Here is a 288,358-nt window from a genome sequence, read left to right as displayed (position 1 = left end):
TGATACAGACTAAAACTTTATGACTGGCCACATTTTAATATCAAAGTTGATCAACAGTACAACAGTTAATGTTCTACAAAATTACTTCGAAGTATAGAGCTGAATATGCTTTCTAAGACGGTGTGACATGACAACCACAAGGCCAAACTCTACTCCCAGTGTCATGGGTTAACCATATAAAAGAGAGAAACTAGACCTTTACATGTCTAAATTCAACATAGTGCAGTAGGTTTCATGCCACGCTGTATGCCATAGATCTCTGTTTGTAGTGCAGGATTGATATATTCTCTGTGTCTTTTTTATTGTACTGAAAAAGTGCTCTTAATGAGGTTAAGCAGGTTTTTCTCCTTAGTCATTGCATTGAAATAAAGCTAAAGGTTTTCCGGATATTTAACTCATTTCTCTATGGTATTTATAGCATCTGTGATGGTGAACATTAAATTGTGCATACAGTGGCTGACTTTAAAAAGGTTAATTTTTTTTATTACTTAACTTAGCGAAAAAATTGGAAATGATCAAGGAAATAGATTTACTCAATGTATCAATTATTCTATATATATTCATTTTCTGTCACTGGAGCAGCACTTTTTGATATCATATCCTGCCTAAAGAAGCCACAGTGATTTATATAATCTGCAAATGGTGTACTATCATCCAAGATGTATATAGCGCCTTATAAAAAAGTGTGCGCACGTGCACGCGTACACACACACACACACATTGAAGTTAATGCAAGGACTCTCATTTACTCTAAAAATGTAAGGCTAAAGAAATCCACAAACATTAAGTGAATTCAGTTTCACTACACATCCTGAAATCATAAAATCCATGTGGAACATGGCAGGAGAGAGATGAATGGGGTTACTGAAATAAGATTTGGGGGTATGTTCATTATTATACTGAATGAATTCTGAGTAAAACAAAGGACTACAGTGTGAATGGTGTGTGCATAGAGGAGTCAATGAATCCCCAAAGGATAGACATAGATGAGAAGTGGAATATATTATTCCTAACTCCATGTAGTACTGGGCAGGAATGTGGAGTTCTTCATAATTTCATAGTTTTGTAGTTAGTAGGGTTGGAAGGGAGCTGAGCAGATTATCAAGTCCGACCCCCTGCCATGGCAAGAAAAAGTACTGGGGTCAAACAACCCCAGCAAGGTGTTCATCTAGGCTTGTCTTAAAGACCCCCAGGGTAGGAGCCAGCACCACTTCTCTTGGAAGTTGGTTCAAGATCCTAGCCGCCCTGACAGTGAAGTAGCGCCTCCTCATATCTAGCCTAAATCTACCCTCTGCCAGCTTGTGACTGTTATTCCTGGTCACTCCTGGCGGTGCTCGGGGGAACAGGGACTCCCCCAATGCCTGCTGGTCCCCTCTGACTAGTTTGTAACAGGCCACTAGATCCCCCCTCAGCCTTCTCTTGTGGAGGCTGAACAGGTTCAGGTCCCGTAGCCTCTCCTCGTAGGGCCTGCCCTGCTGCCCCCTGATCATGCGAGTGGCCCTCCTCTGGACCCTCTCCATGTTGTCCACATCCCTCCTGAAGTGTGGCGCCCAGAACTGGATGCAGTACTCCAACTAAGGCCTGACCAGTGCCGCAGAGAGGGGGAGTATTACCTCCTTGGATCTGCTTGAGATGGATCTGTGGATGCATGACAAGGTGTGGTTGGCCTTCCTGACTGCCTCCCCACACTGCCGCCCCATGTTCATCTTGGCATCAGTGATGACTCCAAGATCCCTTTTTACCTCTGTACTGACGAGAAGGGAGTTCCCCAGCCTGTAGGTATGCTGCTGGTTCTTCCTCCCGAGGTGCATCACCTTGCACTTGTCTGTGTTGAATCCCATCCTATTCTCATCCACCCACCCCTGTAACCTGTCTAGGTCCAATTGCAGCCTATTCCTCCCATCTAGCATGCCCACATTCCCCCACATCTTAGTGTCATCAGCAAATTTGAACAGGGTGCTTTTTACCCCCTTGTCCAAGTCACTGATGAAGATGTTGAACAGTGCGGGCCCAAGGACCAAGCCCCGCGGAACCCCACTGCCCACATCCCTCCAGGTTGAAAATAACCCAACCACCACCACTCTCTGGGTACTGCCCTCCAGCCAGTTAGTGACCCAATTGACTGTGCGGGTGTCGACACCACAGCCCCCCCAGTTTCTTAATGAGAATGGGGTGAGAGACAGTGTCGAAGGCCTTCTGAAAGTCCAGAAAGACTATGTCCACTGCTACCCCTGCATCTAAGGATTTGGTGACCTGGTCGTAGAAGGCCACCAGGTTGGTTTGACAGGACCTGCCACTAATGAACCTGTGTTGGTTGCCCCTAAGCATGAAATCCCCTGCTGACCCCTCATGGACATGTGCCAGAATAATTCTCTTAAAAAGCTTCTTGCTTCACACAATAACTTCAGAAGAACAGAACTTGATTCAGTACAAAATCTTGCTACTCATGGATGAAAAAGATACAAAACTAAGAGTGAACCAATAGCACCACCAATATTTTGCCAGTGTCAACAGGCATTTTGCATCTGACTTCATAGGCCAGAAATTCACTCAGGGTTTTAAATGGGCTCCAGTGGCCCTATCCAGATCATTTTCAAAAGGACCAAAACCAGGCTTTGGAAGAATTTAGACACCTAAGTTCAAAAAAGCAATACAAATCAATCTTGTTTCAGCGGCTGCTGAGGTATCTAAAATCATTAAGCACTTCTATTTTGCCCCGAAAAAGGTTCCATAAGGACCCACATTTAGGCTTCTAAGCATGTTCAGAAGCAATCTACATCAAGTATCTAAGCTCTGTATCAACCTGTATTGAACATGGATGGTACCTAAAATCTATCTGAGTTCTTGATCTGTGAGGTATCCACAGAACATGCCTAAGGCCTGATTGACATTGAGACCACAGAGTTCAGTGCAAAGCACAGCATTCACAGGAATAGGCAGTAGTTAGGAGCTCACCTTTTGCCATTTATTATCTGGGTGCTCAGCTTCATTCACTGATGAAGGGGTGGCCTGGGTTCTAGGCCCTTTTCACCCTGACAGGGTTCCAACTGCCATGTCACAGGAGAGTGAGCTAATAGACCATGGACAGAGGCTAGATTTGGTGAGACTTCCTCTATTTCTTCTATTGAAACTAGGCTACAGGGAAGCCAAAAAAAAAAAAACACAGGGCCTGAAGGAGAACAACAAATAGTTGTATGACTCTGTAGTCCAGAGTTGAGGGAACTCCCCTGCAGTAGGCCTGTGCGAGTCGGCAGTGATCCGATCTGGCTTCGGATCCAGGCGCTTCGGAGGGCCGCAATCTGATCCGGAGCTCTGGACCGGGTTTCCACCTCGATCCAGCCGAAGCGGCTCCAAAGCTTTGGAGCCGCCTCGAAGATACGGCCATAGGGTATAACGGGGAATCAATTAAAGATCTATAACTTTGTTGTTTTTTGTATGCTTTGGATGAAGCTTGCAGGGATAGTAGCCTCTGCTGAGAGCATGAATCCAGCCAAGTTTCAAGAAGATTGCTGCAGCGGTTTGGGGGGAACTGTACCCCATGTCACAGCTGTGTGTTACAACACAGGGGACTGAAAACTGCAGGGGTGGCAGTTCTTACTGAGGCCACAAAGCCTGCAAGCTGTGCGTGTGTGTCCTAGTGTAGGCCTGAGTGCTGGGCCCTGCCAGACCACGAAGGCTGCCAGCTGTGTGTATCTTGCTGGGGGATTCTGTCATCTGGGGCCCTGCACCCCAAGCTGCTGACAGGCAAAACTCATGATGTGGGTGGGTGACACTATGTGTGTGTTAAGGTGTGCCCTTCCTGGCGCTGGGGCCTCTGCACAACATGGCAGTGTGCCCCACTGAGGTCTCCTCCTCCTCTACAGATTCATGTCCGGTCCTCCACTTTACGTGACTACAGGTACAATAACTTAGCTGGCTCAACACCAGTAGCATGAGCAGCAGTATCAAAGGTACCCACACGGAACAGTCACAGAGCCTGTCGTTTTATAAAGGAATTGACAGCAAGAAGTGAAGATGTTGTGTTGTGTTGGGCATATGATGTTATTCATGGTGTGTATTGGCTTATCTTGTGTTTTTATGTCTATGTGTGTATTATAAAAAAAGGAGTACTTAAAAAAAATGTATCCTTGGAAGCTTTAGGGTTGAAAACCCCTTTGTCAGACTGAGGAAGTACCTGCAGTTGGTCCTGGATGGAAGGAATAGTAAAGAAGCCAGAGGCTGGCCTGGCTCGCAATGCAGGAAAGAAAGCCAGTCAGTGAAAATGGAAATGGAGGCGTCAGGGGTGAAGGGAACTACACTTCATCAGCTTCCTAGGTAGTAGGTAACTCAAGGACTCAATATAGACAGTAGAGTTCTGGCACACTGCGACTGGATGGACATCTGACACCACAAGAACCTCTACACTTTTACCTGTGCTGCTACATCCCTCTTTCCACCCTACCTCACCCTCACCCCCTGATGCCTCCATTTCCATTTTCATTGACTGGCTTTCTTGCCTGCATTGTGGGCCAGGCCAGCCTCTGGCTTCTTTACTATTCCTTCCATCCAGGACCAACTGCAGGTACTTCCTCAGCCTGACAAAGGGGTTTTCAACACTAAAGCTGGCATCCCAGGCAGCTAAGCTGAGCTCACTGGGAGCCTCACAACTGCACTGCAACCAGCAAGCGTCAGGCTTGTCAAAGACGTGACAGGTCTGGGTGTTCCCTAGCCAGGACTTTGTGTGTGCGTGTGTTGGCTGGAAGTTATGGCACCTCTCCCCCGCCTTCCACCAGGGGATCATTGGTCCTGGCATTTATGGGGCTGCTGCGCCACCAGCAGTCTCACCAGGCCTCTCTACCCTGGCGGAGTGCAGTTGTAGTGGTCATGCCCAGGACCTGGGGCCTCTTCCTTCACTATAATCCCAATCTCATACCTCCAAGTTTGCCCTGGCAGGAGAATTAGCTCAGCAGGGACATGTTCTTCCCCTGATGGCTGGTGATGCAGTTAGTGCCCCCTCCAGCTGAGACTGGGGCATTACTTGGCTTTTCAAAACTTCCAAAAAGGAAATTGGTGCAGACAGAGTGAGGATGGTGGCCCTCAGTCCAGCTGCAGGTGGAGCTTGGGGAACCCCAGCAGCGGGAGGTTCACCTTTAGAAACACCAGCTGCTCCACCAGTGTAGGATCCAAGCAGGTGCAGTGGGGTGTCACAACACCCCAGCAGTGCTGAACCCCCTCTCGCTTGGAACACTGGTTGGTGGACAGGTGTTACCAGGTAACCACGGCCAGATCCTGCTACATCTGGCTGCGGTTTGCCCAGTAGGCCAAGGGGTCACATTCCAGTGGCTCCACATCCTCAGTGAGATAGGTAGCCATCGAAGCCTCGGCGCTACCTCCCTGAAGCTGGGATCTGGTGTGTTTGGACCCCAGCATTGAAGCCATGCCCATGGCCCACATTGGCAGTGGCTGGCATGGAGGAGACTGGCTGGTGCTGGTGCCGGTGCTGGTAGGGCTGGCATGGGAAAGTGGATCCCCCTCTTCTACATCCCCTCGCCTCTGCACTTAGACCTCTCTAACTTCGTTCACCAGCACCTGCATCCAGTGATCAAGGGTTTTGGGGCTGCCAGTGCACACGCTCCCCTTCAGCCTCGGGTCACACATGCCCACCATCATGTGGATTGTACTGGACCGCAAGGGATCCAGCTGTCTCCTGACGCCCTACTTCAGCCACCTCACCAGTGCCTGCACATCTGGTGACAGTGACCTGCCCCAGCCAGGAACTTTGATCCCCTGAAACTTCTCCATTTGGTTTTCCAGTTGCCTCACTAGGGGGATCACCTGGCTGAAGGGGGCATTGCCAGTGCTAAGGGTCTCAGTGGCCTTGAGGAAGGGCTTCAGGACCACCAACATCTGGGAGATGGTACCCCACTCAGCTCTGTCCAGGGGGGCACTGATCCCTATCTCCCCAGGCAAGGCCATCTCATGGATGGCCTTCTATTGCCAAACTATTAAATGGATACTTTACATCAGTCTTTCATCAATCCCATGGGATGCCCATGCCCACTACAGGACAGGGAGGTCCGGGTGAGGGAGATCCCCTGCCCTCCATTAATGCTGACCTCATGAAGGAACACCTTGAGAAGCTGGATAACTTCAGGTCAGCCGGCCATGACAATCTACACCCCAGGGTACTCAAGGACCTGGCTAGCATCATAGCCCAGCCTCTGGCACAGATCTTTGAAAACTCCTGGCGCTCTGGTGTAGTGCCCGAAGACTGGAAGAAGGCCAATGTGGCGCCTATATTCAAGAGAGGGAGGAAAGTGGATCCGGCTAACTATAGGCCCATCAGCCTCACTTCTATCCTAGGGAAGATCTTAGAAAAATTTATTAAAGAGGCCATCCTTAATGGACTGGCCAATGCCAACATCCTAAGGAATAGCCAGCATGTGTTTGTTGCAGGTAGATCTTGTTTGACCAATCTCATTTCCTTCTATGACCAGGTGACCTATCACCTGGACAAGGGAGAAGAGATTGATGTCATATATCTTGACTTGAAAAAAGCCTTCGATCTGGTATCCCATGATCACCTCTTGGCAAAACTGGCCAATTGTGGCCTTGAGTCAACCACGATCCACTGGCTGGGAAATTGGCTCCGTGGTCAGACCCAGAGGGTGGTAATTGATGGAAGTCACTCATCATGGTGTTCTGTGACCAGTGGGGTCCCCCAAGGCTCTGTCCTTGGACCCATATTGTTCAACATCTTCATTAATGATGTGGACATTGGAGTCAGAAGCGGACTGGCCAAGTTCGCTGATGACACCAAACTTTAGGGCAAAGCATCCACACCAGAAGACAAGCGTGTGATCCAGGCTGACCTGGAAAGGCTCAGCAAATGGGCAGACGAGAACCTGATGGTATTTAACACCAAAAAATGCAAGGTTCTCCATCTTGGGAAGAAAAACCTGCAGCATCCTTATAGGTTTGGCAGTGCTATGCTGGCTAGCACTACAGATGAAAGAGAGTTGGGGGTCATGACTGACCACAAGATGAACACGAGCCTACAATGCAATGCTGTGACTAGTAAAGCGACCAAAACGCTGGCTTGCATCCATAGATGGTTCTCAAGCAAATCCCAGGATATCATTCTCCCCTTGTACTCGGCCTTGGTGAGGCCGCAGCTGGAGTACTGCGTCCAGTTTTGGGCTCCACAATTCAAAAAGGATGTGCAGAAGCTTGAGAGAGTCCAGAGAAGAGCCACATGCATGATCAGAGGTCAGGAAAACAGACAGGCTGAGAGCCATGGGGCACAGGCTCTGGGGTGCCCCAAAGCACAGGCTCTGGGGTAATCTGATGGCCACCTATAAGTTTATCAGGGTGACCACCAGTATCTGGGGAACGTTTATTCACCAGAGCACCCCAAGGGTTGACGAGGTCGAATGGTCACAAACTGCAAGACTGTTTCAGGCTGGACATAAGGAAGACTTTCTTTACTGTCTGAGTCCCCAAGGTCTCGAACACCCTGCCATCGGACGTGGTTCAAGCACCTACACCGAACACCTTCAATAACAAATTGGATGCTTATGTTGCTGGGATCCTGTGATCCCAGCTGACTTCCTGCCCTTTGGGCGGGGGGCTGGACTCAATGATCTTCTGAGGTCCCTTCCAGCCCTAATGTTTATGAAATATATGCTTCACCAGCCTCTTCCTGTTTCTCCTGCAGCATCTTGCCCCCCTTGATGCTGTGGTGGAAGTAGCCCACCTCCTTCCTGCATTTTGAAATCAGCTGCCTTGTAGCAGTACTGGTGGCAGCACTGTCACCAGCAGCCCTGTCCACCTCCAGGGCATCCCTCCCTATTAGGTGAAGCTTCTGTGCCACACAGCGGATGCCAAACAAGTTGGCATCACAAGACTTCACCATATTGGCCCCGTTGTCGATGACCATGGGCCCACGGGTGAGGTCATCCTGCCCAATGAGCCAACCCTGCACCATGTGGTTCATGGCCCCCATGATCTCTCTTGCCATGTGGGACTCATCCAGCACCTCAGCTTGCAGTAGAGCCCATCGGCTTGACTGAGCATACCAGTGCCCCATGAGGGAGAGGTAGGCGTGATCGCCAACCCAACTGCTCCAGTTGTCAGAGGTGAAGTGCACGGCTACCTGCGGCCCTGCCTTGAGCAGCTCCTCCCTCAAGTATTCCCTGCATGCCTGATACAGGGAGGGCACCACCACCCTGCTAAAGGTGTTGCATGCGGGCACTTTGTAAAATGGGGCCAGAAGTGCTACGAACCACCTGAACCCTGGTCACTCAATGAGGGAGAAGGGCTGGCTATCCAGAGCAAGAATCTCCCCAGTGCTCTGGGTGATCTCGCGCGCCTTGGGAATGCGCCCCCCTTTCTGTCCACCTTTCCCCCACTGGTTCAGGGTGGCCTGCCTCTGCTTTGGGAGTAAGGGGGCTTTGGAGTGAGTGGGGGACTTCCCTTTCGGCACACTCGCACTGGTACCAGGCTTAGCAGCAGGAAGAAGGGCAAGGGGGTGGTGCCTCCTCAGATGCAGCAGCATGGCCATGGTGGAGAAGTGCCTCACGTCCTTGCCACAGCTCATGTGTCTTTGGCAGTGCTGGCAGATGGCAAAACTGGGATCATCTGCCACCTCAAAATGATCCCGTACTACACTACTCCCCCGCTTCTGGGTTGAGGGTGAGGATCCTGCCTTTTCCCCCTTCTCGGCAGGCTGAGGCTCAACAGGAGGAGGAGCTGCCTCAGCTGAGCCACCTGCCTCCACAACCTCAGCCTCCTCTGGGGTGCTGCTTTCCAGAGGAGACCTGGGTCTAGGGGAAACGTGAGGGGTATGGAGCGCTAACTCTGATTCCCCCTCAGTCCCCAGAATTGCCTGAGCCAATGCTCTCAGCATCCCTGGTTCCAGCTCCAGCTCCTCCTCTGGCAGGGGGAGACTCACACTGAGAGCTGAAATTGGGGTGGAAGAGGCAGTGATTCCACTGCTGGTGCCCACTTGTGGAGATGGTGCAGGTACAGGGATGTTAGGTGCAGACACTGCTCTCACTGCCTAACTTCCACTAGCAGCACCAATGTCATGGCTGCTCAGGAATAGAGTGCGCCTGTGTTTGGGTCGGGGGGAGAGGGAGGGCTTGCAGCTCTAGCTCTCCCCTTACACCCCCCTCCCTCCCCTGCCAGAAGACCTGGTGCCTGCCTTTCCAGCACGCTTCATATTGATCTTTCCTGTGCTGCAAAAGGTCTCTGTGTGCATGTGAATCCTTTTGTATACCTGTCTGTCTTGTTCTGTGAATATCTGTGTCTTCTTCTGCTTTGAATAAAATTATTTGTGTGTCTTTGTGGGTCTCAATATATTATCTGTCTTCTGCTCTGAATATTATCTTTGTGTTTTCCTGTCTCAATATATTATCTGTGTCTTGTTTTCTGTAAATATCTGTCTTTTTCCGCTGTGATTTTTTTTCTATATTCTGGGTCTCTGTGTATGTGTGTGCATGCATGCATGCATGCAAGCAATCTGTGCCTCCCTGCACAGTGATAGATAACACTGGCTGGGAAAACACAACTTTCTTTTTGCAGTTTCCAAAAAAAGTTTCCAAAAAAATAATTCAAATAAATAAATTGAATTTTAATACTACTAATAATTGAATAGAATAGCTAAGCTAAACTAAGCTAAGCGAAGCTAAATCCTAACCACTCCTTTATAACAAGAAAAAGCAGCAGGCAGGTCTCAGTTGCAGCATTCCTCTCTCACACAGCTGCAAAAGGCACAGAAGGGCTGGAAAAAGGCTTTTATGCTTTTTTTTAGCCCTACCCCATTGGACGCTGCCATTGGAAAGGTAGCTAGGGAGAAATCCTTCTCACTGGCTGCCTACAGACATCAGTCTTTCCCCCGCTCCCCCTCTCTTCCCCGGTCCCACGCTCCCTCCCTCCCTCTTCTAATTGCCTTAAAATGGCCGAAGCGGGTCTGAAGCATCTGAAGTGGTTCTGAAGCACTTTGAATGCCCCCAACCAACTTTGGATACCATTGCTAGGACCCTGCTTCGATTTGGAAGTGCTGCTTCGGATGCCAAAGCATCCGATGTGGCTCTGGATCCAAAGCGGGATCCGAAGACTGGCAGAGCCCTACTCTGAAGTGCAGTGGATCAGGAGTGCATGGGTTCTGGCCACTGCTGCCAGTTGGCTGCCAATGACTGTCTGACATAAAATGCATAACCTGTTCTGACAGCAATAGCTATTACCACTCCCAATGATTAAGACGCAGGGGTTGCTGTGGATGTAGTCTTTCTGGACTTCCGGAAGGCTTTCGACACTGTCTCTCACCCTGTCCTCATCAAAAAGCTGGGAGACTGTGGTGTCGATGCCCACACAGTCAAATGGGTCGCTAACTGGTTGGAGGGCCGCACCCAGAGGGTGGTAGTGGATGGGTTCTTCTCGACCTGGAAGGACGTGGGCAGTGGGGTTCCGCAGGGCTCGGTCCTCGGGCCCGCACTGTTCAACATCTTCATCAGTGACTTGGATGACAGGGTAGAAAGCACCCTGTTCAAGTTTGCTGATGACACTAAGATGTGGGGGGATGTGGGTGCACTAGAAGGGTGCAATAGGCTACAAGCTGACCTTGACAGGTTGCAACGGTGGGCGGATGAGAATAGGATGGGGTTTAACACTGATAAGTGCAAGGTGTTGCACATGGGGAGGAAGAACCGGCACCACACTTACAGGTTGGGGAACTCCCCTCTTGCCAGCACGGAGACGGAAAAGGATCTTGGAGTCGTCATTGACTCCACGATGAACATGGGCCGGCAGTGTGGGGAGGCAGTCAAGAAGGCCAATCGTACCCTGTCATGCATCCACAGATGCATCTCGAGCAGGTCCAGGGAGGTGATCCTCCCCCTCTATGCGGCACTGGTCAGGCCGCAGCTGGAGTACTGCGTCCAGTTCTGGGCGCCACACTTCAAGAGGGACGTGGACGATATGGAAAGAGTTCAGAGGAGGGCCACTCGTATGATCAGGGGTCAGCAGGGCAGGCCTTATGAGGAGAGGCTACGGGACCTGAACCTGTTTAGCCTCCACAAGAGAAGGTTAAGGGGGGACCTTGTGGCCTGCTACAAACTGGTCAGGGGGGATCATCAGGTATTGGGGGAGTCCCTGTTCCCCCGTGCGCTGCCAGGAGTGACCAGGAATAACGGTCACAAACTGGCGGAGGGTAAGTTTAGATTAGATATTAGGAGGCGCTACTTCACAGTCAGGGCGGCTAGGGCCTGGAACCAGCTTCCAGGGGAAGTGGTGCAGGCTCCTAGCCTGGGGATTTTTAAAAGGAAGTTAGATGAGCACGTTGCCGGGGTCATCTGACCCCGGTGCTCTTTCCTGCCAAGGCAGGGGGTCGGACTAGATGATCTACCTAGGTCCCTTCCGACTCTAGCTATGAAACTATGGGTGCTACACTTTGCATTAAACTCAATGCATTTGGTATGAATTATTTCTCCTTTGAGCGCTCAGAGATGGAGGCACTTTATGTGCTGCCCTGAATCAGATGAATCTGCTCAGCACCTACATGCTCTGGATCCACTCTGGGAAACACCTAAGCCCCTCCACTGACAATGTAAGGATTGTAGGTACTCACCACTGCTGATTTTTGGATCACCTCCTTGAGGGAAGTCACCTGAATTTGAAATGCTGCAACATGAGAGAGGAGACATACCGTACCCAATTTCTCAATGGCATCCAGTTGAGAAATCCTAGTCTCGTCAAAGTCCTTGTAGAGCTGACTTATTTCCATAATGTTTTGGTGTAAGTGAGAAGAGGGTAAAGGCCTTAGGAGAGTTAACTGTGACACTTAATAGTATCCAATTAAAACTTGCTTTTAAATGTTTTCTCCCTGCATGAATATAATTAAAAGGAAATCTTTTTATCCAAAGGCTCACTAAAAAGTAACAGTTAGAGATAACAGGTCTCTTAAAGCAACACTGCTACATCCAGATCAAATCCCTGCAGAAATCTAGGAAAGCTTTTTAAAGACAGTACCTGATGAAGGGAGTTGGAGATCGTCGTACAGTCTCCTATTGCATATTGTAGCAAATTGCAATGTAAATAAACAGTTGTTTTCAATGGATACACCTTTCATCTATCAGCCAAAAATATTGTAGAACTCAGATTATTCAGTCATTTTAATTCATAGGAGTTGCCTAGTGATTGACAAGGCATCAGCTGCTTGTTGTGGCTTTTACTTCAAAGGGCACAGTTTCCCCACTCAAATGGAGCATTATAGTGGTCCCACCCAGCTAACAGGAGAAGCCATGCTCTTTGAAATAAAAGCCAAGCAAAGAAATACAGCTCTCCACTGTAACTCCAACTGCTTTGCAGGAAGTGTTCTCAGTTACAATGGTCCCCAAGACCAAACAGAAGTTCACTGTTGGTTCCAGGAGGGGAGGGGAACCTAGTTGGTGGCTGTGAGCCTGCAGCCCATTTCCCTTAGCAACTGTCCCTCCTCCCTCCCAGTTTGTCCCTGTTTTCAGAATGGGGCAGTGGAAAGGGGCAAATACACTCCTGCTCCTGCTTCCCTGCATGTGTAGATGCCTGCCCAGGACCATTTACTCATGAGTAATTTACTCGCAAGTAAGCTGGTCCCACATCAAATGCACATGTAGACAAACCCAGTATTTCCAAATGAGAAATTGTACTACTATACTATAACATGCAGTTATATAATAACTAAACAAAGTGTTTTAGATGCCTGTTTTAGTTTAAAACCTATTTATTGTTTTGCAAATAAACATGAAAACAACACAAAATCAAGAAGCAGTTCATACATGTTATATTTGAAATTGGACTCTACAAAATAGTCAGAAACTCTTTGTTCATTTTAATGAACATAATTTTTTCATGATATTCCAGAAACTGTAGTTTGTAAATTCAGAAACTGCAAGTCATCCAAAAATGTGTACATCCATGAAAAAAGATATATTCAAGCAGTACTATGTAGCCAAGAAGAATCATTCCAGTTTTGTACAATTTTCTTAATAATATAGCTAATGCTCTTAGCAATTTGATGTAGTAACCAATTTGAATATTAATACAAACACAAGACCTTTAGTTGCCACCACTTATTCTATTAGTTAATTTACGATATTTTATCAGGCCTTTAAATAGGTTATACTATGTAGCAAGCCATAAGAAAGGAAAATATATCAGTTAATATGAATCTTTGAGTATTAAAGCCCATTTTCTTCTTCACTGTGAGAGATGGAGGTAAAGGAAATGTAATACAAATACAAAAAAAGTGAAAATACAAAGATTGTCAGGGAAAGCAGAATGAAGGGTGAATATTGATATCCTATTATGGTCATTCACAACAGCAACAATACATTATTGAATTAGCATGATGCTTTTTGACAGGGCTCCTATGCTTCTGTTCTCTGCAAATACCCATGAAAAAGTGTTATCAAACTTACCAAAATTCTTTTTAAATGAAGGCTTCTTTACCAGCTCAAGATTTAAAACCAGATTACAGGTATTAATAGTTTGAAAAAATATTTGCAACTTCAAGATTTGTTCTTAAATATGAGGTAGACTTTTTCTGAAAACCAAAAATCACTTGCTACAAATACACAGTCTTTAAAGTAAGGGCTCCATAAGAACACTCATTCCATAAGAAATTTGAGTCTGCCTTACGTGAACTTACTCCATTAAGAAGAATATTTTGGAGCACTATAAGGAACTGCAGGAACCATGAAATTACAGGAACAAAGGGTTAGACAAAAATAAATATAAAATGACAAAGATATTGAAAAGAATTAGCAACCAGTTCTGAGCCAGGTTTAGAAAGATTAAGCATTACTTTATGCCTTTATCTACAAAAGAGAACGGGTGAATTTCATTCCATCCCATCTAAATATACAGCTGTCAAGTTATAGAAAGTCAGTAGTATAGTGTGGTTAAGAGAAGGAATCCCAAGACTGTGGATCATAGAGCTCTTCAGCATTTAGCAAACCGAGTGTGCTAGCTGGGGCAGCATAGTACAACACTAGGTGATGAATCTAACTCAATACTGAGAGGAAAACAAGGCTTGTTTCAAGAAACTTTTGTTAAGTACTTTGAAAAAAATAATACAATTCTCTAAAAGCAGCATCAGACTATTAGTTACTTGACTTTTTAAGTTCTTGGAAATTTCCCGAGACACAGTTATTAAAATAATTTAGTCACCATAAAGGGGACAAAATCTTGAAACTGGCTAAAATCTAGTAGGTAGAAATCAGAGATGTAGCTTATGACTCTTCCCTGGTATTAAGAAATATTAAACAGCGATGGATGGATTTTCCCAGGGGACATTGTGTGGAATAGTACTAGTAGTAATGCAATGAAAATTTGGAAAAGAAAGTGGGCAGGAATTTGTGAAGCTTACCTAATGATGCAAATATTAAGTCATAGTGAACAATGTAGGAGTAAAAGCAGTTCAGGATGTATGAGAGGGAGATCAAATTCCAATAAACTACATATAGGATCCTTGTAGATGTTTTACTCCAATTTAAGAAGGGCTTGAAAATGTAAACTATTTTGAAATTTATGGTACTCAGATATTAGCTTTTTTCTTTCCCCATGCTTGTAGTTTCTAGCTGAAACCAAGTTGGAGCTTTGGACCTGCTGCTGTACTGCAAGGAAGGCTCTTTGGTGGCATTTTTGCCATGTACTAAAATGCGCTGAAAGAGTGGATTAGCCAAAGAAGGGCTGAGTGGATGCCACTCTCAAACAGCAGAGGGCAGAAAAAAGGTTGTGTAAAGATGATGTTGTGCTCTGGACAATGATAGCAGCCTATAAAACATTCTCAAAGACTTGCCATCAGAAATAGTTGAAGTCTATTTGGAGGATACAGCTGAGGAGGTAAGAGCTAATGATTTTGCAGGGACAGTAACACAAATCTGGATGGTTCAGGTCAGCAAATATATTTGTAGTATCTTTCCTAAGTTGATCTTTCAAGGCTTTGAGGTTCACACATCTAAATGTTGCCCTTTAGCAACCTTGACAGCACATCTGTAATGTGGGTAAATGCGTGGGCAAAGATTTTTTTAAACTAAAATGAGAAGACGTTTCATCAGAACAACAACAAAAGATTAGGTAGAAAATAGTTCTCTATATCTTATCCAATGACGTTTTATAGAAAATGGATGAGCCAACATGGGAGCAAGAACTGAAACCCAGGACTCCCCACTCCTACTTGAGTTTCTATGCCTGGCTGCAGAACCGTGGTTGCTGGCTTTGTCAACAGCTCAGCAATAGAACAGCCCACGAGTGCCTGCTCACACTTGTCAAACCCAGATATACACCAGTGAGGTTGCTCTGGGGCATTCTCCAGAAGTTCTCAAGACCCCTGTCTCTGGCTTGCTTGAAAGCAGCTGGTAGGGACAACCCTGGAGCAGCTATATTGACTTATTTCCACATTTGATGTGTTCTAGCAAGAGACAGATGAGCAGGTCATGCTCAGTAGTGTTGCCTCTACGGCTAGGCCACTGTGCCACTATAAAGTAGATATACCCGTCTTTCTGTCCCTCAGCATTTTGCATTCTTTGCTGTAGAGTAGAATATCTTTAGTAGGCAAGGTGGAGAGTTCTTGCACCCTGGCCTTGGCCTTGTCACTGACCTTTGACTGGGGCAGTCTAGGAGATAGGAAATATTGCCTGGAATCCCCTTAGGCTGTAGAGTACAGCAAATCTAGGTCTCCCATGTTCTGGGAGAGTGCTCTCACCAGTTGTTTTCATAGATTTCATAGACATTAGGGCTGGAAGGGACCTCGGAAGATCACTGAGTCTAGCCACCCACCCAAAGGGCAGGAAGTCAGCTGGGGTCATAGGATCTCATCAAGATAAGCATCCAATTTTCGCTTGAAGGCATTCAGAGTAGGTGCTTGAACCACCTCCAATGGCAGGCTGTTCCAGACCTTGGGGGCTCGGACAGTAAAGAAATTCTTCCTTATGTCCAGCCTGAAATGGTCTTGCAGTAGTTTATAACTGTTCGACAAGCGTAGTCATAAACTCCTGCAAGACCATTTCAGGCTGGACATAAGGAAGAATGTCTTTACTGTCTGAGCCCCCAAGGTTTGGAACAGCCTGCCATCGGAGGTGGTTCAAGCACCTACTCTGAATGCCTTCAAGTGAAAATTGGATGCTTTTCTTGCTGAAACCTGTGACCCCTGCTGACTTCCAGCCCCTGGGGAAGGGGTCTGGGCTCGATGATTTTCCAAGGTCCCTTCCAGCCCTATCATCTATGAAATCTATGAAATTAAAAGTAACCAAATATTTAAATTGTTGCTGCAATAGGGTCAATTTGGGTAGGTATACGGGGACAGCCTAGATCTGTTTGTTTTTTTTAATATGCTTCATGCAATATTTCATGTGCGCGTGCATATTTAAGTAGATATGCCTATCTATCTACTTTTACTTAACTGTCCTTTTACTTATATGGGCAATTAAGTTAAAGTAGATACGCTGTTCCTGTATACCCACCCACTATCCACAGTCATGATCCAGGCTAGCTGATGACAGCTAATACTATATTTACTCAAATACAAGACACCCCTGTATATGAGACAACCTCCCAATAATCAGATTCTATAGATTCTTAGATTTGTTATACTCTTCCAGATGTAGAACCTAATTATTGGAGTGTTGCCTTGAATTCATCCCTCTCCCACTGCTACAGCAAGGAAAATAATAGGTGGGGGGGTAGAAGGGTGACCCTCCCTTAGGCAGACTCAGGAGCACTCTTCTTATCAAAACCAGCCCATTTATTACATATCCAGAGTGCTCCTCTCTGAAAGAAACAAAACAAGTGTTCACATTCAAATAAATACGGTGGTCTTTCCACCGTAACCAAATGAGTACAGGTACACAGCAAACGTAAACCAAACCTCCGAGTCTTTTTCCAATCCCCAGGGGCGAAGCAACCCTGATGTGGTGCTTATCCTTCAGCCACCATCCAAAGCAAGCAGATGACTAGAGCTGCATGCACTTGGGAACACCTATAAATAGTGGGTGAAGCAGATGCCGGAGACCACTCATGGGATTATGCAGGATGCTCACAAGCTGGACTTGTCCCAACTGCCTCCCCCCGCTTTCCTCATCCCCCGCATTGCGTTTGTCCTCAGGGGCTCCGCAGTTCCCATGAGCCCCTCAGGAAGGCAGACGCTGAGATAGAGAAGCTGCTGAAGAAGTGGCTGCATCTGCCACTGTGAGCCAGCAATGAGATCCCGCATGTTCCCTGCCAGCAGGGAGGTGCCAGTGTGCCCCACCTGGGTGACCTCTGAGACATCACAGTAGTCACCCATGCCTTCCGCCTCTTGACCTCTCTGATGAGACAGTGAGCAGCATCACTGCCAGTGCCCTAAAGGAGACTGCCTGCAAGAAGACTGAAGGAGGTGACAAAGATATTGAAAAGAATACAGCATACAGGAATGAGAGCTCAGGCAAGATGGCAGAGACTTTGCCTTGCTGTGGAGCCAAGCCTGCAATGCCACATGCCACCTCAGGAACAGCACTGGCTGCACCTGGACTTGGACTAAGGACTGCCAGAAGCTGGGAGTTTCACTGCTTCTGTCCCCCAGTGCCAACTGTATCACTGAGACCCCCCACATGAGGACCCTCCTCGAAAGGTATCTGAAGGATGCCATCCATCTGAGCAAAGTACACCAACAACCTCCAAGCAAAACCTAGCCAAGGCAAGATCTTTGTGCTCATCTCAAATTGGGATGCAACCAGCAGTAGCTTCATGCAGTTTACGGACTGGTGCTTCATCTTGTATTTTAGTAAATACAGTAATACTTATGTCTGGTTAAACTGAAATAAGGTTAACAAGCTTTTGTGCTTCAAGACATTGGCCTTAGAGTGTCAGAAAGGAAATTCTCATCTTTTTCCTGAATATAGTGTAACTGGTGAAGAACATTATTGGAGATTTTCTCTGCTTTGCAGTAAAACCTACTGGTCTGTTCTGGCAATCTCTGTGTATAACACCAGAGAGAGCTGAGAAAAATAGATTAATAGTGTTACTTCACATACAGATTTTTTGCATGTCTCTTACAGTTACATTTTTGTGCTGGCTGTGTGTGTTATCTTCCTGTAGTCTGAGGCTCTCTGAAAGTTTTGCTGATTGCAACGGCACCTTTGGTGAGGTCAGCAGGAATTCAGCTGTCTGAACCCTGGCCAAGTTATTGACTAAACAGATTAGTGGTGTGTTTCTGATTGCTTCGCCCAATGAAAGTTTCTCATTATTTTTCCTCACTCCCAGAAATATGTTGACATGCAGGGTTACATGCTGCAAGCACCTTGCAGTGTTGACAAGATAGTGTTAAGGACTGAATTGCTATCTACTGAAACAGATGGTTAATAAGGAGCAGTATTACTTTATTGGGTTACCAGCCAGCTCATAAGTGTTGTACAATATTCTGTCAGTTTCCAAATACATCTGTATTTCATATCACCACTCGCTACAGAGAGGAAAATCCAAGTTTAACTCTATATGTATCAACAAATGTTCTAATTTAACCTCATGTGGATTGAGAAAAGAGTGCCCAGGTGTGGAATTAACAGTTTTAAGCAAACAGCAATAAGAACAACAGTTCTCAAGACACAGCAGATGTTTTCAAGAATGCTGGTGATAAGGGTATAAGTTTTCTGTAGCTCAACTGTGATCTTATTGGTTGGGTTTTTTTTGCAATCGTGAGGATAGTAGCTTATCCGTTTGCTCTTGCACTTTGAGTAATACATATGCATATCCACTTGCTGTAACCACTTTATACCAAGCTGAGTCTTCTAACAGGCCATATCTATACAAGATGTGTACTGTGCAGTAGCTAGTTACTACTGCACAATAGTGTTGCCGGGCAAGAACTACGACACAATGCTGCAGCGCAGTAGTAATGAGCTATTGCACAGTAAGCATCACTAGGCAACCGTGCTGAGATGCTACTGTGCAGTAACACCAGTTACTGCACAGTCATTTTGTACTTCCATAACCATGTACTAAATGACTGCACAGTAACAGCTGCACATGAGAGTCCCATGGAGATGTGCCCACTGTGTTCTCAAGCCAGATGCATAACAAGCAGTTTCTGCACCCTGGGTGGTTGCAGCAGCTGCCACTCTTTCTCCCCTTATAAATCAGCACCTGAGGCTAGTGCCCTGCTTGCTCACCTCTAGTTATGCTACTGCCTCAAACTACTATTCTGAAGGGCCCCCTCAACCCTGTGTCCCAGGCTATTTCAACAGAAACACTTCTGCCTCAGTCCACTTTTGCAAGCTGGCCTATAGCTTTAAGTGCTTAGCTCTTGCACGTTACCTCCTCGCTGCTTCCCAGGGCACAGAGATGACATGGAGCAGTAAACCCAGAGTATGTTTTTACTGCAGAGTTAACTCAAGTTCTTACTAGGATATGGCTACACTGTCTTCCTCTTCTGTCTTTTCCATTCACACACAAGTCCTTTTGACCTCATTTTGGTACTTTAAAACTAGACTTGCTGGCCTGGTTGGAGCTCAAATGCTCTTTCTGTTGAGCTAGTAACCCTGCCTACTTTGCGGGGCAGAAGCAAACTAACTCACTTGAGAGCTGAGAGTCCCCTCAGTGCATGAAACAAGTAACTTCAGCAGTAGGGTAGTACAGTAAAAGCTCCGTTATCCAGCATGTTACAAGCCGCCATGTTCTATTAACCTGCATGCCGGCTTGTAATGTAAAGTGAAACTGGAAGAGCCCACCGTGGCACTTCCGGTTTCTCCGAGCCCCCACAGCCTGGGGGAAAGCAGCCTGCGCTGCTGAGCCCCCATGGCCCAGGGCACAGTAGGTTGTACGGGGCCTGCCTCCCTGTCCCACAGGGCCCGCGGGAGGGTCAGCAAAGCCCCGGATGCGGTGGGAGAAGCAGTGACCCAAACAGGCAAGGATGCCTGTTCAGGCTGCTCACTTAACCAGCATATTTTGTTATCTGGCATCCCCTGAGAATGGGAGATGCTGGATCACAGAGCTTTTACTGTACTTGTCTTTACAAGTTATTTAGTTGTGTGCGCCCAAACAGGGGTGGACATGTAGACACTGAGACATTTACTGAGCAGTTAATTAGTCAATTGCACAGAAAATGTCTCATGTAGGCTCCTTTGTAAGCCCTCTGGCCAACCCAGCCCAAGCACTTGCAACAGTTTAATTCAGAGGAGAACCCAGTACTGGTATGAACAGTTTCATGGAGAAGTCATACACAAGTTACAGACACTTCCTCTGTTTCTTTATGCCACAAGTGAGCCAAGTGGCTTGCCAATTCTTTCTCAGTGCTTTGTAGGAGAAGCTGTCTGGGTACACACTGTGGGAAAGCAACAGGGGACTCTCAACTCTCAAGTGAGTTAGTTATCCTGCTGCTTCTGCCTTGCAAAGTATTTACAAGTATTATCCTACTATGGAGTATTTTCATGCACAGCAGCGCACTTGTAGACTGGCTGCCTGGCTGGGGCACAAGGGTGCTTCAGTGCAGGGATTGCTGAAGCAACCGATCATCAAGTCTGACCCCCTGCCATGGCAGGAAAGAGTACTGGGGTCAAATGACCCTGGCAAGGTGTTCATCTAACCTCCTCTTAAAAACCCCCAGGGTAGGAACCTGCACCACTTCTCTCGGAAGTTGGTTCCAGATCCTAGTCGCGGCTCCTGATATCCAGCCTAAATCTCCCCTCTGCCAGCTTGTGGCCATTATTTCTAGTCACTCCTGGCAGTGCTCAGGGAAACAGGGACTCCCCGATGCCTGCTGGTCCCCTCTGACTAGTTTGTAACAGGCCACTAGATCCCCCTCAGCCTTCTCTTGTGGAGGCTGGACAGGTTCAGGTCCCGTAGCCTCTCCTCACAGGGCCTGCCCTGCTTCCCCCTGATCATACGAGTGGCCTCCTCTGGACCCTCTCCATGCTGTCGATGTCGGACTTGATGATCTGCTCAGATCCCTTCCAACCCTAGAAACTATGAAACCTCATGCCCCAACCAGCCCCTCCACAGCACATTGAGCCTGGTTGGAGCAGCCCTGGCATCCCCTGCCAGGCAGGACTGCTCTAACCAGGCTCCATGTGCTCTGCATGAATAAACGCGAGCTAATCATTCTGGAGTTACTTGCTCCTAGGGACATATTCAAGGGGCGCACATGGAAGCTATGAAACAATTAGCTCTGGAGTTACTAACTGAATGTGTAGGCAAGCCCTCTCTGGCTGTATCCACATGTGTGTGGATGTTTGGTTACCTGGGGACAACTAGCAGCAGCATACCCTGACCTGCAGCTAGTTGTCCCCAGGGAATGCCTGCACCATGCACGCTTTTGTGCATGGCAAGTTTCCCTGGGTGGGGTAAAGGAAGCTGGAGCCTGTGCTGGCCCCAGCAGCCTGTCCTAGGGTCCTGGGGGCCTCCTGAGGCTGCAGCAGTGGTAATCTTGCCACAGAGAGCCTGGCCAGCAGCCGGAGCATGGCACTGGCCAGCCAGGCTCTGGCTTGGGGCAGTGCGTACTGCCCTCACATGTGCCACTGTACTTTTTTTTCTGCAGGATTTTTGGACCCCTGGATTTACAGGGCTCAAAAAACCCCATGCTGCTCCCATACAGCACAGAGAACAAGTGAACATGCTGTATGTGGTGCTGCAGGCATGTCTGCGGTGCCACACACTGGATGGCCACTGTCATCTAGATGCTGCCCCTGTCATAAATTGGCTGAGCACCTAAACACCTTAGCTCCTCTTCACAGGGGATGTGTTATTTTTAAAGATATAAATGGGCTTCTGATAACTCCCTTTGAAAATGTAAGCTTTCTTGTCTGGGAGCTGGGCTCTAACTCTGAACAGCTTGGGCACATCCACACATGCAGGCACATGCGCTTGCAGCAGCTCAAATAACAGTAGTACAAATTTGTGCCAGAAAGTTGGGCCTCAGCACACATGCCTAAACATGCACTTTGGTGTGGGGCAAATTGTGCCACTTGGAGCAAACTGACCAGCTCCTCTCAGATCTTCAGCCAGGAGAAGCTGGAGGTTGAGGCCAGCACCTATGTTGGCCCCAGCAGCACAAAAAGCTGCCCTATTGAGCACCTCAGGGCTACTTGCCCTCAGGAGCTTCTGAGACCCAGCCAGTTGGTATCTGGAGATAACTAGCCCTTGTGCCAGATAGACTGCTGCAGCAGCCCTAACCTAGAGTGGCCCCTGCACCCTCTACCCACTGCAACAGTCTGGCAATGGGGGCTGCTGCCTGGCTGTGACCTGCTGCACACCTGCAACAGCATCTACCTCCTTGGACATGTGGTTCCATGGCTGTGCACCTGCCAGACCTGAATGGGGACTCCACAGCCACCTGGACCATAATAAGGGCACTGCAGCAGAGCCACCTGCACCTCTGGGCCAGCTGCCAGTGGCTGCACAGTTGGCCTTCATGCAGCACTGAAAGGGCATGGACAGGGGCAGGGTACCAGCATGTCAGTGCTCCCACTCTGCCATTTGGGCAGCTATCGCCCAGAAGATGTACTCTTGAACTGTCAGAGTGTGTCCTCATATCCCCAAATGGCCAGGAGGTCAGTCACCTCATCCACCCTCCAGCTGGGTCCCCGGTGCCAGCCCCGGGCAGGCTCCTCTGCCCAGGTCCCCCCACTTGCCTCACCAGCAGAGATTCTGGTGTTCTCTGTTTAAAAATTGCAACTTCTCTAATTAAAAAAATCCCCAATTCTCTCATTAAAAACCCCCAAATCCACATTGTCCATGATTAAAATGAAAGGCCACTCTATGTATAGGTATCAGTTGACCACAGTATTTTCATGATATATTTAAAATTCTCACACAGTTTGGAAGCCTACCACTGCCTCAATCATTATAAGACAATAAATTCTAAATACCTATATATTTTGGCATTTGCTTTTTTTTTGTTTTGTTATCATAGGAAATCAGAGCTCCCCCTGCCCACTTCATTCACCAGGATGCAGGTCCAGCTGCAGCTGTCCCCACAGCTGCTTTGTGGCGCTGAGAAGCACTGATATGCTGGTACCCTGCCCCTGTCCATGCCCTTTCCCCTTACTCCCAACCCACAGCCACACAGCCCTGACAGTGCCCCTCACTCCTGACTTGCAGCCCCTCCTTGCCTCCCACTTGCTCACTCCTGACAGCAGCCCTCTCAATGCACCGGGACATGGGTCCAGCTGCACCTGTCCCACCCGCTGCTTTGTGGCTCTGAGAAGCATCAGCCCTTGCTGTTCTGCTCTCTGCGCCTGTGCCCAGGCTGAAGAAATCCCTATGCCCTTTCCTAGGAAGCCCATGACTGGGGCTCAGAGACTGAGCTGAACAAGCTGCTTCCTTTTCAGGCCCTCCTGCACAGGCTGCTCTGGGGGGGCAGGGGCCTCCAAGCCCGGCTCTGGTGGCCACTTCCACCCAGAGCAAACCCCTCCTCCACTTATCTTTCTCTCACACACATCCCTGCTGGCACCCCTGGCCTATCACATGCACACATAGACCCTGCTACTACTTCAATCCCCCCTGCCCATCACCCATCTTTACTGCCACCTCAACCCCTCCTCCCCAGCCCATCACATAGTTTCATAGTTCCTAGGGTCGGGAGGGACCTGAGTAGATCATCTAGTCCAACCCCGTGCCAAGAGGCTCCCAGGACCAGGACCCACCCCCCAGGCCAGAGCCACATGTCCTGGCACTGGTGCAGTTGTGGATCAAGAATGCAGTGTGACAGCTGCCTGTGTGGCCATGGCTCCTGCCAGCAGGTCCTATCCTATATGATGGCTGGGCATGCAGGGTGTGGGATTTGTAGCAGGAGTGTGGGTGAGTGTGGGATTTCTTGTAAGGGTTGTGAAGGTGTGTGGGAGGCTATGGGTATGTGAGTATGTGGGGTTTGTGGGGGTTGTGTGGGTGTGGGGTTTGTGGGTAGGTGTGGAGTCTTGGGGGGTGTGGGAGTTTGTGTGTGGGGGGTGAGGTTTGTAGGGGTGTGCAGGACTGTGGCATTTCTTGGGGGTGGGGCCCCCCCCCACCATGTCCACTTTGGCGCATAGCTCCTGCTGCCAGCAGCAGCAGGTGGTAGGCCTTCAGGGTGCTCATGGCTTGCAGCAAACAAAGCCCTCCAGAGGCACATGGCTCCGGCTGAGTCCCAGGAGCCACACGTGGTGGCACAAGGCCAGCCCAGCCTGGACTGCTGGCATGTGCCTTCAGACCAGACCATGCTGGTTCCATGCCAGCACGTGGGACTAAGGGCACTGCAGGCAGAAACTGTGCACCATCAGGCAGGGCCCAGCCAGCTCCGTGCTAGCACATGGAGCTACCAGCAACCCAGCAGGGAGCCGCACATGGCAGCATGAAGCCCACCCTGCTCAGTGGCATGTACTCACTGTGGCTCTTAGTCCAAGCACCATTGGGCCAGACTGGTTCCATTCTTCCATGTGCAGCTCCCTGCTGGAGTGCTGAAAGCCCCATGTGGAGGCACAGAGCCAGCTTGGCCCAGCCCAATGGTGAGCAGCTCCCACCTGCAGCGTGAGGAGCCCCTGTGCTAGCATGGAGCCAACCTGGTCTGACCTGAAGGCTCATATCAATGGGCTGGGCTGCCTCCATGCTACCACATGCAGCCCTGGGGACTCAGCCGCAGCTGTGCGCCTACTGCTGCTGCTTCTGCAGGGGGATGCAGTAGCCATACAGTCACTCTGGCCAGCTGCCAGAACATCTCCTTGGAGGACCCAACCTCCAGTTGCTTCCAGGAATGCTCTGAAAGCGTGCCCCACACCACTTTTTTTACCGTGCTTTTTTTTTTTAATCCCAGTTTTCCCCGGTATCAAAATTAGAGTCAGCACTGCAAATATACAGCATGGGGAACATTTTCTCTTGTGCAGTGTGCCTTCTGTGACATCTCAAACTGCTTTGAGATGCTATAACATACACATGCACACTTGTGTGAACACAGCTGATGTCCAATGCAATTTAACAAAAAGAAAATCATCAAAGCTAAAATAAAAGCAAACTACTATTGACTGTCAGGAATACTCAGTGTCTCCAAGCTTCAGATCTAAGTCTATTGCTGATATGGATTGCAAGTCTGCTTTTAGGTTTGTGTATGGACAGATTTCTGTATCAGTCACTTCATGGAATGGGATAGGATATGTGTTGTGCAGTCCATGTTGGCAAGCGCAGACTACAAGCTACTTTTGGTACAGTGAGATAACAAGATCCTACGTGAATCATTTCATGTTTGTCTTAAAAAATATGTGAGAAGATGCAGCCCCAGGTTGCAGCTGTATATCTAAGTTCATCTCAATTGTGTAATAAATAATTAATTATGTAGCATTGCAACCTCCAACATAAGCTTAAACAACTCATGTATGGCCAAATGCCTAAGGACTTAGCCAGACCTTAGGCACCAAGACCCAGATACAAAAAGGAACTTATGTAGACCACGCAATTTTTGGTGGAGGTTATTTGCCTTTTCTCTAATGTGAAATTCAGAGAAATCCTGACCAATGTCTCTCTTACACGTGAAATCCTAGGCATTTCAGTACAGACTGTTTTATTCTAGTGCCTAGAAGAAAGTCAGCCTTGGCATTTGAAAACATAACTACCAAACATGATGAGTTTCAGAAAGAGATGCATGACAGTGTCTGACTTCTGCCTAAGACACTGAAGATTTACAAACTAGCTCTCCCCACACCTAAGTTCCCTGAACAGCGTGATCTATTATTCAGAGTACATCTAAAGGAAGGAAGAGAAGGGCCTACCTAACTTTTATATGCTATCCCAATGGTTAGCTCACTTGTCCAGGAAGTGGAAGACTGTGTTCTAGGCTTCCCTCCAGCAAAGGGAGTTAAAAACCCACATCTGCAACTCGCCAGGAAAGTGCCCTAACTTGGGGTAGGCAGCGTTTTCTGGGACAGGATAGGCAGGAACTGGTTGTCAACACTGCTTATCCCTGCAGCAGCACATGTCCACGGGATGGATCCTGCCCTTACCAGTGGGTAAGGCTGGGCCAGACTGGAATTAGAGCACTCTCCACCCCTTCTGTGAAGTTCAGGGAAGACAGGAGTACAGAGTTGTGAGGCCAGCAGGAGAATAACCAAGAGGAATCCTGGTTCTGTAGCCTGCATAGAAGGGCATTCATTCCCTAGGAGGGAGGAAGGAGCCCTGGGCTCAGCCACCTGTGATTGTACGAACAAATAACTATTGGATAAAAAGCCTAAAAGCATTGGAAGCAAAGGACAGGACTCAGGGCACAGGTCCCACTCCTCTGGGCAGAGCCCTCATTACTGGCTGTCTTGCTCTCCTTCCTGATAAAAGAAGGCTGATAGGAATGTGACTGTGAGCAGAATACCAAGAGCCTGCAGTCAACTTACTTATTTCTAATAACTGCCTGCTGGTTCAGGCACATTCCTGGGAAGTGTCAGATATGGGTTTAAATTCCCTTGGGCTATAGGGAGGCCTTAAAACCCAGGTCTTCCACTTCTAGGAACCATGCCCTGAATATGCCAAATGGGAATCATTCATTTCTGTTTTGGGCTAAATGCTGAGAATGTCTATGGGTGCCTCAGCTTCACCGACAGGCAGAAAGTTTTGCAGAATCAGGACATCAGTGGTCTTTCCCCGCTCTGCTACTTACCAAGTACATTTAGTGGGAATGCTGCATCTCTATAAACTCAGGGTAGAGACCACCCCTACTGGCATATCTAAGGCGGGTTATTCCATGCTACTGGTTTGAGATATCTGCTGCTTTAGGCAGCTTCCTAGCATTCTTCTATAATAAAAACCATCCTAGGTAAAGTAATGAATGCCAAATATATCCTGGGATAAATCCCCTAAATCTTAATGTTAATGGAGTCCTGGTATGTTTGTATTCGGGTGGCTGTGTGCAGCAGTGAAGTAAAATGGTGGTGGAAGAATGGAAGTTAGATATACAAATGCCATATTTTGTTTAAAATGAGAGGATTTGATTGAGCTGTTATGGCTGTCTGTTTCTATTTTGTGAGACTAGATAAACATCGGTTTTTGTTTTACTACTGTATTTTTTCACATCAAATTCATTTTTGTACAGCATATTTTTGTGTCAAATGTCCTGCAGTGTTCTTTGAGTGCCTTTTTTCCTCTCCTCTGCATTTTAGCCAGGAGGAAAAAACAGTCATTCGCATCAGTTGTTCCATCTTTCTTTTAAAGTGCTTTAATGTGACTAAATGAGATAAAATGCCAATGGTATTTAGAAGCTCTTGCAAGCTTCGCATTTAGTGAGAATTTTATGATCTGGTATCAGTAAAGATCTGGTTAAGCTCTGGCCTGGTGTTTTGTTTCTGGACAGAATAATGTTTATAAAGGTTATTATCCATGGTGTCAGTTTCATTTCTCCAAAGCAGAGCCTTCTTCCTGCTTTCTGTGGATGCTGCTGTACATGAACGATGGAAAGGCAATTCCATCCTCTGTAATCTCATCAAAATGAAGGTCATTCTGTGTCATTTCTGGTTTAGTGATTTACTGCTGCTATGAGAAAAGGAAAATGCCACTATTTATAGATGTAGTTAAAGAAAAGGGATTAATTAAAGGTCATTTTTTAAAAAGAAACTGGTTCCACTGCTTAGAAAATTACAAACCAGGACCTGTAGCCACTTGGAAGGTTTATTTTCATCTCAAATACAAATGTCTCTGTAGAGTATTCAGGAATAGACTAGAATAGGTGAAGCCTGTGGGAAATCTAATTTAAGTCAGCATCAACCCAGTTGTTTTAGTCTGTATGGCCTATTTATGTGCTGTAGAGCTTACTCGTGGCTTTTTAATTAATGCATACAATAAAAGTACATGCCTATGGTCAGGTTAAAAAAGTCAAGTACTGTTTATTGAAAAGCAGATTCTTGGAGAAATTTAACATCTAACTTTTTTTTATAACTCTCCTTCCCTCTTGCTAGTAACATCACAAGGATGTTGCTTTTTTTTTTTTGCTTGTTCAGGAATAACCTTATTTATATCAATAATTTATCTGTAACAGCAGGTTTCTATTTCAGATAAAATTCAGTCCTGTGAAGAGGTCTAGCACAATTGTCATTCAGCACCTAAGCTCCATTTAAGACCTCAAAAGTTGAGATAACCTCACACAGACGTTACCTAGGCCTCTCAGATGGCATCAAGTGAAAGCCAGGGTTGTCACATGGTGAGAGTTATGGATATCTGAAACTCTGGGGTCATCATTTTGACTTGGATAATATAGTGACATTGTTTCCCCGCATAAACTTGGGTTAGCCTTATCTTACAGATAAGAGATAATATATATTTGAAGAGAACACACTGGTCCTATTTCAGTCTGATAACTGAAACTGTTTTTAACTGATGTAAGTCCTTACCTTTTCTTTGGAACAACTGAGACTTTTGAGGCTGTTGTAAAAGGGTTACATTTTTATTTACATTTCAGTGCTTTTAAAAGTGAATTTTTTCTAAATTTGAACTACAGCTAAGCTACACAAATCAATTAGAGGAACAGGGTAATTCAGAGGAAATACTGGAAGTCTTCCTATGAATTTCCCCTATAAATTCCAGCAGGAAGTAAGTTTTTTTTCCCTTGCTTTATTTCATCAGTTCTGAGGTCCTGTGGCAGTATCAGTAAAATAGCTGCTTCCCCCAAGAAGCCACTCTTCATTATGCAGATAATGCTGTGAATCAGGGATACATTTTAAAATAAAAATTTCATTTGAAACAATGTTTTAACACACACTTTTGGGTGTAGTAAATATGAATCTCTGAATCCTGTTTTTCATCAACACTGCAGCTTTCCTTTATTCTATTTCTAGGCAAAGCAAGAGAAAAATAGGGTTTTATATCATCTCAGTGAAAGCTGCTGGCAACTGCTGAAAAAGAAATGAATCCAACAAACTCATTAACAAAATAGCAACAATATCTATGGGCATAAGTCTAAAGTGAGAGAGTGCTGATGAACCCATTTGCTTTTAAGATAGATTTCCTTATGACACAGGTTTAAGAACTGAAACCTGCCCTGTTTGATAGTGAAATAAGCCTACTGGACTCTTGTTCTTGCTGTGTCTTAGCTTAAACATGCAGGCTCCTGTTCTCCAAAGCTGATTTTCACTATTTTAGTGCTGCAAAAACTGGGCAGGAAAGACTGTTCTGGGCAGGAAAGACTGCTGGGGTCAATTAACCCCAGCAAAGTGTGCTCCCAGTCTCCTTCTGAAGATCTCGAAGGTAGGTGCCTGCACCAGCCCTGCTGGAAGTCAGTCAGGTCTTGATCACTAAGCACTTCGGTTGGTTTCCATTCTTCCTCCTTGCTTCCGACCGAGGAAGAAAACTGAAGGCAGCTTGTCTGGTTGTGACTACGTAATTAGGTGCAGTCCAAAATCCTGCATCCTCGCTTTCTTTCTGGTGGTATCTAAAAATCTCAAAATATTACAGACTATAAATTCACAGCACCACCTTACACTCTGAAGTGAGCAACGCTGAGTCTGTTTGACAGATGGATAAAAATAAGTCAGTGAAAAGTCAAGCATAGAAATTTGAATTCCTGGCTTCCTGATGTATCCAGCCACACACACATTTAAAAAACACCGCAAAAATAGACAAGTGCTTGTGGTTAAGACACTCAGCTGGGATTTAGGACACCCAGGGTGCATCCAGAAAAGTGTGCATGTGCGTTTCCTTGGGGAAAATAGTAGCAGCACATAGTTGCGCTGCTGCTACTTGTCCCCAGGGAACGCCTATGCACAGGTGCTCTGGTTTGTGGCTGGTTGCCCTGGGCAGGGAAGGGGAGTCGGGCCAGAAACTGGGCTGGCCCCAGCAGCCTTACTGGGGGTCCTGGGGGCCTCTCAGCACCCCGGCGGCAGTGATCCAGTCTGCAGAGCCTGGCCAGCAGCCGGAGCTTGGCTCTGGTCAGCCAGGCTCTGGTTTTGAGCAGCTTTCCACCATGAAACTCCAGTGCTGGATGTCAGGCTGTTACCATCAGGCTACTGGCATCTCTGGGATGAAAACTGCTAATGGCCATAGCTTCATCCCAGTGTAGAAAGATAATGAATGTTCTGGAAATCTTGGTTTTGTGAAATGGGGGGAGGAGCTGTTTGCTGCCCTGTCTGCTAATATCCTCATCGTATGGCACTTGCCCCAGGAAACTTTGCACCTGGCACCATTTAATTGTAGATGAGCAGCTTTTTAATGTGTGCCTGGCTACATTCCTCACACGATATATGAGGAAAATATTACTATTCACAGAGCCCCTGCTTAGCAGCACAAAAGTAATTGCTAGCATTGCCCCAGGCATTCGATATATCCTGGGACACCTTAATCAATCCAGTGAAATATAAGGGGGGTGCGGGGGGCTGTGACTGCTAGCTTGTCATTTATCTATGGGCAGTTTTTGTACATAACATTGCAGTTCAAAATATACATCAGTTTTCACTGACAATGCTTTCTTCTAAAGAAACTAGAAATGCCGGCTCATTTTGGACTGAGAACTGGGCAGAAGAAAGTGATCTCATTGGCATGTTGCTTAGGCACAGCATGTAGCTACAGAGAAACAACTGCACAGGTTACAACTAGTTCCCTCCTTGCTTTTAACTCAGCTCTATAAATCCATGGGAAAAGTTAATTAAATCTAATCCTTGTGCTAAACAGTGTACTAACTTTTGCATTAACCTCCAAGCCCTTTACCTTGTGACAACACACTCAGCTTTGTTTAGTAACACTAGTAACACAGTGCTGACCCTAGGGAACAGTCCCTTTTAAGAGACATGGCATGAGCTAATTGGAGCAGAGGGCTTATGTAAAGTAATGCTGATCAGTTAGATCTCCTGACACTGAGAGAAGCAAGCCTCTGTCAGGCTCCTTGACTCTCAGTAGTTTCTAAAGAATACAAGTACCTAGAGTAAAATAAATTAAGAAAATAGCCTGAGTGGAAGAACGGAGCTGTTAAAAGCCTTGCCAGAGCTGGAACTCTGGAAATATGATGATACCAAAAGGTTGACACAACACATTACTTTGCAAGCAACTGGTGTCAGCAAAAGGATTGCGGTCAGATCATAGCTTTATTTTGGACTGTAGCTTGTTCTGAAGTACTTGATGTTTTTAATAGTTTTTAATTGCTTTAGGCAGGGGACGCTAACTATGAAACTGCACTACAGAAGCTGAAGAGTACAGTACACAAAGAAGAGCCATGAGTGAGATGTTTTAATTAAAATAATAAAGCAGGAACACGAGAGAGCTTATCTCATGAACCTTAGATCCATCATGGTCTTGCAAATGGGGAGCTACTTGAACTCCTGATGGAGAGATGTCTAACATATCCAGGCCATAACTGGGACAGGGAACAACATACTCAGATGGAAGCTACTGGAATTAACCAGAATTAACGCTTGACAAAATAAATAGGATTTCCCAAAGAAAGGAACTGATTTGGTTCAGAATAAGACTCATGGACAGTGGACTGTACTCTGACACTGTGGACATGAGAGAGAACCCAAAATACTAACTACAGGAAAAGGGTTATTAACTCGGAAGACATGCAGGTACACTGATCCGTATTTGGAGCTATTAAATTACAAAATGGCACCACTCAAGTATATTGTGGATTTTAATCTGCTGACACCATGTTCAACAGGAAACCAAGAACAACAGTGTTAAAAACAGATGTCAGTGTCAGCAAGGCCTTGTAAATAGATAGATTTCATAGATGTCCTAGACATTAGGGCTAGAAGGGACCTCACAAGATCACTGGGTCCAGCCCTTTGCCCCAGGGGCAGGAAGTCAGTTAGGGTCAAAGGATCCCAGCAAGATAAGCATCCAGGTGTATAAAGGCACAGGCAAGGCATAACAAAATCTTGATATAACTGAGGCCCTTGGAACTGATCTATGCTACAGACAAATCTATACTACAGAGAAATTGTGAACCATTTTTCCAAATCGCGGAAGGGAGGGAAATAAGAGGCAACAAGCTGGCTGTTCTGCCTGAGGTCTGAGGCAGGCTGAGAGGGCTGAGCCCCAACACATGCTATATCAAAAACTGACTGCATTTCCTGACCTGCTAAGCTGTATCTGAAGTGCCCACACTAACTGAAAAAATGCTGTTACCTGCACTCACTAAGCATTGCAGTTAGTTTAGTTAAATGTTTTAATTTAGTTAAGTGTTTGGCTGAGAAAGGAAGGTCTGGGGATCTGTGCATTCAGAGAGCTCTGATATTAGACATCTGGAATCAGCTGTTTGTGTTGTTTTCTCCCCATGTCTCAAACTTCATCTGAGCACTGTGTTAAAGGTTTAAGCAAGGCTGGTGGTGCTAAGGGACTTGTCTGGGGCCCTTTACACTCCAGTGAATTTCACCCAGGATGCTTCAGTTTTTGTCACAGAAGCAATGCTACTCAGTTAGCACTCAGATGCTGCGTGGGCCAGACCTGTCAGACCCCTCAGCTCTGAGTGATTGCTGAAATGAGGAGAGAGAATTTTGTATGGTTCCAAACAGAAAAATCCCCAGGCTGCTCTCCAAAATATCCCACTCTACTTTCCATGGCAGAGATGCTCTTCTGCATCCAAACTTTTGGGGACCACACTTACCCATGTTACTAAATACTAATTCCATCTGATTCGCAATTGCCAATTGGAGCCATGCTAAAACTGCAGCAGAAGGGATGCCTTTTGCAGTCAGTATCCACAATTTGAAAGATGATGCAGTAATGCACTTCAGGGGTAGCTGGACAAACTCCCCAAATCAGGGGAGGAAACAAAATATAAAGTAATAGCAGGTTGCATATTTCTGAAAGCAGAGTCCCACATGGCCATTGGTCCATGTGCTATTTATTCCAAGTGACTTCTGTTTTGTTTTTTGTTTTGTTTTGTTTTTTAGTAGACTCTCATGCAGGAGCAAGATACCTGAGTTGGCTTCAAATGGGAAGCAGTCGAGCTGAGCACAGAACTTTGTGCAGGCCGCTTGTCCTGTTTCCCAAATTACAGTTGTTAGATGGCTTCTGGGTCTGTGTTAGCTTATCAGGAGCTAGTTTGGTTACCTTTGCACTGTGTTGTGCCTGTAGGCATATCCTTCCACTGCAAAATGCAGTCCCCAGGTAAAGCAAAATAATGCAACAGGATACAATTTTGTTTTCAAGATAAAGGGCTGTCTAAAGTGAAAACCAAAGCCTAGGCCCAAATCCTGCCCACCCAGTTTGAACTGTGGTTATTTCATAGCACCCATCTTCACTATTTTGTGCGGGGGGGGGAGAGGTCCTTGTGAAACACTTTTATCCACTAAGGGTCCATACAAGGGCTTCCCCACCTCTTACGGTGGGGGTGGCCAACCTGTGGCACAAGTACCACATCATGGGTATCTTCTGTGCATGTAGCATGCAGCAGATAAGGGAGGGGACAGGCAACACATCAGCAGATAGGACAGGAAGCAGAAAGTAGAGCAGGATATCAGAAGGAGCACATGGCAAGAGCAGAAACCAGAGGAGATTGGACAGAGAAAGTGGAACAGCGTGGCACTCAGGGAGGATGCATGGTTAATTTGTGGCATGCCTGCCTAAAAGCTTGGCCCCCACTTTGTTAGAGCCCCACACTAAGGGTTTAAGCAAGCTGCATGGTGTTGCAGATCTTGCTTATGTCCAGTGTGCTGCAGTAAACTTTACCCAGGAGCTCATTTCTTGGCACTGTCACACAGTTAGTGGGACAAAGCAGAAGTTCCTTTTTGGGGTATGCCATGCACTCTGGTGTTCTGCTCAAAGGTTATTTTAAAAGACAAGGGAAGGAGTTATCCATGTTTGTCTGAAATCAAACAGAAGGCAGGACAGGGTGGCTTAAAGACTAGTTCAAAAAGGCATAAGCTTTCATAGGTGACAGCTTACTTCATCAGATACTATCATTCATAGCTATTCATAGCATCTGAAGAAGTAGGCTCTCACCTCTGAAAGTTTATGCCTTTCTGAATAAGCTAGTCTGGTCTGCCATGCCTTATGCTTAAAACCATAATGGACTAGGAGGGTGAGGTGTGTTTAGGGTTGGGGCTTCTTGTTGTTGTTTTTGGTTTGATTTCGCTTTAGGGATTTTTTTTTTAGTGAAAATGTTTCTCAAATTTAGCCACCTCAGTTTCATTGGCAATCTGGATACAAGAGACTCTTGTAACACAGAGGATGGTTTTATGTAACAGCAATGGTTTTGTGTTGGAGTCTGGGCTGAATAAAAATGCCTAAAGGAAACAGAGAGCACACATTTTTGGAAAGCAAACAGGATTTTAGTTGCAGTGCTAACTTTGTCCCTGGACAAATGCTAACAGTCCGAGGAATGTACCATATGAACTCTCAGTACTTGAAAGTCTGTGTCTCCACCTCTTTGAGGCTCTTCAGCTGGAGATAGTCATAATCTGGTTACCTATACTGAATAGTGCAAGAAGAAAAGTTGTCTGCAGTGCTAGTGACTGGTCTGGCATGGGTGAGCTAGGCAATATCTTCTCACCAAGGCTAGGGACAGACATTCAGAAAGCCTGAGCCTGAACTGATTCAGTCTTTGCAGGTTAGTCTAACGTGGCTACGCTAAATCACTTTGTGACTGTACAGACATCCCAGACATGGAGGCACATGCCTGCAGTGGTTTGGGCTAGAAGCAGGGGGGAGGAGGGGAAGACTAGAGCAGCCCTCCCCTCTTTTCCACAGTGCTGAGCTGAGGCGGGGTGTGGCCAGGCCCCAGCAGGACACTTTGATTAGGAAGGGGTTCCCCCTACTTCTGACCAGCCCAGCAGGGAACTGGTAAAAGTGTTTATCACCCCTAACTCAGTATTTATTACCTCATTAAAAAAACGACAGAGGGACATTATCAGCTACCTGTTGATTCTGCCTTTGTCCCATCTGCCACAGCACAGACCGTAGCCAGCATGTGGTCTGCTAGCTAATGCTGAGGGGTGGCTGTAAGGCAGAGGGGATGGGGAGGGGAGGGGAGGTGAGGGGGGCAGGGATGCCTTCAGTCTGTGATGAACTGCAGCCAGGGAGCAGAGGGGAGAAGCCTGCCCTGCTGTGAAGCAGAGAGCCCTGCTCTGCCCAGCCCAGAGAGCATGCCAAGATGCTGGGGGTGTCTGGTTTAACTTAAATCAGCAAGGGGTCTGGGACAGACATTGCATAAACCAGTTTGACCCAGATCAGTTAAGTCTGATGCTACATTCAACCAGGTTTATTGGTTTCAGCCATTTTCAAACTGGCTTATGTGCAGTGAATATCTGTTCTGTTAAAGTTTCCAATTACTTAAACCAGTTTATGTGTAATGTGTGTCCCTAGGTCTTGTCATGGCTGCTCCAGCAGCAGTCCTGGCTTTTCAGAAGCATAGCAAGGGTGGAGCATGGTGCTTCTGTCCTTCTTGGCACTGTCACACAGTTAGTGGGACAAAGCGGAAGTTCCTTTTTTGGGGTATGCCATGCACTCTGGTGTTCTGCTCAAACACTGCACTCCTCTGCTTTCTGAGGTGGGGGACATGTTTTCACCTGCTCTCTGACACACCTAAAATAGCAATAGTGATCTTTTAATCACAGGTGAATCATTAAAAGTCAGAGTATTTGACATCTGCCCTGGACAGAGTCCTTTTAAATGTATTTGTCATAAAAGTTATTTCAAAGAGCAATGTGTCTAAGACTTAGTCGTGTTATAGTAGAATGTGTAACTCCTGTTCAGCCCTCTAGATGTCAGCATCATACAGTACATCCCGTCAGTTCTTGTAAGATGTAATGGACCAAGAACATCCAAGGCTTAACTCCACTGGGCTTCATTATAGTAGGTGTGCCCTGTGACATGAAAAGGGATGATTCTTAAAAATCAGTTAAGATAGAAATTAGTCATTTTCTTTAAAGCATGCTCTCTGGGTTTCTTATAGGTGATCCATCACATTTAATGTGTATCTTGTATATGAACTGATAGGCTCCAATCCAGAGTGAACATGAAAATGGTCATGTTTTTTTTGAGAGAGCAGATTTCTCAGGGGTAGCCTTGCCAGACAATTCTGTAGTTACTTATCCATACATTGCCAACCCCAAGGGGTATCATTTTCTCTCCCTGTCACCTACGGCAACTCACACATGGGAAGAGTGTGTCAGCTAAAGAGGCTTCTTCCATAGTTTACTGTCTGCCAAATAGGAAGTCTCAGAGGGGCTGTGCAGTCTGCTAGATTTCTGGATGGTAGCTTCAAAATACATTATTTCATAGCCACGAGAGAAGAGAAGCTCTATAAGCCAATGTTTTCTCTCCCTTCCCTCTCCCTGATCAGAATTAGAGTTGTAGAATCATAGAAAACTAGGATTAGAAGGGACCTCAGGAAGTCATCTAGACCAGTTCCCTGCTCAGGACAATATCCTCCCTAGCTAAATCATCCTAGTTGTCTGGCTAACCTGTTCTTGAAAACTTTGGGAACACCCCTCACACACACCTACAGGACATAATTCCTGAAACACACTTTGACTGCCACTGGTAAAGTAGGGGAATAAAGGCATTGTCAATGTCCTGGAGACAGAATTTTCTGATACGGGGATTCAGAGGAGGCAGTCCACCTAGGAGTCCCAGTGGCCTGCTACTATTGTGATAGATCACCTCTGGGATGCTTGTCAAGTTTTCCTACCTCCAACCTATTCTGCTGCATGCCATTTGGGAGAAAAAAACCCAGCTTTAGCCCACAAGTGAAGGGGAAGCCCATGGATACTATAGTGATGGAAGAACTAAATACGTTTCTAAGTGGAACACCTGCTCGCATTAGGGAAATAAGTCTGAGAATTGAAAGCTAGGACATTTTATTTTCTATCCTCTCCCTGTGTTGTGAATGCACAGGACTTTGCCAATATAGGAAATGGTAAAAAAAATCTATTAAAACTTTTTTATGATGAAATTATATTTTTGTTTCTATCAGCATGGCTGAAATTAGGTATTTTCCTTAAATTTTCTAGCTTTTATCAGAAAACCCAAAATAGGTACAGGGTTTTTTTCCAATAACAAGGATTGTTGGGTTTTTTTCCTGCAAGGTGAGAAGAGAGTATCTTCTAGCATCTCTAATTAGAATAACTCTAATTAGCATAACATTAAGACTGTGGTAACTTGAGCCCGATCCTCAGTTATGCAAGGCCCCATTTAACTATTTTGGCAAGACAAAGAGCCTTACAGTAGGTGTAACTCTAACTTACCTCTGTTCTGAGGAACTTGTCCATTACTGGAGTGGTACAAAAGGGTCTACTGTACATGAATAATTGTTCTTAGTATTGACCAGGAGAAGAGAGCCGAAGGATCAGGCATTGTGTTGCAGGGTTTATAGGGGTGGAAGAAGCTGATTTAATTTTACATGTGTGTAGTTTGAAGCATCAGTTCTTGGGGACACCATGTATATTTTGGATGGCACAATGAGCTGCATATAGGTCAGGGGAGTGCATCAGTGACAGTGGCTTCTTAGGGCTTTATGTGTATCATAAATATACAACCAGCTGTATTACTGGGAAATCTATTAAAGTACTAGTTACAACTGTCTTAATATTGCCATATTTCTAAACAGCTCAGGGATATCTGGATTATTTTTCTCTGTGTGCTCACAATTGTCCTTTCCTGCCAGAGCTATACAGGGCACAGTCTCTGGAGCAGAAACATTTTTTTCAGCTCTTTACTGATAGTGGCAGAAGGCAGGACAGGGTGGTACCTTAGAGACCAACTAGTTCAGAGTGTCATAAAGCTTTCAGAGGCAAGAGCTGACTTCCTCAGATGCTATGAATGGACTTGCAGAAAGCAGGGATTCTAAATAGAAAGGAATTTGAATATAAAGGTGAGGAGGAGGAGGCACAACTGAGAATCTGAGAATGGTGAAGGTGAATTCAATAGGTCAATACAGATAAATAAGACAATTAAACCCCTGAGGTACACACAGGTTATAAAAACTAGTCTAGGTAATGGGATAAGAATCCAGAGTCTCTGCTGAGACCATATGTAACACAATACAGTTTGTAGATGATTTCTTGTTCAGCACTTTTGTGTTTGAGGGTTTTTTTAAGTTTTGCTGTTTAAGAACAGCTACTCTGAGGTCAGCAATGGACTACCCAGGGAAGTTAAAGTTTTCTGCCACGGGATGTTATGTCTTTCTGGAGTCAAAGCAGTATCTAGCCATTCTTTCATGTAGCGTGTCCAGTGTAAACAGCAGAGGGGCTGCGTAAGGAGATGATGGCGCATATATGGGTAGAGGAGGAGGTATTTATAACATTGCACGTTCATTCATCTCCAGATTTGCATGTGTGACAGAGGCAAAGAGAGAGAATGAGGTGAAGTGTCATAAGTTTATTTCCCTGCTCATATTTACAATATACCCATGGATTTAAATACAGGCTTCAGATGAAATTTCCTTCTTAGTTGCACTATTTTTACAAGGCAACTACTGATTTCAGTTACACTCATGTAAGTGAGATTAGAATCAGGTACCTACCTTTACCAACCCATGTTTATATGTTGTCCCAGGGGGGCGGAAAAAAGGATGTGGGAGACCCCTCCCATGGCAAGATCCAGGACAGAGACAGCCCATCCCTGCAAGAAAAGCCCTGAAGACACGGAGAACTTACCTGTTTCAGGCCAGGAAGAGACGGGCAAGCTGTGCTGGGATGGAGCACCCGCGTGGTTTCTGAGCCACTTTTATTTCTGTCTAAAAGTGACACGGGCAGATGACATCATCTCAGGATGCTGCCCAACTGAAATAAAAGCCAGTGGCAAAAAGACAGCAGGGAAAGCACAGCGGGGAGTGGTGGAAAGAGTGCTTCCCACATTGGACACAGACTGTGCCAGCTGCCACCGAAGGACCCAGGGATGGACCCATCAGAGGGGTCCACAACTGAGTGAAGGAGCAAGGACAGTGTCGAGGGACTGCAAGAGCCACAGACACCATACCAGTGAGTGGGGCCAGGCCAAGGCCCTACCCCCCCACCAGCACACCACCATCTTTTCCATTAATTTCTTCCTTTTCTTTTACTTTCGTGAATTGCCCAGAGGGACCCTGAGACAAGGGTCAGGGCCACAGGCAACACTCCAGAGCTAGGAGCAGCCGGGGTAGCATGGTAGGCAGCTGGGGAACAAAGGGAGACCCAGTGGATTAGCAGGGACAGCCCAATGTCCCCGAAGAGACATAGAGCTGGAAAAAGTTATCAGGAGCCTAACAGACAAGGAGAGAGCAGGAGTCAACACTGGAGCGCGAGCCAACTGACCACCAGCGTCCTAGAGGCTGGCACATGGCTGGGGTGTAGGGGAGATGGAGCCCCATGAATACCCACCAGGGGATGCAACCGACCCATGAGGGGCTACAGGAGGGGACCCCACCACTGAAAGAAAGATTGAAATTGTAGCAGGTGAGCTTCAGGGAGAATGTGACCCCTCATTGAGACCACAGGAACAAGCACAGCAGCCAACCCTGGGCACCCGTTCCAAGGTGGCATGAGAGCACCTCCTTAAGACCAGGCAGGCACAAATGTATATTAAATAAAGATCAACAAAGGCAAGCCTTAAATACAAGTCTAGCTACTGATGTTGTTTCTCTTGAGATCTGTAGGAGTTCAAGGACCACAGGATTTCCATTTTCTGATGTCTCTGAATTAATCCAAGGTTAAAATGAGCCCATGTTTAATTTATGCATTTAACAAATGCATTTTGGTTGATCCACCCATGCAATATCTTTGGGAAATATGCTGAACTGTCAATGGTAAGATCATTGAAGACTAAAACTAAAAAATGGCAACACTTTCGACCAAGATGTTGAAAGTAAATATTAAGATAATCTCTATTAATCCTTCATTATAGCTCTAAACAAGAGATGCCATTAGTGTAACTAATGAAAAAACTGATTATTCAGGAATAGTTACTCTTGAAATATACTGATATAATTCACAGTGCTGGGTGTTCACCAGAGATCTGATTCTCCATGTTACTAAACACTCCAGCCCCCATTCATCATGGCATTAAAGTGCATGTTTAATTTCCAAGTGACTATTTATATGTGTCATTTCTATGCCCTCCAACTCCTTCAGTGACACTCTGATCACCTTCCTCTGCCCAATCTCTGCTGTCTGGCCTCTGCATCCTGCCAGATCTGATGCCATTCTGACTGTCCCCCCTCTGATCTGCTGCATGTCACACACAGGGGCTGCCCATGTAACTTGCAGCACATATACATGGATTGGCCATCCTCTGCTTTTGTGATTTGCTTACCCAGGGCTGGAACGCACAGCACTGAGTTCATATACCAGCCTAAGAAAATAATCAGGCTGCCAAAATAGGAAATGGAAGAACTGATAAAACAACACTCTGCAATATTTTCAGACATGTAACCAAAACATTTCTGGAAAAAGAAAATCTGTGTTGTTAAAGAAGGTTGTAACTGGATAATAGACCAACTACTACTGAAATCCTCTTGTGCTGCCCTTCTAGTTAAATGAACAGAGGCAGAGGAAAGTTACTAGGAGGCTCAGGGGAATTTAGAAAGGAGACTAAAAGCTTGGCTTGTGTAGCTGAGCAAAACACAGGCTGAGAGGAGATACGATTTTTATTTATTTATTTATTTATTTAGAAATACATTTGGGGTGAAAATGGCAAATGGAGGAAAAGAGCTAAGCCAAAGGACAATATTGGCAGAAAAATAAATGGGTATGAATTGGCCATGAATAAATTTAAGATGGAAATTAAAAGGCTGTTTCTAACCATCTGAGCAGTAAGCTGCTAGTAAGCTTTCCAGCTAGAGTAGTGGGCACAAAAAACCCCTTTACTTACAATACGGAACCTCATCCCGTTATGAAAGGACTTGAAGCTGTCAACAGTGATAGCAGGGTCTGGACCCAGTGACACACAAAATCCCTTCCACTGCTATATTTCTAAGTGCCAAAGTAAACATTTTGTGAATTTTGCTTTGCTGACTCTCATGGGAAGGGATCTCAATCAATATTCTACATTTTCCTTCGGAGTATTCACATTTAAAATAGTGGAAATGATCATTTAGGCTTGAATATTAGTGGCACTACACAGCTCTTTATCTGAGTAGTATATTTCACACAGATATAATCCAACATGGATATATTAGTTCTCATCAGTGAATATGGGTGTAAGAAATGAGGTGCCAGGGGTTGCCCAGGGTCCCACCCTGGTTCCTTTTCTGGCACATCTTGTAAAAATTGATGAGGGGAGGCTGCCCGCAAGGGCTGGGGAACCAAAGCTGCATACTCTTTCTCTCTGTACTAGTTCTTTATGTCCTACTCTCCTTTGGGGATAAAGTTGTGGCCTCTTTCCACCTCTACAGCTATGCTTATGCTTCACAGATTTCACAGATTTCATAGCCATTTGGGCTGGAAGGGACCCCGGAGGATGACTGAGTCCAGCCCCCCACCCCAGGGGCAGGAAGTCAGCAGGGATCATAGGATCCCAGCAAGATAAGCATCCAAATATGTTTTGAAGGCGTTCAAAGTGGGTGCTTGAACCACCTCCAGCGGCAGTCTGTTCCAAACCTTGGCGGCTCAAACAGTGAAGAAGTTCTTTCTTATGTCCAGCCTGAACCGGTCACAGTGGAGTTTGTGCCTGTTAGATTTTGTCATCCCTTGGGGGGCTCTGGTGACCAGTCATTCCCCCAGATCCTGATGAGCACCCCTGATAAGCTTATAGGTGGACACCAGATCACCCCTGAGCCTGTACTTATCCAGGCTGAATAGCCCCATTGCTCTCAGCCTCTCATCATAAGGTCAGTTTTCCTGACCTCTGATCATGTGCATGGCTCTCCTCTGCACCCTCTTAAGCTTCTCCACATCCTTTTTGAATTGTGGAGCCCAAAACTGGACACAGTACTCCAGCTGTGGCCTCACCAAGGAGAAGTACAGCAAGAGAATGACGTCCCGGGATCTGCTTGAGAGCATCTATGGACGCAAGCCAGCATTTTGCTCGCTTTACTAGCCACAGCATCACAATGAAGGCTCATGTTCATCTTGTGGTCAACCATGACCCCCAAGTCCCTTTCATCTGTAGTGCTGCCCAGCGTAGCACTACCGAGCCTAATGCATGGTGCAGGTTTTTCCTCCCAAGGTGCAAACCTTGCATTTTTTGGTGTTGAACACTATCAGGTTCTTGTCCGCCCATTTCATGAGTCTGTCCAGATCTGCCTGGATCACCCTCCTGTCCTCAGGTGTGGATGCTTTACCCGGAGTTTGGTGTCGTCGGTGAACTTGGCCAGTCCACTTCTGACACCAATGTCCACATCATTGATGTAGATGTTAAACAGTATAGGCCCTAGGACAGAGCCTTGTGGGACCCCACTGGTCACAGCACACCAAGACTATTGGCTCCTGTCAACCACCACCCTCTGGGTCCTACCGCAGAGCCAGTTCCCCAGCCAGCAGATCGTGGTGACATCAAGGCTGCAGTTAGCCAGTTTAACCAAGAGATGATCATGGGATACCAGATCGAAGGCTTTTTTAAAGTTGAGGTGGATGTCGTCAATCTCTTCCCCTTTCTCCACGTGATAAATCACCTGGTCATAAAAGGAAATGAGCTTGGTCAAGCAAATGACCTACCTGCAACGAACCCATGCTGGGTAACCCTCAGGATATTGCCTTCAGCTAGTCTGTTAAGGATGGCCTCCTTTGATAATCTTTTCCAAGACTTTCCTCAGGATAGAGGTCAGGCTGATGGGCCTGTAGTTTGCCAGATCTACTTTCCTCCCTTCTTTGAAGATAGGCACGACATTGGCCCTCTTCCAATCAGTGGGCACCTCACCCACCAGAGCACCAAGAGCTCTCTAAGATCCATGCCAGGGGCTGAGCTATGATGCTTGCCAGCTCCCTGAGTACCCTTAGGTGTAACCCATCAGGGCTGGCTGACTTGAAGGTATCCAGCCTGTCGAGGTGTTCCTTCATAAGGTCAGCTTCGATGGAGGGCAAGGACTCTCCCTCACCTGGGCCTCCCTGACCCATAGTGGGCAGGGCCATCTCAGGGTGCTGATGGAAATCTGATGCAAAGTACCCATTTAGCAAGTTTGCTTTTTCCTGGGCACCAGCTGTCAGTTGCCCCATCTGGTTTAGCAGGGGGTCCGAAGTTATTTTCCTTGATATTTGTAGCTAGCTCAAGTTCCATCGCAGCCTTGGCTTTCCTGGTTTGCTCTCTGCAAGTCTGGACTAAAGCAGAGTATTCTTCCTTGGTGGTGGTTCCAGTACTCCATCCTTTGTAGGTCTTCCTTTTAAGATGCAGGAGGTCCACCAGTTTCCTGGAGAGCTAAGGGGGATGCTGTGCCCTTTTGCTGCTTTTTCTCCAAGACGGGATGGACTTTACTTGCGCATCCAGGATTGCTCCCTTGAGGAGCATCCATGTGTCCTGAACTCCCCTCTCCATTGGGTTGTGGCCTTTTAGGGCCTCTCTGACAAGCCTCCTTAGCTTGTCAAAATCAGCATCCCTGAAGTTGAGGACTTCTGTACAACTGACTGACTTGCCAGCTTTACGGCAGATGTAGAAGGTGATCAGTTCATGATCATTGTCACCCAGCTTCCCTTCGATTGTTAGGTTGCCAATTAGGTCATCTCCGGTTGACAGTATGAGGTCGAGCAGCGCTTTACCTCTTGTCGGCCTGTAGACGTCCTGCGTCAGATAGAGGTCATCCACACATGAGAGAAAGCTTTGTGACCGCTCAGATTTGGCTGAGCACTCCTCCTATGAGATATCTGGGTAGTTAAAGTCTCCCATGACAACCATACACTGGGATTGTGCGGCCTCAGCCAATTCCCTGGTGAACTCCTGGTCGAAGTCTTGACTCTGGGTAGGGGGTCTGTAGTACAACCCCCTTGCGCTGTGTTCCCCACGGATTTTAACACAGAAGATCTCAAGTCATCCACCATGGGTGCCAATGTCAGCTTGCAAGGACACATAGCTTTGCTTGACATACAGAGCTATGCCCCTGCCTCTTTTGTCCACTCGATCCCTCCTTTACAGGGTATAGCCGTCTATACCCGTGGTCCAGTCATGGGTGGAGTCCCACCAGGTTTCTGTTATCCCAATGACGTCATAGTTATTTGCATTTAGGAGGAGAACAAGTTCCTCCTGTTTATTCCCCAAGCTCCTGGCATTTGTGTATAGACACACAAGTGTCTCCTTGGGGGCTCTTGCCTTGCCTACATTTGGTTCCAGGCCTGGTGCTGGGGTGGGATCCCTTATGTGCCTTGGCCTGCTAGCTTTGCAAGGCCACTTGGTGGACCAGCAGTGGCAGTAGTCCCCCCATCCCCCGGCAGGCTTAGTTTAAAGCCTGGTGGAGCAGGTCAGCCAGTCTAGCTGCGAAGAGCCTCTTCCCCAATGGAGAGAGGTGGAGACCATCCCTTCCCAACAGCTCGTTGCCTCTCTCTCCAAAGAGCGGACTGTGGTCATGGAAGCCAAAGCCTTCCCGATGACACCACCGCCGCAGTCTTTGGTTAACTACCTGGATCCTCCTCTCCCTCGTCAGCCCACAGCCCAAGACGGGGAGGATCGAAGAAAACACCACCTGTGCCCCCAGACCCTTTAGCCCCGCACCCAAATCCCTGAAGCACCTCATGACCCAGCTAGGAGCACTCATTGGTGCCCACATGGATGAGGAGCATGGGATAGCGGTCTGTGGGCTGGAGGAGTTTAGGGATCTTCTCTGCAATGTCATGGATGTGGGCCCCTGGGAAGCAGCAAACTTCCCAGCCTAAGGGGTCGGGGAAGCAGACTGCCCCCTCAGTCCCCCTCAGGATGGAGTCTCCCATGACAAACACTTTGTGTTTGGTCTTTGGGAGAGTTGGATGATAGCTACAGTGTCCTCTGTGTTGCCTGTGGGAGCTGGCAACTCAGCAGGCTCTGCTGGGGCTGCAAGAGGCTCATACCTGTTGCAAAGCTCCAGCGGGGCAGGGGCCTTGGTGAGGCGGGCCCTGGAGCCCTTGACCACTTTGGTCCAACCCCGTGGCTGGACAGAAGGGGAGATGTTTCTCTGTACACTGTTCTGTCCCATGCCAAGGCCTCAGCCCTCTTGGTTTTAGCCTTCCTTTCTTCTGGCTGCCCACCTCCAGCCCCAGTCCACTGATTTGGGGTCAGCAATCTTGGCTTCAGCCCTGTTGGTTCTCTGTCTCTCTGGGCCCCTGGGCCCTGTGTCTCTAGCTCTGGAGCCCTGGCCCTTGTACCTCTCACTCTGGACTAGCCCTTAGCCATCAGAGGTCAACAGTGACTTTGGGAGAGTGTGAGGAGTATGGAGACAAGGCTAGAGAGCTGCTTGATCCCACAATTGGATCTTCAGACTGCCATTTTTTAATCTCTGGGGAGCCCTGAGGAAATTGGTGGGGATTTACATGGGAGGCATGACCTGTATGAAGTTCACTGCAGGATTAAGGCCTAAATTAATTTAGGGAAGAAGTCAAGGTGGCAGATACAGGCTGAGAGCTCAAAAGCCTTGTAATTACAGTGACAGGAGTATTGGTTACATAATGAAAATCTAAACAACTAAGTAAAGATCATTCCTCATTCAACCACACTTACATCATTGCGCAGCTATAAGGCACCATCTGTGTACTGAAAATAATTCTGAAGATCTCTTCAGCTGTTAACAACTGCCTTTAAATTGCTCTGCAAAACTCTTCACCAGCAAATCAGCTTCTGCCAGTCTATTTTTACTCTTAGGTTGCACACATGTGTGTTTAACTTTTGTCAGTTCAAAAGCATTTATTCTGCTGAAGTTGTATATAAATGGAAAACGAATTTAACTCAGCTGGATGATTTATGGCAGTTAGTGCCATCACAATGAATAGGAAATATGCACTTTAGCAAAAATCTTTGCAAACTCATGTTTAGTGGAGATTAGCCTTTGTCAACAGCAGTAAGAGGACAATGTGTGTGAGCTGGCAAAGAGAATTTGAGGTAAATAAGAGAAACAGACTCCTCTACAGGTAACACTTTTTAATTAGACAATTTGCAGTTGAATTATATAACTACAGTAATATGACTGAGCTCATTAGTATGCTGTGGGATTTTAAATATAAATCATAGAATCATAGAAGTAGGGTCGGAAGGGACCGTGTAGCTCTTCAAGTCCAACCCCCTGCCTGGGTGGGAGAAAAAACTGGACTCAAATGACTCCAGCCAGGTAGTCATCAAGCCTCTTCTTAAAGACCCCCAGGGTAGGAGCCAGCACCACTTCCCTTGGAAGTTGGTTCCAGCTCCTAGCCGCCCTGACTGTGAAGCAGTTCTTGCGGATGTCTAATCTAAACCTACTCTCCAATAATTTGTGTCCATTATTCCTTATTATGCCAGGGGGCATATGTCCCCCCAATATGTCTCCCCCAAACCCTTCTGGTCCCCCTTTGTGAGTTTATAGACAGTCACCAGGTCCCCCCTCAGTCTTCTCTTGTGAAGGCTGAACAGGTTTAGGTCCCGCAGTCTTTCAATGTAGGGTCTGCCTTGTAGTACCCGGATCATGCGGGTGGCCCTCCTCTGGACCCTCTCAATGTTGTCCACATCCCTCCTGAAGTGGGGTGCACAGAACTGGACACAGTACTCCAGCTGTGGCCTGACCAGCGTTGCATAGAGGGGGAGGATCACCTCCCTGGCTCTACTTGAGATGCATCTGCGGATGCACGACAAGCTGCAGTTAGCCCTGCCAACCGTGACCTCGCATTGTCAGCCCACGTTCATCTTGGAGTCAAAAATGACTCCAAGATCCCTTTCTGCCTCCATGCTCTCAAGAAGGCAGTTTCCCATTCTATAAGTGTGCTGCTGGTTTCTACTGCCTAAGTGCAGCACCCTGCACTTGTCAGTATTGAAATGCATCCTGTTTATGTTAGCCCACTCCTGTAACCTATCCAGATCTCACTGCAATCTTTCCCTCCCCACTAGCGTGCTCACCTCACCCCAAATTTTGGTATCATCAGTGAATTTAAACAGGTTGCTTTTCACCCTGTCTTCCAAATTGCTGATAAAGAGATTGAACAGTGCGGGCCCAAGGACCAAGCCCTGGGGGACTCTGCTGCCCACTTCTCCCCAGGTCGAACATGACCCGTCCACCACCACCCTCTGAGTACGACCCTTCAGCCAATCTGCAATCCATCTGACTGTGTGGGCATCAATGCCACAGTCCCCTAGTTTTTTAATGAGGATGGGGTGGGAGACGGTGTCAAAGGCCTTGCTGAAGCCTAGAAAGACTACGTCCACGGCAACACTTGCATCCATTGCCTTTGTGACCTGATCATAAAAGGCAATCCGGTTGGTCTGACATGACCTGCCCCAAATGAAATCAGAACTATTAGTTATTAGCCTTTTCTGATGAGCCGTCAATGTCCCCTTACACAGACCGAATGCACATTGTGCTGCTTCTTTTTAAACACACCCCCACACACCCTTACTAAAGGTAAAGTAAGCTGTAAGTAAGCTGCAAATAAAGACATGGTCTTTTACAGCAATGACTGGGGTATTTGGAAAGAGCTGTAATTCTTTCACCGTTTATACCAGGCTGTTCACTTCACAAAATGGATTTAAACCCTGAATGAGAAGGGATGGCATTTATGTGCTGGTGGGACTGTGTTTGTACCTACCTCATTTCTGAGGTTTTTACATTGTTACCTTGTGAGGAAAGTTGGCACTGACATCAGCAGCAAAAGATGAGAAAAAAAACTGGCTGCCTTTGCAGTTTTCTTAGCTGTAGATACTTTGGCTATCCAACACGCTAATCACCAAGCTTCCAGAAAAGGATGATATAAATATTCCATTAACGAAGGAGAAAGCAGGGAGTGTCTGATGGATTAATAGACTGAAAAGAAGCCATAACATCTTCCGCAAATGGTGTTTGTTGTAGTTTCACTCGGTATCAGCTTGACACTGTTTGCCACCAATTGATCAGAACATCCTATAAAATGCCACAAAAGTCACTTGAACAATTTAAAAGAAACATTAATGTGTTATCCCTTTGTACAGCATGGTTCAAGATTTAAAAAATGATAACATTCCTTTTAGAGCAATATCTAGAGACCTCTATAATTTAATAGCACTGAATTCACAGAGGACTTTCCCATAATTCATTATGGATTTGAATCATATCCATTGTTCTCAAATTATGAAAGTAACTAGCTTACAATAAATTTAATAGCCACAACAGCAAATCGGAGCCACAGGCTTGTTTATGTAGCACAATATAAAGCATCTGTATGTGACTATTGCAGATGGAAATGAAAATCTGACTATTAAGGGATTGTCCAAAGCCCATGAAATCAGCAATGGGAGTCTTTCCATTGACTTGTGTCAGAAAATGAAGTAAGAATTATAGTCCAAGAGAAACCTTCATCACTTAGAAAGTTTTGCATAGTGATGGGAAAGCTGGTGAAAATGCATACACACTTACAAAAGAGCTCTGAGCCCGACACTTTTATTTAAAAGCCTTGTTTGAAGATTTTCAAATCCATATTACATCTTAGGATAGAAATTTCTTTTGTATGTGGCCGATCCTTGAATAGTGCGACAGACCAAATGTATCACCGTGTGGAGAACATGAAGCAAAACAGCCAGTCTTGTCCATGAAAGAAAGTTTTCTAAAGGTGTATAGCATGAAGATAGTGCCTTTGTGCACATGCCATGGAAATTACATGCAAAGTATTATGGGTATGAACGTGCATTCCACTAGTTTTACTTGGAAGCAATGAGGCTATACACAGAAAATAAGGAACATCTGGTCACTCTTTCACTTGTATAAGCTTAGATTAATTGCCATCTCTTCAGCAAAATTGTGGCTGCTTCTGCTCATTGGTACAGATAGTAAATCTGAATCTCCAAATTCCTTCCAGTCTTTCTATTTTAAATAGACTTGGTCCAATCCAAACCTTGCTATAAGCTGACAGCTCCACCTACTTCAGAGGAACTATTTTGATTTATATCAGTTGAGGATCTGACCTGCTTTTCTGTATGGGTCGAGCTTTCTTTGTAAGCCTGACTACCCACTGCGTGTTAATGTCCTCTTGTATTTATTTTCTCATAGCAGGTGACAAACCAGAATACAGGGGAATCGCAGCAATGTTTAGGCCAGAAGTAACGGACCAGTTTCAGTGGGCAAATATAAAGGGGTGTAAATTCTATGTTACAAAGTGATCTAGGGCACCCTTGATGGATGTAACTTATATTGACTGTAAGGGATGAAAGAAGGTGCAAGTTACATCCATTTAAGTTCATTTAACCAAATATACAGAACTCCAAAGTACCCCAGTAAATATTCATTCCAGTGTGCTGACTGGAGTGGTCCTGATTATATTCATTCCAAATAAGCACAATAAACTTGAGCTTTATAAATTAAGTACATAAAAATCCCCACTATGGGGGTCCCTTTCTTCAGCTGGTACAAAATATCATAGGTTCCCTGATTTCAATTTACCACCCAAGAGTTTGCCCCTAGCTTCCTTGATGCTCATACCAATGAATGTAGTATCAAAACATATGCTGTAAGCCAATGAGTTGCTCCTGTGTTTTTTTTTTTAATTTTGGGACTTAGGCCTGCTGGTGAAGGCATGCAGGGTATCACAGTTCCCTCTAAGCCAAGAGGAACTAAGGATGCTCAGTCCCTTGCAGAAGAGAATGCATACTTTTTGCTTAAGGGCTGATGTAGTAATAGAAGTACTGTGGCACTCCCATTCATCCAGGGCTGACTGAACTAGACTGTTGCTAGAGCAGTGGTTCTCAACTTTGCTGGACTCAAGACACCATTGCGTTCAAGACACCCATCAAAAAATGCCAGTCCTGAACTTTCACTCAGTCATTGACTCCAAAAAAATAATAGAGCTATTGCTCTATTCCAAAGAAGTCAGACACAAGAGGTCTGTGTTCTGGACGCTGTAGATTCCTATCTGAAATCTCTCGTTCTGTCTTATGAGTCATATGTAGGTGTTTGCACACCTAATTGTGCAGTAACTCACAGCACCCTTGAAAATATCTCACAGAACCCCGGGGTGCCCCAACACCCTGGTTGAGAATCACTGTGCTGAAGGGAACTTTGGGCTGGATGAGGATTAAGAATATTATTTCTCTATTTTCTTTGGCACACATTACTACAGAGTCCAAGTGACTTCTTTCATTTAAAACATTATTTATTAGGTAAACAGAGTTGTAACATATAATTTGAAACTCCACATGATTTTATACAAACTGTCTAGAATGTGCTCACATTTTACTCTGCCCTCCCCAACCCACCAATTACAAAACATTTATGCTGTCACAAAGAACATCAGTTCTGGATGTATGATGTCACAGGAATATTATGGGAACTGTGCAAACCAGAGGCTTTACATGTCAGACAGGACAAAGCATTAGAAAATAAACAGTACAGCTCAGTCTTCCATTGGCAGGGGACATGGTGCCTGTCATCTAATAGGCTAATCTGTTTTCTACTTTCTGCATTTCTTATTCGTTACATAAGAGAATACTCTGTGCCATATCCTCCCTACATTCCTCAGGCAGGTAATTCTAATGAAATTAGTGGGACTAGTCAAGCAAATATGGGCCTGGACACATGGCATGTGCGCTGATACATGACCAGTCGTCACAGGGTAGAGAATGTTTCCAGGATGGATATTACAGTGGCTCACCACTAAGTGGCAGGCAGTATGGAATAGCCTATTTGCCTTGAGCAAATGCTTACCCCAGGATAAGCTGCAAACACACAACACTAACATTAGTGGCACTTACACCAGTATATTTTTATTCCTGGTTTTCTCCTGGACCAATTCTAAGCCAGCTCTGAGTGAGTTATGTTAATGCAGGGCTTTATTTTGAATGTTCCCCCCACTTCTTTACACTGGTGTAAACAGGTTGTGTCCAAGGCCTAAAACTAACAAGATTCAGCATTTCCTGGAGAAAAAGAGGAGAAACTTACAACAAAACCCCCAAAAATATAACATCTTACAAAAACCCGTCTTTACTCTTTTAAGCCAAAACTTCTCTCAGCCAAATGGAAACAAAAATTGAAGCAGTTTGGATGCCAATTGCAACGTTTTAAACCAGGGATGCTCAACCTCCTTCTCACGGGGCAAACGTGGGCCACACAGCCATGCCATCTGGCCCTCTAAGCTCCTCACCAGTCAGGAAATTTGGCAGCAGGGAAGCAGGAGAATTAATACAGCTGCCCTTCCCCACTGCCAAAGTCTCACAGCCCACATCCTGTGCCGCAGTTGGAGTGTGCCACACCCCCTCCCCACCACAGGCTGTGTTGGGGCCAGGTCAAATCCCCTTCCCCAGCCCAGCTGTTCTGGGGACAAGCTGCCCCCCCACCCTCCCTGCACAGCCAGATGGGCAGGTGCCAGATCAGAACCACTAGCAAGATCCAGCCCATGGACAGACCAGGCACCAGCCAAAAGGTTGGGCACCACTGCCTTAAAACTCTTGTCAAAGACTTAAGATTCCTAAATAAGTGAGCTGAGTCTAAAAACCACTGAGTGTCTGGCAGCTCCTTTTAACAGGAGCTCCGGGGGGGGGCATACAGTGACTGGATCAGTTAGTGTTGCCTAACAGTGGACCTGGGACCACTGCCTAACAGTTGGACCTTTAGGCTCCTATTTTTATATTTTTTATGTGAATCAACCAGAAGATTATTTTAAAACATTTCTCTTTTTTTTTTATTAAAAATGAAGTGTACATTCCAGATTCACAAAGGGGCTTAGGCACAGTGATGCTCAGTGTTGCCACACCTATCAAGTGCTCCGCTTCTGGAATGGAAGCATGGTCCCTGTATGATGAACGGGGTGAGTACAGGATTCACCACAGCCAGGAACGCTGAGCATGGAGACCCCATCCAGAGCAGGGAACTGCAGTCCCACCTCTTTCTTGGACTTTGGCACCTGACTGCAGCCCTGAGTTAGGTGCCTATGGGAGACTAGGATTTGCAGCTTGAAACTGGATCCTGGACTGAGAGGCCCAAGTCATCCATTTGGGTATGGACAATTGGCTTGCTCTTTTCTTTTAAATAATGCCAGGAGTAGAAGCAATTTTGTACATAATAACTAAGCATAACAGCATCTGCCCAGAAAGTCAGAAAATGGAGTTCTAGGCCCGCCTCAGCCTGAGGTGGTTCAAACTTGCATCTCCTGTCTGCCAGGAGAGTACCCTAATAGCAAATCAAGAGGATAAGTTGGTGTGAAGAGCATCCTACAACTCTCCACTTCAAACAGTGCCAAAGTGCAATAAAAATGCAGAGTCTTGGGCAATAGGAAGGAACACATGCTCTGCATGTACTCTAAGCTGTACGTGAGACCAGAACCACCCCTTCCTCCTCCAGCTGTGTTTTTGAAAGAAACTGGCTGTACCCCCTCTGCTTTGCACCAAACTCCATGTATTAGATGCAATTTGAACAGGCCCCTCACGGGACTTTGGTCCAAACCTACCACATTTGTGTCTCCCAATGGGCTGGCATTGGAGACAGATGCTGATATGCCCAAGCCAACCAAAATGGGGGCAAGTTCTGTAGCAGAATTTTTGTCACCCAGGTAAGTTCACAGGTGCAAAAATAAAGTTCAGAGATATAGACTCAGGTGCTAAAACAGCTGGAGAGGAAGTGGGAAGAGGTTGGTCTGGTCCCTTGGACTAAGAGGCCAGATTCAAATTTAGGCACCTTAGATGCTTAAACAAATACTGAAATCAATGGAAGTTTAAGCATCTAAGGTGCTGGCCCAAGGCATTAGAATGCTGTCTCACTTGCACAGTAGGCAGCTATGCCATGTTTTGGGGTACGGTCCTCCAAAACTCAGAAAAAAATATCAAAAAAGCATTTCAGCCCTACAACTTGTGTCTTATTGTTCTTAGGCCCCACACTCATTTTTTAATTTTTTTTACTGACTTCAACAAACTTACAAGTTCTTGAGTTCTTAGCCTAAATGCAAATAAGATGCGCCTATAGTAACAGCCCTACTTCAGGCAAGGCACTCTCCAATATTTTGTGGCACCAATTTCACTCATTAAAGTACAATAAACATACCTACTAAATGCACTGGTACAGTGAACGTTCAAGCACATCCCCTCAAGTCAAATGCTTCCTCTGACAATTCTGCGACAGTGAACCAATACAAGTGGATGGCACTGATTTCCTACAAGGTAACCAAGGCAAAAAGGAAACATTGCTGGTTGTGTGTAAGGACCAAATTCTGGCCTTGGGGAACCGACAGGGTGTCTCAGTGAAGCATGCAGGAAATGTAAGCACACATTTAGAAACAGATGTAGGATTTTAAGTCAGATTCCAAGTCCTTACCAAACCACATTCCCATTTCTTTAATGGCATTAACTCTGCCATTTTCTGGTGTTTAATTCATAGTAGGCCTGATACTGATCTTCGGCCAATTTGAACTGGGACAACTATTGGGACAGGCTCAGAATCAGGACCATTTCATTTTTGATGTAATTTTTTGTACTGCTAATTTTTTTTAGCAGTAATACTTGTCATTTCTTTCATCTACTGTCTCTAGCTTCAATGAGGCTTTTAAATTTGTTGAGATTCATAATTATAACACTGGTTAAAAGGAACTCTAGGTCACTTTGGACACGTCTACACATTCATTAATGCATGGTAGTTACTGTGCATTTAGTTTAGTACTTGCTTAATGAAGTACTAACTAAATGCACAGTAACTAGCTAATGCGCAGTAGTACCAATGCATGGTTTTTTTGTGACGCATACTGAACAGTAACCTAATAACACTGCACAGAGCGTATTAGCATGGTTTCTGACCAGCACACTACTGTGCAATGTTATTAAGCTACTGTGCAGTAAGTGTCTTGTGTAGATGCGCCCTTTGTGTAACGAACCAGAAAGCTACTTATTTTAGTAATTACAAAAATAAGTCGGTAACAGAAAGAACTCATATTCAAGAAGTTATGGTTTAATCAGGTCAACTAGGCTAATATTCAAAAACAGGATTTTTATTGCATTTATAATGCTACTCCATGCCAGTGAGAAGAACAGCTTTGCAGCTAAACTTATCTTCTAGATCAGAGGTCAGCAAAAGTTGTGTCTAGGCACATGTAGTGGTAAAAGAAGTCTTTTTTTGAGTAACAATGTTAATGCAACTGAATTTCAATTAGAATTTAGATCTCAAGGTTGTAAGTATTTAAATGCATGAGTAATTGGTTAACTCATTCTGGTCCCACAGAAATCAATAGTTTTTCTATTAACATTAACAGAGTTGGAACCTCACCAATAGGACTACTCATGCATATACTTATTCATGTGTAAGTGTTTTCAGAAGTTGGACTTTTGGGAGTTCTAGATGTACAACATATCAAGTATGTGATAAATCCAGGATGGCTGCTCTGTAATTTTTTCTGTAATTATGTACATTATATTTACTTGAGTAAATTTTCTTGCATTCATAAGGGGTATACAGAGCCTGTTCCCTTTAACAAAAGGGAACAACCAATGCTCACATAATTTGCTGAATTTCAGTGTTTTACATGGAGGCTAAAACTGAATAAAACATGGGACTTTTGTCATGTTGACACAGTCTTTATGATAGGCCATTATATTTTACAACTGTTAACTCCTGCTCTGGATTCCTGTTCTGGAGGTGCCAAAGGCAAGGTTTTCAGTAAGAAATAGGTATAACCACAGGACCAAATTCTGCATGTTCTTCCTCTGTAGCTCCTTTATTTTAACGGGAGCTGCTTGAGAGGAATTGTTCTCTGTAGCTTTTAGTTTTTCTTGGCCTTTGTTTATGGAGTAAAGGGAAACACAGCACAGCAGTGACTGGACAGGGGACAAGTTGAGACAAGGCCAGTTAAAAGAAGGGAAAACATACTCTTTGCAAAGCAGCAACAGTTGGCAGCTGTGGATGTCAGTCATGCAGTATTATCAGTATGCCTTGTTAATCATTTGTGCTCCTGTCTTCTAGCATCAGAGGGTACTGTACTTGTTATAGCAGCATATGGAAATCATTAGAGTGGGTTGCTTCCTGATTGCTTGTTTGCTTACAAGAAAGATGGTCTTCTGGCACATGTGCATTTCACAGGAGTGCTGACCTTCAATAAACTGCATAGTCCTGTGACTGCACCTCAGCAGCCATGTGCTATTTAGTCCTTTATTGGAATAACAGGGTCAAATCCTTACATGATAGCTGTGAAATAAAGCTACCATGCTTGAGCAGAAGCTATTGAACTTACCAAAGTTCAATAGCTGTTGTTTTACAGGATGGAAGAGATTCAAGATGTCTAATACAATTAGACTTGATTATAGACAAGTCATTGGCTAAACTGTCTACTTTCAGTTTTTCTTTTGTTTTGTTTTGAATAGTCACTGTTTAGCCACAGGGCCAATATCTACTCCCTTTACCCTTATCTTTTATCCTGACTACCACGGCCCATTCCAGCAAAGCACTTCAGCAGAGGCTTAACATTAACATGTGAGTAATCCCAGTGCCTTTGGGGATCCCACTCCAAGTCATTAGGCCTTCTGCTCTCTGTCAGCTAAATCCTTGCTTACATGCTTGGCTGCCAGTATGCTCAGCACCCTACAGTACTGAGTCCTACCAATACCAGTACCACCACCAATGTCAAATGGGGCTAACTGTGGAGTAAAACGCTTTTCAAAGCAATGATGGGAAGAAGAATCTGTCCCAGTTTTGGCAAGCTAATTTCAAGGCCCCATCAAGAGCTGTAGAATCTGAGGTGGGAAATCAGATCTAAATGAGAGATCCTATTATGTGATTGTCTGGGATAATGCCTTGTCAACTTACGCACACACATTTTTGACAACCTCACATTTTAACGTGCACTTGCCAACAAACCAGTTGTTTTCAGGCATATCACTAGAACAACTTACTTGCATTTGGGAAAAAAGAAATATGATGTCAAAACACTGTCAGTTTAGCTTCTCTCCATTACTAATTGATTTTAAGCCCCCATTTGCAATGCAAATCATCGTATGAGACATGTAGGGTGTTTGTTTTCATGAAAGAAGCTAGTATTTCATGTCTGTTACAATAAATGTGTTCTAGCATAAACAGCACCGAATACACTGAGGGCAGAAATAGTGCAATCTTGGTTTTACATGTCTGAAGATTTCAGTCTATTTTCACCTGCTATATCAAGACTAGCAATGCTTCCAAATAACTATCAAAGCTGTAACTGCTGCAACAAATTTATGTCATGACTAATTTCAAGCTATAGGAAGGAGATATGGCAAATGTGTGAATCCATGACAATACAGATGTCATATTTCCATTCCTCATTACCCACCTATATCTTCAGCATTAACTAGAATACCAGTGCCAGTTAGAATGCAATCTGGAAACAAGAGCAAAAACAGTAGGTATTTCCAAAAAGGAGGAAGAATATCCTGCCCTTTATCCCATTTTGTATACACTCCTCATTAACTCCACTTCCTTGGAAAGCATTTCCTCAATGGCAAGCAAAATAGTGATGATGCGCATTGGCTTTTATCACAGTGATCCATTAGGGAAGCAGTCATGTGCTGAACAACAAGGTTATTCATGCAGGACACGTGTGTCTTGAAGCTTCCAAAAGATTGTTCTAGGGTTCTGACTTCTGTATAGGAGAAAAAAATGTTGATTATTCATTCTGTTTAGATGCACCTTATTATTCGTTAGGTACTGGACTTAAGCATGTATTTGCTCACACAATTAACTGGCATGAACAAATATTATGCCTTCCAAATGTAGGTTTAGAGATTGTTGCAAATGAAAAAACAAATGCACATGATGCAGTGAGGATGGTATCTCTAAATTCCCAAAGTAGCTAAGTACTACTATCAGTGGAAGATCTCATTTCTGTCTTAGCTCCTAATGTTGTTACCTATTTTCCAAGTAACACCTGAGATCACAGTATAAACTGCACATTAGGGAGTAAGAGAAAATTGCGGTGTTCTCTCACTGCAAGATGGTAATACCACCACCACAGTATTTCTAGTCAGTGCTGAGAGGTACATTACCCTGAATAAGTCTCAATGGGCACATCTACACAAGATGCTTAATGTGCAGTAGACTAATTCTACTGCACATTAGTATATCATGGCAAAAACTGTGCTAATGCACTAACATGCAGTAGAATTAGTCTACTCATTAAGCGTCACAAAAAGACTGTGCACATATGCCTTTGGTACTGCGCATTAGCACCAGCTACTGTGCATTTATGTGGTACTAAACTTAATGTGTAGTAGCAAAGACACATTAACGCACGTGTAGATGCACCCAATGTGTTGCTGGTGATCAGTAGCATTCCTTAAGACTCTTACTTGCTGCTCTTATGGAGCACACTCCTCTCCAAGCCAGCTACAGGTTATTTTGTAGCAATACAACAGCAAAGCACCTGCTGTTTCTGACTCTGGGGCCAAGCAGATTTCTCTTTTTCCTCAGACTCTTGCTTGAAGCAAGGAGTATTCAAGAGCTGGTTGCCAGAAGACATTTTTTCTGCAATTCTCAACCCTCTGCACAGACCTCAGAAGCAACAAGTAAGTTCCTTTAAAGGGGGAATCCTTATTTATGCAAATATATCCAGGATGCAGCTCTGATACAGCAAGAGGGCAGCTAAATTAAGAGGCACTGAGGAAAAAAAAACACTCCCCCAGCTATTTGAGCCATTGCACAGATAAATTTGATGCAGAGAAAAAGGATTCTGACAGGGTTCCATCAGGAACTAACATGTCAGAATATATATTGTCTTTACTACCCCGAAGCTAACTGCATCTAGCCTGTCTCTTGCATACTATATACATCCTTCAAGTTTTAACTGCCCCAGAAGGAATTGCTACAATCAAGTGGTTTCACCAGCATCCTAAAGTGATTGTTTTTTTAAATGCCTGCTGACCAAAAATTGACTGATGTTTGGCTGTTTTCCCAGGCCACTGTAATTTCCAGAGGAAGAGAATGATTTCTGTATCATCAGCTTTACATACTCCAAGGATAAAGACCAAATTCTGCTCATGGTTACCAGTGTAACTGCATAAATAACTCCTGTGATGTCACTTGCTTTGAATTTATATGGCTGTAACTGAGAACACAATTTGTTCCCCAATTTTTAATTTTAAAAGAGGATAAATAATTATAGATTCTAACAGAAGTCAGAAAATAATTTGCAGGTAATAATACATTAAGTATGATCTAAAAAGCTTTTCTGTTCTGATTGCTCCAGTTTTGATTAACTTGTTAATGCCAGGTTGACAAGAAAAGGTACAAAAATAAAAGGTCAGCATGAGTGTGCTGAAATTACTACTTTTCTCAAAGCTAAGTATCGCAAGAGGAATTTCATAAAGGTCTGTAATTTAATGGTCACCTTTGATGCTGTGCTAGGTTTCAGCCCAAGAAATGAGAAGACAGTGTTGCTTTCCTTCGATTCAAAAAACCCATCATAATCCTGGAAAGAAAAAAAAATATCAATCAACATTTGTAATGCTGTTTTTCAGCTCAGTATTTTAATATCTGAAACTAGTACAGGTCTAGTTGATATGCAGTTCCATCAGGGAAAGAGTACTTGTGCTCTTCTCTAAAAAACCCAACAATTCTAAATATAATGAGAGTTCTCTGTTCTCCATTTTCTTCAGTGATTAAGTAAAAACGTTCAGTGGCTGAACTTATTCTTTTAAAAAAAATGATTTATTTGCATAGAAAAAAATTACATAAAGTGTTCTTCGAGTCAAATTGAAAATCCTGCTAGGTGCCTGCATACCTTTAAAATTTGCATCTTCAAACAACTAACTACTACCTTTACACAAGCTAGTGTGTTTAAAAGTACCTGCACTACTCTGCAATCACTGCTGTGACTACAGTTTAGACTGACCCTTTATCTAATGCCCCATGGAATATCTTGTTGACAGTCTGTAGTTCCACATCCTACAATGACCACAGATGCCAAAGGAGCTACATTTTCCATACAGAAAGTATAGTGATAGAAGTTATTATTTAGACATGATCCCTAATAGGAGGCTGAGGGAGTTGGCCGTCTGGCCCTTTCTGCTTCTCCAGTTTATCAGCTGAAGTCTTTCAATAATCTTTTTGTTAAAGATCAGCAGTCTCATTAAAAGTGTACCCTGTCAAATCACCAAGCAGGAACCAGCCAGTTTTGTAGCTGTATATTTAAAAATAAATAAATAGATTACATGATTTTACACATTGCCAACAAACAAGTTTCTATTATAAAACAGAATACCATGTTTTAGTACTGCTCAGGATCAGGTTCTGAAGCTTAGTTTTAATGGAGTTTGTTAAGTATGTACAAGTTTTATATTAAAAGGAAAGCCATTCAAAAGGTTTTTAGGTTAAACTTTTAAAGATCCAAAAAAGGAAGAGAAATTTGAAAAGTACATAAGGAGTCACTGGACTTAAAGGAGCCTGAAAAATGATGATGCAAATACAGATTAATGAAAATCAAGTCACGGATATGAGAAGTCAATATACAAGGTTTTGACTGACCAGGGGTAAGATACCCAGCTATTAGATACCCAAACTGGTACTTAAGCAATAATACAAAAGGTGGGTGGGTCACCCTCTTTACTGTTTTTTCTTAAGATTCAGATGATGTGTGGACATATCAATGCTTTTTTCAGGGAATCAAATAGGATGGAGTAGGATTACACTAAAGTCTAGATCCTATTCAATCTGTGAGGTATCTAACTCTTTAAACCTACTAGTTACATCTTTAACAATATTAGTGTCTTCCATCATTTAGATAGAAGAATATTATTTGTGAATTTTCCCATCTCTCCCTTCTCCCAAAGAAAACAAAAACAGAATAGTTCTAGAAAGGCCCAGAAAATAAATTTGGACATCTAGGAGATGTTCACCCTGATCCAACAAGGCATTTAATCATATACTTGTCTCTAAGCACTGGGGAAGCAAGCAGACAAAACAGATGTCTAGAGATAAGCATATTATTGAGAACTTGGCTCGACTGCAGCCATCATGCCCAGAAGCACGTTTGACATATCTTCAAAAGTGAACTTAATGTCAATTTTCCAAATGATGCTTCTTTCAAACTCAGTCTCTGAAGCAAAAATTCCTGGAGGCACTATTGCTGCATGCAAAATATAAGATCTGGTTCTTTTGAAAGAGCATAGGGATGTTAAGCTATATACCTAACAAAACTAGATTCCGTCTGCATGACCTGCTTATGTTTGCTTTTCTACTACATCAATATGTGGGGATGTGACAGTTGTGCCTCTTCGGGGCTGTCTATTAGTGGTCCCGCAACACCGATCAACCAACCGCCCAACTTCTCTCCTGCCGCGCCTTGTTGTCCTTTGTTTGATTGGAAGATCTTAATCAAATGGGAGGCTGCCTATTCTCTGTCTTGGTGCCTGAGGCACTATCTGTGGCTCCTTTCCTCCCTTTACACCACAGCCCAAGCCTCGCAGATATATCTGGTGTTGTTCAGGTCTGTCCTACTCTCTGTGCTGTGCAGATGCTCCTGGGCTTGTCCCTCAGCCTGCGCCCTCGCCGGCGCCCTCTAGCTCATCTCACACTGCCCATCCTGGGGCTTCTTGACAGCGTCAGCTCCGGGGCTCCTCGCTGCCCCCTAACTCCGGGGCTTCGCACTGCCCCCTAACTCCGGGGCTGGGGCCAACGTACCCCAAACAATGCTGCACCTTCTCCAGCGCCAGAGACCCCCCACACTACTGCGGAGTCCCTATGAGGCATCCTCCAACCTCTAATAGCCTCATCTGGTCCTCCAGTGAAACAGTAAACAAAAAAAACACAAAGCCCCTGGGCTATAACATAAAAAGCTAGACCTTCTGGCCAAAAATCCAAGAATCCATCCCTAACAGACAGCGAGCGCACCAAAACCCCAGTCAGAATCAGGGAATGTTCCCACCATCAGAGTTCTCCCTTTGTGCTGGCCGAGTTCCTCCTCCCTCAGCTGCCGGAGGGAAACTGGCCTCCTGCCTGGGCTTAAGAAGGGCTAAGCTCCGCCCCTTCCTGTCTCTAAGTTTCCCTGGTTGCCCTAGCAACCAGCACCTGTGCAGTCCTGGTGACTGGCAGCTGAGCTTCCCCCTTCCTGCCACTAGGGGTCTCTCCCAAGCCATTTCTGCTCTCAGTCGCAGGGCACCTGAGAGCTCTGCAACAAGGGACCCACTGAAATTGCGATTTTTGCGATTTTCCCAGAAACCATGATTTTGGGCAGGATCCAAAACACAGGCTCCCTGAAAAAACAAAACAAAAACAAAACAAAATAAAAAAACTTATCCAAAATAAAATGCTGGCTCCCTCTGGGAAAAGACATACACTGTGCTGTCTCATGGAACCCTTTTCCATCTTTTATTTGTTTTTTCTGGAATAAAAATAACAAATTTTAACTGTGGAGCAGAAGCCAACCACTGAAGACCCTTTGTCTCTAGCTAACTAACTAGCTAGCTGCTCCTTAGCTGAGGGACCATCTCCCAATTCACAACTCCCTCAGTCTCCTATTAGGGAGCATGTCTAAATTATAATTTCTATCACTATTACTGCATACACTATCTGTATGGAAAATGTAGCTCCTCTGAAATCTGTGGTCACTGTAGGATGTCCAGCTACAGAATGTCACCAAGATATTCAGTGGAGCATTAGATTAAGAGTCTATATACACTGTAGTCACAGCAGTGACTGCAAGGTGGAGCAGTTAGCTTTACACTAGGTTGTGTAATGGTAGTGGTCTATCCCCTATGTTTTGTACAAATTGAATAATAAAATCCCCCAAAACAAGGTGCACTTGGGGATAGTACAATTTTGCTAGTATAACTGCATCTATGGGCGAGCCTTCTGATTGCCTACTGTATTGGTCAGGGATCATACCTCTCCACACCCCAGAAGACATAATGATGCTGACAAAAGGCTGAAAGTTTGGTTTGGCCTTTAATAAAAACACATTTAGCAGCTACAGGAAAAATAAAAAAGCTTTACGCCATTGTAAACATTTGCTTTCTGCTGGCTTAGGATGCAACTATTCCAGCAACACTTTCCATTTACTCAATAATCATGTATTTATGTTCCTATATTTCTAGTCATCTCTCAATGCCATGCTTTTCTCCATTTGTGATCTTCAAGGGGGGGTTTCTCCTTCATTTACCCATACTGTTTCACTATGTATGTTATCTAGGACAGCTGCTTGCTTTTACCCTCAGGGGGGATTCAGTATTCAAGACAGATGGAAAAATAGTGTAGTCAAGCAGCTGACCCCACAGTTACTGTCACAGTGGTGATGTGGGCTCCCTCAAAACATGGTGCCACAGGAGGACTAGCAAGGGCCACCTGAGCACAGGGACTGCCTACTAACTATTATTCAGGCACTGGGAACCATCCCATTTGAAAATAATAGCAAAGTCAAAAATAGCAAGTCTTCAGTTCCTCTTAATTTTCTTAATGTGAGGGGTACAGTGAATTGTAATTAGCTTTCAAAGTATGTATGTATTAAAACTGAATGGATAGTTCACCCTAACCAATTTACATCTGGTTTTTTTAACAAACCACTTTGACACCAGGAACTGGTCCTAGGTCAACACAAATTCAAACTGAGCAGCCAAACAGATACATCCAAAGAAAGCAGATGCTTCTGACACACCAGAATGCCACATAAGCTGATAGTGCAGTTATGGCAGTCATGTTGTTGCCCCATTGGAGGATGTTTTAAGAGTTATTTTAAACATCTAGAAGAAACAGGTTGAATAGCAGCTTCACAAAGGATATTGAAGGAAATCATTGAGTTCTGAGAGCTAGACTGGAGAATCTACACAAAGGGTGCATCTATACATGTGCTTTACTGCAGAGTTGACTAATTAGCTCCACAGTAAAGCATCACCATCTACACATGCAACCATATGAGAGTGCAGTAAATCAGTTAATTCCACTGTAAGATAGTACTTCTCCTGATCAGTACCATCTTAGAGCTGAATAATTATGTGCATTCAAACACACATGTAGACTGTGACAGGGGCGGGCTGGGGCACAAGGGTGCTGCAGTGAGGGGGCTACCCGCCACCTAGCCCATCTGCCCCAGCCAGCCTCTCTGCCACCCAACGCCACCACCCAGAGCCTGGAGCTGAGTCCCCCAGACCTATTACCAGCCCAAAGCTACTTCACCACAGCTCCAATTGCTGCATGAAGACTGCACACAGGAAGCAGATGACTCTGGTGCAAACTGCACCAGAATGTATTCAGGCACATTAATAGCACATGTAGATGCACCCAAACACCATCAAGTCTGCATCAGAATTGGCTTGGCAGTATTAAAACAAATTAACAATAATAAGCCACAACCAACTACTGCCCCATGATGGTGGGAGAGGTCATTACAAAGATAAGAGGTGAGCTTCCCCTGACACCTGACTAACACACTCCTGCAAATTTTAATTCATCAGCAAGAGGGAACCGAGCCAGACATTTTAAGAACCTTTCTGCTGCAATGGAGTGAAGTAAGACAATGAGTTCAAACCGTAATGGATGTACAGTGCCCTTCTGGAATGCACAAACAGCTTCCACTGCAGCCTGTACCAGTGAATAATTTGACTCAAACTATAATTAAGCTTTCAAGAAGTTCTAGTTTGTCCAGGGCATTTTTTCTGGTTCAGGCAGAAAACTCCTAATGAAGTCGGTCATTACCTCCCTTGCCTGGCTTTGGAGAGGGCAGTTTATTTACAATACTCACCATCCTTGTTACTTAAGCAAAAGATTGCCAACTCCAGCTATGAGGCCACCTTTAATGTTATGTTATTGTGACTGTGCTTATGCTTCTGGGGGAAAATACAGTGTGTCCAGATTCACAGAAACATGCCTCTAACCCCAATTCCAACACAAGCTCAGCAAATGGGCAGACGAGAACCTGATGGTGTTTAACACCAAAAAATGCAAGGTTCTCCACCTTGGGAGGAAAAACCTGCAGCTTCCTTATAGGCTCGGCAGTGCTACGTTGGATAGCACTACAGAAGAAAGAGACTTGGGGGTCATCTTTGACCACAAGATGAACGTGAGCCTGCAATGCGATGCTGCGGCTAATAAAGCAACTAAAACGCTGGCTTGCATCCATAGATGCTTCTCGAGCAAATCCCGGGACGTCATTCTTCCCTTGTACTCGGCCTTGGTGAGGCCGCAGCTGGAGTATTGCATCCAGTTTTGGGCTCCACAATTCAAAAAAGATGTGGAGAAGCTTGAGAGAGTCCAGAGGAGAGCCACGCGCATGATCAGAGGTCAGGAAAACAGATCTTACGATGATAGGCTGAGAGACATGGGACTCTTTAGCCTGGAAAAGCGCAGGCTCAGGGGTGATCTGATGGCCACCTGTAAGTTTATCAGGGGTGACCACCAGGATCTGGGGGAACGTTTGTTCACCAGAGCACCCCAAGGGATGACTAGGTCGAATGGTCACAAACTCCTGCAAGACCGCTTCAGGCTGGATATAAGGAAGAATTTCTTTACTGTCTGAGCCCCCAAGGTCTGGAACAGTCTGCCAGTGGAGGTGGTTCAAGCACCTACACTGAACACCTTCAAGAGTAAATTGGACGCTTATCTTGCTGGGATCCTATGACCCCAGCTGACTTCCTGCCCTTTGGGCGGGGGGCTGGACTCGATGATCTCTCGAGGTCCCTTCCAGCCCTGATGTCTATGAAATCTATTTTGCAACCTTGAGAAATTTAGTGTTTGCACCTTTGTTTTACCTCACCATTGTAAAGTACTTCTAAACCTATGAATCAAAAGCATGTTATAAGTGCTAATTAATATTACTTAAAAATAAAAATCCAGACTTGATTTAATAAGTTTCTACCACTTTCTCTGCAACTGAATTTGGACTTGCTCATCTTGGTTCTGAACTATATGCTCTTGGTTCAAGAATAAGCAAAACCAAATTAGACAGACACCTGAAAAAGATAAAACCAGTAACTAGCTTTTAGCATACAGGGAGTAAAGCACATCTAACCCCCAAGGGAAAAATCAGCAAGAGATATATTTCTCATTGGTTTTGTATAGCTAAGTTTCTGAAGCATATTAAGATGTTAGGATGCTTTTTCACAACAGCGAGTGAAGCATCACTGTTTAATAATAAAGATGGTGAAAAACATTTTAACAGAATAGTTGTTACGGTTGGAAAAATGCTTATTTCACTAGGTCAAAATGTTTTAGGGGAACATCTCGATTTGATCAACTTTCAGTTAAAATGATCAAAGGGCTTCATTTCAGCTTGTATATTAATTTATAATAGTCATAAAAGTTGAAACAAACACTTTTAGATTATTTCAGTATTTTCTAATCAGATTTTTTTTTTAAATGTAAGGAAATTTGTGCTTTGACTTAGGACTGGACAAAATGCAATACTTCCATGGAATGGAAGTATTGCATTTTGACTAGTTCTAATTAACAGTACAAAACTAGTAATTTTCTAAACCCATGATGATTGCAAACACATTTAAAGAGCAGACATCATTTGGCTACCTGAACTTTTATGCATTATTGCAGAATAATGCAAGATATATTATAAATAAATAAATACAGTATAATAGTGACTCTACCATAATGAGGGTACAGGCCAATGCATGTCTGGGCTGCATAAAAATATCAACAGATAGCTCAGAGAAAAGTTATGTAGACAAAGGTTATCACAAGTTGGACCACATTCTATGCACTGTATGTACAAAGGCCTTGATAGCATCCCCTTAAATATATTTTTCTTTCTCTTCCAAATGCTAACTTCCAGATGCCTTATGGTTAGATTTAAGGCTTTAGAGGTTAGAGAACTGTGATATAAGGAAAAAACAAGTTCAGTAATAGAAACACTTCAACAGTCTACCTGCTTTAGGCTTATTTTTCACCATTGAAGTCAATAGGATCTTAAATTAATAGAGGATGCAGCATTCAACCATTTAAACCTAGAGAATGTTCTAAACAGTCCTGGTTAATGAACTAGATGACATAAAACAGTCTCCCTTCACATGTTAAAAAAGCCAAAAGCTATCAAGCTGTAGTAGTCTGCACTGGTGACCAAATGAATCCCTAGGCTGTCCACAGAACAGAAAACTGGAGATGGCAAAAAACCACGTTTGCATCCCCTCTGTTCCTGTGGAGAGAAGCTAAGCCTGATGAAGAGGCCGTCTAAAGGAGATCAGTCATTGGCAGAGCCTTTCCAGATATCCCTCCACGGGCTGTCTGTGGTTTTTGCTGTGGTATAAGGTGAGAGGGTGAGTAATAAGCTGTATCAACTGTCTACAGTCAATTTATTTGTCATGGTAAAAACTGAAACATATCTATTAACAGTCCCAGAGTTCTGAACCCTTAAACCAATAGGTGTTATGCATTTGCTCTATACCTCTTTAATTTAAAAAGGGACAAAGATTAGCAGCAGGTTTGTTCATGCGCATGCAGTCACTGCCAGCGCAGCTGTTTGCAGCCTCCCAGCTGCCGCCAGCCCTGGCTCTGGGTAGCTGCTGCCAGCCAGGAGCCCGGGCTGCTTCCAGCAAGCAGCTGGGATGCTGCAAGCCCTGCTGGGTGTAGCCCTGGCTCCATCGCTGGCAGCAGCTACCCAGAGCTGTGGCTGGCCGTGGCATGCCGAGCAAAATGGCCTTGCATGCCAGGGGTTGCTGACCCCCGATCTAAAACATTCATTAATTTGATTTCAAAAAATATTTTTGCCTTGGTTTACACATTTGTGTAAAGGTTATTGCACAATAGCTTAAAATGAAGTCTTATGCTTGTATATTGGGGGGGTACAGGCTTGTGGGGGGTTGTGGGTGTGTGGGTATGTGGGGTGAGGGAGCATGTGGGTGGGTGTGGATATGTGGGGTGTGGGTGGGTATAGGGTTTGTGGGGGGTGTGTATGAGGGGAGGGTGGCTGGGGTGTGGGATGAAAGGGGGTGTGTAGGTGCATGTGTATGGTGGCGTGTGCATGTTGGACTCACCCTATGAATACACACACACACACACACACACTGCCCCTGCCCGGAAATACACACACACTCTGCCTCTGCCCGCACATGCACATTCTGCTCCTGCCCATGCACATGCACACACCCCCGTACCAGCACAGCCCCATGTTCCCTGCAGAAGAAGCTGGGAGCCACCTGGTGCTGAAGCAAGGCAGATACAGGAAGCAGGGAAATGGCTGGGGGTGGTCAGGGCTGGGCTCCTGTCTCCTGCTGCTGGCTCCCCTTGGGTCCTAGTGCCCCTGGCTCCTGTCCTCTTTGATAGGCAGCCACAAGCAGATAAATATTTTCTAAATGTTTAGGGGTCCCGCGGGCTGGATAGGATGGCCTGGCAGGCTGGATATGGCCCACAGGCCTTATTTTGACCACCCCTTTGACAGACATACCCAAAGAGCCATGGCCAAGCCACTGGTCTCTTGCAATAGCATTGTCCTAGCCTACCAAATTTCACTCCTCTCTATTACATTTCATCATCTTTTCCCTTAAAATTCCATTGGTAGTGTTGCTCTGGTGCTGCCATTGTAAAATATCCAAGGGTCAAAAAAACATGTGCAAAAATAAAGCGGAGCAGCGCATGTGGGGACAGCATGTGCCGCTCAAAACCTGAGCCTGGCCAGCCAGAGCCATGCTCTGGCTACCAGCCAGGCTCCAAGTGGCAAGATCGCTGCTGCTGCAGCCCCAGGAACCCCCCAGGTAAGGCTACTGGGGCCAGCCCAGTGCCAGCATTCCCTAGGGACACAGGCATTTCCCAGGGACAACTAGCAGCAGCACAAGGTGTCCCACTGATTGTTCTCCCCAGGGAAACAAAGGTCCACACTCGTCTGGATGCGGCCTTACAGGCTGTACTTATAAATAGCTTCTCCAATACGCTTCTTTGTAACAAAATGATTTTTTCTGCGTTTTTAAATTCATAGTAAAAAAAGAAGTTTCATCAGCATATGATGAGCATGTGAAATCTGCATCAATTTTCAGTAACTTTTAAATAAAATACCAAGAGGTAATGTTTTTAAATATTTAGCCTTCTCCACATTCTTGTAGTACAGAGAGGATCTTTTTAAAAAGAACACACACATAACTAGGAAAGAGCACTTAAAAGGGAAACATTTCTATTCCAATTGTAAACAGTCTCACTTTCTCAACTGTTTGTATTAAATGTATCTATGTATTCTCAACTGTAATGGAAGTGATAAAAGTGGCCTAGATGCAATGAAAAGTGCTGGTGGGGCCCTTTAATTTACATAAACTGAATAGCAGTCTCTTTCTCTTTGAGTTATTAATACTGTACATCATTGAGAATGTTTCTCGACTAAAAGAGCAGTTCAGTTCTCTCGGACAGATGACACTCATTGATCTGATTAGGATTACAATAGAAAGCTCTTACTCAGCACAAGGCTCTCAAGGGAGTAAGCTAATATATAAAAGAGATTGTCTGCACAACAGAAGACTGTCCAAAAACAGCACTGTCTTCAATATGCCAACCTTTGGATAAGGTCTCTAGTGTAAGATTCTTGAGTGATAACAGGACAGGTTCTATAAGAAATCCGATCTTGTATCACTGCAGGTAGACACATTTCACTAATCACTTCAGTTATTGAAGCCTTTGTTTTTGGAGTTTAATAAGGGGGAATAAATATTAGAAATAAATCTGCTATTTAGGCAATAGATGACAAATTCAGTGATGTCTGCCAGCCCCTTATTTGGCAGCAATAAAAATGTACGTAGTAGTTTTCAAAATAAAGTATCCAGTGCTCCAAGTACCATTAATCCTATCTGTAAAATGGGAATCTGAAGAGCAAAGAGCCTATCCATGATCACTCAAACATTAACAAAAAACCCTGCAATTATTTTGATACCTCAGACAGAGCAGGAGCAGCAGAGGCTGGAGAGGAAGGAGGAGGAATATTGTGCTGACTGACTGGGACGGTGGGCAGGGAGAACAGGGTCTTAACTTCCACAACACAAAATCACCACACTCTGGTTGCTGCTGCAGCAGCAGCAGCAACATTTCGGGCTGCTGTTACTGGAGGATGGGCTACCCCTACACAGGCTGCAACAGCCCCTGCAGAGTATGCTCCATCTCAGATTGATGCCAGGGGCTGGTGCCCTGCTCACCCACCCATAGTTCTTCTACTGGGACACAGCACAGTGATTTCAGTATGGTTCTGTACAGTGTGCCAACTTGAGTACAGTACCCTGAGAGTTTCTCCTGCTTCTGATTCAAGATTGAAAGGAATCTAAAAGCTATCATCATAAGAACAGAATTATTTAGTCAGAATAATTATAGCACTTTATAATTGCTTCTGTTTGCTATTGTTTGCAATTATAATTGTTTTTAAAAGGTAAGGTACAGCCAAAGCGTATGTATTCCTGGCTATACTCCTCCGTGCTGCTTCTGCAGGAGGGCAAAATGATGGCAAGGGAGAATACAAGAATGAGCCAGGTGACTATATATTTTGGCAGAGTCATGAAGTAAAGGACATGCCTTTTCACCTTTAACAACCTGCTTCATCACTGTTTACAAAAGGAAGAGAAAAACACAGACCAATAGGTGTTGAACGAGACCAGGGGTATCAACATACAGCCCACTACCTGGATCTGGCCTGCAAAGTAATTTCCCATGGGGCTCCTGGTGGGCTCACAAATTTAGGGAAGGGTGAGTGGGGGGCGGGGCCTGCCGCAGAATTGGAAGCTATGTTTAGGCTGGCAGGAAGGCGAGTAACAGCTGTGCCAACACAGTACTGCTTGCCCACTGGCACTACTTCCCCACTGCCCTTACCATTAACACTGCCACTTGCCTTACTACCGTCTGTCTGGCTCCGGCCTGTGAGGAGCTCCATGGTCTAGATCGGGCTGGGGAAGAGGGTGAATCTGATACCCCTGAACTAGACAGTGTTTCCTCATTCTCTGTGCAAAAAGCAACACTGATATCGGTAACAGTTGTTCTTCTGGAAAACATCCTTGGGTTTCTCTTGCAGCATTTTCCTGTTTAAATTATCTCCTCCTTTCATAAACCCTAAAAGGCATGTCTCTGTACTACCCAGTACAGTGCACCATAGAGATGCCAGAGTTGGCTCTGACACTGGAAATCTACCCAAACTACTGCAGTTTTCCACGTAGTCTTATTATCCCGTTTCTCTGGGTACCTCAGCTATGCCACTTCCAGGACCTGAGCCAGCCTGCTTAGAGCCAGGTCAGGTATCTCAATGCTGCAAAGCATGGGGCACCATAGACACATGCTTAGAGTTTAAGGACGATTTAACAATCCTGGTCATTAAATGATTCACTTATGCCCAAGTGCATGGAGCAGACATGAGAAAGTTCTGCATGGGGCTGAAATTCTAAAAGCAGCAGTTTGATAGTTCAGTAGAGATCACGAAGACCCACCAACTACCAACACACTGGCAGAAATTCAGCAGCAGGGAACAACAGGGGACAAAAGGTGTTTCCCTCCTGGGCTCCAGGGCCATGCAGAATTGGCAGCTTCAGCCAGAGCCTGTGATGACAACTGGTGAGCTGAGTTCACCGTGCATGCACAGCTCTGGCAATGCTTTTCTATGCAGCTTTTGGCCCATTTCTGATTGAAAGGTTTAGCCTGCTTGTAAAAGAGGATGAATACCACTGTCCGAAATCATTCTGTCACTATCGTCTGTATAAGCACCGCATAAACTTTCAATGCATTTCCCCTGTGATTGGTGGTCATGCTCTTATTTTCATTCTATAGATGAGGAACTGGGTCATAGAAAGGAAGTCTCAGATGAAGCCAGGGCTGACCCCAAGTTTCCCAAGCACCAGGCCAGTATCCCAACCACTGGACCATCCCTATGCTGCAGTTCCTGAGGTAACCAAGCTGCAAAGGTAAGAGATGTTGCCCACCTGTGTGCAGAGGACACCCTTCTACATGATGTACTAAGGGATGGAGCTTGCTTTCCCTGCAAATCCCTCACCTGTGCTAGGTATAAAGATCAGACACCCTGCCTCCTGGGACAGGTAAGCACAGGTCAAAAACTCACTACAGTCCCAAGTCCTCTTTCTGTTTCTCCAATACGTTATCAGTGGCAGTGTGAGGCTGATCATTAGAAACTTCTAAATAAGGAAGGGGAATTCAGTCTGAGCACTTTCTTCATCTATCAAATCTGTTTCAACAAATGTGTGAACTTTTCCAGATTTATTCAAAGGCAGGAGACCTCAGATTTTTTCTAGTTAAATCAGCAAGGAAGATTAGTGTCACAGTGACTGTTTATTGCCCTGAGTGGTTTCTCTACTGGAAAATATTATACAATATCTGTCTCCCTTTTGTTTAAAGGCATACAGCATCTTTGTTGAGTGCTAAATTGCAGAACCAAGTGGTAAGCTAACACAGCATACATCTCTGACTGGCTCCACTGCTCTCTGCCCACTAAGCATTTCACCTGGGCGTGCTCTAATATTCCAAACCTCCTGAGCAGCTTCCAAGAACTGATTCTTTTTTACATCAACCTGCCATACAAATATTTTCTTCACAAATCTCATTTGCACTAAAAGGAAAGTTACTTTTCCCTATATGGGTAAGTAAGGCAGAAGGCAAGGTAAAGATGCAGACTACCTGAATCTGAGAGAGGATAAGTGAGCTCAGTTCTGTATCAGTGCCCATGTCTACATGTGCATAAATTTAACAACAGGTACTAACTTAATGCGCAGTAATCAGTCCTACTGTGAAGTAGAGTTGACGCATGACTTTAAGTGACCCTAATGTGCAGTAGACAAATTCTACTGCACATTAGCATGGCTTTTGCCATGATACACTAAACTGCAGGAGAATTAGTTTACTGTGCTTTTAGCATCTTGTGTAGACATGCCCAGTGACTGGCTTTTTAAATGTAAACATGCCACTGTTTCAGAGTATAAGCTTGCAGTCCTGTAGGATTAGGAAACGGAGCTATGTTGCAGAGATGTGAGATTTCTAGCATTCTAAGAAAATCCAGCACTCAGGTCTAATTAATCCTAGTAGGTACTGATATGTGATGTTTTGGGGAGGAGAGGAAGGATACAGAAAAGTAATTTAAAGTCAGTGTTTAGAGGTTTTATGGATCCCTGTGACAGTGCAATAGCCGGTCCCATAGTAACTAAGAAGTAATCCTGCAATGAGTTTCACATAGGTAGACCCCTCTACCCATCTGGACTTCACTGAAGGATTTGGGTAGAAGACAGAGTAAGAGAAATATCTCTATTTTAAATTATCTTGATATTATTTCCAAAGTAATTTTCTATCAGAGGTGGCATATGCAGAATAACTGACAACATGGTATAACACAAAAGCCTCTGCAGCAGTCTTTTTGGATGTGGTTTTTATCCTTACAGCTCATTATTGTGTGTGCACATATTATATGGAGATGCAGAATGAAGATGTAAGAAACTGTGAAAGTTTTCTCTACCCCCCCCAAACAAGATGATCAGTTCATTCATAACCTCTACTAAATGTTGTGATTTTTTTGCTTGCTGTTCAGATAGCATTTCCTTATTCAGAACTTTATCCCTGACTTTAATTTTCCCTCTTATTCCAGACAAGCTCACTTGAAAACATGTATTCACTTTCAAACCTTCAATGTGACATGTTAAAGATGAAGACTTGTGCTGTGTTTGGGGTAACAGCAAAATCCTGTCACCTTCATTTGGGTCATCGGGATACAGTACCTGCCATCTGGTGATCTCATGAGCCAAAACACTGGTGACAATGGGTTAGCTGACATAGCAAAAGCACATTCTTGCTCAAATGAGAACAATACTCTATTTTATACAGAGGTTAAATGCAGTGTGTTGTAAGCATAAAAGATTATCATCCTTGTCCTAACACATGGTTACTGGCTGAGAGACTCATTTCTATTTTGTTAATGCTATAACAATCCATATACTTTCAGAGTATTTCAGTTACTTTACACTGCCTTCAGAGCAGGGGAGGCCAAGTGTTTTACAGCTCTTTGCTCTCCTTCCTCTAACTGAGAATAATGAATTTCCCTTTGAAGAAAAAACATTTCAAAATCAGCAAATCGGTTCACTGAAGGTCCCATTTAAGGCATGAGATCTCATCAGGCCACAATGCATAATCCCCGAAACAAAGGCTTTTGGTTGGCTGGGTCATTTCCAATCAACTGTAGCTTATTAAGATATCTAAGCATTACACTGAAATTAAAAGACTATCTGGCTAGCTCTGAAGTTTCCTCACTGATTAAAACATGCAGGCATGCACACACCATTCTCATAGAGGAAATTTGTTTTGGAACAGCTCTCCTGTATCCTCCTTTATTCTCTCCCAGTTATCTCTAATATTGCATAATGACAAATAAAAGCAAATAGACTATTAGCTCCCTGGCCCAGGTACCACCTGCCAACATTTCCTCTTGCAAGATATAAACTGGAGTAATGCCACTTAAGTAGTTCCATTTGTACCAGTATAAATGAATGGAGTTAGTTATCATGTCCCACAAGCTTATAGCACCATAACAGTGTCATGGGAATGAGGCAATACACTCCAAACAAAATATTAATATTATAAAAAATATTAAATAGCACTGGCATTGAAGCTTGATCATGTTTATGTGAAATTGTGGTGACCTTCAGTCTGGTTGAGAGTTTTACTTTCTAAGTGCAAACACCTTTGTTATTTCACAATCCCATTGATAGAATTTGCTAGTGAAGAATTTTGAGGCAAGGATCTTAAAGTTTGAAAAATGACTACCCAGATCAGTAAGGTCATCTGCAATTACAGTAACTCAGACAAACTGCAAAGGCTTTCCGTCTTCAGAACAGGAATGGATCACAGCTGGTAGCAGAAGGACGCTGTCCTTTATCCTACAATACTGCACCAATAGGCGTGTGATGCTTCTTTTGTACGTTGCAAGCTATTTGGCTTTAGCTACTATTAGACATGGGAGACAGAACAGATGTCACTTTGGTCTGTTTCAGTTACTGTCATATCCCAAATCTCTAATTCAAACAGTGAATAGTCCTCTCCTTTCAATGTATATTACTCGTGGAAAAGTGACTAAAAATGCCAGCTTCCCACCCAGCAGATCAACTCCCACTGTGTATTGGGAGCCATACGAATATATAGATCTGCCGACTTTACCGAGAAGAAAAAAAGCTTTTATTACTTTGGATTAATTAGCACGGAAGAGCCAAGGCAGCTCAGAGCGACTGGAAGTCTATTCTGGTTTATACATTAATAATTGGTTCCAAGTGCACAGCCATGTTCCGCTGTGTCCAGCTAATGAAACAATGGACTTAAAAAAAGTACTACATCAGCTTTCTGTCCTCACGCAAAAGTGGATATAGAACAGAATCCAAGGAACTAAGGTAAGACGGATGCACAGGTAACTCTGCCTCTGAGAATCTTTATTGCTGGTAAAAATGCATAAACCAGAAACAGCGCAGGACAGCTTTCTGGTGCTAGGTTAGTCCGTGAGTCGGAAAAATACGGAGTTCTTTGTAAACTGAGCAAACTGGAGTTAGCAATCATAGAGATAACAAACAGGGAACCCTACACTGCTGTTTTTACTTAGGCTTTGTCTAGAACATTTGTTGTAATGTTGTTCAGAGGCTGTGTGAATAATAACAAGATAAACATAGGAAAGAGACCTCACAATGGGGGCATGTCTACATGAGATGCTACTGTGCAGTTATTTAATACAAGTAGCGTCACCTAAAAGATGTTTGCTGGCACTATTGTGCAGTAACTCCGATTGCTATGCACTTATTTAGTACTTGCTAATACAAGTACTAAATAAATGTGCAGCAACCAGAGTTACTGCCCAGTAGCACTGGCAAATGTCTTATAAGTGAGGCTGCTGCGCAGTAGCTTAATAATACTGTGCAGTAGCTTATTATCACTGTCCGTCCTGTGATACACTACTGCACAGCATTTTTCAGCTACTGTCTAATCAGCAACTCATGTAGACACACCTAGATGTATACAAATAGTCTTAAAAATGGAGACAAGGCACTTTCAGTAGGCACGTCTACACATGTGATTAAGGCACATGAATAAACTCTGGAACTTATTGCTCTGGAGTTTTTTTGTACACAGCAGTGCATATGCAGATGTTGCCCCTGACTAGCTGGGGCAGTGGGGGCTAGCCAGCAGGCAGCCCCCATGCTGAGGCACCCTGTGCCCCAGGCAGCTGCTTGGCAGCACATGGAGATGGGGGAGCAGTCTCCATGTGCTATGGGGGGTTGCCTGGCACACAGCGTTTCTCAGTGTGGAACTAGCCAACAATCAGCCCCTGTGCTTAGAAACCCTGTGCTCCAGCCAGACCTGCTTACAGCACATGGAGAAGGGGGGGGGGAGGGGGGGGGGGAGAAGATGCCTGCCAGCTAGCCCCACACTAAAAAACCCTGTGCTCCAGCCATCCAGGGCAGCGTCTACATGTACACTGCTATGCACAAAAAAACTCCACAGCAAGGTAGTGCTTGTATTTTAGAAGACTGCCCTGCTGTGGAGTTTATTAGTTTTGTGTGCCCTAAGAGGGGTGCACATGTAGATATCAAGACATTTACTGTGCAGTTGATTAGTCAATTGCACAGTAAAAAAGTCTTATGTAGACATGCCCAAAGATCACCACAATGAGGCTAAATGGACTAAATACTAGAACCCTTCCCCAGGACTGAGCCCACCCAGAGTGGATACAGATATTGCCTCTGTGCCACCATAAAAATATGTCAAGGGTGGTACAAAGGCCAAGCAAACAAATGTTCATGCCCTTTGTCATGCCACAAATGCCCAAAATTTGTATCCATGGCATAGCTGGTATCAATTTATACTGTCTTGTTGAGACAGATGTCTGTTAGGTTTGTGGTAGGGGAGTGCATTCAGCCCAGAGTTGCCCATGCTTTCCAGCTGCCCCCAGCAGACACACCAGGGGCCTGATCCTGCATGCCCTGGGAACTGTAATTCACAGAGCATGCAGGATCAGGCCCCTGAAACCCTGGGAGCACCTGCTTGGGTTCCCCCATTTGGGATTCCCCAGGCATCTGTTACACTGGTGTGGTCTCAGTGCTGGAGGCAGCTTTCTCTGCTTACAGGGTCATTCCTAGAAGTTCCCCAGAGCATCTCTGCAAGTGGGGAACATGTTGCCCATTGTCCAGCAGGATCAATGGGCAGGGTGATGTGCAACATTTCACCCAGTGGAGCAGACAAATCCCAGCAAAACTAACCTGCTTTATTTAGTGATGTCTTTTTACCTGTTGATAAAGAGCTTTGTCTCCACTATGTTGCTGAACACAAATGAAGAATGATAGCAGGATAGCTAATAAGTACTTGTGTCCTACAGGGAAAAAAACACTTTTTTGTCAGTGAAGCCACAGCCCAAGACCCTTTTCAAAGTACTGTCAACCAGTAGAGATGTTCAGGTAGGCATCACAGTCTAGCAACAGTAACGAGATTGACCAAAATAGATATCTGCACAACTGATATACTGAGGAAACTGTATGATAGGCATCATGAGATTTCCCACCAAATTCTATAAACAAGTTGTGATTAACAATGATAAACTAGAGTTAAAAGGTGGCCAAGAAGTTGAAAAATGGATAATAAGCTCAAAACCTTGTGTTCTTTCTCCATATAAAACAAATGTTATAAAATGCTGAAATTTGCACTATATGTAAGAGTGAGAAGCTTTCCTGTGTCATTGAGTCAAGTGTCCCCAAGTCCCAAGGACACAGGAAAGATATGTTTTTGCCCATTGGGATGGGCATCTCTCACATTGTACTACTTGGACACAGTGCATATAGCTGAATTGGGCTTACCGTACCTGTAAGAAGAATATGCCATACAAGGTGTGCCTCAAAGCCACACTGCTCCACACAACCAATTTAACTCCTTTAACTGTCACAAACCAAACCTCTCCCCTAGTTTAAAAGTCCTGATTCACCCCCTAAATACTTCAACCCTCCTCCTAACCACCCCTACCAGATAGCCTTTTTGTCTTAAGCCAATCAATGCACCCTATAAACTAGGCATAAGATGCATCTATACTGCAAAACGTAGCACAGCACAGAGATAGCTGACCTAGATAGAAATGGCTAGCTTGAGAATTGGCAGCACTCTAGCTACAGAAGAACAGATCTCCGTGAAGGCTAAATTACCCTGTTTACTCTAAGGAAATGCTCAGTGGGGTAAATTACTCAGCATGGAGTTCCACGTAACTGTGGTTAAATTACTTCTGGTACCTGAGCTGGCTTGTTTAGTTCTAGTTGGGTCTTTTTCCACAGCACCTCAAGGTAAAGAGCAAACATGCGCATGCACACTAGTCCATCCTTCTGGATATTTTAATGTAAGATAACATAAGATACATCCACTTTTCACATTCCAGCTGCATCCACCCTAAAATGTAAGCCTCCAATTCCATCCAGGAAGATAAGTCGCCCTGCAGTTAAACCTATTCTTCTCCCAAATGACAACTAAATCTATGCACCAGCCCATCTCCCAGAGGATGCATGTTTCAAGGGGTATAATCAAAAAGCAGCAGCTGCGCTTCCATGAACATGGAAGTCCTGATTCTTTTCTTGCTGCATTGGTTTTACAGTGACAATATAAAATGGGAACTAATCCAAATCTGCAAGAGCAGAGCATTATGAGGCCTACAGGATACAATGTGGTACAAAAATGGTAAAAATTGATATTATGCATGTGTATCTTATAGAACTGCCTCCTCAGCTGGCATAAAGCAGTACAAACTGCATTTAAATCACTGGGGTAGCTATTACAGTTCACACCAGCCAGGGATCTAGCTCCACTGACCAACAAACTGTTGTCAGAGAAAGAGATTCACATGTATATAAAAGTTTCCTTTTCAGCAGAGGAAGAGGAGTTCTTAACTGGTTTCCTTCAGAGGAAATGTTTTTAATGTAGTTATATAACATATGCCACTTTGACGATGTAAAGGGATTTTGCAGGGAGTGCAAATGCAATATGCCCAGCCTTTCTATAAACAGAGTGCCAAGTCAGGAGACAGAATATCATTTCTATGGAGTATCTTACCCATGATTTTACTCTTTAGGAAAGAGGGGACTCCCACAATCAACTCTCTCAAGCTGGCTGTAATAGCACATAGCAGTATGTGGTATTACAGTGCTTGGCCACTAGGTGGCAGGGAAGCCAATTTGCACAGAGCAAGCAGATGCTCCAAACGAAAATTACTATGCGAGAAGACAACAGTTATGTTCCCCAGTAGTTCTGCCACATGGTAAGTTATTCATGGAGCAGCTTTACCCAGATTCAAGTGATTTACAACATGGTAGGGCTGTGTATCATGTATTTACTATACTTTTAATACATGGTAAAGCCAATTTGCACTGTAATACACATACCATGTAGACTCAGTAGAGCACGTTCTCAATGAATATTGCCTGTTCCCTTCTCAGACTTCTAGATTAACATTAAAGCTGGGCACAAGTCAAGCAAGTAATCAGTAGGAATCATAGGCTCTAGAAATTTCATGCACAGCTCTACCTTACTAAAATGTTTCATCTGCCTACAAGGTCTTATATTTATGGATGGGAGGCTGATGGCTATAAATAAGTCCTTTTTCAGATATGTGGGGAGCCAGAGGAAAAGCAAGGACAACACTGGACCCCTGCTGAACCAGATGGGACAAAGATGGGACAACTGACACCCAGGAAAAAGCCAACCTATTAGATGGGTACTTTGCGTCAGTCTTTCATCAGTCCCATGGGACGCCCATGCCCACTACGGGAGAGGGACATTCGGGTGAGGGAGATCCCCTGCCTTCCATCAATGCTGACCTTGCGAAGGAACACTTTGAGAGGTCGGATACCTTCAAGTCAGCTGACCCTGATGATCTATACCCCACAGTACTCAGGAACTGGCGAGCATCATAGCCCAGCCTCTGGCACAGATCTTTGAAAACACCTGGCGCTCTGGTGAAGTGCCCGAAGACTGGAAGAAGGCCAATGTCATGCCTATCTTCAATAAAAGGAGGAAAGTAGATCCGGCAAACTACAGACCCATCAGCCTGACCTCTATCCTGGGGAAGATCTTAGAAAAGTTTATTAAAGAGGCTATCCTTCATGGACTGGCCAATGCCAACATCTGGAGGGAAAGCCAGCATGGGTTTGTTGCGAGTAGGTCTTGCTTGACCAATCTCATTTCCTTTTATGACCAAGTGACCTATCACCTGGACAAGAGAGAAGAGATTGATGTCATATATTTTGACTCCAAAAATGCCTTTCATCTGGTATCCCATGATCACCTCTTGGCAAAACTGGCCAATTGTGGCCTTGGGTCCACCACGATCCACTGGCTGGGAAATTGGCTCCATGGTCAGACCCAAAGGGTTGTAATTGATGGCAGTCACTCACCATGGTGCCCAGTGGGGTCCCCCAAGGTTCTGTCCTTGGACCCATATTGTTCAACATCTTCATTAATGATGTGGACGTTGGAGTCAGGAGCGGACTGGCCAAGTTCACTGATGACACCAAATTCTGGGGCAAACCATCCACACCTGAGGACAGGCGGGTGATCCAGGCTGACCTGGACAAGCTCAGCAAATGGGAGGACAAGAACCTGATGGTCTTAAACACCAAAAAATGCAAGGTTCTCCACCTTGGGAAGAAAAACCTGCAGCATCCTTATAGGCTCGGCAGTGCTACGCTGGATAGTGCTACGGAAGAAAGAGACTTGGGGGTCATCATTGACCACAAGATGAACGTGAGCCTGCAGTGTAATGCTGCAGCTAGTAAAGCGGCCAAAACGCTGGCTTGCATCCATAGATGCTTCTCGAGCAAATCCCGGGACGTCATTCTCCCCTTGTACTCGGCCTTGGTGAGGCCACAGCCTGAGTACTGTGCCCAGTTTTGGGCTCCACAATTCAAAAAGGATGTGGAGAAGCTTGAGAGAGTCCGGAGAGCCACGTGCATGATCAGAGGTCAGAGGAAAACAGACAGACCTGAGAGCCATGGGGCTTTTTAGCCTGGAAAAGAGCAGGCTCAGGGGTGATCTGATGGCCACCTATAAGTTTATCAGGGTGACCACCAGAATCTGGGGGAAAGTTTGTTCACCAGAGCGCCCCAAGGGATGACAAGGTCGAACCGCAATAAACTACTAGAAGACCATTTCAGGCTGGACATAAGGAAGAATTTCTTTACTGTCTGAGCCCCACAAGGTCTGAAATAGCCTGCCATCGGAGGTGGTTCAAGCACCTACATCAAACACCTTCAAGAGTAAATTGGATGCTTATCTTGCTGGAATCCTATGACCCCAGCTGACTTCCTGCCCTTTGGGCAGGGGGCTGGACTCGATGATCTTCCCTAATGTCTATGAAATCTATGAAATAAATATTTATAGGGACTTCCACTACACAGACATTTATCAGAGCTCTCTCTCAAGCCAAGGTATCTCAGATAATACTTCCTGATATATAATGGCAAATGTTGATTTTTTTTTTAAAATGACATTAACAATGTATTTAGTCAAAACCATGAAACGACTTACTCCACAGTACTGATCATCACTAAAGATCTGGGGTGGCAACGGATTGCCCTGTGAAGGCAGTCTGTCCTGTGGGATATTCTTATACATCCATTGTCTTTGTTCCTCTGACATTGTGATATCCACCTCTTCAAACTCTATCCTGTTGGCTTCCAGAAATCGCACCACATCTTGCTGCCTCTTCTTTATCTAAGAGAAATCAAAACCAATGCATCAGAGCTTGTCCATCATCACTTAGACAGTGTTACAACCCTGAGGGTACTTGTGTATATTTTTTCCACTCAAAGCTCAGGAAGAATGTCAACTATTTCTAAGCTAAAATTTTATATCTTAAACACAAGTGGTTTCTCTATTTATATGCTCCGGGAAGACCAACCAGACCTGTGTTATGGAATGCTTGGTATCTACACATAATACTGAACCAGTTCACAATAAAATAGTTCAAAACAGTACTTGATTTTTCTGGGTACACTTCTGAATCTTCTCAGAAAAATTTAAACTGATTTAACAGGATTGTATGTCTGTCTGCTTCAGGTTTAAACCAAATTTAAACAGTTATGAGAATTGCGTGGGTCCATGTCCTCAGTAAAGACAAAGGATGGACTCTATGGGGTTATGACATAGCATCAGGCTTGTTCATTTAGCCAGTATCTGCTCTGCTTTATAACCAACTCCATACTTTAGTCCCAGCACTTCCCAAATCTAATAAAGCAGATTCCCTCTGAAAGAGATATAGCATTTCATGCTGGGCTCAAAATATTGTCAGACTGTATCTCCAAGCTGCATTATATTTATAACTAACAGTTTTACAGTATTTTTATGCAGCAACATCATCCTGTTGCAGATTGCTTTAGATTACAAGTGAATGAACACTACTTATAGGTATCATAGGATCCAAATACTATTTAAAAACCAGGATTTGGAGAGCTGGTTTGTTCATCTTTTGGGCACATAGTCTATGGTTATTTTGGTCATTCAGTTCTACACCTTAACTTGTAATGTGTCTAACAGACCTATCTCAAGTGAAAAATCTGTGGGTTGCAGTGAAAATCCATATTTTCACTGAAACTTTCTGATGATAATTATTTCACCACTGATTTTCATCTCCTGCTTGAAACAGGACCATGCATCTCTCAAGATGGAACCTGGTCCTATTGTCTGCAAAACCAAATAGCTCCAAAATATGTGAGTAGGCATGCTCTGCTGACTAACCGGCTTCTAGATGTGTATCACTTGCAATTGAAAAATCAGGTTGTCCAGTAAATTTGTCTCTCCCAGCAGCGTGTTCATTCTTATACATGGGCTGCATTGATTTTTATGCAGTACATATTATAAACTAATCAATCACTTTTTTCATGCCCAGCTTACCTTCTAAAATTGTGTTCAGATAATAAATCTAACATAAGCAAAAGCAGCTGAGTTACAGCATTACACCCATTTTCTACTGGCACTAACATGAACATGACATGTTGTACTAGAAAACAACAAAGAAGACTTGTATCATGAATATAGAAGTGAGAGACAATCCTTGTTTGCAGTCCCTTACAAAATAAGCTGAGGCACATAAACTCAAACTAAAGTGGTGACCCAAACATACTTTATACTGGCTGCCTTATTAAACGTTTGTTGAATATATAGGTGAGTTGTATAATATTATTACAGGGATATTTCTTCAGAATAGAGCACTTCTGAAGCTAACTGCTTCCTGTTCTCTAGTGTTGATGTTGACTATTGACTTCCACTAGTCTTGGAAACCGAGGACACGCTGTCCAACAATTGCAATTTAGATTTAGTCAGAACCCTAACCAGGGTACAGATCATGTAATTTAAAAATTCCCAGATCTCCAGCATTTCTACCATCCCCATTATTTCTTTATTTTCTAAAGTTAATTAAAATACATAAGGATTTAAGGGGAAAGAATTCTCACTCAAGCTTCCTACAAGCCTTGTAATGCTTCTTAAGATATCCACATGAGTTATCAACTGTGGATGTGCCAGCTGGATAAATTATAACATTTCAGTGTACGTTGTTTAAACAGCAAAGTATCTGGTTTTTTCCCTTCAAGATTTGATTCAAGTCTTCAAAAGTGAACTGATTAGAAGTAGCATTAGTTTCATTAAAAATCCTACTAAATTATGTCTTGCTTCTAGGAGTTAATCTGAGAGCATCTGCCACCGCAAAAGCCAGTTGATGACTCACTGGGAAAACCCCAGGATCTTTGGCTTGGACCATTGCTGGATGAATCTGTCAGACTGCAGTATCTTGCCTGCAGTTCTGATTTGCATTTGAGTTACTGCTTTTCTGAGCTGCAGAAATATCTTGCGCTTAGCACAGGTCTCTAACTCTAGGCAATGGCAAGCCACCCACAGTCACTGCATCTGTTCTTCCTCCATCTCCCACCGAGCAAAGACAGCATAACTCCATGAAGGGAGGAAAGAAGGAACACCTTATATATCTTTCTGGAGCTTCTTACTCCTACACTTAATGTTATGATTCTGGGGCAGTCTATTTTTATTTTACTATTTCTGAATGCAAGGGGAGAATGACGTCCCGGGATTTGCTCGAGAAGCATCTATGGATGCAAGCCAGCATTTTGGTCGCTTTACTAGCCACAGCATCGCATTGGAGGCTCATGTTCATCTTGTGGTCAGTGATGACCCCCAAGTCTCTTTCTTCTGTAGTGCTGTCCAATGTAGCACTGCCGAGCCTATAAGGAAGCTGCAGGTTTTTCCTCCCAAGGTGGAGAACCCTGCATTTTTCGGTGTTAAACACCATCAGGTTCTCGTCTGCCCATTTGCTGAGCTTGTCCAGGTCAGCCTGGATCACCCCCCTGTCTTCTGGCGTGGATGCTTTGCCCCAAAGTTTGGTGTTATCGGCGAACTTGGCCAGTCCACTCCTGACTCCAATGTCCACATCATTAATGAAGATGTTGAACAGTATGGGTCCAAGGACAGAGCCTTGAGGACCCCACTGGTCACAGGGCACCACGATGTTCAGATTGTTTTTCTTGTTTTCATTTAACAAAACTTAAACAATTTGAATAAGCAAATGAGAAGACTTGGGCGTGAGAACACATTCAAATAACCTAGGCAAATTCTTCCAGGTTTGTTCTCCTGGTAGAAAAACTTATCCAACAGTATATACAGACGTTTGCTCTCCCAGGAGAAACTCTCAGGCAATGATGTAACCCTGGTTATTCCCAGGCTTCTCCTGGAGAAGCCATTTTTAAACTTTGAGAAAAAGCCTGAACCTCTGGGGTGCAGGCAGAAGTACAGCACCCAGCTATAACTCAGAACATTTTCTGCAAAGCATTCTGAGTTACAGCGTTGCCCCAGACCAGACAGAAGTTCAGTGTTGGTTCCAGGGGGGAGGGGAATCTAGCTGTGGGCTGGGATCCTGCAGCCAGGTTCCCATTGCAACAGCCATGGCTATGTGCTAGTGCTCACTGTTTTCAGAATGGGAGAGGGGAAAAGGCAGCAGAGGGAGCTCATTCTTGGGGCTCCCCAGCTGGTGCTGAAGGGTGGGGTGGGTGAATTGGAGCCCCCTCACCTCAGAAGCGGGCTCCAATACACTCCACCCACTCCACCCTCCAGGGGGGCTGAGGAAAGTCCAGACTGAATGCCCTCCACTCCCTTTCCCTCCTCCCATTCTGAAAACAGCAACAGGCTGGGAGCTCCGCAGACACAACTTACAAAAGACACTACATTTTGAAATGTCTTCATCTGATACCTCATGCAATGGAGGGTCAGATTCTCACCCAATCTGCCATTTTTAAGCTGTATGCAGTCATGCAGTTGTATTTGGTCACAGCTATAAAACTCTTTCTGTGGCCAGATTGGGTGAAAACTTTCACTTCTGTCTGCACCCCGTATAGTTTTCTGAATGTCTGTAGAAGGCCTTTGGATGGCAGATTGCCACTAGAAGGAATTCATAGATAAGAAAGAACCACTGTGACTTCCTGGATAACACAGGCCACAGGCCATCCCTGAAATGATTCCTGTTTGAACTACAGCATAATCACTAGAAAAATATCAAGCCTTCATTTAAAATCTGTCAGTAATGGACAACCCACTACAAACCTAATAACTTGTTTCAGTGATTAACAAACTTCACTTAACTTGTGCTTTATTTCTTATCTGAATTTGTCTCACCTCAGCTTCCAGCTACTGGATCTTATTATCTTGTAACTGCTGAACTGAAGAACCAACTATTATCAGATTTCTGCTTCCCTATGTAGATATTTATAGAATATGATTAAGTCATCCCTAAACTTTCTCTTGGTTTAACTAAATAGACTGGGTTTCAGGAGAAGGGATATCTTATAATTTAGCAGCAACACAATAAAATAAAGAAGTACAAATTATCTACAACCTTGTGAAAATTGTTCATTCTTATACATGTGCTGAATTGATTGTTATGCAGTAAATGTTATCAAGTAATTGACCATTTTTTCATGCCCAGCCTATCTTCTAAAACTCTGGCAAGCTAATAAATATCACCTTACCAAAAGTAGCTGAGTTATTACATTACACCCATTTTCTGCTAGTCCCAAAGTCAACTTGACATGTCATATTACATTACAAAAAACTACAAAGAGGAACCCTATCACAAATAGAGAAGTGAGAGACAAAAACCCTTGGCCACCATCTTTTACAAAGCCACTGTCTCTCACCATACCCAGAATAATTCAGCAATTCAACAAGAATTCCTCCTCTTTGGAGCTTCTTGTGGTTTCCAAGAGGGCTAGCCTACCCTTTGCCTTTTTCCTCTTGTGTGTTTATGGATGTGTCTTTAAAGAGGAAGAGATGGATGTATGGCCTGGCCCTTCTTACTTTCAGAAGAATGGATATCTTATGGATAGAGACCTACCAAATTCGCAATTCACAGATTATGTGAAATCTGACCAATGCTCACAAAATCCATGAAGAAAAAAAAGCTTACAGAAAAGAAAATGCTGGCTCTTCAGAGGAAGCCAGCAGTCCTCAGCAGGCTGCAGCAGGCTAGCACAGGAGAGACTGCCCACTCAAAGTGCTGAGGGCAAGATTTCATAGACATTTGGGCTGGAAGGGACCCCGGATAATCATCGAGTCCAGCCCCACGCCCCAGGAGCAGGAAGTCAGCAGGGATCATAGGATCCAAGCAAGATAAGCATCAAGGCATTCAAAGTAGGCACTTGAACCGCCTCAAGTGGCAGTCTGTTCCAAACCTTGGGGGCTCGGACAGTGAAGAAGTTTTTTCTTATGTCCAGCCTGAACCAGTCACAGTGGAGTTTGTGTCCATTAGATCTTGTCAGCCCTTAGGGGCTCTGATGAACAGTCGTTCCCCCAGATCCTGATGAGCACCCCTGATAAGCTTATAGGTGGACACCAGATCACCCCTGAGCCTGCGCTTTTCCAGGCTGAATAGCCCCATTGCTCTCAGCCTCTCATCATAAGGTCTGTTTTCCTGACCTCTGATCATGCGCATGGCTCTCCTCTGCACCCTCTCAAGCTTCTCCGCATCCTTTCTGAATGGCAGAGCCCAAAACTGGATGCAATACTCCAACTGTGGCCTCACCGAGGCGAAGTACAGCAAGAGAATGACATCCCGGGATCTGCTTGAGAGGATCTATGGATGCAAGCCAGCATTTTGCTCGCTTTACTAGCCAAAGCATCACAATGAAGGCTCATGTTCATCTTGGGGTCAACCATGACTCCCAAGTCCCTTTCATCTGTAGTGCTGACCAGCGTAGCACTAAAGAGTCTATATGAATGGTGCAGGTTTTTCCTCCCAAGGTGCAAACTTTGCATTTTTTGGTGTTGAACACTATCAGGTTCTCGTCCGCCCATTTCATGAGTCTGTCCAGATCCGCCTGGATCACCCTCCTGTCCTCAGGTGTGGATGCTTTACCCCAAAGTTTGATGTCATTGGCGAACTTGGCCAGTCCGCTTCTGACACCAATGTCCACATCATTGATGTAGATGTTAAACAGTATAGGCCCTAGGACAGAGCCTTGTGGAACCCCACTGGTCACAGCACACCAAGACTATTGGCTCCCATCGACCACCACCCTCTGGTTCCTACCGCAGAGCCAGTTCCCCAGCCAGCAGGTTGTGGTGACATCAAGGCTGCAGCCAGCTTAACCAAGAGGTGATCGTGGGATACCAGATTGAAGGCTTTTTTAAAGTCGAGGTATATGATGTCAATCTCTTCCCCTTTGTCCACGTGATAAATCACCTGGTCATAAAAGGAAATGAGCTTGGTCAAGCAAGACCTACCTGCAACAAACCCATGCTGGGTAACCCTCAGGATATTGCCTTCAGCTAGTCTGTTAAGGATGGCCTCCTTTGATAATCTTTTCCAAGACTTTCCTCAGGATAGAGGTCAGGCTGATGGGCCTGTAGTTTGCCAGATCTACTTTCCTCCCTTCCTTGAAGACAGGCATGGCATTGGCCCTCTTCCAATCAGTGGTTACCTCACACACTAGAGCACCAAGAGCTCTCTAAGATCCGTGCCAGGGACTGAGCTATGATGCTCACCAGCTCCCTGAGTACCCTTAGGTGTAACCCATCAGGGCCGGCTGACTTGAAGGTATCCAGCCTATCAAGATGTTCCTTCATGAGGTCAGCTTTGATGGAGGGCAAGGAATCTCCCTCACCCGGACCTCCTTGACCCATAGTGGGCAGGGCCATCTTAGGGGGCTGATGGAAAACTGATGCAAAGTAACCATTTAGCAAGTTTGCATTTCCTGGGCATCAATTGTCAGTTCTCCCATCTGGTTCAGCAGGGGTCCAATGTTGCCCTTGCTTTTCCTCCAGCTCCCCACATATCTGAAAAAGGACTTTTTATTGTCCTTGATGCTCAAAGCTAGTTGGAGTTCAGTTGCAGCCTTGGCTTTCCTGGTTTGCTCCCTGCAGGACCGGACCAGTGCAGAATAATCCTCCTTGGAGGCAACTCCCATCCTCCATCCTTTGTAGGCCGTTCTTTTTAGCCTCAGGAGGTCTGCTAGGTCCCTGGAGAGCCAGGGAAGCTGCTGTGCCAACTTGCCGCCTTCTCCCCGAGATGGAATAGACTTAGCTTGTGCATTGAGAATCGCTCCCTTGAGGAGCAACCACTCTTCTTGAACTCCCCTCTCCCTGGGGTCATGGGCCCTTAGGGCCTCACTGACAAGCCTCCTGAGATTGTCAAAGTCGGCTTTCCTGAAGTCAAGGAAAGTTCATGATCACTGTCACCCAGCTTCCCCTCGATTATTAGGTTGTGAATTAGGTCATCCCCAGTTGCCAGTACGAGGTCGAGCTGTGCTTTACCTCTTGTCAGCCTGTAGATTTCTTGTGTCACATAGAGGTCGGCCATACATGAAAGAAAGCTATGTGACCACTCGGATTTGGCTTCGCGCAACTCCCATGAGATATCTGGGTAGTTAAAGGCTCCCATGGCAACCGTACACCGGGATTCTGCGGCCTCAGCCAATTCCCTGGTGAACTCTTGGTCAAGGTCTTGACTCTGTAGTAGACCCCCACCATAGTATCTCCTGCGCCGTGTTCCCCACAGATTTTAACCCAGAGGGTCTCAAGTCGCCCACTGTGGGTGCCAGTGTCAGCTTGCAGGGACGCGTAGCTTTCCTTGACATAGAGAGCTACACCCCCACCCCTATTGTCCACTCAGTCCCTCCTATCTATACTCATGGTCCAGTCATGGGTGGAGTCCCTCCAGGTCTCTGTTATCCCAATGACATCGTAGCTTTTTGCATTTAGAAGGAGAACAAGTTCCTCCTGTTTATTGATGACTGCTTTCTCCACTCCTCAGCACTGATTGGTTGCAAGGGCTGCCTGTCATGTGGCCCCACCCCGCTCCATCAATTGGTGAAGAGGGGCAGGGCTGCATGATGGAGAGCCCTTGCAACCAATTAGCAGTGAGGGGCAGGGCCACATGATAGGCAGGCCCTGCAGACAATCAGTGGTGAGGGGCAGGGCCACTGGGGCCCCCGAGCCAATCAGAGGCATGGGGAGCCCCCTGTGCTCTACCCACAAAATAGCTGCCTAGGTCTGCATTCTGCCTGCAAAATAGGGGGCAGCCCCCGCAAATTAGGTAGGTCCCTACTTATGGATATCTGAGGTAGAGAGCTGGCCTGCTCTCCTTACTCCCATTCTGTAAGAAGACAAGGGAAGCCTTGCATTCCCATAAAAGCCTCTTTTCAGACAACCTTTTGGGTAACATGTGGCCTGTTTCAGAAAGTCTCCTTTGGTTCTGTTCCAAATTGAATATCTCTATAGTCATTTAATGCCAAGACATCCAAAAGCTGTGTGGGTAAACAGGGAATATATTTCCTCTGAAAGAATTGTCTGGTGCATCCTAAAACATCTTTCAGCCCAGCACGCTAGAATGAGTCAGTACTGAACCAAACAAGACTATCTTGTGGTTAAATCCACTAGTATTAGATGCTGATAATACTTCATCCTTCTGTGCTACTTGATCATCAATATATTTCACAAAATTAATGTATGCAATAAGCATATGTAAGCATTAATACTCCCATTTTACAAGTGGGAATATTCAGGCAGCAATATTCATAGCTGATAGTGGGGTTCAATGGTTTCATGAGATTGGAATGCATAATACCTGGGCTCTGTTCTTTGCTCAGTTGCTGACATGGGTGACCCTGGGGTATGGCTCAGTTTCACCATCTCTAAAATTAGAAGAGATGGTACTGACCTCCTTTGGAAAGCACATGAAGACTGCTGGATGAAAAACACTAAGTAGTGTTATGCAATGCAATTTTTCTTAGTGAGGGAAGCAAGATCCTAAAATGTATTCAATCCTCCACCTTCTTTAACTAGAGAGATTCTTAAAATACTAGCCAACTGCCCATCAGGAATGATGTGGGGGAGGTGGGTGGGAACAGAGCGCGACCACCCACCAACCCCCTGCCACTTCCCAAGAGCAGGGGGGAAGGGAAGGGAAGCTTGCCCCAACATCCCCTCCATCTACCTCAGCCAGCACCCCATGCCGCCACCACCTCCAGGGAGCAGGGCCAGGGAGGGGTGGAGGGGGTGAGGCCAGCAGCACCCTCGCCCCCCTGCTCTGTCCCCTCCATCATGTCCATGCTCCTCTGCCATCACCACCACCTCCTGTCTGGAATACTCATGGAGCACTCTGATTGGTTGTTTCAGTGAACACTGCGATTGGCTGCCAAGACAACCAATCAAAGTGCGAATAAAGTGTGACAGACAGACAGACAGACTAAGGCTTATTATATTACATGCTCTCAACTCGGATGGGAACTCGGATGTTCTCCTGTTTAGCTGATGTTTCAAGAACAAACACATTTTCTTTCTAACATGTGAAACATTCAGCCCATGTCTCTGCAGCTGACAAGGCATTCTTCTCTTTGAGATAGCATGCAACATTACCTCTCTGACCATGAACCAGTTTTGAAAGCTTGAAGTTTTAGAGGCTCTGTGCACGTGTATGCATGTGTGTGCACATGTGTAAGACAACAATTAATTAGAAATCAAAGTAAGAACAGTTTTTGGAAACTTAGGTCTGTAGAAAGCAGTTTTGTAAGAAATGCATCTTCCTCTGACCCTTTCCTGTCAGAAATATTGTGTCTTTTAAAAAGTACTGCAGTTTTTTCTAGTGTATAAAACACTGGCAGAAAGGCAGGAGTCTGAAATTGAAGTGTGTCTTATGCAGCAGTTATATAATGGATAATTTATTATAAGACTTGACTACAAATCAATTAAATTTATGTTAACCAATGTTACCCACAAAGTCATGCCTTTTGGCGGGGGGTGTATCTTATAACCAGGTGCCTCTTACACACCAAAAAAATAAAGCAACTCCCACAGGAAACTGCCATGTCCAGATATCTGTAATAATTAATTATTGCAATAGACTATTAATCTGTTTCTCATGTAGATGATGCTTCAAACACACTCCCAGCTACTTCTTACTGAGGAAAGCACTAACCCACATGAGCAGTAGTGATAAATGTAGACATCTTAACACAAAGCTAGATTCTGATTTACCTATGTATGCACACATACTTCTTTATTTAGATTTATTTCTATGACATGCACCTATCTCAGCATGCTAGCTAGCATTTGCATTCTTCTATTATGCTGTATCATGAAATCACAGAGGAGAAGTCTGCACAAACTCCCTCATACAGCCATGCAGATTCCTCCTACCCTTGTTTTATTTGCAGCCTGCAGCGACAGAGGCACTCTGCTGATTGTCATTTCATCTGCATTGCTTAGGGAAGAAAAATGTGTCTGATTCAGAGCAACTGCAAACCCAGCACTGTTGTGTCTGTACAACATGTATAATTTTACAAAAAAGTCTGTAGCACTGACTCCCTGGCCCCTGCTATAGATACAAAATAATATCACAGTGCTATGCAAATCTTAGGAAAAATGGGAAATGAGAAGCTGAAAAAAGCAGCATTATATAACTATTTACTACATAACAGAATTAGTAGCCATTTGCTATAGCAACTGCTGCATTACATATGACACTGGAGAAATGCAGTCATCTTGCAACAGACATCCAAATAGCCTGAACATTTTGATGTCTGAGAAAAATACAACTGTCGATTTTCCAATATCTTAAGGCCTTTATAAGTTAACTTTTAATTAAAAAAAAAAGAGAAGTTGCTCAACAAGGACTTTGTGGATTTTTATATTGCAGTTAGAAGCCTTTAATACAGAATAACAAACGCAAGGATGTCCCCTGGCAGGGGTTCTCAACCTTTTTCTTCCTGAGGCCTCCTCTAGCATACTATAAAAATTCCACAGCCCACCTGTGCAACAACAAATGTTTTTCTTCATATCCAGTAGATTAAAATCTGTATTAAATTGATAGTTATATAGTTAAAACACACACATATAGTGTATAAAATAAAAAAGGACAATAAAAGGTACAAAAAATGACAACTGACGTAAACTAAATTACAATTATTATAACTGACATAAAATAAATCATCATGATGTTTCACCTGGATGGATATATTATCGTTATAGAAATCTTAGGGTATCCATAAGCAAAGCAGGGATCATGCCTTTGTTAAGGAAGTTTTAGAATACCACACTGAAAGCAAATTTGCTTAACAGGAAGCCACTCTTTGGGGTTAATTTAATTAAAAGGACCTTTTAAATAACAGGACAAAAGTATGGTTCTTCTGAGTTCACAATATGAATAAATTGCTGGATGGCGGTGCATACAAGCGAAGGCTCAGAAATAGTCTTCCCACTTTGGACAAAGAAGAAGATGTTTTCCCCTTCTACTAAGAGAGGCCTCAGCTTTAGAGGTTCCCCCTACATTAAAAAAGTTCCCACTTCAGGCAAGAGACAGGTCTTCCAAGTGAGACCCAAGAGGCACGCAGGCAGTGCCACCCTCCATAGCAGACCCTGCTGCTTCCAGGCCCCAGCACCATGGTGTGCGACACCAGCCCGCTTCCCTGTAGCTAGGCAGGCTGAGGCAACATGACATCCATCCTATCAATGCCTGGTGCCACTAGACCAGCTGCGGTCAGTAGTCCCTGGCTATGGATGTCCACAGCAGAGCTAACTTCCTCCTGGGCTTTCACAGAGGCCGAAGGAGAGTTCAGCATGGGCCAGGAAACCCAGCTGCCCGTGGTAGGGTGGGACAGGAAGCATGGAGAGGTGCGCACAAGCATGGCAGTGGCCACTCCAGACTGCACCTCACCCAGCGCTCCATGCCCCACTGCAGGCCCTGTGCCCAATGGCACTTAAGGCCATGTTCACACAGTGATGCTGCTCCAGGGGACACATGGCATCCCCGCCTGCCCGCCTGCACCTGCAGTGGCTTCCGACTGACCACTCCCAGCAGCTCCGCTTGGCACCACAGATCTGTCGCCACTCCCTTCATGGCAGAGGACCAGCCTGGCTCCCCTCCCCACGTGGCTCCGGCTGCAGTGGGCAGGGCTCAGTAGCTGGGAACCCTGGTGCCCCACTCAGCCAAGTACCAGCAGCACAGAGCCTCACCCACCTGCTCGCAGCATCGCTCACAACATGGAGACTGTGGGGCCAGCAGGGCAGGTCCACCCTCTCCCCTTCCTTAGCACTCGCTTCAGCTGGGGGGGCCAAGACAGCTCCTCCCCAGGCCAAGGTAGGTTGGGCTGCACCTGGTGGACATCCTAAAACCTGCTTGAGGCAGACCTACGATTCAGAACCGCTGTCCCCTGGGATAGGTGGCCTTGATCTGAGGCCCCTTCAGTTCACTTTGACATAAAATAGGCTTTTGGCTCTCTGGAAGCTGCTGAGGCAGCACTCAGTCAGGCAATTATGGACACCTTTGCCTTAGTATAGCGCATACGTGGTTTTGTTCTATTTTGGAGAGAGTACTAACATGTCTCTCTCTCCAGCATCAAAGAACCATTGTTGGCTTTTGGAGCTTAGGTTAAATTGGATAAATTGCTTTTGGTGAGAGGCACTGTGAAAGGTGCAAGCTACTGTTTATTCAGCAAGTCAGTAGGGCAACCGAGGACAGTAAACTAATCCTTGTGCCCAACACCCATGATTTTCTTACGTAAGCTAGCACTGGGAAAACATAGATATTCTGTGATGCTGTCACTGTAGCAATTGATGAATGTATTTGAAATCTACTTCTCCCTGCATTATACGTTAAATTAAACATCTTTGAAAATAGGGGAGCAAAAAGACCCTTATAACAACAGCCCTTCATTTAACAGTTTGCAAGAAGGCATGAAGCTCTGTGCAACAAGTGGCAATTAGAAACAAAAGGGAACTTTAGCCATGGCACAGGTACATATAACTACCCAAACCAACTGCCCAAAACTGCTATGCTATGTTGCTCAGGTTTGGCTAGTTTTAGTAAAGGTTGTTTTAGTAAAGGTTTAGCAATTGTTTTAGCAACTGTGTTAATAAAGGTACATGTGAAAGCAAGAAAAGCAAGCAACTACCAGACTAGAAAGAAAAGGCTAAGAGGAAGCACCAGATGTAGCCAGAGAAGAGCTGATAGTGTAATCCTAAGAATTAGAGATTTTGGGGGTTGAGTGCTGACTGAAACAGGCTTGAAGCTGTGAGTAAAGGAAAGAGCTCCTGTCTGACTGTTGCTACATCCAAGGAAACAGGACTTTGTACAAGCTTTATAAATAAACACAACTGTATCAAAGAAATAACTGTATCTATCATCACTTTCTTCTCCTAACAGGAATAATGTGCTTGATTCTATCTATGTGTATGCTTCTATTATGGTTTGGATTGAACCTTAATGAAATTAGATTCCAAACTTTGGCTAGGCATTCAAGAAAGGGAAACACTAGTACCAAGAGCCTGCGCCCTTTTTCCAAGGACAAAAGATAGTGTTCCTACTGAAGCAAGATGTGACAAATGATGGTAATGATTGTGGAAGTAAAAAATAAACAAATGGATTTAAAACAAGACCTAAAACAGCTAGAGTACTGTGAACAAAACAAACACAATGGGTAAAGCAGTACTAGAAAGGACTGAGAAGTGACCTGAAATTCAAGACAAAGACTTAGGGCAGCATTTACAAAACATTTCAGCAGATTTAGAGTGTTGTAGCTCGGTTTCCTAGTCTGGAAGGGTAAAGATGTAAGAGGTGACCAGCAACTCGATTTTCATGAACCACACGGGGAGGCCAGGCTAGTTTTAAGTTACCTTAGAAGTTGCTAAGAGAACAGAGCAGCAGCAAGAACTAAAGGAACTGAAAAACTGCGTTAAGAACCAAGTTGGCAAACCATTGTCTTCCATCTTCCTATAGAATTGGGCCATTCAGCTTATCTGGATAAAGCTAACAATTAAAACACTGCAGTTGTTTTTTGTGCATTTCTTTTACAGTCTAGCATCTCCTCATAAAATCACTGTCCCATTTGCTGATTACAATGGGAAAGCATGGATTTTAAACATGAAGTATTTCCAGGAGATGGGAAGTACCGGCAAGCAGCCAGGCTAGACACCTTGTAAAGGATTGGGCCAAAAGAAATCTCATGAGGTTCAACAAGGACAAGTGCAAAATCTTGCACTTAGGGTGGAACAATCCCATGGGCCAGTACAGGCTGGAGGCTGACTGGATGGGCAGCAGCCCTGCAGAAAATGACCTGGGAGTTACAGCGGATAATAAGCTGAATATGAGCCAACAGTGTGCCCTTGTTGCAAAGAAGGCTAATGGCATACTGCGCTGCATCAGTAGGAGTGTTGCCAACAGGTCAAGGGAAGTGATAATTCCTCTCTATTCAGCACTGGTGAGGCCACATCTGGAGTACTGTGTTCAGTTTTGGGCCCCCTGCTACAGAAAAGATGTGGACAAATTGGAGAGGGTCCAGTGCAGGGCAAATAAAAGAAATGATGAGGGGGCAGGGGGACATGACTTCTGAGGAAAGACTAAGGGAACAGGGCTTATTTAGTCTAGAGAAGAGGAGACTGAGAGGGGATTTAATAGTAGCCTTTAACTACCTGAAGGGGGGTTTGAAAAAGGATGGTGGTAGACTGTTCTCAGTGGTGGCAGATGACAGAACAAGGAGCAGCAAGAGAAGTTTAGGTTAGGTATTAGGAAGAATTTTCTCACTAGGAGGGTAGTAAAGCACTGGAACAGGTTACCCAGAGAGGTGGCGGGAGCTCCATCCTTGGAGGTTTTTAGGACCCAGCTAGACAAAGCCTTGGGTGGGATGACCTAGTTGGGGATGGTCCTACTTCAGCAACGGGGTTGGGCTAGATGACCTCCTGAGGGCCCTTCCAACCCTAATTTTCTATGATTGCTATGATTTCTGAAAAGGCGTTCTTGGGGTTATGTCACAATTTTAATTTTAATTGTCTGGAGTTGCAAAAACCTTAGCAGGCACACACATGGAGCCACTCAGAAATCTGGAGAGGCTGGAGAGGTTCTTCTGGATACATTTTACTAATGGGGCATGTGAGGGAAGGAAGAAAAAAGTAGGTGAGGAGACACAGAAGAAAGTACCAGTAGCGTAACCTTAAAGAAAAGCTAAGAGAAAAAAATTTGGGGTAAATGCCATCTGAAAAAGGCTACTGAAAGGCCCTCAATTGACTTATTGCTTGATTTTTCCTGTGTTCAGGGAAACAGGACTGCAAATCAACAGGCTGCATCAGAAAAATATTGGTAATTGATTATCATTCATTCTCAGATCAAATTAAAAAGGTGTCATTTCTCCAAATCCCTTTGACACATGATTTGTTTCAACAGACAAACAGTGTGGCTGACTGATTTTCTGTTTCTAATTTACCCAAATTCTAGGTCATTCTAAAGAAAATGAATAAAAACCAAGCATTATTTTCTTGCATTTTTCCCACAGAAAAACCTCTCAAGCTTTTCAGAGGATAATTTGAATATTTTATTTAATGTCCTAAATTTAACCACCCCCCTGCCTTTCTCCTATGTTAAAGTTACTTTAACAAGGATTGTATATGAATGATGAAAGAAACCATTTCAGCGAGCAAAACATTCCCCCTCAAAATGTGTGTGTGAACATAATGTAAAAACAACAACTATCACCCTTATTAATGCAGCTACTACTAAATGACAGAAGATTTTCCTCCTAATTAATGTAGCTGGTTTTCAAATCTACAAGTTGCATAATATTTATCAATATAATTGCTCTTTGACTTTCTGTAAGTTATTTTAATCCTGTAGAATAAGAATGTTCTCCAGCAAAGGCTCAATCCAGCAAGGAAATTTAAGGCTTAGAAAACTAAGCCCTGGATCCTGCAATGAGAACTAGGAATGCTGATCCCTATGTTTTAATGGTTTGTGTTGCAGAGGTTCAGGGCCAGTCTTGCATCCTTCATGTAAGGGTCCAATCTTGCTCTAGCTGAAGACAACAGGGGTTTTGCTATTAAGGTAATGTAAACAGGACTGTGCCCAAAGTCAACAGGATGACTCACATAGGTTAGGGGGACAGGACAACTTTTTTGTAAAAGAGAATCTTTTACAAAAGAGTATTTTTTTTAATTCAAGGTTATTTGATTAACTAAAAAGTTTACCTGCTAGTTACTAAAAGACCAGTATTGAAGACTCCACTCAGACAAAGCTGACAGCGTAGTAATCATTACTTTTACTTGGGTACGGTTTATTCCATGGAGCCTTCGGACCTCTTCCTGAAGCAGAAGAAACAGATTTTGTTCACTGTGCTCAGTGAAATTCTTTATCGTACAGCATTCTCAAGAAGTATTTAAATTTTAGCTTAGGGAGAATCCCTCTTTCATAGTGAAGTATTTAACTTATCCCATTCCCCAAAAAGTCTTCTAGTCTTCATGGATTTGAACAGGTTTAAAATGCACCCTATGTGCAAGTCTCCAGTGTTGGTGGCAGCATTTGTAGCAACCATAGAATAAAGTCCTATCTTGCACAAACAAGCTGTTTGTGGACAGTGGGCCTAATAGTCAGTTGTATATGCTGTACTGGAATCAGGCCCAATATGTTAAAACACAGAATCAAAACTGAAGTCTCAACAGTTATGTTTTTGGTTCATAATTTTAGCAAGGTGTGATCTAATACTTGCAAGAGTATTGGTTACTCAAAGTGTGCTGAACTGAAGTTGGTTATAACAGAATTGATAGCACTATTATTAAAGTGAGGACCTATTTTTTTTTTCTTTACAGCTATCTTTGATTATAAAAAGAAATCCCAAAATTCCTTAATGCTCTCAAAACAGAAACAGAAGCCAGTGCCTTTCAAAATGAATGTGCTTCCAATTGTGAAAATTATTCACAAATTACACTGCAATACTCCAAGCACATACTATGCTTAACAAAATTTGTTGTAAAAGTGCATCAGTGAAACCTTGCAAAAAACCCTCAATCATTAGATCAATAAAGCACAGAGGATTCCTTCAGAACTTTTGCAATAAATAAAACAAACCCCCAAACTTCATGTTTTATATGTACATCTAATAAGATACAGGAATGGATTTCTTGGCAATGAGAAAAATACATCACATTTCTTCCTCCCCATTAAACTTAAGGCAGCAAAATCCAAGCAGTATAGGGCCAAGCAGTATAGGGCAGACCAACTATTATAATAGGCAGGATATACAGACAGACAGCAATCTCTGTGAAATATAAGCAAGGAAGTGTGATTTAGTCTGGGTGGTTCAAAACCAGTGCAAGGCCATCTGTAGTTCCTTCCATCTCCAGAGACCTTGCCTTCTTGTGCAGATCAGAATCTAACCCAGCCTGACTGAAGCACCATTGTTTTGTAAAAGAATAGCTGGTGGAGGAGGTGAATGAAACAAGAAAAAGTGCTCCCGATAACAATGTCCCCTGTATTTGCAGTGCAACAGTTAATACCTGCTTCAAGACTTGAAATCCTTTTAGAGCAAAAGGACTGTATACTGTAAAGATAGCAGTTTGGGAATGAACTCTGCAGCTCAAGGGTTTGGAAGCAGAAAAAGGATGTTGGCTTTACAGTCACATGGACTAAAAATCATAAAGATGGAAGCAGATATAACCTCAGTGTGTCTACATAAGTAAAGGGCTATGCCCATCTCCCTTCTACCCAGCCACTGATTTTCCCTCACCTACTGGTAAATGCCGATATCTTGGAAATAGCCATTTGATTTTTCCTGGTGAGGACATCATGTGGTCCAGAATTTATATATAGACAGAAAATCCCCCCAACCCCTGTATTAAAGAAATTATGATTCCAAAATGGTTCTACAGAAGTTGCAAAACAAAAGCAATAATTTCACTATCCCTCCCCTGACAGTTACTGCACAAATAGCACAGATGGCTTATTCAGCTGGCAACAGACACACACATTCACACTTGGTAATTCTGAGCTCTTCTCTAAATTAAAAAAAAAAAAAAAAGCATTTACTCACATTATGTGAAATATCAACAAAGATACTTATGATGGCTGAGCCCTCAAGGATATCGGCTCTGTAGGTAAAATAAGCTACCGTGAATTATTACAAGGTTCTGTCAAATATATTACCTACCCTTTTTTGTGAACACCCATATCTAAAACTGAGCTTGTTTCTACTATCACTCAATTTAATGACAGAGCTACTATTGCCTTAAATGAGAGCAGAACATAACCCATGATGTTATTTACAAAGAGATATGTTCCAAATTTAGCCCTGTGTGAATACAGGGGATGAAAAGAGAAGTGTAATTACACTTTCCTTTATACTCCCTTGCACATCAGCCTGCTGACTATCCCATCATCTCCATGCATGATACTTATTCACATCAACAGGAGTTGCATCCACACAGCTGAGAAGATGACTGAACAGCAGTTTTGAATTTGGCCCTCAAACTTACAGCCTCACTTGGGAGTGTGATCTTGGAAATCTTTACTCCAGACCCAAACAGGGCTTGCCATAAACAAGTTCAGTCCCTTTGCTACGAAAGAACTGTTTGCACACTGGTTTAGAGTAGCTCTGCAGGTACTTACACCACACATCTTCCATATCAGAGAAAACATCTTAATCCTAATTGTTCAACTGCCTGGCAATTTTCTACCAGAGATTCTGAGGTTATCTAAACCCTTCTAAAGCCAACCCTATCTACAGTCTTGCAAGAGGGTATATCAGATCAGTCAATTAGAGATGCTGCAGTCAGATTGTCTACTTCAGGAGGTGCAAACTAAGATCAAAGGGTTAAGGTGTACTTGAGTTCTAACTGCTTCAGATTACATCAGGCCATCATTCACTAATCTCACTAATCTACAAGGAATGTGATGATAGGTTTCAGCTGTTCATATTATTCTACCATTCACTACATCAAAGGAAACTTTTCAACACCAGCAATAAGAAAATTGAGCACTTCGAACAGGCAGCAAGGCCTTAATCTCTTGATCGATAGCCCAGTTTATAATTTACTTGTGGTGTTACTATTAAAATCTGTTTCTGATCATGAATTATTTACTAGCATAGTCAATAATCAGTATCTCACTGTGCTGCATATCAGAATCTCAGGGAAATAAGGAAAAAATGAATTCCCCACCACTTAAAATGTTTAAATCACAGATTGCATTTTTTTCCTAAAATATGTTGTTCACGTCAAACAGGAATTAATTTGAGGAAGTTCTGCAGCCTGTGTTATACAGGACATCACATTAGATAAATAAAGTGGTCTGTTTCGGCCTATGTTATACATATAAAAAGGAAACTAAGATTTTTCTTTAGTTTCCAACAGAACAAAATTAAAGTAAACAAAAATGAAGTACAACAGGAATAACTTACCAGCATGTGTGAGAAATCCACAATACACTGTAGAATGGCCTTTCTTAACCTGTGGTCTCAAACAATACTGTTTCTCTTCTTTGCTTCCAGCTGCTAAATCTCAGTGGAAGACAGTTCTTTATGCATGGGAGGATTTCAAAAACAACACATACACAGCTCCAACCTCCCACTTCTTTGAGCACTTTACTTAAATGCTGTATCTTTTTCTCTCTCTACCCCTCATCTGTTCTGCCTATGGTATTTAGTCCTTGATCTTGCTCCCAATCAGTCTGTGGCTAAATCCAGTTGATTTTATTAGTGCAGGGTCAGACTGAAAGTTCTTTGAACCAGTCTCATTATTGATTTTGTAGTGTGCCTAGCACAATGAAGTCACAATTTGAATTGATGCTTCTAGACACTGCTGGATTACATGTAACAAGAAACGCTTTCCTAACAATATTTTTCTGTGCAAGCAATTGTTGTATTGGCTGGGGATGCTAATTCAGTTCTTTTTGTGAAGGGAGGGGGTATATGCATTGTGCATTCCTAATCGGAGTGAAATATTTTAGTGTCCTTGTTTGACATCATCATAACTGTCTGTATCAATTGTATATTTTGATGTACATTCACAATGAGCTTAGTTGCATGATTTCCAAGGATATGCCTACAAATTGTGCTGCTTTAATTGTACTTTTATAGTTTCCACCTTTGAAGTTTTTAAGATCTGGCTAGAAAAAGCCTTGGCTGGGAAGATTTAGCTGGGGATGCTCCTGCCTTGAGCAGTGGGTTGGACAAAATGACCTGCTGAGGTCCCTTCTAGCCCTGATTTTCTATGTTTCTATGAACCTCCTTTCTATGGCTCAGTTATCAGCATAAAGGTGCTCATCCTGGAACAGCCTATTTGTGTATTAAATAATTATATTGACATAAATCATCTTGATATCAGTGTATCTATGTGCTTGGGTTTGTACTAACATCACTATTTGGGGGAAGAAATTGCCCTTCAGCTGAACTATTTATATCAGAAAAGCATCTGAGCACAGGGCAGACCTAAAATTATATATTTAACTAGCCAGGGAAGCTGAAAAGGTACAGGGGGAAGCAGACATGAAGCCAGGGATTACAAATCCAGTGAGCCCAACCCAACTAATGTGGCAGCCATTGTGAGGCATTGGTTTCAACAGCTCCTGCTGGATGGTTTCACCCAGAGTGATGTAGTTAGCCTTGCTAATTTGAAGTCAAGTAGAAGGCAGGGTAGATTTGTACCTTATAGATTAACCAAAGTAGGTAGGTACCATGCCAGGAAGTAATCACAAGCCTTAGAGGCCTGAAGCTCACTTCATCAGATGCACTGACCCAGCCAAAAGAACCAGTCTGAAGCACCAGATGTCACACCGTATCTCTGAGTGATGTAGATATAGTAATAGACTCCTTTTAGGATGCTTTTATTTAAAGCTCTGGATAACTAATGCCTACCAACAATAGAGCTGGAAACATACTGTGATGACAAGGCACTTTATCTTTTACCACAAGGATAATCTTAGAAAAGTCAACGTTATATACCCCTGCCTGGGACTGACTGACCACTGTCACCTTGTGCTAAAATTGAAGTGCCTTGTCATCACTGTGTTTTTTACTTGAAGAATTGACAGGTACTATTTACCCCTAGGTAAAAAGCACCACAGTCTGGGTATGGACATTCATAGCAATTTAACCACTCATAAATGTCAATAATTGGAAACTGCTTCACAGCTGCTTCAGGTCAGAGGTGTCCAAATGTATAGAGCCTTGGCCATTCAGGCAGAACAATACCTTTTAGGCACTGAAATGCTGTTGCTTCAACACCAGGGAGGAGGATAAGTGAGCACCCAGCCTAGCATTAGTGAACAAAGGACAAATGGAGGGGAATGATCTGTGGCTGAGGCTGTTTTCACTTTTCTGCTTTCCTTTCTCTCTCCAATGTAAGTTCAGTAAAGTTCAGTACCCTGCACTTTACCTACCTCTCCAGTGTGCTTGCTGGATTTGGGTTGCCTGGGAGCAGGAGGGTGCCTGAACCCATCTTTTTGGGTTTCTAGATGCTAAAGGGGTATAATGAGGGGCTGTTGTAGAGTAGAGAGCTGGTTGATAGAAAGATAGTTTTTACTGAACAAGAAGTGCAATGGAAAATATTGATAAAAAGTGCCAATACAAAATTAAAAAAATAGACTGCAGAGTTCTGGCTCTGTGCAACAGCAAACACTTACAGCAGTTGGGGGAGTGGGGAAAGAGGGAAGGGAACAGGGAGGTGATGAGAAGACATGAAGTGGGGGATGTCTGGAGGGCAAACCAGGCCTGTGCCATAGAGGACACAGACAGAAATGACATTTGTTGCACAATCAGCCCCCTGAAAGTACTCTACAGCCATGCCGTGACACACATGAATGGCTGCAGAGTGCTTTAAAGTGGCTGATTGCGCAACAAATTAACCCTCATCAAATAAGGAATCAGATGAAGTGCTCCACTTTGGAGCGCCTTAAGGAACAATCAGGGCTGTCTGCAGGAAGAGGGGGGAAGGAGAGGAGGGGAGCAAGCTACAGGCTGGGGTTTGCCCGGCCTGAGCTGAAGGGGGGGTGGATTAGAACCCCCCCCCCGCCCTTCCCCATCCGACTCAGGTTGGGCAAACCCCGTCCATGGCTTGCTTCTCCTCCCCCATCCCCCGCCCCCCTTCCTGCAAACAGCCGCAGAGCTGAGGGAGAGGGGCAGCTTCTTGGCTACAGGCAGACTCTATTCCTTCCCCCCCCACCCACCCAACAAGCAAACATCTGTTGGGTCAGTGGGTGGGGTGCTCTAATTCATGGCACTTTACTAAGTGCCAGGGGCCTGCAGTTGTGTCAGCACTCAGATTCCTTAGTTGCTTGTAACTCATGGCACTTTATGTAAAGTGCCTTAGTCACTACACAGTTTGCAATGAACTAGTTCAGAAGAATTCGACTGATTTCTGACCATTCCAGGAAGTTCTAAACTGGTTTAGCAGGCTTGTACATCTGTCTGCTTCAAGTTTAAACTGTATTTAACCAGTCTGTGTTATGTGTATCCATACCCCATATCCCAGGGGAACAAAAATGGAGGCTCCAGAACGATCTCCCACGGCGGGACCCAAGGAAGGGACAACATGCCCAAGAAAAGAGCCCTGAAAAGAAGAAACACTTAACTCCCATAAGGAAGAGCAAGCTGCACCAAGGAGAGCCACCGGCACGGTTCATCAGCCAATTTTTATTGCCAGCTGGCGGCAACGCCAGTAGATGATGTCATAAAAAACCGCCACCCGGCAAATCTAAAAGCCGATGGCAGGGAAATGGTGGCAGAAGCAGCTGGGACGCTGAGGAGTAAAGGTGCTCCCCAGCCAATGTCCCAGGAAAGCCGTCAGTCCCAACAGGGGCAAGACGGAGATTAAAAGGGACTCTCCCCACGCTGGTGGGGCCCACCACATTGATCGGCAGGACAGCCAAGGAAGAGGGGTGACACTGAGGGACCAGAGACGGTCTAAGACAGCGGACCAATGAGTCGGGTGGGCAGAAGCCTACACCCTGACCCTCTTGTTATTTTTTTTCCCCTTTTCTTAACCTATTCTATCTTGGAGGGTGCACAAAGGGCGACCCAAGAAAGACCCTCTATGGGTCCAGGGCCATGAAGAAAGATCGAGGCCAGATTGGGCAAGAGCCTCAGAGGAGGGAAAAGAGCAAAGGCAGAGATAACTGTACACCCTGCGATCATCGGGAGTAGGCGAACCAAGGAGCAGGCCAAAGACCCATCATCCAGCAGCCCGGAAGGTTGGCACTTGGTTGGGGTGTAGGGGAGGTGGAGCCCCATGAACGCCCCTGGTGAGGGACATCAGAAGTAGCGAGAAACCCCAGGAGGGACCCCACTCCGGGAACATAGAAAATCAACCCGTGGCAGGTGACTGTCAGGGCTCCCCTCAGTGTGCAGCATAACCTGACACATAAGTTCCAAGGACACACCCCTCAGGCGGGGCTGGGAGAAAGCTCGAAAGCTGCCCATGATCATCTATACGAAGTCTTAAGGGGGCACCCCATATTAGCTGTATAAACAAGTCTTTTCATAGACAGGAGAGCTGGGCAAGAGCAGCATGCTGTCAGCTGTGATCAGGGTGGGTCAATAGAGTATCTTTGTTCTCTTAGGACTTGCTTATACAAAGAAATCATTGGCAAGACTATATCAGTAATTTTGCCACTCAACCTATACCAGAATCAACTGTCCCATGTGGAAACTCTGTTCTGGACTAAGGTGCTCTTACTCCAAAGTAATATGAGCTGGTTCTTTTTCTGTCCTGTAACTTAAGCAGGAAGCCTATTTAAATTAGTATGTAGTGAAAAGAAAGGTTAGAAAAGCCTACATATGCATGTATATTGTTTGTTTTTTAAAAATCCCTCTACGACATAGAACTACTTTAAGAACATTGTTGATCAACACAGCTGTAGCTGCAGGTTCCCAATGAAAGGAAACACAGGTGCCTCAAACCCAGTTAGATCATCAGGGGAGATGGTGTACTTGGATCCCAGGTTCTCAATAACAGATTTTAGAGACTCTATCTCACAACAGGTAAGACCAAGAGGCCTTTCTTGTTTGGAGAGAAGAGTGGTTCAGAGTGACCTAAAGGGCACATAGTGAACAAATTAGCTATTGAATTAATTCTTCACTCCGTGTGTGCATTTTCAGCCAGCCCGAAGTTCAGCAATGCCTGAATTTTGCCAAACCACTTTAGCGCCTTTCTCTGAACGTCACCCAGCTCATGTGACTCATGGGTCCCACTGAAGTTAATTTAGTGCCTTTTTTTAGCGATGTGAGTCAACATGTATTGACTATTCACGAACTGTTCCACCTGCCCACCTTCTCATGGGGCCTGATGCAATAATATGCAGATCCTAGGGAAGAGAATGCAGAAAAGAAATCTAATGGCTGCAGAGGCACTTAATAGCTCTTTAATGCAATTTACTGGAGGATGTTATTCTAGCAGCATTTCACTCAACACTGAAAGCTAACATGAGTTGCTCTTCCTTAAAATACTTACCTTGTTTTTTTGTTTACCTGAGCTTGGAGAGAGAGAATGCAGGATGCCAATTTATTGCAACATGTGCATATACACAGACACAAAATATTGCTGGCTTAATATTTAGGAAGAGCAATTGAAAAGAGGAATAAAAAATATTTAGTGACTAACCCCTGCCTTCTGAAGACAAATGGTATTTTACATAAAGACAGATAAAATAGGTTAGGAAGTCTCAATTTGACACACAAACAGTCATCCTCACAAATCTATGTATATGATGCTTTTTCACAATGCATGCAAAGTAAAAGGCAAGGCATTTTGTTCTGCAGATTAACTCCCTAAAGATGAGAGCACCTTTGGGTCAAACTAATGAAACAACTGTCATTATTATATTTGTCTGCAAAATACTACAATGCTGCTTTCTCATCAGAGGCCCAATTCTTTACCTTTGACTTGCATTCAGGTTTCTAAAGATAAAATCATCCTGTATATGTAAAATATAAAGGTAACTTATATAGCTGACTAATATCTTCGTAAGTCATCATAAAACCTAATCTCTTCTACATCTCTCTAGATAACACAAATTAGAATCATCTAAAATAATTTAATTAAAACAATCTGACAGTATCTCTTTACAGTCTCTCCCATTCCTTCTCTTGCTTAAAGCAATGTAAAATAGGTCACTTGAATCCTGTGGCACTCCAAGGCTTATTTTTGCATCAGCCTTAATTAAAGCCCACAGCATTTCGGCAACAGATGCTATGAAATTATGTGACAAACTCTGACAAGTCTTAGAACCAAAATATTCAATATATCACCTGAATAAAAATGATTTTTTTTTCAAACAGTAATAGCAGTATGGAATGGGACTTAAGTCTATCTGATAATCTATCCCGTGCTATGCAAAAGCTTTGTTTTTCTTGCCTTTGATGACATCAGACAGCTCTTGCTGGTACATTTGTACCCCAGTAGATATGTTTTCATGTATAACTATATTAATCCATGTGACATTTAAGTGTTAATATTGTCCTAATTTTACAGATGGGTAACACAGATATAGAAAACCTACATGCCTTGTCAAAAGTCACCTGAAAAATCCAGAATGACAACTCTGAGTTGCTGATTCTGAGTCCTATGCCAAGACCTCACTGTCTTCATGAATCAGTGCTTTGTTGTTGGCCAATTTCCTGTGTTTCTAGCACCCAAGTGAGTTCTGAAAATGCTGCAAGTGGGGTAGGAAATGCCTTGACCACTGACCCCAAAGTTCAGTGGAACTTCTGGGTGATCTAGATGGTCATCACAGGTCAAGTTTAAGGGTTTTCAATGTAAATGGTCAGTGAGAGTCGGCCTGGGGGGAGTCCTAAAAAGCAAAGTATTTATGACCTTAGGAACTGCACCTAAAACACATTTTGAAAGGACTTCAGGGAATGTATTCTGAACAATGTTTCCTTTATTACAGCTACTACTGTTGCTGTCTTTATTTGCAGCAATACTGGTTATATACCCAGGCTGTACGTAGTCTCACCTATGTTTTATCAGTTCACAGCCACACCTGGCTGTGTTGAACATGTACTCTCATAGCAAGCAATACTATGGTTTGAGAAGAAACCAAAGCACCTTGCAGGCACAACAGTGAGGAAGAGGAAGGGCCCTGCCGAGGCCCAGATTTTGGCCCGCGCTTCATTCGGAGGACTGGGAGTGTCTGTGAGGAAAGGGAAGTTGGTGGGGCCAAAACAGCCTCTCTTGTTCTTTCTGAATTTGGGGGCAGCTGGGGCGGTTGTGGCCTGAGCACGAAGAAGCCAGCAGCCCCAGAGCCTATTGTTGTGTGGCTTGGGCTGCGCATGATGCTGGGAGGCAAAAAGGGGATGTTTCTGGCTGCCTATGGCCACTTCTTGCAGGGCACACGGCCATCAGTCAAGGATTTAATTTTTATTTATTTATTTATTTTTTGAATGTGGGGTGTGGGTGGGCAAACCTATGTATGTTAGTGTGGTAGGAAAGGATTATGAGAGGGCCAGGTGTTGCTCTTGAGGGCGGATGTTGTGGTGTGGTTTCTGTGGTCTGAACAAGCAGTAAACCACATAGTTTACGCCTATGTGTTACCACTATACCTTACCCACACCTAGTGAGCACTAGTATTTTTTTTTCCACCACGACACATGGAAGCTGCCATGGGCCCCAGAACCAACTGGACTAGTGGCAAGGCTCCGGGGTGCAAAAGTGCAGGCCTCAGTGTGGCATGCCAAACCCCAAATGGGTTCGGCATGCTATGCCGAGACGCAGATTTCCACCCATGCTTCATTTGGAGCACTGGGAGCGTCTGTGAGGAAGGGGAAGTTGGTGGGGCCAAAATGGCCTCTTCTGTTCTTCTTGTATTTGGGGGCAGCCGAGGCGGTTGTGGCCTGAGCACAAAGAAGCCAGCAGCCCTGGAGGCTATTGTGTGTCTTGGGCTGTGCATGATGCTGGGAGGCAAAAGGGGGATGTTTCTGGCTGGTTATGGCCTCTTCTTGTAGGGCACAGGACCATCAGTCAAGGATTCAAATTGTAAATGTGGGGTGTGGGTTGGCAAACCTATATATGTTAGTGTGGTCGGCTGGTAGGAAGGGATTATGAAAGGCCAGGTATTCTCCTTGAAGACTGGTGTTGTGGTGTGGTTTCTGTGGTCTGAACCAGCAGATTGAGAGTTCAGGCCTATGTATTGCCTACCCTGGCAAGTGCTAGTACTTTTTTTTCCACCACGACACATGGAAGCTGCCATGGGCCCCAGAACCAATTGGACTAGTGGCAAGGCTCTGGGGTGCAAAAGTGCAGGCCTCACTATGGCATGATGGACCCCTTTGGGGATTCAGCCCATGCTTTGTTCCACCCAGATTTCGACCCATGCTTCATTTGGAGCACTGGGAGTGTCTGTGAGGAAGTGGAAATTGGTAGGGCCAAAATGGCCACTTTTGTTCTTTTTGAATTTGGGGGTAGTTGTGGCCCAACCACAAAGAAGCCAGCAGCCCCGGAGGCTATTGTGTGTCTCGGGCTGCGCATGATGCTGGGAGGTAAAAGGGGGATGTTTCTGGCTGGTTATGGCCTCTTCTTGTAGGGCACAGGACCATCAGTCAAGGATTCAAATTGTAAATGTGGGGTGTGGGTGGGCAAACCTATGTATGTTAGTGTGGTCATCTGGTAAGAAGGGAGTTGGAAGGGGCCAGCACTTGCTCTTGAGGGCTGGTGTTGTGGTGTGTTTTCTAGACCAGCAGGTTGTGAGCTCACGTCTGGGTGTCACTCTTTCTCCAAGAGCTCTAACCCTGCCTGATATATACCATCTGCCTCTAATCTCTTAAAGCTGTTTATGAAGAATAGCTTTTATTTTACCTTGGCATAGACCAGGCTGAACTGAACTGAATGTCAGTTCAGTCACCAAAGGAGGCTATCTCTAAACAAACTGAACGCTGCACTAACAACAGTCTCAGTACATTTTCCAGCCAAGTGCACTGCATACATTGTGGGCATGATTCTGGAGATTCCAAAAGAGTTATACTAATGGTACATTTGGCCAATTATGCTTGCCAAGCAGCTTTACCTTTGTGCTTGGAAATAAGATGTGATTTTCCTGTCTTTGCCAGCCTCTCTGTGCAAACATATTCAAACAAAACTCTTACTGTAGGTGAAGGAGAAAGAGATCTGTGGAATTCCCCTGTTGATTAATGGGTAACTTATTGTCAGCTAGATAACAAGGAAGCCAAGCCCTGTACTAGAGGCTAGACAAATCTGTATCATAAAAAATCTTTTGTTTTATAACAACAGCTGTTGCGAGGTTGAGAAATGACAAATAAATCCAAAATCAAACCACACACCTTGCAGGAGAACATTCCCAGTATTATAAACAGCTACAACAGGTCAAATTCTGACCAAAGCTACAGTACTGGACATCAGCGAAGTTACTGCAGATTTGCAGAGCTTGTAATCCTGACTTGTCTTGTGTGCAAAGCAAAGTCCTGTTAAGCAACAGGTAATAAATAACCTCAACAAATTCCCCTAAATTTATATTTATGGAGTATCAGAAAGCTAGCACTTGCACAAAGCATGTGTAAGGATGAGATTTTGCAAAACTGTGAAAACAGTTATTTTTATATGTGCAAAAACTAGCCAGTCATGTTCACTATTTTCAATAGCATTCCATCCCTCCACCTAAATCAGTACTACAACACCATCATATGCAATCATCCATATGACAATATATATTTTATTTTTGTATATATTGCACCCCTTTTGACACAAATCAAGTGCCATTAAGGAAGACAGAGTACATTTCAATGGAAGTTATTTTGAAGGCATACCAGGTTTAGGTTTTGGATTGTTGTTTTTTTTTAAGTAAGTAAGTACCAGTATTTAATAATATTTTTGTAACTTCTTGTGATTTCTTTTTTCCTTCTGTTTCTGTTTGTATGGCAGATACATAATCAGTATTAAAACAGTTAATAAGAAAACAAAATAATTTTGCTAACATCCTAACATTAATTTATTTATAAACTGTATGGAAACAAAGGCAGCGTAACCATAGCAGAAGGGCAGACACGATGGAGAAATGATGGAAGTTTCATTGCCTAAGCCATTTCAAACCTACTTCATTGGACTGAATGCTAGTACATATACTGGAGAGAACAGTCCTACACTCAGGGACAGATATCTTATAACTTGACCCAAGCTGTCCAAGCCGTGATAGTGACTATGCGTCAACCGCACCTTTCTTCCAGGTCTGTTGCTGTGACAGTGTGATGCCCTGGAGATGTGTTGCTGTTGTTCTTTCCAGTGCCACTGTCAAACAGCAAGATAATGCTGCCCCTTGGATAGCAGAGGATAAGTTGAAGGTTTCTGAGAACAGGCTGTTTGGTTATGTTCATGGCTTGTTTTCCATACAACAGGAAGAGGAGGGAGAGGCTACATGACCTCACATGAGGAATTGTCTTTCCTTTCCTCTAAGCATCACAACATAACATTCAAATCTTCACCACTATATCGTCTCACTAATGGAGGAACTGTCTTTCTGGTCTGTGTTCATATGCATTTCGCACAGCAGGATCCTGGTCCGTGAACAGGGCTCCTAGGCACTTAAGAGGAAGAGAAGAATAAACAAACCAGAGGAATAGTCAGAGGTGACAGTGCCTGTAACCTCTACACCACCTATTCACGGAATAAATGAAAGTCTTCACCGTTGGATGGCTGCCAGTAGTCTGTATGAAATGTTAATGGACTTAGTCCAGTTGCTAGTGGTCAAGTGTCCAGTCACATAAATCACTATCACTGTTGGCACTGTGGATGGCACCCTCAGCAAGAGTCCACCAGATGAACTGACATGAAAATTAAATCAGGTCAGGTTTGGCAGAGTGATGGTGACAGTGAGGACAAAGAGGCTTACACTGCTCCAAATCAGAGTGAACACATCTTGCAGAGGCAAATTAACACACGCTACAAGACTTCTTTGTCATTAGGGTAATAACTAGCAAAACTACCCCATCCAATACCTCCCTCATCTATTCTAGCCAATTACTGGACCAAGCTACATTCCCCTTCTTCGTCCCCCACAAAAAACTTCAAAACAAATTGCTATTGTTTGAATTATTTGGTAGGGGATACACACTAAACATATCATTATTGCACTGCTATAATATGAACTGACTGCCCGTTAACGGGACCGAAAGTTTCCATTATGAATACTCAGTGAACAAGTAGAGTTCTGAAGGGGTTCTGTATTTACTCACTGGGCTACTGAAATGGATGATTTGTTTGTATTAGTTAATAGTTCTATATTTACAGCTAATGCAAACACTTCATGTCAAACTGTACCAAACCACATACCTGTTACCATGTTACTGAACTGAAAATAAACATTGCAAAGTAAAAGACCAAAGGGAGCAAATACACAATAAACCTCCAGACAAGAACATAGTGCCACATCTTCCTATACAAAGTAAAAGTAAAACTTCCACTACCGGCACTGCTGAAGCATAACAATATAGCAATTATAGTTAAAGCTCTCTGATGTCTCTCATTAAAGAACAAATTTAGATGAACACTTACACTCTGATTGTCTTCATGGCAATATGAGCTGTCACTTTAAATAAAAATATGGAAATGTATAGGTCACATGCATAATTAATTAGCCAGGAAAAAACTATAAAAACCATCAAAGAACATACTGATGCCTTTCAAAATCTAGGTGGAAGAAGGAGATGTGCCCTCTCCATATCCCCTGTTAATGCACAGACAAGCCATTGGCCTGAAGCTTTGTTTGTATGTGTGTCAAAGGACAGTCTATAATTATTAATATCTTGTATGTTGTTTGGTGCAGCGCCCTTTGAAAAAAAAGAACTATTTCTAAGTAAAGCAATGTATCGCAGGACTTCCTGGCTGTGTCCAAATGAGCATAGACATTGTGCCAGTGCCACTTGTCCTCAGGGAATGCCCGTGGCACGTGCTCTGGTAGGTTATCCAGGCTGGGGTAGGGTGGCAAATGTGCTGGCCCTAGCAACTTTACCTGGGATCCTGGGGGCCTTGAGGAGCTGCAGCGGTGGTGCTCCTGTAGCTGAGAGCCTGGCCAGCAGCCAGAGTGTGGCTCTGGTCTGCCAGGCTCCAGTTTTGGGCAAAGTGCACTGCCACCATCTACACCAGCCCGCCTTTTTTTGGCATGGGTTTTTCGATCCCGGGATATCCCTGGGTCAAACCCGCCACCCCACTGCAAAGTAGCAATGCAGGAAATGCCTGCATGTGCAGCGCATGGCTCCACAGAGCTATCTGCAGTGTCACATACCACACATCTGCACTTGTCTAGACGTGGCCCCCTGTGTCTATCCATGGGCCACAGTACGACTCCCTATGCTTATCTACGGGACACAGCTACCAGCAGGAAGTCTAAGCCAGCTAACCCTTCCTGAAATGATTACAAGATCTCTCTTTAAAAAAAGAGGGTTATTTAAAAAATATAAATATATCTCTATCAATTTAGCCATGTTATTCTGCTTCAGCCTTCTTCCAAAGCGTGAGCACATGTCTGCCCTCGATGCCACTCATACCCTGGTGCTGTCCTGATTTCAAAAAGTAGGACAGCGTGAAGCTAATTTGTTCTGGAGGCAAAGGTAGGCACAGCTGCCCTCAGCCCTGCTGGGACCAACGCTGGCTCCGCCTGAGTGTGGGCGAGAGCAAAGCCATGCACTGCACTCGGTGGGTGCCCTGGTTGCTCCAGGCAAGCCCATGCCCCTCTGCTGCGCCCCGCAGCACCCTGCGATGGCAGAATCCAGGTGCAAATTACAGGGAAGCTGGGGGGCGCGGGAAGGGAGCTAACCCCCCCCATAAGAGACAAGAGCCCCTGTAAGATTTAAAAATCATAACTGGGGGGGTGGTCTCTCACTGGACTGCTCCACCGGTTTCATTTTTTTTTTTTGGCAGACCCCCGTAAGGTGGACAGTTTAATTAATGAACTGGTTTCGGGTTTTTTTGCAGACCCCCACAAAGTGGACTTGTTAATCAATGGCTTTTGCAGACCCCCTGTAAGGCGGACAGGTTAATTAAGGAACCGGTTTAATTTTCTTTTTTTTGCAGCCCCCGCGCAAGAGTCCAAGCGTGATTCAAGCCCTGGTTAGAATAAAAGGAGGCACCGGGCTCCGTCTTGCGTATGTCCTTTTAAAGGAAATATTCCCCTTATTTACTTCCCCAGCCCCGCGGGGATGGTCGTCTCGCCTTGCCAGCCCCAGCGCACATCTGGACAGACTCCCCCCGCCCCGGGGGCTGCCCCTGCGCCAGATGTTGGCGAGCCCCAGCCCGCACCTGCGGCGCCGGCCTCCCGCCGCCCTGCCCGGGCACCCCGCCGCACTCACCGCCACGGAGCCGGACGAGGAGGCGGTGAAGACTCGGATGACCATCCTCCGGCCGGGCGGGCGGGCGGGCGCGGAGCAAGCCCCGCCGTCCGGGCGGCTCAGCAGCAGCCCGCGGGCGGCATGGCGAGCCCGGGACGCCCCTTCGCCTCGGCAGCTGCCGCCGCAAGTGCCGCCGCAGCGCCCCAGCCGCCCGCACACAACCCGGAGCCGGCTCCCACTGGCAGGAGATGAAAGCAAGAGGCGGGAAAGGTGGGGCAGGGATCCCTGGGAGTTGTAGTTCTCCGGCCCCCGCCGTGGGGCTGCCCCTCCTCCGGGCCGCAGGCTAGATGCCAGGCCCCAGCCGGGCTCCTGCTTTGCCCCGCGGGCTCTCCCTCTGGGCCACCTCCACGTCCCGGGGACAGGCACAGGCGGGCACCCACAGTCTTCAACAGGAGTGGGGTGTTCAGCTCCCCTCCCTAAACCCCCCCACACAAACAAGGTTGGACGCCCAAACTGATCACAGATAAAAAGGTGCCAGCCCAAGAATCTAGGTGTGCCACCAAATCCTTCGATGCCGTAAAGAACATGGGCGACTGGTGCCACCTTAGTGCCCCCCCCCAGCGACCAGTCAGCGATCGATGTCACCAACCTGGTGGGTCCTCCTGTGGTGACTAGGAAGTTGGCACGGGTTTCCTGGAAGTGGCCGCAGCACTACATCCTTTGCTTCCACTCCCTGGCGGGAGCTTGCAGGGGGGGTACCGGTGCTCCCGCCCGACCCCTTGCCCATCACCTAAGCAGAGAGCGCGGCCAGTCAGGGGATGCACCAGCAGTCTCAGGGGGTGCATGTACGCCCTTGTGCACCCCTTACTCATTGCCACGGGTAAAGAATACAGGGAACAACAGAGTAAATGCACTTTTGCAAGTGTTGCCCATGGTGCCTAATGATTTAAGTCTGTGCTGCTGTTAAACTACATAAGCAGAGAAGACACAAGTTACAGAAGTTATGTTTTGAAACGTCTTCATCTGAACCCTCATGCAATCAGTACCCTCGTTGCATATCAGAGAACGGCACCCTGGAAAGAACCTCAGTGCACCCCAGCTGAGAATCGCTGGTCTAGAATAAAGACGGTTCCTCCATTTCATCGAGCTTGGGAACAGATCTTCAGTCTAAAAAATTAAAGCACAGTCCTACTACAGCCAATAATTCAGACTCTACATTTATGGATTTGCCTCCCCTGACTCACGTGAGTAATCCTATTGAAATCAATAGGAATTGCTTATGTGAGTGAAGTTGGGTACAGGCTTAAGGCTGCAGGATAGGACCAAATTCTGTTACCTTGTTTCTAATACCACATTAGAAATGTTAAAATACCTTTTTTCATTTTTTTCATTTTTTACCAAAATTGCTGGGGAGAAAAAATTAAGTTGGATACTGAGCTTTTCATAAGTGGCATTTGCTTCTGCCTAGAAATCCCAATCTCTGTTTTTAAGGATCATAGGGACTCTTCCCCACTCTGGGCCTGTTTTCTACTGTCTGACTTCACATGTAGCTATTTACATTGTGCTAAGTGGGTGTAAAACATGCATTTGCCCTTCTAAGCCAGTAGCAGTTTTGCACCTGCTTCATCCAGGTGACACCACCAGATGCGAGGCAATAGAGAACCAGGCTTCAAAAACCTCTCCTAACCCCTCTTACATTCTGAAGACAACTCTCTAAACCTCTCATTGCACCTGTATCTAGTCTACATGGCCACATTTTCCTGTCCTCTTCATTCCCCTCATCCAGACAGATGGTTAATCACTCTCAATTTACTTTTCCCCATTACTTTTCCCCACTACATGTTCTGTGCATGATGCTGAAATGCCAAGTCTTGTATCCTGTATTACACTTGTGTGTTACATTCACGTTTCACTGTCATAACTAGGGGCAAAGTGTAGCCCACAGACGTCACTGCAAAATGTACTCAACATTTATAGTCTTTTAACTATGAGTCAATCCCTATTTTTTTCATTTATAATTTACACTGAAAGCCTGAGATGTTTGCCTAGAGACACACACACTAAGTTCAAAACAAAAATAATATAAAATATTCAGGACACTTGGTACTCACTGAGAACCTGACTCATAGCACGTTTAAGTCACTGAACAGTTTTCCATTGATTTCATGGAGCTTGGGAACAGACCCTCAGACTAAAAAAATAGAGCACAGCCCTATAAGAGCCAGTAATTCAGACCCTGATGTTGCAGATTTATGGATTTGCTTCCTTGGCTCCTATTGAAATCAACGGGAATTGCTTATGTGAATGAAGTTGGGTACAGGCTTAAGGCTGCAGGATGAGATCTAATTCCATTTCCTTCTTTCTAATACCACATTAGAAATGTTAAAATGCCATTTTTCTTACCAAATTTGCCTATTAACTAATTTGCCTATTAACTAACTATTAATTAATTAAAAATATATATTTTTAAACGCTTTGATACAAATTCTGTTTTTAATTACTTAGCTTTATTTTTTGGGTTCAGTGCAGCAGTCCTTCTGGCACCCGACTGGCAACCAGCAGAGGGAGCATAAGAGCCAAAACATGACTGTGTTTAGTCACTTTATATGCGATGAGCAGATTTCATTTTGGGGAAATTTTTGTTTGACATCTCATTTAAGTATTTAATTTTTTTTTTTTTTGAATTTCAATCTGATATTCCTAGTTTGTTGATATAAAAAAGTCTATTGGTAAATGTGAGGGAGAGAAGGAGCCGAGAGGCCCCAAGGCTCCCCGCCCCGATGCAATCACGCTAATCCCGCACGCACCAGCCCAAAACACCGGGTGGGAACTCACCTCTTCCAGGTGCATGGAGGAGGGAGGAGCAGAGCTGGCCAAGTCCAACATAAAAGAGATGCCGACGATGGCCAGGGGGGCAGGACTGGAAGAAGGCCACGGAGGAGCCAATGCTGGTGGGAGCACCCTTAAGCGGATGCGAGCCATCCTGAGACGCGGCAGGACCTTCTGGGGTAAGGGTAAGCCCCAGCAGGGTTTGGGAGCCAGGTCAACCGGCACAGCAAGGCCACGGACTGTTTGACACCGCTGGGAGTGGCTGGACCCGGCAGAAGCCAGGTACCATATGAACTGCAATACAGGGGCAATCACTGATGGTGAAACCGCCGCGCCTGTAATCGAGAGGGCTGAGTGGCCTCAGGAAGCCCTACGGAGGGCTGAAGAGCTCAGCGAGAGCTAGAGAAGGGGTGCTAACCCCACAGCATACCGGGTAATATCGGGAGGCCAGCAGAGGGTCAAAGCAGCCTCCTCGCTCTAGTGAATCCCTGGCTGTAACCTTTGAGTTGACCATTACATTTCTTTTATGGACGTTTTGAGGGATATCCTGACACATGGCCTACCTAGATAGGCTATCACTTCCCAGTGGAACGGGAGAGGGTGTAGGGGTGGCGGAGCCCTCATCAACATGGGACCCCGGGAACTCGAGAAGTCTCACTTTTGGACTGACATGTGCTGGACAATCCGAACTGAACCGGATCACCATCAAAGTCGTGGCAGGCAAGGCTGGTGCATGCAAACAACAGGTGAGTGACCCCTTGGCAACCAGGAAGCAGTTCCAATGCAGGGAGGCGGTGGTGACCCTGAAGACACTGTACCCCGCCCGACAGTAAATTACAGCAGACTGAATCCTGTGAATTAAATACACAGTGGGTGATTAAATACAAGACATCTTAATGTGCAGTGGACTGTTCTACTGCACATTAGCACATCATGGCAAAAAATGTGCTAATGAGCAGTAGGATTAGTCTACTGTGCATTAAGCATCACCAAAAAAATTGCCTTTGCTACTGTGCATTAGCACAGCTACTATGCCATTATCTAGTACTTCATATTAGAGGTACTAACCTTAGTTCATGGTAGCAAAGGTGCATTAACGAACTTGTAGACGTGCCCACTATCTTCCATTTGAAGATCTTAGACTGTTTTACAAACATTAATAGTTTTATCCAATCAACATCGCTGTGGTGAAGGAAATGTTATAACCCCTAGTCATTTTATAGCTCGACAGATGGAGTCACAGAGAAAAGAACAGCATAATCCCTTTGTAACTCCTGGTAAATAGAAGCTGCAAACCCTCTCAGAAACAGTCCTTACATGGACACATAGCCCCATGGGATAGAGCCCGGTAGTGTATGGTACAGCCTAGAACTGAATCGAGGAATTCAGCCTCCACTATGGTATGTTTGTAAAGAACATAGTACTGTAATAAACAAATTAATAATGCTAACATGATTATAAATTCTGCCAGCAAAAATATTTTTTTCTCTCTTATACTAAGGGTTTTTTCTATTTTTGCTTTCTCCCAAAAGCACGTATCTTGCATCCAATATTTTTCTCCCAGCTGAACGTCTTCTTTTAAAAAAAATCTTAATTGTGTCATTTAATACACAATTAAGCCACACAAGTCTTAATTGTGTGAATTCTTAATTGTGCTACTGAGTTGCAAAAAATTCACCAAAGCCATGGGAAGGGAAGAATGTTATATTTATGTAGTCTCAGACAGGCTTAGATCTCTAATGTGAGTTCAGACACCCCAATGCTTGGGCCTAGAGAGCAAAGCTCTGTCTTTTAAACAAATTGTATGTATATCTCCCATTTAAAACAAATATACTGACATATGCCTACTGCAGTGAGATAACACTTTAAGGAAATTCTATGTCTTGTGCACAACTTTAGATAAAAGTAACTTTTAATGAGAACTCTCATGCAGCTGCTTAAATGAGGTGAGGGGTATGGTCAGAATTGAAAGCTGACAGGTAATGAACAGGGAAAATGTGACTAAGCATGTTAGTGATAACATACTGGATTTGCAACTAATTCTTTTAACAAGAAATCAAACAGTTCCTGCCAGTCCTTTCCCGTTTTTTCTACATGAAGGTTTTGTAACTCTGAGGATCTGAAAAGCAGAGACGAGATTTAAACCACCAAATATCCTCATGTGTCCCTTTTAAGGCAAACTCCAAACCCATTCCAGCACCCAAAGGCCTTCAGACTCCCTGTCTCAGGTGGAAGAACAGCTCCCTCCCTTTATTTTATCTGTCAGCAGATAACCCAGGTCAGAAGGCCCTGATTGAGAAGCTAAGCTTACAGTCAGAAACATTCTAAGGTCCATAATAGACTGGAGTTGCAGAACTTGCAGAGACCTGTGATCTATCACAGGCAAGATGACTTCTACACAATCAGTCCTACAGCTGTCTTCTTTCTGTTTATAGACAGCCCCAGTCTAAACCAGGACAACTTCACCCAAGTTGGGTGGTTGGCCATGAATTCCAGATTATCCTTTTAATGGTACAGTACACCCTTTTTCTACTCAAGGCCTGTTGAACTCTTCTCACTATATTTCATTCCCCTCTGATCAACTTTCATTCCCCTCTGATCAACAATATGTCATATTTTAATGCAATGAGATCCAACAGTTTTGGCAGGAATGCCACAGATTAATCCCATACCCTCCCCAAGTACCTCTCCAATTCCCTTTCCCTGACTGATCCCTGTTGTTCTGCTTTTGACACCCAGCCTGGTGCTTCTGCTTCATCTGCTTCTCTATTTTCTACTTCCCTCCCTGTGCTTCCTGCCCCATCTGCAGCTGTGTTTCCTGGCCCCTTCCAGATCTGCCACAAGTCAGACACAGGTGCTACCTATGCCACTTGTGGCATCTGTATTGCACATTGGCTGCACCTGCCTTAATCCATCGTGCTTTTGCAATCAATTTCTAATAAATTGATTCCAGCTGTAGTTCTTTATATGCATTTTCTCGGTATAAAATGTTACATGCCATGGACTGAAATCATTGCAAATCCACATTGCTTTTTAATTTCTGTCTTTGGTCTTTAAATTTCTCTGTATAGTTAATACATGCTAAACATCCAAATCTGCAGAGGGTTAAGAATAGTCACCTCCCAATGGTTAAGAAAGCTTATACCAAGACATTACAGATAGAATCATGTAGACTGGCTGCTTAGTGAGCCTGAACTATGCAGTGAACAACAGCTAGCATCATTTTCATGTGAAATTTTATACCTAGCTATTACAGATGCTGTTCCTTTGCAGGATTGGCCATTAGCATCAATTTCTGCATCCACTTCTAGTACTTAGCCTGAATTCCATTTCTACTGTTTAACATTAGAGTCTTAAAAAGCAAATGAAAGAAGCAATTAGCTGAATGTAAGAAACTTGCCGTAAAAGAAAATATTGTTAAAATGATTTATGAGCAGCTGTACACATTTACAGTAAGTATGGAACGCCTGCATTCTGAGACAGGAGATGAAAATGTAAACTATGATGCTTTTTTTCCGAAAGGTTTTGCAGTAAAGCTGATTCATTGTTATACCAGCATTTTGTGGAAGATGAATCAGAACTTTGCTGCTACAAAGGCAATAAAGGACACAAAAACTAATGGGAACAGAGGATGATAGAAGTACAAATGGGTAGCTTCAGACACACAGCTTCCAATTATGGTAGAAGCTTATGTGGACAAAAAGATACCCATCAGCAATCCCGCAATCTGAGTATGATTTCTATCACAGCTCATAGATGGGTCTTGAGATGACTTAAGAGTCCAATCCCTGAGCCACAGATCTATCTGCAGAAGTTGTAGAGGCAGTAGGCTACAGGCTGGGATTCCTCTCCTTTTCTTTCCTCCATGCTCTCCTCTGTATTTTGATGACAAGATGCTTTACCTCGAAATGAGCTACCACTTGGTTGAGGTTGCGACACCATTGGAGTCATTTGGCAGCCAACTCCTCCCAGCGCTTGATGTTGGCATCCATTTTCTTGAGGTACGCTTTCCATGTGTCCTTGTAGCATTTCCTTTGGCCACTGTGAGATCTCAGGCTGTTACTAAGCTGGAAGTAGAGCACTTGTTTTGGGAAGTGAGAGACAGGCATCAGCACACAATGTCCAGTCCAGTGATGTTACTATTATAAGATACTACAGCTGAGAAAAAGAAATAGTAAGGCCAAAAATCTGGAGTAACAGAACCTCTGTATTTAGAAAAGTGTAAGTTGAATAATAGTAAAAAGCAGTGGCATGCTTTACCTTTACTTGGGAAGGAGTGGCTTGCACTAACATACAGCAATAGCATTTGGGCATTTAAGAGTGGCATCAGTGGACTCTGAGCATTCTGACCCATCTTCTTTGGGTGGAAATGTGACTAAAACCATACCAATGAGCTAATGTGCAGTAGAATTAGTCTACTGTACATCAGCATTGCAAAAAAAAAGCGTGAGCTGACACTACTGTGCTATAGCACCAATTACAGCACATTAAGTTAGTACCTGTTATTCCAGCTACTAAACTCAGTGCACCATAATTATGGTGCATTAATGAACATGCACACATGCCCAGGATTGGATAACTTTGTAGCACTGAAAAATATCCAAGAGGAAATGATTATATAAAAGATGACATTCAATTATCTAGTAATGGGACCCAAAGACCCACTCTGAGTCTTTCTGGATAGGGCAGGATATAAATATAAGTAAGAATAATAATATTGTGCCTAGAGGCCTACCTTAGCTAGAGAGAGCATGTACACCACGGGTGGGCAAAATATAGACTATGGGCCATATCTGGTCCACCAGTCAATTTCACTCAGCCCATGGGCACCCCCCAATGAATTGTATCCCACCCAGCCCACTCACTTCACTCCCACCCTCATGCACGGGAGAGCCCCAGACCTGGCCATCACACTCAGCTTCCAGGTGAGACCGCTGGCACCACTGCTGCAGCCACTGGGGGATCTGCTTAGCTTCCCCAGCCTCCAATGGCTCCTCCTCATGAACCTGCTGTAGCACTTGTTCCAGACAGCAGGTAGGGAAGCTACAGCTGGGTGGCAGCATGGAAAGTGGGGCTAGGCCTAGTAGGAGCATGGAACCTGGGTCCCACACAAACCGGTGTGGCGGGAGCATGGAGCTCTGGTGGTCAGTGTGTGGGTCTGTGCGGTACAATGGAGGGTGGAGGAGTGTGGGGACTCCCCCCACATCCCCTCCCCATAGAGCACAGCCCCCAGCAGTGACAGCAACAGCAGACAGCAGGCTATCAGGGAGCTCACGACCCATGCAAGCTTATCTGCCAGTCAGCCCACGGCTCCAACTAGTTCTGAGAGCTGTACATGGTAGCAAGGAACTAAGCCAGGCCGGCTTGCCTCTATTGTGCAGGACTCACATGCAGCTACCAGGACTCAAGTGCCCCTGGGAGGAAGCCCTGCACGATGGAGCCAGCTGTTATCCCCACTCCCTGCTGCCACATGCAGCTCCTGGAACTCCACCAGAAGTTGTGGCCAGCCCTGCTCCCTGCTATCAAGCAGAGTCCCAGGGTCTTCCTGTGGCGGTAGGAAGCAGGGAAGGCAGCAGCTCCATCATCGAGGCTGCCCCTTGGTGTTGCATAAGTCTTGGGAGCTGCATGTGAGCCCCACGCAATAGAGGGGCATGCTTCCTGGTGCCTACTCCTGGTGCCTACCTCCACTCTTTGCCACCATGTGCAGCTCCTGAAACTGGCTAGAGTCATGTGCTTCTGGGTGGCGGCACCTGCACAAGCCATAAGCACCCTGACGACCCCCCACCAGCAGCAGGGGCTGTGTGCCATAGGGGCTGTGTGTGCGGGTCCCCACACCTCTACACCCTCCCTCACAGCCCACAAATCCCACATGCCTACACTCCCCACAACAACCTTCCCACATATTCACATGCCCACATCCCCCAACATACCTTACACCCCCTACACACAGCCATACCCCCTCACAAGCCCCACACATACATCCCACATCCCACCATACATCCCCCCCCCAACCACATCCTATCCCAAAATGGCCACCAGGGGACAGGGCAGCTGTCAAGGGGTGGGGCTACCATTGCAGCTCTTAATAGCTCATCAAAAGTCATTAAGTGGCCCTCCAGCCAAAATAATTGCCCACCCCTGATGTATGCCACCTGTTTGTAAAACTTAAAAGTTTTAAGTTGCACGGATTCACAGAAGTTTAGGGCTGGAAGGGACCTCATGAGATCAGTAGGTCCAGCTCCCCTCCTCTGGGCAGGAAAGACTGCTGGGGTCAAATAACCCCAGCAAGTTATGTGTCCGGTCTCCTTTTAAAGATCTCCAAGGTAGGTGCCTGCACTGCCCGCACTGGAAATCTTTTCCAGAGTCTGGTCACGTGAACCGTGAAGTTTTTCCTTGTATCTAGCCTGAAACCTTTGTCTAGGAGTTTATGAACATTACTCCTGGTTTTCTCCTGGGGCACTTTGGTGAATAGTTGTTAGCCTAGCCCTTGATGCTGCCCCCTGATATATTTGTAAGCTGCCACCAAATCCCTCCAAAGTCTTCTCTTTTTTAGCCTGAACAGTTCCATATCTGTCAGCTTTTCCCCATATGGCTTGCTCTTCAGGCCTCTAATCATACAAGTGGCTCTTTTCTGGACTTCCTCAAGCTTTTCCACATCCTTCTTGAAGTGTGTTGCCCAGAACTGGATGCAGTACTCCAGCTGCGGTCTCATCAGTGCTGAGTAGAGTGGGAGAATAACTTCCTTAGTTTTGCTTGAGATGCATCAGTTGATGCATGCTAGCATATTGTTTGCTCTGCTAACTGTAGCATTACACTGGTGGTTTATATTCATTTTATGGTCAATTATGACCCCTAGGTTCCTTTTGAACATGGTGCTATCTAGCATAGCACCACTGAGCCTGTAAGTTTGTTGCGGATTTTTCCTCCCCACATAGAGCACTTTACACTTCTCAGTGTTGAACAGCATCTGGTTCTGGTTTGCCCATTTAACTAATCTGTCTAGGTCCACCTGAATCATCAGGCTACCCTGATGTGTGGCTACATTTCCCCAAAGCTCAGTGTCATTGGCAAACTTTGACTGTGTGCTTTTCACCCCCACATCCAGATCATTGATGTAGATGTTGATAAGCACTGATCCAAGTACCAAACCCTGGGGGACCCCACTGGCTACCTTCTGCCAAATAGACACAGATCTGTCTATTAGTACTCTCTAGGTCCAACCCCACAGCCAGTTTCCCATCCGTCTGACCATTGAATTGTTGAGCCCATAGTACCCTAGTTTTACCTTGAGAGCCTAATGGGACACCAATTCAAAGGCCTTCCTAAAGTCCAAGTAAATGATGTCAACGTCATCTCCCTTACCCAGGTAATGACTTGCAAATTCTGTTATTTTTTCAAATTGGGTTTTGGTCTGAATCACACAGAAAAACAATTTCCTGGAAGCTCCAGATCCTCGGTGAAATCTGTTTTTATATCTTGAAACAAGTTGTTAAATAATTTAGGTTTCTTTGGGACTGTAAATAGGGTAATGACACTATTTTGATTTCCTGTTCCTTGTTCTTTTATCAACAATGTTGATTACATTGGTTGCAGAAGTAAGGAGTTTACAGCAAATACTTGTTATTGGAGCTGTTCAGAAATTTTTTAGAAAACTTGATGCCACTGGAGAAATGCCAGTTTGTTGCGCCTGTGTAAACCAGCTTGAAATTAAAATAATTATAAGAGCACCACCTAAACCACATATCTGCTGACTCCAGAGCATCCCTTAGCATTAATAGAACCAAAAGAAGCAACAGCCATGGGAATATTCATTGGTGGAGCCTCTACTTTACAAATTAACAATGATTGTGGATATGTGCGCAAAGATTCAAAGGAAATATTAAAAGAACAAGAGAATTGGAAATAGATAGTTGCTGATGGTCATATTACCCCTTGGTTAGTTATGTATAACTAGCTCTTGCTGTCTTTAATCTGAGGCAGAATTTGTCTCTATAGGGTTTTTTTATCTTAAGAGATATAGCACAAGTGAATTAATGAGTTGTTTAGCTGGCATCTAAAAAAACCCACAGAAATACTAGCCAGAGGGAAAAAAATGACTGAAATCCTTGGAAGAAGCTACAAGAGACAGAGTTTTGGAATATAGTGCTGGCTAGAAAGAGGCTTGAACTATGAGCAAAGAAAGTATCCCCTGCTGGCTTGACTCAGGAGTTGTGTACATTCTCTCAATTCATATCAAAGAACCTCATCTTAAAGAGATATAAGAAATAGCAAGTTCTCCTTCTGATGAAGATGATCCACAGGACCCTAAGTTTGCCTAGCCACTCAGCTCCAAAGAAATAGCAATAATAATGCTATTCAAATCGCAGTAGTCAAAGGTTATGGGTCATGTTTATGGACATGAGCACCAAAGAAAATGGGGATACAGTATCTTGTTTCTGTTTCCATTTCAAAATATATATACAACTTTGCATAGCTTCAATACAGTGCATTCGTGTCCATACTCACCACCCTTACTTGCGAAAGTTCATGTATCTTTGAACTGTTAAGTTTCTCAGGGCACCTATACACATGCAGCATGCCTGGTCTGACATGCTGTGATTACATTATCACATGCGTCAGCATCACTGCACTGAAAAATGGAAGCAGAGGCATTTTAACTAAAGCATATTTGTCAAGTCATTTTTCAGCATGGGGACACTGATACACATTATGCTCTGGAGGCCTTAATTAAAGTGGCTTGGAGCAACTCTAATTAAAGTGCCTTCCACCCCACCCCCTCCCCAACTCCTGGAGCACGTCTATAAACGCCCTTCATGCCCCTCTGCCTTATCTTCTGCCTGGCTTCTAGCACACCTAACTATGACTGCCCTCTTTCTTGGGTTCTTTTACTGGAAATTGGAAAAAGACACCAGATTTAGCTTAATATCCATGAAGCTGGACTGTTCCTTCAGGACTGTAATTCCATCTAGCTTCCTTCTCCTTTCTTTATATGCAGATTGTGGTTAAGGAACAACACCTACCAAATGAGTCACCAAAAATCAGTCTGGTTTTCTTTGCAGGGTTCCAATACTTTCTAAGACATCTGCTCTCCCAACCTGCTCTGCAGCTTTCTTTTTTATTCCCTTTTACACTTTCTAGGGCCAATTTCACAATATTCCCTGTTGTCCCAAAGGATCTCAATATCTTGTAGCCTAAGACCACAAGTACCTCAGTACACACACACACGCGCACACACACACGCACACCTAACATCCAGCTATCTCACTCTTTACCTATGGGAATATTAAGGCTGAAAGTCCCCACTGACAAAGATGACATTAACAGGTTCTGACAACCAAGCTAGCTCAGTTATATCAGCAAGTCCTCGCATGAATAGTGTCCCGTTAGAAATTCTGCTTCATTGTAGGGTTCATCACTGGGAACGAAACCTACCATGCACAGTTCAAAAGCTCATGACCCTGCAGCAGGAAAATAACTCTTCTTTCTCTAACACTGAAATTTACCATCTTATGTTCATAAGAGAAATAAAGGCTATGACATTGTTTGATGTGCCAGTGACCTGGCCTGCATAAGCATTCTTATGTCCATAATACTAATGCAGTCTTAGATATATATTTATGTGGATTAGATCTGCAAACTCTATACACAGATGCTATGCTTTTAAATCCTTCAGTAAAGCCATTCTTTGTAAAAGGATTGGATTGTGAGATATTAAAATCAGATCCTGATTCCCTGGCTATTTTTTTTCCTTTCTCATTTCTGTTTTTTATAACAAGTCCTTAAATGTTTTTTTCCCAGGAAACATTTTACTGTCATTAATTCTTGGAAATGGCACCTCATGTTTGTTTGTTTTAATGCAAGTGAGAGCAAAAGAGAGAGAGAGAAGAGAGATCAAAAGTTTGCTTCATGAAATACAATTTCAGTATCTAAGCAAGATGACAGTTCTTCATTAATTTAATTAAACATTTCTGCTTATTGTTAGCCTCCAGTTATTATCTGAATGAAAGCCAGTTGTCTTCAAAGTGAGTATTTAGAGTCTGGTATATTGAATTAGAAATGTTGTGTAACAAAGTTAATCTCAAACGCTGTGGAAATTGTACACCTCTGTCAAGTTCACAGTTTACTGGCAGTGATCTTTTCTGGGAACTTGTCTTTCAACAGTAATGTCAGATCAAATTTTTCTTGTATAATAACCCCTTTCAACCCATTTCAAAACACAAAATATTAGGAATGTTCAAAATATTAATGAAGTCTACACAATTTTATTTAAAGCTGATGATCTGAGAAAGAAAAAGTTAAGTATGACAACAGCAGCAATGTGCTCCTCCCTTCTCCCAGGTTCAGAATGAAAGGTTATATGTGATTTCCCTTTCAGAGGGAATTTAATATTGGTAGGCCCAAACTTTGATATCCATATTGGGTTTCACAGGAGTCCCTCCCTCCTTTTTCCTCAAAAACAAAAGAGCAGTATTTTTGGTGAAGATTTTTTTAAACAATGGTCCCATTTGCTGTCTAGATACCTATCCCCAGCTCAGTGCCACACAATCTGAGTAAAAATCCATTTATGTAAGAGCTGCTATTTAATCAGCACAAGGCCATGAGCACCCATTTTTTTTCTTCATTCTGCCTTTCAAAAACAAGGTGTGTATTACATTCTGAGGTGTGTTGCATCCAAGAAAATACAGGATTTCTATCTAAATCCATGGATTAGAGCAGAGGCTGCTGGCAGGGTTGGAGGTAACATTGTGTTCCTACCCAGGCTGGGGAGTGAATACTGCCCCTGCACATTTCTCATAAATTTAGCTGATTATTCAGGCCTGAAGCAGCTTACAGGATTTTAACTTGTGATGAAGAACTGAACAGATAATAGGAAAACAGATTTAATTGCCAATTCTTCAAAACCTATTTTAAAAGCAGTAGTATATATTTTGAAATGTTTTAAAAGTAGTATTGTAGTATATATTTTGAAACAGAAACACTGGCAAGAATTCTTATTTTAAACATGTCTTTTTAACTGGAATTCATTGAGACGGGTGTTAAAGCTTCTCCTTTGTCACCTGTTAACTTCTGGATGGTTGACCAATGGAATATTTTTTACTTTCTAGGACACAGATATACTTGAATATTTCATTTTCTAAGCAAATGAATAGGAGCTAAAAATAATTTAGAAATATAGGATAGATCAGACAACTCAAGAGCAGATTCTTTTCTAAGGTCCTGACTCCTACACTGAGTACTAGGACTTCAGTGGGCACATCTACATGTGTAAATTAATATGACTGAAGTAAACTATTCCCAGGCACAGCATCTACGTGCACACTTGAGACAGCAGTAAATTGAGCCAGGGAGACGCTGTTTAAGCTAGGGCTGCCCCTGTCCTACTCTGCCCCACAGAAGCAGCCAGGGGGATCTCCAGTCTCTAGTCGCAGCTTCCTTGGTGCCAACCGTGGGCTGGCAGAGGGCATACGGGTCAACCCTGGGCTCCAGCTGGTGACACTACTATGACCCAGGGTCTGAGGGGCAGCCGCAGGTTGGCAGGAGGCACAGGAAGTCAGGCCTGGGAAGGAGGTGGCTGCGTGAGATGGCTAAGAAGCTGGCTGAGCTACGAGGCTCCTGCAGCTCCTGAGCCATGTGGCTAGGCAGCAGGAGCATGGCACCCTGCTAACTGGACTGACTGGGAACAATTTACTCCTGGGTCAGTGTCTACACATGTGTTGCTGAGTAGTAAATAACTTTGCAGTAGTTTTGTATTTACAAGTACTACCCTGCTGCAGATTTTATTAGTTTTCTGTGACTTAGTAGCACTGCACGTGTAAATGCAAGACATTTACTGCAGAGCTAATTAGGCAACTCTTCAGTAGACATCTCATGTAGATGTGCCCAATGTCATAAGCCCCCACCTTTGTAGAGCATTTGCAAAATTGGGCTAAACTGAACCTATTTAATATGATCTTAGACAACTAAGCTGCTTATCAGTGTATGTCAGAACCTTATAAGTGGCTAATGGAATTAAACAGAAAGGGGCTGCTTGCAGTGCATTGTCAGTTACTCAGGCATTTTTAAATTATTCCCCTTCTAGAAGTGACCATATGAACTTATTTATCTGCAAGGCACAAGAAAGTTAAATATGTGATAGGAAGTCAGTGAGAATGTAAATAGGTGGAAATTAGGAAAACAATGGGTAGAGAAGGGAAGCGGGGGGGTGGAAATGAAGGGGAAATAATACCAAAGGTAGACTGTAGTCTTCATTTCTGGTTTGAGGTAGGAATGATTGAATTAGTATTTCATGGTGAAAGAACCTATTATTTCTTCTGAACATAAGTCATTTTCATATGTGCCTGGAATCTTTTAAAATGTTTGTCCATGTGCACAGAGCCTTAGGTCAGCATATTTTGTATACCAAGATAAACAATACTGAAAATTTGACAAGCATTAAATCTTTATCTCTCTCACAGCATTTTAAGTCCCTTAACTATACTGGAGTTACTCCTAATTTCACCCTTTGTGAGATAAGAATCAAGCCCCTCGATTTTTAAACTCTCCTTTTTTTGGAAGAAGAAAGAATATCCATTTTTTTAAGCTTGGGCAATGTGAATGACTGGTAAAAGCCATTGTCTTTGCTGTGTACCTTTAGGTAGTGTTGGAAGTTATGATTCAGTATGAATATTAATATTAAATACCAATATACACAGATCATATCAAGGTACAGTGTAAACCAAACAGAATACATTGTATGCTGCACAAATTATTACAGATGATCAGTAAAATGATAAATGGATTCTCCTAAGCAAGTAAAGTCTCAAATTTAAGTTTTAAGTTAAAACAAATGGTTTATAAAATACAGTATTTGACACCACCATTTTTAAAAGCACAAATGAAAATACTATATTTAATTAACATGTTTCAATAGAGTTTACTTTAAAATGCAGCAAGGGCCCTCCAGAAACTGATTCATTCAGCTTCATGCTAGCCAAGCTGAGAATTATTACTATGTAGAACCTGTATCAAACTTGTAGCGCACATCTACATGAGAAGCACTAATGCACCGTAGCCTAACTTATTGCACAGTACAGGCATGTGTATACGTGCACACCCTTACTCTGCAGTAACTTAGGCTAATCACACCTAAATTCGATACCTACAAATGCAGGTATCGAATTTAGGTGTAATTAGTTAATGCACACTTAATATACGTGTAGATGCAACCTGGCAATAACTTTAGTGCTGGATCTGCCCAGCTACAAGGGGGCTGGCCTGAAACCAGCCCCAGGGCTCCTCTCTGGCTGCCTCTCCTGCTTCAGGGCCCGGCTGCTCTTTCAGCCCCTAGCTGCAGGGTATAAAAGCCTGCAGCTACTTTGTGCCTTGGAGCACACATACCAAGGAGCCTGAGGGAGCCTGTTAATTGTCCAGGAGCCCAGCAGACCCCATATGCACCTTGGACAGGCCACAAAGCTGCTGTGTGGCCACAGGTGAATGCTGCAAAGGGCTGCAGCTTGTTGCACCCCTTACCCAGCCCTGAGATCCACCCCCATGGCAGCTGCCTGGCTGCCCCCAGCAGTGTCTCTTTGCAGGTGCTGTGGTGAAGTGCCTCTGTCATGTGGCTCCTGATCCCTGGCTGTGCCCCACTACTGAGCACTCCTGAGGACTGTCCAGGGGTGGCCATACAAAGACAGCTACATGGGGGCCCAGAGAGACAGCATGGGATGAGAATGTCATTGTCGTCATCCTCCCCGTCAAGCCCCAGCCCCTCCTGTGTGCGTATGCTGGTGCTGACCGCCACACTCCCCAACTGGTTCCAAAAGGAGGTTGGCGACCTTGTGGCGCTCTGGGACTGTGCCAATGTGCAGAGGCAGTTTATGTGGGGCGAGCACCTAAATACTCACTTTTATGAGGCCCTGTCAGGCAGCATGTGTGAGCGAGGGCACTCCCAGTCAGTGTAGCAGTGCTGCATTAAGGTCAAGGCCTTGCAGGCACAGTGGATGGCCATGACCTACTACAATTGTTGGTCCAGTTGTGCCTCTAACGCCATGGCCTTTATGTGGAAGCTGACCCATATTTTGAAACCCTGGGACTCAGGCCACACCCCTGTAAGTGTCAACAGCAGGGGTGACCTAGCTGAGCCCTCACCCTGCCCTGACCCTTCTGGTGACATGTCACTGGAGGAGGGGCCCTCAGGCCTTCAACGCCTTGCCCCATCCTCCTCCCTGGCTGCTGCATCCACTGGCAGCCCAAGCCAGCAGCTACCTCACCCTCAGTGCAGCTCCAGAGCCCACCACAAGGAGCAGCAGGCCATGACACTGCTGACCACCAGCAGTGCCAGCACCTTCCCGAGGGGGGCCCCTGGCTGGGCACCAGCCCACCACACACTGTGGGCCATGGACACCAAGTACAGCTGGATGCCATCACTGACAAGGAGGACCGCGCTGAGCTGCCATCCTCCCCAGCCCCGGACACATAATAAGTCCCACACTGGAGAAGGGCCCTCCCAAACCCTGCCCCCACCCCTGCTCCTGCCCCTGCCCCTGGCCCCAGTCCCAGCTCCTGACCCTGGCCCCGGCCCCTGCTCCTTGCCTCTGGCCCACTCACACTCCCCTGGCCCTGGGTTCTCCCACCTACAGCATACAGAGAGGCAAGATAAAGTTTAGAATGTTATTCAGCAGCTTGTATCCTCATAGGTGGGCACATATGGACCTATCACATGCTGTGGAAGGTGTTGATGCCAGCAGTGAAGTGCTCCTTGGCAGTGGGGGGGTAAGGACATGTAGCACTGCCACAGGTAGCTCTCCAGGCAGCGGCAGAGGTTTTGGGGTAGTCCAGATTTGCCCCCTGCATCATTGTAGCTCAGGGTCCTGAACCAGGAATGCAGGTGTGCCTGAGCCACCAGAAAGATCAGCAGCAGCAGGGCACAGTGGCGTGGGCACCCCTCAGACTGCGCAAACAGTTCATTGTGCACTGTCCAGGGGATGCACAGCAGGGGCATGTTTGGGGCAGAGCAGCAGTGTGGTGGTGGGACTGGCCTTAGGGTGCCTCCCTGGCCCCAGTGGGGAGGGCAAGGGTATATCTGGCCCCCAACCCAGTTGTCTGGGAGCTCTGCATACCCCAAGTCTGTGGGGAGGGCAGCAGTCCTATTCTGGACTCATTCTAAAAACTTTGGATGCTTATCTTGCTGGGATCGTTTGACCCCAGCAGACTTCAAGCCTATGGCAGGGGGCTGGACTCAATGATCTTGCAAGGTTCTTTCCAGCACCTAATGTCTATGAAATCTATTTAATCTATGATTTATATGGAAATTTCGGCTTGCCTGGGATATTTTAGACAAGGGTTGCTCAACCTCTGGCTTACAGGCCAAATGCCACCCATGGAGCCTTGGCATCCAGCCCCAGACAGGAAATTTGGAAATAGTGGAAATGGTGGCAAATAATATGGACACCCTCCCTCACTGCCAAATTCCTAAACCCTAAATCCCAAGCTCCACATGGTAGGTCAGTGCCAGGCAATACACATTTGCCCCCATGGCACCAGTGCATGCTTCCTCCTGACCACACAGTTGGATTGGGGCTGGGCCATGCCCTCTCATCCCATATGGCTGGATTGGGGTCAAGCCAGAAACTCTCACCCCTGCAGGGCCAAATTGGGGCTGGGTCAAGCCCTCATTCCCCTTTCCCCCACCTTGGGGCTGGATGCCATGGCTTCATGTGGCCAGTTCAAGACCACTTTCCTCCCTGCAGGCCCAGATCAAACCTGCTTTCCCCTTGCAGGACGAGGTTGGGGCTGAGCTGCCCCTTGCTCCTCTCCTGGTTGGATAGGTCCTGCTGCACCTGCCCCAGGTGCTGAATTAGGACCACCAGCTGGATCCACCCTGTGGATAGACCAAGCACTGTCCATCCAACCCACAGGACAAAAAGGTTGAGCACTACCAGACTAGATGACTTCCTGACATTCTTTCTAGACCTGTTTTTCTGTGGTTCTGTCATTCTACTAAAATGGCTATATTTTTGTACTTCACTGAAAAGCTTAATCTAAGTTAGCATTTGGAAGAGTGTACATTAACAGTGTACTACTGGTTTTTGCCTTCAGTTAACATCATAAAATAAAGGATGGACATGTGGCACTCAATAAAAAGTTGCTTTAATTAAATAAAAATAAAAAGGAAGCAGCCAAAAACTAAACTAGAATAATGTTAACTGAGTCAAAGGAGAAGCAAAGAGCTTCTTTAAAAAAAAAGAAAAGCTGGTTACATTTTTACTCCTCTCCCAGCAACTCTTTTGTTTGTTGCATGTAGATGGATGAAGGATGGAGCACTATATTAGGTTCTGCTTCACCTGCCTCCCATATACAGTGTATTCAGTGCCTCAGCTCCATCTAGAGCATTTATGGACAACTGCATTTGAATGATTAAAGTAATACCAGTCACTGCCTGTCAGGCTTGAAGGGCACTGACAGAAGAAAAAGCATGCTTGGGCTTTGTTTTTGTCAGCGAGGGGTCTCAAATCTTTAATCACCAGCTCAGATATGTCTGCTCCCCACAACTAATCAACATGGTGGTAGTTAAGAGAGAGAAAGATGGCACATAGGGTTTGGCAGGCAAATATAGAATATGGCTTCTCTACCTGAATACTTCATCCCTATCTGCCCTACTTGTACAGTCCATTGTAAGGATTAAACTGAATGAACTGAGAAATAAGTCTCAGCTGGAAGAAGGCTTAGCTGTGTAGGAATGAGGCTGAGCTAAAAAGTAATAATATACAACTGAGTTATGCTGGGGTGATGGCCTCCCTGTAGCTCAAGTACTCTTGAAGAAGGAGTAAATGAACTATATGGAAAACATAACTTTTCTGTGGGGTGGATATCACAGGATGTTATTGGTACTGGCACCTCTTCGTTCTCAGAACTTAAATTTTCCTCTGCCACTGTGTGTCTGACCTGCCATGTCTTGATGATTCTTATAGGAGGTTGGAGAAAAGCTATGTCTCAAAGTGCCTAATCAGGTGAGTGCGTGCTGTTCTGACCATGCCCAGGGCTCCTCCACCCTTACACCCTGGTCTGTTTCTTGGCTGTTGATCTTAACAATACTGGCCATCAAAGGGAGTGTTACAGTACGTCACTTTCTCTCTCATGTACCCAATCTGTCACAACCCAGACTGAACTGCAATTATTGCCAGTCCATGTACTTGCCACCTGAAAACATATAAACTGGGAAAATAAACATAACTACTCAGGGTTGGCAAGTCAATACTTTCAGTCTCTTCCCCTTTCAGGGTCCTTGGAGCTTAGCAGACATTGTTCATGGGGTCTTCTGGCCTTCTATTCACAAATCAAATGACAGTAAACAAAAAGATCACAGGTGTAACTATGCCAGAGCTTGGTCAGTTCCTGAGGGTCTCAGTCCCAGGGTGCTCCTGCCGTAGAGGCATCACTGGGCTTGGGTCTTTACCCACTCCTATCGTGTTCAAGCCCCTTTTCCTGATGCTCTTGCTGGATAAAAGTCCTTTTGGGTAATGGTGGCCACAGCTTATACCCAGGCATAGCCTCCATCAGAACTCGGGCCACTTCTTTGCTTGTGCCTGGCTTCCAGGAGGGAACTGTAATTCCCTCAACAGTCCTCATTTGCATCTCTTTCTCCCCTGTGGAGCTTTGCTCCTTCCTCACAGCCTGCCTGTGTCTGAATTCTCTCTCCTGTCTCTTGCAAGTCACAGGATTTTCCAGCCTTCTGTGTCCCCAGCAAAGATGATGAGACTTCTTCCTCTCACTGCCATTCTCCAACGGTGCTGTCTCTGGCTGTTTGCCTGTGCCAACATGCTGGCACCAGGTAAGTCCTTCCTGACATTTTACCCTTTCCAGGGGAATACTCTTGTCTTTATGCAGTCTGGGGCCTCTTAGCCCAGGACACCAAAGTCCTTTTAACTTTCTCCTTCCACTCGACCAACTCACCAGTCTTAAAGAGGCTGTACCTGTGGTCAGGGAATCTTGCTGCAGCACTTCTGGCTCAGGCTCATCAGGAAGGATGAGCAAAGCAAGGTTAAGCTCTGACTCCCTGCTACAGTGGAACAGAGAATGTAACCCTACAATGGACATACACAGCCTTGTGGCTATGACTTGTCACTCTTGGCAAATCAACTCCATGTGTGTCACAGATAGCAACATACCCAATGTCTACAAAGCCATTTGAGAAGTCATATAGATAAGTATTAAGTGTGCCTGTGGAAAGCCTATACCCTCTAGCTTAGCAGCATGCATGAGAAAAATACTATTTTTAAATGATCTGAATAAGATTTTACTTTCCTGGAGATTCAATCTTGTGTCTTTATGATGTCCCATTTTCACTTGTTTCTTATTCTCAGTGTTTTCTATAATAAACAGCATCTGAACTTCATAAAATAAACATAAATGAATTAGTACTATTACTACTACCACCACCATCACTACCACTTTACAGCTGACTTTATATAATGTAAGGAAGTAGAATTGGAATCCATTGATCAGCAGTGCATTTTCTCCTGTGGCTGTAGAGACCGATGTTAGACTTGTAGGTCCTTTTATTTTATAAAAAGGATACAATCATTATACTTCCTTTTACAGGAAACTATTAAGCTTTTCACTCTTCAATAACTTATTCCCTGGATAGTTTACAGCAGTAATGCCACACTTTCATGAATGCATCACATGTCTTATTCCCACTAAAAATTGGGGTGCACATTATAAGCAACAATATGTGGTAATAGCAGTTTTTTTCATCTTAAGCTTCTGCCTGCAGAAGTGAAAGTAACACTGCACATGCTTCAGAGGGAACAGCACAATGAGCATGTGCTCCCTAGCTTTTTCTGTGCAGGACATTGACAGACATGCAGTTCCCTGCTCTAACAGAAAGTGCCATGAGTTAGAGCAACCCCCCAACTCAACAGATGCTTGTTGCTAGGGGGAGGGGAAAAGTGGGACTCAAGCTCCACTTTGGAGTCAATTCAGTGGAGAGAGGCTGCCTGCCTGCAGCCTCTCTCCCCTAGCCTCCCCAACACTCCCAATGCTGGCTGCAGAAAGGCAGTGGAGAGAAGGGAAGGGAGGGAGCTCAGGGCTGGGGTTTGCCCATCCTGAGCTAGAGGAGAAGGAGGTTGGGGGGACCATGAGGTGGTGGAGGCTCCAATCCCCACCCCCCTCCTCCAGCACAGGCTGGGCAAACCCCAACCTGGAGCTCCTTCCCCTTCCTTCTCCCGCATCCCATTCTGCAGACAGCATCAGGGGCAGAGCTGAGCTGAATCAATCCAGCTCCAATTCTGCACAGCGACTAACAAAGTTAGTGAAAGTACTCTCCTTTGGAGTGCCTTCATATGAACTCTTATTAGATGAGGATTAATTTGTCACATGATCAGACACTTTTAAAGTGCTCTACAGCCATGCACTTCAGTCAGGACACAGCTGTAGAACACTTTCAGGGGGTTGATCACATGACAAATGTCACTTCTGTCAGCACCCTCAGTTACTTAATGGTATTTAGTATTTAGGGGTTTTGGCTGTAGCCACGTTGGTCTAAGGACATAGGCAGGAAAGCTTCTTTGGGTAGATGTAATATCCTTTATTTGAGGAACTGAGTAGTTGTAAAAAGCAAACTTTCAGGCATAAGCACCCTTATTCAGACATGGAGAGTCTCTGCTATTCTGAGATCTCCAAGGTATGAAAGAAGCTAAAAGCGTGACAGGATGTCAGTGAGAATGTAAATAGGTAGAAATTGTGAAAACAACAGGTAGAGAAGGGAAGGGAGGGGGGATACAAGGGGGAAACGGTGCCAAAGGTAAGTATGGGAGACTCTACATAGTTGAGTTCTCCAAGGTAGAAAATAGGCAATCTGTGAAAAAGTAAATAGATGAAAATTAGGAAGACAAAGGGTAGAAAAGGAGGGAAGGGAGGAAGGGGGTGAGGGTGGAAAGTGGAAAAGACAAAGTCAGGTTGGGGAGTGGGGAAGTGTAAATGGTAAGTTCAGGCAGATACCTCATGAATCAGATGTCATGCAGGTCGTAATGTGTCATAAATCCAATGTCTGTATTGAGTCCAAATAAGGTTCTTTGTGTAAATCTGATATGTTTTATTACACCATCTCAAATAGTTGAAAAAACTCTTCTTAGCAAGCTTTTGGGCACAAACACCCTTCGTCAGACTGAGCAAGTGTCTGCAAATGGCGTGTGCTTTTCCTGGATAGAATGGTAAAGCAACCAGAGGTCAGTACATATGCAAGAAAGTCAGTATATTGAGTCTATGATTTTTTGTATCCAGTAGATATATGAAGTGAAGTTCATAGGCTCATCTAAGAAAGTTATTTTGTAAGTTCCCTTTGAGAATTAGAACTGAAAGATCGGAGAGAGTGATTGTCTTGTGAGAAGTGTGCACTGACAAGTAATTGAATATTTTTGTTTTTGATGGATTTTCAGTGTACGTTCATTCTGTTGCACTGTTGTTGTTTGGTTTCTCCTACATATTTTCCATCCAGCCATATGGTGCACTGGATAAGATATATAACATTTCTGGAGGTCCATGTATAAGATCTAAGAACAGTGATTGTTCTGTTGTGGGGTATGGTTGTTGTGGGAGTGGTGGAGATGTGTTGTCAGGGTTTGCATTTCTTGTCCTGGCATGGTTAGCAAGGTTTGGTGCTTGTTTAAAGGCTAGGATGGGTGGCTCTGTAAAGATCTCTTTAAGAATTGGGTCTTCTTCTAGTATGGGTTGCAATTGTTTGAGGATTTTCCATGTAGGTTTCAGGGAAGGGTGATATGTCATAGCTAATGGTGTGCGATTCGTGGGGATTTTCTTTTTGTACTGCAGCAAATCATCACGTCGTATCCCGGTGGTTCTTTCAAAAGAACGATCTATCTTTCTTGAGGAGTGTCCTTGTTGGGTGAGGGCCCTTTTTAGATTTGTGAGGTGGTGATCACAGGTATTCTCCTCAGTGCAAAGTTAGTGGTATCCGAGTGCTTGGCTGTAAATTACAGCTTTCTTGGTGTATTTAGGGAAATTCCTCATTCTGATATATATGTTGGTCCATGAGTTTCTTGTATATGGTAGTTTGTATTTTACCATTTCAATATTGATCATGATGTCCAAAAAGAAAATGCTGGTGTTAGAGTATTCAAGCAATAGTCTGATAGAGGAGTGATGATTATTGAATTTTTGTTGGTACTTACTTACTTTCAAAGAAAGATCTTTTTTTTCTTTATTCTGCCTTTCAAAATCAAGATGTGTATCTAATCCCAGGGCATGCTGTTTGCTAGAAAATAAAGTGTTCAGGATTTTTAAATTGGCAAAACTTGCCAGCTTTGCAGACATTCAAGAAATGAACTACGTCTCTATTGCATTCTTTAGTGGGCACTAGAAATTACTCTCTTTAGAAGGCAAGTTCCCTGCAGGTATTAATAAAAGCTTTGCATCAAAAATCAGATGTGGAATTTGTGAATGGGCTCTTTTCCTTCGTCCAAACTATTGTTGTGACTTGCACACAGCAGGCCAGAAATCTCAAGAAATGAGCTTCCTGCTGTGATAAACGCATGAAAAAAAATTCATAGAATCAGTAGCCCAAGCCCAAAAAATGTTCAGGAGCTTTAGTTCAAGTATCAGTCAGAAGAAAGACACAAATGAAAATTATACAGCAACCTAGCTGTCCAAAACCTGGGCATCCATTTCAGATTTGACAGTCATCCTTGATAATGGGCAGTTCAGGCAATACTGTTAACCCTACAGTTAAAAGGGACCCTTAATCTCAGAACTACACAGTGATGTTTATATTGAGATATTTACTGATCATGTTCCATTACCATTTTGTGAGGTACAAGTTTATTTGTCTTGTCAGTGAGGGATTCAGTGTATCCCTTACCATCATGCTCTTAGACATAATTCATGCTCCCATCCTCTTGATTCCAAGAAAATATCTATCCATGATTCCTCTAAAGGAAAGTATATTTCAATAATATATGCACACATCTGAATTCATGGATAGGCCTGTGCGAATAGGGATGTATTTGATTCGAATTTGGATTCAGCCAATTCAGAGGACAGTGATTCGATTCAGTGATTCAAATTACTGTCCCCATTTGATTCGGCTGAATCAGAATTGGAGATTCAGTGCTAATTCGGCGCTGATTCGGAGATTTGTACTGGCCGGGGAGAGGCAGGCACAGCTGGACAGCTGTGTTCTCCTGTGGCTCATCCAGCTCTTCCTGCTTCTCCATGGCAGGGGGAGCCCTGAGAGAAGCCCCCAGGGCTGCCCTGCCCAGCCCCAGCCCCCACCCCAGCTACCCCATGGTGCAGGTGCATGGCACTGCAAGCTGTCTGGAAGTTGGGGCCACTGGGGCTGAGCGCTGCTGGGTTCCAGCTGACTACTGGAACCACCCCAGCTCCCAGACAATGCATGGCATCCTGCCAAGCCACGCTGCACCTGCGCCATTGGGCTCTGATCGCCACTGCTGCAACCGGTGAGTGCAGGGCTTTTTTTTTTAAGTGCCAGGATGCTGGGGCCAGGCAGGGATGGGGCTGGGAAGGGCAGCCATGGGGGCTTCTCCTGCAGCTTACCCCATGTGGGGAGAGGCAGGCACAGCTGGAGGAGCCGCAGGAGAACCTGCAGCTACCCGGCTGTGCCTGCCTCCCCCCGGATGATCTGAATCCCCACCTCTCTCTGAATCTTTTCCAAATTGATTTGGAGGCTTTGGATTCAATTTGGACCTTTTAATGTGTCTCCCGATTTGATTAGGATTCAGAGATTTGGCCGCCAAATTTCCTCCAAACCAAATCGGTGACCAACTCATATCAGTGCCCTAATACGTACCATACACAGCCAGATAGGTTCTCTCTCTATCCATAAAGTATCTTTTAGTGCAGATGAAAGATGTCTGCTCTCTGTGCTATGCCCTAAGAACCATTGCAGCATGCACAACATGCTCCGTTGTGTCATGTGAAATGGTACTAGGTATCTCCACATATCCCTTCATAGATTTCATAGACATTAGGGCTGGAAGGGACCTCAGAAGATCATCAAGTCCAGCCCCCTGTCCCAGGGGCAGGAAGTCAGCTGGGGTCAAAGGATCCCAGCAAGATACACATCCAAATGTCTCTAAAAGGAGTCCAGAGCAGGTTCTTGCACCACTTCTGGAGGCAGTTTGTTCCAGGCACTGGGGACTCAGATAGTAAAGAAGTTTTTCCTTGCGTCCAGCCTCAAATGGTCTTGGAGCAGTTTGTCTTTCTTTATCAGCCCTGAGACTGGAAATCATTGAGGAGACTAGAAATCATTGAGGTGTGACTGGAAGTCACTGCTGTTGCTGAACCCATCTTTCTGTTTTGTGAATTTGCACTAAAAGGTAATAAGTAGCCTTTGGATTTGTTGTGGGCACTTTTCCTGATTGCACCAGTCAAAACTGTTTACACTAGTTTTTTTCATTGAAAAATTGCCTATTTTTAGAAATTAAACATTTTGTAAAACTGCACTAACATTTACTTTTATTATACTTTTATTATATTACAGAAAGCCAATTTTCTTACCAATATCTGAATTGATAAACAAAATGTTTTAAAAACCAAGTCTAGTAAAAAGAAGTCAGCAAAAATGAGGGGACAACAGTTTAAGTGAAAATGGACCAATGTTACAATTTCATATTTATAAGGAAAAAAATGTTTCCCCATTTTCAACTCTCTTTCCCTAACAGACACTTAATTGTAGAAACTAGAGCCCCATAACTTCCATTCCTGTTACTCTCAGCTTATACAGGAACACAGAGCAGATAAAGATAAGAGAAAATTATATGATGAATCTTAGGTTTTATGCCAAATTAACCTTACTCACAAAGGATTTGAAGGGGAGTTATTTTACTTGAATCCTGACAGTATTTATTAAAGTGTGACTGAAATCTTCTGAAATTTGTTTTAACAGTATGTGCTATTTTTTTTTTGTCTAAAATAGAGATTTTTATGTATGGATGGAAGCATAGAATCATACAAAATCATAGAAAATCAGGGTTGGAAAGGACCTCAGGAAGTCATCTAGTCCAAACCCCTGCTCAAAGCAGAACCATCCCCAACAAGATCATCCCAGCCAAAGCTTTGTGTAGCCAGATTTTAAGCTTCTGCTGGCTGGTGCAGACCTGGCCAGGCTCCTCCCATCCCCAGCAGCATGTAGGAAGCCAGTTTCAGCTGCATGCTACTTTTCCTGGCCCAAACTGACCCGGCTGGGTCCGTCTCATCCGGAGCAGCATGCAGCTGAAGCCGGCTTTCCATGAGTGGCTGGGGACAGGAGGAGCCCGGCTGGGTCTCCACCAGCCAGCAGAAGCGGTAGTGGAGCCATGTGCCACTCGGGATGGGACGAGCCTGGCCAGAGAAGCAGGAGCTGAGCTGCATTTTCCCCCTACCTGCACCAGTCAGTTCACAGCGGCACACAGCTCCACTGCCACTTCTGTTGGCTGGTGCTGACCTGGCCGGGCTCCTCCTGTCCCCAGCAGCACATGGGAATCCAGATTCAGCTGCGTGCTGCTCCGGATGGGACAGACCTGCCCGGGTCGGCACCAGCTAGCAGAAGCAGTGGCGGAGCCGTGTGCCACTTGGGACTGACCAGCGCAGGTAGGAGGAAAGTGCAGCTGAGCCCCCGCCACTCCGAGTGGCACATGGCTACTCCTCTTCCCACACGCACCGTGTTGGCAATGTCAAGCTGACGCGGTGCATGTGGGAACTTTGTCCCTTCCCCAGCCCTTCAGCAGCCATTAGGAATCTGCTGAGGGGCTGGGAGAGGGACAAGGAGTAGGAACAAAATTAAACAGTGTTTATTTTCATTTCCCGTCGCAGCACCTCAGGCCTCAGAAAACGGCTTGGCGGGCCACGTGGCAGCCTGTGGGCCATATGTTGGACAAACCTGCCCTATATAATTTGCCCAAGACAACTTCAGTAACAAAGTATTTATTTTGTGAATGTTAGGGTTTTCAACAATAGTGTGACGGGCTGGCTGGCAGTGACCTGGCCCAGAGGTTTTGAAAGGGCAAAAGATGATTGGAGGACTTGGGATTCCCTTTCCTCACCAATCTGGTAATGATTTGGCCCAGGGGTTTTGAAGGGGTAAAAGATGATTGGAGGACTTGGGATTCCCTTTCCGCACCAATCAGGCCCCAGAGACTCACCCCCCCCATGTCCCCTGATTGGCCCCTTGGGTAACCTAGAGGGGGATAAAAGGGGCAGCATGGGCTGACTCAGGAGAGACCAGGGAGGGACAACAAGGAAGGAGATTCACAGAGCTGACAAGAGCTGAGCCAGCGGGGTAGGAGCAGTGCCCCAAAGGAGCCTGAAAGGGCAGGACCTGCAGGCAGCTGTGGGACCCTCAGCAGCGCAGTGTACACCCAGCAGGAGAGGCTCCCCACTGGGCTCCAGGATACCCTGGGAGAGGCTGCGGCCTTCGCTCCAGGAAGGATCTGAGCAGCAACCTGAGAGGTTCCCAGCTCTGCTTCCAGCTCCTCCAATAAGACGCCAGGCAGCTTGACATGAGGCAGGGCTCTGGGAAGGTCAAGACCCCTAGCAGACTGGAGCAGTGCCACCAGTGGTGGCTGTGTAGCAGCATTCCTGCCTGCCACATGGGAGATGTGGCTTCAAGTCCCAGCTGAGGTGACTTGGGATGAGTGAGGTAACAAGAAGCAAATCTTCTTGCAGTGGAAAGGGGCCATTGTGTTTTTCTCCTCCTCCAGGTACTAAGGCCTTATATTTCCTTGTCATTTGACATTTTGCATTTTGTGCCTTTTTTTATATTTCACCAGCCCATATTGTTTGTTCTGCTGTTTTTGTTTTATATTTTGTTAACCCTGGATTTTTGTCAGTGATTGTAAGTGTCTAACCTTTGTTGAATCCTGCCCCCTTGGGGCATTGTAGTGTCCACTATCCCCTCTGATTTATGCCTGTTATGTTCCCAGTATTAAAAGGTATATGGTTAAGTCCCCATTGGTGGTCTGGCTCTGCTCTATAGGGGGAGGAGAGTCCCTATACCTCCCACAGCACTTGTGCACCTGCTTTGATTCCTTCAACTGGAGAGGGAGTACCTCTTGCAGTACCGCCCGGGTTACAATAGCTTTGTCACTAGTTAAGTGACTGGGTTTCTTCTGGGATACTGCCTACAGCTTGAATTCTAATCTATACCATAGTTACCACCAACCAACCCAGCCCCACAGCTCTAGAGATTGAATGGAGTCCTAAGTAAAGATCATGGCCTTGTAAAATTTACATGGTCTGTCACAGGGTTCTCTTCATGGACAAAATCTAACTCTGTTCTACTGTGTCCAACCAATACAAGGCATACCACAGACCTCCTACACTCCCAGGGAAGGAGTGCAGGCCTCTGACAAAGGGACCATGTAGAGGAGGAGTCAGAGTCCAGCAGGGCATAGATTTTTCTCTCTTCATAATAGCTGTGAATAAGAATCAACCTCCTTTGCAAATTTATATTTGGTGGGGGGGGGTAATAGAAAGTTTCAGGATCCCCATGCTGAAGCTGTCTTTTCTCCAGCCTTAAACTTGCTGTAATGTCATGAACCTGACAGATGCAGGACAGGAAGGAGACAAGCTGCAGAAGAATTAAAATGTTACTTCATTCCTTACAACTGCATAGTAAGAATTCCCTCCAAAATCACTTCCCTTCTTGGCTGGTAGGCTGAGCATTACCATACCAGATAGGTATATATGGTCATGTAGTGCTCAGACTGCCCTTAGACATTCATAAGCAGGACTCAGGATTTGGCTGTATGTATCTGCATAAATGTTGTCATCATTTTTTTCTGCTGAATTCCAGTGCTGGACTAATCACTGCATTTGCTTTAGCTCAGACTTCACAATGATTGATCCCACCATGTAGTAGATCCTAAAAAGGCAATGACAATTTCACTTATAAAAAGTTAAAGGGAAAAAAAAACCCATAAAACAATCTACATTATTCAATGCCTCCTGAAACACAATGAAGATGCATACTATGAAAAAGACTACTTCAGCTTCTACTACCAAAACAATATAAATTATTGCAAATCTTGCAGATGAGAAGATGCAAAGTAACTTAAATGATGTTTAATTCCAGTAAGCAGGATTTCACTAAGATGAGGTATTTGCAAAGCTTTTACCCATGTATGTCAAGGTACTCAAGTTCAGAACCACCAAGGAACTCAGGTACCTACGCCATGAGTTAGAGCCTGAGGCCAGATACAGACATTACACTTTTACAGGTATAAGTGATCAGAAACCAATCTATACCCAGAACACAACAGAACAAAACAGAAGTTCATCACACAAAACTGGTCTATACTGGTAACAGAACAGAAGTTTGCCACATATAGACTCGTTTAAAAATGGCAGAAGCTGGTTTAAAATTTTGTCCCCCTGCTACAGATCTAAACTATGTTTACAGAAAACCACAAAACTTAGATTGATTCCACTTCAGGCTTTTTGAATGTCTGTACCTAGCCTAAGTCCAAAAGCCCTTGAATCTCTGCCAAATCTTCTAGGTACTTAAAATCCAACAACACGTAAGTTTTCACCAATAAAGTTTCCCAGCCACTTAAAGCTCTGCATCTGCATATGCCCAGAAACATCTCAGTCTGGGAAATGCTGAACAATCAAGTGCTTATCTCACACTTTGGTCACATTGGGCATGTCTACACAAGACACTAAATGCGCAGTAGACTATTCTACTGTGCATTACCAGCACTATGACACAGTAATGCCGGTTACTATGCAGTAAGTTAGTACCTGTTATTACAGGTACTACACTTAATATGCCGTAACTACGGCACATTAATGCACATGTAGACCTGCCCACTGGGATTTACAAATTATGTATTCTCTGCCCAAGGGGTGCAGCAGGCCCCGGGAGTAAAATATTCTGACCATTAGACTACTATAGAAAAGGCCGGAAGGGACCAACATGCCCTCACCGTTTTACAATGAAATAATGACCCCCACTTTAGCTTTGGAAAAAAAAAGTACTTGGGCCTAATTCTAGGAGAGGGGCCCAGGAGAGAACCTCTGATTAGTTTGGCCCAGGACAAGGTCTGCTGCTCAGAATTAGACTCCTAAGCCACTGAGAGTGCATCCAGATGAGCACATGGACGTGCATTTTCCCAGGGACACATAGTAGCAGCACATAGCTTTTTTTCTGATTAATTCCAGTATTGGATTAATCACTGCATTTGCTTTAGCTCAGACTTCACTGTGATTGATACCATCCTGTAAAATCCTAAAAATACATAGTTGTGCTGCTGCTACTTGTCCCTGGGGAATGCCCTGCACATGTGCTCTGGTGTATGGCAAATTGCCCAGGCAGGGTAGGGCAGGCTGGGCCCAGTAGCCTTCCCCGGGGTCCTGGGAGCTTCCTGGGGCTCTGGCAGTGACTATCTGGATACATGGAACCTTGCCAACAGCTGGAATGTGGCACTAGCTGGCCAGGCTCCAGTTTTGGGCAGCACACACTGTCACCACTTGTGCCACCCCACTTTTTTCTGCTGTGGATTTTTTTGATGCTGGGATCTCCTGCTGTCAAAAAAACCTGCCATGCTGCAAATTAGCAGTGCAGCAAATGCCTACATGTGTGGTGCACGTGGCCTGCAGTGTCACAGATAGGTCTGCAGCACCATAAACAATACTTATGTGCTTGTCTAGCTGCACCCTGCAAGGAAAGGGTTCAAGCCTCAGCATTTCCTATTGGATAACTTTGGGACTTGCCACTCAGGTACCTCTTCTGCAACCTGTTCTGAGGAACCTGAAGCTCCCCATGCCCTGTGTAAGAAGTTTAGGCACCTAATTTAGAACTGTGGATTTCACTCTAGAACTAAGCAGATTAAATTAGGCTTTGCAGTGTTCAGTATCACGACACCTAAAACCTTTTGTGGATCTAGCCCTGAATTCCCAGATCTAGAAACAGAATCTTCACTTTTCAATGATGAAATTTTGTAATAGCTGTCTGACACCCTTCTCACAAAAGAGGAAAAGAACATGTTATCCCACATACAAATATTTAGTCCAAATTCATTCTTGATGTTTTCAAAAGGATCACAGTTTAGATGTATTTAATCTGTTCTCTTTACTATATAATGTATACTACATGGTGGGTTCTACATGGAGAGAGTTACATGAATTTGGTAGTCTTGTAACAGAAATCAAAAGCTGATGGGTGAAAAAAGATAGATCCTGGCTGCATCTACACAAGACACTGACCGGGAAGTGGCTTGAGACTACTGCACAGTAGCACTGCATGGCAGCAACTGTGACATGACGCTACTGCGCAGCAGTCTTGGGCTACTGCGCAGTAGCATCACAAAAAAGCCATTCATCGGCGCTACTGCACAGTAACTTGGGTTACTCTGCAGTCATTTAGTACTTATTTATACTGTGTAAATGACTGCACAGTAACAACTGAGCAGTCAACATCTCTTATAAATTCAGCCACTCAAAAGCATATTTTACTCTCATTAGGTGCAGACCAAAGTGACGATTTTGTCCAGTCTGGCCCCTGAAAGTGCCCTACAGCAGACCAAACAGATCTGCATGGCTGCAAAACACTTTAAAAGGACCCAGTCCCACAAAAATCTGAACACTTTTTGCATGAGGGTTCGGAGGAAGACATTCCCAAACATAGTTTCTTCAGTAACTTGTGCTTGCGCTGCCTTCCAGCCTCTGAGCTGTTTTCAGAAGGGGAGTGGGGAAAGGGAGTAGAGGGAGTTTGGTTTGGGGGGTCTCGGCCAGCACTGGAGGGTCAGTAGGGCAGGTATATTGGAACTCCGCTGAGGTCGGGGGACTCCAATCCACCCACCCCACCTCCCAGTGAACCAAATAAGAAACTTTGGATTATGCAAAACAAACAGAAAACAAATTCCCAAACTGTCTGGTTTGGCTTCCAAAGAGATAGTAGCTCATGTGGACGTACAGACTGCTAAGAGCAAGTATTCTTATTTCACTTAAGACAGTTCAGAAGAAGAACATCATAAACAATCAACATGAAAACTTTCTTTCCAAGTGACATGAGTTCTAGGAAAAAAACCTAACCTACAACCTCCAAATATCTCTGTCAAATATTTTTTTCCAAATCAAAAGCTCCCTATCACTTTCATCAGTACCATTCTGGGATATCAGACTTGATTGTTCTCCTAATTTTTGTAGTTGCCCATAAAATATGTCCTGTTACCCTGTAGCTGATAGTTGTCTTTTTTGTCTTAATCTGAATCTTGATTACTCACGCACATAAATGAGAATAAGACTAACTCTTGTGGGAACTGTAATTTTTCTCCTCTATGAAAGTGTTAATTCATCAATTTGCAAACTAAATTAATGTAATTCAGTGGCACAACTTTAACTTTTTTAAATTCACCCAATATTTCAGTGTGTATCAACAAAACAAGTCTAGCTATGAATTTAAAATCAAAACAAGTGAAGTAAAACAAAGGTATTTGGCAAATTAGCAAACACTGTGAAATTCACTAAGGTGACTGACTAAGGTGAAATATATAAATGGATTTTAAATTATATTCACCCCTAATAATTCAACGTTTCACATGCCCGGAAAATTGCAATTCTTGAAAATAATCGGTGCAAAATGTTGCTCTTTTTTATATCTTCAAGTTCAGCTTAGCTCTAGGAAATCCATTCTCTTTTTCTTGTCAAAGATGTAGATGGAATATCAGTAACACTAATAGCAATTCTAACGCCACTGCAATCAGGAAGATCCGCAAGAAACTCCTTTTGAGGGAGATGCTACTATCATAATATCAAAATTGACAGTAATAAGAAAATCTTTAGTAGAATTATAAAAAATAAATAAAAGGTATTCTAAAATAAATAAATAAATAAAAAGTAAGAGGTCAAATCTCAAAGGACAACTCAGGAGTACTCAAGAAAAGGACCAAGATATTTCAGGTCACTTTAGAGGCTGGGCCATTTGTAACAATCTTGTAAATTACCTTGGGTTTCTCATTTCTCAGGATGGTGATCAGGTGAGCTACAGAAAGGGAAAACACCATATTCCAGTGGGAATGCGACTTGGTTGAACTAAAATCTCAAGTCTAAAGAGACCCACAAACGAGTGATTCTTTTGTATCAATCTGATTTTTAAAAGTTTATTTTTATTATTATTTAAGGCACTTTGATGCACAGAGAACAGTTAAGCAACAAATAATGTGAGTCATGTATTGATGATTCTGATTTGTTACAATATTTGTTCTGTGCCAAAGAAAATTTCAGCACATATATTTTAACTAAAGAACTCCAATTGCCATTTAGAAAAATATTTCATGCTCAAATGCAAGACTTATTTTGTGATAGTTGTAGGTCCACCATTATTGCAGGGGAGATAGAGAACTGGTAGTTAACTTGATTCAAAACATAACAGTCCTAAACTGCAAAGTTTGATATCTCTAGATCAGGAGCTCTTATCCAAACTCAGAGTCTGGATACAGCTTCTCTGTAACGCTATGCATGCAGATTACACAAAAATGGGTATTGCTGGAATTATCTGAATATCCAATCATTCATTTGCAGTACAGTTATGAAATATCCCTGAGTTAGTTTGTATGAAGGAAAAGAGTAATAACCCAACAAAATGAGATGGTAATGAAGATAGAAATAATATTGTTTGCATCCTCAAGAATGTTTTTATTATTCTTTGATCTTTTGCAGAAACTTAAGAAACAACCTGAAATCTCAAAAAAGATTAATGTTGTCATTATGTTTCAACCACAATTTGGGAACAAACAGGAAAACAATTTTTGTTTCTTCACCCATGATTTTGCAGTCAGAAAGTTTCCCCCTCTATGTGAAATCTTGGCACCCAAATCAATACATGAAGATTTTCCCCCTTCAAATTGAAGGGTCATTTTTGTTCCAGTGGCTCAAAGAATGTGCTTTATTCATCATATTAGTCATTCTAATATTCCTTCCTAATATGCCACAGCTATTCTGCTTGTGTATTGTAATTCAGCAGCATTTTTTATGCAGAGGAGATTTTCTATCAACACTTAGGTGCGACAACTAAATAAAAAGGTTTCCACTAATTTGAATAAATCTGGGAGCTCTCTCCCTGTTGGTACATCTGGGAGGCTCAAATGATGTGATATCATGACCTGATTTGTTTTTCCAGTGCTTCCATTCTACTTCCTAAAGTTAATTTCAGCAACCAGCTAGAACTTAAACGTGTTCCCTTTCAGTGTATTAGAGAGAGGTAGTTATCCATATTAGCCTGAAGTCAGGCAACAGGCAGGGCAGGGTGTCACTTCAAAGCAATGGTTCCCAAACGGTGGGTCACAACCCCAAAGGGGTCCACAACATCAGCAGATGGGGTCATGATAAGTGTTCCCCCGGGCATGAAAGATTTAAAAAGCTTAATTTCTAACCACAAACTGCTCACACAACTCATATATTTGCCTGTCCTGCTCCCAAAGAGTTGTGAAGTGACACCACTTATTTATGTTGCAATTATCTGCAGATCTTAGGCTTGGGCATTTTCAAAAATTCCTTCAAATAGTCTCTGGCTACAAACAGACATCACATTTATCCAAGAAGAAACCATTTGATTCCAGGACAAAGCGCAGTTCCTCAAATGTCCACAGCTATTGCCCCAGCATAAATCATAAAAAATGGTTCACAGGATAAGAAGTATTAATAGTTTAACCCAGGACATTGCTAAATGAATGGTTGTCCCAGAACTACTTAATTGAATCACTGGCAGAAAAGCAGCAGTGCGTTCAGCCATTCACTAAACCCTGACTGGAAGGGCAATGTGTGTACATGCTAATTCCAGGATACTTCTGTTCCAGGACAAACACAGGCACAACCTGTCCAGGGACAAAAGTAACAGCTGTTTTTAGTCTCTGTGTTGATGAAGTCAAATATCTGTGCTTAGTCCAGCGCAGCTATTGATTTAAATGCATCACATTTGTTTTAACTTGGAAGGCTGATGGAACAGTCTGAATATATCATTCACTTTACACAAGAAACATAATCCCCATTAAGTACTTAATGATTAATTAAATTCTGACCAAGTCACAGAAGGATAACTAATGACAATTAAGTCTATGAATTACCAAAATTAAGAGGTTTTCTTCCAATTGTTTTCCTAATATTTTTCTCCTTGTTATTGCTTTCTTCACATATCCTCACATTTGAAGCATCAGGCTGAGGCAGTCAAATGGACACAGATTTATCCCTTGTATCCTATTTACAATACCCACGATATTATTTCCTGATCTATCCCTCTGGCCTGGCAGGCCGCCAGAATGTGTAGTACTTTTCTCTAGTTGCAAGCAATAAAATAATTCTGTCTTTATTATCCCACATTTCCTTGTATCTTCCTGAAGGACATCAGTGACTCTCCGCCAACGGTGTCAGTGATGAATTATATGCTTTACCTGTTTAACACAAGAGTAATCTACATAATGCAATAGAAGGGTGTAGCTATATATCTGTATCTATATCTGTATCTATGTTTCTACTCACACAAGGTCGTGTCTTTTTTAATTTTTCATAATTATCATAGTAGCATGACAAAAGCATCACCTATGACTGTGGAATCTTTGCTGATACCATAAAGTGGAAAATTCACAGACTTAACTCATTTTTGGAATTGCCTGTTTTCCATATTTTACAAGTAACTTTCAGAAAGCACCTAAGTAACTTGAGAGCTGATTTGTGTGACTTGATCATTTGTGGGAGCTCATTTGTGCTTCAAAGTCTCATAGGGGTCTTGAAAACAAATTCTTACCACTCTTATTCTTTGTCTAGACCCTCATTTAGGGTTACCCAAATATTTTAAATAGACAAATATTTTAAGTTTCCTCTTTCTGTTCTTAGCATATAGATTAATTTACAATGTCACATGTGCAAGGCACTTGTAAAGAATTAGTCTACATTAAGCTTTCAGTTTTTAGAATTGTTTCCATGTCAGTTTTTATAATTATGCATTTTTAAGGTTTTTGTCCATACTGAGGGAGACGAGGGTTTTCATCATAGAAAAAAAAATTTCCTCTCTCTCAAAGAAATAAGAGTGTATCTATAGTTTATTGATCGTTTCTATAGATTATTTTTATTTTCTTTCTTACTTTTTAGTTGGGAATCTTTCATTTCTAACAAACTGAGGCTGTATCTTTCTCAGTCTTCTTTCTATACAGTACAGTAATTTATTATTTATCTAAATATCAAAATATCTTAAGTTGGTTCCTATTTAGGTTACCTGTAGGCTTCAGGTCTCTTCACTTCTTTTTCCATTTAGTGACCAGTTTTGGAAGTATTTCACTACAATAAAATGGTTCTCTTCAGTGAGGTGTCAGTATGAGGTTTCTTATTTCTGTGTCTCCAGAGCAAATCCAGCCAATCTCTCTCCTTACATAGCAATGCTTTCCATAGGAAATGTTAAATGTGGAATCTCTAGATGCATAACATCATAATTCTATTCAAATTCTATATTGTTGTCATCACTATGCTAACTTAACATCTCTCCACAAAAAACTAAAGAGGGTGAAAAGCATCTGCCGTTTCTTTTCTTTTTTTTTCATTCATTTGATTTATATGGCACTCTTCCCAACCAAGGCTCATGGCTGCTCACAAAACGAGAACGATGTAATTTATATAGCAGGAGAATGAACAAGACAACAACTTAAAAAGCAAGTACAATACCAAAATAAAACAGAACCACCCTAGACCTTTCCTTCGTTGTGGGCTAACAGTAGCAATTAACACTGCCACCACTCCCCCACTGCCAAATTTCCCAGTCCCATAGAAAACGAGGACCTCGGGAAATATGGCACTATCTGTGCCTGAGGCACTTCCTGCCATTCCGCCCCCCGAAGCCAGCGCCCGGCCTACAGGGGCAGTGGACGGGCACGGGCGGACCGGCCTCCAGCTTAGGGGCAGGGCTATGCCTGCACCACGGCCACCAGCCCGGTCCGTCTGCGCAGGCGCACCAGCAGCAGCTACCCCACAGCTCGGCCCAGCCTTTGCGGGCGCCGACTCCAAAGAGAACACGTGACCCCGAGACTCGGAATTCGACCCTGACGCTATGGCCGCGCAGCCAATGAGCAACCGGAGCCACACAGCTTTCACCTCCTGCCGACCAATGAAATCGCTCCCCTCGCCCCGCCCCTCCGCGTGTCGCCGAGCCAGTGGCGAGAGGGAACTGGCCTTTCGAAGTTGGATTGACAGGACAACCTGCCAACGGCGGGCGCGCAGCGACCTCCCCTCCTTGCTACCGCCCCGTTACCTGGGAGCCCATTGTAAATAGCGCCGCGGCCCCTTTAAGTGCCGCGTCGCTCGGCAACGGCCCGGGGCAGGCGACGCGGAGGTGCCAGGTACTGAGCGGCGGGGGGGGGCCCGGCCGGGGCAGCGCGAGCAGCGGGTCCCACGGGCGCGAAGCCGGGCTTCGGCTTCCCCTGCCCCGGCCTCCCCGGGGCTGCCGTAGCGCGGCGCGGAGGGCAGAAGGGAGGGGCTGGTGTTCGCCCGCCACAGCGGCGCCTGGGGCCTAAGATTTAGGTTTTCCTGCGATCCTGGGGGAGGAGCAGGCTGGGGGTTGGGTAGATTTGGGTCCATTTTGTCATCTTCTTTTAAGGCAACGGACATTCATCTGCGCCGAGGTGGGACAAGGGGTATTTTAGGTTGCGTCATGTGCTTCCTTATAGCTCGCCCCACCAGACCTTCCTAAATGCTCTCTCAGGCGTGCTTAGACCTTGTTTTTGAAAGGACACGTCCATCTGACAATGAGGTGAATTCATTACTGACCTGTCTGGAAAGTTTTCATGAGGAGGTGAATGTTTAGCTCCCTATTAGCTATTCAGTGTATGAATTATGTAGCACCAGTTTTGAAATCCAAGCCCAGTTTCCAAGCATGTGCACAGGCTGGGGGCCGCCAGCAAAGCAGCAGCAAACGACCTGGGGGTTACAGTCGGTAATAAGATGGGTACAAGCCAACAGTGTACCCCTGTTGCCAGGAAGGCTAATGGCAAACTGGGCCACACTGGTAGGAGCACTGCAGGCAGATGGAGAGAAGTGATCATTCCCCTCTACTCAGCACTGGTGAGGCCACATCTGGAGTGCTCTGTCCAGTTTTGGGCTCCCTGCTACAGAAGGGATATGGGTAAGTTGGAGAGAGTCCAGCAGAGGGCAACACAAATGGTTTGGGGGCTGAGGTACATGACTTCTGAGGAGAGGCTGAGGAAACTGGTCTTATTTAGTCTGGAGAAGTAAAAAAGTGGGGATTTAATAGCAGCCTTCAACTACCTGAGGAGTGGAGGGGTCCAAAAAGGATGGAGCTAGATCAAGGATCAGCAATATTTTTGGGCAGTGCCAAAAACACCCACAACCTTAACTTGCTGGTGTGCCGGGGCAGACGGCAGAGGAGCTGCAAGGGGCCTGATCCTTGCTGTGGCAGCGCTGCCCCACAACACAGCCGGGTGCAAATGCCAAGCAAAATGCCTTTGTGTGCCACATTCCAGCATGCATGCAAGGGGTTGCCTACTCCTGAGTTAGAGGCAGATGACAGAACAAGGAGTAACGGTCTCAAGTTGCAGCAAGGGAGGTTTAGGTTGGATACTAGGAAAAACTTTCTCACTAGGAGAATAGTGAAACATGGGAACAGGTTACCCAGAGGGGTGGTGGAATCTTCATGCTTAGAGGTTTTTAAGACCTGGCTAGACAAAGTATTGGCTGAGATGATCTAGCGGGGTTGGCCCTGCCTTGATCAGGAGGTTAAACTCGAGGACCTCCTGAGGTCCCTTCTAGCCCTAATTGTCTGTAAATCCATGAGAGCAAGGGCCTCATTGCCACCAGATTCTGTGTAAGCTGAGGTTTTCAGCCAGAATCAGAAAGGGATTGTGCCAGTTCTTGGAAGTAAGGGGCACTGCACTATTGAGCATTGCAGTTATGGGCCCAGCCTCTGAATTAGATCTTCCTTAAATACTGAAGGCTGCACATGAGAGAGGAACAGTGGAGAAAAATCCCTGGTCATACCCAGTTCCTTCTCCCTTTCGGCATCCACTCTGCCCCTGTGTGACACAGGAGACTGGGTATGATGCATCTATGGTGTCTGATTAGTAAGTGGCACGTCTTATGTTCTTAGGGGTGCCTTGAGTTTATGGAGGGGCTTATTTCGATACATCTGTTGTTTTTTAAAGTAAAACATGTGCATTAGCCTATTTTAATGTTCATTTAAGCATAAATCAAAAAACCATGCTATTTAGTTAATACACATTAAAATAGGCTAATGTGCCTTGAGCATCACTTAAAAACCGTGCTCTTCAGTTAATGCACATTAAGAGAGGCTAATGCACATTCTCCTAGTACCTCAGAATGGAGGGCACCTACACATGAACGCAGGAGCTTCTCTGATACGCTGGAATTCCAGCCTTTTGGAACAGACTCAATTGAGTCTCTTGAAGCATGCCAATTGCCATGCTCCAGCAGCCTCCAGCATCTCATATATCAGAGTCCCTATGCTTAAAGCTGGCAGTGGGGCCGCTTGTGTCCACACTGCCATTTTAAGCTCTGGGACACTGATACATGAGACATGGCAGTGCTTTAATTAGAGCAGCTCTCAGAGCCACTGTAATTAAAATGCTGCCCCTCCAGCCCCTGGAACACATGTAAAGGTAAAGGTGCCAGGAGGTATTGGCCCATTAGCTAAAGCATGTTAATGTATGTGTAGATGGACCCGGAGGTACTCAATTTAATAGAGGTGCACCAGTACATTGGTTCATATTGTATCTGCACCAATAATGTCAATATTGGTTTTATTAGCAGTCGGCTTTTTTTGACTAAAGTGGCCAATAATTTCACTGATGAACGCTGCATGCAGTGCACAGCCTGGCAGATTGGGAAGCAGAGTCTGGCTGGTAAGTCTGTGGGGGGAAAAGAGGCAGGGGGAGGGTAGGTATGGGGGGAGGGCAGATCAAGGCTCCTGCAGTAAGGGAGGGAGAAAGGGTGGAGCTGGGCAGGGGTAGGCCCTGCCTAGCCAGGGCAGAGCAGGCCACAGAATGGAGCTGCAAGGGGCTCGTGCTAGGGCAGCGACATCTCCTGCCACTGGCGCACCCTGGGGGAAGCACGGTGAAGCATGTATCCCTGAATCTGCAGGGCGAGGGTGGGTTGCCACTGCAGGCTGGCATTGGGGGCGGTGCTGGGCTCTTCTTGGCAGTGGGCTGGGCCAGGGCTGCACATGGGGCAGGTGGCTGCAGCTCTGGTAGGGAAGTTTTAAGGAGGCTATGGCGAATTTTGGGGTGGCTCTAGCCCACTCTGTAGCCCTCCTTCCCAGCACCACTGCCACCTGCGCAGCCCTGGCCCAGCCCACCCAATGCTGCCCCCAACCTCAACCTGCAGCGATAGCCGACCCTTGCTCTGCACAGATCCTGAGGGCACATGCCCCTCCCAACCTCCCCTTGGGTGTGCCAGTGGTGGCCTCCCCACCACACCACCTCCGGACAAGCTGCTTGCAGCTCCATCCCACACCCTACCCCACCCCAGCTGGGCAGTGCCTGCCCCAGCCCCACTCCCTTCCTAACTGTGGGGGCTTTGATCTGCCCCCTTCCCCCCACGCTCCTTCCTTCCCCCTGCCCTTTTCCCCCACAGACTTACCAGTCAACACTGCTCTCCAAGCTGCCAGGCTGCATATCAGTGATCAGCTCGGTATCGACTGATAAGGCTCGTTAATAATCAGCCATCAGTATCAGCCAAAAAAATCTTTTATCGGTGCACCCCTAAAATTGAATGTGCATTACCTAGAGTGCATTAATGAATATGTGGATAGACCCACAAGTTACTGACATGAAAAAAACAAAACAAAAACGATTTACAGAAAGAAGCAGCGTGTTGGTTAGACCCAACTCTTCGGTGTCTTTATGGATTGGGCGCTTCAGTAGGGCTTTTTGACACTTTTATCTAATAGCTGAGTCAATCAGCTATTGGATGAAAGCACCAGAAAAGCCCCACTATAGCACCTGATCTATACAGATGTTATGTGAGCAGGATCCAGCTTAGCACAATCCCTCTTCTGGGCATGCACTGGGCTTGGCACAGGAGCACACTGTGTTTAAAGTGAAGCACTGTTTGTTTATATGTTTGTTTGTTTGTTTGTTTTGGGGGGGTTCACATCTGCAAGCAGCTACAATGACCAGCAGGGGCAATTTATGCTGTAGTCTGCCTTAAAAGGGCATTTTAAAAAATAAGTTCTGTGATTCTTGCACTAAAGAACCAAGATCCAGAAATGAAAATTCTGGAAAATGAAATCTTCACTGAAGCAGAACAACAAAAACAAATTTTATATGCTCCTGTGCATCCCAGCACTTTTAGTCTACCAGCCTAGGTTCTGCTACAATGATTCATTCAGAGAAAGCAAGGGAAAATGTATTCTGCCTCTGTAATGAAGAGTCTTCAACACTTGCTGTGTTATATTTGCTTTGCCATCTGTCATGTCTTCTGCATCACAAGCTCCTAGAGTTTGAATGTTTCCTATTCTCTGTAAGGCTGTCACTGAACAATACAGAAATCATAATATAAATGTAAGTTGTTGAGGTACAGTGTAACATTATAGAAAGATGAATTGTTTTCAGTAGTATTAAAAATTCTAGAATAGGGCAATATGTATTTAATATATATTGTTCCTAAGTTTTCTTAATACTATGGACTCATTTTGGTCAAGGCATTCAAATTTTGTTGATAGTAATAGCCCCATCAGCAAATTCATAATATTGAATTTCTAACAGTTATCACATTTCAAGGGAAAGCTGATAATCTTGAGGATTTTATTCACATAAACTGGATTAAACTTTATAATCAAATCAATTTTTTTGAAACAGTTGAAAAGCCAGTTGACCAAAACAGTTCTTAATCAGACCTTATTGTAACTGAACTAACTCCTTCTATAGCTGTTCATCAGCTCTCAAAATGAGCATGACATTCTTTATGTTGATAACATTTCTGTATAAACTGGCAAGTAACCAAATTGGGCAAAGCCTGACAATCCAATGTTCTTGTTTTTATATGGTAAAAATCAATAATGTTACAAATATATAAGCAATGGAGCATTCAGAAACTGTTTTTGGATAGTCAGTATGGGGCTTTTCATTGTTTTATCTGTTGAAATAGTTTTCAGTCCATTACTTTTTTCAGGCGCCTTCAGAATGTGTGAAAAATTACCGCATATGTATTTTATTATATGAATTGCCAACTTGTTAACAGCATGCTTTGCAGAACATTTTCAGTTTGTTCAATATGTCCAGTTCTGAAACTTATTTACCAAGGTATATGAAATACATTTTGTCTGTGTAAAATATATTGTTGAGATATGAAAAAGACTCTTCAAAAAGTCCTTTTTAGGGAATTGCGGCAGTGCACTTTTGGGTGCTTGCCACCTTAAGGGCTAGAGACAGGCAATCATCAGGTGCTTGATTAGGGCAGCCATTTTAGGTCCCAGTGTTTATATGGGAAGGCAGCAGTTAGTTTGTTATGTGCAGTGTAGAGCCCCAGTGAGGGGGCATTGTAAGGGCCCGCTCAGAGTAGGATGCGATAAAGGGGCATCTGAAGCACTGAGTGTGTGGGGGAAGGGTACGAAGTAGGGCCGCAGAGGGCGGCTTGAAGGACTGCACTGGGGGTGTAATGGGTAGGGCTGCTCAAGTGGCTTGAAGGCTGGTACATGGACCAACCCTGGGCGTGAAATTAGTGGCCTGGTGAGGGGCTTGTGGCAAAGGCAGCCCAGCATTGGCACAAGGTTGCACCATGTAGAGTAGGGGAACTTGCAGAAATGGAAGGTCTGTGTGGTAGTGCTAGGGTGCAAGTAGTGAAGCCGGAAAGCCCAAGAGGGGCAGCTCAAGACGAGATAGGACACACTCTACTGCCCTAGTAATAGGTGGAGTGCAAGACGCCCCCTGTTGGCGGGGGCGGAATGAATGGAGTTCAACTATGGACTGAGTTTGCCCTGGCCTCAGGCAAGGGAGCTATCATAATCTGGGTGCTATCTGCGAGGCATGGGCTGTGATGTAGGGGAGGTTCAGAGCTGCGGATAGTGCCCCCTGGCATCGGGACAAGGAATGGGCAGCCTCCCACTTAACATACAGATAACATTCAAGTGATGGCAGGCAAGTTAGGGCAGACTGCCCTAGGCAGGTGGGTGGGCCAATTTGAGATCAGGTCCTAGGAAGGACCCCTTTCACAGGAATGTTTTTGAGATAGTAGATTTGCTTGTCACTTTTAATTTGGTAAAATGAAAATGGCTATTGGTGCATATATACAACGCTGATGGAGTCTGTCTTTAGCCTGGTGTAAATGTGGAGTCAGCACATGGTGAACAACCCTCTACCAGTGTAAGTCGCTCCACTCTTGATTTGTGAAGTTGCACCTTGGAAAATCAGGAGTAACTATACACCGTTGTGAGTTACACTGGCATATTGACAGAGATGTGGATTTTCTGGAAAATTTTCTGATGCCCTAAATAGAGCATGATCTGATTTGACATGTTTATTTGACTTATATTTAGTTTTAAAAAGTAAAAGTACTTTAAAAGTAAAGTTTTATGCCCCAATAGTCACAAGTATTTGAACTGAAATATTTGATTAGGAAACACATTAAAAATGTGGTTTAAATGTTATATTCAAAGCTTTATGTGGAAAGAAGTAGACTTTTCTCAGATGATGTTGTTCCACCACTTTGTTGTATTAGCTTTCTTTATATGGTTTGAAATCTTTCAGGAAAGTTTCTACATGTTATTAAATGTTTCTTCATTCTTGTTGCATTGTTAGCATACTGCTGCCCACAATACTTAAAAGTACCAACTTTCTTCCTTCCTCCAGTGGCTTGAACTTCATTATAATGATGCCCCACACTAATTTCTTTTTTCTGATTAGGCATTATTATAACTACTTCAAACCAAAAGCAATAAAAAACTAACAGATCTTATGCAAACACTTCCAACTTCCCCAACTCAAGAAAAGAAATGAGATACTATTCTGTGTGTTTGCTGAAATCAAAGTGAAACAAATATTAATCAGTTTTAGTTTTGCTTTTGCTTTCATTTGCAGATGAAATAAGAATTTTAGCTTGACCTGCACAGCCAATTAGGTGAATTCATAACTTGATTTTTGGTTTGGATTATTATGCGAGTGTGTATTTACCCTCCTGTTTACGAATCAGTAAAACATATATGTACTTTCTTGCACGTTTTGTAGGGATAATCACCTGAAAAACATTAATTACACCTTTGCAACTGCCAAGCTTGCCTAATATTGGCATTCATTCATTAATTCATTCCTTGTTAATTAACATTGTTAATAATTAATTTTTAGAAATAGAAAATTTCCCACGAAAAAATTAAGTGACGGAAAATTTTCCACCCCACATCTCTGTGTATCGATTGTTTGTCTGTAGAACTAGCTATTTTCTCAATGCAGCAGGCTGTTCCTGGCTCCTCCATCACCAGTGGCTAGTGTTGCAGTAGCATCCACTACAAACAACTGTTTCTAAGAGGTAGTCGTCTATCTGTTCTCAATACAAGGGTGATTTAGATTTGTGTGCAAGTTAATATCATATGTCCATACTCTGTGCTTGGAAATATGTGATTTTTAGAAATGGTGATAACTGTATCATTTAAATTCAGGCATTTACAATTCTTTCAAAAGAGACTTCATGCACAGTTAAATCCACTGTGTATATGAGTACATCCACTGATGTATTCTCTTCAGAGTAAATTGTTTGATGGCTTCATTTCATGTTTTTTTTACATCCTAAAATTAGGGCACATGTTCTTTCTTTCTTATATCTTTATCTACTATTAGCGTTCTTTTTACTTTCAAAGACAATGATATCTTTTACAGATAGCTTTTAAATAAGATGATGACATTAAAAGAATAAATAATACAAACTTCCCAATAATAATAACTATCATTTCAGAAAAATGCTCTTCATGATTAGGATGCTTGCATTTTCAATAACTGGACCTTCTAATAACTATTAGTTTAGCAATAAGTTCTGAATTCCCTATGTGCAAATACAAAACAGTTGGCAAAGTTGAAACAAGGTTTTTTGTAGGATATTCTTCTCAACATTAAGCTTTTTAAAGATATTTTGTTTTCCCAGGCCAGATCAAGTAGAGGTGTAACAGGACAGCCCTGCACCAGAGGAACCAGCAGCATATAACTTAGGGGTTGCTGCCAGCGGTGTGCCAGTTGGCAGCTTCTGGCTTTGTGGCCACCCTCACAAGTGGGCTGCTCTAGGTGCCACCTCTTAGCTACTCCACTAAGATCAAGTTAGGCATCTAACTAACTTAGGCACTTCTGCGACTTGTCTTTCTACTCATAGGGAAGTAGGGATGGAAGGGACCTCAGGAGGTCATCCAGTCTAGCTTCCTAACTAAACCATCACAACTAAGTGTCTATCTAATGAAGATCCTCACTTACAAAATGGAAAATCCAGTCTCCTTCAAGTTACAGAATAATAATTTTCCACTAACAACTTATTTGAAAATTCTTCCTAAAATCGTACAAGGTATGTGGGGTTTGTTCTAGTGCAGGGATAGGTAATCCCTGGCACAGATGCCAAAGTGTGGCATGCAAAGGCATTTTGCTTGGCACACATGCCTCTGGGCAGACATCAGGGAAGGGCCTGGGGCTGCACTGCTACAACAAGGATCAAGCCCCTTGTGGCTCCCCTGCCATCTGCCCCGATACACCAGCATCTTACAGGTTGAGGTTGCAGGTGTTTTTGGCACTCTGCCCAAAAACATTGCCAACTCCTGTTCTAGTGACTCCTGCTCTACATTTAGGCTGCAAGGCTGAATTCTTTATAGTAGAAAGACCCAACCATGCACACCCATTGTGCTAATAGTAAACTAGTGCTGAGAGCAGGAATTCATAAATCAAAACTGCTCCAGCAGTTGAGATACCCACTCTGTTCAGCTACGGAACTGAGGGTTTATAGGCAGTATTGTTGAAGACTAAGATAATAAAATATAAAGAATAATGTACATGTAATTGGGAATGCATATTTTTAGTAAGTTACTCTAGAAAAGTGTTTATCTAAAATATAAACAACTCTATATGGAGGTCTAGTACTTGTGTGGACTCCACACTGTAGAAATGCAGGGTAGATTTAAGCTAGGTATCAGGAGGCGCTACTTCACAGTCAGGGCGGCTAGGGTTTGGAACCAACTTCCAAGAGAAGTGGTGCTGGCTCCTACCCTGGGGGTCTTTAAGAGGAGGCTGGATGAACACCTTGGTGGGGTCATTTGACCCCAGTAATCTTTCCTGCCACGGCAGGGGGTTGGACTAGATGATCTACTCAGGGCCCTTCCGACCCTAGAAACTATGAACAGTTATCATTTTAAAGAAAGTTCAGCTTTTCTCTTCTGCTTAGCTGCTCAGGAATATATTATGCCATTCAACAGAAACCACTTAGAGTGAATTAAGAGATGGGATCCAAACAGTGCCAGCTTTTGTTCCTCTGCTACAAGCTTTGACTTAGAGAAGAGGAGATGGTGCCATCAGGTGTAAATTCCAGGGGTTTTTGAGGAAGACAAAGGCACAAGGAGGAAATCCTATCTTTTCATTTGGCCCCAGAAGTTCTAGTCAGAGAAATGTTTCATAAATCAATTGACAGGGAAGGTAGAATAAAGCTGAGCAGCCACGTGGTCCATTAAGATTTTGGCATTTTAGGCTTTCTTAGCTTCCACTGGTGTAGAGACGGTGGTAATCTTCTAAGGTTTCAAAGTCTTCCTCAGTTTTCTCTTGCTGCATGCAGATAAAACCTCTTCTGCAGGCCAGCGGGGGAGATAGTTTTGTAGTTGGTAGGGTCAGAAGAGACCTGAGCAGATCATCAAGTCCGATGCCCTGCTATGCCAGGAAAGAGTACTGGGGTCAAGCAACCCCAGCAAGGTGTTCATCCAGCCTCCTTTTAAATACTCCCAGGGTAGGAGCCAGCACCACTTCTCTTGGAAGTTCATTCCAGATCCTAGCTGCCCTGACAATGAAGTAGCGCCTCCTGATATCTAGCCTGACTCTACCCTCTGCCAGCTTGTGACCATTATTTCTTGTCACTCCTGGCAGTGCTCGGGGGAACAGGGGCTTCCCCAATGCCTGCTGGTCCCCCATGACCAGTTTGTAAATGGCCATTAGATCCCCCCCTCAGCCTTCTCTTGTGGAGGCTGAACAGGTTCAGGTCCCTTAACCTCTCCTCGTAGGACCTGCCCTGCTGACCCCTGATCATGCAAGTGGCCCTCCTCTGGACCCTCTCAATGCTGGCCACATCCCTCCTGAAGTGCGGCGCCCAGAACTGGATGCGGTACTCCAACTGCGGCCTGACCAGTGTCACATATAGGGAAGATGTTCCCTCCCAACCTTGGGTCTCTAAATGTGTACTTCCCCACTGGTGTTAACTGGTTTTTTAAAATAAATTAACCTTTATACCAGTGACATAGATTAATTTAAAATGCATCTTATAACAAAATATTAAACTGAGATTTAAAAAGTTTTTGTGGTTAATTATACAAACAAATACAACTTTTATTTCAGTCACATTTAGCTGACGACTAATGGTTTCATTTAAACATATCTTTATTAGGTTTTCTGAGTTATTTCAGATTTTAAGTTTAATATCTCTCTGAATCTTATACCCTGGGCGTATTTTCATAGAATCATGGAGGATTAGGGTTGGAAGGGGCCTCAGGAGGTCATCTAGTCCAACCCCTATTTTCTTTCATTCTAAAACACATAGTGGTGTAAATTGTTGTTTTAGCGGAAATGCTGTTTTGATATGCATTGTCTTAGAACATTGATCAGTGAGGCTAAAAGATATATTCAAAAGGTAGCATGAGCAGAGCGGTATTTACTTCTAATTGATAGGGCTGATATACAGAACTGCTTGACATAAAACCATATAGCAGTCCTGAAATTATCTTACAGTACTCTCTTCTCTTGTGCTTCCTGTAGGAAATCTAGAAACTGAATCACTAAAACATTCTCACTCTTTTGTTTTTTCTGTTCATATTTTAGAAAAATGCATTCTGAATGAAGACCACTGATTGATAAAATGAAGACCCAACAGCTCATGTTTTGAAGATGAGGATAATAATGACTGGGAAAGAAGCCAACAGTTCTACTTATAACGATGAATAAATTTTTATGCATCAAAATGAACAGTTTTTGAGAGAAAATTAACCGTGATTTTAAAAATGGGAGAAAGACCACAAAGTCTAGATTCTGAACATGAAAGAAAATCGGATGCTGACAAAAATAGTGACTCCTATTATTCAGATGAGGATAATGCATCTCATTCATCTGATCGGTCACCAATGTTAAGTTGTTCGTCTATGAGCCATGGGAAAAAAAATAACAAAATACCCACTTCAAACTTGCCTTACCAAGGTAGGCAGATTACATAACATAGGGCTTTGAAACAGTCTTGCTAACATCAACATCAAGTAATTTAAATTTTTAGACAAAGTAGAAAGCCTTCTGCTAGAAGAAACTATAAATAAAGTTCTTATAAATTATTTTACGTTGTTAAATGGTTCATAATTTTACTTTGAGAACTGAAATTAATCTGGTTTCTGTTAAGCACTGGCAAGCCTATTGGGTTTTTTTTCTGACAAGAAATAGAAAAACAAGTCCTATCCTTTAATTATATCAAGTCTTTAGGTCTGCTTATGCTCCCATTTTGTCATTCACTTTCTTAGATCTTAAATCTAGAAATGACTATTTATAACTTCTCTGACACACAACATCCCAAAGATCTCTGCTATGAATATCTGTATTGCAAGACTTTCCAGTATAGTTATCTGCAAATTAGATTTTTTTCAATAGAATTGTAAATATTTGTCTAGAGTGATAATGTAGAATGCACAAAGCATTTTAAAATAGTAGCGTTACTTGATTTCATAGATTTCATAGACATCAGGGCTGGAAGGGACCTTGGGAGATCATCGAGTCCAGCCGCCTGCCCAAAGGGCAGGAAGTCAGCTGGGGTTATAGGATCCCAGCAAGATATACATCCAATTTACTCTTGAAGGTGTTCAATGTAGGTGCTTGAACCACCTCCGATGGCAGACTGTTCAAGACCTTGGGGGCTCGGACAGTAAAGAAATTCTTCCTTATGTCCAGCCTGAAACGGTCTTGCAGGAGTTTATGACCGTTCGACCTCGTCATCCCTTGGGGCGCTCTGGTGAACAAATGTTCCCCCAGATCCTGGTGGTCACCCCTGATAAACTTATAGGTGGCCATCAGATCACCCCTGAGCCTACGCTTTTCCAGGTAAAGAGTCCCATGTCTCTCAGCCTATCATCGTAAGATCTGTTTTCCTGACCTCTGATCATGCGCGTGGCTCTCCTCTGGACTCTCTCAAGCTTCTCCACATCCTTTTTGAATTGTGGAGCCTAAAATTGGACGCAGTACTCCAGCTGCGGCCTCACCAAGGCCAAGTACAAGGGGAGAATGGCGTCCTGGGATTTGCTCGAGAAGCATCTATGGATGCAAGCCAGCGTTTTGGTCACTTTACTAGCCGCAGCATCGTATTGCAGGCTCATGTTCATCTTGTGGTCAATGATGACCCCCAAGTCTCTTTCTTCTGTAGTGCTATCCAACGTAGCACTGCCGAGCCTATAAGGATGCTGCAGGTTTTTCTTCCCAAGGTGGAGAACCTTGCATTTTTCAGTGTTAAACACCATGAGGTTCTCGTCTGCCCATTTGCTGAGCTTGTCCAGGTCAGCCTGAATCACCCGCCTATCTTCTGGCGTGGATGCTTTGCCCCAAAGTTTGGTATCATCGGCGAACTTGGCCAGTCCACTCCTGACTCCAATGTCTACATCATTAATGAAGATGTTGAACAGTATGGGCCCAAGGACAGAGCCTTGAGGGACCCCACTGGTCACAGGGCACCACGATGAGTGACTGCCATTAATTACAACCCTCTGGGTCCGACCACGGAGCCAGTTTCCCAGCCAGCAGATCGTGGTGGAGCCAAGGCCACAACTGGGCAGTTTGGCCAAGAGGTGATCATGGAGCGGCGGGGAGGGGAGGCAACCTATCCAGGCCCATTTGCCCAGCACTGCTGGGTCCACCGAACAAAGCGGGTTAGTGGGGTCTCAATGGAGACCAGGTGGGACCCCCATGAGCAGTGCATGCTTGGCTGGATGGATGAGAGCTGCGGAAAGGCCCAAGATCACAGGGTCGTGACAGCACAGGGTCGTGGCCCAGAGCAGAGCTGCAATCCAATTTCCACACCTCCTTGCTACAGGAGCCAGTTTCACAGGCAGGGACGTCCAGGAAGCAGATTATGGCTCTGCCCTGGGCCCTGGCCCTGTGCTGCTGTCACTGCTCCACGATCCCGGACTCGCCTGCTTGTCCTGCTCCCAGCTACCACCCCCTGCCTATGGCCCCATCCCATCCACCAGCTGAGCATGCCCTGCCCACAGGGCTCCAGGTCCAGTCTGCATGGAGACAGATGCAGCCCACAGGGTATATTTTGCCCAGTCCTATTTTAGACCATCAGAAGTTAGGGAATGATTTGGGAAGAATCACTCAATGAAATTCTGTAGCTTATGTTGCACAGAAGGTATGACTAACAGCTCTAGCCTTAAAGTCTGTGGAATGCCAGTGGCTTATGTCCTCAGGCTCTTTTCTCTGTTGGCCTTTGTAAAGTTGGCGTAGTGCTCAGCGTGTGTGCAGCTGACATCCCTAAACACAACTAGGCCTCCAGGAAACAAACTTGCCATGGTTCCATTGCAGTAAGTTATGGAAGAAAGAGAGTAGTTCTTAGTTTTGGTCATGTAATCCCAAATGAAGCTGTTTACATGATGGCATATCATCATGTCTAGTGTTTTTTAGAACTTATGGCAGTAATTATGTTCCGTTGCCAGATGTATATGGATGGTCCGAAGTACAAAACACATGAGAATTCTCGATCTTCTCCCTGATAGGGATTACTTAAAAAGAATTGAAAAACAAAATCTGAGTTCATACTTTCATCCTAATCCATAGAAACATGGGCGTTGAATCTTGTAGGATACCTGGTTCTTCACTCTTTCATACCTAAATTTAACATTCCAAATGATCCTTGTATGAAAAAGAACAGAGTATTGCGTATGACCCAAGCTAGAAAAAAACTGAGCCTCAGACAGAAATGATATTGGATGACCATAAGTGCAAAATCCTTAAAGGAAGATGTAAGTAAAAAATCTCAATGCAGTTGCTCTGCCATGGGGTGCACTCTGCAGGCAGATATACTAAGTGTCAGTGGGGAATAGAGGTTTGTCTGCATTAAAAGTTTGTCCAAGTCCTGTTTTGCCTGTAGTACATAGGAGGTACTTAAGCCCCCTAGTGCATGCCAATTCCACCTCGTTCAGATCCTCAGAAAACAACTGTTTTGTCAACTTGTGTAACATAGCTTCATCTTCACTTTTGGACAAAAAATATTGAGGAGGCGGACTCTGTGTTAATGGTTTAATTCTAGCAATGTGAAAGTGGATCACTTGGATGTCTTCAGAGTGAAATAGAATTTGGGCCTTTGTGTCCATCTTGAATGAGATTATATTCAAAATGTTTTGAGATCTATGTCTGTTGGCACTCAAGTTATGACATTGTGTGGGAAATAATTTGTGACATGCCTATTAACTTGTTCAGTTTTGTTCCTAATTATATTAGTATCACTTTCTTGTCTTGCAATCAAGTACAACAATTAGCATCTAACATTACTACATAAGGTCTATTGAATTTGTCTCATAGAATTGCAGCAGGCCTAATATAAATCTAGCCCAAGTTCTGGTGATTGTTGCCATTTTAAGGGCACCTGGAAATTGCTGAGAGCATCATAACACAGTTTTTCTATTACAAAAATATTCTGTTATAAAATCAGAAAGACTTAGTGTTGATTATTGTACCTGCATTATTTCTGGTTTTATTATTACAGCTGATTACTTTATAATGATTTCATTTTGAGGCTGCACACAGCATAATTTGCAGTATATCATAAATACAAATATTGTAGCTATAAAAATGAAAAACCTTTTTGTGTGGTTGTTTGGGTTTTTTGTTTGTTTCTTTTTTCCTAAAGAATTTTATAATGCAGTTGTAATAAGTCAGGAGAAAAGGGCTTGCTTTCAAAGGTGATTCTTCTTAAGTAAAATAGCAGCAGGCTTTTCTGAGTTTCTTGCAGTAAAATGCTTTCTTGTTTTTATTTCTTAGCCTCTAAGAAATTGGGCCCCAAATATGCACCAAGCAAAAGAGGGACACGGTGGGGCTTTCGGTCCCAGAGTCTCAATAGGGATTCTCCTGCAAAAGATGTAGATCTTGTTACCAAAAGGGTTCTCTCTGCCAGGCTGCTGAAAATCAATGAGCTTCGAAATGAACTCACTGAACTCCACATCAAACTAGATGAGCTGCAGAAAGAAAACAGGGCACTGAAGCGGCTGCAGTATCGGCAAGAAAAAGCCTTGAATAAGTTTGAAGATACAGAAAATGAAATCTCCCAGCTCCTTGCTCGACATAACAATGAGGTTAGAATATTAAGGGAGCGTTTAAGAAAATCTCAAGAGAGAGAGCGCACTACTGAAAGGAGACTGAAAGATTCAGAGGATGAATTGTACAGGACAAAAAATTCTCTGCAAAAACTCAAAAAGCTTTCTGAAGATAAGCACCTTGTTGAAAGAGATGAATTGGCAAAGAAATTAGCCTTGGCAGAGAACAAACTGGAAGACAATGAGAGGAGAATTAAGGTGAGATGATTTTTCCTTTGATTTAATTACCTTTTCTGATATTCATCAGAATTTTAGTAGAGATGTTTCTCTCCAGCATGAGGTTCATAAATTACATTATAAAGTTACATTATCTCTTTTATGGCTATAAAGTGAATGGAAAATAATTCCTGTTGGAGATGAATAGCACCATGTAAACTGTTTGTATCATAATAGTGTATGGTCATATACAATAAATGCCATACTTCAGTTATATACAATGTCAGTTACTTGTGTGTTATATTATAAATATTGAAAATTTATACTTGTCATTTTTAAACTCGGTAATATACGTTGCCAGAAATCCATGCTGCTAATGTAATTTTCTTTACTTTCTGCTGTTTGAGAAATGTGTATTAAAGAAGAATCTTCAAAAATTTTATGGGATGACTATGCTGAATCTCTATAAAATACATTATTTGTCTTTTTAAAATTGTTTAAGCCAGTTTAATTCAGTTTGCATATGTTCCATACAGCCTAGTGTTCAGGTCAGCATACAGAAAATTAGCTTTTGTTCAAATGAACTCCATGCTCTTAAACCATGAACTCATGCTCTTAAAGCACACCACCTGTAGGTATTTTTTTTAGGAATATTGTGCTTGGTGTTAACATCCTATTCAGCAAAAAAGTTTACACGTGTGAAATAGAATCATTATTTATTTATCCAGCCCTACTTTTCTGTAATCTACACAAGGTCATCTTGTCCAGCCCCCTACCCAAGGCAGGATTGTCCCTGACTAAACTGCTTTTGAGAACTTCCAGGGATGGATATTCCATAATTTCTCTACGTAGCTTGTTCCAGTGCCTGACTGTCCTCAGGCCTGTGGAAAATGTCCCACTGAAGACATGAACAACCAGTTAATTGTGTCTTTAAAGTATAACCCAGCCATGCACTCAGATGATTAATGGCACAAAAAACAGGAAACGGACCACAAAGTTGTGTACATTAATATACATAACTTGGGAGCACTCTGTGGCTTGAGCCCTGGAGGGCTCCCAATCAGCTGATGATCAGGAGACTGGGAACGTTAAAGAACCCTAGTTCTTTCTGCCTTTCCTCAAAGGCCTGCTTCCCAGGTCCCTAATCATTTCTGTTGCTCTTTGCTGAACTGTCTCCAATCTGCCCACCTCTTTCTTGAAGTTTGGAGCCCAAAACTAGACACAGTACTGTAGTCAAATCCTCACTAGTGCTGAAACGGAGTGAAGTAATCACTTCCCTTGATTTACCAGTGACACTCCTGTTTTTACAACCCAATATACTGTTGGCCTTTTGTGCAACAAGGACACACTGTTGGCTTATACTCACTGTAACCCCCAGACCCTTCTCTGTAGTACTGCCACCTAGCCACTTATTTCCCAGGCCATATATGGGCACGCAGTTAATCCATCCCAAGTGCAGAACTTTGTACTTGCTGTTGTTGAATTTTATCAGATTGATTATGGACCATTTTCCTAATTTATCCAGGTCTTTCTGGGTTCTAGCCCTGCCCTTTAGAGTGTCTGCCACTTCATCCAACTTAGTGTCATCTGCAAATTTAAGTGTGCACTCAGTCCCATCATCCAAGTCATTAATGAAAAATAAAGTCCATTCAGTTAAAACTATTTCATTACCTCTGTAACTTTAATTCCCACTAATATCACTCATAAGACCCCTAACAATTTTATATTACACTCCTATTTGGTTGTTAAGATGGAGTTAAAGTTGAACAACTGTATGAGTAACATAAAGTAATTGGAGATGGTATAATTATTTAAAATAGCTTTGAATTGCCTATCCTTATAATTTGTGTAAAGTTAAGCTTAAATGAAATACCAACATGTCAAGATATGGAAATGAACAGTTTGGGCACCCAAGCAGTCTTGGTTCTGTTTTATCCTGTCATGTGATAACCATACATTTTACAGAAATCATAGGGAAGTAGGGCTGGAAGGGACCTCCAGAGTTTTTCTAGTCTAACCTCATCTGAGGCAGGATCATCCTCCTCCAGACAATCCTATACAAATCTGTTGTCTAACCTGTTGGCAAAACTACACAGTCAAGCCTGACCAGGGTGGATAAAAATCGATGATTTTTTTTTTAATTGGATTTTTTAAAAATCATCAATAAAATACTAATTTTTTCTCTCTTTTTAAAAAAATAACAGGTATAAGTAAATCTCATTACAAACATGCTAAACCTACACTTTCAATCCCATAAAAATAAATTTAATGGCTTTGTCACACACACACACACACACACACACACTCTTACCTACCAATCAAACATGGGCATTCATTTCAGTTTTTCATCTCATGAAAATGGCTCTAGTCTGTCCAGCCTAACTACCAGGTCTTGCTTTTTGAAAGTTCTGGGCTTTCTGTTTCTCAGCAGACTAAAGTCACAGGCTAGATAGGATCCCCCCACACTTTTGCCACTGAAAAACTGTCATGGCTTCTGGGCATAAGAGAGATCCTATCCGGGAATATTTTGAAGAAATTCCTTCCCCGGGTAAAAATGGAAAATGTGTCAAGTGCAAGCAGTGCAACAAGGAGAAGCAGGGCCTAGCTGCAAGAATGAAACATCATAATGAAAACCACTTATTGGGAGAAAATGATGTGGATGAAGATATGGCTATGTCTGAAGAACAATGTGGATCAATTGGTTAGTAAATCAAATAATTCACTTTGCAATGCATCATTCTTCGAGACTCTCTCTATGCCTGATACCTAACCAGAAAGTTAAACTCCAGGCAATAAAGAAGCAAATGGATCAAGCACTAACTCCACCTCATTTTCTTGCGAACGTTCTCAACCCCAAATATAAAGGTAGATGCCTAACTTGTGAAGAAGATGATGCTGCCATGGCATAGGCATCTCAAAATCATTCCTCAGTTATTCCAATAATAATAAATTTCAGGGCTGGAGGGGGACTATTTAAATCAGGGGCAGGCAATTATTTCGGGCGGAGGGCCACTTACTGAGTTTTGGCAAGCCATCAAGAGCCACATGACAGGCAGCTGGGGCAGATAAATATTAATTTTCTACATTTTTAGGGGCCCTGCGGGACGCACAGAATGGCCTGTGGGCCGCATTTTGCCCAGCCCTGATTTAAACAGTACATGTTTATTGATGATGTTTTGAACAAATTAATTCCCCTGAATTGGTGGAAATCATTAGCCAGGCACCTTGAAACAGAGTTCCTTCAGTTGCTAAGCCAACTTTTCACAGCAATAGCTTCCTCTGCAGGCACAGAGAGAATATTTTCATCGTTTGGTACTATTCATCTAAGAAGTCGACTGGGAGTTGGAAAAGCAGGAAAACTCGTATTTCTGTTTCAGTCTATGAATAAAAATGGCAGTGGGAGTGGGAAAGATGAGATCTAGTTGTAGAAGTTTTAAGGTCAACGTACGTTTAGTGTTGTGATGACTTGTCTGTTAGAGTTAATAAAATTTGAAAATTAAAAAGAGTTTAAGGACAGATGTTGCAAAATGCTGTATTAAGTTGTAAATTAACATGTTTTAGTGATCAGACTTGTGCCATTGTTTAAGAAATATGTGAAGAAGTATCAGTGGGAAACTTGATTTAAATTGGGGTTTTCTCTTGGTGATTTAAAACATGATTTAAATCAATCCACCCTGAGCCTGACACGACCACAGAACATAACACCCTAACCTGCCACAGGTAAAGCAGGAGGACCACAGCAGCCAACATCCTGCTGCTACAAAAGTTGTTAAAATATTCTCGAGAGATCCAAGGAATAAGGCCACACCCCCTGCTGCAGAGGAAGGCACAGCCTGATCATGGAGTAAAATTCCTTCCTGACCTCAAATACAGAGATTGCTCTGACCCTGAGCAGAGGGGCAGGACCCTCTATCCAGGAACCTCTAGGTTTTTATGTCTCAACTGCAGCATTGACACACTCCAGTCACAAATCCATGGGCCCAGATAGAATGCACCCGAGAGTCTTGAAGGAGCTGGCAGACATCATTTCACCCCCCTTGGCAAAGATATTTGAAAATTCATGGTGCTCAGTCAAGGTCCCGGAAGACTGGAAAAGGGCCAGTGTGGTCCCTATCTTCAAGAAAGGGAGGAGGGATGACGGGGGGAATTATAGACCAATCAGTCTGATGTCCATCCCTTGAAAATCCTACAGAAAATTGTTAAGGGATCCATCAACACCAGACTAACAGAAGACAAGCGTCTGAAGGCCAGCCAACACAACTTTGTGACTGGCAGGTCTTGCCTGACCAACCTCATCTCCTATGACCAGGTGACACGAGGCCTGGAGGCACAGGGGGGTGAAAACTGCCTGCCTGCCTGCTAGACCCTGCTGCAGCCACGAAGCCTGCCAGCTGTCAAGGAGAGAGATGCAGGGGGAGTCTGGGTTCTGGGGCCCTGCACCTCTAGCTGCTGACAGGCAAAACTGGAACACACAGCTCAGTAACTGACACCAAGGCAGAAAGCGGGGCAGTTCAAACAATGCTGCTTTGTATGCAGTATGCAGTTTCTCCATCCCTCCTCCAGAGCACTGGAATTGGAAGGGACCTCAGGAAAGGATGACAGTCACTAGCCAGCTACACAAGCAATAATGAGAGCACATCTTCCCCCCCCCCCCTTACTTTAGTTTCTGTGTCCCTGCAGGCAAGCCCAGCTTGAGCTTCGAAACTCAAAACGTTTCGACTTGCCTCGTTTCATTTCAAGGCTGTTTTGAAGCTCTCTGTTTCATTTCCATTTCACTGTTTTGAGCTCAGAACGAGTCAAAACAGCATTGAAATGAAACTGCCTGCAAAATTTCAGCCCCTGATGTTCACCTCATATACTTACAGGCTGCCACCAAGCCCCCCCCTAAGACTTCCCTTTTTTAGGCTGAACAGTCCCATGTCTTCCAACCTCTCTTTATATGGTCTGTCCTCCAGACTTCTAATCTCAACAGTAACAGGAAGGTACTGCACATGTAATGTGTGATGGATAAAGTCTTTCTGATTAATTCTAGCAATATACAACAACATGCAACACAAGGCCAGAACATGATAGCTTAAATGGCTTGGCATTAGTATAGGTTATGTTTAAATCAAGTAATAATAGCATTATATTGACAGTAATATGGTTTGTTTGTGTGTGTGTGTATATATATGAATAAATTCTGTGTAATAATTTATGTATGTAATCCAGCTATGAACTTTATATTAAGGATAGTAATATGATTGATTGAATGCATGAAGAGTGTATGGAATGTCTAGAGTGTGTCTGTGTAAGCAAGAGGAGGTTTGCTAAGGCACTGAATATGCAAGTTACCAGACAATGAACTGTTAGATGGATGGCTGAAGAACCAGTCTGTGAGCAGATATAGAGGAGATAGGCTAAGCAACAGGATAAAAGAGGAATTCTGCATGTCCTGCACAAGGTTTCAAGGCTAAGAAGAATGACTTTTACGACAGGAGTGACCTCAAGTTGAGATAACGAAAAGGATGATGAAAAACAACAGCTGGATGTGACTGCAGATGAAAAAGTACCTCAACTTCTCAACTGTGGACAAAGACTTGAAATCGCTATAAACTGGAATTCAGCAATGCCAGAGCAGGGAATTCACACTCTGCAACCTTCACTGGAGCACAGATGCATCTGTTCATCCCCACTCCCATCATCCTCAGGGAGCCTGGGCTGGCCACCCAGTGCCAACATTGAGCAAGCAAGCTGGTAACTATAACATCTCTATGGAGTGTGTTTGTCTGTGTGAATGATGAGTGTGTTTGTATGTTTTTGTTTTATGTAATCAATAAACATGGCATCTTGCCTTATCCCCCACTTATAAGGTCTTGCTCATCTTTTGAGCTATAGACAATTTGTGTAACACACAGGCTCATTGCCTTCTCCAAGTCTTCCCTCAGCACTTGAGCAAGGCATGACTGGATACGATTAAAAGCTCTATGTGGCTGTCCTCAAGGTTAATATCAGGATTTAACTTGCTGTAGATAAAAAGTGAAATGGGCTGTGCATTGCAGTAGGAGTAGACTCCAGATTTGATAGAAAAATACTGAGATATTATTTTAAGTTTGATTGCAATGACCTTGTTTTTCAAATTTTACTATGATTTTTCTATTATATGAATGGCAGGATCTGGAGAAAAACTTGGAACTGAGTAATGGCAGTTTCCAACGACAGTTACACACTGAGAAAAAAAAAGTACATGAGGCCCAAGAAGAAAACAGAGTACTCCTAGAAGAGCTTCGGCAATTAAATCAGAAGCTAAAGGTAAAAATCATGTGGAACTGAATTGTAACTACCTCAGGACATTTTTATGTACAGGAATACTTTAAAGTAAACTTGAAATCTTAATAGTACCTTACAAAATGAACGTCCGATATTTGGCACATCTGTTCTTTTTCATTATTATTTACTATTAACATTAAGTAAAAAAAAAAGCAGACTGTCAAGTACACAGTCATTCCTGAATCAGTCATTAGTGGTTTGATTTGTTAAATTACATCTGTACATGTATGCAGTTTACATTTATGGAGTTTAGGTGACTAATCTGTGCAGTTAATTTGCAAATAAATTAATTACATGTAGAAACTGACAGTCTGCTTGCACAGTTGCTTATTTTGCATGAGCATTTACTTTTTTACATTAGATGTGTTTTCCACGCTTAGGCTCTGAAAATGATTGTTTTAAAAATCACAAAGCAACACATTGTTTAATTCTGTTTTAATAAGTTTTGCTGTTAAAAGAAATGGAACATTTTCATTTGGGCCAAAATATTTTATAAAAATAAGGTAAAAAAATGCTCAGCTGAGTTCCATTGGGAGCAGTTGTTTTTAAACAACTAAATACCATGCAAAATATAAAAGTGACACTAGCTTTGTTATTGTTAGCCCAATTGGTAAGAAATACCAAGTGGCTAGCGTCTTGGAAAGTAACTTGGATTTTTGAAGCTTTCATTTTAATTAATTTAAAGTGGCACTATTAATAAAACCTTTTTTTGTTTACAAAAAAAAGTTCTAATTGACCAGTTTTTAAAGCAGTGGAAGCCAACCTTTTTTCCAGGCATGGCACAACCCTCATATAGCTTCACACCCCCATGTAGTGCCACTCCTGTCCTCTTTTCCTGCCCAATCTGCTGCTCTGCTTTCTGCTTCCTACCCTATCTGCCGCTGTCCTCTCTCTGATCTGCCATCTGCCACACACAGAGGCTGCCTGTGACCATTTATGACACATGCCACAGGTTACCATCCCTGCTTTTAAAGTATAGCAAGATACTTTTGAAAATACTTCTATAATCAGCAGAATTCCAAAACGAATTCAAGTTTGTATATTAAGAGACGCTTAATATTAATATTCCAGTATTGAACAATATTCATTTTTATATTGTTTGGTCAATATTCCTGAGAAGAATTTATCACTGCATTATAAATAGGTTGATGGCAAAAGAAGGCATTTTTTGCCCTTACCTTACTTAAGAGGTGTTCTTTGTGACCCATATCCCACAAGGTAGTTAAGTATCAAAGTCAGAGGCACTGCTTACATACTGAAAGTTAGGTATTTAAGTACTTTCTGTAATGGTGCTTGTACTAGCTGTTTCCCTGTCCTGTCATATTTTCTTTCTCAGTAATACAGACAGAGCCAGTTCTGATACTGGTACAAATATGTATTGCAATGGGTCTCAAGTCTCAGGGTATCCCCATGACCTAGTGCAAATATTTTTAACTTTAATGTTATCCATAAAATTGACATGAGCTGCTTGTATATGCATATTTAGGCAAATTAAACTATAAAGGCTGATATGAAACCTTACTTTCAGTTTTATCTTGGCTGTCTACAGAAATACAATATGAAATTTTTGAGTGTTTTGGCAGTTGAATGATTTTTGAAAGGAGGAAATCTGTGCACTATAGAAGGAAGGGTAACTAGTTCTCCATGTAGTTATGGAGTCAAGATTGCATTCTCTTTAAAAAGAATGCTTAGTAATCAGTGACCATATCCAGTGTCCACTGACGAATGAATTTATTCATTTAACCTTTGTATTTGCTTAGCTTTTTCACAGTTTACCTTGTCAGCTATTAAATAAAACATTACTATTCAACTTTGCTGTCTCTACCTCATTAATTTTCAGGAAAAGGAAAGAGAACTGGAAGCAAAAAACATATATGCTAATCGTATGGTGAAGCCATCACCCAAAAAAGACACAGATGTTACACACAGAAAAAAAGGATGTAAGTAGAAAATTTAACATTTATTTTGAAAACACCCTATTGCATTGTTCAAGCTATTCAGGATGTTTAGGCCTTCACACCACTTAAATTATGGTACTAGTTGCAAAATACTGAGTGTACCTATTTGGTTATTTGCTTTTCTAAAGTAGTTTAACAAAGTCACTATATTCCCACCACGAAATGCTCAGGCTTTCAGCTCTTAAACCCAATCCCATACCAAGATCTCATAAAAAAGAACAGTTTTGTTTAGTAATAGTTTCCTATTAAATTAAACAAGTTGTCAAGTTGGCATCTTTTTTGCAGCTAGGAGCACTAGCGATATGCACCTGCATGCTTCCACGTCATTCTGTGGACCTCTGAGGGTTTATCTGATTTCAGTTGTTTATACTCCAGAATTTAATTATTCATTGAAAATGCACATGTAGTCCATATGACCAAAGTAACCTTCCCAATACTATCCAGGCTGGTGGGATCTTCCAGAAACTGCAGACTGAAATACTACTACATATAGGGCCAGACCCTTCTCGCTGGATTAACAAGATTACTCACCAAGGAAAGCAGAATTTTTTGTGGCTATTTTAAGCCGTTTTTCATTCAGACTTTAACAATTTAACTGCTGATAATTTTAATAGAAACAACATACTATTTTATGTTTTCAGTTTAGTTAGATACATTGGTAGTCCCGTAACGACTAGATTTGCAAGTTTAAAAGATTCAAATGGTTGTGTATTCTCTAATATTTAGGTTTCTCATTTTGCTCTTCTAGAAGGAGGATCTGAAAGTGGGGGAATAGAGAAGATCTCTAGGTTGATTGAGGGGCAGATGTTTCTAAGGGTTTGGGGGGGGTTTTAAGATAACTTAGTAGATAAAATTATTTACTACCCGGCTTTATTTTTCTTACTTGAGGATTTGCTTTATTAGAAATTTCTTCATATATTTTCCAGAATCTGGGGCAATCTCCATAAAATTTGGCAGCATATTTTATAACCATATGATTAGCTCTGATTTCATCCATTACACTCATTCATCAATTTCACCAATTACAATTGCTAAGATAGAAAAATATTATTTAAAAAAAATCTCGGACCCACTTTATTTAGGGATATTTTAAATGGAAAAAAAATGGAATTAACTTGCTCTGATTTTGTTTATGCTCAATATAGCCGGCAGCCAAAGCACCAAAAAAGGAGCACGGACTACAAAAGGAGTACAGACTAGTGGCTACTGCTCACCAATAGAATTTCCTCCACCACCGGAGGAATGTGCTTTGGATGATGCAGCGTATCAGAGAGAAGAGGAGATGCTTCTCGGAATAGTGAGTTTTGCAATAATCATAAAGGGCTCGTTCCAAATAATTCAGCTACCAAGCTAAACTTCCTGAGTTCAATTTCCATTTTTAGAAAAGCTATCCTAATCTCTTAGGAAAACTATCAAACTATCAAATTCTCGTTTGATGTGCCCCCAATCAAACTTGATGTTTCACTCTCTCCAGTGGACTATCATTAGCTCGGATTATTTCTTTCCTACCATTATCTTTCTGTGTAGTTTTAAACTGGTATCAGATTGTTCTGGTTTCTTCCTCTATATATATATATATATATATTCACCAGTCTATTGTAAAGCAATATTAGCTGCTTTCTTCAGTATTTGTTGAGCCTTTATTATCATTTCTTTTTAACTGCCTGCTTTCTTCCACAGTCACGGACTTCAATAATTCTTCCCAGCTCCTTGTGTAAACCCTGAGATAAATTTCCTTTATCTTTCTCCTGGGCATATTTTTTTTTGCCTATTATTCTTTTCAAAGTAACTCACTGATTTTAATTCTTTTGAGACATAAGGCTAAAATTGAAGCAAGCTGCAAGTGTAGTAGGCAAACACCCTTATATTAACTTACACTTGTATTATATAAACATTTTGAAAGTGTATGCATGATATAATTTACACGGAGGAATTGAAAAGAGGTATATATTGGATATTAAAGGACAGAGGCTACAGATTCCATAGCTGCAGAATCACAGACTACATGAGACTTTGCTTAAAAGTGAAATATCCAAAAGAGTCTCATATTTCTTTCCCTTGCCACATTTGTTTGTTTTTTTCTAATTATTGGAAAGCAAAATGGAAAACAAAAGTGTTGCTCTTTGTTCTGAGGGTAGCAACATTCACTGTCATTCTTTTCCACAAGGAAGGTCTGTATTGGAAACCCTTGTCTCCACACTCTCACAAATCTTATATCTGTGACTGACCATTACATAAGTCTGCAGAACATAGGGTAGGAAGTGGTGATGGTGGAGATATGACTCCCCAAGGCAGCTTGGATTAATTCCATGGAAGAGGTTTGATTAATAAAACCAAAACATGGAACGAACGGGGTTCTGTATACAGGTACTGCTTCACTTAGCGCTATTTTGCTATAACACTCATTTGAAATTGATACTTGATTTCACTTAGCGCTTAGCAAGTTTCACTATAATGCTCGCAGTCACCATCTTGGGTCATTAAAAACAATTGCAGTTGCCATCTTGGGTCATCGGATGCTTTTGTTTCACTTAATGCTCATTTCATTTAATAGTTGTTCAGGAACCAATTAAGAGCGCTAAGTGGGGATTGCCTGTGAAGCTGGCAATTGCTGGGCACATCTACACGTGACACTATGTTTTGGTAGCAACATGCTACAGCAACCTAGCATTCATGGGCAAAAACCATGATGCCACTGCTGCCTCGCTGTAGCAACACGCTTCCTCAGTATAGTGCTGTGCTACAGCAATGTACCAGAAGTAACTGTGCGCCGCCAGCACAGCACAGTATGGGCTGTTACTGTGCTGTCATTTAGTACTTCCAAAAGGTAGATGCACCCAGTATGTTGTGGTGATATTGTTCATATGCCTGCATTGTTGCTTTAATCATATGTGAAAGTTTTGCTTTTTCAGGGACATATTTTTATTATTTACATGTTTTACTAATCTCTTTTAAACATGGGCTCAAAGACAACTGATAGTGTTCTTTGTTTCTGCATTTTTTAAGCAAAAATATGAAAAATGTTATAGCCAAATTATTTTAACATAATTGTTTCCTTAGTTCCTCCTTGCTGCATTTTCTTTCATTGTTTCTACCCAACAAGCACACCAAATGACTGAGCTCACCAAATGACTGAGACTTTATTCTAGAAAAAATAAGCATGAACTGCAAAATTAGAAACTGGATTTGTGATTCTTCCAAATTTCCCAGGCAAGGGTGGACAGTGACTTGAATTTTGGGTTTTGGAGTAGGCCAAACTGTACTCAGAGACTTTGGCAAATATGGACCCTTGTTTATATACGAGAAGTAGAGAATACGTTAGATAATCATCATGTGTGCAGTTAATATATGCAGTGTGATCCTGCCGGTTTGATGATTTGTTGAGGGAAACGGTATTTGCTAGATTTCTTTTCCGTGTCTTCAAAACAAAAAGCTGGTTGTCTGGGCCGAGCATGACTTCTTTTTACTCAGTTTGTCATTGATGCTCTGTGTACATGTATGTGTGCATGTGTGAGGATGAGTGCCTTCCCTTCTGCAATTCTGCCACATTGACTGATGTTTTCACCCAGTATTATAACTGAAACTACCTTTTTAATACCCTTGCTGTTTAATTCGTCTTCTGTTGTGTATTATTGAATGTTGTGCTTGTGCTGTATGACACTGAAATAGCCTAACCCTAGTTTTACCAGGCCAGTCACTTGAGTTGAGTAGGCCTGGTCCCCTGGGGTTGCTTGCTTGTTTGTTACAGAGGAAATTAAGGGCCTGATCCAATACCTAAAGTCAGTGAAAAAACAGCTATTGACTTTTACATCCTAATCCAATTCCCATTAAATAATTTTAAACTCTAATGAGTTAGTTAGTTATGGTAGTTTGAAGTGAGGCAGAAGGCAGGGTAGAGATGAATCTTATAGATTAACTGAATCAGAGATACATAAGCTTTAATGAGCAAGAGCTCTAGTGAAGTGAGTCTTGCTCACAAAAGCTGTGCTTCTGTGATCCAGTTACTCCATAAGATCCTCTCTTCGGTCTGGAAACTCAAGTGTGTGGCAAAGAGGGGTTCTGTTTTTGTGAAAGATGTCATACAGAATAAAACCAGTGGTCTATTAATTTTCTCTCGGGTACTTAAGACCATATTTCACCTAATAATAGACAGATCCTGAGCTGGTGTGATTTTACTAAAGTTTTTCCACTGAGTCTGCATACATCATGTTTAACTATGAACATAAAGTTATGTCAAAGAAGCAAAACAAGTTGTTAATTTTCTAGCAAATTTCTATCAATTTACTTCAGGAACAGGAAACACAAATAAAAGAGTGGAAAGAACAAGCAGAGCTTCTGAAACATGAACGCAACAGAGAAAGAGAGGAAAAAATGAAACATGAACAAGAATTGCAGGCCTTAGAGGAGAAAGTCCAGAAACTGCATGATGGTAAGAAAACTGTGACTGCTGCCAAACTGGAAAATCAAAACCAAACGAATTGTCAGTCAGATGAGGCTTATAAAGATTCTCTTGAAAAAAACAAAGATTTTAGAAGAGGAGTAGCACTGCAATTGAAAATTATAAATGATACATTGTGAATAGGATCAAAATTGAAAATGTCATGAGATATAATTTCATCTCAGTCCCATGCCCTATTGTGCCCCTAGTAACAGCTAAAAGTATTGAGGACTGGGCATTTTTATCTATGTTTATTGAGTTAGAGATGGCATAACCACTAGCAGCTCAAATTAAATGTTATTTTCTACCCATTATTAGGGTGGGACTCGTACATTACAATAGAACAGCTCCTTTTTCAACAATATTTCCTTTGGGGAGTTGGGGGGAAGCATACATTCAGCCATTTAATTCATATCAGCTGAAATCACAGTTCCTACTGTATATTCATGGATGTTTTTAGTTACCTGTTGTGACAAGTGGCAGCTGGAGAAAAATCTATTTGTATAATTGCATTTCACACTAATTTGTATCAATTTAAGTACTTTCCAGGAACCTATTAAAATTGCTTAAATATTCTGGGATGGTACAATAAGGCAAATATTATGAATAAGTTGCATCCTGTCAGATTTTTAATTTTACATTGCAAATAATATTTTTGTGTGATGAATTGGCAAGAACATTTGGTTTATTTGAGCAAAACCACGGAATTCTGAAAATCAATAGCCAGATTCTGGGGCTGGTTTATATTACCATAGCTCAGGGGTGGGAAAAATATGTCCCACAGGCTGGATCTGGCCTGCAAGGCCATTCTATACAGCCTGTGGGGCCCCTCAAAAATTTAGAAAATTAATATTTATCTGCCCTTGGTTCCCATCAGAAGTGACAGGAGCCAGGGGCAGTATGACCCAGGAAAAGCCCTGGTGGGCTCCTGCAACATCAGAGCCTGCCTAGCCCCACCCCCCGGGGCCTGGAACCATGGGGTTGCCCTGCACCAGAAACTCAGGTAAGGTTGTGGGGAGGGAGCACGTGGAAGGAGCCCAGGGAAAAGCGGCCCCTCCCCCACCCCATGGCCCGGGCTCCCTGCTGCAGCTGTTTGCAGACTGCGCAGGGCTGTCCTGAGCAGGCAGAGGCAGCCCCACATAGGCTGCGAGCTGCTGCAGTGTGGGACGCCGGCCACAGAGCAGGAAAGGGCCGCTTTTCCCCATGCTCAGCACCAGCTTGTAACCTGCCTCCGCTGTCAGCCTGGGCTCTGTGCAGCTCTAGACTCGCCCGTCGGGGCTGTGCCACAGCAACAGCAGTTGTAGGCCCCACCTCCCAGCTTACTGCGCTGGGCAGTGTTTGCCACCACCTCCTCTGTGCTACCCAGCACACGAGCTCCAGGCAGGTAGCAGCAGCAAATGCAGTTGCTGCTGTCATGGCACAGCCCCAGCGGGCAAGCCTGGAACCACGCAGGGCCCAGGCTGGCAGCAGGGGCAGGTTACAAGCTGGTGCTGAGCACGGGGAAAAGCGGCCCCTTGCCCACACTGTGGCCAGTGCCCCGCACTGTGGCTGCTCACATATGGGCTGCAAGTGTTTGCAGCAGGGAGCGCCAGCTATGGGGCAGGGGAGGGGTTGCTTTTCCCCATGCTCAGCAGCAGCTCCTTCCCTGCCAGCAAGCAGGGGGTCAGGGTTGTGCAGTGCCACCTGCCTGTACCACGGGGCTGGGGGGGCACTGGGAGTGAGCAGGCAGAGAGCCAGCAGGAGCACAGGGCCCTCACCAGTGTCTCCCGGGGCAAGCGCCAGCAAGTCCCAGAGCAGGGCAGCAGAAGTACAGGGTCCTCCTGGCCGTCAGGGACTCTATGGAGTCAGGCCAGCTCCCCGTCTTCCTGCTGGTGCAGCCCAGCCCAGCTCCACAGACCCTTGCCAGCCTGCACCCTGCTTTGGGCTCCACCGGTGCTGGCCCTGGGACATTGGTCCCAAGATTGTAACCATGGGGTGGGGCACCTGTCAATGGGCAGGGCTACCCACACAGCCCTTGACAGCTTGCCAAAACTGGATAAGTGGCCCTCCAGCCAAAATAATGGCCCACCCCTGCCATAGCTGCATTGGAGAGAATAGATGATTTACATAAATTGAGAATCTGCCCAGTGGTATGTTGGGGACAGACAGATGGTCCTCTTATCAACCATTTCTTCCGTCTTATGTAGGTAAGACTTTCATCTTAACTTGTTCATTTGCCTTTGTCCTCCATAGTGATGATGCTTATCTATATGGATAACATTGACTGTTGCAGTTTGTTTTATAAGAGTTGTCTGAAGTACAACAGATAACTAGAATTATTAGTGCTATCAGACCCATGTTCTACACCCCATTTCTGAGAGGATTCCTAATGATCTATCATTAGGATTGGGCCGACATAAACAGGATGCGTTTCAATACTGACAAGTGCAGGGTGCTGCACTTAGGCAGTAGAAACCAGCAGCACACTTACAGAATGGGAAACTCCCTTCTAGAGAGCATGGAGGCGGAAAGGGATCTTGGAGTCATAATTGACTCCAAGATGAACATGGGCCAACAATGCGAGGTCTCGGTTGGCAGGGCTAACCGGACCTTGTCGTGCATCCACAGGTGCATCTCAAGTAGAGCCAGGGAGGTGATCCTCCCCCTCTATGTGATGCTGGTCAGGCCACAGCTGGAGTACTGCGTCCAGTTCTGTGCGCCCCATTTCAGGAGGGATGTGGACAACATTGAGAGGGTCCAGAGGAGGGCCACCTGCATGATCCGGGGACAACAGGGCAGACCCTACAATGAAAGACTGCGGGACCTAAACCTGTTCAGCCTTCAGAAGAGAAGGCTGAGGGGGGACCTGGTGACTATCTATAAACTCACTAGGGGGGACCAGAAGGGTTTAGGGGAGACACTGTTTCCCCTAGCGCCCCCTGGCATAACAAGGAACAATGGACCCAAGTTATTAGAGAGTAGATTTAGATTAGACATCCGCAAGAACTACTTCACAGGGCGGCTAGGAGCTGGAACCAACTTCCTAGGGAAGTGGTGCTGGCTCCTACCCTGGGGATCTTTAAGAAGAGGCTTGATGACTACCTGGCTGGACTCATATGAGTCCAGTCTTTTTCTCCTGCCCAGGAGGTGGGGTCAGGCTTGAAGATCTACAAGGTCCCTTCCGACCCTACTTCTATGATTCTATGATCTATTCTTCTACAGGTATAAGTCAAAGGGAAATTGTGTGAAGGAGTTCTTTTTCAAATCTCCATGTAACTTAACTTTTTATTTTGATAGAGAAAACATCTTTTAGAGGGGCAGATATTCAGAAAATGGCCTTTGTTGTGAGGGGGGATTCTGATTGTGTATGTCCAGATGCTTATACCAGTTGTATGTGTAGTTTAGGATTCATTTTCATTGGCTTGCACCTTTTATGTCTGTTCAAAGCATGTCTGAGATATGCATTTGCCTTCAGCAGATGGTGAACAGAAAAGTTTGTCCAAAGGTGCTTTCAATACACAGAGCTGCAAGAGGACTTGCATGCAACATAGAAGTGAAATATTCAATCTCTTTTAACTGTGCTTTGCAGAGAGCAGGTTCATTTCAGAAAAATGTATGTTTCGGAGTTGTCTTGAAGTCAATGATGCTGACATAAAACACTGTGATAATCAGTTATTAACGTAATTGGTGGCATTGTAAGTGTGTTGATTAATCCTGGCTTCTGCAGCCGAGTCTGCTGTCTGAGGAGTTCCTTAGCTAGTCTTCTAAAGTAAAAAACAGTCTTTAAACGTAAAACAAAGCATAACCCTTCTGTCCTGTCTGGACACTAGGAGCCCCTTCTGCTATGGCCCCAGCATAGCAGCCTGGCTGTTCAACCTGCAGCCCATAGGCGGCGGAAGGCCATGGCTAACAGGGCTTAGCCCCCCTAAATGCGGCTCCACTGCTCCAGCACCACCGCCATGCCCCGCCACTGCAGCACCACATCCAGCACCCCTGCCACGCACTGGCCCTGGAACAGCCTTGCAGGAGGGAGGGGTGGCCCCGCAACCTGCCTTGCACTGCACCCCAGCCCCCCCAGTCTACCACCACTGCTGCTGCAGCCAGCTTCCTTTCTCCTTGCAAACTGTTCCCTCACTGTTTGCCTTCTCCCATTTCTCTCCACTGGGGAGCACTCCCTGGTTATCAGAACGCCCCACAGCTTACTGCCCTTAAGTGGACAGACCACCCTGTTACAGATACGTTTTTCACAGTTCAAGTACAAGCAAGGGACAGTCAGCAGAAAATGCAGCTCTTTCCAACCTCTAAAAAAGTGAATAATGCTCAGTTACACATCCAGAAATAGTAGGCTGTGATCAGATGTGGCTTTAAACTGTTTTAAAAGGGGCAGTAGGGACTTGCCCTTCAGGTAGTTACATCAGCTGTTTTAATTTAATTGTTATGTCTATCTGTTCTTGTTCTCCTTAAAAGGCTTTTTATGTTTAACATTTGAAATAACTTTCTAAAATATTTCATGCAGAGTGGGAAAAGGAAGAGCTTGACAGAAGGAAAAAAGAAAGCAACTTTTTATTGGATAAAGAAGAAAAGACAAAGATGGAGACCGAAATACGCAAACCTGAAAGTGAGAGGCAAAACAGTGAAGATCTAAAAGAAGAGCGACGAAAAAAGCAGTTGCTGCTTGATAAGATGAATGAAATAGACAGAGAAACTCAAAATGCCATTAACATGAGATTTGTTTCCCAAGCACAGCTTGCAACAAAATCTGACTTTCTGGAGAAAACTGAGGGAATCTCAGAGACCACTGAGAAGGTGGTCAATGGATTTTCACACTATGACAGCCAGGATACTGGCATAAAAGCAGAAGGGCAGAAGCAGCAAAATGCTAGGACCACAGAGTCAAGTGATGATTTGACATTTGGTAGCTATGTACCTTCCTTTGCAAAAGCATCTGGGAAAGGATCAGGGAAGCCAAACTGGCTTAACCAGAAAAGTGACTACTTAGAAAAAAATATTAAGGAAAATAAAAATTGCAGCACTAAGAAAGAGAAAAAATCCAATTTAATGGAACAGCTATTTGGAACCAGTGCCAGCTCTGTCCTGCCCTCTAACAGAAGTGAATCAAGTCCTTTTGATAGAGATTGGGATTCCAGTAATGTTCTTGCTCAGGATAAAGGCAGTAAAGCCAAAGTTAAAGAAGACAGTGATCTTTTCTTCAGTGAAGGAAGAAGTTTTAACCCAAATAGACTCCATTTGCAGCACACAGCAAGCAGGCCAGCAGTTAAAGCTGTTGATTCTCTAGAAGATGATATAGAAGAACCATATGTTATATAATGTTCCTTGGGTAATTGCTATAAATTTATTTTAATACAATATTTATTAGATACAGATTTGAAGCTTCAGATCTACTGAAACACCTGAAGAAATTATTTCAACAGATGAACATATTCACAAAGAAAATGTATGCTGCACATTTTGCTCAACCAGTTTGACCGAATTGATGCTCTTTGTGTAGTGAGAGGTTTTTAACAGTTTACGTCCAAATACATGTATCAAAGATAAAGGCAGTGGGGGGGAGCATTTATTTTATATATATCACACAACCAAGAGTCTTAAGGGAATTTCCTGGCATATTCCCAGGTAGTACAGCTGAGTAATGGGTATTTGCTTGCTGCTTCATTCAGGAGTTGACAGTGTTTTCACCCTAATTATAGTCCAGTCTTCTTTCTGGATATGCATTGCCATTAACATGATCAGATTTGTGCAGCTGCCAGACGAGATTGGTGGCATTCCAAAAGGCTGTTATTAATTCAGTTCCACAGACATGGGTAGAAGGGAAAATAGAGTCCAAATATGTGATCTCTGCAGCTTTGCTCATTATTCTCTGTTTATGGCCCTACAAGGCTCCCATGCCACTTTTCCAGACTCTTTCTGGCCAGGCAATACAATGCCATTATTCCACAGAGCCAGTACAAAGTCACTTTTTTCAAAGGAAGGTCTGTTATTGCAATAGCCCTAGTTATTGGTCTTGTTCCTTTTATGTACTTTCCCCCCAGTTATAAGAAGAAGAGAATGGGGAAGGAGGGAAAATGCAACCTGTGTTTTGGAGAACCCTGAGCCATGGCCCCACTTTGTTATAAGCTGGTCTTACGCAGTGACTGTAAATATTACTTTGGGAAAATTTATGCCGCAGTAATGCTTCTCTTAGTAGAGGTGGGTTTGAATCCCCAAAACACACACACTAACCTTAGTTAAAATATGTAAAATATTATGTAAACATAGAATATTTTAGTATATTTTAAAGTCATTTTCAGAAATACTGTAAAGTCTGACTTATTCAATTGCAAATATTTTTTCAAAATAGTGAGTGAGAAAAGTTGGCAGTGCAGAATGTAACCTAACCAGGTATTTGTATGAGAAGACAGAAAGTTATTAGCCTCTATTTCTATAAATTGAGTAGCTGATTTTTGGAATTGGAGAAAGCTCTCTCCTATATTGGGATAAATATAATGTAAAAAAAGTAAGAACTTGGATACCTTAAATATATAAGATTCTTTCCATTTCATATTGTTGCTGTTTCTCCCTTCACAAAACTGTTTTACTTTCTGCATATAAGAAAACTTATTCTGGAGCTGTCCATAAGCCAGTGCCGCATTTCTTCCTAATTTAGTCATTCAGCTTGGTTTTTACAACTAGGTGATATTAGTCCTTTGCTGTAAATGCCAGTAAAATGTGCCCATATACAGTATGCTGCTTGCATCTTCCTGGCCAGACCCCGGCTGTTAATCTAGTTTCCATGTTAACAAAAAATCATAACTGGAAGTAACTTTTTGAAAACATTTTTAAAGCATTGCGAACCACTAACAAGGCACCTGGTGGATGCCTATATTTGGCTTTGTGTCTTTTACTTGCTCTCTTTCACGATTCTAGTAACGGACTTTCCAGTCTAACATATAAAGCAGAGGACTGTAACTTGTTCCCAGGGGAGCTGGATTAGTTACTGTAAAATGGTGAGAAAAATAAACACCAATGTTGGCTAATAGCTCAGGGAGCTGTTGTGGGAGAGAGCCTGCTTTCACGCCTCCGCCCAGCTGTTATGCATGATGGTATGGAACTTGGTGCTTTATCTGGAGGCAGCCCATAGCACTTTTTCTCTTGATTTGGAGGGCCTCTCTGGCTATAGCATGTTCTGTCTTAGATATATTTATTCAAGTACTTTATAGTGGCATCTGGGGACGGCACATGCAACGTTAACCCCAAAGGGAACACACTTCTGGGAAGGACAGGCAGTTACCTGGAAAGAAGACACGGGTGAAGAGAGAGACTGAAAAAGGCTCTGTATACTATAGTGCTGGTACTACAGAAGGACCTGTATAGAAAATGCACCATCTCAGCCAGTTTTTCCTCTTGAGTTGGTGTCATCTTGCAGCAGAGTTTCTGGCCATGCAAAGTTTGGTTTCAGATATGTCAGATTAGTCTAGATCCCTGACTGCTAGAGCTGCATTGACCGGCTGGTGAGAGAGGCAGTCAGAGGTGGCTTTAAATCACCTCTATGCTTCTCTGATCCCCAGGGCTGCCAGGGACTAATACAGCTCCAGAGCTGCTCCTAACTATGCTTGTAAGGGCTCCAAAGAGACTGGAACTGTTCTGCCCTGGGAGCACAGGAGCAGAACATGACTTGATTTTGCTCTCTCTAACATATGCCTAATGCATCTTTTCATCAGAGCAAGCTAGGAGGGGGTGTTAAAAAGCCAGCTGTGCTATCTCAGCACCAGACCAGCACTCTTCCAGCCAGGGGAATTGTGTGACCTGCCCACCTAAAATAGCTTCACATCCCTTTCATAGTGCCACAAGAGACTGTAACAGAGGCCAAAATCTGTTCTAATATTCAGCGGTGCATTCAGAGGGGCTAGATTTGTAATCCTCAGGTTGAAACTCCATGCATAATTTGGGAAACAACAACATTTCTTCATGAATCAATCTAACTGTGCACTTTGAAAACTTTCATGATCTAATATAAAAGTCACACCAATTTGCCTGGGACTTCTACTATGAAGTCATTTTGTTTTGTGTAACAATAAGTCATTAGTATTTACTCATTTAATACAAAGCCAGGAGAACTGCACAATTTCAGAAAATGTAATTAAACATGCCATAGAAATAATCATTTTTAAAGTTTGTAAAGTTATTGTGATAATGCAGTTCCTATATTAATTTCAGTTCTATTTATTATGTCATGTCAGTTTTGTAACATCTGATTTATTTTCTGTGTAAAAATTTAATCATTACAATGTTGATTTTTAACAAAATAATTTTTATTAAAAAAAATTGAGTAAATATTTTGTGTATTGGTTGCCTATTCAGAACTTTACCAAACTTTGCCTGGACATATGATTTTCATCTGCACTGGTACTGATTTCCTCTGTGTCAAGATTGATCTAATAATACTGAACGCACACTGAATAATGTGTGTGTTCTTAAAATAAAGGCACACAATGTACAGAATAAAAGCCAGTGCAAAATCATAGATACCAGAAAGTAAACTGAAATGTGCATCCTACTTAGGACCACAGATAGTGAAACCTCTTTGTATAGACCAGGTTCAAAGCTTGTTGAAATTCAGAACATGATTTTAGTGAGCTTTGGATCAGAACTTATCTGAGCACAGTTCTGTATGGGAAGTGATGTATGACAAAAGGATCTGTTTGTGAGTCATCAAATAACTTTTTTTTTGCTTTCCTGTTTAAAAAGCAAAGTACTCACAGAGCTAGATTCAACTTGATTTCCTTCTCACTAACCATTTTGTATCCAAGATTACCTGATGTTCTCAGACTACCTAAAAAGCCTAACCTGCTCTTATTGACTATAATGGTGCAGGGTCTGACCTGTTGCTTCCACATTTTATTACACAGCTGCTCAGAATATTGGGAATTTCTGATTGGTTGCTGGAGGTCTGGTAACTTTTCTTTTGTATCACGGTTTCTTTGTGACCTGCACCTTGGAATAGTTAGAAGAGCTGCTTCTCCTCACTAGCTAGATGAGATTCTCAAGTCAAAGCTGCAGGAAATCATGCCGGTGATTATCTTACCTCTGGGTGAGTACTGAATCAATATGTCTGCATGCTTTGCTGTTGCAAGAGTTACTTCCTGCAAAAGCAGTCCTGCAGACTTATGGTTAGTAGGGCTGTGCAAAACAGCTTGTTTTGTTTCTGTTTCCGATTCAGCCATTTCAGAGGGACAGTGATTTGTTTTGGTGTTTCAGATCACTGTTCCATCTCGATTCAGCAGAATCTGTTCTGGAGTTTCAACTCTGTTTTGGCTCTGATTCAGAGATTTGGATCAGCCAGGGAGAGGCAGGCACAGCCGGGTGGCTGCAGGTTCTCCCATGGCTCCTCTGGCTGTGCCTGCCTCTCCCTGGATGGGGGGAGCCACAAGAGAAACCCCCATGGCTGGCCCACCCGGCCCCAGCTTCCCAGCACTTCTAAAAAGAAAAAAAAGCCCTGCACACCCCAACTGTAGCAGTAGTGATTGAGGCCTCTGGGGGCTCATGGCAGAGCCCCCCTACACAGTGGGGGGCAGCAGGATCCCCCCCCATCACTTGGCACCCATGCAGCAGCTGCCCTATGGCACGGGTGCGGTGCAGCTCAGGAGGGCGCTGCACGCTGTCTGGGAGTTGGGGCTGCTGGAGTTGAGTGCTGCCAGGCTTTGGCTGAGAGGTGGAGCCGCCCCAGCTCCTAGACGGTGTGTGGCGCTCTGCCGAGCTGCACTGCACCCATGCCATGGGGCAGCTACTGCACAGGTGCCAAGTGGGAGGGGCGATCCCTGCTGCCCCTCACTGCCCTACACTGTATTGGGGGGCTCTGCCATGAGCCCCCAGAGGCCCTGATTGCCACTGCTACAGCCGGGGAGTGCAGGGTGTTGGGGTTTTTTTAATTTGGTTTTTTTTTTCCAAGTGCCGGGAGGCTGGGGCCAGGCAAAGGATGAGGCTGGGCAGGGCAGCCATGGGGGCTTCTCCCGCAGCTCTGGCTGTGCCTGCCTGTGTCCCAGTCGGGGGAGCTGTGAGAGAAGCCCCCATGGTTGTCATGCCCAGCCCCAGCCCCCCACCCAGCCCCAGCCTCCTGGCACTTAAAAAGGAGGGCTGCTGGGCTGTGCCAGACTCTTCCCAGGGGGTGCGGGTCCCCAGATCAGCGTGCAGGATGACAGCAGGCAGCCATCCCCTCCCCAAAAGCACTGGGATTGAAAGGGACCTCAGGGACAGATCGCAGTCACTGGCCAGCTACAGATGTCAGTATGCGAGCAGTCCTTCCTCCCCTTTCCTTCCCACTCCCTTTTCCGAGTTTCTGTTTCCCTGCAAGCCCACCTCGAAAACATCTGAAACATTTCTGCAACATTTCGGATGGTTTCATTTAGTTTCGGAGATGTTTCGGAGCCTTCCGTTTTGTTTCGGATTTAGTGTTTCAGGTGCTGAAACATCTTCTAAATGAAACAGCTGCTGAAGTTTCACCCAGCCCTAATGATTAGGTCTGTTATAGTCAGCTGATTGGAATTTCCCTGCCATTTCAATTGTATATCCATGATCCCTAAGGATTTTCATACTGTAGACCACTTTCTAAGATCATAAGCCTACCCATTCTAATACCAAACTTTGTCTGACACAGCCATGGTACTTAGCCCCCAAAATGTGTTTGATCTACTTTAAAGGAAATAAAAATAAACTCCTTTGAAAATACTGGGCAAGTTGACTCCCCCAACCTTCCTCTCATGTACTTTGTATCTCTCTAGTTTATCCTCTTTCCAGCTACAAATTACAATTTTTGAGTGGCTTGCAAGCAAATTTGGCTACAGTTGCAATATACAAAGCAGCTGCTGAGGACTTCAGTTAGTTTGCTTTTCCCAGAAAAGGGTTTTTGGAAAATTAAAAAGCAGTATTGGGCTCTGTTACCAACTAGCCAGCACCATCTCTATTTGCAAACTAACAGATTATAACTCCATTATAAGAGAAGCATTTCTGCAATCTGAAAGCACTTTATGAGCCATTAAAGTAGAACCACTAGTACATAATATTCATCGTTCCTTGACGGGCTCAAGTGCTGCATGTTGATGGCTTGTGCTCTTATGTAGTAGCCTAAGTATCACTTTAAAGGTGGTAGTGAAGTGATTGCTCTGTTTCTCCGTATTACATTTATAAAGGACTTGATCTTTGTGGATTTAAATCAAAATAGAAATATAAGTTCTTTGATTTTTAGAAACCTGATGATTTCTGGCTTCTGGACTCTGGGTGATGTTGGGGTCTGTGCAGTGCAGCATCAGACTACAAACTGTACTTTGAATGTGGGCTTCATTGCCTTCTCTGATGCCCTTGCCTTGCTTATTGAGCTAAGCTCCTTAGAAGGCAACAGGACAAAGAGGTTGCTGCCACCCAGGGCAAACAAGCTTTGGAAACCTGAGCTCCAGAAATGTGATAAGTAAGCAACAGATCACCTGGTGAGAGAACCTGATCACCTGATGAAGCTGATGGTGTGAAACATGACAAAGGAAACTGAAGATTATAAAAAGAAGATCCCTTACTAGCCAGTTTAGAGAGAGAGGGGAGAGCAAAAATAAGAAATTGGCTGTACATGATTTGGAAGAAAAGCTATGGAAATCCTATAGGACCTAAACCCAAGAACATTTAAAGTTGTGAGAAACTGAGGCAGAAACATGAATAGAGGTGCTCAGTATTTTGTCTAGAACTGCATATTTATTTTGCTAAGTAAAGCAAAGGGTGATTGATTTGGGGGTTTTTTTAGTCTTAAAATTCATGTCTCTTTTTTTCAACTATTGTTTGTCCAGGAGGTGAAGAATAAATACAGAGTGCTCACAGGATGCAAATTCTAGGAAAGGGAGAGTTTATATGCGCGTGGATGTCAGAACTGGTCCTGAGCACTATGAGGTCTTTTATCCATGAGAACTAGCATGTGCCAGGGCGGCCAAGCAAAGATCCAATGCTGTAGTTTATTCAGGGAAGGTTAAGAGCAGGTTCATCAGACTTGTTCAGACCTGAGAGCTTGTCCACCCAAAAGGAGCTTTACCCAAACAATGTTATTAGGGGAGAGGATAGCACTTGTTTTACAAGGCTAAACCAAAGCTGCAGAGAGCTGGGCATTTGTGGACTAACTCCATCCAGGCCTTTGGTCCTACCTATAGTGTAGTTTAGGTGGTTGTGTGCTAAAGTATACATTTTTAATGAACGCTTATTTTGTAGTCAAGTTCCAAATGGAGAACTGGCAGTGGCATACCCACAAAGTTTTGGGCACTCAAGTAAAATTCTGCTGCATGCTTTTGTAAGGGGAAGTTTTTTGCCAGAACCATGTGATTTATTTTATTTTATTTTATTTTTTGCTTTGTGACCAGTCCCTGTCCCGAGATAACAGCTGTAATGTAAGAGGAGCCCTAGGTGACTGTGTTCATTTATAAAATTTCCCTTTGTTTGATCAAATTTAACTTGGTCTCTTGTTTTAAATTATGTCTTTGATTAACTGCAAAGTTTTGATGTCTGCACAATGAGAACAATTGCATCAGTGTACACGGTCAGCTGGGACTTTCCCTGGCTAGCAGGAAGCTGGTAGGATACTCTCGTAAAGATACCATTGAGCTGATTAACTGCAAACCCAGTTTGCATAAGAAGTACACTCGTAGACACTTTATGTTGTGCCAGCATAGATCAGACATGCATTTACATTAAGAGCAAGCTCCAGGTTACGTTTTCTGTGATTTATGCCCACTTCTGATGTGCTGCTCACCTGGCATTCTTTGCTAACAAAGCAGCCCCAATTCCAGTGATCTATGTGATGAGCACTGCTTTCAGTTTTCCACTGCTTCTGAGCTGCGCACAGACATAGGGAATCAGTTGGAGCTGCCTGGGCCTTGCCTTCCGACCTCTACCAGAAGCTGGAGTAAAGGTTCTGCCATACAAATGGCAGAAGATAATGGGATAAATCCTATTTTACCTTCAATGCCTACGTGGCACTTATATAGCTTATGTACTTTTGGGTACTTATGCCTTATTTGGATGCCACATAGATACACTTGCCCTGTCTTGGGAAGTAGAAAGGTCTTCGCTCCTTAAGACTTTTCTGAACTTGGCATTTTATCTTATTGAATAAAGGGGAATTATTGAAATGGAATCATTTATGCCCTATTGGTGGCAGGGACAGATACACACATACAATGATGATCGTCTTCTGCCAGGGGAAATCAGTGGTGATGCACAGAAGGTGCATGGGGGTGCATGTGGACCTCCTGAAGGTGCTGGCGCACCCCCTTACAGGCCACACTTCTTGCTTAAGCGATGGGTGGAAGGGAGGCTGGAGTGCCGGGGACCCCCCTGACAGCGCCAGCCAGGGAGTGGGAGCACTAGATGAAGTGCCACGGCCACTTCTGGGAGTGCTGCAGCCACTTCTCAGTTGGTGAGATTGGCTGTGGGGAGAACCCCAACTCCGGTCGGCATGATCGCCTGCGAGGGACTCCACCTCAGTCGCTGACTGGTTGCTGAGGGGGGGCACATGCCCCCCCAGACTCAGGAGGCACCAGTCACTGGATTCTGGGAAATAGAATCCAAACTGTGCATAAGAGCCTAAAACTACAGTTCTATAACTACGTAAGTGTCACTTAACTACATAAAGGTAAAATAGGATTTAGCCCTATGTCTTGCAGGTGCAGTGTGCAGGCCTTGGAAGACCACTTGGATCCCAGGATGGCAGCAAAGCTTCTCTCTATGGAACTTTTTTGTAATACTTACAAAACAGAAAATTACCTAGTGGCCTGGAGACTCTGACCCTCTCCCTCTCTGTGCTATACATTACTATCACTGAGGACGGCCGCATGGTGAACACTAAGTCAGTTTCTTACTGCTTTGGCTACCCCATTTCCTCCTAAGCAACATTCATTGGCTTCTTGCTTGTAAAAACATCATACTCAGACCTTTTGTCCTCGCCTCCAGGCCCCTAAATCATCGCCCTTACCTTTTATCTCTTCTGTTTCCCTCTAATCCCTTTTCCTAAAGCCTCAATTTTTTTCCTCTCTCTCTCCTGGACTGACATTCGTGATACTATCTCAGGTTGGTGCAGTCTCCCATTTCCTAAGCACTTCTATCTTCCCCCTTCACATTCCTCCTAAAATTAACTTCCTCCCTACACCCTTTTTAGGTGTTTTTGTCACCACTGGTTTCTCTGCACCCTCCCCTTCCCATCTGAGATCTTGTACTTCACTTTATTCACATTGTGCTGTCAGCTTTCTGGGGTAGGGGGTCGTGTGCTACTCTCTTTTGCAAAACGTCATATAAATTGGTAGCACTGTTTTTGCTTAATAATCATCTTTACCATTTGATGCCAAAGTGTATAACCTAATTCTTATTCACTAGCAAGCAACTAATTTGCTAGTTTTCAGCATGCAAAAACTGTGTTTGGAATTGTGAAAGGCAGAAGGTGAATCCCTGTGTCTGAGCTTCCTTTTGCGCAATACCAGGTTCCAGGTTCTGAATTCTCAAATGCTTTGAGCGAGAACACGACTGACCCCTAAATTGCTGGAGTAAAGGTAAGTTTGCAGGCCTAAGGTGCAGGATTGCAAGTTCAGGTCCTTGGGGAATGGTTCTCATATGATTGACAGTTGTCATTTTGATTGCTTCTAATTTTGCTATTTTAATAATTGCAAATGCTACCAGACAGTCCTCTTGGGACATATTTTTTTTAACTTAATAAAATTGCCCTAGAAGCTCTCAGCAATATTGAATAGAAAAACTATAACAGGCAGATTTTTATACAGTAGTGTTCATCCTTTGAGATGTTTATCAATCTTCCCATTTTACAGATGAGGTGCAATGACTTTTCAAATACTGCAGGGAAGTCAATGACCAAGAGGGAACTAGATCTCTGGCCTCCTGTCTTCTAATCTATTGTTCCAGGCACCGGACAATGCTGCCTTCCAGTGAATGAATAAATGCACTCAGAACTCTGACACTGCAGTGAAGGAGGCACTGAATCGGTCATAAATCCCATAAGACACTGCAATTTGCAAGATTGCCTCTTGAGCAGAGATTCTTAGGAAAAGTCTAGCATTAAAATGAGAGCATATTTATCAGCACTCAAAGCAAGTTTTATCAGAAAATAAGCACTGTAGCTATGAACAACAGCTCTCATATTTCAAGCCAACTTTTGACAGTTGAGATTTCTTTACAAATGACTACTGAAAGTGTTACTAAGAATATATTAGTGTTCTAATAGTGCTGGGTATTTAACCAGTCAAATAAAGTACTTTCCATCAATTGACCCATCAAATATCGGTCAAAAATTGTTAAAAAACTGCCAGCGCAGCCAAATAATACACAGAAAAAGCACAAATTTTCCATTAAGAAATGTGTCAAAAAACAATTAAAAATCATATTTCTGTCAAGAAAACTGCAAGAAAAAATATTGCTCCCCAAAAAACTGCTGTAACCTTTGACCAGCGAAAAATATATTGACTGGTCTATTGACTGGTCAGTTGACAATATTTGACCATTCAATTGACCGGCTTGCCAACCCCAGTTTCTCACCACTATTTTCTAAAAACCGCACCTCTTTGAATTTTTTCAGTTGATATGCCCCATCTAGTTATGTTGGCATGTGATATAACTTTGCTTTTAGCCACACGATAAGATGTTTCATCTTGATTGTACTTTACCTGCAATACAATAAATTATCCACAAGGCATGGTTTACTTAACAACCTTAAATGAAAAGCAGCTTTTCATTAACATAGTTCACATTCTATGAAGTGTTAACATTTGTCATAGTCTACAAATGACGTCAGAATCCAGACTTGAAGACTCCAGGCTTGGAGACAATGAGGTAGCATCAGAATAGCTAAATAATTGCCTTGATCTGCAGAGGGACAAACATCACAGTTCCTGTTGGGTTTGGAGGGGTAAGAGAGATACAACTGGCAGCAGGGCTACTTGTCAGACTGTTGCTGCCTTGTATGTGTATGCCTTTATGGATGTAGTTCTGTTTTGGAGGTCAACAGCTATTTCTAGAATACAGTCAATCACAGACGCTGGGCCAAAGGAATCAACAGGAATTTGGAAGCTTTAAATAATATAAGTGCAGGCTCTCGTTATGTAAGAACTCCTTTGAGACAAAAAAAGAATGGGACAAAATACAGGTTATGGAAATAAATTATTAGATTAACAGTTACTTGTGCATGTTATTCTTTTTGACTGGTGTGTATTGTAATCTACCTGTTTATACTGCGTGCTGTTCTGTGTTCTTTAACTGTGACATATAGCTTTGTGAAAGATATCATACACTGTAAGATCTACTCATGCAGGTATTGATTATGTGAGGAGTCCATCTAGCTAACAATATTACAGTTTTCTCCCACAAATAAGCATTTGAATTATATTTCATGCTGCAAATGACTCTTTGTTTGGGGAGGGGGATACTCGATTGCCTAACCAATACATATTTTCAAAGCCTATTATAAAGATCAGATTTTCTTCCCAAATTCAGATAAAGTGTTTGAGTAAATTGTCCATGTTGTACCAACAAACTGTTTATTTAGATTGGTTTTCATTGGTGAGATTCTTTCTCGTGATACTACATTTAGACAGAGCTGTCATGAATATTTCTTCCTAATGGAGTCTCTGTTTTCAGTAGTAGTTTATGGGCAATGTAGTACCCGGGCACAAACAATAGCTACCAAGTGTTTTGTATATTACACTAGTTTCCTTTAGAGGGCACCATTGACTTTCCTGAAATCTCTTGAAACATCTGATCTTACTGTAAAGCTTACTATTCCCCTTATACCACTATAAATTGGTTTATTTATTATTTTGTTTTACAATTTATAGTCCCTAGGGTTGTGTGTGTCGTATAGCACACGCTGGTATTCTACACAGCTCCCACCCTGTGACTGATCTCTTGGAGTTTAGTTACAGTGGAGTTCTTTTCCATCATCGTGCTCTAAGGGCCAAACCTGGGAAAAGTTGAAAGCCCAAGTCCCTGAGTTGTGCCCTCAGATGAAAGGAAGGCTCAGTGTCTACCTGTGGAAGTTGTTATGGACCTGGGCTATCATTGGTACAGGGTTCTTCTATCCTAGTTGTTAGACTTTTGGATCTGTACTATGCCTGGACACACTAGGCATCCCAGACCATGTCCCTGGCAGAGGGCATAAGCAGAACACATCTTCTGCATCCTTCAACAGAAGGTGCATTCTCATAGGTTTCTTACTTCTTGCCTCCCACCCAACTCCAGTACATCCCACTTGGTTGACTATGCTACAGAAATACTGCAGGGAAGGGGCAGGGCTACAGGACTCTTCATGGCACAGTACTGCCCAGCTTGGACTTCCTTATTTTCTTCTGAGGAGCTGAGCACTTCTAATACCCAGAGACTTCAAAGAGAGCTGTGGATGCTCAGCAACTGTGAAATCTAGCCATTAAGGCCATGACCTTGTTTTCTAGGTCTGTTTGTCACAGGCCTGAAATCAGGCCACTTGTTAGAAATTTCTTCGTACCCTGGTCACTGTAGTCACTCAAAACTCGTCTCTTAAGTTGCTGACTTAATATGTGTAAAATACGCTGAGATCTCAAATAAGAGAAACTAAAGACACCTCAGATTTAAGGCCACCTCAGCTGAGGATGAGCCACATTACAAGGAAATCAGTTGAACTGTCAGTTAGAAGGGTCTTCAAGAGTCCTCTAATGCAGTGATTTTTCAATGTTTTTTTCATTTGCAGACTCCTAAAAAAATTTTGAACAGAGGTGCAGACCCTTTTAATTGTAAGTGTGGTATTCACATACTTTTTTGATCAGCCATCTTTTGCAGATCCCTTAGACATAGTCTGTAGTCCACAGACCACAGGTTGAAAGCCACTGCTCTAGTCTAGTCCAATCCCATGCACAGATGCAGGATGTGCTATTCCCAAACAAAGTACAGCTAATATCACCAAGCCAAGGCTTTGTCATCTGGGCTGTTTTATACCATTTGGTGACAGACATTGCTCACAGCACTATGTCACCAGAGTGATGGTACCAATCTACAGCAGAGCCCATGCCGGCCATGGATATCTACACCATGCCTGGGGCTTAGGTACTAAGTTGGCTGCCCATGGTGCTGTTTTTGGAGCTTAGATGGACCCCATGCCTACTGCAGAGATGAGACTCAAACCCAACAAGAGAGACCAAAGGGATGGACATGAGTTGAACTGGATTCCAGGATACTTCTGAACTTGGGGCTAGTCCCTATTGGCCCTTCCTTGACAGTATAAGAGTTAGAGGTAGTGAACTGAGAAGAAAGGATAGGAAATTCAGTGAAGAGTTTATAGAAATAGCACAAAAAAGACTGAAGAAGGAGAGAGAGAAGGACCTTGGGAAAGCAGCTGGGGTACTGGAAACCTAGTATGCTTGGTTCATTTCCTATCAAAATAGGCAGTGCAGAACAAGGGCTTAGACAGGTTTCTCAACTCTGTAGAGGAGTGAGAGGCCAGCCTTCAGAAGAACAAGGGTCATCCTTTTCTTGGCTAGGTGCCTTCTCCTGTAAGGCAGACAAGGTTCTTTGGGTAAATGTGATATACTTTATTAAACCAACTAAATAGTTGGAAATGTTCTATGTAAGCTTTTGGGCACAACCACCCTTCTTCAGGCATATGGAGAGTCTGCTAGTGTTTTATGTTCTCCATGGTGGAATAGAAGCCAACATGCAAAATGCAGATCTGCGAAAATGCAAATTGTGGCAGTGAGGATTAGAGGGCATGGGAAACAATAGGTGTGAAACAGGTAGGTACGGAGGGGGGCGGGGGACCTTGACCTGGTGATAGAATGTAGCTGGTAAAATGTAGAGAAGTCTGGAGTTATTGGATGGCAGGCAGGTTATAATATGCCATAAATCCAATCTCTATATTTCATCCATGATTTTTTGTATTCATTAGATTTATGAAGTGAAGTTCATAGGCTTGTCTACAAAAGGTGTTTTACAAATTTTCTTTGAGGATTAGAACTGAGAGATTGGAGAGAAAGTGATTGTCTTGTGAGAACTGTGCACCTGCAGGTAATTCGGTATTTTTGTCTTTGATAGATTTTCAGTGTGCATTCATTCTGGTACACAGTTGTTGGGCTTCTCCTATGTATTTTCCATCAGGGCATTTGGTGCACTGGATGAGATTATATTACATTTCTGGAGGGGCAGCTGTAAGATCCAGGCATGGTGATGGTTCTGTTGTGGGGTGTAATGATAGTGAGGGTGGTGGAAATGTGTTGGCAGTTTTACATTTCTTGTCCCGGCATGGTCTGGATCCATTTGGTGTGTTTGAAGGCTAGGATGGTTCTGGAAAGATCTCTTTAAGAATTGGGTCATCTTCTAATATGGGTTGCAATTGTTTGAGGATTTTCCACGTAGGTGTCAGGGAAGGATGGTATGTCATAACTAATGGTGTATGATTTGTGCAGATTTTCTTTTTGTACCACAGCACCCATGATTGTCACCTCACAAATCTCCAAAGTGCTTTCACACCCTCATTCCCCTTTCCCCCACTTACCTGTCTCACACCTATTGTCTCCCATCACCTCTGATTCTCACTGCCACGATTTTCACAGACTTGCATTTTGAATTTTGCTTCTGTTCCACCATGGAGAACACAAAACACAAGCAGACTCTCCCTATGCTTGAAGAAAGGTGCTTGTGAAAACTGCAATGAACAATTTTTCCACCTATTCAGTTGGTCTAATAAAAGATATTATATTTACCCAAAAAACCTTGTTCACCCATGTCCTTGGACCAACGTGGCTACAACCAACTTCTCCTGTAAAGCACATTCTAAATAAAGGGAGACCTCACCTGTGCCAGCTCCAAAATAACTTCATGCCAGTATGACACAGATTTCAAATGGGTAGTCTGCTCTCCTGGACTAGTAGTTTTTATCACCCACTGCCTTGGGGTGAAACTGCGCAGAAATGTAAATGATTGCCAGTCCTGTGCCTGTTGGCTACACCATGTGTTGTGTCTCTCTGGAAAGGCCAGCATTTTGAATGCTGCTCCTGCTGCCGCTACGCTGTGAGTCACTCTGGTTCAGTGCTTTGAAACTGTTCTCTTTTCATTATAAGTGTAGCAAGCCCTGGGACATCCATAATTTTGTATTTAAAGCTGAATTACCCTTCCCAAAATACAAAATCAGCTCCGTCCCAGCTCTGCATGTATTTAAATACCTTTTCATCACTAAAAGGGAAAACTTAGTTGATTTGGTATCAGACAAGATAGAGAGGGTTGTATTGATTTTTAGACCTAATGTTCTCTGTGCCTGGATTCATTCAACTTGGTTTCTGCTTATTTTAGCATTTTGCTTTGCTAAAAAGTAGGTTTTTATTGCTGTTGTTTGTTAGAGCACTTACAAGCTCACAGTTTGTGCAGGGCCCTGACTGCTTAAACTGTGGCTTGTAAATAAAATCTTCTCATGAATATATTTTATAGCTAGTCTCTTCTCTTTTCACATCACCTCTATCCTCCTTCTTCACCAGTGATGTCCCATTCATCCTCTTTATCCACTCCTGTCGCTGCTGTGTTTTTGCTTGTTTGTTACCCATGGAGTGCCCTGCTAGGCCTGTTCACCAGCCAACAGCCTTCCCTCTGTCACACGTATTAAGAATAGCTAACCATGTCCTTCCATCACTAGCCCTTGTCACAAGATTGTAGCTAATTAGGATGTTGGCAGAAACATACCTAGACATTGCTGTGCCCTGGGGGCAAGTGGCAGTGCACAGGGCAGTGTTGGTGGTTACACTGCTTGTGGCAGCAGTACTGACTGGGTTGGCACTGCAGTGGCTTCTATTTCTGCATCTTTCCTTCCTTGCTCCCCGCCCCCCCAACTCGGTAACAAGGGCTGGTGCCCCAGTCACCCCTCCTCTTAGCTACGCTACTCTACATCAGATCTCTACTGAGTAGAGATATTGAACAACATTTTCTATGCTTTTCTGAGGACTCAGTTCTTTAAAATATATTGTCACATGTGACTGTACATTTTGGAAGTTCATCCATTATTTTTGTATTTCCTATATTAGGTTCTTCTACATTTTTAAATGGTCCTTTCTCTTTCTCTGTCCATCATTTTGGGAATATTCTGGTGGTGCTGATCTGCACCAAGACATGGTTCTGGTAGTGCACCTGACTTCTAACTTTCAAAGTATACACTCATAATGTTTTAGACCTTTTCCCCTCCACATCATTCTCAATATGCTCTTCCTTTTAGTATGTTTCTAGGCCAACATTGCATGCAGTCCTTACCTGTAACATCCTCTATAGTTTAGGCCATATAAGCACAGGACTGGAACGAACCTTTGAGTAACTGATTTCAGTCTCCTGCTAGTTCAGGAGTCCATGTCATATATCCCTTGAATGAATTAGATCCGCGCTAAAAGATCTTTGTTTTGTTCTTGCTTTTTGCCTTACTACTTCTGTTTGGATACCACCTCACAGCTCTGAAGGTAGGAAAGGTAGAAAACCTTTTAATTTCCAGCCTAAATTTATTTGTGTCCAGTGTATTGGCATTTGTTCTTGTGACAGCAGTGCTTTAAACTCTGGGAGGTCTCTCTCCCTTGTTTACCATGCCCATCCCAATAGTCTTCATGAAAGAGGGCTAAGCTACACTGGCTTAGTGTTCACTGAGGCCCCCTCTACACGTGTAAGTAAAGGCACCAGGGGCACGGGTACACATGCATTTACTCTGGTCTAAGTTTACTCTGGTGTAAACTAACCTAGTGTAAGCATTTTCAGGCAGATGTCTACACATGCGAGGATTAGGGAGAAGATTTGCACCAAGTTTCCTGCAACCCTGCAATGGACCCCTGCTGCTGCTGTGGGGAGCTCCAGCTTCAGCTGCCAGCACCCAGCAGCCATCTTTAAAAGCCTTCTTCACTCTCTGGTCTCTGGGCAGCTCCTTCCCTGCCCAGAAGCAGCAGTGCCTAGTGCAGGGGCAGCATGCAGCAGCTCTCTCCTTCCCCACGCCATGGCTGTTCCAGCCCCTGGCAGCAACAACCAGTGCCCCGCACTCCTGCTGGCCATGCTGCTGGCCCCAGCAGGCCCTGCCCACCTAAGGCCCAGAAGAGCCACATGCCTGCCAGTGGGTACCAGGCCACCAGGTACAGAAGGCCCTGACCTCCTCCAGCACTCCACACTGTAGCTCGCCTGCTCTGCCACCCACAGACCCACAAACCCACTTGCAGCACCATGCTCTCTACAGATGAACAAGCCTTTATTTCCTTCGTGTCAAACAGACCTCCCTCCCCAACAAACAGACCTCGCTCCTCCCTCCTTCCCAGCAAACAGACCCCCTCCTCTACCCACCCCACCCATAAACGATAAAAAACCCTCTGCCCTGTTTCAAAACTCAAGCTCAAGTCCCATTTCTCCCTCCATTCCAGGTGAGCATGATATAACCAGCTGGGCAATGGACAATGGGCTGTGCTGGGGTGGATCTTTCTCACTCTCTTCTCCTGAAGCCATTTGACTTTAACTAATTAAATATTCAGTGGAGCAGTGTCTTGAGGCTGACTGGCATGCATCCTAGTGCAGTACTGTGACCAGTGAGATATCATATCTGTTTTTCTCTTTCTGGCTAAATGCATATTTATTTATTTAATTAGAAAATTCCAACAAGAGAAAAAATTAAACTAACTCCAGACCTAGTAGATGAGAGAAAGGCAGAGTAGAGGCATGAACTTGTGTCTCCATTCTCCCACTCAAGTGCTCTCACTACTGGACTATTGAGTATTTCTTTCTTTTTTAATTTGACCAGAAATTCCAAAATTATTTCTTTCGTATTGTGAGAAACCTTTCCCAGCAGTTTAGTTAAAATTGGTGTCTTGCCATAAAAAGCTTGTTTTGATGACTTTGCATTTTTCAAAACAATTTTTTTTAAAAAAAAAGGTCTTTGGAAAATTCCTAACCAGTTCTATTGAAATTGCATTGTTCTTCACCTGATATAGACCCCTGTGATAGGGTGGTAGGTTTCTTCCTTTTCAGCCAGCAAACTAGCTTTATGACACATGAGGTTAATGAGCTGGGTTTGCCCCTCCACACTAACCTATCTGCCTAGATTGTGACCTTACCTTTCAGTGAATTACTGGCCCAGTTTTTCTCTAATTCCAGTCCCTAAGGTTAAGCCGGTTACTAAGAACGGCTGGGAGCATGCCAGATCACTGCTCCCTTCCTCCATTATCTGTGCCCTTCCACAGAACTGTGCTCTGACCATGTTCAGGCAGTGGTTGATACTTAACCTCTCTGAGAAAATAGTGCTTCTAGCTAGGGTAGGAAAACTGAGGTGAGTTTGATGTGGCATATGGGCATGCTGCCAAGGCACTAATGGAGGCTTACTTTGAATAAAGCTGTCAGATGCCTCATGCTCATGAAGGTTACAGCTACGTGTTTCTGAAGCTATATTACTGTAAAAATGTTCTGCAATCTCCTGTCTTTAGAACATATATGGACCCCGTCCCCTGTTTGCAAACACTTGACCTTCTCACTGGAATTGCGTTTCTGCTTTCCAGTCTTGATCTACTTATCAACTACACTCCAAAAGACCACCTTATATATGATGCTGTTTCTCATTATTCTCGGCCACAGGATTTCCTAAATCTTTTCCATTCACCCCACTAACTATATAAGAAACAATACTTCCTACCGTTTTCTTGGCATCATGCTTGGAGGGGATTCACTCTTCACTGTCCCAGTTTATATCATGAATCAAAATCAGGGGGTACTTAACCACTTATTCTAGCCAACATTGTACAGTTAAATTTGTCAAGGAAATTAATAATGATGACCCATTATTCACAAGTGACTATTAGTAGGATCCATTTTCAACTTCTTGTGAGAGATTTTGTATGCCATATTGTGACAGTAAAGAATTTTTTTGACCATTACAATGAAGAAAAAGTATATTTTTCAAAAATTCTGAATGCAAGCAGTACTCTTTCTGGCTTCCTATATGAGAATTGCATGATTATACAGATAAATGCTTAGGGTACAATTTCTAATTACAACAATTCAGTGTACTCACAACAAAAAAGTCCATGATTACAAGAGGGAAATAATCAAGGATTTTTTGGTTGGATCCTTGCATGTATTCAGCACCAAAACAAAAGACAATTCTGCAAAACAGAATGGTTGATCATCTATGTTTTATGGAGCCAAGAAAAGCTGAGGAGTATCTAATACTTTGTAAGCATTAGCTGGCTTGACAGGTGCTATGGGAAGGCCTAGGTTAGGACTTTTTAAACTAATAATCAAAAGCAAATTCCATTGTGATTTAACATGTGTAGAAATTACTAATCACACTTGAACAGATGACAACTTAGCCAAAGTGGTTTTTGTACAAATTGGTAAGAATGGCGCTGACTAACAAGACAATGGTGCTATTTTCACAGTGACTAATTAACACTGTATTTTCTAATTTAAAAAAGCTCAAGTGGTCTCAGGCCACAGGATCTCTTCCGGTATGTTGTCACAATATGCCTGGTCTGTTTTCCTGTCCACTGGTTAAACTTAACACTCAGAAAAGTCTAAGGAAGTTCCTTGCACTCCCTCAGGAAAGTTTCCTCCCACCGTTAATACTACTTTTACTTTGCATCTGGTAGGTGGTTTTCCTGTATTCTAAACCACTTGTGCTAGAGATTTGTCAGGCACAGCTTTTATTTCCTTGAGCTACTGAGAACTCCAGCGGCATAACTAGGGGTGGGCAAGTGGAGCATTGGCCCTCAGCACTGATTTAGAAGCAGTGCACGAATAGTGGTGGCAGCCAATGTGGCTGCTGAAGCTGCCCTGCCCAGCACTGCTAGACCTGCTTGTTACTCCTCTGCCCACAACTAAGTGGGAAGTACAGCTTCCTTGGAGAAGCCACTGCTGTGGGCTTACCATGGAGCTCGGGGTCTCTGTGAAACACCGCTACAGCCCAGGATTTCATGTAACAGTTTCCAGAGTTCTAAATAAATCTTAGTTCATCTTCCCACTACCCCAGAAATTCTGGAGTTTCTACTAAAAAGTACTTTGCGGGGAAGCTGTAATGTCTTATTTCAATCATAAATGTTCTCAGTTTGTTCCCTTTTCTCATGTCTTTCATTTAGGGTACCTATCTAATGTTTGGTAGATAACAACCGTGATGTAATCTGTCCATTTGTTGTTCATGTCTGTCTTGTCTCATTGACAAGGTACGCTGTCTGGATGCGACCTAAGGGTAATGTCTCTCTACTAACATGAGCTGATTTGGTTATCACTGTCTTCCCATGCTTCCTAACTCCACTCCATTTATGGTGTACCCTAAGAACAACTGCTGAAGCTATGCTCTTTGTGAACTCTGCATGCATTGACAAGGATGCAGTTAGCACCCAGCTACAGTAGTAAAAGTGTCTGATCTGCCAAAAATTGTCAAAGGGTCTGGTACTTTATTAGCAGTGGTCACCACCAACCTGACCCATTCTTTTTTAGGAGATTACACATACCTGACAGTATAACATTACAAGCAAGTTCCCAGGTGTAGACAGTTTCTTTATACAAGGAAGGAATGGACTGGCAGACTTTGTAATTGTTAGTAAATCCGGATAGTAATCCTGGCTTTTTGCCATAATTGCTTTCTCCTGCCTCCACCTCTTTTCACATAGGATATTATTTATTTAGTTTAAGTGAAATTTAACAAATTAAGGTGTGGCGCTCACTGTACCCTTGATTCATCTTTCTTTTCCTCCTCCCTGCCTACAACTCTTTTCCTTCTCATCTGTCACAGAAGCAGTTTTTTCTGCTCTCTTCCTTTCATCTCTGCCTTCCCTTATCCCAATGCAAGTTCTGATGTCCTTTGTATCCACTTTCATCTCTTCCCTTGCTCTTCATATTGTCATTTCACCTTTCTCTGGCTCCTCCCCTTCTAAATACGTGTACAACATTTCTTCAATTCCTTCCCTCTCACTTCCTTCCTCCCCACTTGCTTCTCCCACTACTGCTCCATCTCCTGTCTCTTTCACCTCTAAAATCTTTGAATATATTGGTCACACTCACAATCTGGAGTTTCTCTCCAGATCATACTGGCTCACCAGCCTGGCTTCTGCTCATTGTACTCAACTGTCATGCCTTTCACCAAAAGTCTCGAGTGCATCAGAAACAGCACTCTATCATCTTTCCCCTCTAAGATGTTTGACACAGTTGACTGCATTCTTCTTGAAATGTTGTCAGGCTTCCATGATTCTGTCCTCTCCTGATCTTTTTTGGCTTTGTCTTTTTTGTGCTGATCACTGCTTTTATCACCACCTCCAGCTTTCCACGGGAGTCTCACAAGGCTCTGTGCTTGGTTCTCTGTTCTTCTCTCTACATGTGATATCTATGTAGTTTCCTCTGCAAGCAGAAATTCAACTGCTGTGTCTATGCTGAAGACTCACAAGCCTATCTGTCTAACCCATCAACAAGTCTGCTCTCAGAGTCCTATTCTGTCTTATTGACTCCTCCTTTTGGAGATCAACATAGCTAAAATGCAATTCTTAATTTTCACTTCCCTCTTCTCACTAGCCATGGTCAGCAACATCAATCTGCCTGGCATTGCTCTAGGTCCTCACATTTAAGCTATATTTAAGTCCTGCAGAATCAAATCTTACATAAGATCACTCTCATCACTTCCAGGCGTTGTTGCTGTGACATTTCCTTTCTGTGCCCCTAATCATATCCATTTAAAACTCCAGTGTAAAGGCCATTTTCCTTGCCGAATACAAACTGTCTGTCTTCATTTTTGAGGCCCTCCTTTCCAAAGCCTTCCCTATCTTGTCTCATTCACTAGAGAAAAGTTGACTCCCACCTCCAAATGGCCACTCATTAAATGTTTCAGAAAGCTTCTTTTTGTGTTGCCCCTCACCCTTTGGAAGAGTCTGCCCTAAACATCCATAGAAGCACTTCAGTATCCTCTTTCAAAACCTTCCTTAAACATCTCTCCTTTGCCACAATGCTTACAGAGACGAGACAGCAATCAGACTGCTGGTGGCTTAATTGCCTACCATGTTAACTAATGTTGTTTCCTTGTACTCTCCATCCCTCCTCACTCCCTCTGTCTTCTATATCCATTGCTTGTTTCTTGTTTTATGCTTATGCTGTTCTGTCATTGTTTAGTGCCTAGTACCATGGGGTCTGAGCTCCTAAACACTAAAGTAATACAAATAATTAATAATAATAAGGACTTGGAATTCATTATGCCTCTTGAACTGATTAAATTCCCTGGTGAGCAGTTACCTTCTGAGAGAATATTTAATGCCTTAGTGCAATCTGAAAATGCAGGGCAAATGACAGTGTAATAAACCAAGGAACTACATCAATTTCTAATTGAAATTAATGAATATTGAACTACCTTGTGTGTAGCATAACAGAAGAGACTTCCTTCCTTGTCCCTAAAAGTGATTGGTTCAGGGATATTTTAACTGAAAACAGAGCAGTTGGAGCTGTTTTAGACTCTTCTTTTTCACTCCAGGCACCCTTTTTTACAGCATAAAAACATTTTTTTTTTACTTTCTTCATCTAATATAGAGTCTACGAAGTTAAATCCTCCCCCTCCATATTATTTTGTCTATTTTCTGTGTAACCAACCCAGAAGAAACTATGTCCTTCCATATTTGGGGGGGTGGGAAGGCTCATTTCTCATCTATGACACCATTGTTAATTACCACTTGACCTTTTACACATTAACCGAGTAGGACAGCTCATGTAACATTTTATGAGGCAAAATTCTCAGTTGTGGTGAGACCATCTTAATATCACTATCATGGCCCAAAGGGGTTTTAGATGGCTGGAAATGACCTTAGGAGAATTATCCCTGTGCCATGTAACAGAACCCCAAGGCTGTTCTGATGTACAGGTGGGCCCAGGAAAGCCCTTTCATGATCCATAAACTGGGGAATACAGAGATCATTTAATTTAACAAAGAGCTTTATTAATCATCGTAAATTAGGGAACTACTCTTTTACTCTGACTCCTACAGGGATAGGATTCTACTGGTCCCAAACTATGGTACAGACTACTAATAAATCCTACCTGCCTGAACTGTGGAATACTTTTCTGTGGTATTAATAGCTCTCTGTCCTCTTTGTACAGATAAATATTCTTTACACTTTACAGTAACAGTTACAAAAGAACACCTAGTCACAGATATTCTTATTCTTTTGTGTGCCATGACCTGCATCTTCATCTCCACTCCAGTTTGACATCATGGATACTGCATGACCATAATGGATTGTGAATTCAAACACCTGAGCAGCAGGTCATTGAAACAGCCCCCCATGCTCTTCAGCACTGTTATTTAACTCTTACTGTTTTATACCCTTTGTCATTGAGTGTTAAAGAGATAGCTGAGCTTTACTAACCCAGGCCATGGTTTTGCAAAGCTTTAACAATGTTAACCTTAGTAAAAAAACCAAAACCTTTTCACATGGTTATTAAACCTTTAGCTGTCTGGATCATATAGCATACCCTAAATTTGTGTTACACTAACATATACGACATACTGAGGTTATCAGTTAAGCTGACAACGTGCATAAGTTATTTAGAAATCTGAATGAAGAGACAATTAAGGTGATGGATAAGGCTTAATATTATGCTTTTCTGTTCCTTGGTTTCTTATTTTCTTACTTAATACTTCTTTATTTTCACACTCTTTGGGTTCCAAAAAGTATTTAGTCATGAGAGAAACTATTTTCAAGAAAGCTAGGGGAAAGTGATATTTGAATATTAGCAATACCTTATAGTTACAGATTCATAGATCTCAAAGAACTTGGAGCTTTAAACCTGTGTAACGCAATTGTAATAGTTTGCTCTTTCTACTAGAGTACGTCACAAGAGCTTCAGTGAAGTTACATAGTTTCATAGTTTCTAGGGTCGGAAGGGACCTGAGCAGATCATCTAGTCTGACCCCCTGCCATGGCAGGAAAGAGTACTGGGGTCAAACGACCCCAGCAAGATGTTCATCTAACCTCCTCTTAAACACCCCCAGGGTAGGAGCCAGCACCACTTCTCTTGGAAGTTGGTTCCAGATCCTAGCCGCCCTGACTGTGAAGTACCGCCTCCTGATGTCTAATCTGAATTTACCCTCTGCCAGCTTGTGACCGTTATTCCTGGTCACTCCTGGCGGTGCTCGGGGGAACAGTGACTCCCCCAATGCCTGCTGATCCCCCCCGACTGGTTTATAACAAGCCACAAGATCCCCCCTCAGCCTTCTCTTTTGGAGGCTGAACAGGTTCAGGTCCCGTAGCCTCTCCTCATAGGGCCTGCCCTGCTGTCCCCTGATCATGCGAGTGGCCCTCCTCTGGACCCTCTCCATGTTGTCCTCATGCGGCACTGGTCAGGCTGCAGTTGGAGTACTGCATCCAGTTCTGGGTGCTGCATAGAGGGGGAGGATCATCTCTTTGGACCTGCTCGAGATGCATCTGTGGATGCATGACAAGGTGCAGCTGGCCTTCCTAACTGCCTCCCCACTCTGCCGGCCCATGTTCATCTTGGAGTCAATGATGACTCCAAGATCCTTTTCCGCCTCCGTGCTGACAAGAGGGGAGTTCCCTAACCTGTAGGTATGGTGCCGGTTGTTCCTCCCGAGGTGCATCACCTTGCACTTGTCTGTGTTGAATCCCATCCTGTTCTCGTCTGCCCACCCTTGTAACCTGTCTAGGTCTGATTGTAGCCTGTTGCTTCCTTCTAGTGTGCCCACGTCCCCCCCACATCTTAGTGTCATCAGCAAATTTGAACAGGGTGCTTTTTACCCCCTCATCCAAATCACTGATGAAGATGTTGAACAGTGCGGGCCTGAGGACCGAGCCCTGCGGAACCCCACTGCCCACGTCCTTCCAGGTTGAGAAGGACCCATCCACTACCACCCTCTGGGTGCGGCCCTCCAGCCAGTTGGCGACCCATTTGACTGTGTGGGTGTCTACACCACAGCCCCCCAGTTTCTTGATGAGAACGGGGTGAGAGACAGTGTCAAAAGCCTCCTGGAAGTCCAGGAAGACTATGTCCACTGCTACCCCTGCATCTAATGATCTGGTGATCTGATCGTAAAAGGCCACCAGGTTGGTCTGACAATTTGTGATTGAAGAGTAGATTTCAGTCTGTTCTTCTTATACTGTTGAGCTATCACTTTTCATAAAAGTTTTACTGAAATAGTTCTTGTTGCACTGCTTAAATCGCATGTGGCACTGTTCTGTAATTTCTGTCAAACCTTAGGACCTCCATTATATAGTAGATGAGAAATTCAGGAAATAAAAGCAAAAACAACAGTGATTCCCTTAAAGTAGGATAGAAAAGGTGACATTTTTACTAATTTTAGTACTTTTGAGAATATAAAGAATTATATTTTTTAACTGAACCTCTAAGTAATTTAAATATGAATTGCCTTTCAATACTAAGAACTTGATATGGAATGTCCCCAGACGTTTGTTCTTTGATATTTATATACAAAAATATTTTACCATCTTGATATTGAATATGTCTTCCCAAAGCCATAGCTTATCGTGGTAATGCTGGTTCTACAGCAATACTGTATGTATCATTATGATGTGTGCACAAACAAGGAGGCAATCTTAAGCCTGATTAGAAATTCTGAGTAAGAAAACGTCAATATTATCAAACCAAATATTGATGAGAGCGCTTTTACTTTACCTAGCTATACAGTTATTGGATGGTTCCCAAAAGACTTAGTGTTAATGCTGTATTCTACTCTGCCATAATGTCCAATGAGTCTTCAGCAATGAAACCTCTCACATAGTATGAAATTCTAAAAAAAAAAGACAGGTTTATTTTAAGCCCTCAACAAAATGTTTCAGTTAATCATGTACATTAGGAAAGAGACTTGGTTGCTAAGAAAATCTTTGGCCTGTTTCCACGGGCTTTGTGTATTATTGACAGAAAAAGTACCAAATGATGTGAAGTGCATCTGTTAATTTCAACAATGAAACTGAAAGAGAGGCAAACATTTCTCCACATAACTGATGTTAGTGCAAGCTAGCGGCAGAAATAATGGATCTGCAATCTGCTATTATAGATGTTTTGCTTTGGGAAGGTCACCATTTCCTTAAGGGTCAAAAAAAGTTTTTGACAAACAGTGGAAGGACCCTGGTTCTTGTGTCACACAACAACAGGGTTCAGTGAAATGGCAACCAGTGAGACTAGGGAGAGTACATATTTTTCAGGAACACTGACAGAAATTCTGTCAATGACATGTATTTCCAAAAATTATATTGAAAGTAAATAGTATTAGTACTTTTCCTTTGGACTGCAATGGCCATATAAAACAACCTGTTTTGTGCAATGTTACTTTGCAAAAACAATGTGAATTTAATTTGGAGAAAATGTGTGGGCTCAAACTACAGCTGGAGACCACATGCATGTACAGCACACGCATCAAGTAACAATTGTCTCCTGCAGTGTTTCTTTTTTGTGCAGCAGAGCACTGAATTTAGCTTTCTCACTTAAATGATCCTTTACAATGAGTATTTAAATATAAGATGATCACAGAATAAGCACTGCCTGAGAACATAAGTTATGGGGAACTCTTAAACTATTTCAAGCATAGCTCTAAAATGAAACGCCATTATATACTAACATTTCTAGAACCCCAGTATGTCTTTATCCTTGGAATGGAAACTGAATGCCATTCAGCACACAACATAGGAACAGCAAAGTCATAAATGTGACAGGTGGATGCATCTGACTAATTTATTGCTATGGATACTACCATATTTCATCACATATAATTCATACTCCCTCCCCGCCCCTGAAAAAAAAACAGCTGCTGGAAATTGGAGTACACATTATATGCAAAAAATACAATATGAGCAGATTCTGCCACTTACCAAGTGAAACCCAAAGTAAAAGATTCAGTGATCCACATGGGACTAGAACAATGAGCCAGCTCTGGTCCCTAGCTGCTCTTACTTAGTGGATGCAGCTACACAAGATGCTTAATGCACAGTAGACTAATTCTACTTCATGTACATAATGGCAAAAACTGTACTAATGTGCACTAGAATTAGTCTACTGCACATTAAACATTATGAAAAGACCATGTATCAGTGCTACCATGCAGTAGCACTGGTTACTGCCCATTTAGTTAATACCTCATATCAGAGGTACTAAACTTAATGTAACAACAGCACATTAATGCATGTGTAGACACACCCATTAACTACAAGAAAAGATCTTTTTTTCAGCCTGTCTTTAAAAAACAAAGTCTGTGTTTTATTTTGTGGAGTGCTGTACGTGAAAAATTATGGTATTCAGTCCTAAACTGCTGCAAAATCCCCTTGAGCCTCCCTGAAGAGTTTCTTCACCCCTCAGAGATGGCTAGGTAAAACTCAGAGCTCCTCTACATGAAAACATTGTACCACTTTAAGAGTACTGTATAGTTGTAGCAATGCAACCTTCTCACTGTAGATACAGTTGTACTGATATACAAGTGCTTATACATACAGATGACATCTTTCTTCTGCCCTGCAATCTCAGAGATGTGCAGACCAGTATAAATGCCCTCTGGACACTCCTACAGTTATGACAGCAAATCAACACTAAATAAGCTAAAACCATGAAAATCAATCTACAGCAAAAAACACACATTATTGGTGGCATAAAAGAAGTTTGGCATTTCCACTTATCAAAAGCAAAACAGATGGAAGATACTAGGGCCAGCATGCCTTTCATAGATTTTTCACAGATTTCATAGACATTAGGGCTGGAAGGGACCTCAGGAGATCATCGAGTCCCAAAGGGCAGGAAGTCAGCTGGGGTCATAGGATCCCAGCAAGATAAGCATACAATTTACTCTTGAAGGTGTTCAATGTAGGTGCTTGAACCACCTCCGCTGGCAGACTGTTCCAGACCTTGGGGGCTCGGACAGTAAAGAAATTCTTCCTTATGTCCAGCCTGAAACGGTCTTGCAGGAGTTTGTGACCGTTCGACCTCGTCATCCCTTGGGGCGCTGTGGTGAACAGACGTTCCCCCAGATCCTGGTGGTCACCCCTGATAAACTTATAGGTGGCCATCAGATCACCCCTGAGCCTACGCTTTTCCAGGCTAAAGAGTCCCATGGCTCTCAGACACCAAACTTTGGGGCAAAGTATCCACGCCAGAAGATAGGCGGGTGATCCAGGCTGACCTGGACAAGCTCAGCAAATGGGCAGATGAGAACCTCATGGTGTTTAACACCGATAGATGCAAGGTTCTCCACCTTGGGAGGAAAAACCTGCAGCACCCATATAGGCTCGGCAGTGCTACGTTGGTTAGCACTACAGAAGAGACTTGGGGGTCATCATTGACCACAAGATGAACATGAGCCTGCAATGCGATGTGGCGGCTAGTAAAGTGACCAAAATGCTGGCGTGCATCCATAGATGCTTCTCAAGCAAATCCTGGGACGTCATTCTCCCCTTGTACTCGGCCTTGGTGAGGCCGCAGCTGGAGTACTGTGTTCAGTCTTGGGCTCCACAATTCAAAAAGGATGTGGAGAACTTGAGAGAGTCCAGAGGAAAGCCACGCGCATGATCAGAGGTCAGGAAAACAGATCTTACGATGACAGGCTGAGAGCCATGGGAATCTTTAGCCTGGAAAAGCGTAGGCTCAGGGGTGATCTGATGGCCACCTATAAGTTTATCAGGGGTGACCACCAGGATCTGGGGGAACGTCTGTTCACCACAGCGCCCCAAGGGATGACGAGGTCGAACGGTCACAAACTCCTGCAAGACCGTTTCAGGCTGGACATAAGGAAGAATTTCTTTACTGTCCAAGCCCCCAAGGTCTGGAACAGTCTGCCAGCGGAGGTGGTTCAAGCACCTACATTGAACACCTTCAAGAGTAAATTGTATGCTTATCTTGCTGGGATCCTATGACCCCAGCTGACTTCCTGCCCTTTGGGCAGGGGGCTGGACTCGATGATCTCCCGAGGTCCCTTCCAGCCCTAATGTCTATGAAATCTATGAAATCTATAGGACCATCAATGATGGAAGACAATAGTAAAATGAAATGCAGAAAAAATAAGCCTAAGGGTTGCATCCATTTATAACCCTTACTAAACACTCTACCTTTGAGATATGGGTATTAAAACTTTGAACCTGTTCAAAAATGTTTGTCAAGCCCAAAATTGATCTACTAGAATGAAATGCCTCTACCAGTTGTTCTCCAGCCCTAGCTGAAATGGTAATCTAATGAGAATTCACTACGTTATCTGATACTTTGAAAGGAAAGGACTGTAACTGGTCCAAGTTGAAATCAATGTGTCCTTTAGGTTTAAGCGTGCAGACAGAAGTGCAGCTCCCCACTGTAACAGAATGCTTTGCAGGAAGCATTCTGAGTTACAAGGATCCCCTGGACCAAATAGAAGTTCACAGTTGCTTCCAGGGGAGAGAGCTGCTGGTTTCTCCTGTCAAAGGCCCCTCCTCCCTTCCAGCCTGTCTTTATTTTCAGAAAAGGAGGAGGGGAAGAGGGAAAAGGGAACTGGTTCTAGGGCTTCCCCAGCTGGCACTGCAAGGTGGGGTGGATGAACCAGAACCCTCCCACCTCAGGGGGGCTCTGGTACACCTGTCCCACCCTCTAGCAGGGGCTGAAGAAACCCTAGATCAAACTCCCTCCACTCCCCTTTCCCCCTCCCATTCTGAAAACAGAGACAGGCTGGGAGGCAGACAGACAGAAGTTACAGAAGATGCTCTGCTTTGAAATATCTCATCTGAACCTTCATACAATGAGAGTTCAGATTTTTTCCTGATTGGGCATTTTTAAGCTGTCTACAGCCACGCACTTGTGTTTGGTCATAGCTACAGACCACTTTTTGTGGCCTGATCAAGCAAAAATTGTCACTTCTGTCTGTGCCCTAAATGATGCTTCCTAGGGCTCTCAGGGCCTGATCTAACATTTTACGTTGCTCTATGTGACTCTGGTCAGGCAGGATCAGATGTGGCAGTTTCTGGGATAAGCCACATCTATCTCTTTGGCCAGATGGGCAGTTAGTCCTGAGGAAATTCCATTGAGAGTGGATACAAAGAGGACGAGGTAAATGAAATTTTTCCCCAACCATCAAGGGAAAAAAAATAATCACACTCAGCGTCCCCTCTAAGCTGTGTAGTGTGTGCTGCCGCGCAGGCGCACTCATGCTTCCTTAGATGGGACACTGGTTGTGCTAGGGAGATTTTATTCATTTGCTACATGTAACTGCCACAGAATCTGGAAATCAGGAGTTTTCTGTCTTCCTGATTCTGTCATTTTTAGCTACCTGGTGCAAGTTTCTGTAACTGCTTTGTGACTTGACTTTCCATTCTCCAAACTGGCAACCAAACTTTTTCCATTGAATGCTGGGTGGATTGTGTAGCACTTTTACAAACAGCTCATGAATCCAAGAGAGCGTCGGCTGATAGAATGGCATGATTATTCTTTTTGTTTGTTTCATGTCTGCTGCAAGTGTTCTGATGTTTTCCAGCATTTTTTACATAGAAATAAATAAATAAATAAATAAATAACAATAAAATTTAAAAAGTCACAACAGCCTGTGCCCTAGCAAAAGAAATGACTGATTGGGAATTAAGAATCTATTTGTAAGACAGCATAGCCACCCCACTTTTAGAGCTGTCTGCTGTACTTTTTAAAAAAGATGCATTTAAAGAAATGCTGGCTTGCATTTTAAGTGCAGGGAGGCAAGCGTGCTATTTAAAATTCATTTTCAATTTTATATAATATGTCAAATGTAAGTATATTATCCTATCATAAAATGATGTAAAACAATTTATTCAGCTTTTCTGTACCTGCCAAATCATTTTTCATTGCATGAATTTATAAGGCCATCATATAAATATAAGTTAAGATACTTTACATTATTTTAATTAAGAACATGCGGTATGATTGCCCAAGCTAAGAGGCACAATTGCAAGCTAGAAATAACTATGTATAAGGAAAATCAGCAAGGGCATAGATGAAGTCAGCAAGAGCTCTATGTATTCAAGCCACTAAGTAGTAAATCTCCAAGACACTGTTATCATCAGTCAGTAAAACAGTGATGCTAGAAATCTGAAATACATTTTGCAAGGTATTTTTGTTAATTGGATCTAATAATTGTTTTACATTGTATGGAATAATACTATAAAAGCATCCCTGTGCTAGATCAAAACAATGAAATCCTGTCTCTGGCAGAGGATGAGGTCACATCAGGTATGTGACAAGAAGAAGAACCAAACCCAATAATTAACATAAGTAATATTTATAAAGGGGAAGTCTCACCCAGCTGATGATAAGTTTCATCAGTGAATGATGGGACACTGCCTCTTTTATTGGTGAAGCAAGGAAAACAGTACTGTACTGATTTGTTGTCCCTTACCCTCCAAAAAATTACTTTTTCCCTAGGAAAGGCTTTATGTCATAACCAATCTCTACTGTCCTCTGGGTGAGGGGGGTTGCTTACTGGCTGACCCCTCAATGAAGGGGAGCTCCCAGGGCAGCATCTTCCTCTTAGGGGAAGGGCTGCCAGCAGACTCTTCTGTGCAGGTTCAAGGCAGGCACCCCTGCACTGAACAGCCTTTGGCAGCCATTAGTAGGTGCAGGAAATTCAAACCTGCGCCTGTTGGACCCAGATGCCAAAGCAGGCACACATGTGGAGCAGCCCATGTGTGCCCTCGGCTTCCCCCGAACCCAGCACATGGAAGCAGCCCATCTCCAGCTGATGGGGAGGCAATGAAAAGGTAAGTGGGGTGAATGAAGGGGAGAGGCAAGAGAGCAGGGCTAGCTGTAGGGGACTGGGAAGGGTTTTTCCACCCTCTGGTCCCCATATAGCTGAGCCAGGTGGGAGCAGCACAAACAATCCGTACAAATAGGGCACGCTCTTCTTGGGCACACTGGAGTTTGTGCAGGAGAGTGCACAGGAGGGGCCTGTGACTCCAAGCATTGGCAGCTTCAAATAGAGGCTCCAGGTGAGTAGAAAGTAGAGGAGTGGTAAGGACATGGTACACAACTAGGAATACTTCCCCTGCAATGCCCCTCACCTGGAGCTGGCCCCTTGTCTGTCAGGCTTGCCTGTGGCCTGGGGGTGGGGGGGTGGGGGAACAGGAGTCTCCTCACCTGTCTCATATGTGCCCAGCTTGAGGCCCTGAAGAGGCAAGTGAGGCAACTCCAGACAGAAGTTACCAGCCTGCTGGGGATCAGGGCTGCCATGGATGAGACTGATGGGTGTTTTCACTCTCTGCAGGCCTACACAGCTAGTGGGAAGTCAATGCAGGAGGGACCCAATGTGGATGTGTAGAAGACTGCCACCTCCAGAACCAGACATTGCACTACTGAGGCAATTTCCCTAGTGCAACTGAGGAACAGATACAAGGCCATGGCATCACTAGAGGAGAGTGAAGCAGAGGAAGCCACACCCACAGCCACCACTGTGCAGTATGAGGGACAACCAGATAACCAGAAGAATAGGTGCCTGTCATTGTGGTAGGCAACTCCCTCCCAAGAGGAACAGAGAGAGTAATCTGTCACGCAGATCGCATGGTATGGCAGGTATGCTGCCTGCCTAGATCCTGGATTCAGGACATCACTGCGAGGATTCCTGACCTCATCCAGCCCTCCAGCTACTATCCCATGGTCTTCATCCATGTTGGTACAAATGATACAGTCAGAAGTAGTCTGAGCCAAATCATGAGCAACTACAAGGCTCTGCGGGGGGCAGGCTTAGGAGGTCAGGGGTACAGGTGGTCTTCTTGTCAATCCTCCCAGTCAGCAGTTGTGGCCAGCATCAAGACAGCTGTATTACAGAAGTCAACTTGCAACTCTGGAGTTGGTGCCATTGTGGAGGTTTTGGCTTCTTCAACCACAATCCACACTTTCATGAAAGGGACACGCTGGAACTTGATGGTCTCCATCTGTCTTTGAAAAGGTAAGAGCCTGTTCTCTTACAGGTTTACTGATCTCCTATGCAGGGCTTTAAACTAGGTTTGTCGGGAGATGGGGGTGCACAAGACAGAGAGAACCTAGGAACAATGAACCACAAGCTATGCACTGGAACAGTCCACGTAAGTACTGAGGGGCCCAATAGGAATCAGGACAGGGAGGTACCAAGGGCACCTATCAGGGGCTTAAATATCTCTATACTAATGCTAGGAGCATGGGAAACAAGCAGGAGGAACTCACGCTCTTGCTTGCAAACAAACACTTTGACCTGGTTGGATTAACTGAAACCTGGTGGACCCTACCCACAATTGGGCAGTAGGCATTAAGGGCTATAGGCTGTATAGATGTGACAGAGTGGGAAAAAATGGGGGAGGGTGGGATGCTGCTCTCTATGTTAAGGAGCAATACACATCTTCAATAATCAAAATGATACCAGAGGGGAGCAAATTAGATACTGTGGGTCAGAATACAAAGGGGTCAGGGAGAAAGGGACTTGTGGTGGTCTGTAATAGACTCGCACTACCATCAGGAGCTAGACCTGGAATTCTCAAGGCAGCTCTCAGAGGCAGTACGCTCAAGGGACATGGTTGTCATGGGTGACCTTAACTACCCTGACATCTGCTGAGAGGAGCTAGATCCGACTGTTCACGTAGGTTCTTAACCTGCATACAGGACCTTCACCTAACGCAGAAGGTATATGGTCCCACTAGGGGAAATGCCTTGCTGGATTTAGTGTTTGCTACAGGGGATAACCTGGTGGGAGATCTGAAAATACAGGGTAATCTAGGAGATAGTGACCACCAATTGCTAGAATTCACTATCCATCAAAAGGTGGGAAAGATAACAGGTAGGGAAGAAGTGCTAGACTTCAGAAAGGCTAACTTCAATAAGCTCAGGAGGTTAGTAAGTGAGGGGCTGAAGGACAAGAACCTGGGTGAGTTGGGAGTCCAGGAAGGGTGGTCATTCCTCGAGGGAACGATCCTTTGGGCACAGAAGGGAAGAATCCCATTGCACATAAAGTGGGGCAAAGGGGCTAAGAAATCCTCTTGGCTGAAAAGGGAAACTCAGGAAAGCCTAGGGATGAAAAAAGAGGCATACAGACCAGTGGCAACACATAGGTGGTGCACGGGGGTGCACATGCACTCCCTGAGAGTGCAGGTGCATCCCCTGACAGCCAGCATTCCCCGCTTAAGTGATGGGCAGGGGGGGCACACAGCAGCACTGGTGCCCCCCTGAAAGCACCAGCCACGGAGTGGGAGTGCCAGGAGAACTGTCGCCAGCCCTTCTGGGTGCACTACTGGCACTTCTGGGTCAGTGTGCATGACCGGTGGGGGGCACTCTTCCCCCTGGTTGCAGACTGGCCACTGGGTTGGGGGGGTAAGTGCCCCCCCCGACTCAGGACACACCAGTTGTCCATGATACAGACTGTGTAAGCAGTGGGTAGCCACTAAGGAAGAATATAACTACTTGGCTTGCACTTGCAGGGGGTTGATTAGAAAAGCCAAGGCAGCAATGGAACTCAGACTGGCAACAAAAATTAAAGACAACAAATAGTCTTTTTTCAGGTACATAGGGAGCACAAAGAAGGTGCAGGGTAACATAGGACCCCTACAGGACAGATATGGGCAATTAGTGACAGATAGGAGAGACAAAGCTGAGCTCTTCAATGAGTTCTTTGCATCAGTATTCCTGAACACAGAAAAAGACATATCTACAAATTGGACTATAGACATGCACAGCGGGAACACCAGCCCATCAACAGTTAGTGCTGACCTAGTGAAGGGACAGTTGGAGGGACCTGATGTGTTTAAGTCAGCAGGCCCAGATAATCTTCATCCAAGGGTGCTGAAAGAATTGGCTGGTGTCATAGCAAAACCACTGGCATGACTGTTTGGGCACTCACAGGGCTCAGGAGAAGTCCCAGAGGACTGGAAAAGGGCCAATGTGGTCCCCTTCAAAAAGGGGAGGAAGGAGGATCTGGGTAGTTATAGACCAGTTAGTCTCACCTCTACCCTTGGGAAAACCTTTGAAAAAATTAAGGATTACGTTTGTGGGAACATGGCAGGAAAAAAATGCTGAAGGGCAACTAGCACAGATTCATAGTAGGGAGATACTGCTGGCAAACCTTGATTTCTTTTTACGACCGGGCCACAAGCTGCTTAGAGGCAGGAGTCAAGGTTGATGTAGTATACCTGGATTTTAAAAAAGCCTTTGGTACGGTATCTTATCCCATTCTCATAAACAAATTAAGTGGCTGTGATGTAGATTATTACAGTTAGGTAGGTAGCTAATTGGCTTATGGGACACACCCAGAGAGTGGCGGTGGACAGGTCAATATCGATGTGGGCAGTGGAGTCCCCCAAGGCTCAGTCCTTGGACCAGTGCTGTTCAATATCTCCATCAGTGACTTGGACGAGAGTGTGGAGAGCACTCTGTCTAAATCCGTGGACAACACCAAATTATGGGGCAAAATAAACACACTGGTGAGCAGGGAATGAATTTCAGTGGATTTGAACAGGCTGGAAATGTGGGCAGAACAAAATAGGATGCAGTTTAGCAAAGATAAGTGCAAAGTGCTGCACCTAGGGAGAAGGAATCACCAACACACTTACAAACTGGGAGGTGACTTTCTATGCAGCACAGCAGCATAAAGGTATCTCAGAGTCATAATTGATCTAAACATGAACATGAGTCACAATGTGATGAAATGATCAATAGAGCTAACCACACTCTATCATGCATTAACAGTGGTGTCATGGACAGGTTTAGGGAGGTGATACTTCCCCTCTGTATGGCACTGGTACGGCCACAGCCGGAGTACTGCATTCAGTTTTGGGCTCTGCACTTCAAGAGGGATGTGGATAATCTTGAGAGGGTCTAGAAGAAGGCCACTCATTAGGTTAGGGGCCTAGAGATCCTACGAGGAGACATTGAGGGACCTGGATCTCTTCAGCCTCCGCAAGAGAAGGCTGAGAGGTGACTTGTGGCCATCTACAAATTCATCGGGGGAGGGGGGCAAGGAAGAGGAGATGATCTGTTTACCAAGGCACCCCTTGGAATAACCAGAAGCAATGGCCACAAACTGACAGAGAGCAGATTTAGATTAGACATTAGGAAGAACTTCTTCACAGTAAGGGTTACCAGAATCTGGAATGGGCTTCCAAGGGAGGTGGTGCTCTCCCCTACCTTGGGGGTCTTTAAAAGGAGACTGGACAAGCACCTGGCTGGGGTCATCTGACCCCAGAGCTCTTTCCTGCCCAGGGCAGGGGGTTGGACTCAATTATCTACTGAGGTCCCTTCCTACCCTAAAAAATTATGAAATCTATTACATCTATTACAGGAAACATACCTTGTTCCTATAGCTATAGAGGTGGTTGCACCTTTTTAGGTATGTAAATGTGACCCTGAAGCTTATTTTTAGTAGTGGGGGTCTCTTTACTCCTGGAAACTAAGTCACAGGAGGGAGCTTCAATATTTAGTACTCAGTAACAGATCTATCATAGATCCCTTTGAGGTTAAGATGGGAGATAAGCAAGGCTGCAGATTCACTCTGTGAAAGCTAGAGCACGGACAAGGCGAAAAACCTGGGGAGTTCTGCTTCTGGAGCCATTACCATATTAGGATGGAAGCTCTGAGATGGCAGTGGGGCAGTGAGACGGGGTTTATAAAGAAAAAAAAAAGAAAAAAAAGCAAGGACTGAAAGGAAAAGAAGGAAGAAAGAGGATTCTCAAGGGATCCACAGCATATCTGAAAGTGTCTCACAGTGCTGGGAGAGAACAGGGCTCCAAAGAGAGGAGCGGATTCCTGGGGAGGCATACCCCACGGGGCACATCAGATGCTGCATGCCTGGAAAGTAAACAAAAAAAGACAAGAGTAAACTTGACTCAGATGGTGGCTGATTACCCTTTAAGAGGACTTGGGACATTGACCACGTATAGGATAAAAGGTAGATTCATAAGTTATCATAAGTAGAGCATACATAGAGAGATTTGAAGAGAGAAGACCATAATGAGAATAGAAGAGCAAGCAAACAAGAACAAAAGAGACTTGGTTTAAGAATACTAAATTCTGGTCATCCTAGTTAATAGTCATAACTTAAGAGCATTATGTAAGTAGAGTTACTTAGTTGACATTATAGATAAGGTTAAAAAAAAAAGGGAAAAAGGATACAAAAAGACAGCTTCTGCTTGAAACTAAAGGAAAGTTGTACAGAGTGATAAAAGATAAAAATAAAGACAAGTATTAATCCGAATCAGCCTGTGGCTATATATATATATTGCTGTAAGTGCGTGCAGATTTTCAGGGAAGCAAGCAAGATATTGTATCCATAATACTCAAGACCCCTAATAGAGATATACTAAGAATGAACTACAAGAAAAACAAAACAAATCCCCAAAAAAACTATATATAATAACCCTCCCGACTGGTGACATCACAAATTAGAACATATAATAATAACATCCAAGATGTGGCAGGTGGGGAAAGTCGGTGTACAGTTCGTTTGGAGACTAAAAAGGGGTACGAGGAGGAACCCTAAAGCACCAACATCACACACCAACACTCTTCTAAGATCCTCTATCAACAAACTCTTAATGAGCAGTCCTCAGCTCTGGTAATTCAGATTCACAGTGAGACTCTGGAGAATATTAAATATTTCCCATACCTCAGAAGCCATCTCTCACAGAAGGGTGACATTGACAAAGAAATCTAACATCACCTCAAATGTGCCAGAGCAGCCTTGAGATGCCCAAGGAAACATTTGAAGATCACGACATCAGATCCAAAACCAAGCTCATAGTTTATCAAGCAGTTGTGATCCTCACCTTACTATACAGAGCTAAGATGTGGACAATGTACACCAACATTAGTGTTCTCTCGCAAGCAAACACCATGAGCATCAAAGCAATGATCATCTGACATCAACTTTCCTGGGCTGGCCATGTCATCCAGGTGTCCAACTCCAGGCTCCTGAAACAAGTCTTATTCCCCTAGCTTAGTCAAGGCATACACTCAAGAGGAGAGCAGACAAAGCACTTTGAGGATGTCCTCAAGGCCAACTTGAAAAAATGCAACATCAGCTTGTAGAAGACTATTGCCCAGGACTATCCTAAGTGGAGGAAGAGTCTGTTGCAAGGAACTCAGTATTTGGAAACCTTACAATGACAATAGGAGATGAAAAAGTGGGAGTGGCAGAAACAGCATATTGCAGACCAAATCAAGAATCCAGAGCCACCAACCCCCACATGGAACATGTGCCCAAGTTGCAGCAGAGTCTGTTGATCCTGGATCAGACTTGTCCACCATCTTCAGACCCACAGATAAGACATTAATGGAAGACAATAATCCTGAGAGCAATTGCCAAAGAAGAAGGATCATCATCCTCCCCTAAAAAAGTAGAAGCACAGCTTTCCAATTTCATTTTACTAGAGGAAAATATAAGATCTGCTTCCGCTTTCTCCTTGCACCAGTCTTACTTCAGCACCAAAAATTTACTCCCGATTTATGATAATGTAAGATCAGAATCAGACGCATAGCATTTGCTAAATATTAAGGTGGATGGACAATTTAAGGAGCACTGTTGAAATGCTTGGTGGTTCTGTTTTCTGCTTTTACCAATGTAAAGCAAGAATTACTTTATTGGAGTTGAGATAAACCTGGGATAACTGGAATGGGGAAGTAAATCTTATGTTTGCTAAACAGATGTCTCTAACATAAAGGAATGAGAAACTGCCAGGTATATTTCTGATTTATTCTTAACCTTAAAAAGAAACTTTTTTTAAAATTAAATCACAAAATTAACTATAATATAACATATCCAAAAAACCCCACTCAGTGATTATGTTTATTATGGAACATTAACTGTGAAAGATTGCTATTAGGTACAGAGGACAATCTAATTTTAGCAGACACTCCTCCTTAAGGCATTAACAATGTGCTAGCAAAGGGAAGCATTTGGGGGTATTTGATTAATGTCATTTTAATTGGACTTTCCTGCCTCATTGGTTTTATTTTGCTCAATCCTGCTCAAGATGTTTAAATAAATAAGTAGATAATGCACCTATCATAATTGACAAAATACCCTGTTTGCAACTTACTAGATTTCTCATATTGTATATAAGCACATAATGCAAATACTGTTAAATTTGTACAAAAATGTAAGTAAACAAAAACCACTGTTCAGTAATGAAACCTAATGTATGAAAGCCTATTTGGGATACTTGATTTTATCATTCATTTTTGGCTTTAATTTTAACTTTCATTTCACATTTCAGTAGCAGTTCATATGATACTCTACCAATGTCTTTGAAAATGGAATTTCAGTGCACTGAATTATGTCCCTCATGTGATGCCCTCTGGTTTGAGCATGTCCACACATACAAACACATGCACTTGCAGCAGCTCAAATAGAAGCAGTGCAAATTTGAGCTGGGGCTTTTTGCCTTGGCGCACGTGCTCAGACATGCACTTTGGTGTGGGGCAAATTGTGCCACCTGGGGCAAAATAACCCTGCCTGGCTCCTCCGAGATCTGCAGCCAAGGGGAGACAGAGCCTGAAGCCAGCACCTGTGCTGTCCCCAGCAGTATAAAAAGCTGCCCTGTCCTGGCCCTGTCAATACAGAAAGCTGCCCTAGCAAGTAGTTCAGAGCTATGCGCTCTCAGGAGCTTCTGAAGCCTGGCCACTTGGTACCTGGGGACACTACACCTTGTGCCAGCAGGACTGCTGAAGCAGCCCTGAGAGTTCCCTGCACCCCTAACCCACTGCAGCACTCTGGCAGTGGGGGCTGCTGCCTGGCTGTGACCTGCTAGACTTGGATGGGGACTGCAGAGCCAGTAGAGGCATCTGACCCTCTGGGCCAGCTGCCAGTGAACTGCACTTGCAGGGTTGGCCTTTGTGCGGCACTACTGCCATTTGTGCCCCCTTCCCGGCCATCTGGGGCAGCTATCATCTGGAAAATGTTCTGGGTATGGTGGCCTGCTTTGAACTGTCAAAGCATGTCCTCCTGGCCCCATTTGGCCAGGAGGTCAGCCACAGCCAGATGGGTCCAAAGTGCCAGCTCTGCACAGTCAGGGTCCTGCCACTGGCCTCCCTAGCAGGAATTCTGGTGTACCCTATTGGAAAACCGAAAAATCCCTGATAAAAAAAAATCCCAAAGTCACTCTGTAAAATACCCCCAAATCCATGTTCCTCCACAAGTAAAACAAAAGACCACTATATATACAGAGAGAGAGCAAGAGACAGAGAGACAGCAATCAATTGGACAATGTTTTATTAATATATCTACAGTGTTAAAGCAATTTGGAAGCCTCTGAATGTCTCTATCATCATAATAAAGTGAATTCTAAATACCTCTATGTTTTGCTGCCCCCTCACAGGGACCACATGCCCCACCCCCACTTGTTCTCCCAATCCCCCGGACTGCTGCTCCCTTGGTCCCACCCCCCAACTCCTGATTGCTGCCCCTCCAGGCCCCAGCATCCCTGCAATTAAAAAAAAAAAAAAATCCCAGCACTCACCAGCAGTAGCAGCTGCTGTTGGGGTCACTGGGTCCCCCACCTGCACAGTGGAGCTGGGTGACAACCCAACTGGCCCCAGCCCAGGCCCCACTGCCCCATGCTGCTCAGAGGGGGGGCTCTGCCAGGAGGCCCCAGAGCCCCTCCAGCCCCCATTACTGGGAGTAGAGGCTTTTTTTTTCTTTTAAAATGCTGGAGGCTGGGGTGGGGGTGCAGCCATCAGGAGGCTGGGGGTGCAGGCTGGGGGTGAGGCCAGGCAGGGCAGTGATGGAGGGGCTTGGGGGGCAGGCGGGTGGTGGGGCTGGGTGGGGCAGCAATCTGGGGGGCTGGGGAGCAGGCAGAGCTGGCAGGGGTCCCCTCCATTGTCCCCTCCCCACCCCCTACTTACTAGCACTGGAGCCTGGTTTCAGCTCCCTGCACAGGCAGGCAGCATGCTTCAGCACTATGGCAAGGACCAACCATAGAGATGCTCTGGCAGTTACCAGACTGTCTGTGTGGAGGACCCAGTCTCTAGATGCCTGCCCCACTTCTTTTCACTGTTTTTTTATTTTTTTTCGACCTCTAGATATCCAAGGGTCTAATTTTACCCCTGCGCTGCAAACTTGCAGCATGGGGAACCTTTTCTCATTCCTGCACGTGCCTCTTGCAGCATCTCAAGATGCAGGTACATGCTCATCTGGATGCGCCTTATGTGATATAATATTTGGTTCAAGCAGCAACGTGGAAAAACAACCATATAAAAGGCCAGTGGCAAACCCCCTTCCTTATATTGCTGTTCCATTTTTGTCAAGGATTTCACTGTGTTTAAGAATCCTGTAATATACTATAAATCTATCATTTCATTCAAAAGGAATATTCACGCTTTACAATTCTTAACAAAACCATCTAATTAAATTTGCTTAACTGTAGAAGTAAGTACATAAGTAATTTAATCCTGAAAAAAATGTTAGTGTAATCTGGAAACTGTGGCATTCATACAGAGTAATTCCATAAGTATGGTATGGGTTGAAACCTGTTTTCATGTATAATTCATGGCATGTGTGAATATATACATATTCGCAAAAAACAAAATAAAATTTTGTGTATACTATGTATGCTTGAGTAGATATGTAATTGCACAGCATGCAGAGAACAATTCAATAAACTAAAGATTTATATTGCGTCTTTAACAGACTGCTTTTTAAACACTTTTCAAAGTAGCTCCATATTAGAAAATGCACTAGGTCTCTAGCAACTGACTTTCCTTTGTGAACTAAATTTGCATTTTAGCTAATCTAAATTTCTACCTCAGGAGCACCACCTACTGGTGAATGTGTGTGTGTGTATAATAAATATGAAAATGGCTTTTTGTTTAAAATTATTTTTAAAACTAAATTAAAAAATTTTGTATTGAATATAATTTTTTTTAATTGGCAGTTTTAAAGAGTTAACCCACAACTTCTCTTCAGTTTTATAAGATGACCGGGAAAGGCTTCATATTTTTCACAAGTACAAATATGTTATCCAGAAAGAAATTAATCATAAATGTATTGCATATTTACTGTTCTTCACCTCTATTTCTGCCCTGCCACATCCCTCTGGAAAAATATCCAGAGATTACAGAATGTTTTTTATAAAGCAGTTTTTCCAAATAATCTAAAAAATTCAGTTAAGTATGTCTAAATTCTTTAATAATTCTTTGAGGCAACAATTTCCAAGGGTTACCTTTTATTGGACCAACTGCATATTGGGATAGAGTGAGACAAGCTTTCAAATGCAAGACATTCTTCTTCAGGTCTAAGGCAAAGAGCACAGTGAAAGTAAAAGAAAGTTGGTAGCGCTTTGAAATATGAAGGGGAAGAGACATTCCCAGGGGTAGCACACAAACAACTAACAGAAGAAGAGAAGCTAATTACCTGGTGATCAAGATCAAGGCCTATCAAAAGGGAGGAAAGCCATTATCACCTTTCCTATATAGGAAGAATTCAGTAGTCAGGTAGTTTATAATGTGCCATAAAATTAGTATCAGTGTCAAATCCTTGTTTCCTAGAGTACAGCCAGTTTATGAATTTTTGTTCCCAAATTCACCTTTTAAAGGTGTTAGATAGATTTGCCTTGAGCATGAGGTCAGAGGGGGTGGTTGTTTTGTAAGAAATGTGCTTTTAATGGTGTATGCATCTCTGTCCCTTATATTTTTTCTGTAAGAGTACATTCTGGTGCATAGTTTCTATTTAGTTTCACCCATGTAGTTGCCATGGGAGCCTTTCATGCACTGGATCACATTTTGGGAAAGTGATGTGTAGCGTTGGAGCCATGGATTCTGGTGAGCTCATTGTGAGGGGTGCTGATTGTACTAGCAGTGGAGATGTGTTGCCAGTAAACATTTATTGCTAAGGCACGACTGTGTCCCACTTCATGTCTGTTGAGCAGTAGGGGGGTTCTCTTTGGATGATGCAGGCAGGGTTAGAATGTTGCACTTACGTTGCATCCTCCATGCATTGGCAACACCTATGGCTCCCAAACACATTTTAAACCCCAAACAGACTGACCAACCACAGACAGCTCTTTTTGCAGCTCATATATGCCACCTTCTCCCCAGCACTCTCTCTCCCCCTCCAGTGCTGATTCATTTAAAAATTGGAAACACAGTGTTGTTTGAATTGATTCTAAACTTGTAAAGCTGGCAAGTCAGTCAGCAAAGCAGAAGTCCTCAACTTCAGAAAAGCTGAATTTGACAAGCACAGGAGGCTTGTTAGCAAGGCCCTAAGGGACCACAACCCAAAGGGGAGTGGGGTTCAGAATGAGTGGTTGCTCCTCAAGGGAGCGATCCTGGAATCTCAAGCAATGTCTATCCTGTCTCGGCGGAAAGGCAGCAAAAGGGCACACCAGCCCCCTCGGCTCTGCAGGGAACTAGTGGACCTCCTGCATCTAAAAAGAAAGAGCTGGAAGGCTGGATCCACCCCAAAGGGGAAGTACTCTGCACTGGTCCAGACCTGTAGGGAGCTGTGACAGCTGAAAACTATGTCTGTGTGATAAAGGTGCTTGCTGAAGGCTCTATGAAGATTAGATTAAGTGTTTTTCTGTATTTCTTTAGATATTAAGCTATATGTTGTTGCTAAAAGTCTAATTAAAGTTTAATATGTAGTGAGGCCTTGTATTAAGTAAGGCCTAGTAAATTTAGCAAAGCCTTGAAGTAGTAAGGCCCTGTGGTGTAGTTAAAAATTACCTTATCAAAGGAATGTAAGGCTTGTACTGTTATTGGCCAGTCTAAGGACAGTTGAAGTAAAAGGAATCTGAGTGGTTGTATGTTATCAGTACCATTCAGAAGCTATAAATTAGCTGGAATATTTGGAAACCATTCAGAAGGAAGATACACCTTGGTAAAAAGGATTAGTTAGCTGTTGGCCTGGATCAGTTTACCTGTGGATCTCAAGGAGCCCAAGAACTGAATTCCAGGGTCCTTCCCAGTACCTCTCGGACAGCACTGATCGGGGACACCTGACTTCGCTGAACTTTGTAGAAAGAGAAACTGGTTGTACAACAGGCATAAGAGGGGACTGCCGATAAGTTGCTGATGTGAATTGTTCTTGTCTGTCATTGTTTGTCTTGTTACTATGCATAGTTATGTTTCTTACCTTTCTACCCCCAACCATACTCTCAATCTCGAACCATCCGCAGGCGGCTGGGACAGGGAGCAAACCAGGAAAGTCAAAGCTGAGACTGAACTCCAACTGGCTACACATATCAAAGACAATAGAAAGTCCTTTTTTAGATATGTTGGGAGCCGGAGGAAAAGCAAAGACAACAATGGACCCCTGCTAAACCACATGGGTCAACTGACAACCGATGCCCAGGAAAAAGCCAACCTGCTTAATGGGTATTTTGCATCGTTTTTTCACCAACCCCAAGGATGGCCAGGGTGAGAGAGAACTGTTACCCTTCATCAATGTTGACCTGTGTGAAAGAAGACCTTGAGAGGTTAGACACCTTCTTGTTATCTAGCCCAGACAGTTTACACCCCAGGGTACTTAAGGAGCTGGCAAGCATCATAGCTCAGCCACTAGCATGGATCTTTGAGAACTCGTGGCACTCAGGCAAAGTGCCCAAAGATTGGAAGAAGGCCAATGTGGTGCCTGTCTTTAAGAAAGGGAGGAAAGTAGATCCGAGGAACTACAGCCCCATCAGCTTGACCTCTATCCCAGGGAAGATCTTGGAAAAAATCAAGGAGACCATTCTTGACAAGCTGGCTGAAGGCAACTCCCTGAGGGATAGCCAGTACAGGTTTGTTGCAGGTAGGTCGTGCACCTGGACAAGGGTGAAGAGATTGATGTCATATATTTTGATTTTTAAAAAAGCTTTTGATCTGGTATCCCACCATCAACTTATAGAAAAACTGGCCCACTGCAGCCTCAATCATTGTGGTGCACCATAACCAGTGGGGTCCTGCAAGGCTCCGTCCTCGGACCTATTCTTTTCAACATCTTCCTTAAATGATGTGGACATCGGTATCAGAAGCAGACTGGCCAAGTTCACTCATGACACCAAACTTTGGGGAAAAGCGTCCATACCCAAGGACAGGATGGTGATCCAGGCTGACCTTGACAGGCTCGGAAAACGGGCAGACAAAAACCTGATGCTCCAAAAAATGCAAGGTACTCCACCTTGAGAAGAAAAACCCGCAGCATGCTTATAGGTTCAGCAGTGCTACGCTAGCTAGGACCACAGCTGAAAGGGACTTGGGGGTCATGATTGACTACAAGATGAACATGAACCACCAATGTGATGTTGCAGCCAGCAAAGCAAGCAAAACTCTCGCTTGCATCCATAGATGTTTCTCTAGCAAATCCCAGGGTGTCATCCTCCCGCTGTACTCAGCCTTGGTGAGGCCACAGCTGGAGTACCGCATCCAATTCTGGGCTACACAATTTAAAAAGGATGTGGAGAAGCTTGAGAGAGTCCAGAGGAGAGCCACATGCATGATCAGAGGGCAGGAGAAAACAGGCCTTATGATGAGATGCTGAGAGTCATGAGACTCTTCAGCCTGGAAAAGCACAGGCTCAGGGGGGACCTGGTGCCTGCCAATAAGTATATAAGGGGTGTACATCAGGATCTGAGGGAATGCCTGCTCACCAGAGTGCCCCATGGGATGACAAGGTCAAACGGTCACAAACTCCTCAAAGACCGTTTCAGACTGGACATAAGGAAGAACTTCTTTACTGTCTGAGCCCCCAAGGTCTGGAACAGACTGACTCTAGAGATGGTGCAGGCACCTACTCTAGACTCCTTTCAGAGTCAATTGCATGTTTATCTTGCTGGGATCCTGTGACCCCTGCTGACTTCCTGCCCCTGGGGCAGGGGGCTGGGCTTGATGATCTTCCGAGGTCCTTTCCAGGCCTAATGTCTATGAAATCTATGAAACTGCACACACTTGGAAAAAAATAAACTTGAATCAAAGAGTTAATTTCATAATGAAAAATAATCCAGATAAAACTGCTGTTTATGTAATGAGTTGAAACAACAGTCTCCCAAAAGTTAAAATTTCTAGCAATGCAAGGAAACAAAATTAACAAAACATCTCTGGAAAAATCAATCATTCTCTGATAGTTAACAGAGCTTCAACGAATTAGAATTGTAAGTCCATGATCTTGTAGGGTTTTTTGTATTGTAATGATGATTCATTTTGTACTATATGTTGCTTTTTCTGTAGCCATTGTTTCTTTCTCTGAATACTGTCTAAACATTCTCTGTGCTTCTCAATACAAAATTACTTTAACACATCTAAAAATGTTCTAATTTACCTGTCTCTGTGGCTGCACTCATTCTAGCACTTTAAAACAGTTTGCAGCATAGTAGCTTCTATAATACATTATATTGTCCTTCATGTCATGTGAGATGTGACTGTAGAACAAAGCATAACAGTTGCAACATTTTTAGTTGGAGGAATCATAGAATGCTCCAGGGGACATATCCAGCCATTTCAAATGCCAGTCTTAGTGAATATTGGCAAGATCATTTCATCTTTCCTAGAAATTAAAGCTTAATCAATTTTCAATGGACAATACAGGTCTGATTATCAGAGTGCTGAGAACCTACCTCTTCTGTTAAGAATCAGTTGGAGTTGTGGGTGCTAAGCCCATCTGAAATTCAGGCCATAAGTGACTGAATGGAAAGCTATTATATTTATAAACATTTCTGTCCAAATGGAAATAAAAATCAAGAATGAATAGACAACTTGATGATAACAGAGGTAGTTGAATAAAGTTAGTAACAATTTTAAATTACATTTGCCCAGAATCCAAATTTCTGAGAGCCATCCTTATATTTTCAAAGATTTCATAGACATTAGGGCTGGAAGGGACCTTGGATGATCATTGAGTCCAGCCCCCTGCCCCAGGGGCAGGAAGTCAGCAGAGATCATAGGATCCCAGCAAGGTAAACATCCAGGTGTCTTTTGAAGGCATTCAGAGTAGGTGCTTGAACCACCTCTGGCAGCAGTCTATTCCAAACCTTGGGGGCTTGAACAGTAAAGAAGTTCTTCCTTATGTCCAGCCTGAAACGGTCTTGCAGGAGTTTGTGACCGTTCAACCTCGTCATCCCTTGGGGCGCTCTGGTGAACAAATGTTCCCCCAGATCCTGGTGGTCACCCTTGATAAACTTATAGGTGGCCATCAGATCACCCCTGAGCCTACGCTTTTCCAGGCTGAAGAGTCCCATGGCTCTCAGCCTATCATCGTAAGATCTATTTTCCTGAGCTCTGATCATGCGCGTGGCTCTCCTTTGGACTCTCTCAAGCTTCTCCACATCCTTTTTGAATTGTGGACCCCAAGACTGGACGCAGTACTCCAGCTGCGGCCTCACCAAGGCCGAGTACAAGGGGAGAATGACATCCCGGGATTTACTCGAGAAGCATCTATGGATGCAAGCCAGCGTTTTGGTCGCTTTACTAGCTGCAGCATCGCATTGCAGGCTCATGTTCATCTTGTGGTCAATGATGACCCCCAAGTCTCTTTCTTCTGTAGTGCTATCCAACGTAGCACTGCTGAGCCTATAAGGACGCTGCAGGTTTTTCCTCCCAAGGTGGAGAACCTTGCATTTTTCGGTGTTAAACACCATCAGGTTCTCGTCTGCCCATTTGCTGAGCTTGTCCAGGTCAGCCTGGATCACCCGCCTATCTTCTGGCGTGGATGCTTTGCCCCAAAGTTTGGTGTCATCGGCAAACTTGGCCAGTCCACTCCTGACTCCAATGTCCACATCATTAATGAAGATGTTGAACAGGATGGGTCCAAGGACAGAGCCTTGAGGGAACCCACTGGTCACAGGGCACCACGATGAGTGACTGCCATCAATCACAACCCTCTGGGTCCGACCACGGAGCCAATTTCCCAGCCAGCGGATCGTGGTGGAGCCAAGGCCACAACTGGCCAATTTGGTCAAGAGGTGATCATGGGATACCAGATCAAAAGCTTTTTTGAAGTCAAGATATATGACAACAATCTCTTCTCCCTCGTCCAGGTGATAGGTCACCTGGTCGTAGAAGGAAATGAGATTGGTCAAACAAGACCTACCCGCAACAAACCCGTGCTGGCTATCCCTTAGGATGTTAGCCTGGGCCAGTCCATCAAGGATCTTAATAAACTTTTCTAAGATCTTCCCCAGGATAGAGGTCAGGCTAATGGGCCTGTAGTTAGCCGGATCCACTCTCCTCCCTTTCTTGAAGATCAGCACCACATTGGCCTTCTTCCAGTCTTCGGGCACTACACCAGAGCGCCAGGAGTTTTCAAAGATCTGTGCCAGGGGCTGGGCTATGACGCTCACCAGCTCCTTGAGTACCCTGGGGTGCAGATTGTCAGGGCCGGCTGACTTGAAGGTATCCAGCTTCTCAAGGTATTCCTTCACGAAGTCAGCATTTATGGAGGGTAGGGGATCCCCATCACCCAGATCTCCCTGTCCCATAGCAGGTATGGGTGTCCCATGGGACAGATGAAAGACCGATGCAAAATACCTATTTAATAGGTTGGCTTTTTCCTGGGCATCAGTTGTCAGTTGCCCCATCTGGTTTAGCAGGGGTCCAGTTTTGCCCTTGCTTTTCCTCTGGCTCCCCACATATCTGAAAAAGGACTTTTTATTGTCCTTGATGCTTGAAGCTAGTTGGAGTTCAGTTGCAGCCTTGGCTTTCCTGGTTTGCTCCCTGCAGGACCGGACCAGTGCAGAATAATCCTCCTTGGAGGTGAATCCCGTCCTCCATCCTTTGTAGGCTTTCCTTTTTAGCCGCAGAAGGTCTGCTAGGTCCCTGGAGAGCCAGGAGGGCTGCTGTGCCTTCTTGCTGCCTTTCCTCCGTGTTGGAATAGATTTAGCTTGTGAATTGAGGATCGCTTCCTTGAGAAGCAACCAATGTTCTTGAACTCCCATCTCCCTGGGGTCACGGTCCCTAGGGGCCTGACCAACTAGCCTCTTGAGCTTGTCAAAGTCGGCTTTTCTGAAGTCAAGGACTTCTGTGTTGCTGACTGACTTGCCAGCTTTACGGCGGATGGTGAAGGTAATCAGCTCGTGGTCGCTGTCACTCAGCTTTCCATTGATCACTAGGTTGCCGATTAGGTCGTCCCCCATAGCCAGTACCAGGTCAAGCAGCGCTTTGCCTCTCGTTGGCCCATAGACTTCTTGGGTCAGGTAGAGGTCATCCACGCACGAGAGAAACCTTTCCGGCCGCTCAGATTTTGCTGAGTGATCTTCCCACGAGATGTCCGGGTAATTGAAGTCACCCATGACAACGAAGGTCCTGGAGCAAGCGGCCTCAAGCAGTTCCCAGGCAAACTCCTGGTCAAGCTCAGGACTTTGAGTGGGAGGTCTGTAGTAGACTCCCACCGTTGTGTCCCCTGTGACGTATACCCCACGAATTTTTACCCAAAGGGTCTCTAGCTGTCCATGCTGGTTGCCAACATCAGCTTGCAGGGACATGTAGCTTTCCTTCACATAGAGAGCTACACCCCCACCCCTTTTGTCAACACGATCCCTCCTGTATAGGATATAGCCTTCTATACCCGTGGTCCAGTCATGGTTGGAGTCCCACCAGGTCTCCGTTATCCCAATGACGTCATAATTCTTTGCACTGAGTAGGAGGATGAGCTCCTCCTGCTTGTTGCCCAGGCTCCTGGCATTAGTGTACAGGCAGGCAAGTGTCACCTTGGGGGCTCTTGCCTTGCCCACAGATTGTGCCAGGGCTGGGGCAGGGGTGGGCTCCCTTCAGTGCCTTGGTCTGCTGGCTTTGCAAGGGTTGCTCAGTGGGCCAGCAGTGGCAGTAGTCCCCCCATCCCCCAGGGAGTTTAGTTTAATGCCCGGTGGAGCAGGTCAGCCAGCCTGGCTGAGAAGAGCCTCCTCCCCAGGGGAGAGAGGTGGAGGCCATCTCTTCGCAGCAGCTCGCTGCCTCTCTCTCCAAAGAGCGGGCTGTGGTCATGGAAGCCAAAGCCTTCCCGATGACACCAGCTCCGCAGTCTTTGGTTCACTACGTGGATCCTCCTCTCCCTCCTCAGCCCATAGCCCGAGACTGGGAGGATCGACGAAAATACCACCTGAGCTCCCAGACCCCTAAGCCCCGCTCCCAAATCCCTGTAGTGCCTCATGACCTGGGTAGGGGTGCTCTGAGCTGTGTCATTGTTGCCCACGTGAATAAGGAGCATGGGATAGTGGTCTGTGGGCCGGAGGAGCTCTGGGATCCTCTCCACAATGTCTCAGATGCGGGCCCCCGGGAAGCAGCAGACTTCCCAGGCTAAGGGGTCAGGGCGGCAGATTGCCCCCTCAGTCCCCCGCAGGATGGAGTCTCCCACAGCAAACACCTTTCGTTTTGTCTTGGGGAGAGCGGGGGCAGTAGCTGTGGTTGAGCCTGGGTTGCCTGCGGGAGCTGGCAACTGAGCAGGCTCTGCTGGGGCTGCAAGAGGTGCGAACCTGTTGCTAAGCTCCGGCGAGGGAGGGGCTTTGGTGTGGTGGGCCTTAGGGCCCTTGACCACCTTGGTCCATGCCCCTGACTGGGAAGAGCGGGAGGTCCCAGAGTCCTCCTTAGTCCTGGAGGGAGACGGTGCTCCACCCTGTGGCTCCCGGGGGAGAAGGGCCTGGCAGTAGGAGTCTATCTCCTGCTCACAGTCCCTGATGGCATGCAGTCTCTGGACTGTGGCCCGGAGCTCCTCCAGTTGGTGCAGAGACCCCAGTAGGGAGCAGACCCCACAAGGGGAGGTGGCCATGCTCCCAGGCCCCAGAGCCTGAAAAAGGGATAGGCAGCCCCCGCAGCCAAGAGCCACGGGCTCCGTCTGCATGGAGCCCGGAACCATGGGCTCTGTCTCGGTGGCCGTCTCTGAGGTGCCCAATGGGGGGGCCGCAGAACCCGAGGGGACCCAAGGGGTGCGGCGCATGCCCATCCGTGTCATGCCACTGATAGGCTGGCTACGGCTGGGACTGACTACTCTGGGGGGTTCGCAGGCAGGGTCTCGTGCCCTCCCACGCCCATTTTCCTCCCTTCCTTGAAGATAAGGACAACATTGGCCTTCTTCCAATCATCAGGCACTTCAGAACACCAGGAGTTCTCGAAGATCCATGCCTGTGGCTGAGCTATAATACTAGCCACCTAATTGAGTACCCTGGGGCACAAACTGTCAGGGCCAGCTGACTTGAAGGTGTCCAGCCTCTCAAGTTGTTCCTTCACGAGATCAGCATTGATGGAGGGTAAGGAATTGCCCTCACCTGGGCCTCCTTGTCCCGTAGTGGGCAGGGGCAACCGATGGGACTGATGAAAGACCGATGCAAAGTGCCCATTTAGGAAGTTGGCTTTTTCCTGGGCATCGGTCGTCAGTTGTCCCATCTGATTTAGCAGGGGTCCAATGTTGCCCTTGCTTTTCCTCTGGCTCCCCACATATCTAAAAAAGGACTTTTTGTTGTTCTTGATACTTGTAGCTAGTTGGAGTTCCATTGCAGCCTTGGCTGTCCTGGTTTGCTCCCTGCAGGTCCGCACCAGTGCAGAGTATTCCTCCTTGGAGGTGGATCCAGTCCTCCATCCTTTGTAGGTCTGTCTTTTTAGATGCAGGAGGTCCACTAGTTCCCTGCAGAGACAAGGGGGGCTTCTGTGCCCTTTTGCTGCCTTTCCTCTGAGATGGGATAGACTTTGCTTGCACTTCCAGGATCACTCCTTTGAGGAGCAACCACTCATCCTGAACTCCTCTCCCCTCCTGAGCTTATCAAAGTCAGCTTTCCTGAAGTTGAGGACTTCTGTATTGCTGACTGACTTGCCAGCTGTACAGCAGAAGGTGAAGGTGATGAGCTCATGGTCACTGTCACCCAGCTTCCCTTTGATCATTAGGTCACTGATTAGGTCATCCCCTGTTGCCAGAACCAGGTTGAGCAATGCTTTACTTCTCATCGACCCATCAACTTCTTGCATCAGAAAGAGCTCATCCATGCATGAGAGAAGGCTTTGCGGCCACTTGCATTTGGCTGAGCACTCTTCCCATGAGATGTCTCAGTAGTTGAAGTCTCCCATGACAACCATGCACTGGGAGCGTGCGGCCTCAGCCAATTCCCTGGTGAATTCCTGGTCAAGCTCTTGATCCTGGGTCAGAGGTCTGTAGTAGACTCCCACAATTGTGTCCCCTGTGCTGTTTCCCCACAGATTTTAACCCAGAGGGTCTCAAGTCATCTACCATGGATGCCAATGTCAGCTTGCAGGGATGTGTAGCTGTCCTTGACATAGAGAGCTACACCTCTGCCCTTTTGTCCACTCGATCTCTCCTGTACAGGGTATAGCCACCTATACCTGTGGTCCAGTCATGGGTGGAGTCCCACCAGGTCTCTGTTATCCCTATGACATCATAGTTATTTGTGTTAAGCGGGAGGACAAGTTCCTCCTGTTTATTGCCCAAGCTCCTGGCATTTGTGTACAAGCAGGCAAGTGTCCCTTTGGGGGCCCTTGCCTTGCTGGCAGCTTGCTCCATGTCTGGGTTCCCTTAAGTGCCTTGGCCTTCTGGCTTTGCAAGGGTTGCTGTGCGGGCCAGCAGTAGTCCCCCCATCCCCTGGCAGGCTTAGTGGAGTAGGTCAGCCAGTCTGGCTGAGAAAAGCCTCCTCCTCAGCAGAGGGAGGTGGAGGCCATCCCTTCCCAGCAGCTCACTGCCTCTCTCACCAAAGAACGGACTCTGGTCATGGAAACCAAAGCTTTCCTGATGACACCAGCACTGCAGTCTTTGGTTTACTACCTGGATCTTCCTCTCCCTCCTCAGCCTGCAGCCTAAGAGGATAGAAGAAAACACCACCTGTGCCCCCAGACCCTTTAGCCCTGCTCCCAAATCCCTGTGGAACTTCATGACCCAGCTGGGAGCACTCCGAGCTGTGTCATTGGTGCCCACATGGATAAAGAGCATGGGATAGTGGTCAGTGGGCTGGAGGAGCTTAGGGATCTTCTCTGAAATGTCTCAGATATGGGCTCCTGGGAAGCAGCAAACTTCCTGGGCTAAGGGGTCAGGGCAGCAGATTGCCCCCTCAGTCCGCCTCAGGATGGACTCTCCCATGGCAAACACTTTGCGTTTTGTCTTGGGGAGAGTGGGGGTGGTAGCTACAGTAGAGTCTGTGTTGCCTGTGGGAGCTGGCAACTTACCAGGCTCTGATGGGGCTGCAAGAGGTTCATACTTGTTACAAAGCTCCAGTGGTGGGGGGACCTTGGTGCAGTGGGCCTTGAGACCTTTGACCACCTTGGTCCAACCCCTTGGCTGGACAGTAAGGGAGGTCCTCGAGTCCTCCCTTGTCCTGGAGGGAGACCATGGTCTACCCTCCGTGTCCCGGGGGGAAAGGGCCTGGCAGTAGGAGTCAATCTCCTGCTCACAGTCCCTGACGGCACACAGTCTCTGAACTGCAGCCTGAAGCTCCTCCAGCTGGTGCACCAGAGACCCCAAAAGGGAGCAGACCTCACAGAGGGAGGTGGCCATGCTCCCAGGCCCCAGAGCCTGAAAAAGTGTCATGCAGCCCCCGCAGCCAAGAGCCAGAGGCTCCATCTGCATGGAGCCTGGAACTATGGGCTCTGTCTGAGTGGAGGCCTCTGAAGTGCCACAGTGGGGGGTCACAGACCCCAAGGGGACCCGAGGGGTGTGGTGTGTGCCCATCTGCAGCATGCTGCTAGTAGACCGGCTGCGGCTGGGACTGCCTACCCTAGGGGGCTCACAGACATGACCTCGGGCCCTCCTGCTCGCCCTTCTGCACAAACTCCATGCTAACTTGTGCACCAGGCCCAGAAGCATGCCTGTTTGCACGGCCTGTTCATGAGGCTCCAGTTGCGCAGCTCCTTGGGGGGCTGGGTGAAGTAGGAGTGGGGGGGGTGGCATGTCCTTCCCCAGCTCCACTCAGCCGGCTCCCAGCTGCCTAAATTAGCTAAGCCCCACCCACCACGGGCCCCTGCTTACCTGCGGGCAGGCTGGGCTCATCATGGGTCCTGCAGGCTCTTCTGGGGGTCCCTGGGTTCATGGAGGCACAGCAGGCTTACACCTACGCATCTCACACCAGAGCCAGAACCAGAATGAGGCTGTTAAAAATTTCCATTTCCTGTCTGTCTTGTTCTTGACTAGCTGTCAAAAACTCTTAGTACTAACATAAGATATGCCATACTGGGTTAGGCCACAGGTTTGTGGACTCATTTGAGGAGCAGCAGGCTTTGGCAACTATACTCTGCTCCATATCCCCACTTGGAACACTCAGTCTTAACTTTTGACCCACACTCATGCCCGTGTTTTCTCTTTTGCTGTCCTCCAGAATCAGTTGTTGCACTTCCAGTGACCTCCGTGATTGAGGGAGGCTTATGGGTCTGGGCCCACCACCCTTCACACAACAAATAGGCCTACTTCTCAGGATTGGATGCCAAGGGAGAGTTTCTTAACAGGGACTACCTAGAGTCATCTGTCCCCTGCCCCTCTCCCATTGCAGTTTTTAGCATTCCTAGGCCTAAAAAGTCATAATTAGCAAATGAGCCACATCATTTCATAGAATCATAGAAGTAGGGTCGGAAGGGACCTTATAGATCTTCAAGTCTGACCCCCTGCCAGGGCAGGAGAAAAAAACTGAGCTCAAATGATCCCAGCTAGGTAGGCATCAGGCCTCCTCTTAAAGACCCCCAGGGTAGGAGCCAGCACCACTGCCCTTGGAAGTTGGTTCCAGATCCTAGCCGCCCTAACTGTGAAGTTTAAATGAAGTTTAAATGAAGTTTTAAATGTGTCCACAGATCTGTGATGTGATACAATGTGCACTTCTAGACGTTAGATTAGTCTAATGTGCAGTAAAGTGTCTCCATCTACACACGCATGGGACTTACTGTGAAGTAAATTAGACTAATGCATAGTTTGCAAGTACCAAAAAATACAGGTACTAGACTAATGGTGCATTAGCTACTGCTCAGTAGCACATGTGTAGACACTGACATCAGGCACAAAACTGCACCAGCCGTAAGATAGTACCGTGCCCTACAGTAGTATCTTATAGCAGCGTTAATTAGTTTACTGAGACTTAATAGGATTGCTCATGTAGACAGTGATGCTAATTAATCTATTTTGCAGTTAAGTGCATGTGTAGATGCACCCACTGTCTCTCAGAAAAGTTCTGCTAATTCTGTAGCTTGGTCGCTCTCTCTTTCTCTGTTAAATGGAGCTATTCATGCACGTATAACCCATCGTTTCCTCCCCAGGGCTGGACACAGCATTCCAGTAGTAGTTGTAACCAGGAAAAATAAAGAGGCCATATAACCTCCCTCTTTCAACTCAATATTTTTCTGTTTATATATCCAAAGATCAAATTAGCCCTTGTCATATTGGGAGCTTATGTTCAGCCCATTAACCACAGTGACACCATCAAGTCTTCTTTCAGGTCACGACTTGTCAGGATAGAGTCTCCTTCCTGTAAATATGATCTTCCTTCTTTCTTAGGCTTTTTACAATTATATTAAACATATAATATGTCCTTTTATTCAGCTTACCAAGCAAGCCATAATGCTCTCTAGTCGTGAGCCATCTTCATTATGTACCACTATCCCAATCTTTGTGTCATCTCCAAAATTTGTCAGTAATGATTTTGTTTTCTTCCATGTCATTGATAAAAATAGCACAGTACAAAGACATGATAACTGTGGGATCCTACTAGAAATATACCTTCATGATGACAACTCTTCACTTTCAATTATGGGTTGAGACCTAAAAGTTGACCATGTTGGGTTTTTATCTGTCTAGTTTTAAGTCAAAAGATCATGTTGTACCAAGTGAAATGATTGTAGAGGCCTCAGTAATTACAGCTACTGTCACTTTTTTCATCCATACTTAAATTTTTGCCAAAAAAGATACCAAATTAGTTTGACATGATCTATTTTCCGTTAACCCATGTTAACTGGCATTCGTTATTTAATGCCTTTAATTCTTTATTAATCAAGTCTTCTATCAGCTGTTCCATTATTTTGTCTAGGATTTATGTAAGCCTAATAGGCCTATAATTTGCTGGATCATCATCATCGTATGAGTTGGTCATACTGCTGTCTCATGTCTGTTCCACTACATTGTGTTTCCTCTCTTCAATGAAAATAGGTGCATTAGCTAAGAGATCACCTACTGGAAACCAGAATTGCTTCCAAACAACCTTATAAAACTGTCCGTAAAGTGGTGCTCCAATGAACTTGAAAGTATCAAGTTAGCTACAAGTTTTCTCAAGTCCAAGGGAAGCGCAGAGCAGTTGATGAGAATTTCTGAGGAACTCTGATCAATCTTATGATTGACAAAGATTCCATTGATTTTTCTAGCTCCGTAAACAGCTAGAAAAAAGGTACTCTCTCAAGCTTTTTCTTACAGCGTGTGACTAATTTAATCAAGTTCCAGGCTTGCCTCATCTGATTAATCAAAACAGGGCATATTCCTACATCTGAACTCAGAGCCTCACTGTACATAATACTACGCTTAAATCATCCAGTTCCACTGTTTATCCTCCTATTGAAAACCTCCAGTGAAGGAGATTTCAAAACAACCCTAGGCAGGCTATTCTATTTCCCCACTGTTGTACCAGTAGGGAACCTGTATATCTTTATGATTAAAGGATTTTTGATAATTAAAATGGCAACTGCTTAAACAGAAAAACCCTCTATAGAATGTTCTCATCTAGATAGGTAAGAAGAGAATGAGCATAGTTTCTTACTGCCTAGAATGATTAATTTGTTTGGGGTTTTTTAATCCTTTTCCCCCAGTCTTAGTGACAGGAGAAAACCCACTTGATAAAGTATTTCTTGTCACTGCACATTGAATTGTAACATCATATTTTGAAAACAGCAGAGAGTAATGTATTACTAGGCAATCTAATATCAAATGATGAGCAAACAATTTGTGAGCAAATTAAAGTCCCGCTGAATCCAAATTACTGTTCAAGCTGAACAAGCTATGAAAATATAATTGTACTTTGGAAGTTCAACAGGACTCCCCGAACAAATCTAACCTTTTATTTCACAAACCCTCTATTAGTTAATATTCCTGATTTTACTTTCACTTTCCAAAAAAATATTGTTCTATAACGTTACAAACGCATGATTGAGATTCTTTTGTTATAGATTTTTTTAAACAACAGTCCAATACATTAGACAATATCAGATCACCACTGCTGAGCACTTTTTATATAAAAAAAACCCTGGTTATCTGAATGGCTTATGCAGCAAGGCACTGTGGTGTGCCTTCTCCTTTAAGGGTACAAGCAGCTTGCAGATGGCAGCAGGGAGCTAATGAAGGACTCAACTGACCAGAAGAGGGCTCAGGCTGGAGCTATGTAAGCCCAGAGCCTGTACTGGTAAGTGGAGCTTCTACACGAGATGTGTTACTGAGCATTAGCCTAATTTACTGTGCAGTACAAGTGAGTGTCTACATGTGCATGCCCTTACTGGCCAGTAAAAATGGCTAATCATGACTAAATCTGCTACCTGCAAATTTAAGCTCAGTTAGTTAATGCACAGTAGTGCACATGTATATGCAACCCAGCACTAAGTTTGCTGCCAGGTCTGTCCTGCCATTAGGGAGCCAGCCAGAGCCCAGCCCTATGGCTCCTGGCTGGGAGCCTCTCCTCACCCAGGGCTGGGCTGCATCTGTGGCAGCCCCTAGCTGCAAGCTCTAAGAGCTCCAGCCAATTTGCGCCCTAGGGTATACACCACAGCAGCCTGAAGGAACTGTAGGCCCTGTGTGCCCCCTTGGACAGCCTGCAGTATAGCTATACCTGTCTCCCTGCAATACAGTGCAGCAGCTGAGGCTGTGGCTGCTGCTTAGGGAGACTGGGGCTGCTGGCTACTCACCCTTCAGCTGCTGGCAGGTGAGTGTGCAGCTGGTGGTTGGGGAGAGTGTGGTTGCTGGCTGCAGTTTGCAGCTTGCTGAACCAGATGTCAGGCCTGCCAGCCCCCCCTGCTGCACACCCCCAGAAGCCTGGCCTGTAACTGCAGGTGCTGCAAGGCATAACCTCAGCTGCACTGCTCCCAGTCCCTTGCCATGACCCTCTGCTGGGTGCTGCTGCCAGCTACCCAGGGTTGGCAACACAGGCATAGCCATGCAGGGCTCAGAGAGCTAGTGCAGGATGCAGCAGCATGTCATCCGCATCCTCCCCATCGAGACCCAGTCTCACCCATATGTGCACATACGTGCCATCCACCCAAGGCCCCAACTGCAGCCTGGGGGATTGGTGATTTTCTGGTGCTCTAGGGCACTCAGTGCCTGCTCTGCCAAACCCAGCTCCCCAGATGCTCTATTCAGTAGCAGCTCAGGGAGCCCTGGCCAGCAGTTGCCTCAGCAGCTGTGTAACCCCAGATCCCACCATGAGGAATGGCCAGCCATGTTAACACCAGCCACCAGCAGTGCCAGTTCTTCCCTGGGGAGCCTTGGGCCAGGTGCTGGCCCACTGCACTTCATGGGCCATGGACACAGCATGCAGCCATACACTGTCACCCACAGGGAGGCCTGTGATGAGTCACCAGTCTCACCAGGCCCAGACACATGGTAAGCTCTGCATTGGATGAAGGACCCTCCCAGTCCCCGCCCCAGCCCCAAGGCCCCTGCCCCTGTCCCCAGACCCTGCACCCCCTCCTGGACCACTCCACCCACACTCCCCTGGCCCCAGGTCCCCCCCAGCATGCAGAGAGGGGAGACATAGTTCAAAACTTTATTGAGCAGCCCATGCCCCCACAGCTAGGCAGCCATGGGCATCTCATACCCCGAAGAAGACATCAATGTCGGTGGCAATGTCCTCCTTGGCAGCAGGGGGCAGGAATGTGTAGCCATAGGTGGAGGGAGAAAAATATTTGGTGGTGGGGACTGAATGTGTGCACACATGTGCACATGAACAGTCCCTTCCCCCAGTGGGATAGTCTGTGGGGTGGCAGGGGCAGGGGGATGGAAAAGGGCCATGTGGAGGGAGAGGGAATGGGCCTGGGACCAGGTAGGGATTGGATGGGAGTGGAGCCAAGTCAGGCCCAGGATTGGGTTTGGGGCTGGAGCCCGCTGCACCCGTGCATCCACTCCTTCCCCATCACCTGAGATCATTACTAGCCCTGTACCAGTCCCGGCTACTTCCCCACTCCAGCCCAAGCCCTGCACCATCAGGCCGGAGGGGATGGAGCCCCCGGGACCCCTGCACCTTCCCCACAAAATACATTTCTCCCTCCACCTATGGTTATACATTCCTGTCCCCTGCTGCCAAGGAGGACGTTGCAGCCAACATTGATATCATCCTTGGGGTGCAAGATGCCCATGGTTGGCTAGCTGTGGGGGCACAGGCTGCCCTGTGCAGTTTCAGGGGCACCCCCCCATGCCTCCTGGGGTGCAGGCGGCAGCAGGAGCCATGCCCCCTGGAAGAGCCATTCATGTCTCAGTCCTGTGCCTTGCCCCAGATGTGCAGCATCTGCCCTTCCCCGAGCTCCTGCCCCAGCCCCACTCCCTCCCCACCCTTGCTGCACCAGAAGCTCATGGCCAGGCTGCCTTGCAGCCCTACCACTGTCTCATGTTTGGGAGGGATGACCCATTAGCCCCCCCTTCCACTTCCTATGTGTGTAGTGCTGTCACAGGTAGCCCTCCATGTGGCAGCAGAGGTTGTGGGGCAGCCCAGGCTTGCCCTCTGTGCCATCATAGCTAAGGGTCCCAAACCAGGTATGCAGGTGGGCCTGGGGCACCAGAAGGATCAGCAGTAGCAGGGTGTAGTGGCTTGGGCACTCTTCAGCCTGCACAAACAGCTCATTGTGCACCACCTGGGGCACACACAACAGAGGCATGCTTGGGGCTGGCTCCATGGTGCTTCCCCAGAAGAGAAGGTGGGGGCACAACCAACTCCTCGGCCCAGTTGTCCAGGAGCACTGAGCACCCCAAGCCCGAGTGTCGTGGACTAGATGGCTGCGCAGCAGAGTGGTTGGCTTTCAGGAGGAGAAGTTGGGAAGTGAGGTCTGGAGCTGCAGCAGCAGGTGCTCCCAGAAGCCTGGCCTGTCCCACTCCAGGAAGGGGACACAGGCTGCCTGCATCCAGGAACCAGTGGGAGTGAGCAGTCCCTGGGCACCCATGCATGGCCAACCCATGATCTGTGGCCGGACACCACATAGCCCCTGGTGCAGAGCATCTTATCTCTGAAATGTTGCAAATTCCCATAAAAAGCTACTGTCTCTTGCCTCCACAGGGGCAGCATCTGGACTTGGGGAAAAGACCACAGGCCCCAGCAGGGGTGCCAGATCAGGGTCACCACCATCCAGCACTGGATCCCTCTGCATGCACTCGCTGTACCAGTAGTGCATGCAGGACCAGACACTCCTGCTTCAGTGACTGGTGGTGGTGGCCAAGGAACAGGGGGAGTGGGCTCAGGTCTGGTGGGAGAAGGACCTTGCCCACCAGGAGGGGTGGAAGATATTGCCGGGGAGACCACCCAGGAGGAGACGTATGACTGGGCAGAGTGGGACTACCAGGCCAAGCCCCTGGCCCTGGAGAGGGAGTGCCTGAAGAACATGCAGGAGCAGAATGTCATCCAGGCCGGGGCAGTGTAGGCCATGGAAGATGACCACTGGTCCCTGGACGCCATCCTGGGCCTGACAATCATGTGCATGCCTCCCACTGCCTGGCCCCCATCCCTAGCCCTGCAGGGCCCCTGGCACTTCCTTGCTGCCCCACAGCAGATCCCTGCCTGGGCCTGGAAGAAGGTCCTCTGGCCTGGCCCCCACTCCAGATCACCATCACCAAATGGGCCCAGGCCTGCTGCTTGCCCTGGCTCCAAGCAGGCATGGAGCCTGAATTGCCTGGAGCAGCACCACAACAGGACACTGGCCCTGCTAGCCCTAGACTCAGGCAGCTGGAGGGGGAGCCACATGCCTCAGAGTAGCACTGGTTGCCATCACCCCTGGGCAAGCCCCCTGCCTGTTGCACTTGCCACAACTCCTGGATCCACTGGGGAACAGTCCGAGACCAGGGTGCTGGCTGCCTTCCCCTGGGCTCTGACCTCACAACCCCTACCCCAGGGCCCTCCACTCTGGGACACAACCACGTGGATTCTTGTACATCAGGGAAGATGTTTTTTATTGTTGATGGGTGGGGAGGTGGTGAAGGGGCTCTGTTTGATGGGGATGGAGGAGGAAGGGGTTCTGTTGGTTGAGCAGGGGGGAGAGTGGGGCTCCATGTGTTGGGAAGGGAGGGGCGAAGGGGCTTTGTGTGTGGAGGGAGGAGAGGGGAGGAATGAAGTGTGTGTTGTGAGGTGAATAATGATTTTTTGTTTGACAAAGTGCCTGGCATGAGAGTGGTGCTGGGGGTAGGGGGTCTGTGGGCAGCAGGGCAGGTGAGCTACAATGGGAGTGCTTCATGATGTGGTCAGCTGCTGCTTCATGATGTGTCTCTGCTGCTGCTGTCATAGCTCATGCTTCCACCACCAGGTAACCTCTGCTTGGCACACCTCTTCTGCCCAGGTCTCCTGGAACAATACTTCCCCAGGTCTCACAAGCTGCGATGATGACCCTGGGGAGATTGTTCTCAGCCATTTAGAGGCAGGCAGTGAGGGAGCATTAGCAGCCTTTGAGGAGGTCAAAGGCATGCTCAATGAGGGTGCAGGTCTATCCCAGGCACTGATTACTGACTCACTGCCAGGGCTAGAGTCTGGGGCAGCCATAGCTCTGGAACACAGAGAGGATCCAAACTCAGCTATCATGTGCTGCCTCTGTGCGTGTCATGCTGCTCCTCTGAGCACAGGAACTGGTTTCCCAGAGAGCACAGAGTGGGGCTGTGTTTTGAAGATGGCTGCCAAGTGCTGGCAGATGGGTCTGGCTTTAGACATGGCTGCCAAGTGATGGCAGCTGGGGCTGGAGGCTGTAGCTCCCCCCAGCGCACATGGGGCACATGGCAAGGCTGGAGAGATCTGGCATTCAATTTAATGCCAGGTTTCTGCATGTGTAGACACCTACCCAAAAACTCCTACTGTGCAGTAGCTTACCCAGTGAGTCTCTCCCCGGCAACCATGAAGTGGGGAGCTCCTGGCTGCAGGGACCTGGATTTGGCTGAATGACTCTGCAAGCCTGGGAACTGAGGCAAGTTCCCTGGGTTGAGAAAGACTAGGCTCTTGCAGGCAAGTGGCCTTTGTTTATGTTAAGTCCCTAGAGGGTTTGAGGTACCAGCCAGAAGGCTGAGACGCTTCTTGTTTATTTAAGTTACACTGATAGTTTAGCCTTGAGCCCTGCAGTGGGTCAAGGCCTATTTAGAGTGTTAATAATCCAGGAGCCCTCAGACTGAAAGTGGGACCCAATAAGAGGTCCAGCAGCTTGGGAAAGGCTGAGACCTGGACCAGAGGGTCTATGAGCCCTGAGCGGGTTAAGCCTGACTGCAGGGTCTGAGAGCCTGGAGGAGGGACTGTGTGCAGAACTGGGGGTCCAAGAGCCCAGAGGATGGAGTGTGTGGCAGTGTACCTTTGGTGCCTGCCACTTCAAGGGCTGGGAGCAGACAACCGGCAGGTGCTTGATGAGGGCGGTCATTTTAGAGCCCAGCTCTCAACTTGAAACTGCATCCTGCTAGGGAAGGGTGGTCTGGTGAGACTGTCTGTGATGGGACAGCCCCCAAGAAATACCAGACCAGTTACCTCCCTGGTGAAAGGCAGGTAGGGGTGCCGTAACCAGTTGGTAAGTGATTGTGAGAGCGGGAGGGTGGGAAGGGGGAGGGTCAGGCACACCTATAGAGAGGCACCTAAGCCCAGAAGGGGTATAAAACTCTAGAGGCCCCAGAGAGGGTAGTGTTGATGTGGAGACCTGCACAGGGTAGGGTGCACTCAAAGGACTGTGCATGTGTGGTGCAGAGTAGGGTTGCTAAGGGAGGCCTGAAGGCTGCAGTGGGGGTGTACTGAGTAGGGCTGCAAGTGCGGCTTGCAGGGCAGTACATGGATGAACCTCCATGAATGAGAACAGGAACAAGTTGCTCGGTGAGGGGTTGGGGACAAAAGCAGCCCAGTGTTTGGCATAAGGAAATGTCTTGTAGAGTAGGGGAGCATGAGTGAACTGAAGAAGTACCAGAGTGAAAGTAGTAAAGCCTGATGGCCCCAAATGGGTCACTCAAGGGAACAGAGCAGTTGAGAGTGGCCCACTGAGGGGCGAAGTGCAAGAGGCCCCTGTGAGAGAGGGGCAGAGTGAGTGTGAGTGTGTTAGAGGACAACAGTGGATTGAATTTGACCTATCCTGAAGTTGGGGAACAATAATAATCTGGATGCCATCTGCGAGGCATGGGCCACAGTGTAGGGTAGGTATAGAGCCATGGATAGCCCCCTGCCATTGGGACAGTGAATGGACAGCCTCCTGGTTCATGTATTAGAGAACATCAAGTTGTGGCAGGAGAGATGGAGCAGACTGCCCTAACAGGTGAGCGAGCTGACGTGAGTCCCAGCCTCAGAGTGCCCCCTGTTATAGGGTGCTTGTGGAACCAGGGTTCTGAGAGCTCAAAGAGAGACTATGTAGAAGACCAGGGAGTCCAAAGGCCCAAAGGTGCCAAGTATACAAATAATTAATCTTGAAGAGATACCTGTGCTGGCTTGGGACATGATGTAGGGGAGGAAATGGAGCCACGCATTGAGCCCTTGAGGCTATAAGTTTCCAGGAGGGGCAGAGGGACATGTAGTCCTTTGAAGCTACAGGTGCCCCGCAGGGACTCAGGCCAGCTGAAAGGGACTATTGAGCTTAAGGGTAAAATCAAGGGTGGCTGAGGGTCCAGGAGTGACCCAGGAGTACTGCAAGTGAACAAAGTCTCACTTTAAGGTCTGGGGGCAGCCTCCCTTATTTCACTTCTAGTAAGAACAAGGCATGGCAGGAGATCAATTAAGGGAGGGGCTGTAATAGAGACTAAGCTAGGCAGGGGTCACATGGCCTTTAGGAGGCTTCATGGCCATGCTTGGGGCATGAATCTGCCAAAGCTTAAGTGACATCAAATGCATTCAGCTGATTGTGAATCCACAGGAAGGGAAGAGCTGCTGGCAGTCCATTAGGTTGACAGTTCAAACGATGGAGTTCTACCATGTAATTCAGGGGAGTCAATATGACCCACAGGCTGCATGTGATCTGCATAGCCCTGATATCCAGCTCCCAGTGCTGCCCCTGTGTCTGAATTGGCACATACTGGCCCCAACGGGCAGGGCCTGGGATACAGGACATGTGCGGCACCTGCTCTGACCACTCTAGGAATTGCACGGCATATGGTGCCCACCCCAAGACACTCCAGGACAAACCCTGCACACAGTACCTGCTCCAGCTTGTCTGTGTCCAGTGCTGCATGTAGTGTCCACAGGTACTGCATCCAGCACGAGTCCAGAACCACTGGAGCAGCCACTGTATGAGGCACTGCATTTTAAGCCCCAATTAAGCAATCTGATCTGCATGGGCAGAATTTACACTCACTAAGGGAACCACTGAAATCCACATTTTATTTAGGTGTCCATTGACGCAGATCAGATTAACGAAAGGTTTCCTTCCACATGATTATCTTGGATGTGACCAGGAGAAGTCATTCTGTCTGAGAGTACTGTAGTCAGCTTGGAAATTTTGATAGTGTTATAGCTGTTTAGTTCAAAAATAATTATTTATAAATAAAAGGAGAGAACATGTTTTGCTTACAAAAGTCATGAGAACACAGTGAAGCACATCTCTAATTTTAATGTGAACAACAATGCTTTGCACGTCAATAACCAAGTTATTTTTCCTTCAGTGTCAAATTAAATGTGTTAGGGCAATAGGGAACAACCTTTTTGGCATGTGTGCCCCAGATTAGCCTCTAACACTCCTGATTCCCTGATCCTGAATGCCTGATCCCTTTCCCCTGTTCAATCTGCTACTCTGCTTTCTGTTCCCTGCCCTATCTGCCCCTATGCTTCCTTTCCCCTCCCCAGTCTGCTGCATGCCATACACAGAGGCTGCCCAGGTTGCGGGTTGGCCAACTCTGTGCTAAGGGGTGCTCAGTACAAAAATATGTAGCATTGCAATAACTGTTACTTGGTAGTAGACTAAATCTCTTCTTTCAGTGAAAATAGCCAAGAGCTAGAAATGTGTCCAAGAGAACTCTTTCTGTCTGTATCTCTCCACTTCAGTGAGGGTATTCAAATGTGAATCCTTAGTCTCTGTTTTGTACCTTGATTTCACACTATAAAATTTAATATGGGGAATTCATTTTTTCCCCCCTTATAGTACATCTACTTATGCACTGGAAGTAGATCACATTGGACCATGGAGTTAACAGAGACAGACTGAATCCCACATCAACTTTTATTTCTTAAAAAAATGATTTATCTCTGATCATTACATATGCACCCTGAGAATGTAAACCAAGTGCTAGGAGTGAACAGAGGAAGCAGCTGGGCCCCTCTTGTGGAGCACACACTCTTATGAATACAATATTGTTAAATCTTGTGGTTCTTGGTGGGAATTTTTGCAATGCCAGACTCTGGAATTAAGACAGAATATAGGAGCCTCAGCTTCTGATTTTTATGAAGTACATTTCTAACTCTTGGATGTATACAGCAAGCTTAAAGGCATGATCTCAGGACATTTAAAGTCTAGAAAACCAGAAGGCAACTAAAATTTATATATTTTCTAATTTCATTATTATTTCTTCCTAGCATCTGCAGAAGTCCTGAAGCAGGATTACCAAACACCTTCATATTTGCAAGCAACTGATACAGAGATCAAGTGGCCCTTCAGCCACCTTATGAGGATACCAAACGCCCAAAGCCAACTGTTACATGCTCCATAAATGCCCCTGTCCTACAATCGATCTCTTTCATAAATTTATCAAGCTAAGTACATGAAGCTCTTTTAATCTCCTCTCATGAAACAGAATCTGTATTCCTCTACATCCTAGTGCATCCAATCCTCTGCATCTGTTCTACACAGAGGATACATATACACATTCAGTTAATGTGAAGAAATACTCCAGCAGAAATTGGGTAATTCCCTTTTGGTAGATTAATTCCCGTTGCTCATACTATTTTGATATGCACCACCAGCATTATTAAAAACTAAGGCAAAGATTCATTTAGTTTTGAGTAATATCAAGTTATCTTTCATCTTGACCCAATCCTCATTGGATAAGAACTCCACTTCTTCTTTTCTTGTTTTCTTTTGGCAATTCTAACTCTGTCCCTGTAATTACTGTTCTCCATGATTTAGCTTAATTTACTGATCAGTGCTTTTTTTATTCCTTTTAGGCTCTCTGCTTCCTCTCAACATCCTTTTCTGAGGCAGTCATTCATCAACTTAGGTCAGCAGACTTTTCCTACAAGTTTCTTCCTCTATTTGCGATGCAAATTCCAAATAGATTCTCAACCTTTGACTTAAACAGCTTCCAGGCCTTCTCTGTATTCATATCTTTTTAAGCTCTTCAATTCAGTTAATTTACTAATTAGTTTCTGTAACTTCTCAGTCTTCTCCTTTGAACTAAAAAGTCTTCATTACAGACTTTTTTTGTTTATCCTTCCATTTAACTTAAACTGAATCAACTCATAATCACCAACATCAATATTATATTCTATTACTAGCTCTTCTATAAAGTCATCATTAATTACCAAACCCACATCTAAAATAGGATCCCCTCTTATTGATTCAGTAACCATTCAGTGAAGAAAGCCATCAGCTATCACAAACAGAAATGTGTGTCTTGTTAGTAACAATTACTTTTCAGTTTATACCTGGAAAGTCTCCCATTATGACACAATTAGCAGTTGAATTTATTTTTCTAATAACATCTCAGAGATCTGCACACATAACCAAAGCTACAGACATAGAACAGACCCCTTAAATATCGCAGCAGCACTTCTTTTACAGAGTTTCCCCAAAGAGTTTTTGGCACAAACCAGTTTTATTTTATCCATTATATCATTTATTATTTCTTCACAGTCTCTCATGGCATTCATATTCAGTACCCTATCATCTTTACCTTTATTTCTGTCTTTCCTGAACAATCTAAATCCTTCAGTGCCTGTGTTACACTTATGACAGCCTATTCTACCATGTGTCTTTTAATTCTATATTATCCAGTTAAATGTCCTGCACCGATGGTTCTAGTTTCTCCATTTTATAACCACATTTCTTTGCCTTAGTATATATGTTGCTATGCTTTTATGTTAGAGAAGACAAAGTAAAAAATAAAATATATAAATACTTCTGGCCCTTGGAGTAGAAGGTGGTGAGGTCTGTTAAAGTCCTTAATGCCTGGCGGGAGTTCATTCTGCAGTCTTAAATCAGCCTTTGAAAAAGTTCTGTGGCCCTCATGGGAAATTTTTCCCATTCCTGACACGAGTTCCATTCCTCCTGAGAAGCAAAGTTGTCAACACAGTCTTCACCCCCGGAGGCAAGATGTCATCTTAGAGATCCTGGATGCAGAGCAGGGAGTATGTTGTACTTCGTCTATCCATCCCCTTTTTAGTTTGGACCCTTAATGCGACTGGATCAATCTTCATCCCCCCTGCTTAGGGCTTTCTTCAATCTGATGTACACAGACCTCTCCCTGCTGAGGCCTAACCCCCGGCAGGTAACCAAAGATGCCTCCAACTCTCTTCCTCTTTATAAGCTCCCAAAATCTCACTGTCACTAGCCAGTCATCACATGAACTCACCCTGCCGATCTTCCTCTGGCTCCAGGTGCTTTTCTCCCCTCAGTGTCTCCCGAACCTTTACCTCTTCCCCGTGCCCCAACACGGATGCATAGCAGACTGGTGTCTCTGACTCCCCTATGGGGAAACAGATTCCCAGCGGATTTTCAACCAGGACTTCTGGTTCCTCAGCCAATCAGCATTGGATCTTGAGGAGAGCCTCTGTGTAGGGCCAGGGAATGCCTTCTGTCTTCACAGAGGCATTTCTGATACCACCTCGCAAGAGCATGGCTGGCTGGCTCTGCATCCCAGTAAGTGGTTTTTCTTTCTTTTTTTTCCTCTGGAACAGGGGTAGTCCCCTGTTACAAAGGACAGTTTTGATGAACCAAGACAGGTTTCATGTTTGGTGGCCTGTGTAGCAGAGGAGACATGCTACAGTGTCCTGTGCTAGTTTCCTCGTTTTCCAAGAACTGTAGACTTTGCCCAACTATATTACATTGCTGGAGTTCCCTTGAGAGGAGATGTAAATGTGATGGGCTAGCTGGCAGTGACTTAGCCCAGGGGTTTTGAAAGGGCAAAAGATGATTGGAGGACTTGGGATTCCCTTTCCTCACCAATGTGGTAATGATTTGGCCCAGGGGTTTTGAAAGGGTAAAAGATGATTGGAGGACCCCTATCAAAACCCCTATCAGCTCAAAGTGATACTAGCACTGGTGGCTGTGTGGTAGAGGTTTCTGCCTACTGTGTGGGTGATCTGAGTTCAAGTCTGAATGCCCTTGGGACATTGTAGTGTCCCCTATACCCCCTGGTTTATACATGTTATGTTTCCACTACTGGTTTCTTATTAAAAGGTGTATGGTTAATTTCGCATTGGTGATCTGGCATTGCTCTATAGAGGAAGGAGGGTCTGTACACCTCCCACAGTGCTTGTGCACCTGCTCTGATCCCTTCAGTTGGAGAGGGGTACATCCTGGAGTACCACCTGGGTTACATAATCAATAAGCAGTAACATAGGAAAACAGAATCAAGTCTGCTGGTCTAAGTCACGAATATTTGGCCAGGCCAAGGATAGGTAATTGCTCTTTGGAAAGCATTATTAGTAGTTAAAGGTAACAGTTGCAGTAACTTGATGTTTTATCTTATGATGAGAAGAACTAAATTATGTAAAGCTAGTTAGAATTTCACTAAAAAGATGATGTGCTATCGTTAATTAAATATGATGAGACAAAAATGTATAATCACTGGTTGCCCAGCCCTGGACATTTTCAAGAGGCCTATGCAAGCTACAGAATTGTAGCAAAAGCAGAAGAGCCCGAATGTCTGTTTCTGAGTGACCACAAACTGAGCCTTTGTCAATGTGACAACTAGGTTGGTCAGCAGAGGAAAGAAAGCAATTGCCATATTTATTCACCTATCACATGCACCTACCGCCAACAAAAAATCAGCCCTCCAAAATTGTGTGCGTATCTTAAGCAGTGGAACTGAATTTTCTGCACTGAAATAGAAGCATGGAGGAATAGAACCATGCAGACACTGTGCTCTGATAGCTGCCAAAATGGCTGCTACTTCTAGGGGGGGGAGTTCAGAGTTAACTTTTTCACAGCTTCAAAGGAATTGGGAGTAGCTACTGGCTGAACAGCCAAAAGCTGTTATCAGTTCTTTAGCAGCTTTGAGACGGTTAAAACAGTAGCTTGTGCCTGAAGCAGCAATTGAGATGGTTCAGGGCAAATGAGCTGCTGCATCCAGTTGGCCATGAATCTGGGAAAATCTTTTTTTCTATATCTTGCCTTCCTGGAAAAACAAGGTAATGATCTTATTTGGGGGCATGTGGTATGAGAGAAAATATGAAGACATATCCAGCTAAACCAAATTAAATTAAACAGAACAAAAGGCCTGAAAGAAGATAGGCTAAAAGTAGCCCTTGAAATAAATCATCTGAATAGACTATATCACAGCTTTAACTTAAATATGTTAGTAATAATGATTGATGTAACGAAAAATATGATGTACATATTTGCTATAATAGACATATTTGTATTAAGTTTCTTAGATAAGTTATAAAAACACAGTAGCTATCTCAGTGAAGACCATAAACCAAGGTAAAAACAAAACAGAATGATGGCAAGAAGCATTCCAAAATGATAAGGGATGGAAATAAGAAATCTTCCCTCCCAAAGCTGTAACTTTCCTAACACATTAATCCCATCTAATTTACCCCTTCCCAGTTACTAAGAAAACTAGTTCAGTCCAACTGCAAAAAGTTCAATGACACAAATAAATTTGAATAAAGCTAATCATAGAATGTTTATTACATTATTAGAATAAGCCAGCTATAAAAAAAAAGGTGTAGATTGGAGGGAAAATTGGAGAACTCTGAAAATCTTTTATCAGTCTGCATGTCAACTCCTAGTCTCCTCAGCTGGTATAGGTGAGAATCTGTAATATGTTATGCTGTTGTAGATTGCTAGATAAGTATAGAAATAAGTATTTGCTCTTGTGCTTGTTGGGTGTAGTAATAAAAAGTCAGACTGTAAATTAATCTCTTGCTTCTTTTCTAATCTGGCTGGTATTAAGTGAATTGTAACTGTAATTTATCTTGCATCTAAAGAGTAATTGTTAAGGGAGTTGCATATGCATATTGCTGGCCCATGACCCTGTAGTGTCTGCCATATTCACCTGGTAACTGCATGTAGACACTGAACATGACTGGAAAGAAAACTGATCCTTGTGGGATTCTACAAGTGAAGGATCTAGTGATGGATATGCAGTTTCCTGGATATATACCTTCAGGAAGGCCTCAGATGAGTCTAACACATTACCACAGTTTCTGCCACTTCCCAAGTGAGAGAACATAGTCAATAATATCAAGTGCTACAGAGAAGTTCAGGAGGATAGAAATGGATGTCAGCCTTCTCTTCCTTAGTAGGAGGAGCTAATCCAATAGTGCTACTAAGGCAATTTCAGTTCTGTGTCCTGATACCAATCGGTGTTAGCTTTAGGTAAAGAGGTTGTTGTTTGTGTTTGGCTTGTTCTTCTATGAGCAAGTTTGTGAATGAAATTTGGGCAATGTGTGGCTGGACTATTACATGATAGAAGGAGGAAAGGGAAGATTCCTTCTCTGAAGGATGCACTGGCTACTTCCATCAAGAGAGAATCCATTCACTCTGACTCCATTTCACAAGCCAAAAGTTATACAAGTCAAATTAAGAAATCTTAGCTCAAGACTCCTTTTCTGGGTGCAACCACATGAGTGGAAGTATGCGTTTCCCTGGGAACAAACAGCAGCAACACAATATGTGTCTCTGTTACTTGTCCCCAGGGAACACCTGTGCTCTGCCAAACGGCACATTGCCCTGGGTGGGGAAGTGGAGGCTGGGGCCTAACCCTTTGGGCTGGAGCATGGAGCCACCCAGCCGGACTCCAGTTTTGGGTGGCACATGCTGCTGCCAAATGCACCACCCCACTTTTTTAAGTGCAGGTTTATTTGACACTGGGATCTCCAGTTTCAAATAAACCCTCAAAATCTTCAAAAAAACCCTCACACTGCAAATTAGCATAGGGAACACCTGCATGTGCAGTGATTGCCATGTGTGGCACTACAGATAAGTCTGCAGCACTGCATACCACACGTGCACGCTTATCTGGCTGCGCCCTCTGTGTCCAGAACCCTTTGATGAGTGAATGTACTAAACCCAAAGAATACAGATGGGTTGTTGTTTGGTCAGCACAGCTGAGATGCATGCTGTCTGAAGGCATGATCTTGAATGCACATGATTTTTTCAGCAAAATAGTGTGATAGGCCTTTACACTGCTTGGTTATAATTCCTAGTTTCCTAATTTCCTAGTTTCTAGGGTCGGAAGGGACCTGAGTAGATCATCTAGTCCGACCCCCCTGCCATGGCAGGAAACAATACTGGGGTCAAATGACCCCAGCAAGATGTTCATCTAACCTCCTCTTAAACACCCCCAGGGTACGAGCCTGCACCACTTCTCTTGGAAGCTGGTTCCAGACCTTAGCCACCCTGACTGTGAAGTAGCACCTCCTGATACCTAGCCTAAACCTACCCTCTGCCAGCTTGTGACCATTATTCCTGGTCACTCCTGGCAGTGCTCACAGGAACAGGGACTCCCCCAATGGCTGCTGATCCCCCCTGACTAGTTTGTAACAGGCCACTAGATCCCCCCTCAGCCTTCTCTTTTGGAGGCTGAACAGGTTCAGGTCCTGTAGCCTCTCCTCATAGGGCCTGCCCTGCTGTCCCCTGATCATGCGAGTGGCCCTCCTCTGGACCCTCTCCATGTTGTCCACATCCCTCCTGAAGTGTGGCGCCCAGAAGTGGATGCAGTACTCCAACTGCGGCCTGACCAGTGCCACATAGAGGGGGAGGATCACCTCTTTGGACCTGCTCGAGATGCATCTGTGGATGCATGACAAGGTACGGTTGGCCTTCCTGACCATGTCCCCACACTGCCGGCCCATGTTCATCTTGGAGGCAATGATGACTCCAAGATCCTTTTCCACCTCTGTGCTGACAAGAGGGGAGAACCCCAACCTGTAGGTATGGTGCCGGTTGTTCCTCCCCAGGTGCATCACCTTGCAGTTGTCTGTGTTGAAACCCATCCTAGTCTCATCCGCCCACCCTGGTAACCTGTCTAGGTCCGATTGTAGCCTGTTGCTTCCTTCTAGTGTGCCCACATCCCCCCACATCTTAGTGTCATCAGCAAATTTGAACAGGGTGTTTTTTACCCCCTCGTCCAAGTCACTGATGAAGATGTTGAACAGTGCGGGCCCGAGGACCGAGCCCTGCAGAACCCCACTGCCCCCATCCCTCCAGGTCGAAAATGACCCATCCACTACCACTCTCTGGGTGCGGCCCTCCAGCCAGTTGGTGACCCATTTGACAGTGTGGGTGTCTACACCACAGTCCCCAGTTTCTTAATGAGAACGGGGTGAGAGACAGTGTTGAAAGCCTTCCGGAAGTCCAGGAAGACTATATCCACTGCTACCCCTGCATCTAATGATCTGGTGATCTAATCGTAAAAGGCCACCAGGTTGGTCTGACAGGACCTGCCACTGATGAACCCATGTTGGTTGCCCCTAAGCATGCAGTCCCCTGCTGGCCCCTCATGGATGTGTGCCAGAATAATTTTCTCAAACAGCTTGCCTAGGATTGAGGTAAGACTAACTGGCCTATAGTTTCCCGGGTCCTCCTTCTTCCCCTTTTTGAAGATGGGAACCACACTGGCCCTCTTCCAGTCCTCTGCCAGACCCCTGGCACCACACCAGAGCACCATGAGTGCTCATAAAGCCATGCTAGGGGTCCTGCAATGACCTCAGCCAATTCCTTTAGAACTCTAGGGTGGAGATCGTCCAGACTGGCTGACTTGAATACGTGCAGTCCCTCCAGAAGTTCCCTAACTAGTTCCTCGCTAACCCTTGGCCCAGGTGTGCCTCCCCTGGGGCCCGAGGGTGGCCCAGGAGGGAGGCAGCTGTTCTGGTCCCTACTTAGGAAGACGGAGGCAAAGAAATCGTTAAACATGTTAGCTTTGTCGTCTGGTGTGACGACCACATTTCCCAACCTGTCCTGCAGGGGCCCCACATTACCCGGGATCTTCTTTTTACCCCCTATGTATTTAAAGAAGGACTTCTTATTGTCCTTAATCTGGGAAGCTAATCCTAATGCCATCTCTACCTTGGCCTTCCTGACTGCCCCCCTACATCTCCGAGCAACTGCAGTATAGTCCTCCCTGGTGATGACCCCTTCTTTCCATTGGGTGTACACCTCCCTTTTAGCAAGGAGACATTCCCGGATTCTTTTGGTTGTAGGCACTCAGGTTGTAGGATTGATGAAGTAGTTACCAGATACTTACTTAGGATGGGATTTGGCAGCTTTGATGAAGCTGACAGGAAGATTCTTGGCCTATAATACTGCATCAATGTAGATCTGGAGGAATTAATTACATTTCCTGGCCTGTATCTATATATCAGTCTTTGTTGTCTGTCATTGTCATTCAAATTAATTTTCTTTTGTCTTCACTCAGCATTGTATGTCCCAAATACAAGGAATTCTGGTTAGGTAAAGGCAAATATGGGGCCATTTGGAGACCAGCATATGCATGGTATATAATGAGGATAATTCGCAAGATCCTCACTTTCTTGTCCTATAGATGAAATGCTGTTGTCCTCCAGAAGACTTTGGAATTTCTGTAGTCCTTCAGTCTCTGTGGTTCAAACAAGATCACTCGTCAAGCCACAGCCTTAAGCCTGGGACCTTGGCCTGCCCAACACAGCCACTCATGCAGGCCTGCCCCATTACAGCTGATTACCCAGGCTGGTCAAAGCTAGTGTGAAGCCTCCAGTAGATCCTAACCCTTTGCCCATTCCCTGTGAGCAGAGTGGCCAGCTGGGGTCAGTTGACCCTCTGCTTCCCACATATAAACCATTGACCTGGAACAGGAAGTGTCTGGGTAACAGGATAGCCTGACTTAGGACAGCTTTTCTGCTTCCTCTCTGGATTGCTTCTTGGCATCATTCTCTGTTTGTTCTCCCTGGACTTCACTCTCTTTGATATTCTGGTTCCCTAGACATTGCTCCCTGTTTGATCTCCCAGATTCTTGACTCCCTGGACTTCACTCTTAGACTGACCTCCTGGCTTCCTGACACAGTTCAACCTCAGATTCTTCTTACCCGTTCCAGCTCTAGTCAGTCACCACTGGCTTCCCTGGCCACTCATATCCTATGTCATTAGTCTTTCCTTCTTGGGAGCCTCAAGGTCTCTGAACATTGCCTTAATGAGGCAATGATTTGTCAAAAACTGTAGCTGGATTGTGGGATCCTTCCTCTTGACATTTAGTCCAAAGATCAGGTTTGTAGTGACTGGCTGCAAGGATATGGACTGTAGACAGCCTATGAAAGTTAAGAGACAAGTTTTAAAATATTTTGTGCTTTTGGGTCTACAGCTTTGGTCAAACGTGTTTAAATCTCCCAAGAGTAGTCTGGAGTAGTTTACTACCATTCCTGATCAGGTACTAGTGAGTTCCTTTATAAATCTTTTATTCTGGAAATTAGCATAGCGTTTATGTTAGCTTTGGTTTTGGTTTCCATTGTCAGGTGAATAAATCTGAATGAAGCTGTCTTACCTTAGATGTTTTGCATAGTTTTAATGTTTGCAGAGAAGTTGAATTCCATAGTGCTGGCTTTTTTTCATCCTGTCCATGTCTGTCGTGGGCTGACTATCCTGGGGGGATTAAGTGGACAAGGACAGGACTCACAGTATCATCCAGCAAGTTTTCAGTAAGGAAAATTGTATTGGGTCTTTTAGTTTTGATGAAGTCATTTGATTTTTTTCATTTTTGTTGGCAGATCTTGTGTTGATTAGCCTGAGCTTTAATTTGTGTTGCTTTGTGCTCTTTCCAGACAGTGCCTAAATAGAGTCTTGTGCAGCTTATGAATGTTAGGTGTTGGGAACCTGGTTTTATATCTATCTATCTACCTATATCTCACTGCTCTGAAAGAATTCTTCCCAATTTAAGCTGAGGCAGGTGAAGGAGTTGCTGAATGTTGCCTGGCTGCAGAAATGCTTGTCTCCGGTAACAGGAAAGGCAGATCTGCTGAAGAACCAAACAACAGTGTCAAAAGGTAGGTTGTGGCAATAGGAGATACAGGAGAAACAAGTTGTTGGAGTGGTGGGTGGTTTACTAGAAGGATGGTGGCACAATATCAATTAAAATAAAAATGGGCCATTATGATGAAGAAGGAAGAACGATGAAAAAGGAAGGAAAAATGTTAGTGGTATAAGATATCCATTTCATTGTAATAAACCACCTGTGTTATCCTGATACCCCTGTTGCCCTGACCTATTCTGAGAAAGAGGTAGAGAAGAGAGAGACCAGGAGATAGCACTTAGCATTTAGTTATGAGTCAGAGCTGTAAAGTGGCTTCTTGAGCACTAAGTGGTAGCAAGGTTGGAGGAATAAAGCCAGGGCTAACAACTCCTTCCTCACAAGTGAACAGAACTCTTTGGCAGCTGAAGGAACAATGCCTTAGCTCAAGGAAAGGGAGGGTTGGGGGAGGAATTGCAGCTACACTTTCACATCGGATTTTTTTTCTCTTTTCTTTCTAAATTTTCTAAGGTGAAGAGGCACCAGAGGCCAATCCTCTGTGGCTTCCAAGTGGCACTGTTATATGCAGGCTCTGCTGCCACTGCTGGTGTCATGTCCTGGGATGGGGAGGGAAAGAAGAAGAGTGCTTCTTTGTGCTCAACTTTGCTTATTAAATAACATTCTTTTAATATTTATATTGTGGTTGTGGTTTGTAACTAGAAGCCCCAGTCTGTGATTTGGACCCCATTGTGTTAACAAGTATATGTACATTCATACACATACACATCAAAGACAGAGGGCCTAGCCTAAGAGCTATTACAATCTAAGTGAAACAACTGGTGGACACACAGTGAAAGAGTGAGAATTCTTTATTCCTATGCAAAAATGCACAACATTTTTAACAAAGTTCTAGGAGGGGGGTTGGTTTTATTAATGTTATCTTTGATAGAGCAGTGTCTTTGTCTATAAAACTTCCCTCTTTTCAGAAGATGTGTTGTTTGCTCTGAAAATGCAGTTGGCATAGGCACATCATCTTTTTTTTAATTGTAATTGTTTATATGACTTAACCTTTTTCACCAAAACTACCAATCGTTTTTCTAAAAGTTGGACACTCATGACTTTATCATACTTAAGTGCATGATAGGCTTTCTTGTTATGGTGAGCTAGATGATAAATCAGGCAACAGCAATCTTTTTGAGCAGTGGACCACTTTAACAGAGCTCATTCCAAAGGTAGGCCACCACTTCCAAATAAGCTAGTGCTGTTGCTGCTGTTTCCACTGCTGCAGTGCCAACCACCATGCTGCAGACGTCCCTTGACACTGAATCACTGCAGACATCTGGGCTTTGCAGCCCAGATCTAGACCACAGGCTGTATAGGATGTGGACCCCTGGACTACATTATGCTGTAGAGGCTTTCTATCCATAATTTCCTACATAGATATGAGATTTTGAGAAAATTATATTACAACCCTGGGTATTCAACATACATTTCTTCCTCTCATACTTGAATTCTCTCCCCCACCACACACTCATGCATGTTAAGGTATGAGTTTGATGCATACCTGCTGCACATACACTTGCCAACACCTGTAAACTGTGTTATGCTTTGCTAAGGTACGAAGGCAATTCAAACAGAAGACAAGATTGGTATGTCACAAGTACATCCTCTTTTATTTTTATTTTAAGGGCAGCTCTTTACCTACATTGGATAGTTTATTCTTCTGCAAATAGCCCAGATGGTTCAAATGGAGTCACTTAGAACAGAGGTTCTCAAACTATGGTCTGTGAACCACCACTTGTCTGCGAGCTCAGGTGGTCCGCAGAAAGGTTGCAGAACAATCGAGAATATCTGTACTTGTAAGGTAAGACTACTGATATTAAAATATGAGTTGTATGCTTTAAGTAGTAGAACAAAAAAAAGTTTATTAAGTGGTCCACCGAGACCCTCAACAATTTTCAAGTGGTCTGTGAAAAGAAAAGTTTGAGAACCACTGACTTAGAGTAAGGGTCTAGTGCAGATAAGGTTTTAGATTTAATTCCTTAATTGGTATTCATTCATATTTCCTGTTGCTGGTATTAAAAGAAAATATTTAATCTAAGTGAAGTCTCTGTTCCCTCTGCGTGTAGTCCATGATGATTTATCCATACATCATAAATTCTCAAGGCTGAGATTAGAGACTGTATTATTGTATTATGTTTATGTATAACAGAAGTGGGGAGGACTTTTGAATAAGGGTACTATTAGAATTGCAGTATTACCACCCCTTAAATGAATTGCCAAATAAATTCTCTCTTTTAACATAATTCTTCACTTACATTTGAGTTCACTGTTAATTAATACCAATGAGATTCACTTGCTAGATAATTAGTGGTATCCCTCAACAGTCTTTATATATATATTAAATTCAAAATATAACACTAGTTAAAAAAATAGCTGGCCTGAATATCTGGTATTGTTACATTTTAGGTTTTACACAGAGAAATATACATTCTACAGTTCTTCTCCTTTGCTGATATATGAAGATCTTTTCCTTTGCTGATATCTGAAGATAGCTAAAAACATGACGTATTCCTGTAATCTATTAAATTATCATACATTACATATATTAATACATAGATATGTTTATTAGCAAACTGCATGGTTCACTTAAGCTTGCAGAGTCATAAAGAAAGAATACAATTACTTGGCTCAGAAGCAAGTGTGTCTACTTCAGATCCATTACCAAGTGTTGGTGGCTTCTCTGCCAACATACTGTCAGGTAGGCAGGCAGCAGTGCTTAGAAATTTAGCCCCTCCCCATCAGATCACTGGTCTTGCTACCCAAGTTGACCTTTTCATGTAATAGTCAGTGGGCACGCCTACACATGCACCCGACTTCGCAGTTGTTACTGTGCAGTCATGTAGCACTTGTTTCAGTAGCTTGTTGCTACTGCGTGGTCGTGTCGGCATCATGGTTCATGCCTGCCAGTGCACAGGGACATAGTGTCTCATGTAGATCTGCCCAGAATGATTTTTTTTCTTAAGAAGACGCTATCCCTTTCCTTCTATCAACAAAGCATTTTTTTTTAATTTCCAAAGATTGATACAGACAAGTTTTAGGTTCAAAAGTGTTTCTCTAGATGTAGATCCTGCAGTCTAGCATTATACTGATCATTTATGTAAAGAAATATATCAAGCTTTACTGTAAATCTAAAAGAGAACATGGAAAACTGTGGCAACTATTATGGAATAATGGAATAGCTTGGCATCTACAGAGCAGTTTTTGACATGATTATATCTTCTGTTTGACACATAAACAAGATTGGATCAAGAATTCCAATCTTGAGCAGCATAAAAATATCCAGCTCTGCTGAAATTCTGACACAAAAAATGTTTAGGTGATATACAGGTGCCAATAGAACATAGAATCATAAAAAATTAGGGTTAGAAGGAACCTCAAGAGGCCACCTAGTCTAGCCCCCTACTCAAAGCAGGATCAGCCCCAACTGTATCATCCCACCCAAGGCTTCGACTAGCTCAGTCTTAAAAACCTCCAAAGATGGAGATTCCACCACCTCTCTGGGTTAACCTGTTCCAGTGTTGTACGAGCCTGCTAGTGAGAAAGTTCTAGGCCAGGGGGCATGCACATACAACATGTTTACTCCAGTGTAAGCCTGTGCGTTAGTATAAAAAAGGAGCAGAGACCCAGCATAAAGCCCTCCCCGGTGTAACTTGTTCAAATTTTGTGAAAAATTATCCTGGGAAAAAGTAAGGGGGGGAAATTGCAATGGTGTAAGTTACTGATGTATGTGTTATGCGTCTGAGATAGCTTTTTGCTCAAAGCAAATCACCTGTTACTTGTCCCCATCAACACCACATAGTGGCAAGGTGCTGTTATAGTTGCCTGCTGTGTAGGCTATCCCAGGGCTGCTGACTGCTCCAGATTCTGGTGTGATTTACATCAGTGTACAAAATCATTGTAAGTTACACCAGTGTAATTTTGCCCCCTAATTTTCCCTAGGATAGTTGTGTACTGGATTTGAACAAATTACACCATGGCCAGGCTTTGTGCTGGGTCTCTGCTTCTTTTTTATATCAGTCTGTTCAACCCATAGTTGTATTCCTCATTAAAATGTGGAGGGCAGTATATGAACAAACCTCTCACAAAACCACTTTTGATTAGTCTAATAATTTCTTTGCTCATATATGTTTTAGCAACAGGTCCTGACATTTGCAAATACTCATTAAATATTTGTCTGCAAACAAATTTCTAATTTTTTTTTTCAAACTGATAACTTCAATTATTTGCTGATTAGCATTCATGCTTAATGATTAGCCATTACATTCACATGTTTTTTCTAGATGCCGGTTAGATGACACACTTTTAATAGATAACAAACAGTAAAAAGCAAATACTCTTTGTGTATGAATAGCCCTTGTTTTCATGAAAACACAGATATGTCTTTGAAGAACAGCCATTACTCAAAATCTGTGCAAATAAAAATCTATTTATATCAGAAGAGAGAAAGGGATGCAAGCAATAGCTAAACTAAACAGATGAATGGAATTTGAATGTTCATAAACACTGTTTGGTATGTGCTTTTTGGTATTAAACCAGTTCTAGTTTGGATTCTATGCAGGTATAGACTCATCCCCAAAAACAGCAAATGGAATGCAGCAGAGCAAAACAGGATTAATTAATACACAAGATCAGATACTCTGATGCTATAAATCAGTTGAGAATCAGGCCTACGGTATCTAGATTTAGCATAAAGAAGTCAGTGGATGGCTAAATGTATACATGTAGCATTATGGTAAATGTTTATGCCTGCATAACTGACAGTTGAATGTGGCCCACTATGATTGTGATCTTGACGATTAGTGTGAAAAATCATGTCCCCAAACAGTCCAGATAGCCTGTAGATACAAGGACAGGAAGCTGAAAGAAAGGACAAAGAAAGCTTTCTGTGATATTTTTTGTTTGTTCATTTGATTTAGAATATATCAAAAGTGCCAACGCTCTAGCACCAGGCACACTGCCAATTACCATACTTCAATTTTAAAAAAAATACCATATACTCACACTTTCTACCAAGTGACACTATACAACTGAATAAGTCCCCCATACATCATCAGCCTGTCTCTCAGTTCTTCTACCTTGTTGCAAAAGTTAGCTGACACAAAAGAAGCCCCTAGTGTATTCTAGAACCCTTATAAAGAACACCCCACTCCAGCCTGCTGCTTTCATTCTGTCATCAGCATGTCTGCTGTCTGAAACTTAGACTCTGTCTAGTGTGTATACAGGTATCTATGGAATACCTGGCTCATGCTAATTTTAATTCAACTTATTTTACTAGTTTAAGAGAGCTTCAGGGAAGCAGACTTGTGTGGATTTACCCCCAATAATATTAGCATAGGAAATAATTGAATACATAATTATATCATTCCAGTTTCATTACTCCTGACCTCCATACTGTAGTTCTAGATAATAAATTAACCACTATTAGACTTGTGTATGAAAGTTCATTTAAAATGGCTGAGCAAGGAACCTGGAACAAAATTGCTACACCTACATAACAGTCATGACAACAGAGTGCAGGTTATAAAAACCAGCAAATCCCAATACATGCTGCAAAATAACTTGACTAAGTCAAATAACGGTCTGCAGCCAGCTTTTGCCTAATAATGGCTCACTAAAGTTTAAATCTGAAGCAGCACTCTTCTCAAAAGCACTAGCATATTTTACCAATTCATACCACTAGTAGTTTCAGTTTGCTGGATATAAATGTGTAGTATGTAGGAACAGGGACGGGGGACCAACCTTTATAAAGTTCTGAATGAACTAAACCCTGTTCACAAGATACTTGCTCTCACCTCTCCTGGAAGTTAGATTGGCTGGGATGCTGCTATTGTTGGCTCTTAGGATTGAATGTTTCAGAAGTAGGGCTGTTTTGAAAGTTAGGGGCTTTTAACTGAATCTATCCTTCTGAGACCAGATAGGGTGACCTTTTTTTACTTCTGATGTACCAGAAGTTGTTCAGGGTGTGAGGGGGACTAGGAGGCTTTTTGTTTGTTTGTTTTTAATTCCCTGACAACATGGTTTCTAATACATAGAGCAGAAAGATGGTCTAATAGTTAGCTTGGGATACATGAACTTTGGGTTTCTTTCCCCAGATCTGCTAAAGAGTGTGACTCTGGGCCATGTTTATTTTAAAGTCTACTGCATGATTTTGGGGCACATCCAAGAAAGTTCTAAGGGATTTAAAACAGGATTTAGGTTGTCTTTAGGTGCCTAAATCCAAAAACTGTAGGGCAAATTACCATACTCAGAGGCTCCCTAATCACAGCAGAATATTGTGCTCCTGTTTGGTCCAGAAGATGTTGCTCTAAAAAGCTCAACAGTGTACATAACAGTGCTCAGAGATTCAAAACAGGCTGCACGACTTACACACATGCAGATGTACTTTTGGGCGTTAGACCAAGTGATATAAGAAGAAAGGCCCTGACATCATTACTGGCAATAGAGGCAAGAGATGATGAAAATCACCTGCTCCATCAACTGTTAACTGAAGACCTAAACAGATGAAGGCTTAAGAGGCTTACAAGTCATAAATCGTTTGTACATGAAGCCCACAAGCTCCTGGAAGCTAAAAGAGTGGGCCGACCACTGGGAAAGGTCAGACCTATTCCTACAGCATTTTATACCAACACCAAACAAGTCCCCCACTGGGCATGACCTTGACAAAGAAGCATGGGTCAAGTTGAACAGACTGAGATCTGGATAGAGACGCTTCAAAACAACACTTCACAATATAAACATCTTGGAGAGCCCCCTGTGTGAATATGGTGTGCAACAAACAGCACAGCACTTAATTAAAAGTTGCAATTTTTACAAATGCCCAGAAGGGATAGATGGAATCTGCATATTGAGCAATAATACCAGACAGTGGCTCATATATTTGAAAGTTAATATCTGACACCATACCAATGAAGAAGAAGCTCTTACTCCATCTGTGCTGTGATTCCCCATTTGTAAAACACAAAGAAAAGTGTTACTTTAGTCAACATGGTTATAGGGAGGATAAATATATTAAATACTGTAAAGATCTCATATACTACCATACTACAAACCATGTATACCCTATACAGATGAAACACGGCTTCTAGTATTTTGGGTGGCAGCAGCAATGCTTTAATTACAGTGGGAAATACCTTGAGTTATTGCTCCAATAGGATGCTTGATAGCTAAGGAACAGAGGAACTGGGTGGCAGAACAAGATCCGTATGGATGTATGTTGTTTCCTGATGATCCCTTGTGATCCCTATGAGGAAGAGGGAAAACTGCACGTCCTGAAGTGGAACATTTGGCTTCTTTCCCTAAGGGACAAATGACATAAAACATGCACAGTTATCTATGTTACTCCTATGTAAGGGAGAATGGGCCCCTGAGAAATTCCATTTTCTTTTGTTTAGAGGAAGATTATCTTTCCTAAAGAGCAGGTTTCTAAAAAGGGAACTCTCTAACATCTATCTATCAATATACTCCAGAATTTTTTTTTAATTATAGAAGGGGTTATGTTCTATGATGATCCCTCAGTCCTCTTCAAAACAGCTCTGTTGAAAGACATTCTTTGAAAATTCAGTCCACCTTTGTGCTAACTTCTCACTGGTTCTGGGATTTGACTGAGACTACTGCTATTTTCCAAAACTTACATTTACATTTTTTGCAGTTAGAATACAGTGTGAGGAATATAGGTACCAACATTTCACCAAATACTACAATAAAGTGCTAGTTAAAAGGAACTGATGTCTATCTATCCACACTGAAAATATAGGTCCATAATAGAACAATGAATAGAATCTTCTGTAGCATTTTGAACATAAGATAACAGCTGGAGTTTTCAAGTCCATGTGCTATTTCTCAATGCAGTTTGCATAACTGAATAAAAATCAAACTGCTTTTATAGGTTGGATTAAGCCTCATTGTAACTGGTGAATATAGCAATTGCCCTTTGTTCAAGTTATTTCTAAGGAACAATGCTGGAGAGGGAAGAGTTCATGCAAATTGTTCAAATGAAAGGCCCCAAAAAATTCACTGAGGAATTTGAACTGCCTGGTAGGGGGCTTCTGTGTATATTGCTTGTGTAAGTGTGTGTGTCTGTGTGTGTGAGACAGAAATAGTGATGGAGATGGAGAGAAGTACTGAAAAACATAGGCAATGCCCCTTAATGTGGCCTAGATAGAGGGCTTTGGTATTGGGTGTTGACTGAAGGAGCCTTGGGCATACACCGGGGTGGGCAATTGTAACAAGTCTGGGTGAGCTGTCAAGGGCCACACACGCAAAATCTTTCAGAAGATATCATTTTAACAAATTATAGATAAAAGACAAATCATATACTAAAAATCAAACATCTACTATAACAAATTTGGATTTTATTTTAAAAAATAATGTTTGCCCTATTGTATGCTTTTTTGAGTAATGTATACAAAGGCAATTGCATAATAGGTCAAAATAAAATCAAACTTTTGCATATTATGGGGGGGCATGTAGGGGAAGTGGGGGGTTTGGGAGGTGTGTGGGGAGGCCGTGGGGTATGTGTGTTGTGGGGGGTGCACATGTGTGTAGAGGGCTGCCCTGGTACTATGTTTTGGGAGCCAGCTACAGCTAAGGGTGGGGGAGGAAGGAAGGGGGGCAAGGGGTGCATACAGCAGAGTCCGCTGGGGTAGTGCAGTGAAGGTGCAGTCCACTTCCCCCCACAACTGGCTCATGGCTGCCCCTGCAGTGCTCTGCATGGGGCCAAGCCCCACTCAGTTCTGCCCTGGGCAGCCTGTGCTGCACTCCCACCCATGCTCACTGGATGGCCCCAGGCTTTGCACCCACCAGCATGCACACCTTCCTGGTGGGGTTGCTCCCAGTGTGGCTGCAGATGCCTGGGTGCTACTCACTGTCTCCAGTGGCTCCTCCTCCTCCTCTTCCCCTTGCTGTGCCACTCCAGGTTGGGGGCCACATGGGGCTCCAGCTCCCAGCCACTCTCTCACCACTCACGGCCTGCATGTGATTGCTCATCACGCCTGGCTGGTAGAGTGGGTGGAAGGTGGCTGGGAGCTGGAGCCCTGTGCACTGGGGCAGGAACCGCTTGGCTGGATCTTTCCCCATGCCTAGAGCAGCAAAGCAGGAGCAGGAAAAGGAGGAGGACCATTGGAGAACGGGGGAGCCAAGTAGCACTTGGACAGCTGTAGCCCCACTGGCAGCAGCCCCACCAAAAAGCTATGCTTGTTGGCCATGACTGGGGCCAGGACCAGGAAAGTCTGGTGGCCACAGGCAGGAACGAGCAGGGTATAGCCCCATACAGAGTGCTGTGAAGGTGGCCATGGGCCAGATCCAATAAATTGGTGGGCACTTCCTCGTGGGCTAGATCCAATCAGTTGGCAAGCCAAATCCAGCCCACAGGAGGTTTCATAGTTTCTAGGGTCGGAAGGGACCTGAGCAGATCATCTAGTCCGCCCCTCTGCCATGGCAGGAAACAATACTGGGGTCAAATGACCCCAGCAAGATGTTCATCTAACCTCCTCTTAAACACCCCCAGGGTAGGAGCCAGCATCACTTCTCTTGGAAGCTGGTTCCAGATCCTAGCCGCCCTGACTGTGAAGTAGTGCGTCCTGATATCTAACCTAAACCTACCCTCTGCCAGCTTGTGACCATTATTCCTGGTCACTCCTGGTGGTGCTCGGGGGAACAGTGACTCCCCCAATGCCTGCTGATCCCCACTGACTAGTTTGTAACAGGCCACTAGATCCCCCCTCAGCCTTCTCTTTTGGAGGCTGAACAGGTTCAGGTCCTGCAGCCTCTCCTCATAGGGCCTGCCCTGCTGTCCCCTGATCATGCGAGTGGCCCTCCTCTGGACCCTCTCCATGCTGTCGACTTCCCTCCTGAAGTGTGGCGCCCAGAACTGGACGCAATACTTCAGCTGTGGCCTGACCAGTGCCGCATAGAGGGGGATGATCACCTCTTTGGACCTGCTCGAGAGGCATCTGTGGATGCATGCCAGGGTGCAGTTGGCCTTCCTAACTGCCTCTCCACACTGCCGGCCCATGTTCATCTTGGAGTCAATGATGACCCCCAGATCCCTTTCCGCCTCCGTGCTGACAAGAGGGGAGTTCCCTAACCTGTAGGTATGGTGCCGGTTTTTCCTCCCGAGGTGCATCAGCTTGCACTTGTCTGTGTTGAAACCCATCCTATTCTCGCCCGTCTACCCTTGTAACCTGTCTAGGTCTGATTGTAGCCTGTTGCATCCTTCCAGTGTGCCCACGTTCCCCCACATCTTAGTGTCATCAGCAAATTTGAACAGGGTGTTTTTACCCCCTCGTCCAAGTCACTGATGAAGATGTTGAACAGTGCGGGCCTGAGGCCTGAGCACTGCGGAACCCCGCTGCCCACGTCCTTCCAGGTTGAGAAGGACCCATCCACTACCACCCTCTGGGTGCGGCCCTCCAGCCAGTTGGCGACCCATTTGACTGTGTGGGTGTCTACACCACAGCCCCCCAGTTTCTTAATGAGAACGGGGTGAGAGACAGTGTCAAAAGCCTTCCGGAAGTCCAGGAAGATTATATCCACTGCTACCCCTGCATCTAATTATCTGGTGATATGATCGTAAAAGGCTGTGGCGAAATGCCGGGCTAGCGGCTCCAGCACCGCTTAGGGGAGCCGCGGGCTTTGCGGAGTTGTGCGAGCGCGCGGCTTGTGGGGTGGAATTGAGGTAGCTTTTAGCCGCCCTCAAGGTTCGCCGAGTTGGCACCAGTAGACGACTTAGAGTAAGTAGTTAGTGTCTCTTAATCTATAGGGTGTCCGTTGGTTCACAAGGTTCCAGAGCCAGCCCTTGCGTTCCAACAGTGGAACTAGTCCAAAGCTAGGTGCGGCTGCCGACTCCTTAAGTCCCAGAACTGGTCAACAGCTCATTTAGATGGAATGTTAGTAATAAAAGTTATTACAGAGTAGAAATAGAGTAAAATAAAAAGATTGTATTCACTCACCTGGCCTCACCCTCTTACAAGTAAGAGGGGAGGCCGGTTGGAATGAAGTTGCAGTAAATACAAGTATAGCGAGCGTAGGTATGCTGTCTAAGCTACGATGAGAGGCAGTCGAGAAGTGGAGTCTCCGATGTTTCTTCAGTTACAGTATGCTGGATACTAAAGGGGTCTGTTGGTTCACGGGGTTCCAGAGCCAGCAGCTGCCGACTCCGTAGTCCCAGAACTGGTCAACAGCTCATGAATGGGATATTCTATAGGGTGTCCGTTGGTTCACGAGGTTCCAGAGCCAGCCCTTGCGTTCCAACAGTGGAGCTAGTCCAAAGCTAGGTGCGGCTGCCGGCTCCTTAAGTCCCAGAACTGGTCAACGGCTCATGAATGGGAAATACAAAGCAATACTGTAACACGGTGAATTGTTGTCAGTTGTCGGATTTCTGAGGCCTTTGTTTTCGCTGGGATACGCCCAGGCGCGGAGGCTGAGAACTGGTCTGCGGGGAAACCGCTAGCCCGGCATTTCGCCACATGGCGTCATGAACAGGATCCCAAGTAGACGATCAGGCCATGCTAGTCTGCATGTGTCCCTGGCGACTGGGACACCGTTCACCCCCATTAACCTCTGATGATCTTTGGAATCATCTTGCCTATCATACGGCAGGCGATAGCGACCCTAAGACTCAAATCTCTGGTCGCATTTGGGTGAACGAACCAGGAAGTAAGATCTGGACATACTCACTAGCTGCTGCTGCTCTGGGGTGTGTAATGGCCGCCCCCAAAGTCATATTTTCCCCAACAAACGCAGGGGGAAGCGGAGCCCTTGCAGGTATTCTCCCTTCTAAGGGAGATGCGTCACCGGCCAGTGAAGAACAAGCCTCTATTCTAGGGCTCCTTCATAATGTCATAGGAAAGCACCCCCCCGGCCAAATTAACCCCCAGCAAATACCTGAAACTGGGAAGGCCTATGATAGTCTAGTCCGCTGCCGCTGCAAACTAGAAGCCGAGAGGGGAGCTAAGAAAAGACTCTTTAACAAAACAGAAATAATACCCAGTAGAGTGACAGAAGTTTTGTTGTGACACTTCATAAATGCTGTAGGAGCTATAGGAGACTTAGAGTCGCAGCTCCACACTGCATGCCGCAATGCCACAGAACTAGCAGCCGCCAAGGCATCAAGCATGCTGACCAACTCAGAAGAGAGCCCTGAGTGCTTAAAGGAAGCGAAGTTACTTCCATGCCTTCCCCCAACTGCTCCAGAATATACACTCACTGAATGTAAAGAACCACCTCCATATTCAGAGCCTAACCCTCCAGTTGTCACCGCCACGAAGCTCCTGTACCCCCCAGTCGTTACTATTGTACCGCCGTCGGTCGCCGTCCCACCAGCTGTCGCCGCCGCTCCGCCAGCCGTCGCCGTCCCGCCAGCCGTCGCCGCCGCTCCGCCAGCCGTTGCCGTCCCGCCAGCTGCTGTCACCATGCCGCCAGCCGCCGTCGCCACGCCGCCAGCTGCTGTCGCCGTTCTGCCAGCCGTCGCCACTCCGCCAGCCACTGTCGTCGCGCCGCCAGCTGCCGCTGCACCACTAGCCGCTGTCGTTACTACAGAACTTAACCCTCCTGCTACTACTACCACGCTAATATCGCCAATTTATCCACCATTGCCGCTGACAACTCCGCCATTAGCCGTCTTACCAGTTGCCACCCGAAAAGCTACCTTACCAGCTGTTACTCAAAGAGCTGCCTTGCCTGTTACCACCCGGACTTGAAAAGTTATTACTGAAGAAGAAGATGGAGAGGAGGATGACACACTTCTATTTTCTAGAGACAAAGGGGAGCAAAAAAAGGGCGAAAGGGGAGAAGGAGAAGAAAGTATAAAAGAAGAAAACGAGGGTGAGAGCAACCAACGGCATACAGAAAATAACAAAACTAAGGGAAAGTCTTGTGACCCCATGAAAACAGAACGTACAACCATCGTCTTCAGAACGCGCGACCGAAGCGAGTTACGAGAACTCTATTTGGATACACGAATCGGCCCAGATGAAACCCCTGCCATCTGGTTAGGCCGTCTCGTAGTCGTACACGCTATGGAGACACTTGACAAGACAGAAGCGCGGTATCTAATGCAACAATCCCAGAGGAGTGGAGGAGTCTGCGTGAATACCGAAATTCTAGATGATGAAGGGTTACCATTGTTATCGCCAGCTGCCCTAGCTGTCGAGGCACTTCTCAACTGTCCCTACAGAATCCACGATGGACTCTCTACTCTACTTGAACAACCAAGAGCTTTGTCACTTCTTTATGCCATGATAGGCTGCTCTTTCCTGCGATGGAATCCTAGAGAAAACCCAGTTGATAACGCAGATTTCAGGGCCACTATGGACAAATGGCCACATAAGTACCTACCAGATCCCAGTAAAGTCCCAATTACCCTAGAAGGAGTAGAAGAAGCATACCAAGTTTATGGAGCCAGGTTTGGGCAAGCAGCTCACCTAGTAATGATTACTGCTGTCGGCAAGCCTAGCAGTACTGTTCTTCATTTACAATGCCAACTAGACTCCCCTGCCAGTCAAGTATTAAAACGACATGCTCTACTCGCGGAACCGCAGTCCTTTTCACCCACCGGAGTTGTATCTCAGTCGCCTTCTCCATCTCCCCCAGCAGCCTTTACAACTCAACCAGTATGGACACAGCCCTCGATTCAACAGCCAAATCATCCCTCCGCCTATAATTTGCCCCAACAACCACCAGACGGAGGACCACCTTTACGTCAAAGGCCCTAGCAGTTTTTTACAACACCTATAACATCGTCTGGCACACTCACATCCCATATCACCCACAGTCAAATGGTGTCATTGAACGTTTCATAGGCATCCTCAAAGAAAAACTCCGTCTAACAAGAAATGGCACATATTCAAATTGGACGAGCCGCCTACCACAAATTCTGATCCAACTAAATGAAGACAAGTCATTATGGACTGACAGAAAGCAAGAAACACCAGAACCGTGGGCGCCTCGATTCCAGCCGGAGGAACTCATCTGGGTAGCCATACCAGGGCCTAACGAAAAGAAACAGCTTCTATACCAAGGAATAATACAATCTGCAGGAACCTACCCAAACACTTATCACATTAAAACTGACGCGCCCAATAAGACATTATTAGCCCATCATAATTGGCTGAGTCGTCGTTCCGAGATAAAAGACTAGCAATTATTCTGTATATAGCTTCTATACCCTGCCTTAATCAGTTTATTTTCTCTACAGGCAAGTGTATCGCATGAGACAGCCGTTCGGAAAACCTCCGTCACCCATCTTGTATACGCGCCTTGACTCCGTAGAAACCACTCCTCCGAAGAAGTGGCCGTATTCCCTGCTAACGCGATACGTCGGCGAGCCTATTCATCGTTCCGTTGACACTACCCCTGCGTATCACCGTCGTAACCACCATACAACACCATCTGTCACGTCTAAAAATACTCGTAAATGAACTATAGCTACAAGCTAATGCCCACCATGCTATGTCTATCATTAGTGACACACTCTGTTTTCCTATTCCTAGTTATTACACCTGTCCTTATCTATTCGTCTTTATCTGATTCACCCAACACTGTACTACAACTTTTACCCCTATGGGCCAATGCAACTGGAGAGGAAGAAGAAGGACGGGAATTAACCGCCTGTTTAAAAATTCCCATGTCTGTCCAAGATCCAGTCCTTACTCTTTACCCAGAACCATTTAATCTATCCAATTGGTTCTCTCAAATCTCTCTAAGTTCAAAAACTTCCATACATGTTTTCCTAAGTGAAAATTCCGGCTCTATCAATTATTCTTGGCCACAAAATTTTACACTTGCTAGTTTGTCCTCTGAACCAACTGAGACGAAATGTTTTCTTAACAAGACCCCATACGCTTGTTCAGCTATCCCATGGGGAATTCACCCTAATGGTAACGATTGGTCCCGACCAGACCAGTCACTAACATGGAATCCTCGTTTAGTTACTCCACCATGGCACCTTGATCTCACACCACATGGTCGAGCTGCCATATCCGTAGTTACCTTATCCCCTCTTATCCAGCTGACACCTTTAGTGAAATGGAGTAATTCTTTAGCTGTAAATTTATCTCAACCAGGTCCCTTCGGAAATGAATCCTGGTTTGGATTCTATTATCCCATGTTACGAGCAATATTGTTAAACACTGCTTGCCATGGCGTCACACTCTCAATAAAACAGCCCGGCCCCCCAGAACGAACAAGACACGCTTTTCCCTTTCCTAAACAGTGCTCCAAGTTATTCACCCCAGCACCAATAGGCCTTGCCTGGGCCTGTTCTAATGGAAAGGTATATACAGCTTTACCTGCTACCCTTAGTGCCGTACAATGTTTTCTTGCATCACTGTTCTGCCCACCTTTAAAAGCATCTACTGCCAACCCACCGAGCCTTTCTATAAAACACAGAGAAACTAGATCACATGCACCAGTATGAAGTTCCCTAACTCATGGAGAAAAAGTAACTCAAGCTCTTAGTTGGGCCACCGAAAGTCTATTTGGGGAGTCGGTATAACAAAAACCCGCATTGACCTAGCCCAATTGGCTGAAGAGGTAGAATTATTAGCGAACCGCACAGCTGATAGTCTTTCCCTCTTTAATCAACAGTTACAAGGCACCTCCCAAATGACTATCCAAAACCGCCTTGCGTTAGATGCCTTATTACTCCAACATGGTGGCCTATGTCAATACCTCAACCTATCTAATCACCTATGTTGCATTGCAATTCCAAATGTTTCCATTCCACTTAACCAACAGGTTAATAGTATTCGCAAAATAGCTACCCGTGTCAACGGCATCGCTGGCGTTGGCAACAGACTACTTTCTCAAGTCTTTAATGCACTAGGTTTTAATATTTCATCTTGGCTATCTAACCTACTTTCGGCACTCCTCTTAGTGTTTGTACCTATTATTATTTTCTTTTGTGTTTGTTCTTGTGTTATGAAGTATATCCAAAATCGTACAAACTCTGTAAGTGCCTTTGTCTATACCAAACTTTCTAATGAACCTAACGAAGAAAAGGGACTATTCACCATCAACCTGTTTTTAAATGAGACCGCCACATAAATGTTTCACTGCCCCACAGCACGGGGGCATGTAACTATTTTATATTATTTAGCATATAACCGTTTTACATTATCTTTATATAAAGCATATATTTTATATTATTTTCTCCTTTTTGTATAACTACCATGTGGCACTTTCACATTTATGTAACCTTGAGGCCTGTGCTGTTATCTAAAGCAAGTGCCTGGTACCGCTTTTTATTGCCTTGCAGTTTTACTGTTAGTCTAAACAAGTGCCTGGTACTACGCTCTGCTAGCAGTAGGCCCCACACCTATACTCTATAAATTTTACCTCTTATCTAAAAAGTGTCAGTATTACAGAAACAAAACTTGTGTAGAAAATCTGCCTAGTAACTATTATGTAAAAGAAAATTATCCTATCTCTATATATGATAGTTAGTGTCATAGAGGCAGTCCAACAAACATCTATAAAAGAAGCAAAAAAGCAGAAAGCAGCAGAGACGACAAAGGCCACCAGGTTGGTTTGACAGGACCTGCCACTGATGAACCCATGTTGGTTGCCCCTAAGCATGCAGTCCCCTGCTGGCCCCTCATGGATGTGTGCCAGCATAATTTTCTCGAACAGCTTGCCTAGAATCGAGGTAAGACTAACCTGCCTATAGTTTCCCGCGTCCTCCTTCCTGCCTTTTTTGAAGATGGGGACCACACTGGCCCTCTTCCAGTCCTCCAGTACCTCACCAGAGCACCACGAGTGCTCATAAAGTTGTGCCAGGGGACTTGCAATGACCTCGGCCAGTTCCTCTAGAACTCTAGGGTGGAGATCATCCAGGCCGGCTGACTTGAATACGTCCAACCCCTCCAGAAGCTCCCTAACTAGTTCCTCGTTAACCCGTGACCCAGGTGTGCCTCCCCCAGGCCCCGAGGGGGGCCCAGGAGGGAGGTGGCTGTCCTGGTCCCTACTTAGGAAGACGGAGGCAAAGAAATCGTTAAACATGTTAGCTTTGCCATCTGGTGTGACGACCAAGTTTCCCATGGCGTCCTGCAAGGGCCCCACATTACCCAGGACCTTCTTTTTATCCCCTAAGTATTTAAAAAAGGACTTCTTATTGTCCTTAATCTGGGAAGCTAGCCCCAGTTCCATCTCTGCCTTGGCCTTCCTAACTACCCCCTTACATCCCCGAGCAACTACAGAATAGTCCTCCCTGGTGATGAACCCTTCTTTCCATTTGGTGTAAGCCTCCTTTTTAGCAAGGAGACATTCCCAGATACTTTTGGTGAGCCACGGAGGCTTGTGTGCTCTCCTGCTCCCTTTGATCCTCATTGGGATTATCTTCCTTTGGGCTTGGAGGATCGTCTCCTTAAGGAGTGACCACTCTCCTTGGACACCTGGCTCCCCTCCCCTCCGGGACCTCAGTGCTTCTCCAACTATCCTCCTTAGCTCGTTGAAGTCTGCCCTCCTAAAATCTAGGGCCGCTGCCTTACTGCAGGCCTTTGCCACCTTGCGCTAGATGGTGAATTCCAGCAGGCGATGATCGCTATCGCCCAGGTGGTCAAGCACCTGCAGCCCCCTCACCAGGTCATCACCCGTGGCCAGCACTAGGTCCAACAAGGTATTTTGCTCATCCACGCTATTGCAGTGGTTTTTAAACTTCCTAAAGTTAAAACCCTTTCATATCACTTCTTCTGCTGTGGAATTCCTATCCATATCCTGTGAGCTGATGCAGAGCCAGGGGATCATACTGCCTTCTGGCCTGCTCCACCATTACCTCGTTGGGCTCACACTAATTTCACGCTAATTTTCTTTTTAATCAACTTTAACTAACTTATATCCATGTATAATTTTATTTTCCATTTAGTTTTACTTAGCCATCCTAGTACTCATTTTGTATGAATGTGGTATGCTTGTGATCAAGCAAAAAAGAAAATGGAAACTAAAGATGCAAACAGCAAGAAAGAAGATAAAAACATCACAGCTGCAGAAAAATGGCTGGAGCTAAATCCAAAGGTTGGCTCTAACCACAGAAGCTGAACCAGGCTCCAGCAGGAAGACAAGTCATCACAGATGTGCAGCTAGCACCTCCAGTCTAACAAACAAGCAACAGATGTGCAGATGCTGCTATAAAAGAAAAGACTTTGGGGGGAAACAATTTCTGCACAACAATGAGATATCGGTATGTATCTGACAGACCCCTGGCCTCCTCTTCCTTGTGTTCAGCCTGGTTGACCACCAAGCTGACTTGAGCACCTAAGGACTGGTAACTTCCCACTGTCTGCAGAATGGTGTAATGTGTATATGAATATGTATGTTCACATGTGTCTATAAGTATAGTAATTCAAGCAATAAGGATATAATGGCTTAATAGTTTGTGTTATCAATAAACACAGCATATTGCCTTGTCCCCCTGAAAAAGATTCTGATTATTTTTCTTTATAAAGTATATGCCTTAGGTGTATAACAACCTCAAATCTTTTTGCAGAACCCCTGATGATGACCCATAGCAGAACCATAGGGTTTCACAGAACACATTTTGAAAACCGCTGCATTAGGTTATATAAGCTCCATTCTGGCAGAGGAGGTATTAATAGGAGCCAAAGAGTTCATTTAAAGGCCCATTTAGTTGTTGGTACAAATTTCACTGGGCACAAAGTAGATCTGTTTGGCAAAAGGTTATTTCTTTTTAGTTAATCCATTCTTGCTACAAAAATTCAACCAGGAAATAGCTATTTTTTAAGAAGTTCTTATTCCATTCCTCTTTACACTAATGTCTACCAAGTAATGCAACATCTTAACTGATTCTAGGTGACTTTTTTTTATACTTACCGGTAGTATCTGAATGCATGAAGCAAACTAATTAATTTTTGCATGTGTTTTTTTTCATCCTCAGCCCAGGAGAAAGAGTGTGTGCAATGTCTCATTCTTTTTGTGATTTGTGATAAACACATATTAGAGAAAGACAAAGAAAGGTGCTGTGCATGTTGTATGGAAGAAGCTGAGGTTTGTGATGAACCTTAGTTTATGTACGGTTTCACTCCATGATCCTGGGCTGGCCTCTAAAACTCTCTCTTATCCTTCAAACCTTCTCTGTCTTCCACTGCTCTTGGCTGCATCATATCTGAAATTACTTGTACATTCATCAGGCTAGAGCTTACTTCATCATGTCTGTCTTGTGAGGTGCCTCACTCTGGGAGCTAGTTCTCTATACAGCTAATATTGTATTTGGAACTACTGACTTGTATCTGTAAAGTGTTTACTCAGGTAATGTGCTCTTCCACTAGAGAATGATTCATTGAGACAGTGGAGCCAAGCTTTTTGTCAGGCAAGCCATAAATTAGCCCCACACCCTCCCCAAGTGACAGCCTAATCTCTGTCCCTTGCCAAATCTGCTTCTCTGCTTGCTGCTCCCTGCTCTGTGTTCCCTGTATTATCTGCTGCTTTATTTTCTGCTTCCTGCTCTGTTTTCTGCTCCTTGACCCATCTGCAAGTCTGCTGCTTGCCCCTACCCCCTTCTTCCACATGCCACTTCTGGCACGTGTACCACAGGATGGCCACCCCTGCATTAAGATAATAGGAACAGTTAACTTAGACTCAAGGCCCAGTCTATCCAGGGATTTGGGGAAATTCAAAACTGTCCTGCTGCAAGGAACAGAGGAAGACTTCACAAAGCAAAAATAAAAACATTCTTTTTCTTTGTCACTACTGATTAGTTTTATGCACCAAGTTAATTCATTGTTTCTGTCCTAAGAATGCTTTCCTCTCTCTACAAATTAGTCTATCTTGACGTTAACTCTTTAAATGACCTTTTCAAAAGCAGTAATTGGGTGTGCATCCTCTTTTCAGCCCTACTCCATCTAAGTGTGTCAATGGCTTCTTTACTTCCTTCTGACTTAAATCATGCCCCTGGGCTATATCAATTTTCTGTGATAGTAATACATTTATTGGAGTTAATTCCCCTCATGTGGGCACTAAGAAAATAATTTTCATATTTACTCTAGAAAGACTTTAGCTTGGTCATGAAGAAAGAAGCACCATCTTGCATACTACAATTGTGTGGAATTTATATAGTATCTGTACAAACTCTTCTGATGCAGTGACAGAGCTTTTTAAACTTAATATTTGTTTAATAGAGACTATTCTGACACCACCACTTTTGTATTTTAATGGAGTTCCATGGAATTTCATAGATTCTAAAGCCTAGAAGGACAATTAAAATTAGGTAGCATAGGAATTCACCAGTGTTCCTGCTTTGAATGCAGTAACTTGTCAACAAGTTGGACCCCGTGTCTATTCTTTATTTTTGAAACCTGGGTGGTACTCCAAGAGGTCCCCCCTCTTCAATTGAAGGGATCATAGCAGGTGCACAAGTGCTGTGAGAGATGTAGAGACCCTCCTCCCCCTGTAGAGCAGAGCCAGATCACTAATGGGGACTTAACCACACCCCAGCTTACTTCCTGCCCTTTGGGCAGGGGGCTGGACTCGATGATCTCCCGAGGTCCCTTCCAGCCCTGATGTCTATGAAATCTATGAAACATACCTTTTAATGAGAGAACAGTACTGGGAACATAACAGGTATAAACCAGGGGGTATAGGGGACACTACAATGCCTTGAGGAGGCAGGATTCAATAAAGGTTACAATCATAGACATAAACTTACAATCATAGACATATTCATCCAGTTGACAAAAGACAGGGTTAACACAAAATAAAACACAAATAGCAGGACAAACAATACTGGTTGGCAAAATATAAAAGGCACTAAATACAACATGTCAAATAACAAGGAATATAGGGCCTAGGTACCTGGAGTTGGGGGGGGGAGACAATGGCCCCTTTCCACTGCAACAAGAATTCTTCCCTCTTACTTCACTCACCCAAGCCATCCTAACTGGGACTTGAACTCAGCTCTCCTACATGGTAGACAGAAACTACCCCACAGCAACCAAAGCTGGTGCTATACCCAGCTGCTAGGGGTTCTGACCTTCCCAGAGCCCTGGCCTCACGTCAAGCTGCCTGGCCTCTTATTGGAGGAGCTGGAAGCACAGCTGGGAACCTCTCAGGTCTCTGCTCAGATCCTTGCCAGAGCTGGGAAACTTGTCTTGCTGGCCACAGCCTCTCGTAGAGGATCCTGGAGCCCAGCGGGGAGCCTCTCCTGCCAGTTGCACACCGCGCTGCTGAGGGTCCAACTGTTGCCTGCAGGTCTCACTCCGTCAGGTTCTTCTGGAGCAACTGCTCCCACCCTGCTAGCTCAGCTCTTTGAAGTTCCTTCCTTGTGGTCCCTCACTGGTCTCCCCTGAGTCAGCTGCGCTGCCCCTTTTATCTCCTTCCAGGTGACCCAAAGCACCAATTGGAGAACATGGAGGGTGAGTCTCTGGAGCCTGATTGGTGAGGAAAGGGAATCCCAAGTCCTCCAATCATCTTTTACCCTTTCAAAACCCCTGGGCTAAATCACTACCAGCTAGCCTGTCACGTTTTCAGAGTCCATATGACATTCCTTGGTAATTGACTCCAAGTGTAACTTACTGTAACAGAGCACAGGGGTGTTCTGTTACACCTAGGGGTATGGGAAGCAGCAGGGAGCTTGCAGCTGGTCACAATCCCTAGTAAGGCAGTTGCCTGACTGGGAACAGGGCCTAGCTGTTCCTCATGTAATCTGGGCAGTACTCCAAGAGGTACCCTCTCTCCAATTGAAGGGATCAAAGCAGGTGCACAAGCACTGTGGGAGGTGTAGGGACTCTCCTTCCCCTACAGAGCAGAGCCAGACCACCAATGGGGACTTAACTATATACCTTTTAATGAGAGAACAATATTGGGAACATAACCAGCATAAACCAGGGGGTATAGGGGACACTACAATGCCCCGATGGGCAGGATTCAACAGAGACTAGACACTTACAATCATAGACATATTCATCCAGTTGACAAAAGACAGGGTTAACCAAGATGTAAAACACAAGCAGCAGAACAAACAATACTGGTGGTGAAATATACAAGGCACAAAATACAGAATGTCAAGGAAAAGAGGGCCTAGGTACTTGGAGGGAGAGAAACACAATGGCCCCTTCCCACTGCAAGAGGATATCCTCCCTGTTAGTTCACTCACCCCAAGTCACCCAAGCTGGGATCTGAACTCACATGGTAGGTAGAAACTCTACCACATAGGCACCAGTACTGGTACTATACCAATGTGGATCACTGAGGCTCTTCTCAGGTCTCTGCTCAGATCCTTGCTGGAGCTGGGGAGCCTCTCCTGCTGGCTGCAGCCTCTCGTAGGCAATCCTGGAGCCCAGTGGGAAGCCTCTCCTGCCGGCCGCACGTCACACTGCCTGCAGGTCCTGCTCCTTCAGGTTCTTCTGGGGCAACTGCTCCTGCCCCACTAGCCCAGGTCTTTGAATCTCCTTCCTTGTGGTCTCTCGCTGGTCTTCCCTGAGTCAGCCATGCTACCCCTGTTATCCCCCTCCTGGTGACCCAAGGGGCCAATCAGGGGACACAGAGGGTGAGTCTCTGGGGCCCGATTGGTGAGGAAAGGGAATTCCAAGTCCTCCAATCATCTTTCGCCCTTTCAAAACCTCTGGGCTAAGTCACAGCCAGCTAGCCCGTCACACTTTTAAGAGCAAGGCCCTGAACAGCAAAGGCAACAGTCTGTTGCTAGCAGCCAGGAGAACACCACCCAGCTGGAGCTGCTGCTCATGACATCTTGGAGGTAAGGGCAGGAGCTATGGGATGGCTAGAGGCTCCTGGTCCTGGGGCATGACTTAAAACTATACCCTGCTGGGGCTGGATGGTGTGGTGGGGCGGCTTGTGGCAAAGCAGCTTCCAGGGAATGCCACACCTGGGGCGCCAGAAAGCCTCAGCCCCCGCTGCCTTGTGGGTGATTCCATGGAGGGAAAAAGCTAGGGGAGCACACCCCGAAGGACAAAGCAAGGGCCCAGGCTCACCGTGAGTTCTGAGGTGGGCTCCTGCCAAGTGAAGGGGCCAGAGACAGCACCCAGACTCAAGGTGATATCTGAGGCTGCACTAGGGAGGCAGGAGTGAGGCTCCATGGGGTGCGAACCTGAGCCTATGGGGAACTATGTGAGAAGCTCCTAAGACAAAGGGATAAAAGAATTGTGAGTCCAGAGCAGGGCAGGGGAATAGGGCTTGGAGCCCAGAATGGGGCTTGAAGCCTGAATGGGAATGGGGCTGGAAGCCCAGAGTTGCTAGGGGCTGGGAGCCCAGAATTGGGATGGGGCTTGGAGCCCTGAGTGAGGAATAGGAGGAGAGCCCAGTGTTAAGGTACTGGGACTATGAGCTCCAGTGGGGAGTGAGATTCCCATGTGAGACTCTGGAGCTCAGGTCCCAGTGTAAGGCATTGGAAGAACATGGATGCCATCTGTGAAGCATGGGACACAGGACAGGGAAGGTTAGAGCTGTGGGTATAAGCTCTTTGCATCAGGGCAGGTAAATGGGTAGTCTTCTGCCTTACTGTCATCTTCTAATTGTTACCAACTAAGGTGTGGTGGTTGCCCAGAGACGAGTGGGAGGGCCAACAAACTGACCAGCCCTGGGACACCCACTTTTTACTCTTACCTTTATTTTTTTTTCAGAAAAAGTATATTATTTTCAGTTTGAATTTTGCTGACTTCATCTTCCAGACATTGGATTTTATGTTTATGTTTGTAGAGGAGATAGCACAGAACTAAAATGTTGCATGATATGTACTAAAATCAACTCTGAGACAAAGTGGAATGTTTTTATGCATTTTAAAAGTTAATTCAGAGATAAATCCAAAAAATGACTTAGGAACATGGGACTACAAGGGGTTTCCTAGGTTATCAAATTCAGTCCCCTCCATTCTCTGGCAATTGTTAACCTACAGTATCTCCCAGATTTTCACTTCAAACTCTCACTGTTCATAAGTAATAATATTTGAAACACCAAGAACACTCTTTAATAGAGGTGCATGCATGCCACAAGTGTCATGGGTAGCCTTTGTGCATCACGCACAAGATCGGGAAGGGGGCAGTAAGTAGAACAGCAGATTGGGCAAGGGAAGGAGATCAGAGTGGCACTCCCATAGGACACAGCTTTAATTTGTGGCATGCCTGCCAGAAAGATTGTCGTTCCCCCCCACTGTATAATGTGCCACTGATAAAAAGTAGAGGAGATTAAATACTGCCAGTGTCCTGCCACAGCAACAACAAGGAAGAAGTTGGTTAATATATTCACAAAAGAGCCTAGAAAAAGGCTGGTACCATGCCTCAGTTTGATACAGACAACAAAACTACAAACCTGACAATTCCTGCTCAGTTGCTATCCAACAATGGAATTGCCTAAACTGCACTACTACCTTGTTTGTCACCTTAAATGTTTGCTTATGGACAGTATGGAATTGTTTCAGTCTTGACAGCTTGATCAGCCCTGAGCCAATTTAGGATCCAGAATCTAGACATTCCTCTGCCTCATTGCCTAGGAAGAGAGCAAGACTGAGCATAACATAGTATTCTATTAGGCCTAGAAAGGGAAGACGTAAATTCTAGTCCCTGCTCGAAGGACTAATTCTGCATTTTAAAAGCATCACTGGTTGCATCTACATATGCTTTAATGCGCCTCTTCTAATGTGCATTAAATTTAGTACCTCCAGGCACTTTTACACATGCTCCGGGGTGGAGGGGCAACACTTTTAATTAAAGCACCACAGTGTCTTGTGTATCAACATCTTCAAGCTTCAAAATGGTGGTAGGGGTTCCTAAACTACAGCTCATTTCCACAAGCTTTTGTTCAAGTGCCTCTGCCACCATTTTGAAGCATAGGGATGCTGATACATGAGACACAGGAGACTGCTGGAGCATGGTAATTGTCATGCTCCAGCAGACTCAAATAATTGAGCCTGCTCCAATGCACTGTAAGTATAGCACATCGGAGCAGCCTCTGAGCTCGTGTACCCTCTAATGTGAGGTACTAAATGAATGCACATTAGGCTGCGCTAATGCACAGTATTTCATATATGAATATGCATTAGGCTGTGCTAATGCACAGTAGCATATTTGCACACTCAGTGATGCTTAATGTACAGTAGACTATTTCACTGCGCATTAGCATAATGTCCATTTTTTTACATGATGCTTTAATGCGCAGTAAAATAATCTATTGTGCATTAAAGTGTGTTGTGTAGATGTGCCCACTGGATGCATCTACACATGCACTTAAATGCGCAGTAGACTAATTTGCTGTGGTGTAAATCATCACAGTCTACACACATGACACTATTAGACCACAGCAAACTAACTGTCACTGCTATAAGATAGTACTGTTGGGGTTAGTTCTATCTTACAGCATTGAAAATAACTGAGCTTTTTTGTGGGAATGTGAATGGAAACAAAGAAACAGATCAATAGTTGAGGTATTAGATTTCATAGATTTCATAGACATTTGGGCTGGAAGAGACCCCGGAGAATCATCGAGTCCAGCCCCCTGCCCCAGGGGCAGGAAGTCAGCAGGGATCATAGGATCCCAGCAAGCTAAGCATCCAAATGTGTCTTGAAGGCGTTCAAAGTGGGTGCTTGAATCACCTCCGGCGGCAGTCTATTCCAAACCTGGGGGGCTCAGACAGTGAAGAAGTTCTTTCTTATGTCCAGCCTGAATTGGTCACAGTGGAGTTTGTGACTGTTTTATCTTGTCATCCCTTGGGGGGCTCTGGTGATTAAATAAATCTGTTCTTATCCTGAAAATTGGTGTGCTTCTGTATGAAAAAAAAAAGATGAAATTGAGATCTCACCTGTCTTCTTCCCCAGGAGCAGTAGAAAGATCAATGAAGACAAAACTAAATAAAAGGAACACAAAACAAGCTGGCGAATACAGTATATAGAATAAGGCTACAATCTTACTTTAAGAAGGCTTTAAAATAAATGGTTTATTGCATATTTAAACAACTTGGCCCTTCCATCCTTCCAAGGACAGACAGACATTTGAACTTCCAAAGCAGTGCACCAGAATGAAATACTGTAGTTATTTATCTTTTCAATAGGGTAAATGAAATGCCATGACACATAGTACTTCTGTGTGCTACACTAGGGCTATCCAACTGATGGCTTGTGGTCCACATGCAGCCTGCAAAGCATTACACTGTGGGCCCTGGCCACTGGCCTGGCCACTGCTCCCTCCTCCATGTCCTGCCATTGTTTCAGAGGGTGGGATAGTGCGACAGCACAGGAACCTGAATTCAGGGCTGCAAGGGTGGGAGAGCAGAAATTCACCACGTAGTGTAGTTGTAAGCAGGGCACCCAGTGCAGCAGTCAGGGGATGCTCACATTGGCAAATGGTATAGTGGAGTGTAAGAGGGGGTGCTCACATGGTGTGCAGCCCAGTGGGCCATGACTTGTCCTGTGTGGTTCGTGAGACACGTAGCTGCCCTGTGGCTCCTGGGTGCTTAGAAGTTGGACAGGACTGTGCTACATTACAGGACCTCAGACAAAAGTGAATGCCAATGTATCATAGAGATGTAGACATAGCTCTTTAAGAGGTTCTTATTGCCTTGCTTCTGGACTTTGCCATTGCTAAACTCCATTTTTATCTTCTTCCCCACTAGAGATGAGAAGAAAATTCCTGTCACTGTGTGTGAGGTTGACTTGGGAGCTGCTTGCCCCAGGGGAGGGGTATGCCCACCCAAAATGGCCTCAGCCCATGAAGAGAAGTAGCCCGGGAAGGGCTATTGACAGGTGGAACTCACCTACAGGTGCTGGAGCTGAAATTCAAGAGTGGTGTGCGGCACCGAAACACTGCTTTAAAAGTACGTGCACCCTGCGCGTAAGAGGATGCACTGGGAATCATGTACAAAAGGTGTGCCCAAAAATGCAGAGGAGCTGGGTACCAGAGACAGTGAAAGGCAGCCAAGTCCTGGAGCAGGAAGGAGGCAGTGGAGAGAGCCCCTTTCCTCTAGCCTGGCCAAAAGCCTGAGCTGATGAGCCAGGCAAAAATAGTGGGAAGAGACCCCTGACTCCAGTAGGCCTGGAAGAGAGGCTCTGCAGTCCAACAGGGCAGCCAGCTGAGAGAGAACTTGGAGGAGTTCTTATCCATGAGGTGGATGAACCTGGAGAACTGAGAAGACAATAGAGTCTCAGAGCAGTGAAGAGCACCCTAGAGTGAAAGTGTGAGTGAGAACCCTGCATAGTGCCGGATGCAAGGCACTGCAGGACTATGATTAAGTTTGGTTTGATTATTCATTTTATACATAATGTTTAAAGGTGCTTCAAGTATGTGCACCTCCATCAACACTTAGTAATAATTCAGTTGACTTCTTGTTAAGATTGGACTTAAATTTTGCCCTGACTGGGTCACAGTCAACAATACAGATGTGGTCCTTAGAGGGACTGTCCAGGACTTTGACACCTATTACTTAATTTTGACAAAAACATGTACAGCCTATAACTGAGAGTCACAGGGTACACAGCTAGTCCTGTGTTGCAAAACAACATTGATCTAACACTGCAGTTGGCATATGGGAGGGGTGTAGGGAAGGTGAAGTCCCAAGAAACATGCCTAGGAGAATTTCCTCCAAAGGGAATGAAATCTCTCACTACTGGCACTTCCCTTTTCTGGTATTTATTTATTTTTCTATTGTGATCATGTTGTGGCAGGCAAACAAAGAGGGAATTTTTTTCCTCCTCTTTTGCGAGCATACTCCAAGGAGGAAAAAAGTGGATATAGGATACCTCACATAGTGGGGAACATGGATAGACATGCGAGTCATCACACTCTTTGCCCTGACCGGGCCTCATTCCTTGAACCATTAGTACATCTTCTGGGCCTAGCCCTACCAACATTTTTTCATAGGTAAGAATATTTGTTGCTATAACCCTGTTGTCCTGTTGGCAATTATGCAGAAGACAATTAAACTCAGAAGACATCCTGTGCATGTTTGTTAATTCTTCACATATCAACAGGTGTTAGAGGTAGCGTATGTTTAAGGCTTAGAAATTATAGACATATTTGGGTAGTTCCCTCTTGACACTGGCACAAGCCATGGATCCTCTACATGCAAGCCTGTACCACCAACTCTTTGAGAGTTGTTCTGCTCTTGCTACTGCCCAGGGACCTGAAAATCTCAAATAGAGTGCATGGACACCATCACTGCTATGGTGGAGCAGGTAATTTCTTGTAAATAGCTTCAGAAACCCATGTGTATGCAAAACAAAAATTTGTCAGAAAGAGTTAAGGTTGAAAGTGTGGCACCTAATCCTTTTCTTACTAAAAATTCTTCACTGGTTGTAGAAATTACACAGTTTAAATCCCAAAGTGTAAGAATGGTTGGAAATGAACATCTAAGAGCTCCAGCCAATGTATAGGTAAGTTACTATGGCTGTTTCTGTCTCATGCTCTTACCCAAATAAAACTTTGCCCCCTAAGATAAACAATCCCATAATACAAAAATATTAAAATAATTATTACACTGAGATGAAATGCCAGATGCAAAATTAAAGAAGATTGGTTTCTTCTTAACTAAGTTTGGGAGGGCAGGGCATTAAGCTGGGCTTGGCAAACACATGCTTATAAGCATTTTATGTATGATAAATATTTGCACGCGTGTTTCATCCCTGCAATTATGAGAGTATGAAATGTTCAGAAGAACTCAGCTTTAGCTCAACTGTTCCAATTTAAGTCAATGTTGCCACTAATTTCAGTGGAACCATTATCACTGGCAGGCATCAGTCTCAGGAAACCATTGGGATTGCATCTTTGGTAGGTTACCAGGTACCACCACAGCTTCTTGAGTGGCTGAGGAGTCCAATGCATGACAGGCAGACCCTCCAGCAAGTTGCATATACAAACTTAGTTGAGCTTGTACTGGGATGCTGAGTGTGGTTTTGTCTTGCCTCTTTTCTAGCTTAGCACTGACCCTCTCCATCTTGAAGCAACATAGGCCCTGCTTCATGGCAGCTTTCTACCTGCAGCAGTCTGCAGCGATTGATTCTCAGCATTGGCCACTGATGCACAGCTTACTAAGGTTTTTCTTGCAAACATCAACAAAATGGAGTTTGGGCCGTCCAAGTTGATGTTTGCCAGTGGCCAGCTCAATGTAGAGCATGTCCTTGGGTTTTGGCCATTGCTCATACAGTTCACATATCCTAACTGTGAAGAAGTTCTAACAAAAAAACAAATTGAAAAAGCAGAAAAGGGGACTGAGCCAGGAGAATGGCGATTCAAAAGCAGCTGTTCCCTGCATCTTAACAAGCTGGGGGTGGGACAGTGCAGTGCAGAGGAGGAGACAGGAGAAAAAGGGGACTCCAAGAGTGAGAGCTTGAAGAAGACAATGGGGCCGGCGAGACCCCAAATGTTGGTCCAGCGTGCTGGGGAAGGCACAACTAAAGAAGGAGGCTGGGAGTCTCCGGAGTATGTAAATTGACTCTAGGGTTGCATGGAGAAAAATCAGAGGTACAGTGAAGAGACAAGCTGTGAGAATAAAAGAGCCACGGATGCTCCTGAGAAAAAAAGAAACAAAATGTTGAGATTACTCTGGTTTGCTTTTAGTTTTGTTTTACATTGATGGGGACTAACTGTTCTTCAAAGGTGTTTGAGGGAAGAACAAGGAGAAAGCCACAGTTGAGGCTACTTCACCACCCTAGCAGAAAGAATGCAGGAGTGTCCCAAAGGGATTAACAGGATAGGATATTGCATAAGAAGAAAGGAAGGAAGAAAAGGAAAGTAAA

The 288,358-nt window shown here is 44.5% G+C and overlaps 2 protein-coding genes and 1 long non-coding RNA gene across 5 annotated transcripts; 2 read left to right on the top strand and 1 right to left on the bottom strand.

The window, feature by feature from the left end:
* Positions 1–50,008: 50,008 nt before the first annotated feature.
* Positions 50,009–112,574, bottom strand: SH3BGRL2 (SH3 domain binding glutamate rich protein like 2). Its single transcript, XM_090035341.1, has 4 exons — positions 112,369–112,574; positions 80,297–80,482; positions 58,209–58,289; positions 50,009–56,465 (listed from the first exon to the last, which is right to left on the bottom strand). Exons 1-4 carry the CDS (start codon positions 112,411–112,413, stop codon positions 56,451–56,453), a joined length of 327 nt encoding a protein of 108 aa, XP_089891467.1. The 5' UTR covers positions 112,414–112,574; the 3' UTR covers positions 50,009–56,450.
* Positions 112,575–150,355: 37,781 nt separating this feature from the next.
* LCA5 (lebercilin LCA5) lies at positions 150,356–185,008 on the top strand. Of its 3 annotated transcripts, none has more exons than XM_090035319.1 (9): positions 150,453–150,488; positions 157,543–157,641; positions 161,160–161,531; positions 165,345–165,874; positions 171,986–172,123; positions 173,982–174,081; positions 175,245–175,396; positions 178,390–178,528; positions 183,033–185,008. In XM_090035319.1, the coding sequence occupies exons 3-9, from the start codon at positions 161,339–161,341 to the stop codon at positions 183,842–183,844; spliced, it is 2,064 nt and encodes a 687-aa protein (XP_089891445.1). In that variant the 5' UTR covers positions 150,453–150,488; positions 157,543–157,641; positions 161,160–161,338; the 3' UTR covers positions 183,845–185,008. The 3 variants fall into 3 exon arrangements, with proteins under 3 accessions (XP_089891438.1, XP_089891445.1, XP_089891454.1); XM_090035328.1 differs by lacking the exon at positions 150,453–150,488 and adding an exon at positions 150,534–150,898 and having other exon boundaries at positions 157,566–157,641; XM_090035312.1 differs by lacking the exon at positions 157,543–157,641 and having other exon boundaries at positions 150,356–150,488.
* Positions 185,009–187,516: 2,508 nt separating this feature from the next.
* LOC149872850 (uncharacterized) lies at positions 187,517–273,930 on the top strand. The gene is made up of 3 exons (XR_016439813.1): positions 187,517–187,604; positions 215,739–216,419; positions 272,869–273,930. It is a non-coding gene; the product is annotated as an uncharacterized LOC149872850 (long non-coding RNA).
* Positions 273,931–288,358: the final 14,428 nt, after the last annotated feature.

Source organism: Crocodylus siamensis, chromosome 1 (assembly GCF_052110815.1).
Source record: "Crocodylus siamensis isolate JL-2025a chromosome 1, ASM5211081v1, whole genome shotgun sequence".
NCBI classification, from domain to species: Eukaryota; Metazoa; Chordata; order Crocodylia; family Crocodylidae; genus Crocodylus; species Crocodylus siamensis.
The sequence above is the reverse complement of the archived record's forward strand: the minus strand, read 5'-3'. Positions and strand labels throughout refer to the sequence as shown.

What these genes read in the sequence shown, in the direction of transcription:
- LCA5 (XM_090035312.1), top strand. Translation starts at nt 161,339, where the DNA reads ATGGGAGAAAGACCACAAAGTCTAGATTCTGAACATGAAAGAAAATCG. An exon ending in AATTAAATCAGAAGCTAAAG is followed by an intron (nt 172,124 to 173,981) that starts GTAAAAATCATG and finishes ATTAATTTTCAG; the next exon opens with GAAAAGGAAAGAGAACTGGA. An exon ending in AGTCCAGAAACTGCATGATG is followed by an intron (nt 178,529 to 183,032) that starts GTAAGAAAACTG and finishes TATTTCATGCAG; the next exon opens with AGTGGGAAAAGGAAGAGCTT.
- SH3BGRL2 (XM_090035341.1), bottom strand. Translation starts at nt 112,413, where the DNA reads ATGGTCATCCGAGTCTTCACCGCCTCCTCGTCCGGCTCCGTGGCG. An exon ending in CCTCGTCCGGCTCCGTGGCG is followed by an intron (nt 80,483 to 112,368) that starts GTGAGTGCGGCG and finishes GATTTCTCTTAG; the next exon opens with ATAAAGAAGAGGCAGCAAGA. An exon ending in GTGATGATCAGTACTGTGGA is followed by an intron (nt 58,290 to 80,296) that starts GTAAGTCGTTTC and finishes TTTTCTTTCCAG; the next exon opens with GATTATGATGGGTTTTTTGA.